This window comes from Ahaetulla prasina, chromosome 11 (assembly GCF_028640845.1).
Source record: "Ahaetulla prasina isolate Xishuangbanna chromosome 11, ASM2864084v1, whole genome shotgun sequence".
Taxonomy (NCBI): Eukaryota; Metazoa; Chordata; class Lepidosauria; order Squamata; family Colubridae; genus Ahaetulla; species Ahaetulla prasina.
Window position 1 is genome coordinate 22185658 of NC_080549.1, and position 253532 is coordinate 22439189.

A 253532-nucleotide genomic window follows, 5' to 3' on the forward strand; every position below is an offset into this window, starting at 1 on the left:
TTGGGACGTTTAAGGGCAGACAATATGGAAGCTTTTTTTTTTTTTTAGAAATTTGAAATTTTAGAAATTTAGAAATTAGAAATTTGTTTGTCTCCAACATTATCTGCCTTCTGGGGAAAAAAAGTGAAGACAGAATTTTTCCAGAGGTCTCTTGGGATCTGACACCTTATATGATTTTTAGGGATTTTTTTAAGGTATTTATAAAACATTTTTGCTTGGTGTTACTGCATTGTTTATTGTTATGAGGTTGCCTTGAGGTTGGAGGGATAGAAAACTATTCAACTGATAAATGAATGAATGCCAAATTTGAAAGAGAGGAGGAAGAGGAGGAGAAGGAGAAGAAGGAGTCTCTTCTCCTATGGAAGATAATATTCAATAATAATCTCAAGTGGACAGATTTTTAAGGTAACAGTGAGAAATAAAATTGTAATAATTTAATGGGAAACATAGTTTAGAAGTTTGACAGTTTAAATATATGTCATGAAACAAGGGTGAATATGCATAGATGTTATTCCTTCAGATAAGGAGTCTTATTGAACGCAAGACATACTGTCCAGTCCATTCTCCTGATATTTTTCCTTAACGATCAGTTAACTTCCATGAGTCCTTTTAAGATAATTTTAGGCAATTACAGTTTCCATAAATTCCTTTAAAAAATGTGTTTCAGAGAAGCATTAAGATCTTCTTAATTTATTGGATTATCTGGCAGAAACCAAGCTACAGATACCAAGACAGAAAAAGCTAACAGTTCTGAAAATGACCAAGAGTCTATGAAATTGACTATATTGGATTCTTGATTAAGATCACCTTGTGACATAGCCTAGAGAGCTGTTTTCTCAACTTTGGCAACTTTAAGATGTGTGGATTTCAACTTTCAGAATTTCCAAGGCCACAGTATGCCACAGTAAGCACCACATCAAGGCCAAATGAGAAGCACGGTAGCTCCAAGGGTGCTTTTTTCAAAAGGCAACTTTCTTTATTTTTCCTTGAAGAGATTTCATTCTCATCCAAGAAGCTGCTTCAGTTCTGACTGAACGGTGAAGAATGGAAGGATTTCTATTCCTTGCAGTCATCTTTGGAATCCTTCCATTCCCCACTGTCGGAAGGAAAATGTCTTCAAGGAAAAATCAAGAAAGTCCAGGTACCTTTTGAAAAAAGTACCTTTGCAGGGATTGAGACTAAATTGATTCTGAATTTAATAACAGCAGCAAGGCTGGATTGGACAATATTGGAAGAAAAAAGAGTTACCTACAATAGAAGAATGGATATTGAAAGTTACTAATTTGGCTGAGATGGCTAAAATCTCAGCTTTTTTGAAAGACAATACGCAGGAAAGATATTTAATTGAATGGAAAAAATGGATTGATTATTTACAAAACAGGTATCAGGTTAAGAAATATCAGATTGCCTTTGAATAATTAGGAAGTATTATTTTATGTAATGGGGGGGTTGGGAAATGAAAAGATTTGGATGTTAATTGGATTAGAAGGGAAAATTTTATTCTATGTTTGGTTTATCTATAACAATATCTTGTGATTGACCCGGGAAGCCGGGGGAAAGGAGGGGAAGGGGTTTTGTGGGGGAGGGGGGGAAAAAGGGGGAAAATGTTTTTGTTTGTTAAAACTTTTTCAATAAAAAAGAAAAAAAGAAAAAAGTACCTTTGGGCTAACCATGACCTGGATGACCAAGAATCTCCATAGACGAGAAGCATGGTATTTGTGTTCTCTCCAAGGGACTCAAGATCAAAGATCAAGATTAAAAAAAACTGATTAAAATTTATTACAAAGCCAAGAAAGAAGGCGGCCTCAATGTATGTGCAAAGACAGAATTAGACCTAAAACCTCTGAACACAGGTGATAACACCTGTAGTTTGCAACCAAAACTTTTCTAGCTGCTTCTACTTCTGCAATTTCATGCAACTGAGGGTTCTGTGCTCATGTTACAAACCCAGCAGACATTTCATTGTATTATTGTGATATTTTGGGATGCTAACCCTACTGTTGTGCTACAAGAGGCTACAGTTTATGTGCCTTGTAAATTTCCATTTTAATGTATTATGAATATTGAGTCTTTTAGCTCTTATAATTTGCATAATTATAAGATTACTGTAATGCTCTCTACATGGGGCTCCCCTTGAAGTGCACTCGGAGGCTTCAGTTAGTCCAGAATGCAGCTGCGCGGGTGATAGAGGGAGCTCCGCGTAGCTCCCACGTAACACCGCTCCTGCGCAGACTGCACTGGCTGCCTGTGGCCTTCCGAGTGCACTTTAAGGTGTTGGTTACGACCTTTAAAGCGCTCCATGGCTTAGGGCCTGGGTACTTACGGGACCGCCTGCTGTTACCATATGCCTCCCACCAACCCGTACGCTCTCACAGAGAGGGCCTTCTCAGGGTGCCGTCCGCCAAACAATGTCGGCTGGCAGCACCCAGAGGAAGGGCCTTCTCTGTGGGGGCTCCCACACTTTGGAACGAGCTTCCCCCAGGCTTACGTCAAATACCTGACCTTCGGACTTTCTGCCGCGAACTGAAGACATACCTTTTTATTCGCGCGGGGCTGGCCTAAATTTTAAATTTTAAATTTTAAATTACATAAATTTTATCGATTTTAAATTTTCTACTAATTTTAAATGGGGTTTGGTTTTATAAATTTTAAGGTTCTAGGCTAATTATAATAAGTTTTTTAATTCGTATTTTAAATTGTATATTGTGGTGTTTTTGTATTTTATTGTTGCCTGTACACCGCCCTGAGTCCTTCGGGAGAAGGGCGGTATAAAAATCAAATAAATAAATAAATAAATAAATAAATAAAATAATGAATTGATAGTTGGTGATGGATGAATAAGAATTCTTATTTCTGACAAAACCTGTTTCAGGAAGAAATAGGTGATGTTAAAGATAGGATGCCAAATACAGAAAGGGAAGAGGGGATCAGAAATTACATTGGCATTCTAAATTTGCTGTGTTTGTCCTGGGAGGTGGGATTATGTATCTTTGTATTCTCCTTGTTAGCTGTAAGCTTGACAAGAGCAGTAATGCCAAATAGTTCTAGTATATGTTTGATCCCAGAACTTTCATATTTAAACAATATGAAAACCTGGATGTTTGGGAAGGAAATTAAATTGATTAAGATTAAAAGGGCAATTTGCCAGATGCCAAATGGTCCTCTGCAGTGAGAAGACTTTCATTTATGGTCTGTTAGCTGCTATGACTTATTATATAGGAACAATCTTGTTTCTATTGGAAAATATTCAAGTTAGTAGCCAAAGAGAAGAAATGGAACTCTTGTGGACTGTGCTTCCATCGAAGAGGTAATATCCCCCCAAAAACTTGAATTTTTTTTCTAGAGGCAGACAGCTTTGATTCTTTTTAGCATATTTTAAAGGCCTACATGAAGTTATTCCAGAACCGAAGCTTTTTTCAATCCATCCAACCTTGGCAACTTTAAGATGTGTGAACTTCCAGTTGAAGTCCAAACATCTCCCAGAAACTTTTCCCAACATTTACCACAGATCTGCCCTTTCAAGTCATCCATAATCTGTCCTCAAGACAGCTGCATCGCCTTTGCTTCACAAAACTAGGAGAACTTCACAGTGGTCTCTACAGCATAATTCATGAGCTGCTAGGATTAAAAGGACGAATCTTCTTCATGACCGACAAATACATTTTTACATGTATATTGACAATAGGCGGCTGCCAGTGCAAAACAAAAAAGCATGAGACTTTAATTCAGGGCTACCCTCTCACCAATGGTCCTCTGCAGTGAGAATACTTTCATTTATGGGCTGGATGGCAATAGGGACCTTAAACACATTAACAGTGGTCATGGATAGTTAAATCAAGAGGGAATGGATAAAAGCAAAGTTGCAGGCACCTGTGAAGGGCTAAAGGACTATATGGGGCCCAGGTGTACAATTTGGCTATTGCTGTCTTCTAAATCTTCCTTCTACACCCTGATCTTACATCTGCTCAAGTGCAAGAATTTTAAAAAAGAAACCAAGCATAGTTTCCTAGAGCTAGAGCAGGGATATATTGGAGAAAGACTGTCCCAGTCAGGAGGAAGGATCAAGGAGGGAATTAGTCTGGAATCATTACACAGACATAAGAGGGAAAGGTCCACCCCTCCCCACCCCTTGATTGCCTTTGAATCTTATTTAGTTTTTCCCGGTGAAAGCTTCTAGTCTGGGATGATTCCTGTGGAATCACAGTAGCTAGTTTGAACCCTACTCATGTGGGTCTGGTTGATTGTGCTTGACAGGATAGGATGTAGCCTCAAGGTCACAAGTTACAGCAGCAACTTTCTGTGGTCCTTGAATTCCTTTTGTGAATACAGAAAGCTGCTATTTTGAAAGGGGAAGCAATAAACACTGTTGTGGAAATCCTACAATAGGCATATACGAGCCAAACAAAAATTAAATAATTGCCCTCTCTGCCTCCTCCCCCAAACATCAACCTTGCTCACATGTGTGATACAGTGATCCATCTACTGTAGCCCTCAGCCCTTCCCTCCTTAAATGCCACTCCTGGCCATTCAACTTTTGAACTTGTGTATTGAAAACTGCTGTTATAGTCCTTCACTGCTTCTGTTCATCATAATACAATCAGTTTATATAAAATAGGTGGCATCTGTTTGCACTAATGAATGAGCTGTAAGAGAAAAGCACTGTAGCCTCTAGTGTTTTTTGTTTTTTTGATGAGTTTGGAGCTGAACACACCTACCATGGTACATATGGCTATTTGGCATGCATTTTAATTTATTTATTTTGTACAAAGAATCATGCAACATCCACTACATAGGCAGCTTTACATCTGACATAGTCACTGATTTCTACCTACAGTTCAAGAATACTTACCTGAAAGATTCTTCTGGGAGTTTTGTTCTTTACCCTGTTTCACTTTTGCAAGTTTTGAATGGCTCCCTCTGCCCTCCCCCATTCCTTTTCTAGAAAGACTAACCTTCACTTTTCATTAAATAGGCCTCTGGTTTTCTGAATGCTCAAGGTGAATGCTTACAAAAGCTGAATCTCACCATTTCTGGATTCAGAAGTAACGCACAGCATGGCAAAGCTCAAGCAACAACATTCCTAGTAGACATGCCATTATTAAGTGCAATAAAAATGAAAGCCCAAATCTGCATTTTTGCAAAGACGTTCAGCTATAGCATGTAAACCATGATGAAGAATCACTACTGGAATGGACCAAAATTCTATCCAGTTTTCAGCTGTCAAAATGTCCAGGTTGTATCTCTAAAGGAACTTCAATTCTCTTTGGGATTTCAGAGAATTGGAAGTCTGAAGTAAATCAGCTGGGGAAAATGGATCTAGTTATCATTCTATCTATAAGCTTCTCAAGGGCTTACAAGCTGAAGATAAATATGGTGGCTTCTCCCTTAATATGTGTTCCCAGCATTTTATACAAAGGACAATACTACTTCAGGGTTTCCTTTGGCAGATAAAAACAGCCTACGTTTGTCCTCTCTGTGCAATCAAGAAAGAGTAAAGTTAACATTCAAAAGACTCTACAGTACTACTACCAAGGATAGGCTTAATTCTAGGGCATTGCCCAAGAATAGCAATTAAATAGATCAACCATCTATAGATGTATTTTGTATGGGTATATGTTTGTGTATGTGTGTAAAAGAGAGAAAGAGGGAGGGAGAGGGTCTGTTCTCCATGGCTCAGTTTTGACGGAGATCATTGCTTCTTGTCTATTAAACCAGGAAAGATTGGGTTGAAGGCATCAAGTTTTTTAGACTCTCGACTAAAAAGGCAGTGTTGTCAAGAAGCATCATCACCTTTAGCAGAAAAGGATCATTCAATTTCAGTTTCCAGAAGTATAGCTCCTCTGATCACACCCAACTGGCAAAGTGAGAACAGCCCTTCAAGCGAGAGAGAAGAGAGAGCAGAAGATCAAAACTGGAGCAAAGTGAATGCGTGGCAAACAAAGCGTATCTCCAAGTTGGCAAGTGTTCCTGTAAGCAATTCACAATGGAGGTTACCTTTGTAACCATGATTCAGAATCTCAGGAGGGACAGAGTCACCATTGCCAGATCTGGGAGGGAGAGATCAGTTCCTGTTTCTGGTGTTGACAACAGTCAAAGCTCACAGTGTGCGCATTGTTAGTTGTGGTGGTCAGGGCTGCTTGGCTGTCTGTAGAAAGATCTCTCAGGCCACCCAGGAAACCTTCCATGAACTCAACGAATTCTACCCCTTCCAAAGCTATAAGTACTTTTCCACCAAATATGTCTTTTACGGCATTAACAAAATGACTCACCTGTCAGCCCAACCACCCTTCCCATGAGGTAGAGAAGTATTCCTGTCCCTATTTTGACAGATAAGGTAAATTGAGGCACCAAGAAATTAAGAGACCTGCTCCAATTTATACACTAGATCTGCTAGGGGGTCAAACACACCATGGGAAACTCTCCTGTAGATCTTTTTCTGTGCTTTGTCCTCAAAGTCAGCCTTCCCCATGGTGATCTGACTGTGATCCTACAAGGAAAATGGTTCTCCTGAACCAATGTTTAGTGGATGCATCAGACCAAACGACAACATTGGGGAATAGGGAATTCTAGACACTGCTTTGGCTAGCAATGGGTTCAGTCTTACTTGTCTTTGTGGTGCAGGATTGTGGTTAACTACAGGCCACTCCATCATCTGACATCTTCTCTGCAACGATAACATCCTAACACTCAGCTCACTCACATTGTCACCATATCTCAAATCTTGCTAGTGGTGCAATGATCTTAACCAGTGGGTTAAGAGAAAGTCATTTTAAGAAATGGGGAATCCCACCCCCCACTAGAAGAGAAAAAAGTGAGCAAAGTAGCCATGTGAATCATGCCTGTTCAGCTCACCTTTCCATTTCATGCAAGTGGCCCAAAGCAGCTTTTCCAATCAAAATGAAAGAACAAACTCTTATCATACACATTCTAAATTCAAAAAGGGGTTCCCACCCCAAAAAAGTAGAGCACTTCACATGGAAAGATCCGAGAATTTTTTTTAAAAAAATCAAAGCACTTATTTTGATGAATCAGGAACAAGGCGGTACACACTATCCAGCACTGATAAAAAGGCATAGGGAAAATGGTCAGCCCTGTATCAAACATTGCATTTACAATTACAAAAAATGGAAAAGCTTGCTTATGCTTTGCATTCTGTTCTCATGGGCTGTTTTCATAGAAAAGGCCTTAATTGGGATTCTTGAACATGCCGAAAATGGCAAGATAAATCCAGCATGTTGCACAAGGGGGTGGGTTGGGGCTGGAGGCAAAAAATCAACATGGTGCCCTCAATTGAAACCCAACCTGTTTTGAGCTGCCAACACACATACAAAGCAAGTCAGAGCTCCAATGATAAGGGGAGAGCAGACATCTTGACTTTTTTTATTCTTCCAGAGGCCCCTAATGTTACAAATCCTTTCAAAATACTCACTGAATGGTAACAGCCCACCTCCCCAACGCACCCAATCATGATGTCAGCCCTGTTTTTTTTCCTATTTCAGATGTTAAATTTGGCCGCAACTTCGAAAACGTTTCACTGCGCAGAACATTTTTCTATACTTTTGTTTTTCTATTTTTTAAGCAAAATCAAGTCACCAGTTTTTACTTTTTTAAAAAAAGAAAGAAAGAAGAAGCTTGAAGAATTGCTTCTCTACAACCTAGGTAAAGTCATTTTTCCATTATAAAATTGTACTGATTTCACATTAACAGCAATCGCAGTAGTTATAGGAACAGAGAAGTGTTAGAAACCTGAAAACAAAACCTTCACAGTGTTTTCACTGTTGGCTGTTTGCAAGGCATTAAGAATCTTTCAGAGATCAAGAGATACCACACAGCACTTCCAGTAACTTCATATCAACCAAACCATATTTTTATTGCCTTTAAAAATCCACTGCAGTGAAAAGATCCTGGCCTTAAAGGTTCTGCAGCAAAACTACCATAAATAGCTTTTTGCTCATTTATTTTTGGGGCATGCTGTGATATATTGACCTTATTACCATCATGGATTTAGCCCTTGGTGGCTGTGAGCATAAATCAAGTACAGTTAATAGGAAAATATTAAATTTAACACAGTAGGATTGAGGGGAACAAAGCTACTTTGGTAAAGTTGCTGGTAACTACGAATGTCTGAAAAATATCCCGGTGGGAAAAGTTGAAGTTTAGGGGCAGTGTTGCCACATCTGCCGATGGAATATTTTGACATGGAATCTTTTGAAAAGGCTATCATTTTTTCCCTATACTGACAGCCATTCCTGGGGTCATTGCACCCAGTACAAAGAGAGAGAATAGAAAGTCGTAAGATCACAATGTTCTACTTCATCTCTGGCTCCAAAACCCACCAGGAATAACCATTTTAACTTGAATGGTGAAGTTCTGCAAATGGTTGGTATCCCTTTACCTCTGGTCCATTGCTAGTGTTGGTTTTGTAACACAGAAGAGAACTCATAGGAGGAAAACAAGAAAGCAAAGAAAGCATAACCATAAGTTTTGTGTCCTTGGATCGAGATCGTTAGCACCAGTGACCTCTCTGCTCGGTTCGGCAGAAGTACTGCTCTGTGTTTAAAACAGAGCGTGTACTACAGAGATGGGGAACTGGGTTTCCTTTACATGGAGTCTCCAAGAGAATCAGAGTCATCCAAGGATAGAGGCAAGTACAGGTCCTGTAAGAAGAAAGGGACAAGCGTTAAATCCCACAATTAGCCTGGATGGCATCAAGAGGAAGGAAACAACAGCAGCTGAAAACTTCCTTTGTGTGGATGAAAAACTGGCATGGGACAGAATAACAGAGTTGGAAGGGACCTTGGAGATCTTCTAGTCCAATCCCTTGCTCAAGCAGGAGACCTATACAGTTTCAGACAAATGCTTGTTAAATTTCTTCTTAAAAATTCCAGGGATGGAGCCCCCACAACTTCTGAAGGCAAATCCCAAAGGTGCTTTTTCCAAAGGCAACTGGACTTTCTTGTTTTTTTTTTTTCCCTTGGAAATGTTTCGCTTCTCATCCAAGAAATTTCTTCAGTTCTGATAAATTCTTGCATGAGAACCGAAACATTTTCAAGGGAAAAACTAAGAAAGTCTAGTTGCCTTTTGAAAAACACCCTGGAGGATTGTATGATAAATGGGGTGTAAATTGTTTAGAAAGTTATGGTATGGGGAATATGGGGAAGAATATGAGGTAAATGTTAAATTCATATAAGGAAAGATGATGTTTATTATTAAGTATGATGGAGATATAAATATGATGGATTATAAGGTATACTGAGGAATAATTTTTGATATTACAACATTGGAAGATGGGATATTGTTTATTACAGAAGATTGGACTTTAAATTTAATGGACTTAGATGAGAAGGTAGAATTATCACCCTATTTGAAAGATTATTTTTGAAAGATACATATAATGGAGATTGAAATAACAAAATACTAAACAGCTTTTAAATGAATAGAAGGTAATTGTATTAGTATTAATACTTTCCTTTTTCTTCTTTTTTATGGAAAAGGGGAGTTGAGGTTCAAGAAGAGGGATGGGAGTTTATGTTAATTAGCACATTTTAGTTTATGACTGTTAGATACAATACCCTGTATTTGCTCTGGGAAGTCGGGGGTAGAGGATGGGGAAGGAGGGAGGGGAAGGGTTAGGGTTGTGGGGAGGGGGGGATGTATGGGGAAAAAAATCTTGTAAAACTTTTTCAATATAAAAGAAAGAAAAAGAAAAACACCCTGGGCACAACTATGACCTGGATGACTGACAATCTCCAAAGGCATTCTGAAAGCAATCCGGTTCCGCTGATTAATTGTTCTGACTGTCTGGGTGTGTGCCCACATATATGCTTGTGTGCGTGAGGAGAGTAAGGACATGGAAATTTAGAGGATGTTAACAGTAAAGCCAAAACAACTGTTACTAGCAGTCCTGACCCAGAAAACAACAGCACCAACAAAATGTAATTGTAGAGTACAGATAGTCCTTGACTTACAACAGTTCATTTAGTGACCATTCAAAGTTACAACAGCAGTAAAAAAGTGATTTATGACAATTTTTCACCCTTACAAACATTGCAGCATCCCTGTGGTCACGTGATCATAATTCAGCTGCTTGGCAGCTAGCATGTATTTATGATGGTTGCAGTATTCTGGGGTCACATGATCTCCTTTTGCGGCCTTCTGACAAGCAAAATCAATGGGGAAGCCAAATTCACTTAACAACCGTGTTACTAACTTAACAACTGCAGTGATTCATTTAACACTTGTGGCAAAAAAGATCATAAAATGGGGCAAAACTCAATAATTTTCTTGCTTAGCAACAGAAATTTTGGGCTCAACTGTAGTTGTAAGTTGAAGGCTACCTGTACTTTACAGCTTGCAGAGGCAACATTAGCTTCAGTGCCATTCTAAAAACACACCCGCTGGCTTAAGGCTTTTTCCTACAGTATTTCCCATTCTTTGAGGCCTTGCCAGGGGCAAAGCTCCTGATAGTTAATATTTCTGAGAGTTCTAAACTGCGCAAACTCATTTGAGTGATCTTCAGCCAGATTCTCTCTCTCTCAACCCACTCTACCACCTATATTTGTCGTTGGGGGTGAAAAATAGGAAGAAGGAATGCAATTCCCCCTATCTTGAAATCCTGGAAAAAAGTGGGAAAAATAATGTTAACAAATAAATAAGCAAAGAACTGGCACAGTTGGGAAAGACAAGATGGTTTCTGAGTTGCTAAATGATCCGGAGTCCTATTTGAGGTAAAAGTGTTCTACCCTCACAGAAATCACCTCAGCAGTTTCATAGAACATAGAATAACATAGAACATAGAATACATAGAATGCACATAGAATGAACATAGAATAACATAGAACATAGAATAACAGGGTTGGATGTCTTCTAGTCCAACCCACTCCTCAAGCAGGATATCCTATATTAGTGGTCCCCAACCTTTTGGGCACCAGGGACTGGTTCCATGGAGAAAGGTTTTTCCATGGATTGGAGAGAGTATAATTTTGCATGCTGCCTGCATCCTCTGGATGGGGCTTCACTCACTTAATAATAATAATAATAATAATAATAATAATAATAATAATAATAATAATAATAATAATAATAATAATAATAATAATAATAATAATAATTTAATTTTTATACCGCCCTTCTCCCGAAGGACTCAGGGCGGTGAACAGGCAGATAAAATAATACAATACATTTCAATAAAAACACTATTTAAAAAACTTATTCCATAAAGCCTAAATTTAAAATACAATACAAAATATCAAATAAACCCCAATAAAATCCATGTTTAAAAACCCTATTAAGCCAGTCCTGCTCGGAAGAATAGATATGTTTTAAGCTCGCAGCGAAAGGTCCGGAGGTCAGGAAGTTGTCGAAGTCCTGGGGGAAGCTCATTCCAGAGGGTAGGTGCCCCCACAGAGAAGGCTCTCCCCCTGAGGGTCACCAGCCTACACTGTTTGGCTGACGGCACTCTGAGGAGGCCCTCTCTATGGGAGCGTACCGGCCGGTGGGAGGCATGTGGTAACAGAAGGCGGTCCCGAAGATATCCCGGTCCTATGCCATGGAGCGCTTTAAAGGTGGTAACCAACACCTTGAAGTGCACTCGGAAAACCACAGGTAGCCAGTGCAGCCTGCGCAGGATCGGTGTTATATGGGAGCCACGAGTGGCTCCCTCTATCACCCGCGCGGCTGCATTCTGAACTAACTGAAGTTCCGGGTGCACCTCAAGGGGAGCCCCATGTAGAGAGCGTTACAGTAGTCCAGGCGAGAAGTGACGAGAGCGTGAGTGACCGTGCATAAGGCATCCCGGTCTAGAAAGGGGCGCAACTGGCGGACCAGGCGGACCTGGTAAAAAGCTCTCCTGGAGACAGTCACCAAGTGATCTTCAAAAGACAACCGTCCATCCAGGAGAACCCCCAGATTGCGCACCTTCTCCATTGGGGCCAATGATTCGCCTCCAACAGTCAGCCGCAGTTGCAGCTGACTGTACCGGGATGCTGGCATCCACAGCCACTCAGTCTTGGAGGGGTTGAGCTTGAGCCTGTTTCTCCCCATCCAGACTTGCATGGATCCAGAACCCCGTTCTATATCATTCCAAACAAATGCCTATTCAACTTCTTCTTCAAAACCTCTAGTAATAGAGCACTATCAACTTTTGGGGGTAAGTTGTTACACTGGTGAATTGTTCTCACTGCCAGAAAATTTCTCCTTAGTTTCAGGTTGGATCTCCCTCTGATAAGCTTCCACCCATTGCTTCTTGTTCTGCCTTCAGATGCTTTGGAGAATCTTCTCTGTGACAGCCCCTAAGTATTGGAAAAATGCTATCACATCACCCCTGGTCCTTCTCTTCATTAGACTAGACATACCTAGTTCCCTCAATCCTTTATCATATGGTTTAGCATTCAGACCTTTTATCATCTTCGCTGCTCTTCTCTGCATTCTTTTGAGGGTCCCAACATCTTTTTTGGATCCTGGTGACCAGAATTGGATGCAGTATTCCAAGTGTGGTCTCAAGTCTGTTACCTTCAAGTAACTCTCAACACTGTGTAATCTCCTGGAAGGAGGTTTAGTAAGGTATAAGAAACGTAATACCTTGTGCTTACGAAGGCTTCCTGGACTAGTAGGTGTAGAGATTGGGGACTGCTTTGATTTCGGTGTGGAAAGCTGGCTACTTGATGTTCCATTTGCTGTCAGGGAACAAAAGGAGAATCACTCATGAATGAAGATCAACATTACAAAAAAACCTCAGTTACATTCTAGTTTGTGAAATCTATAGCTGGAAACAATGAATTGGATTATCTCACTTTTCTGGCTTCATAATTAGGGTTTTGCTTATTTTATTTAGTGAGAAGACAGATGAGCAAAGAAGTATTATAGGGCAATTCTGCATATGGTTTCTTGCTATACAGTATTAGTATAAGCAAGGGTGTTGTATGACCATCTGAATTGCTATATCAACCCCTCTAAATTTGCCAATTAGCCAAAAAAATAGTAGGAAGAAGATAGAGGTGGAAGGAGGAGGCCAGGTGAATAATTTCAAATACAGGTAGTCCTTGACTTACAGCCACAATTGAGCCCAAAATTTCTGTCACTAAGCAAGACAGCTATTAAGTGCATTTGGCTCCATTTTATCACAGTTGTTAAACAAATCTCTGCAATTGTTAAATGAATCATATGGTTGTTAAGCGAATCTAGCATCCCCATCAACTTTGCTTGTCAGAAGGTTGCAAAAGATAATCATATGAGCCTGGGACACTGCAAACGTCACAAATACATGCCAGTTGCCAAGCATTTGAAATTTGATCACGTGACCATGGAGATACTACAATGGTTGCAATGAAACATGGTCATAAGTCCCTTTTTTTAGTGCCGTTGAAATTTTGAATGGTCACTAAACAAATGGTTGTAAGTCGAGGACAACCTGTACTAAGTTGTAAAGAGAAAGACAGATAACTAGAACTACAGAAAAATTTGCCATTTTTTCTTTTTAACGCAGCCCTGGGGTCACGCTAAACTAAAATTATTAATGGTTACAGTTGATTGACTTAACAACTAATATGTGAATTATTTCACAATGTCGCTATTTGAGTTTTATAAGCTGCTTAAGACGCTCTTAACATTTGGCTTATTTGAATCCCTTGCAATTTTTTGTTATTATGATGCCTTATAAAAGAAGGCTATGAATCATCATCCACCAATTCCTGGATTCCATTTTGCTTTCTTAAATCTGATTAAAGCATGAAATGGAGGGAAGGATGGATGGAAGACTATGCCTGCTTTTTTCTAGACAAAAATCCATGAGATATAAATCTAGCAGGGCTTAATTGCTTCATGAACTCCATTAGAGAAGCGCATAAATTTAAATGCCAGGCCTCACATATTGTGCCTGCTGTTGTTATTCTCCATGGAAACTCTTCGTCACTCTGCAGTTTAGAGAAAGAAACTCAGTCTAAGCTAGAACTGCACATTGTATAATAATTTATATGAGAACAGTAAAGCCCATCAAATGTAGCCAAAAATCCTGCGTAAGTATCTCCCTATAATAAAGATTTATCTTTAAAAAATCTTTGGGCTTATTGTGGTTCATGGTGAGGCTTGACAATTATACTTGATGGACTGGTTCTAGTAGTGCCAATAACTGAACTTTAACTGAATGAGAATCAACGGCCTGGTGCTTTCTTGATGTGAGAAAACCCAGATGTTGCAAAATTTGCTGATGAATTTTGTTCCAAGATCATTAAAGAAACGGGCATTTTACAAAAGGATAATCAGCGGATTTCTGTTTGCATGGGTGGACATTTTTCCCCCAAATTGGAGTCAGGGAGTTCAGAGTCACAGCCTATAGTGGTATGTGGGAATAACCATGAGAGACAGAAGGAAGAGATGCAGCTTAGACAATTGTCATAAAAATGGTATCTCAGCCCATGAAAGGAAAAGGGACGTGAGAAGCATCTAACTCTAAACCTCCCTAGTTTTCTGGAATGTAAGGAGAAGTGCTTTCAGACTACTATTGTAAACTTACAATGAACGTAATGCGAAGTTTCATGGTTCATGCTTTGGGTCTGTATTATCTCAAAGGGCTGACATAGTTTAACAACTGCAGAAATTAACATGTTCTTCATTCTCTATTACTACAATTCATAATAAGGTGAAGAAAAAACAAATACAGATACTACAACCTCTATTTGCTATTAATCTCTGCAAATGCATTATGGTGCTGACTACAATGGCTACTTCTTGTCTTCTGTAGTTTTCTTTTTATTAACTTCTCATTCTAGCCTCTGGTTCTGGAATTCCCAGTGATAACAGAATAAGAGAATAAGAGTTGGAAGGGATTTTGGAGGTTTTCTAGTCCAATCCCCCGTCAAGCAGGGGACCGATATCATTTCAGACAAGTGGCTGTCCAGTCTCTTCTTAAAAGCCTCTAGAGATGGAGTACCCACAACTTCTGAAGGCGAGCTGTTCCACTGGTGAATTGTTCTTTCAATTGTTAATTGTTAGGAAATTACTCCTTAGTTCTAGGTTGCTTCTCTCCTTGATTAGCTTCCATCCATTGCTTCTTGTCTTCCCTTCTGGTGCTTTGGAAAATAGGTTGACCTCCTCTTCTTTGTGGCAGCCTCTCAAATATTGGAACATTTAGATAATTTCTCCTCCAAATGCTGGATTAGCTTTTTAGATCAGCCAGTTCAATGCTGCTATCTGCTGGGACAAGTCCAAGCATCCTATGTGGTGTCTCCAAATGGAATAATTACAGTTTTATTAATTGCATCCTCATTTAGCATTAATATCTCACCCCTTACACAAGTGTCTCCTTGAATTTATTATTATGGAGGTTTTCACCTTTGGACCTGGTCTTTCATGCCTGACAAGGAAGAAATAAATGCAGGTTATTCTCTCTAGGGAAGTGGACTGTGATGGACTGTTGCAAATCTTAGAATTGTGGAGTTGAAAGGGATCACGAAAACTTTGCAATTTGCAAGAAAACCTATTAGACCAGTATGTTTCAAACTGGCAACTTTAAGATGTGCAGACTTCAAATCCCACAATTCTCGAGCCAGCATGAGTTGAAGTCTGCACATCTGAAAGTTGCCAAGTTTGAAAAACATTGGATTACATGATCTTTTGATCTCTTCAAAATCCATGATACAATAATTGTATCTGATTGCCATTGGTGCCACTTTAGAATGATACTTACTGGAGATTTAAATTATCATTTACATGGACAGTTTTATCACAGTTCATATTGTTCAGGGAAGTCTCAAAAATTTATGATAATTGGTGTAAAAGGTAATTTCTATGCTTTTTCTTGGGGAATGTAGTCTTTTGAGCTTTCCCAGGGAAAGGGCCGTAATAGCTCAGGCTGTAAGGAGCCTGTTATTAGAACACAGTAGCCTGCAATTACTGCAGGTTCAAGCCCGGCCCAAGGTTGACTCAGCCTTCCATCCTTTATAAGGTAGGTAAAATGAGGACCCAGATTGTTGGGGGGGCAATAAGTTGACTTTGTAAATATACAAATAGAATGAGACTATTGCCTTATACACTGTAAGCCGCCCTGAGTCTTCGGAGAAGGGCGGGATATAAATGTAAATTTAAAAAAAAAATCTGGAATTTGTCACTTTGCTCAACACAATTTGGAAAAGGTCACGTGGCAGAAGTCACGTTGAGTCATCAGAAGAAATTCTATGGTGAAGGAAGGTGGATTTTTTTTTTAAAAAAAAAAAATCACATTAGCAAAACACCAGTACTATTCATTGATCCAAGTTATTAAAAGGCCAATCAATTTAAGTCTCTTAACTTTTGACTTCTGTCTTCTGGTGCTATTTGCCAAAGAAGCAGCTGTGTTATTTAACATTACTTATTTATTTTGCAGGAAAAAACAATACAAACACGCTTGTGGTTACATGAAGCTTTTGTGCATCACAGTCCACTTCCCTAGAGAGAATAACCTGCATTTATTTCTTCCTTGTCAGGCATGAAAGACCAGGTCCAAAGGTGAAGATTCAATTAAGCTGATTATTGCAAAAAGCCTATGCATAAGAATCTTCTCAGCTAATGGTCAGCACCCGGTTAGAGTTAGATAAGGGTTAACAGCACTCAAGGTGTCGTGACTGAGACTCGAGCAGGAAGCAACAAATGCAGTCCTTAATTAAAATAAACTTTATTCAAGCAGCTGGGAATGGACCCATTCCCAGCATCATGAAACTCAAAAGAAAGCAAAGGCTTCTCACACAAAACGGTCTGTCATTATTTCCAACCTGGTCCAATTTAGATAATTGCCAAAGTCCTTTGCAGATAAGCGTCTCGAGCAGAGAATGGAGACTGCCAAGGTCTTCTCAGAGAAACATCCAGAGCAGAGAATGGAACGAGCGCAGCTCCAACTTTTTTTTTTTATTGAAAAAGTTTTAGAAGGTTTTAACAAATATCCCCCCCTCCTTTCCCCCTCCCCCTACCTCCTCCCCTCAACCCCCCACCCCCTGAGACTTCCCAGAGCAAAATACAGGGTGTAGTAAACTTCTAACAATCATAAACTAATGCTAACTGTCCATAAACTCTCATCCCTCCATAGAGCCTTAATTTCCATTACACTTTGTTCATTCAAAAACTATTTGATATTTCTTAGTCTGATATTTATTTTGAATATAGTCAATCCATCTTCTCCATTCCACTATGTATTTCTCTTGTGAACAGTCTTTCAAATATGCTGAGATTTTTGCCATTTCCGCCAGGTTAGCAACTTTTAATATCCATTCATCAATTGTAGGCAAATGTTCCTTCTTCCAGTACTGTGCTACCAATAGTCTGGCTGCTGATATTAAATTTAAGATCAGTTTAGTCTCTATTGCCATACAATCCATAGTTATACCCAATAAAAACAATTGCGGAGTAAACTTCATCTTCTTTTTCAAAACATTTTGCATAACCCACCATATCCTTATCTACATGATTTGATTTTTTTACAAGTCCACCATATATGGTAATAAGTAGCATCTTCACAGTCACATCTCCAACATTTAGCTTGCAAGTTCGGGTACATACATGCTAATTTCTTAGGGTCTAAATGCCATCTGTAAAACATTTTATAAAAATTTTCTCTTAAATTTTGAGCTTGCGTAAATGCAGCTCCAACTTTGCTTTCCAGTAAACTGAGACACCGATGCCGGTCTCCTTTTAAACCTTATGGGAGGGGCCAATTATCTCTTGGCCCTACCCCCGAGGTGACCTCTCTGCTTGAGCTGCTCCTGCCTCTTGGCAGCTCTTCTCATTCGGGCATTAAGGACAGGCTCTCCCAGCTCTTCCTCCTCCTTGCTACTCTCGGCCTCTGGAGGCTCTGGAATCTGCACCTCACTCTCACTACTCTGGAGGCTCTGGAGTCCACACTCCATTTCTCGATGGCCCTGGCCTCGCCTCTGTCTCATCACTGTCCGATTCCGCCACCAGCACCGTAGGCTGCTGACGGACCACAACACAAGGGGAGTTAGACTGAGTTTGCTTGTGGCTACATAGGGATTCTAGGCTGAGCCCTCTTTTCACTCTGCCCCCAGGTTCTGCTATTCCTTCTACATTCCTCCATTTTTAGCTGTGTGTCAGATCCATGTATCTGCCATTCCTCGTGGAAGAAAGGGAAGATTTGGAGTGTCACATTTAATTCTTTTCCTAAGTACCCAATTTATTCTCTGATCCTCTTTGTATAAACTTTACCCTGATTTATAACCGTTGCCTGGCGCCAGGAATCCCTGAAGAAATCTCACACCTTGGAAAAAGGGGGGAACGAATGGATTGTAAAATGAGCCTGAGAAACTCTTTGTATCTGTTTCTCAGAGAGGCTGATGCAATTTGTATTCACACCTGAGGATTGGCTGGAATCCACATCAGAAGGTGGGCAGGGGTTCCTAATTTCCTTTATCCTGAACTGCATGCCCTGAGGGACTCCAGAGCCTGCTTTGAATTTTGGCTTGCTTTCCTCCCTTTCAATAAAAGATTACTTTTGAAATACAAAGTTCTCAAGAGTTCATACTTTCTTGGAAGGTGGGAGGGGGGGAGAAGCTGGCTCTTACATAAAACAGGCTCTGCAATAGTGGTCAACGAGAAAAAAAAACCCCTTAATTTTCAGTCTACTGAGGAGACCCTGCAACAATGTCTGAATGAAGCAGCAAGCAAGGAGAAGCCGAGTGCTGGGGAGAAACCTCAAGAACCATTGAGCCTGACACTGGCTCCATATGTCCCATCAAGGACATCGAAGCTGTCTGGGGAAGTCCCATAAAGCCTCGATGGTCAATTGACATAGGAACAAAAGACAGCTGGGATGGAAAAAGCCAAAAAGACCCTGAAACGCGGCAGCTGTAAGCTTGGGTGCAAAAGGGAGCTGGAGGCCCTCTCCAATCAGGAAGAGCTGACCAAGGAACCACTGATGGATGATCGACTGAAGCAGTACATCAACCATATTATGATGGAAGCCCTGGAAAATCTCAATGTTTGAGGTGTACAGGGTCACCCACAAAGAGACCGGGTGGATCAGTAGTTCAGGAAACTCGAGCCATCACCCCTGACCCAGCTGCAGATGACCAAGCAGATGACCAAGCTGGCGGAGCAGCAGCTATGCCAGGTACCCAACCTCCCACAGTCCTAGCCCAGATGATCGTCCTCAGCTAACCCAGGGGCCCACAGGTAGAGAGGAAAGCCCCTCCCTTGGGGGTAAAATTTGATGGAGACTCCCCAAAAGTTGGGATTTTCCCTGCATTAAGTCCTCACTTACATGCAAGAGTACGAGCAGAATTTCCCAACCCAGGGGGAATGAGTGCAAGTCGTTACCCTAACCCTAGAAGGGACAGTGGCCAGATGGATGATGAACCTCCAATTCCGATGCTCCAGAGCTATGAAACTTCAATCAATTCATGACAGCCCTGCATCACTGTTTCAAAGATCCCCTAGCTGATTGCAAAGCCCGCAACTGCATCAGAGTCATTAAGCAAGGCCACCGTCCTATAGCAGAATACACCAAAGAATTCCAGGACCTGGCCAGCCGAGTTGACTGGCCAGAAGATATTCTAGTCTGCTGGTTCAAAGATGGACTCAATGACAGTCTGTACACTGCCTGCCTGGCCCATGGTGCCCCTAACTGCCTGCATGAATGGTACTTGATGGCAGAGGAGGCAGAGATTGACATGACTCAAAACCAGTACCTCACCGGCAGGGCCTGGAGAAGATCCCCACCCCAGGGGAAGCAGGAGCATTCAAACACCAAACCGCCATGGCACCGAGGACATCAGGCTGTTTTAAGTGTGGGAAGGAAGGGCACCAGACAGCAGAATGCCGGTCGAAAACCCCCATTGGAAAACCTCATCGCCTGTCGAGGGGAAGCCTGCAAAACCCACCCCTCCCGAGGAAAAGAAACTGCACTGAGAAGCCAAGAGGCTGCGAAATTCTGTTCCCCTCCAAAATTAGAGGAAAGACATCCAACATCCCGAGAGGACCTGAGCCACTCCAAAAGCGATCCGGAAGACGACCAGTAAGCAACCCAATTGAACCTATCACCCTACCCCTAAGACTTTTCATCCCCAGTCAAGGGAAAGTGGAGGAAGTAGCAGCATTGCTGGACTCAGGGTGCACCTGATGGCTCTCTATGCCTCTGTGTTGGCTACCGTAATCTAAACACGATCAGCATAGAAAATATGTACCCACAGGCTGGCTCACCTTTCTAAAGGAAAAATCTTTTCAAAGCTGGATTTATGAGAGGTGTACTACCGCATCAGAATTAGGGAAAGGAATGAGTGGAAGACTGCTTTTAACATCCTGCTGGGATGCTGCCAATTTAAGGTATCCCCTTTCGGATTACAAGAGGCGCCTGCCGTGCTTATGCAATTAATTAATGAGGTGCTACATGAACATTTATACAAAGGGGTCCTGATTTATCTAAATGACATTCTTATTTACACTGAAACAAAAGCAGAACACATAAAACTAGTCCGAGCAGTTCTTGCTGAACTCCATGCCGCCAAACTCTATGCAAAACTCTCTAAATGCAAGTTCCACCAAGAAAGGATTGACTACCTGGGGTATAGAATATCCCACAAGGGAATAGAGATGGATCCACTTAAAGTAAAAGCCATCATTGATTGGGAGCCACCCCAAACCTGTAAACAACTACAAAGTTTCCTTGGTTTTGCTAACTTTTACCATCAATTCATTCCAGTCTTTGCTAAAATTGCCCTCCCCATTACGAACTTGCTAAAGACAAAAGAGGGGTGGGAACCAAAACCAAGGCAACCCTTTAACTGTACAATGGAATGCCAGTGGCATTTGAAAAACTTAAACAGCTATTCTCAGCCGAACCAATCCTAAAACACCCAGACCCAGAACATCCTTTTGTCATCCAAGCAGACACCAGCGACATGGCAGTAGGAGCAGTGCTACTTCAAAACAATGAACAGGGACAATTGCAACCATGTGCATACACATCCAAGAAACTGACAGAAACTGAGCAAAGATATGGGAGAAAGAGGCTTATGCAGTACGATGGGCCCGCCTCACATGGAGACAATTCTTAGAAGGGAACAAAATACCCTTTGAAGTCTGGACTGATCATAAAAACTTAGAAGCTCTGAAGACCTCATGAAAACTCTCCCCCAAACAAGTACGTTGGGCACAATACTTTAAACATTTTAATTTTACCCTCAAATATCTCCCAAGAGGGAAAAACTTCTTAGCTGATGCCCTGTCCAGGATACAATACAATAACCCAATACAACAGTAAAAAAGACTGAAATTGTTAAACCTATGCTCCAAACATCCCAGCTAGCCACCAAAGTTGTTACCTGAGCACAAGCCAAAAAAGAACTGCTTGCCGACAATGCAACAGTCTCAAAATTTAAGGAGGCACTACTTAAAGACGACTAGTTCCAGGCACACAAACACATTTGTTTGCTCAAAGACGATTTAGCCAAAGATTGGAGCTTATGAAACAATGCCACGACTCCAAGATAGCTGGACATTTCGGATTTGTGAAAACGCTACACCTAATCAAAAGGCAATTCTGGTGGCCATCCCTTAAAAGACATTGAGAGCTACGTGGCTAGCTGCCCCACCTGTGCAACTGCAAAAAGACGACAAGGAAAATCTCCAGGGCTCTTACAAACTGTAGCAGATCCTTCAGCACCTTGGAGAGAGATTTCTATGGATTTTATAGTGGAGCTGCCTGACAGCTCGGGTAACACAATTATTTGGGTTGTAACAGACCTCTTTTCAAAACAGGTCCATTTAATACCCTGCCAGAAGTTACCAACAGGCAAGGCATTAGCAAAAAATGTTTTTAGTCCACATTTACCGCCTCCATGGAGCTCCCCAATGGATTATCTCAGACAGGGGCATCCAATTCACCTCCAAATTTTGGCAGGCTTTTAAAAATCTATTAGGCTCCGCCCAGGGGCTGTCCTCTTCACACCACTCCCAGACAAATGGGAGGGCTGAAAAAATGAATGGCGTATTGGAACAATATCTAAGATGTTTTATTAACTACCAACAGGACAATTGGACTGACCTGTTACTTTTTGCTGAAGTAGTTTACAACAACTCTGTACATAGTAGTACTGGTTTCAACCCTTTTCAGGTAGCCACAGGATAAGAATTTAACCCCATGCCAGAGCTACTAGCTAAGGAACCTGACATCCCCTCCCTTAAGGAGTGGATAAACAATCTACAAACCACTTGGCCAATGGTCAGACTAGCGCTACAAGAGGCAAGAGCAGCTTTTAAAGTTCAAGCTGACAAGAAACACTGCAAATCCAAACCATTCAAGGTTGGGGACCATGTATATCTATCCACCAAGTTTCTGAAATCCTTACAACCATCTAAGAAACTGAGACCAAAATTCATTGGCCCATTCCTTATCACCAGAATCATAAACCCTGTCACGGTAGAACTCCTCCTTCCTAAGACACTTAGGCAGCCTCATCCAGTGTTTCACCGCAGCCTACTCAAGCCAGAAATCACTTCAAAAGTCAGACCCCCTTCGCCCACACCTCCAACCCCCATTATGGCGGAAGGAGAACAACATTTTGTAATCAAAGGCATCCTTGACTCTCACACTCACCACGGCTCCACACAATATTTAGTGGCATGGAAACACCTACCATCCTCTCAGAACGAATGGGTAGGGAAAAAACATGTTACAGAACATGTTACGTAACATGTTCCCCCACACTGTTACAGAAATTCCACCTGAAATACCCACACAAACCATTCTAAATCTTACTTTATGTCTTTCTAGGTGGAGTTTCCTTTTTTCTGAGGAAGACAATATGTCAGATCCGTGTATCTGCCATTCTTCATGGAAGAAGGGGGGGATTTGGAGCGTCACATTTAATTCTTTTCCTAAGTATCCAATTTCTTCTCTGATCCTCTTTGTATAAACTTTACCCTGATTTATAACCGTTGCCTGGCGCCAGGAATCCCTGAAGAAATCTCACACTTCGGAAAAAGGGGGGAACGAGTAGATTGTAAAATGACCCTGAGAAACTCTTTGTATCTGTTTCTCAGAGAGGCTGATACAATTCCTATTCACACCTGCATTTGGGTGGGCAGGGGTTCCTAATTTCTTTTATCCTGAACTGCATGCCCTGAGGGACTCCAGAGCCTGCTTTGAGTTAGGTGTGCCTCCGTTCAAAAACCAAAAAAAAAGAAAAACCTCAGAGAAGCTGGCCCTTACACTGTGATTCATTAATTAATTGATGGTTGAAAATGAGTGTATAAGCTGCATGGTCTTTTTCTCCATTGTAATAGATTTTTTATTATTTTGATCAATTTGTGCAAGTAACAGTAATGTTAGTCAAGGAATTTGAATGGATGCTTGGATGTTACCAAAACAGAATTATATTTGAATTCAAATCATCCTTGGTTCATAATCCAAACAGATAGATTTAATATTATGAGAGCAAACTTCCACCCATTCAATGGAATTTCTTTTTTCTTTATTATCACATGTAGTATAGTTCATAGAATCATAGGGTTGGAAGGGACATCGGTGCTCTTCTCATCCAACACTGCTTACTGCAGGAATGATCATTCCATTCTAGACAAATGACTGCCCAGTCTTTTCTTAAAACCCTCCAGTAATAAACCACGCACAACTTCAAGAGGCCGGATAGCTCAGGCTGGTAAGGCCTGTTATTAAGAACACAGCAGCCTGCAATTACTGCAGGTTCGAGCCCGGCCCAAGGTTGACTCAGCCTTCCATCCTTTATAAGGTAGGTAAAATGAGGACCCAGATTGTTGGGGGGGCAATAAGTTGACTTTGTAAATATACAAATAGAATGAGACTATTGCCTTATACACTGTAAGCCGCCCTGAGTCTTCGGAGAAGGGCGGGGTATAAATGTAAAACAAAAAAAAAAAAAAGATGCCAACTACCATTATTTAATAATTCTGATGGTCAGCAAATTCAGATAATACCTGATTTCTCACTGTGGAATCATTGTGGTCTCTAAGCTTGGCTCTTTTCTTAAAGATGTTTCACTACCCAGCTAAGTGACATCTTTGATAATGAGTGTAGGGTTAGTCTCCTGTTTATATACAGATACTTGCCCTGAAGTATTGGGAGAGTAGACTTTCTGCTTGATAGGTTTTTGATAGGGTATTGCTTTCTGCTTGATTGTTTGTCTAGTGTCAGTCTCTGTTTGTCTAGTGTCAGTCCCTGCAACACACAATCCCAGTGTTGCAGACTATGTGCTCTATTCTTTCGGTTTGCCCATATTCACTGGCACTGATGATGTTACCTAGCTGGGTAATGAAACTTCTGCAAGAAAACTACCAAGCTTAGAGAGCACCAAAAACGCCTCATTTCAATCCTGACCTAGAAACATTATCTTCTACACATCTCACTGTAAAGCTTCTCCACATAACATATGCTCAGTTTCTTCCACAGGGTCCTAATCAGTGGTGGGATTCAGCCAGTTTCCACCACTTCGGGAGAACCGGTTGTTAACTTTCTGAGCAGTTTGGCGAATTGGTTGTTGGAAGAAATCATTAGGGCAGAGAACCGGTTGTTAAATTACTTGAATCCCACCACTGGTCCTAATCATCACCCACCCCCATCACCCACTTTGGTATAAAAAAAAAAATTGGAGGCCTACAAGGAAGATTGAAGCTACTCTGCAGCTGTGTCAGTTCCGCTGAGCTATTGCCAACAATTGATGTGACAACCCAGAGAGATGGACGCTTTTGTCTATTAAGGGTTTTTTTTGCCCAGCTCAGTGGTTAAAACAAACACTGCATTATCATTGTTAATTTCTTGCTTCATGTTCTTCTTCAGCTACTTGACTTTTCCTGATCACTAAAACACACTTCTTTGTCTATAGGAGATTGAATAATACTTTCTATTGTTGGCAGATCGATCGGTCCTCTCTTAAACTAGAAACTACAGCTGAGCCAAGCATGTTATCCTGCTCTATTTTATCTGAATATATCAGAGATGGGGAAAAAAAGAATGAATTCCTTCCAATCACAGGATGGGAATGAGCAAGAAAGATTCCCATTATTGTTTGGAGATAACAGTCGTTCTTTCTCTTCTAAAAGATGTTTTCCTTCTTTTTAAAAAAACAAAATTAGATTTTTTTAAAAAAAATAGAGAGATAAAAACGAACAAAAACTAATAATTAAAATAGAAGGAAAAAAAACAAAAAATGAAAATGAAAGCAAAGCAGAAAGAAAAGGAGAAGAAATGAGCATTAGATATGTTTACATTACTTGTACAGTAATAAAGGTAGGATAAAAATCTAGTAAATAAAATAATAAATTAATAAAAGAAAGAAAAAGAAATATAAAAATGACTTCCAACTTTCTTTTGCAACAGATATTAGAATGAATTTGCATTATGCTCTTACTCTACGTTTACAACACAACTTTCATTTTTTCTATTACCTATTATCAGTATTTTTTCTAATTATCAAATAAAATCCATATATCATAATTTCATTTTTTCTGTTTCACACACACACACACACACACACACACACACACACACACACACACACACAAAATCCAGAAGAGGTTTCCGATCATGATTGAAATTTATCGATATCTTTTCTTGAATCAAAGCTGTCCATTGCACATCTCAGCCAGCTCCAAGAATTTCATCAAACTGTAGAATAACTATGATTTCCTACTCAAAGTGTGATATATTATAACACAGCATCATTGCAGGGCTATTGTAAAGAACAAAGTAACTAAACAAGCACAAAGAAATTGTGCTCCCTCCATAAGAATCCTACTGAAATCCTCTTTTCCTTTGAGAAAAACTCTGAACCCACATTTTTATCAAATCCAATGAGAAATGCTAGGGGAAAAGATTCATAATATCGGGCTCCAATTTTAAGAAAGTACTATTCAAAGTTTGGAAGTGCATAAGCCAGGGGTGTCAAACTCAATTTCACTAAGAGCCGCATCAGGGCTATGGTTGACCGGGGGGAGGCAGGGGGGGGAGGACACTGGGTGGGGGTGGCCAGCTTGATGCCACTCCCCAAACTGCTGGCATGTTTCCTCTTTGCATTGAGTAGACTGGGCCGAAGTTACGTTGGCCTGATCTTTCCAGTTCACACTGGGTAGACCAGGACAGCCCTGCAGGCTGGATCCGACCACATCACAGGCCACATCCGGCCCCCGGGCCTTGAGTTTGACACCCCTGGCATAACCAGTTTGTGAACTGAACCAGTTTGTGAAGAAGCTTCTTGGATGAGAAGCAAAATGTTTTAAAGGAAAAACAAAGTCCAGTTGCCTTTTGAAAAAGCATCTTTGGGACAACCAGTTGTGTCTAGTGGTTAAGGCAGCAGGCTAGAAACTGGGAGAATGTGAGTTCTAGTCCTGCCTTAGCCATGACGGTCAACTGGGTGACCTTGAGCCAGTCCCATTTTCTCAGCTCAGCCCATCTCACATTTTGTTGCTGTGAGGAATATAGGAGGAGGAAATTAGATATGTTGACCGCTTTGAGTTATTTGTAAAAATAATAAAGGCAGGATGCAAATAAATAAATAGTTTAAAATATTATTTCTTCTGGAATGCAGATGACAGAATTAATGGCAATAAATTGCAGTAGGAGCTACAGCTACAGTCTTAGTCACTCACTTCTAGCCTGTTCCCTTGTCCAACCCTAATCCAGTGAGGCAGCAGAAATAAGCAAAGACCAGGTTATTTCATGGACTCTTCCATAACATTGGAATTGGTCAGTCTCCAATCAAAGAGGGATATGCTTCTCAATTAGGTTAATTTATCCATGAGCTCATCAGTTTATTGGTTGGAAGAGAACAATCACTCACCATCCTGAAGGTTACCTGAATCAGCTGGTGATTTGCTCCGGCGCAATGGAGCTGGGCTTTTTGCTGAGCTCTTCTGTGGGGTTGGAGATGACTTGCTGCCTGGGGTGGTAGGCGGGTTTGCTTTCATTACTCGACACTCTGTAAATGAAACAAAAACAGAACACACTCACGAGATCCTGGTAAATGTGATGCTTTTTAGAAGCTGCACACCTATATCCTTGATGTCCTTTAGATGAATGGAATTCAGGTTCCCAAATTATCTGCAACGTTCATGCTGCCTTGTATAAATTCTGAAACTCCACCCAGGTGGAGGCCATCCAGGTTGGAGAATTCTGATTTGAACCAACTTTTCAACTTGGTTCCTCCCACATGTACATGATGAGGCAGTATCTCATTAGACAATGTCTTGTAATCTTTCCAATCTTTTCTGACTGGAAAGGGAACCTTCAAAAAGTTTGAAAAGTCTTTGCAAAACTTCATGATATCAAATTAGTTTGATGAAGCTTCACTGAATGAACAGATCAATCTGGTATTGAAACTGCTCTGAATGGCTTCCCTACTGGGAACCAATCAGAAACTCATCATAGTTTAGTATGACTAATGAAAAGCAACCCTTGATCTAAATATTGGACGTAGATGCCTGGCAGAATACTTTCACTTTGTGCTAAATATACCTATTCCAGATGGTGTAAGTCTCCTAAATTATCCTTTTTGGCTTCAAATAAGTTTCTACTCATTCTAGAATGTCTCCTCAAAATCTAGCTTTTAGGATCCTTAATTATGGGAAGATACTTTATATACCCTCCAAGGATCACCAATCGAATTAGGAATTATCAATTTTAGCTACAATCTAATCTGATGGATGGATGGAAGGAAGGAAGGAAGGAAGGAAGGAAGGAAGGAAGGAAGGAAGGGATAGATAGATAGATAGATAGATAGATAGATAGATAGATAGATAGATAGATAGATAGATAGATATTGTTAGTTGCGAAGTTGTGTCTGAGCCATCGCAACCCACTGGACAGCATTCTTCCAGGCCTTCCTGTCCTCTACCATCCTCTGGAGTCCATTTAAGCTCACACCTACTGCTTAAATGACTCCATCCAGCCACCTCATTCTCTGTCGTCCCGTGCTTCTTTTGCCCTCAATCTTTCCCAGCATTAGGCTCTTCTCCATTGAGTCCTTCCATCTCATTAAGTGGCCAACGTATTTGAGTTTCATCTTCAAGATCTGGCCTTCTAAAGAGCAGTCAGGGTTGATCTCTTCTAGGACTGCCCAGGACTTGCAGGAGTTCTCCACCACCATAGGCTTCAATTTTTTGGCGCTCAGCCTTTCTTATGATAGATAGATATAGATAGATAGAAAGAAAGATAGAAAGATAGAAAGATAGATAGATAGATAGATAGATAGATAGATAGATAGATAGATAGATAGATAGATAGATAGATAGATAGATAGATTGACAGATAGATAGATGCAAGCTGTGGAGAAACTTCAATTCCTATATAGCATAGAAACTGATACAGAAAGATGTGATGTCTCTCTCTCTCAAACTCTCCAAAGCATCTTTTTGGAATAAGATCCAAAACATTTGGAAGATAATAAAAAGAGAGGAAAACCAAGTGCAGGAGATCCAGATAGTGATAATTTCTTACGAATGGTGACAATTCCCACAAAAACAAGGGTATCAGTCATAGTCTGGAGAAGCAATCTGTAATGTACAACAATCTTGCTTAGTTCTTACAAAGTATTAAATGTCTTTAATAGATTTCAAATGAATCAGAGTTTCTCGGCACAGGAGGGGCAGGAGGGGCAACTGAGTGGAGTGTTACACAACTGCCAGGTTTTGTCTAAAGGAAAAATAATCAAGCAGATTTATAGAGGGGATTTTAGGGGACGGTGTGGCAAGAAGCAAACAAGACTTTGATGAAATTTACAATCTTTTCATGAAACACAAAACATTGTTTCTTGTCTTGCCTTCTGGTGCTTTGGAAAATAGGTTGACCCCCTCTTCTTTGTGGCAGCACCTCAAATTTTGGAAGACTGCTATCATGTCACCCCTAGTCCTTTTCAATAAACTAGACATACCCAACTCCTGTAACCATTCTTTGTATGTTTTAGCCTCCAGGCCTTTAATACCTTAGTTGCTCTTCTTTGCACTTTTTCCAAAGTCTCAACATTTTTTTTGTATGGTGTGGTGACCAAAATTGGACGCAATATTCTAGGTGTGGTCTTACTAAGGTTTTGTATAGCGGTACTAATACTTCACAGGAATTTGAATTGGGTTCCAATTTTGGTAGGTTGGGTTCCAATGAGATGTATAAAATGCAACCTGAATTCTATTGGGAGTCTGGGCAATATTATTTAATATAAAATGTCTAATACAAATGCAAGTAACCCCCAAATTAGCAAGAAGATACCCTTTCCCTTTAAAAAATAATAATTGTGGAAGAGATTTTACCATTTTCATCCAGAGAAAAGTCATCCTGGGCATAGCGGAATTTTTCTGGGCCACAAGCAATAAATACATCATCATCGCCAAAGAAATCATGAAGGCAAGTTACCTATCAAAAAAATAAAGTCATTCGTTTAGTGTGAGTTGGCAGCATTCATTTTATGGCTCAGATTTCTTGGAAACATAAAACTGTTTCTCTCTCTGCCGCCAGTATCTCTATTTCCCTTTACACAAACTATAACACAAAATGTAAAATAGAGTTGGCATAAGAAGAATCATCTATCATTTAAAGGGGTGGTGGGAGATCGGTTACTTTGAAATAATGCAAAGCTTTCTGTTTTACAGGTTCTATTTCATGCCAGATGAATACCCAGGCAATTTCTTCCCATGCCTTCATTTTACGAGTTATAGGATTACATAATTACCAAAGCTCTCTGGGCAGGTTGCAAGAGTAGGACCTGACATGTTCTATCACAAGAAGACATTAAAATGGAACGTGTACATCTAATAGAATAAAGCCACTTCATTGAATCTTCTGGTATGGGGGATCTCATCCTTGGTCTTATCTCATCCTGCTCTCTACCAGAAGAGAGGATGAGATAGTTGATAGCAGTGGTGAAATCTGGCCAGATCTATCCGGCTCACGGGAACCGGTAGTGGCGGGAGGCTCTGCCCACCTGCCGGGATGTCATTATGTCTGTTTTTGACCCTCTGTGCATGCGCAGAAGAGGCACACGTGCATAGTGTCCCCCTGCTCCCATAGGCTCCTGTTCCCGAACCGGTAGCAAAGGTAAGTGGATTTCACCGCTGGTTGATAGTCTATCCTCAGAGTCAACTTGAATCTGGTGACCTTAACTCTCCAGGCCTACATCAGAAACGAAGACTGATGGACCAAGTTTCCTTAGAAGATACAGGCGGGTAATGCTTGAGGCTCAATGGAGAAATCAGTCCTTCTTGTGAGTAATAGGTAGGAAGAATACAGAAATAATGTAGTCTCAAATCTCTGACCTACCTGAAATTTAAGCCAACCTCTGGTTCGAGAAGGTCTAACTGAAGACCCAGAGTTTCTCCAAGGCAGAATTAAAATACCACAAAACAAAACCATTTCACTTTCCCTGCTTCATGCAAGGGAATAACAAAGATGAGACGTATCATAAGTAAGAAAACAAAAAATGTTCCTGTAAGCTTCTTGACAAGTTACAACCATGACAACTTAATTTTAACTTGTAAACTATCAGTTACAATTACACTGTGACAAGAAAACTACATTCCTGGAAATAAGCATTTCACAGTCATTCCTGTCACCTTCTCTTTAGGGACTTAAAATATTAAGTGTCTCAGAACTAGAAACACGCAGTGAATAAGACCTTAAAATACGGAATTCCTTTAGAAAATGTTTCCAGATGTCTTCTTTGTTGTGAAACACTCCTTTGACCATAAATTTGTTGGAAATATCATAGAGTTCAACATTTGTTAATTTAATGATTTGTTATTAGTTGGCTGGAGCTACTGTGCATCCCTGGGATTGCAAAGGTGACAAAGAAGCAAGTACCAGAGTGTATAAAACCACACATATAGCTGGCAGGCAAACATCACAAAATTCTGCCTTACTTATTTTGTCCATGTCATGCAATCAAACGGAAAAAGCAGTTATGCTCAGAATAGGGTTGGACACCATCTCTGGACACCATCAACGCCAACAGCAGTCAGCGCATAAACAAACCTGAAACAACCGCACAAGATCAGAATATGTGAGGAGAGCCGGCCCACAGAATTGATGAAAATTGGACACGGTTGAACAGATAGCATCTGTCAGCTGTCCCAATTTGGACCGTTAGCAAAAAAGGACTCTCGGACTCATGGTCATAGAAAGTACACTTTACTAGAGCCAAGCAGTTAGACAGTAGCAAAGACGAATGTGGCCTTTCACGCCCAAAGAGCATAATTAACATTCCCCTTTGGGTCTCATTTCCCCCCTCCCTTGGTTACTGGTGAGTGTCCAATAGAATTCAAATTAATTATTTTGGTAACAGTCCCCAGCTGCATAGGTTTGAAGGTGTTGCATTCCATTGGATGATCTTTGAGAAGGCTGCAGCTCTTATGGGATGGCATGATGTTTTTCCTTTCCCTTTCCTCTATCCTCCCCCCTTCTATCCTGCCCTGCAGTTTCCTTCCCCCATTTCTTAAGGCAGCTGGCATCTAGCTAAGCAGGTTGGTACAGCAGGATGGCAGGTCTGAAGAGCACCATCATTAGTTGGCTGTAGTATCATGGGGCAATGAACAATTTCTTAAACAAATCTGAGAGTGAGTTTGCTTAAAAGGAATAACTACAGGTAGTCCTCAACTTACAATAGTTCACTTAGTGATCATTCAAAGTTATAGCAGCATTGAAAAAAGTGACTTATGACCATTTTTCACACTTATGGCTATTGCAACATCCCTAAGGTCATGTGATTTATACTTGGATGCTTGACAACTGACTCACACTTATGATGGTTGTAGCATCCTGGGGTCATGTGATTACCTTTTGCAAACTTCTGACAAGCAAAGTGAAACCAGGTTCACTTGACAACCAGGTTACTAATTTAACAACTGCAGTGATTCACTTAACAAATGTGGCAAATAAAGTTGTAAAATGGGGCAAAACTCATTTAAACAAATTTTTCACTTAGCAACAGAAATTTTGGATTCAATTGTGGTCATAAGTCGAGGACTACCTGCAATTTGTATTAAAGGAAAGTGACATGCTTGCAAATATAGGTAGTCCTTGACTTACAACCATTTCTTTAGTGACTGTCACTGAAACAAGTGACGTATGATCACTTTTGACAACGGTTGCAGCATCCTCATGGTCATGTGATCAAAATTCAGATGCTTGGTGACTGTTTCATATTTATGACAGTTGCAAAGTCCCAGCGTCATATGATGCCCTTTTTTGACCTTCTTACAAACAAAACCATTGGGGAAGACAGATTCACTTAACAACCATGTTACTAACTGAACAATTGCAGTGATTCACTTAACAACTGTGGCAAGAAAGGTCGTAAAACAGAGCAAAACTCACTTAACAAACGTCTTGCTTAGCAACAGAAATTTTGGGCTCAATTGTGGTTGAAAGTAATTTTTAGCTCTTAGAGCAAGATTGAAAAGGCCTTTGCAATCATTTCTAATAATCTAGATTTCAGGGTGTGTGTTTGTCACCTCAATTTATAAAATGTGCAGTCATTGCCCCCAACACTGGTTGAATTTGTTTTGTCACTGAGTTATCTATGACTTTTTATTTGAACAAAAACCCAAACATTACAATGCAGCAAACTGATCTGGAGATTCAGGTGAAATACCCTCAGATGAAAATTTTGTGTAGCTCTAAAGAACATAATTTAAGTGGCCATCTTAATTGAGTTCTCTCATAAGGTAAACCTTTACAATGTTCCCTGTCAATTCTTCCCAAGTGGTTCTAATTGTAATTCTATAGTCCTTGAATACACTAAAGATGTGGAGTTTGCTTCTAACCCTGCTTCTATCTAGGTCTATCAGTCAGTCAGCTGGTTTCTATCTGCATCTGTCTGTCTTTTCATCCATCCTGCTTTTACAATCCTATCTAAATCCTTCAATTGATCATCCTGTTTCAACATCCATCCATCCAACCAACCATGCTGCTTCTACAGCCTTGCTTCTATCTAGATCTATCAGTTGATCATCCAGTGTGTTTCTATCTACACCTGCCTATTCTTCCATCCTTCCTGCTTCTATAGCCCTGCTTTTATCTAGGTCTATCGATTGATCATCCTGTTTCTCCATCCATCCATCCATCCATCCATCCATCCATCCATCCATCCATCCATCCTACTTCTACAATTCTGCTTCTATCTATCAATTGAGCATCCAGTTTCTATCTATATCTGTTTATCCATCTGTCCATCCATCCTACTTCTACAGTCTCCCTCTTTCTCTCTCCCCCACCCCACATTTTATTCTGCTTCTACAGACTTTGCTTCTCTAAGGACCTGTAGCCAACAAGAAAAGAAATTCACAGCTCCCTTTCCCAGAATGAGAGCACCAACCAATCTCAAAGGCTGGAAGGTTGGGAAGCTGGAAGAGCCTATTAAAAGGAGGCCATGGGAAACCACTTCTGAATTTTTACCAAGGAAACATGGCTATGTCTATGTAGTCATTAGGAGTGAAGCTCAAGTTAAAATTTAATATCCTCCCACGATTCATGCCAGTTCTATATTGAGCCTAATAAATACTTTAATTCTAAAATAGCTGACACTCTTTAAAAGACAGGGGTCCAGTTTGTGTTCATACTAATCAGTTGTTCTAATTACTGTATATAGAGCAATTTGTCCAGAAATAGAATTCTCAGGGAAAAAACTAGCGAAAATACCTCCAAAAAGACATGTGGTACTTCATTCAGTTCTAAATGCTTCTTTGTGCTCATAGCAATCATGGCCAGGAAAGAGAAGAACAGCTGATTTTCAAAAAATGAGATAACTGACACAGCAGAGAGAAAAGTTGCAAAATTTATTGGCTGCATTTCCCCACCAAACAGTCAATGGTTTGTTTGTCCAGATTTTATTGTATAAATATACAATAGGTGGCATTCATATATTGTGCTAAGCTATGAGCCTGAGTTTGTAAATTACAGACACTTTGGTTGCAGAGAAGCTATGCCCCAAAATCACATTATGAATAAAGTAAGCCTGCATGAGTAAATAATAAAAGAATGGAATGGAATGGAATGGCATGGAATAGAATAGAATAGAACAGAACGGAACAAAACAGAACAGAATAACTGTATTCTTTGTAAGAGTGATGGGGCACGCAAGGAATTTGTTTTCGATGCATAAGCTCTCAGCATATACAGTATAAAAGCAACAGAGTGATCTTAAATCATAAGATACAACTACAAACCATGAGATACAACCAACAGACAGATGATAGTCATAAGATATGAATAGGAATAAGTAATTGGAAAGATGAGAAGAATAATAGTAATACAGTCCCACTACATGTTAGATAGCCTTAGGCATAAGACAGTGCTGTGGGAATTATGTAATAACTTTCGATGAAGGAAATCGGCCATGAGATAGACCCGAGTCACAGTATCTGGATTCACATGCTGTGTTAAGCCAGAAACAAAATTTGGGATTTACACATTGAGTTGATAGGCCAAATCTAAGCAAATCATATTACAGCTTCATTTTATGTGTGAACTCTGCCAGTGTGATTTTTGCACTTCACAGCAACTTTAAGGCAGAGGCTGAGGAGTTCTCTCAAGAGGCATATGGTACATTCCAATACCACCACCTTGCATTTTGTATTTATAGGAAATTGAGATCTTTTGTAATGCAGGTGTTTCTTCTCTAGCCCTGCACATAGGTGCATAAAACTGTTGACATATGCAAACGGTGGAAAATAAGATGAATTTTGCGTACACATTTGGCAAACATCTTATTGCATCTCTGTCGTTTTATTTCTCAAGTGAGCATTCTCCATAATTTCCAAAGTGTGAAATTCTGCAGATATTTAGCTAGCTTCCTCTTCGTTCAGACTGAAGTTTTTTTTTAAAAAAAACCCCACTACATGTATTCTTGTATTTTTTGATATTTTATTTCCATTATAGCATCACTTTTCGTGTACGTAATCTTGTTTAGTTCTCAAATCAAATGTTATATTGCCTTATTATTTATTTATTTAGCATACGATGAGAGCATGACATAAGAGAAGGAAACATATACACACAAACCACATAATGTTATACAAAACTTCTATGGGGTATGTCAGGGGCCTCATACCTGGATGTCCAATTCAGCTATCCAGGCGAAGGCCTTTGATGTTGCTTTGGGCAGATCTTGCACATTATGTGTAATAATTTGCGTAGCAGTACCATAATTGCAACAAGGGGATACTTATGTAGTAATACTGCCTTATGTAGATCTGAGATGAACAATCTTTGAGGAAAGATGTTGGAAGAGATGAATATAGTGAATGGAGGAATAAGTCAAATAGATATAATAGTATCAGAATAACAGAACAACAGAGTTGGAAGGGACCTTGGAAATCTTCTAATCCAAACCCCCGCTCAAGCAGGAAACCCTATACCATTTTAGATGAATGGTGTCCAATGTCTTCTTAAAAACCTCCAGTTGCACAATTTCTGGAGGCAAGTCATTCCACTGCTTAATTATGGAACGTTAGTCTTCTCCTTGATTAGTTTCCATCCATCGCTTCTTGTCCTGCCCTCTGGTGCTTTGGAGAATAGGTTGACCCCCTCTTCTTTGTGAGAAGGGGTCTTCCTTCCTTCCTTCCTTCCTTCCTTCCTTCCTTCCTTCCTTCCTTCCTTCCTTCCTTCCTTCCTTCCTTCCTTCCTTCCTTCCTTCTTTCCCTCCCTCCCTCGAAACCATCTGGACAAGTCTCAGAAGTTTTCTTGGTAAGTCCCCAAAGTGCTCTTTCCAAAAGACAACTGGATTTTTTTGTTTCCTTTGAAAATATTGTGCTTCTCATCCAAGAAACTTCTCCAAATTGCCTTCTGGAAAAGCACTTTTGGGACAACCGTGACCTGGTTGATTGAGAATCTCCATAGAAACTTTTCTTGACATGGTTTTTCAGAAGTGGTTTGCCCTTGCTTTCTTCTTCCCAGGGCTGAGAAAAAAGAACTATCCTCTAGTCACCCAACTGGCTTCATGCCCAGGGCAGAACTATAACACAGTCTTCTGGTTTCTAGCCTGGTGCCTTAACCACAAGATCAAATTGTCTCTTACTTTGCCTTCGAGTCATTCTTGATTCCTAATGACTACATGTACAAATTCCTGCAGTTTTCTTGGCAAGGTTTTTGTCAGAAGTGACTTGCCATTTGCTCCTTCCTAGGGCTTAGAGTGAGGGACTGGCCCAAGCCACCTAGCTGGCTTTGTGCTTAAGGTGGGACTAGATCTTATGATCTCTCTATTTCTAGACTGATGCTATAACCAGTAAACCAAACTGGCTGTCATGGAGAAGGATAGAGATTATGTTTTCTTTTTAGGATTTTCTTTTATCTAGTTACAAATTGTACCCTTCTTTTGTAGTGTTTCTACCTTGGCGAGATCTCACTTGCAGTTGGGAGTCACCATCATTTATTTACCAAAATTTAAGGCAGTGTTTAGCAGCCTTAAACTCAGCAATTTTAAGATATGTGGACTTCAATTCCCTGAATTCCTTAGTTTGGCTAGGGAATTCTGGGAGACGAGGTCTATACGTCTTAAAGCTGCCGAGGTTGAAAAACACTAATTTAAGGAGCAACTGAATTCCAAATGAGTTTGAGAGTTTAATAATCTGTTAAAAAAACTAGAACAATAAAATAAAAGAAGAAAAGGAGGGATGTCCAGAAAAAGGGGAACAAGGGAAATGAGCAGATTTTCAATGTTTTTGGGAACCTCATTAGGATGGGATCCCTTTAATTTTTTTGGAATGGAATGTGAGTTGAGGTTGACTTTCAGATAAAATTTCTGGGATTGTTTGCTAGATGCTAAAGTAGTTATGCTTAGAGGTGAGTGATATTTCTCAGTGGAAAAATGGCACCCATGACTTGAGGCATTGGTATTAAGATGTCATTTCAATATTTTCATAAACACATTACTAAGCATTGGATAATGAGCACTACCAAATTACCCAAGTGTTCTGGAAAAAAATGAACAGATGGAGACTGTGGAAGAGAAAATGGCAGCAAGTAGCATGAACAAATTATATGTAAGATCATAAAAATATGTTTGGGGGACTGTGAGAACTAAGCCCACTTGCAATCTTTGTTACATGCTCTTTTTATTAACAGAATAACCAAGGTAGAAGGGACATTGGAAGTCTTCTAATCTAACCTTCGATCAACCAAAGCAGACAAATGGTTGTCTAGGCTCTTCTTAAAAACCTCCAGTGTGGAACACCTACAACTTCACAGAGGGGGTGGAACTGGTTAATTGTTCTCACTGTTAGGAAATCCTCCTTAGTGCTAGGTTGCTTTTCTCCTTGATTAGTCTCCATCCATTGCTTCTTGTCTTGCCTTCTGATGCTTTGGAAAATAGGTTGACCCCTTCTTCTTTGTGACAGCCCCTCAAATATTGGAAGACTACTATCATGTCACCCCTAGTTCTTTTCGATAGACTAGATATACCCAACTCCTGTAACCATTCTTTGTATGTTTTAGCCTCCAGCCTCCTAATCATTTTTGTTGCACTTGATGAGGTTTATGAAGATTGTTCCTCATTTACTCCTGATAATTACAACCCTGAACCTACTCACCCAATGAGCTGCTTGCATCTACGACTTTCCGTGCTGTACCAGGAAGACAATTATTTTAAATACAAACGGGTGTCAACTTTGCAGTTGGTTAAGATTGCAAATAGAAATCGACCCAGAAGTGTGTTTCTAAAGACTACTCAGGAAACATTTTTGGACATTCGAAAAGGTGTGCAAAAAAATTTCTGGGTCTGTCATTTCCAGCCTATCTGAGAATAAGTTAATGCTGCTCTTGAAAGGCTATAACCTTCCAACTGTGCATCAGCTTGAATTAAAATAGCACACACTTGGCCATTAGGTAAATTGCACCCAATATTAACATTAAGCTGGAAGTAAATATGTTTGGGGAAATGTTGGTACCTTCAATACTTGAGGAAGCCAATTAGTCTCAAGCTGAGATGCTTTTTTATTCATATGAATAATATATTTGCAGCCAGGGGTGCCAGGGGTTGCATTATTAACCTCTGTTAGAGAAAAGATTCATTGGTCTACAGTCAACAGCTCTGCAATAGTTGCCTCAAGGTGTCAAAACATCAGTGCTTAAAATAGTTGACGATTCGTCTTCCAATCAATAATGAATGAGCAATCCTCAGTGTAAATTCTAGATCTCTATTTGAACTACCTAGATTTTCCACCTTGCTCCAAGCTAATCTGACTTTCCCCTATCCAGTCTCTGCAAAAAGCTACCAAAGTCACATGGCAGGAAGAACTTGCCTAATTTTAGAAAAGAAGTACCGTATATACTCGAATATAAGCCGATCCGAGTATAAGCCGAGGTCCCCAATTTTACCCCAAAAACTGGGGTAAACTGGGGACTCGAGTATAAGCCGAGGGTGGGAAATGAGGCACCTACCGGTTGGGGAAACCCTCCCTCCCTCAGCTGAGAAGGCTGGCGGCTCCCCCGCCCCGCCCTCTCACTGCACCGGCAGGGCTTCCGTCCGGTAAAATGTGAAAAAAAGAAAAAAAAAAAACTCGAGTATAAGCCGTATATACTCGAGTATAAGCCGAGGGGCTTTAAAAAAAACAAAAAACTCGAGTATAAGCCGTATAGACCCGAGTATAAGCCGAGGGGAAGTTTTTCAGCACAAAAAACGTGCTGAAAAACTCGGCTTATACTCGAGTATATACGGTACCTACTTTAATTTAAAGAAATTTCTTGCCATGTTACCAGAGCCTCCAAGGATGGTGGCACAGCCACATTTTCAGGTCCATCTTAAAGGCCAGATATTCGGGGTTGATCTAAATTCTGGAAGAATTATGCTCCACAAGATTGTGCCATTTTCCTGAATCTTGTAGATTCCTTAATAGACAAGACCCATAGCATATCTCTTCTGCAAGATCTGATGGGACAGGTAGTTGTATCCAAGGATAGGTTTTTCAAATATCCCTCAGTTATGCCTCTTGCTTTTTTGTTTTGTTTGTTTGCCTGCTATGAATAAAAAGACCAGATCCTGTAGCCGCTGCCCGCCAGCCTTCGGATTCCCAGCCACTCACTCTCTACGAACATCAAGTGAGAGCTGGCTGTGAATCCTTGCAAAGCTGCAGGCCCAGATGGGGTGCTGGGGATAGTGGTAAAGAATTGTGCCGATCAATTAGAAGGGTCCTAACAAGGATCTTTAATATCTCCCTGCAAACAGCCTGTGTTCCATCATGCTTGAAAGCAGCCACTATTGTCCCAGTCCCGAAGAAAACAGCAATTAACTGCCTAAATGACTGCAGACCTATCACATTAATGTCTGTAATAATGAAATGCTTCAAGAGTTTGGTTCTCCAACACCTTAGGACATGCCTCCCACTGGACTTCGACAAATATCAGTCTGCCTACAAGGGGAATAGGTCGACAGACGATGCCACAGCTACTACTTTACATTCTGTAATGAGCCATCTGGAGAAATCCGGGAACTATATCAGGATGCTTTTCATAGACTATAGCTCGGCCTTCAACACCATTCTGTTGAGCATCCTTATTGAAAAGCTGACTGACATGGATTTTCCATCTTCCATCTGTGACTTGATCAAAGACTTTCTGAGGGACCAGCCACAAACATTGAGGGCTGGGTCTGTCATATCCAACCCCCTGAAGGTTAGCATGTGCTCAGTCCCTACCTGTATTCACTGTACACACCTGATGGTGTACCGTCAGACCCATCTACTGTGATCATTAAGTTCCCAGGTGACACCACTATACTGGGTCTTATTACAGATGGAGATGAAACAGAGTACAGGGGGGAGGTTCAAAAACTTTCCACATGATGCTTACAAAACAACCTGTACCTGAACATCAGCAAGACCAAGGAGATGGTGTTGGATTTCCGGAGGAAGAGAGAGGAACCTGCCCCACTTTATATTGAGGGGGGCTGTGTAGAGAGAGTTTCCTCCTTTAAATTCCTGGGAGTCCATCTCAGGGAAGACCTCACCTGGAAAAACAACATGATCCAGGTGGCCAGGAAGGCCCAACAGAGACTCCATTTCCTTCAGGTCTTACGTAAAAACAGGGTGGAACAACAACTGATGACCTTCTTTTACTGGTTCACAATAGAAGGCGTCCTCACTTATTGCATCACGGTATGGCATGCTGGTCTGACAGCCGCAAATAGAAAAACATTACAGAGGGTGGTAAGTACAGCACAAAATATTGTGGGATGTCCCCTAATACCACTAGATGAGATCGCTAGGGCTCGTTGCCTTAGAAGAGTGAGGAAAATTCTCAGGGACAACTCTTACCCTGGTCATCACTTCATTACCCTCCTACCATCGGAAAGGAGATATAGAAGTATAGCTATATACTTCCACCAACACTGGCAGGGCAAACCACTCTATATAAACAAACCCCCACTCTCTTGTAGCACTGATGATATCACCTAATTGGATAATGAAACATCTGTAAGAAAACAACCAAGCTCAGAGATTGCCAAGAACCCCACAGCCCTAGGATCTCTCACCAACTAATGTTACTGGGTGAACTTGAATTCTACTAGGAATGCAACCGAGATTTTTGCAAAGTGACTTAATGATGTATGTGTTATATCATTTAATTCAAAATAATTGGCAATATTTGGGATCTCTCCCTTCTGCCAAGTGGGCCCTAGGCCTTTGCCTGAAAATCCTACCCTTATGGCAGGACACCATTTCTGCACTGTGAGAAGAAAAAACACAACTTTCTTTATTCTCTCTTTTCATCCTACACACCTGAACCATGTCTGCCTAGGGCACTGTATTTCTTACATTAAATGCACCAAAAGACATCACGGTCTTTCCTTAAAATGCTCCTTCCTCTACTCTTTTCCATGCCTTCTTTCATCTTATTCCTATCTTAAAAGACATATCAAGATATAGATACTCCCATGGTGGGAATCACAAGAAAGCATGATCACTGAAGCTCAATGTAGCAAGAAAAATCTGGAATGCTTAATTTTTCCCCCCTGAATTGTAACCATCAGCTTGTCTCTAAATATCCTTGCTACCCTTATTTTACTCTCAGTTAAAGCTGGACATGGATGTCAAGAAGCCTTTAAATATTAGATAAGATCCAGCTAGTAGAACAGTCTAATTAAAAAACACAGCTTTTTCTGCCTTCATATATTTTTACAGCCATTACTAGGGGTCAGAGTTAGGGCTTTCACTTGCTATTTTCTTCTGAAAGATGCTTTCATGTATTTTTACTAGCTTTTATGAATATATATTTTATGAATTTTATGAATATATAAAAATGCTAGGCTAATCACTTTAAATATGCTTAAGAAGCTCAAAACAGATGTCTGTAAGAGGGATCCTTGGTGGTCTCTGAGCTTGTTTGTTTTCTTGCAGAAGATTCATTACCTAAACTAGGTAACCTCATCAGTGCTAGTGTAGTAGTACTAGCAGTGATGAGGTTACATAGTTTGGGTAATGAAACTTCTGCAAGAGAGCACCAAGGACCTCATGGTTCTTCTCCTTCTCCTTCTCTCCACAAATTCCTCTCTCTTCTAGCACTGATGAGTTGGGTAATGTTTGGGTAATGAAAGTCTGGGCAATGAAATGTCTACAAGATAACAACCAAGCTCAAGGAGTACAAGGACCCTTCATATTAACCCTGAGCTACTAATATTATCCTTTTTTAGACTTCTGTAATGACTAAATTGCACCACTGGATTCTACTGTAGAGTGTGATGCCAATGTACTAAAGTATCAGGGGTTTTCAATTTAATTGTATAGAATGTGAAGGATGTGTGTTTTTGTTTTATTTTTATAGTTTTCTCATGTATGATGTACACTGAAGATGGCATTTAATTTCATTGTACGAGGTGCAATGACACTAAACTAAACTAAACTAAACTAAACCAAACCAGAATCCGTAACAGGAACATAAGCTATTAGATAGGGACATGCTATTTTTTTTTCATCACAAAGCAAATTGTACCTATAGATGAGACCACACAAAATATTAGAGTAGCACAAAAAGAACTGGAAAAGACTGTAAAATATCAGATATTTAAAAATGAACATTATGGACCAGACTTTCATTACCACATGCCTCCCACCGACCCGTACGCTCTCACAGAGAGGGACTTCTCAGGGTACCGTCCGCCAAGCAATGTCGGCTGGCGGCCCCCAGGGGAAGGTCCTTCTCTGTGGGGGCTCCCACACTCTGGAACGAACTTCCCCCGGGTTTACGCCAAATACCTGACCTTCGGACATTCCGTCGCGAACTGAAGACACATCTTTTTATTCACGCGGGGCTGGCTTAAATTGATTTTAACAAATTTTTAAATTCTTAGTAATTAATTTTAAATGGGTTTTTTTAGCTTATTATATATTTTATTTCTCAGGCCAATTTTAAAATAAGTTTTTTAACTGCATTTTAAATTTGTATATTGTACCGTCTGTTTTATTCTTGTCTGTACACCGCCCTGAGTCCTTCGGGAGAAGGGCGGTATAGAAATCAAATAAATAAATAAAAATAAATAAATAAATAAATAAATAAATAAATAAATAAATAAATAAATAAATAAATAAATAGAGGTTTCAGGGGTCCTTGGTGCTCTCTGAGCTTGGTTGTTTTCTTGCAGACTTTTCCTTACTCAAACTAGGTAACATCATCACTGCTAGTAAAATATCTGCAAGAAAGCAACCAAGCTCCAAGAACCTTAAGGACCCTTCATTTCAACCTTGAACTACAAATATTCTCCTTTATCGATAAGCAGATGTTTTCCCATCTGGAGTTATAACAATCAAATTGTCAAAACAGACAAAATTAAAAATATTTGACCTTTCACACTGTTTAACAGATACTGGTCTAGATTTGATTTTGATACTTAATTTTAAAAAACAGCGTTGCTTGAAACCACAATTACAGAGGTAACTACAGAAGTACTTGGACTATGGAAAATTTAGGGTAAAGCTTGAGTTGACCCTAAATTATCGATATTTCCTGTGTATTCACTGGAAGAGAGACTATGCAAAAGCACAAAATCAGTATAACACTTGCCCTCATTATCACACATTCTCCATGGATTTCTTTGGAAGGCTATTTAGAAGCTTCAACTGGTTCAGAATTTCGTAGCTCCCTTGTTAATGAGCACCTGCCAATATGAACAGATGACATGGGAGCTCCAGATTTTTCACTGGCTGCCGACTAGCATGATGATTTGGAAAGCCAGCCATGGCTTGGCACCAGAAAACATATAGGATAAACCTTTTCCACTTAGTTTCAACCTGGCTGATTTGGACAACCCAGGAGAACTTGCCCATGAACCCACAAGGGGCTGAGGCTGGTAGGCATGACGTTTTTGTGAGTTCATCTGCTCTTCGCCACTATTCCATTAACTTTCCCCAAGCTATTAAAAACTGAATTATATCAGAGAGCCCTTTGGGAGGAAGAACTGACCCCTTTGGGCTGACCAATCGATGGTTATGTCACTTTTGATTAATTCTTTTTATATTCTTTCATTGCGCTGTTTTATTGCTTTTCTCTTGATGTATGTGAACTGCCAAGAGTGTTTTTTTTTTATTGCAGCAGAGTAAAAATCTGATCAATAAAGGCTCTATCTCACTATGATATTGTCAGGGTTGCAAGTAACACCCCCAACGAAATCAAACTCCAAGGCTTGAAGTTCCTCAAAGCTATTAGATATGTTATAATGGCACACCTGGGAAAACCCAAATCTGAAAACTTCTGGGTTTTCCTCACCCAAAAGAAAGTTCAAAATCTTGCCCACATCTTCCACATGTCCACCACAGCTCCAATCAGTTCTTTCTTGAACAGAAGACATCCTCCAATTTCTTCTTTGAACTTCTATAGAGAATTTTGTTATGGCTAAATCTACTTCACTCTTGCAATCCCCCCTCCCAATTTCCCATGGTAGGATTGTGGCAGGCCTGGACCCTGAAGGTATAAAGGTAATATGGCTTCCAGGCATGACAGATACAATTTAAAAGAGATTTTTTTACAAAATGATGTACAGTTGGTATATGACTCCATAAAAATTATCTAGAATGTATAAATATGCTTCAGTTTTATGTTGGAAATGTGGACAATGTGAAAAGTCATTTTATCATGCCTGGTGAACTTGTAAGAAAGCCAGAAAATGTTAGGTTTAAATACATACAATGATGCAAAAAAAAAAAAAGACTAATATTTAACTGAAACTAAAGCTATTTTATTGGGATTAATGGACAGAAAATTAGAAAAGAACCTTGGGGGATAATTTTTGCATATGATTACTCGTGCAACACTATTATATGTGCCAAAATGGAAAGACTTTGAAATACTCACAGTGGAGGAATGGTTGGTGAAGTGAAAGAAATGGCAAAATTAACTTTAGAGAAAGATCAACTATTACATCTATTAGTGACTTAAACTCTTTTCTTTGTTTTCTAATTTTTTCCTTCCTTCCTTTTTCATTTTCTTATTCCTTTTCTCTTTAATTCAAAACATTGTATTGTTTTCCTTCTGTTGAAAATTTCTTTATTCAAAATTACATTTTTTAAAACAAAGATCGATTAAGGCCTTTGAAGCCCTTGGAAGAAGCACCCTTCCCTCCTGCCGAGCAGAGGCCTGACTGGATGACTCCACTTTTCTCAAGAAAAAATATAGCCTATACAACAGTATAGCTGATTTCTCAAATCAGCCAGCCAATTGAGACAATTCTATTATAAAGATTGGTCACTGAGTAGAAAGAAATGGCTCAAAGCACATCATGTGGGAGGAGGAGCAGAAGGAGGAGGAGGGGAGATGAGGAGGAGGGGAAGAGAGAGATGAAGAGAAGGGGAAGGAGAAGAGAGGCAAGGAGGAGTCACATCTGACCTCAGAATAGTTGTTCTATATAGTTGTTCTCCAGGGACGCGGTGACTCAGGGGCTAGGACGTTGAGCTTGTCGATCGAAAGGTCGGCAGCTCGGCGGTTCGAATCCCTAGTGCTGCCGTGTAACCGGGTGAGCTCCCGTTACTTGTCGCAGCTTCTGCTAACCTAGCAGTTTCTAAAGCACGTAAAAATGCAAGTAGAAAAAATAGGGACCACCTTTGGTGGGAAGGTAACAGTGTTCCATGTGCCTTTGGCATTGAGTCATGCTGGCCACATGATCACGGAGACGTCTTCGGACAGCGCTGGCTCTTCGGCTTTGAAACAGAGATGAGCACTGTCCCCTAGAGTCGGCAAGAACTAGCACGTACGTGCGAGGGGAACCTTTACCTTTACCTTATAGTTGTTCTACATAGAACAACTATTCTAAGATTAGATGTGACTTCTCCGACTCCTCCTCGTCTCTCTCCTTCCCCTCCTCCTTCTTGTCTCTCTCCTCCTTCTCATTTCCCTCCTCCTCCTTTTTCTCATCTTTCTCCTCCTCTTCCTCCTCTTCCTCCACCCCCTCACATGAGTTCCTTTGAGCCATTTCTTCCTACTCAGTGACCAATCTTTATAATTGAGCTGTCTCAATTGTCTGGTTGATTTGATTATACAGTTATATAGGCTATATTTTTTTATTGAGAAAAGTGGGGTAACCCAGCCAGCCCTCTACTTGGCAGAAGGGGGGGGGACTTTTGTGCATCATTTTGCAAAGTTATACAACATTCAGTTGCATTGTTTGGTTTTCCTAATAACCATTAAACTACAGATAAGGCATGCTCACAGTCAGAGAACTGGCAGGCATTGGTTGAAGAGGTGACTTTGCTTAGAAGCACAACTCAGTACTACAGAGTCATGTGAAACCTCAGATTCTCAAGCATAACTTTAAAGGACCATCTGACTCCTTCTCCTTTTTAAGTAAGACCCAAATCTCTACTTTCTGCTTACATAAATGCTGCGGAAGGAAACAAATGATGTGCAAGCTTTAACTGCACAACATAAACCAGTGCAAATTTATCTGCTATGAAATTCTTCCATGTTTCCATATGCTAGATACCAGAAAATAACATTTGGAGAGGATCTTACATCTATTTAGCAACCCAAGGGAAAAGAGCAGAGGCAGATGGTTTTCAGAATCAATGCGCTTCTCCTTTTAGGCAATTTCTGCATTAGCAATTTGTAGCCTTTTCTAATCTCATCCAAAAATTATTCCATCAAAATAATATTGATGAGAAAGGTTTTTATATCACTTTGGGGATTGCTAGGGGTTTCTATGAAGTCATTAGTGGAAAAATGGCCAACCAAGAGGAAGAAACCAGATTTAGTAATAAAAATTGTAGTTTTGTGTAATCTTTAGAAATGCAAATCAACGTTTTTTAAATGCAACACTTATCCTACAGCTTCGCTCATTTTTCACACATGGAGTTTCATTGCCTGTGCTATTCTGATCCTTGTAGATATCAATGCATCATGGCATCTGAATACCTTTTCCAAGATCTGAGCAACTTTTAGAGTCAACAAATTCAGAGTCAAAACCTCTATATGATTAGAAGAGGGCTCTGAGTACAGTACAGTATAAAACAATCCAATATGGTTAGCTACTGATCCCCATGGCACAGATAACAAGAGAATCCAGTTCAAAAGTATAAGGGCTTAGTTCCTGGGAGTTTAATTGTTTAAGGAACATAGTCTTTCTTTCTTTCTTTCTTTCTTTCTTTCTTTCTTTCTTTCTTTCTTTCTTTCTTTCTTTCTTTCTTTCTCTCTCTCTCTCTCTGTCTATCTATCTATCTATCTATCTATCAATCATCTATCTATCATCTAATCTATCACAATAGCACTTAGACTCACTGTATATATCACTTCAAAGTGCTTTACATCCCTCTCTAAGCAGTTTACAGAATCATCATATTGCCCACAACAATCTGGGTCCTCATTTACCTACCTCAGAAGGTTCAAAGAGCTGAGTCAACCTTGAGCCAGTGATGATCGAACTCTTGGCTGTGGGCAGAGTTTGCCTGCAATACTGCATTTTAACTACTGTGCCACTACGATTCTATCATCTATCTCACCTGTATTACTTTTTTTATAAATAACTAAAGGTGGTGAACATATCTAATATTCACAGAACATAGAAAAATAGAATAACAGAAATGGAAAGGACCTTAGAGGTCTTCTAGTCCAACCCCTTACTCAAGCAGGAGACCCTTACCTTGCCCCTTAAGTGGCTGTCCAGTCTATTCTTAAAAGCCTCCAGCAATAGGGCACCCAAAAACTTCTGAAGACAAGCCATTCCACTGGTTGATTCTTCTGTCAGAAAATTTCTCCTTGGTTCTAGTCTTTGATTAGTTTCCATCCATTGTTTCTTCTCTTGCTGTCTGGTGCTTTGGAAAATTCCTTCCTCCTCCTATTTTGCCCACAGCAACCACTCTGTGAGGTGGATTGGGCCGAGAGAGATGGACTGGTCCAAAGTCACCCAGGCATCTTTCATGCCTAAAGCAGGACTGGAATGCACCCACTCTAAATGTTTGCCCCCAAATCACCCAATTTTGTTGTGTGCCTAAAATGGACCAAAGTCACAATCTCCTGGTGATTGGTCCAAAGTCAGTCAGCTGGCTTTCATGCCTAAGTGGGACTAGAATGCACCATCTCCTGGTGATTGACACAAAGTCATCCAGCCAATTTTCATGTCTATGGCAGGACTAGAACTTATCGTCTCTGAGTGTTTGGCTCAAGATCACCCAAGTGGCTTTCATGGTAAAGGCAGGACTCAAACTCACAGTGTGCTGATAATTTGTTCAAAGTCACCCAGCTGCCTTTTGTGCCTAAGGCCAGATTAGATTCATCTCCCAGGTTGTAGCCTGGCATCTTGATTACTAGACCAAATTGATATTCAAATATGATCACAGGTTTTTAAGTGCTATTAATACTTCAATGCTACAGAATCTCCACCCAAATCATTACTGATTTCCCTTGTTTGTAGATCTTCCCCTAAAGAATTGACTATAAAGCAGAACATGTAGCCTTTTTATTAAATTGGATTTAACCCACATTTTAGCATTCCTGAAGTTATTTGGCAGATGTGGGAATATAATGGCTAAGAATATGCCCAGATAATACATTAACTTCATCCCCCAAAGATCCTAATTCAATGTATTTTATTGTTTTATTCCTGTGACCACCAATACAGAAAGAATCTGAAAAGAAGCTAATCTTCTTAATAAAGATTATATAAAAGTAAAAAGTCTTTTAATTACCATTTAAACTGCCCTTGGCTTATAGAAACCAGCACCCCATAGAAGTACCCCATAATGTTGTACCTTGATGAACGTATCTTTTCTTTTATGTACACTGAGAGCATATGCACCAAGACAAATTCCTCGTGTGTCCAATCACACTTGGCCAATAAAAAATTCTATTCTATTCTATTCTAAAAGTCCCTCTGCAAATCTGATTTGTACTTTGTCACAGCAGACCTGATTGCAATTATCAGATAAATGTTTTCAAGTGTTGATTCTATTGTATATAAATTATTAAATATATATATACATTATTAGACAAATGCTCATAAATGTGGCCTCTATTAAGGGGAGACTTCAGGGTGGTAAAATCACCCACTGAAAGTTTAGAGATCAGATCCTTTCTATAGATTCTGATCTATTCCATTCCTTTTTAACAGAGATTATTTACTAGCACAAAATTACCCTGCATTTTTTCCTCATTTGTTTTGATGAAGGAATTTGCTTTCAACATTTCTTCCAAAAGAGAATACAATTTTGGTGAACACATTATATAAACTCAAATTCAATTATCCGTTGAAATTTAGAAATTTTTAATTTTGGACTAGACTTCTGCAGTCATAAAATGTACACAATAATGTTTATCCTTCTAGTAGTATTATGAACACATAAATCAGTTGTAGGTAGCCCATAGTGGGACTATACCTTAATAGTAGTTGTATGCAACTTTAATTAAAGGTTCTCTGGTATAAAGGGCATAAAAAGATCCTGGAAACCTCTCATATTATTCACTTAGAAACTAATGGAGCTTCAGACCCAGAACTCAGAAGAATAAGTGAGAAAAAACACAGTTGCCAGGTTATGGGAAGATCTAGAACTTAATCAGGATGTTCCAGAGCATTCACCATTCTATGTGAAGAAAAAGATCGTAGGAAGAAGAGATGAAGTGCCAAAGTTTCCTCAGCTATTGTAGCTTATTCAGGAGCCATTTGGATTGTTAGACTAGAGATAATGCAATTTAACTAGTTTAGATAGAGGATTGAAATCCAAAATCTCAAGATGGTCAGTTGGAAATGTCCCATTCTGGAAACATTTTCATCTTGTGTGCTTCTGTGAGAACAGCAATAGCACTTAGACTTCAAAATGCTTTACAGCCCTTTCTAAGTGGCTTACAGAATCAGCATATTGCCCCCAACAATCAGTGCCCTCTTTTTACTGACCTCAGAAGGATGGAACTTTGAACTGGTGAAACTCAAACTGCCAAACTGCTGTTGGCAGTCAGCAGAATTGGCCTGCACTATGCATTCTAACCACTGTGCCACAACAGCTCTTATTGAAGCTACCAGAACTGTTACTTCAATCTGTAAAACTGATTACCTGAACACAGGTCTGATCTGTGCTTTGACTTTGTGGTCACTCTTGTGCATAGAACTCTTTTGCTGCCTTGATTGGTTCTTGGACTGTCGAACATAGAATCATAGGATTGGAAGGGACCTTGAAGATCAAATCCAGAGGGTTTTAATCCAACCCCCTGCTTGAGCAGGAGACACTATACCATTCTAGAGAAATAGCTATCTAGTCTCTTCTTGAAAATGTTCACTAATGGAGCATCCACAACTTCTAGAGGCATTGTTCTCTCTGTCAGGAAATTTCTTCTTCAAGTTCTAATTGTCTCTTTAAAGATTGTTGCTCCAGATTGATTCTATATTTGCTTCACTTCACTTCCTGCCTAGCTGAAGCTTAGCTTGAAGGAAAACATGGCAAGTCCAACTGGCTTGCTAAACACTTGATGAGCTATATGATCACAGATAGCCATTGTACTCAGAATAGATACGGTAGAAGGCAAGAGAGGGAGGCATGAGAAGAAACTGTACCTTCTGCTGTTATCTATCCATTGGAAGCCTTGCACTTCATCAGCTGGTCTTAAGGAGGGGCAAAGCTATCAAAAGGGATATATTGCAATTTTTCATATTTTCATTCTGGGGTGTCTGGGGAGGGGATGCAAATGATGAAATGTGCATTATCGACATTATCAGGCCCATGCTATGGCTTCCAGACCTACACCACAAGTCAGGAAACAAGTATGTAAAGTTAATTTTTAGTAATGAATAATTAATATTTTATCTTTGTTGTTTGTTGTCACTAAGTCATGTCTGACTCTTCAGGATTCTATGAAACGTGACACATCAGACTCCCCTATGCTCCCCGTCTCCTAGAATTTGCCTAAATTCATGTTCGTATTTTCTTAGTATTAATCAATTCATATGATGAATTTATTTTATATAATTGTACCAATAATATATTAATAAATTTATTAAATTTAAATTATTTTGTTGATGGGTGCCCATTAGGATCTACCACCGTCCCAGGCAGACTTAAACAGGACCACAATATGAGTAAGCCTGCAGAGATTTGCACCATATCTCTCTTTGAAAATAAGAATGCCTGCATACACCCCAAATATGACAAATTTGCATGTTGCTTCTCTCCTATTGCAACAGCAATTTTGGTTCACCCTTATCTATTTATTCCCTTTAGACAAAGAAAAATTGTTTGAAAAGCCTGTGGCAGTCATTTGCAGGTCAGAGAAAATCCACACCACTCTGCACCTGCAAGCACAGTATTCGAGCCCTTTTCAGCACCTTGGATAAATGGATGCATCCCATTCCTTTTGTCACATGTCAGGACAATCATTTGCTGGCCTTGTAAGCACATGGAAAAATCCTTCTGCAATCTTTGGGGAAATGGTTGAAGTCCTCTTGTTCTGTTAGACCAGGCTGAAGAATGACTTTGCTCATGCCCTATAAATACAATTTTCAGCTAGAAAATGCAGCAGCAAATCAGTGGAGCTGCATATTAAGAAAATGAAATGATAGCGCTGGAAGAAAAACGTCCCCGCAAAAAAGAAAAAAAAGAAAAAATCCCAACTGACTCATTCTCTTTGATGAATGAGAATGGACATTTGACATCTTTTCTTTTCCAAGGAGAAAAGAGTTTCAGCAAAAGTCGCATGCTGGAAACAATTATTGTATAAGTCAGAGTGTGGCTCAAACACTCTGCGGGGGATCATGAGCGAGCTGGAGTTGTGCCATCATTTTTAAAAAAACCTATCAGGATTGCACAAGCAAAAGGGAACACTGTCCAAACTTGTCAGACTTGATTAAAGATTACAAGTATCATTGATTATTTTTATCATGGATTGAAGATTAAAATTATCTATCAAAAATCTGTGAGGAATTTACTTCTAGCCCTAACCTAGCCCTAGTGATATTCATTTTATTTATATTTCATTTGGGGGAGTCTCGGTGTTGCAAAATTTGAAAATTCCCTGTCTTCTTTTCTGGCACAAATGAATCTCACAATTCTTAAACACACTCTAAAACTCCATTGCAAAGCTAACAAAAATATAGAAAATGCCTAAATCTATTAATTTGTTTTACTGTACTCCTATGTCTGAAATGCTCTACCTTCCAAGTTATTGGGATTTTTAAAAAAAGACCATAACACTGATAATAAAAATAATAGAATAATGTTTTCTTTATTTCAGCCTTTATTCATTTCCCCTGGTGGGATAAATCCAGACCTATTTGCTTAAGTACAGGTGAATTAGAATCTGTTGCAGCCTGTGAGGATAACAACATTCTTTTGTGGACAAAGGTGAAAACAAGGCTAGAGGGCTCCTACCCAGACTTGCAAAGATGCAATTTAAAAAAAAAGATCCTCCAGGTGTCTTTCACACCTGTTTGACAGGACTTGCAAGTTTGGAAGTTGGGAGCCATGTTGTTTCTGTAGAAGACTTCTGATAATTCTCCATTTGCTCGCATGGCATGTGAGCAGAACATGTCTTTCAATTGACTGCCTGAGCTGTAACTAAGTTAGCAACAAACTCTTTGTTTAAGCAATTACTGCAGTGCAGAAGAAAATTGAAACTGGTTGGGCTACAGCCAGGCAGCTAGATGTGTCAATGGGGAAGTGTTGCCAAATGTCTGTTTGGGGATTTGTTTATTTGTTCTGCAAGCTGAAAGACTTTCTTTCTCTCCATAATTTATTCCCTTGTCATTGGCTGCTATTTGGGGCTTCAAATAGATAGCTGCCAAATTTGGATAACTGGACAGATAAATGAGTCTGTGTATGATCTAGGATGTGTGTTCATACATATCTATGCTTACACACAAACAAACACGGAAACACCCTCACACCTATTTATTTATTGTCAAGTGCTGTTTTCCACTTGTAACAAAATTTTCCATAATAACACACACACTCTATGGCCAATGTCAGTTAATGATTTCATTTTCTATACAATGTTTCTATTACCCATGTTGAGACAATCTAAATTGAAGCAATTTCTCACCTGCAAAATATCTCCAGGCAAGGTATAAATTGCTTACCTGATGTTTTTGGGAAGGAGGGGAGAAAATTATCCATAGTTTTATAAGAAGGATGAATGGATGGACAGATGGATGGATAAAGATCATCGTTTTTGATGCATGTTAAGCAATAGTTTTCAGATTTTTAGGAGAGATTTAGTTACCTTGCCTGTCCATTCCATGCAATGCATTCATAAAACTTAGAAAAACTTTTCAGGACCAAGAACAGCTCCAGTTTGAGATAGTGGAATAACCTTGGAAGAAATTGAGATGGGCGGAGAGACCGGAAGTGTTGCGGCGAGACTGGCTGAAAAAATACCAGGCTCTGATGAGCCTGGCAAAATCCAGCCAGACGAACAGCTGTCGGGGGGGTCTTCGGATTGGAACCGTCCTGTAGGGATGGCAAAGAGAAACAGGCAAGTTCCTTGGAAAGCCAGAGAAAACTCTTCAATCCGACAGCAGGGGCGTCATTGCAACTGTAATGAAGCTGGGGCATCTGGAATAAGAATTGTGCAGGAGTGGAGATTTGGATGGAGTATTTGTACCAGGTGAGTGATTGGCCAACTCACAGGTAATAAAGAAAAAAAATTGGAAAATTTTAAAGCTATCTTGGTGTGGAAACAGCAGCTAAATAGCATCGGGAGAAGTTAATTGACAGAGAAGAGAGAACGCGGAAGTAAAAAAGACTAAAGCCCAAAATGGAGTTTGATGTTTAAACTTTAAATGTGGATACTGAATTTGGAGAGACTAAATTTATTATAAGAGAAAGAAACTCAAAAGAAAATACTTTTGGAATAACATTGGATATAAACTGCAAGAAAAATTTTGAACCTTAAAGGAAGATTAAAGAATAAAAAAAAAAAACCACAATAGAAAAGCCCTGTGAAGGATTTTAAATTGGACTTGAACTGGAATGTAAAGCTGGAAATTGGAAAGTATAAAAACTGAGAAGAGAAAGGAAGAAAGTTAATTGGATTTAATACACAAAACTGGATACTTTGTTAAATTGTTGATTTGGAACTTGCGGATTCTAGAGATCCATCTACTGGCAGGAAAAAAAGTACTACATTGAACACTTTAAATATGGGAAATTTACTGCATCCTTGAGGAACGAGCCGTGAGAGTTTGTAAGCAGGATTTGTTTATCTTCTCAGCAACTGGACATTGATAACACAAGAGGTGGAAAATAACAAACTTTAAATTGGAATTAAAAGGTAACTAGAATGTCAAAATGTGGCAAGAACTAATTGAGATAGTTAAAATAATACATTTATTTGATTTGGACAGAAAAAAATCAAGATTTTTTCCGGAGCATATTCAACGGGAAAAACAAGCTATTAATGAGAAGCAAGAAAATAACACTGAAGATAAAGACACTGATGAAAAATTAAATGATTACATTGGGAATAGCAAGGAAAAAAAGAGAGTGAATAACAGTTTCAATGATTACACTGGGATTAACAGTGCTAAAAATAGAGAGGTCAGAAAGAAACAAAAGAGACAGACTAACAATGGGGAAATGAGTGAAGTGAGAGGAAAAAAATGGGAATAGATCAGTTGAGAATAGAGGGCAATCTAGTCCAACAATGTTTTTTTTTTAAATTGGGATTAACAATGCTAAAAATAGAAAATTCAGAGGAGAAAAATTGAATGATTGCATTGGGATTAACAATGGGGAAACAAGGAAGGTGAGAGGAGAAAAAGGAAATAGACCAGAAGAGAATGGAAGAGAGGATAATTATAAAAAGAAGAAAAAGAAAAAAAGAAAATAGGTGGTATATTAGATGGATCAGGAGAAAATGGTTAAAAGGAGTAATTAATGGATAGGAGGAAGGGTAATATGATATATATGTAATGTAATAATTGTATTAACAATGGTATTGTGATTAATATTGGTGATTACATTATTTGAATAAAATGGAATGTATTTGGTATAAAATGATATCTTTAGAAGAGAGTAAAAGATTGAAATGCGAATGCTGTCGATATAATTTACTTGGACTTCAGTAAAGCATTTGATAAAGTAGATCATAACCTACTACTAGATAAAGTAGAAAGATATAGGTTAGACAGCACCACCACCAGATGGATTCGTAACTGGCTGACCAACCGCACTCAACGTGTAGTCCTCAATGGAACTACATCCACATGGAGGGAAGTATGCAGTGGAGTACCCCAAGGCTCTGTTTTAGGCCCAGTACTCTTCAACATCTTCATCAATGACTTGGACAAGGGGATAGATGGGGAACGCATCAAATTTGCAGATGACACCAAGCTGGCAGGAATAGCCAACACTCCAGAAGATGGGCTCAAGTTACAGAAAGATCTTGACAGACTTGAACATTGGGCGCTATCTAACAAAATGAAATTCAACAGTGAAAAAAGTAAGGTTCTACATTTAGGCCAAAAAAAACAAAATGCACAGGTACCGGATATGTGGTACCTTGCTCAATAGTAGTACCTGTGAGAGGGATCTCGGAGTCCTAGTGGACAACCATTTAGATATGAGTCAGCAGTGTGCAGCAGCTGCTAAAAAAGCCAACACAGTTCTGGGCTGCATAAACAGAAGGATAGAATCAAGATCACGTGAAGTGTTAGTGCCACTTTATAATGCCTTGGTAAGGCCACACTTGGAATACTGTGTTCAGTTTTGGTCGCCGCGATGTAAAAAAGATGCTGAGAGTCTAGAAAGAGTGCAGAGAAGAGCAACAAAGACGATTAGGGGACTGGAGGCTAAAACATATGAAGAACAGTTGCAGGAACTGGGTATGTCTAGTTTAATAAAAAGAAGGACTAGGGGAGACATGATAGCTCTGTTCCAATATCTCAGGGGTTGCCACAAAGAAGAGGGAGTCAAACTATTCTCCAAAGCACCTGAGGGTAGAACAAGAAGCAATGGGTGGAAACTAATCAAGGAGAGAAGCAACTTAGAACTAAGGAGAAATTTCCTGACAGTTAGAACAATTAATAAGTGGAACGACTTGCCTGCAGAAGTTGTGAATGCTCCAACACTGGAAATTTTTAAGAAAATGTTGGATAACCATCTGTCTGAGATGGTGTAGGGTTTCCTGCCTGGGCAGGGGGTTGGACTAGAAGGCCTCCAAGGTCCCTTCCAACTCTGTTGTTATTATTATTATTATTAAATGAAATTGAAATGAATAAAATTAAAAATATTGGGATTGTTAAAATTATTATTATTATTATTATTATTTATTTGATTTTTATACCGCCCTTCTCCCGAAGGACTCAGGGCGGTGTACAGGCAAGATAAAACCAGCAATACAATATACAAGTTAAAATACAATTTAAAAAACTTATTTAAATTAGCCTGAAAATTAAAATTTACCATAAACTAAAAACCCCGTTTAAAAAATTAATAAAATTTAACATTAAAATTCCAATTTAAGCCAGCCCCGCGCGGATAAAGAGATGTGTCTTCAGTTCGCGACGGAATGTCTGAAGGTCAGGTATTTGGCGTAAACCCGGGGGAAGCTCGTTCCAGAGTGTGGGAGCCCCCACAGAGAAGGCCCTTCCCCTGGGGGCCGCCAGCCGGCATTGTTTGGCGGACGGCACCCTGAGAAGTCCCTCTCTATGGGAGCGTACGGGTCGGTAGGAGGCGTGTGGTAACAGCAGGCGGTCCCGTAAGTACCCAGGTCCTAAGCCATGGAGCGCTTTAAAGGTCGTAACCAACACCTTAAAGTGCACTCGGAAGGCCACAGGCAGCCAGTGCAGTCTGCGCAGGAGCGGTGTTACATGGGAGCTACACGTAGCTCCCTCTATCACCCGCGCAGCTGCATTCTGGACTAACTGAAGCCTCCGAGTGCACTTCAAGGGGAGCCCCATGTAGAGAGCATTACAGTAATCCAAGCGAGAGGTAACGAGCGCATGAGTGACTGTGCATAAGGCATCCCGATCAAGAAAGGGGCGCAACTGCCGAACTAGGCGAACCTGGTGGAAGGCCCTCCTGGAGACGGCCGTCAAATGATCTTCAAACGACAGCCGATCATCCAGGAGGACACCTAAGTTGCGCACCCTATCCTTTGGGGCCAGTAACTCGCCTCCGACAGCCAACTGCGGCTGTAGCTGACTGAATCGGGATGCCGGCATCCACAGCCACTCCGTCTTGGAGGGATTAAGCTTGAGCCTGTTTCTCCCCATCCAGACCCGTACGGCTTCCAAACACCGGGACAGCACTTCAACAACTTCATTGGGGTGGCCCGGGGTGGAAAAGTACAGCTGGGTGTCATCAGCGCACTGCTGGTATCTCACCCCGAAACCACTGATGATCTCACCCAACGGCTTCATGTAGATGTTGAACAGCAGGGGCGAGAGAATCGACCCCTGTGGGACCGCACAAGTGAGGCACCTCGCAGTCGACCTCTGCCCCCCTGTCAACACCGTCTGCGACCGGTCGGAGAGATAGGAGGAGAACCACCAATATACGGTGCCTCCCACTCCCAATCCCCCCAACCGGCGCAGCAGGATACCATGGTCAATGGTATCGAACGCCGGTGAGAGGTCTAATAGGACCAGGGCAGAGGAATAACCCCTGTCCCTGGCCCTCCAGAGATCATCCACCAATGCGACCAAAGCTGTCTCCGTGCTGTATCCGGGTCGGAAGCCGGACTGGAACGGGTCTAGATAGACATCTTCATCCAGGTATTGGGGTAGCTGTCGCGCCACGGCACTCTCTACAACCTTCGCAACAAAGCGAAGGTTGGAGACTGGACGATAATTACCCAAAATAGCTGGGTCCAGGGAGGGCTTCTTAAGGAGGGGTCTCACCACCGCCTCTTTCAAGGCGGCAGGGAAAACCCCTTCCAACAAAGAAATGTTGATAATCCTCTGGAGCCAGCCTCGTGTCACCGCCTGAGTGGCCAGTACCAGCCAGGAAGGGCACGGGTCCAGTAAACATGTCGTGCCGTGAAGCCTCCCCAACAATCTGTCCACGTCCTTGGGAGCCACAGGGTCAAACTCATCCCAAATGGGCTCAACAAGACGTGCCTCCTCTCCCTCGCTTGGATCATCCCAAATTCGGTCCAGACCGTCCCTCAGCTGAGCGATTTTATCGTATAGATAACCACTAAACTCCTCGGCTCGTCCCTGCAAAGGGTCATCCCGCACCTCCTGATGTAGGAGAGAGCGGGTCACCCGAAACAGGGCGGCCGGGCGGTTATCTGCCGACGCAATGAGGGTGGAGGCGTAAGAATGCCTCGCTTCCCTCATTGCCACTAGGTAGGTCCTAGAATAGGACCTAACTAGTGTCCGATCAGCTTCTGAGCGACTGGACCTCCAGGTGCTCTCTAGGCGTCTTCTCCGGCGTTTCATCTCCCTCAGCCCCTCGGAGAACCAAGGGGCCGGACGAGATCTACGCCGGGTCAGAGGCCGCAAAGGCGCGACACGGTCCAAGGCCCCGGCCGCGGCCTGTTCCCATTTAAATTGAATTTAAATGACAGTATAATTGGTTTGACATAAAATGATTTATTTAGAAGGGAAAATTATATACAAGTATAATAATAGTTTTATTAGCAATTGTGTTAGAAGTAATATTGGTGATTATATTATTTGAATAAGATGAAATATATTTTGTAACCCTGAAAGTGCAAAGGAATTGTGTTAATATCGGGACTGTAAAAATTGAATTATACAAAATGAATTATTTGAAGGGGAATGTTGGAATGAATTTGAAATGGAAGTTAGGTTTACTCAAAAAGGGGGTTATAAAAACAAATGTGAAGAATTGTATTGTTTCTGGTAAAATGTTAAAATGATTAATTTTTAGATAAAGATGATGTAAAATATAAAGAAATATATGCTTAAAAGGTTAAAATAATGGATAAGGTAGTAAGTTATGATAAAATTTGATCATCTTTGGAAAAAAATGATACTAAGAAATAATTGTGAAAAATTAAATGATTGAATGATTGTGTTTAAAGTAAAGGGTTTTAATAGATTAAAAAACTGTGAAAACATATATGATAAAGGGAGAAATAAAGAGAATAAATTGAAATAGGCGAAGATAAGGAGTCTAGGGCAGATGGTAATATTGATGATATATTCTATAAAAATATAAATGAGATAAAAGGGGAAAGTAGAATATTGACAGAAATTGGAATATATAGTAAATCTGGAGAAAACAAGCTGCATGAATTTTGACTCCGTCAATACTCTATTCAGAAAATATGTATTTTATGTTTGTGTATCTGAAAAAAATAAAACATTGGTTTTTTAAAAAAAGAAATTGAGATGGGAGAGTCTTCCTTTTCTCTGAAAACATCTTGTATATGGGTGTCCAACCTTGGCAACTTTAAGACTTGTGGACGTCAATTGATGGCTGGGAATTGCCAACGTTGGACACTCTACTTTAGTAGCATACTCATTGACCAGATTATGAAGTTGAGTTCTTGACCCGCTAGGAGCTTTATTCTAATGAGTGTGGCATGATATGATAATTGTAACACTATGTGAAGAAGCAGCTAGATTGGACTTTGATACTAAGATGGACACTTTCCATGTTCAACAATAGTTGATATTTATGGCTGAGAGGAGATTGATACAGTAACTTTTTATTTTTAGGAAAATATGGAGAGAACTGTAATCCCTCTTATTGGGATTTCCTGAAAGAGTGAGTCAAGCTATTGCTCATACAACTATCCAATAGAAAAGAACATTAGTAGCTCAGGGTTAAACTGTGTGGTCCTTGCCAAATAATCTGAATATCAAGTTCTTCTCATGCTTTCTGGTATATGTAGGCTTGTCACAAACATTGCAGCCAAGTTTGGGCTATCTGATCCTATTAAAATGTTTTCCAATCATATCTGAAGTTTATTTCTGCAAGCGTTGACAGAGAGACTTAATCTATGACTTTGAACTCAACTTCTCTGTTTTAAGTTTCATACTGAGGTATGATTGTATCTAAATAAGCTTAATGGAATCAATCAAATCAACAGATGGGACAAAAAAGCTATCCTTGAATTCTACTGCACAGATTATCTAAACAATGTTTCATCAAACTCCACTGCTTTTAAATCAGTTTGTAAAAGATGGATTTGCCATCCCTCAATTATCAAGACAAATAATGATATCCTGGATTTCATTTTCCTGGCTTACCTATCGCTGTGCAAAGTTTGATTTAAAAAAGCACAAGGCATGTACATTTAGACAGAGAGAGAGAGAGAGAGGGGAGAGGCAGAAAGAATAGTTTTGGCAATAAGATTTGCTTTTTGAGGGACATTTCAGGGCAATCAATCGGTTGAAGGCAGAATGGAGGCTCCAGCAAGAATGAGGAGGGGGATGATGGTGGGTAACATCAAAAGAGGTTTGCAGTAAGAAAGGTCAACAAAAAGCTATTGGAGCAGATTTGGCAGCAGAAATAATGAGCTACTTCTTCAGAATTCTGTCCAAGAAATAGTCCAGCTACAAAGACTAGAAATGATGAATTGACATGAAGTTCCAGTTTGGAGAAAATTCTCACAAAGTTCCTTGTTATTATTACAAGGAACATAAAAGACTTAAGTAATAGAAGTGTTTAGATGACAGAACATACACAGTTTGGCCAACATCTATTTTTGTGAAGCCTTACGTATTACAAGATAATTGATAGAAAAGACTCTGGAGTCTGAATACTCAGATGTCTGCTAGTTGGGTCCCACAACATGGCGCCTCATTTGTCATATGCCTAGATATGGTTCCTTAGGTGCCCACAAGCCTCCATAGCCCAACTGATTTGAATTTAGGTTGACTTTGGATTAAAACCAACAACAACAACAAAAAGGGACACGGTAAGCCAAGTGCAAGTCTTAAGCATTAAGCCGGGATAGCTCAGGCAGTAGAGAAGCCTGTTATTAGAACACAGAGCCTGCAATTACTGCAGGTTCGAGCCCGGCCCAAGGTTGACTCAGCCTTCCACCCTTTATAAGGTAGGTAAAATGAGGACCCAGATTGTTGGGGGGGCAATAAGTTGACTTTGTAAAAAAATATACAAATAGAATGAGACTATTGCCTTATACATTGTAAGCCACCCTGAGTCTTCGGAGAAGGGCGGGGTATAAATGTAAACAAAAAAAATTGTATTCCAGAGGACCCCCCCCCACCATTGTTTGCAATTTAAAAATGTTGGTATCTTGTCTGACAATGACCCCATTTACCACCACCCTCCAAAAAAAATTAAAGCTAGTGTGGCGGAGACCATCTTGACAACTAGAAGGAAGAGCATGAAACAATTTGATCTCTTCATCTTCAGGTCTATGGGTGTTTGGTGATTGGCCACATCCTCCATTTTATGAGATGGCCCCTGACTTTTCTGAATTCCAAATGTGGCTATTCAGGACCTCTAAGATACAGGAACTGCAGAGAAAGTACACTTTGTGCAATTCTGGTGAGTTCCTATCATTTAGTGTAGATATTGTTAGGGTTAAATGGACAAACAAGCTGATTCACTATAAACATAAGTTGTATGCTTTTGTGTTGAATCACATTTACCAGCATTATCAGTTTCTGCTGGTAAGTCTGAATTGGATCTGATTCTAAAGTGACTCATACGACAAGATTTTCTCCCTACCAGTCAGGAAATGTCTTTCTTTCTTCCAAATGCCATGATCCTGTCTTCCTCAGGTGAGAAGGACCAGAAAGATCAGGAGGAGACATCTCAAGAGCCAAATGCAGTCTTTCCAGAGCTGATGCACTATAAAGACAGCAATTGGTCTCACCATTCCTGGAGCCCCGGATTCTGATAATCCCCCAGGGACTTCTTCCATTCAGACTCCAAGAACATTATTAGTTAAATCTAGAACGTCTAACAATGCCTGCCTCTTGTAAGGGAAGGCCAAACCTCATGGTAGCAGCTTGTTGAGAAAAAGCAGGCCTCATCTGTGCTCTGGTATTTAAACAGCAAAAGTGCTGGAACACTATTGATGTATGTTAGTTATCCCATTCAGCTTACTAGAATGTTTATAGCTCAAAAATCTCTTATTTTGTTTCGGGCTTATCTCCTGACTTTTAAACTTCTTTAATCCTTTTGATATTTGTCCTCCAGTAATCTGACTTTGGTGTTCTTACCTTGGAGTGGATTTATTGCAATAATATCTCAGATAAGAGTTGCTGGTTAGGAGGCTGGAGATTAAACCAGTTTTTTAAAAAAAATCAAGGTCTGCATGAAGTTCAAATTTCTTTCTTTCTTTCTTTCTTTCTTTCTTTCTTTCTTTCTTTCTTTCTTTCTTTCTTTTCCTCACTCACTCACTTCTATTTAACCCTTCCTCCCTCCCTCCCTCCCTCCCTCTTCAGAACTATCACTACTAACTCCAGTATAGGAAATATAAACCTGATAGTTACATATAATTCTTGACTTACAACCATTCATTTAGTGACCATTCAAAGTTATAATGGCATTGAAAAAAGTAACTTATGATCATTTCCAGACTTACAACCATTGCAGCATGCTGTGGTCATATGATTAAAATTTGGACACTTGGCAACTGGCACTTTATTTATGACAGTGCTGCGGATGTGTGATCCCTTTTTGCGACCATCTGACAAGCAAAGTCAATGAAAAAGCCAGATTCATTTAACAAACGTATTAGTAACTTAACAACTGCAGTGATTCATTTAACTGTGGCAAGAAAGGTCAAAAAATAGGATAAAACTCACTTAACAACTGTCATGCTTAGCAAGGGAAATTTTGAGCTCAATTATGGTTGTAAGTTGAGCATTACCTGTATACTTGTTTTAACATGACCCTAACATACAGAGAACAATGATACTAGCTGTTCAATCATGTCCAATTCTTAGTGATTTTTTCCATATATACTGTCCTTGTACACCTTCTTTCAATGTTTTACACTCTACTTGGTGTCGACCTGGATTGTAACTACCCATCGTGTTTTTTAGCAGCCTTGTTTCCTTTTACCTCTGACCATTCTGAGCATAAGTGCCTTTTCCAGTGAGTTTGAGAACATGACATGACCAAAATAAATAAGGTGGAACTTTGTGATTTTGCCTTCCAGCAACATGTCTAGTTTTATATGCTCTGATACTTGTTTATTGTCAACTTCACTGTCCAAGTAATGCCCAGGAGACTTCTCCAGCAACAAAGCTGGAACAAGTTGATTTTTCTCTTGTCTATTTTTTTCATGTCCAACTTTCCCAATCATACAACTCCGTGCACCATACATATATAAATCACCACATATAAAATAATGTAGCAGTAAACACACACCAGGCCAGGTATAAACAAAACTTTTTAAAAACATGGCAAGGTTTTTATCAGACAGTTTAGGCTGCCATTTTGACATTTTTGATTTTCCTTTCAGTTGCCCCAGGTTGGGGGTGCATAGGACATTCATGTAAAAACATGTGGGATGGCCCCAGTGACGGGCAGCGTGGCTGGGACCTGCTGGTGCACCATGGCAGGCAGTGGGGCGAGTGCTGGCAGTGGAGCTGGAACCTGTGGCAGAGCTGCTGCTGGTTGCTGGATTGTGGCTGGAAGTGGGACAGGAGCCAGCTGCTGCGCTGTTTGTCGGGCTGCAGAAGTGGGGGATTGGCTGGCTGCTGGAGTCACCCCAGTGGTTGCCAGGATCATTGGGGCATATTGGGCCCATGGTGATCCCTGGAAAATTGGAGCAGAAAGTGCTGGCATCCACTGGCACTGGACCACCCCTGGCCAGGATAGAATCCCCAGCCTGGGGGGTACATTCCGCAGGGGGTAGCATAAAGGCGGATTGGTGAGGGGGGGCAGTGGGTGGTGGTGGCGGTCCCTATGCCGGCTTCATCTGCTGTCTCCCGCCTGCTGCTTGGCCTGGCTGCACCGAGCTGTCCCCTGCCATCCCTGGCTGGGCAGAAAGGTGCCTGAACCACACTAGTTTCTCCACCAGGTCCTGGATCAGGAAAAGTGAACGTGGGTTGCGTTAAGCTCCATCTCACTTGAGGAGGTTGGGACCAGGAGGCATAACTTCCTACTTTTATCCACTCAAAACGCTCCAGGAGTCTGGTTGACAATTGGCTTCAAGATGGAGGCAATAGGCTCCAGTCCCAGAAATCTCCAGACCCCAAAGCTGTCACACCTCTCCACTCTGGCTTGTGGGCAACTTCATTGGGCTGGAAGTGGCACGATATTCAGACGATCTCTCTTCTGGTCTCCTTTCTGGAGTTGGATCAGACTGGCAACTCTTCCAGGAATCCAACTCCTTGGGCCGAGCGCCTAGTCTTTGTGTCATCTCTGCAGCTTCAATGGCTCACACCACTTCTTCTTCAGAAGAATACCGGATCTCGATAAGTCCTCCAGTATCCATCCCCAGGGCTCCCTCTGTGATCTCCTCTTTCTCCTCCATCTTCGCTGAGCCTTCGCACCACCTGAGGTTTAGGTAGATGCTGGGGCTCAGCACCCCTGACAGCCCCCTTTCAGGGTGCCGTTATGCTTTAAGGGGATTCAGGTTAATGTCAGCATTCCAGAAAAAAACCCAACTCCAAGTAAAAACTCTGAAGCAAGCATTTTTCAAAGTTCTATTTACTAGAATAGGTAAACTGGCACATCTGGGTAAACCTGAATCTGAGAGGTCCGGGTTTTCCCTCAGTAAATCAAAACCATCCCCTCCCTCCTCAGTTGATCACATACATGCTCCAATCACCATCCATCCCATCTCGAGACAGCACTCCGACCGCTCCTTCTCCAGATGCAGGATTGTCCTGACCTATTTGGTCTAACTACATTCCCTCTATTAAATCCCCCCTCCTACTTTCCCACACACAAGAAGGTGGCAGTGTGGAAGCTTCCAATGCTAATATGGCTTCCAAAACTGACAATATGTATATACAAGTGTCTATGTCTGCCTGCCTGCCTATCTATCTATGTATCTATCTATCCATCCATCCATCCATCCATCCATCCATCCATCTATCACAAAGTTCACACACATACACACACACACACACACACACACACATCTATAAAAAGGAATAAAACTATTAAGTATATATAAAAACCCATACAAATTAATCTACAGCTAGCTAAATCTATTATAATACATAAAGGAGCTGCTGATCCAATTCTACAGAGGAATTATTGAGTCTGTCATTTGCACCTCTATAACTGTCTGGTTCGGTTCTGCAACCCAACAAGAAAAACACAGACTTCAGAGGATAATTAGAACTGCAGAAAAAATAATTGCTACCAACTTGCCTTCCATTGAGGACCTGTATACTGCACGAATCAAGAAGAGGGCCGTGAAAATATTTGCAGATCCCTCGCATCCTGGACATAAACTGTTTCAACTCCTACCCTCAAAACGACGCTATAGAGCACTGCACACCAGAACAACTAGACACAAGAACAGTTTTTTCCCGAAGGCCATCACTCTGCTAAACAAATAATTCCCTCAACATTGTCAGACTATTTACTGAATCTGCACTACTATTAATCGTTTCATAGTTCCCATCACCAATCTCTTTCCACTTATGACTGTATGACTATAACTTGTTGCTGGCAATCCTTATGATTTATATTGCTATATTGATCATCAATTGTGTTGTAAATGTTGTACCTTGATGAACGTATCTTTTCTTTTATGTACACTGAGAGCATATGCACCAAGACAAATTCCTTGTGTGTCCAATCACACTTGGCCAATAAAAATTCTATTCTATTCTATTCTAAACAGTTTCAACTAAAAAGTCAAATTTAGGCACAGGTCATCCTCTGAAGGATTACAGTATAATCACTGCTGCACAATGTGGCCATGGTTGTATGCTGAATCAGGATTGGTCTTTGGACGCACCCACTCCCAGGTACCTCTGCTTGACATCCAGGCAACCAGCATAGGATCACCCCCTTAAAATGGAAAGTTGCTGGGTGGATTACATCACACCGTTTGACAAATGAAGACAAAAGAGAAGTTGCCTTTGCTCCCTTTTTACTCATGAGGGAATACTGATTGCCTCTGTTAACAATGCAGAGATGCAAGCTTTGCCCTTGGATGAGGATAAGCCCCCATCAGGCAACCACTCTAGGTCCACCAACAAAGGGAATAAGAGCCCGACGTGGTGTCCTGCCAGTTGCTGTTTAACTGCTCCATCTCCAGCCATACAAAGCCAAGTTGCATGCAATCCCCTTTTTTTTTAGTCCAGAAAAGAGATTTTTAAGGAAGGGAAAAAGGAGAATTGAGCTACTGCTGGTCTTTCATCTTGGGGAGATGCTTAATACTGATTGAGCTACTGGTGATGGTGAGTGAGAAAAAGACAAGTGGAAATTCTGCACAGCTGCTTGGATATGGCAGGACCAGCCTCCCCAGACAGCTTCTTTGTGCTCCAAGAACTGTCACCTAGCAATTCGCCCTTGCAGCTGCCAGATTGCACAACAGGGTGGGGGTGGGGGGAGGAACCACAACCTCCATCAAAAGCTAGAAGTTAGAGAAAGGGGAAGCAAGGCATTAAATCAGAATTTTTATTCCAGGATTTCGATATTGTCTTGGATGGAAGCAAAACAGAGGGTCAATGCTTCTCAAGACAAAGACAATCTTCACAAGATCGGATTGGGAATTTCAATTTGGAGAATCTACAGCAATGGCAAAATTAATAATCCTTAGAAAATAGAAGTTTAATTAAATACAGCTAAATAATGGTTCTCATACATACAATGCAGCACATTGCATAATACATATATATAACAAGGGTGGGTTCCACTTACCTTTACTACCGGTTCGCAACGGAAGCGCACGCGCACATGCGCAGATCATCCATGATGACGTTGGGGCAGGTGGGCAAAACCTCCCACCGGTTTTACTACCGGTTCTATAGAACCGGACAGAACTGGGAGCAACCCAGTGGTGAAATGTAAAATTTGTTACTACCGGTTTTGTGGCCATGGCTTGGGGGGGGGGTTAATGTGACTGGGTGGGCATGGCCAACTCTTTTTTTTTTTTACTTTTAAAAGCATTTTTTCTACAACCTCTTTGGTTTGCTTTTAAAAGGCTCATCTCCTCCCAGCTGAGTTGCCTGATCGTCAGAGGCTTTTCTTTTCTTTTAAAAGCATTTTTTTGCCTTTAAAAAAAAATCCTCAGCTTTTTGACGATCAGGCAACTCAGCTGGGATCGCCAGAGTCTTTTAAAAACATTTTTTCTACAACCTCTTCAGCCGAAGAGGTTGTTAAAAATACTTTTAAAAGCCTCTGACGATCCCAGCTGAGCTATGCGATCATCAGAAGCTTTTTTTTTTACTTTTAAAAGCATTTTTTCGGCTGAAGAAAAAATGCTTTTAAAAGTAAAAAAAACCCTCTGATGATCGCACGGTTCAGTTGGGCATGGTGGGAGGCAGGGATTTTTGCTACTGGTTCTCTGAACTACCTGCCGCCATCACTACTGGATTGGGTGATCTGGTCCAAACCAGATTTCACCTCGGAGCAACCCATCACTGATATATAACCACTTGCAGTCTGTCTTATAAGGGGCCCTGAATGCCACCAAATATTGCAGATTAGCAAATGTACAAAAAAGCAGGAGTCAGAAACCAATAGTCTTTTATGATCTCCCTCCCTCCCTCCCTCCCTCCATTATCTCTCTCTTTTTTACTTCATCTTAGTGACATGCCTAGAAGCCATATTACCTTGGTTCCTTCATGATCCAGGCCTGCCACAATCCTACCATGGGAAGTTGGGAGGGGGGATTGCATGAGTGAAGTAGAATTAGCCATAACAAAACTTTGCAGAGAAGTACAAAGCCATGATATCCGACAGCTGTGCAGAGAAGAAAGTGGAGGTTGTCTTCTGTACGTGAAGGAACTGATTGGAGCAGTGGTGGACATGCGGGAGAAGTGGGCAAGGTCTTGAACTTTCTTTTGGGTGGCAAAAACACAGAAGCTTTCAGATTCGGGTTTTCCCAGATGTGCCAATATGACATCTCTAATAAAAGTTACCTTTGAGGAATTGCAAGCCTCGGAGTTTGATTTTGTTGGGGGTTTTATTTGGAACCCTGACAGTCTTTTTCTTCCTCTTCCTTTTTTTTTCTTTCTCTCTTTCTTTCTGCTTACTTTTTAGGTATTTTAACTTTTGCTAAATCTGCTTAGTCCATCTCCCCCCCCCATCTCTCTCTCTCTCCCTCTTTCTCTCCCTCCCTCCTTCTCTCCCTCTCTATCATCTTTCTATAATACCTAATACCTTGATGTAGGTTGCAGTTGCAACTTATATTTAAAGCTGGATGAAAAGACAAATAAATTCATTCTTATATTGCTGACATCCTATATTAATAGTGATTAAATGTTTACTTTTCTCTATTTTCAGTATTTTAAGCTTTCTAAGTAATGGAATGTTAATCATCCCAAATCATATTATATCAAACTCATTTCACTAAAACAATAGAATAAGTAATAAAAAGGAAAAAAATCCATCAAAACATATGTGCAGCTCATTTGGAAGAATACTCATCCTTAAAAAATAAATGTGGAATGCAAAGTGTCTCACCAAGAAACTTTCCAAATGTTACTGTGTGCTGCCTTAATACAACAGCTCTCAAGGCCACATGACTAGCTGCTATTACACTACAAATCTCACCATCCCAAGCCAGAATGGCCAATAGCCAGGGATTTTGTCATTTGTGGTCAATTGTTGGTTTAATCTTCATCATTTCTTTCCCCTACATTCTTACTGGTATTTTTCTTTAGCAATGGCTCAGAATCATTCACCGCAGGGATCATAAACTCCAAGGATGAAAACTTGATGGATTCCAGACTTTTTATTAGAAGAATGATACCCCCGCCCTAATGGATTATAGGGACAGGGAAAACACCATTAGAACTTCTAAAATAGGCACCCGCCCAAATTCTTTACAACCTGAGCAAGAATGGAAATTCACAGAACCATCTATCTATGTGATGTGTCACAACCCCTTTTGTATCATTTGGCTGCCTGCTGTTTTTCATTTTTAAAATATTCAATCATTTTATTTCACAGATTCAACCACAGTTTCAAACTGGGAAACTATTAGCATCTTAGAGCAAGTCACATCCCCAAATGCTGGAGAATTACTGGAAGGTTGGCATTCAGGCAAATCAGGGATAAGCCCCATTTACATACCATTCAAAAGAAACAATAAAGAACCTAACAGGGAAACAACAAGACTAGAATGCATCTCCTCCAGCAGCCAACATTCAGATAAGCAGGGATTAGCACCAGATAAACAATCAAGCAGAAAACAATATTCTAATCAAGGACCACCAAGGAGGGACCCATGACCCCAACAGTGATAGGGCAAGCCATTATATTTAAACAGGCAGCAAAATTTACATTCACATTGATGATGCTATCTAGCTGGGTAATGAAACATCCACAAACAAACAATCAAGCTAAAAATCCCACAAATTTAGACAGAAAGAGAAAGACAGAGAGAGAGAGAGAGAGAATGGATGAATGAATGAATGAATGAATGAATGAATGAATGAATGAATGAATGAAAGGATAAAATTGAGATGGGGGAAAAACTAGAAAACAGTAACCAACAAAACATGGTATATATAGAAAATGATTCAGCCTAATTTTTGCATATGTCATGATTATATAAAATAATATTGCTAAATCTTTCCATTTCATTAATAAAAGAGCCAAATTTAAGAATATAAAACAAATATATGGATGGTATTGAGATTGCCTTTGGGACTTTACAATCCTGAAAAATAATTTATTCTGCCCCTGGCATCCATAATTATTTGTGTAATGGTAAATTCCAACTTTGGGATATAAAATAGAGATATGTAAACACATTTTTAACCTACATTTATTTTTGTAACACCATAGTAACCAACTTAAAGATATGAAAATAAACTTTAGCAGTGGTGAGATAATCCCAAAACATCACTTCCAATTTAATGGATTTATGAGATAAGGGCTTTTAGAAACTGAATCTGAGCTTTCAGTAAACATCTTTTGTTAAATGGATCTCAGCAAACTTCCAGATATTTTCAGTCCAGATCCAATTGTTTGTTGAGTGACTGAGTGACCTACATAATCTTGGGGACATAGCAATTAGGAAGCTTTATTGTTGGCAACCCGAAAAGGGCTTGAGTATCCCATATTAACAAGTCAATGGCTAAATATATTAAAGAATACAATGAATATTTCTTATGAATATTTATATATAAATATTTCTTATAAAGTTTATAAGCATTCTATACTTCTTTGCTATCATCTACCGCCATGATGGGGAACCTATGGCACGTGTGCCAGAGATGGCACGTAGCGCCTCCTCTGATGGCATGTAAGTCGTTGCCCCAGTTCAGCTGCACTGCGCAAGCGCGCACACCTCCCACCGGCCAGCTGGTCTTCGGGTCTCTGCCATGCATGCATAGGAGGCAGGGCACGTGCGGGAGGCCATGCATGCATACATGGGGCAGGGCGCATGCAGGGGGCTGTGCATGCATTGCATCTTGGGGGTTCAGGCACACGCAGGCGCGTGCATTTGTGCGTCTGCGTGCTTTGGGCACTTGGTCCGGAAAAGCTTAGCCATCACTGATTTACCAACTTACTTCTTTTGCAGTTCAGATCTGATAATCCAGTGAAATATTTTGGACCAGATATATTTTAAATTCAGACACATCCCTGTGTCTGAATTTACCGCTATTAATGTCAGGTATAAGTAACCAGAGCCACGCATGAATAGCTTAAGTCAACAACTTTATTGACTTCTACCTATATTACAGGAATCTCCCCTTCCCTCTCATTGATCTTGGCGGTGGGTGACTGGGTGGTTCAGAAGGTGGCTTATCCCTCTTGTGGCTGCGCAAGGACTCAAGGCTAATTTCCCGCTTGACCCCTCCTTCTAGTCTGGCTAGCAGTTTCCCATTAATTCGAATACAAACAATAATGCACTACTATTAATTGTCTCATAGTTCCCATCACCAATCTCTTTCCACTTATGACTGTATGACTATAACTTGTTGCTGGCAATCCTTATGATTTATATTGATATATTGACCATCAATTGTGTTGTAAATGTTGTACCTTGATGAACGTATCTTTTCTTTTATGTACACTGAGAGCATATGCACCAAGACAAATTCCTTGTATGTCCAATCACACTTGGCCAATAAAATTCTATTCTATTCTATTCTATTCTATTCTATTCTATTCTATTCTATTCTATTCTATTCTATTCTATTCTATTCTATTCTATTCTAACTTTATTTAAGATGAGTAGTTCAAAGATCTCCAGATCCTAGCCATTTAACAATATAGACAAAGGTTTCTTTCATTTGTTTTTCTCTTTCTTACTTGCAAAATATAAAAAGAAATCAGAGAGGAAAATGCAGTCTCTGATAATTACAAAGGCTCTAAGGCAAAGCCCCAAAGCACAATGAAAAACAAAGAGGAAAATAAAGAGCATATTAATGTCAGAAAGCTAAGTAGGAACACATATGAAATGGCATGTGGAAAAGACCTTGGAAGATAAACTGATGAGATGCTGCCAAGGAGCATAAGAGTTATAATTAACTATAACATGTTAACTATAAGATATTAGCTATAACATCTATTCTATTGCAACTCTATGATGCCATATTATGGTGATTTCATAATATTTATTTATTTATTTATTTATTGATCAAATTTATATACCGCCCTATCTCCCGAAGGACTCAGGGCGGTGTACAGGCATTTAAAAACATATAAATACAATATAAAAACAATTTAAAAAACTTATTCTAAAAAAGCCCGTTAATTTAGAATTAAAAATATAAAATAAAACCCAATTTAAAACCAGTAATTTAAAATCTAGCTCAGTCCTGCACAGTTAAATAAATATGTTTTAAGCCCGCGGCGGAAGGTCCGAAGGTCCGAAAGCTGACGAAGTCCGGGGGGTAGTTCATTCCAGAGGGTGGGAGCCCCCACAGAGAAGGCCCTTCCCCTGGGTGTCGCCAGACGACATTGCCGCGCTGACGGCACCCTGAGGAGACCCTCTCTGTGAGAGCGCACGGGTCGGTGGGAGATATTCGGTAGCAGTAGGCGGTCCCGTAAGTAACCCGGCCCAATGCCATGGAGCGCTTTAAAGGTGGTCACCAGCACCTTGAAGCGCACCCGGAAAGCCACAGGTAGCCAGTGCAGTCTGCGCAGGATGGGTGTTATCACGGAGCCACGAGGGCTCCAGCTATCACCAGCGCAGCCGCATTCTGAACTAACTGCAGCCTCCGGATGCCCTTCAAGGAGCCCCATGTAGAGCATTGCAGTAATCCAGGCGAGACGTCACGAGTGCGTGAGTGACCGTGCATAGGGCATCCCGGTCCAGAAAGGGGCGCAACTGGCGTACCAGGCGAACCTGGTAGAACGCTCTCCTGGAGACGGCCGTCAAATGATCTTCTAAAGACAGCCGTTCATCCAGGAGGACGCCTAAGTTGCGGACCCTTTCCAACGGGGCCAATGACTCGCCACCGATGGTCAGCCGCAGATTTAGCTGACTGTACCGGGATGCCGGCATCCACAGCCACTCTGTCTTGGAGGGATTGAGCTTGAGCCTATTTCTCCCCATCCAGACCCGTACGGCCTCCAGGCACCGGGACAGCACTTCGAGAGCTTCGTTGGGGTGTTCCGGTGTAGAAAAGTACAGCTGGGTGTCATCCGCATACAGCTGGTACTTCACACATAATAGTTTTACTATAGTATTTGATCATATACTGTATTGCCCACTTTACATACATGTATATTCTGATGTTTTATTTAAATTTATATTTGTGTTTGTACATATAATATAACCCCCAGGTTATTAGGCTGTAAAGGTAGGAGATTTGTACTTTTAGGCTTGCAAGATTCTGTTTATGTAGCTTTACAATAAAGTAGAATTAGGTTATCTGGTCATTTTTCCTGTCTGGTCCACTTGTTAAAGCTGAAAGTGTGATTGTAGCTGCCTACAATAATTGAAATTTGACACTGCCATTGAGAGGGATAACTCAGAGTGCTAAATACCTCTCGCTTGGATTATTGTAATGCTCTCTACATGGGGCTCCCCTTGAGGTGCACTCGGAGGCTTCAGTTAGTCCAGAATGCAGCTGCGCGGGTGATAGAGGGAGCTACGCGTAGCTCCCATATAACACCGCTCCTGCGCAGACTGCACTGGCTACCTGTGGCCTTTCGAGTGCACTTTAAGGTTTTGGTCACCACCTTTAAAGCGCTCCATGGCTTAGGGCCTGGGTACTTACGGGACCGCCTGCTGTTACCGCATGCCTCCCACCGACCCGTACGCTCTCACAGAGAGGGACTTCTCAGGGTGCCATCCGCCAAGCAATGTCAGCTGGTGGCCCCCAGGGGAAGGTCCTTCTCTGTGGGGGCTCCCACACTATGGAACGAGCTTCCCCCGGGTTTACGCCAAATACCTGACCTTCGGACCTTCCGCCGCGAACTGAAGACACATCTTTTCATTCGCGCGGGGCTGGCTTAAATTTTATTGATTTTAAATTATTTATTATTAATTCTAATGGGGTTTTAGTTTTATATATTTTAAAGTTTTTAGGCCAATTATAAAATAAGTTTTTTAATCTGTATTTTAAATTGTATATTGTATTGCTTGTTTTTATTTTTGGCTGTACACCGCCCTGAGTCCTTTGGGAGAAGGGCGGTATAAAAATTGAATAAATAAATAAATAAAATAAATAAATAAATAGCAAAAGACATGTCACAAAGTTTCAGCAAGCATTAAGTGACGCTAGCTGAGTGGTTTCTAATCCACAGTCAAAACCCATTGATAATATTTTAATTTGAGCCTTTGGTATTATAATCTGCAGATTACCACAGTGGTCAGTATATGATAGCTATGTCAATATCAATAGAACTTAAATTTATATACTGCTTCACAGTGCTTTACAGCCCTCTCTAAGTGGTTTACAGAGTCAGCATATTCACCCCAACAATCTGGGTCCTCATTTTAATGACCTAGAAAGGATGAAAGGCTGAGTCAACCTTGAGCCGGTTGGGATCGAACTCCTGGCAAGTGGCCAGAATTAGCCTGCAATACTGCATTTTAACCACTGTGCTATCACAGCTCCTTGTCACAAGGAAAAGGATGAAATGCTTCCTTACTTTTAGTTCATGATTGCTGAGTTCTACAAGGGCAGGGATAGATCCTGGCCCCACCACAGATATAACCTATCATCCTGATCCTGACAGATATCGTAACTATCATCTTGGTAGGATCATCACATAACAATAACATCCTTGTTCCTTTTTAAGACTGGAAATCATTTTAACTTTCCACAATGCCCCAATATTAAGTTTGACCTGGAATGTTGACATACAAGTAGTCCTTGACTTACAATCATAAATGAACCCAAAATTTCTATTACTAAATGGGAAATTGAGTTTTGTCCCATATTATGACCTTTCTTGCCACAGCCATTAAATTAACGACTGCAGTTGTTAAATTAGTAACATGGTTGTTAAGCGAATCTGGCTTTCCCATTGGCTTTGCTGGTCAGAAAGTTGAAAAGGGGATCACATGACCCTGGGACACTGCAACCATTATAAATAGGAGCCAGTTGCCAAGCATCCACATTTCAATCACATGGCCATTGGGAAGTTTTATTTATTTATTTATTTATTTATTTTTGTCACAACATCATACAAAAAGATTATATAGTATATACACATATAAACATATATAGGAAGAAGAAAAGAAAAACAATAGGACAGGAACGGTAGGCACGTTTGTGCGCTTATGCACGCCCCTTATGGTCCTCTTAGGAATGGGGTGAGGTCAATAGTAGAAAGTTTTTGGTTAAAGCTTTTAGGATTATGAGAAGAGACCACAGAGTCAGGTAAAGTATTCCAAGCACTGATGATTCTGTTGCAGAAGTCATATTTTCTGCAATCTAGATTAAAGCGGTTGACATTAAGTTTAAATCTATTGGTTGCTCTTGTATTATTGCAATTAAAGCTGAAGTAGTCTTTGACAGGAAGGACATTACAATAGATGATTCTGTGAGTTAAACTTAGGTCTTGTCGAAGGCGACGGAGTTCCAAGTTTTCCAAGTTGCAACGGTTGTAAGTGTGAAAAGAGTCATAAGTTGCTTTTTTCAGTGTTGTTGTAACTTTGAATGGTCACTAAATTAATGGTTGTAAGTCGAGGATTACCTGTAAATTAATATGTCAGCTGGTTCTGAGGTTCCTCATGAGATGGTTGTGCTCCAACAATAATAGAAGATGGTCTCTGTGGCAGAGACATGGAAATCAGAAGACCCTTGTTCATTTTCAGATAAAACAATTGTGAAAACCTGGTCTGAATTTGGAGATTCCACAATTTCTCTTGTGTTTGAAAGCTGAGCCAGTTTATTTGTGCTCAGTAGTAGTATATCTGAAACTGCAGTAAAATTAAGTCTTTCCATTATATTATATTAATATCATATCATATCATATCATATAATATAGCTCGTAGAGATGTTTGTTTCTCCATGGGCAGAAAGCTTTGCTCTATATTGGTGTTGGTTTGTTCTCCGAGCTTGCTGTGTAGCTTCTGAATGTTTCATCACCAGGCTAGGTAACATCATCAGCAGAACTTCAGTTGAAGCGTCTTCTTTCAGTTCTCCTCCACTTTTACTGATCTTCTGTGGTCACATGGTCACTTGATCATTTGGAGAACTAAAACAAGACTCATTTACTGAAGTCTTGCTGATGATGTTACCTAGCCTGATGACGAAACGTTAGGAAGCTAAACAGTAAGCTTGGAGAACAAACCACCACCAACATCTATCACTCGAGCTACAAATATTTTCTATTATTTCAGCTTTACTCTATTCCTGGTTTATCAGCTCCAGCCACCTTAACAAATCCCAAAAAGGAAAGGTGGCCTAAATGCTTTGCACTTCCCATTCCTAGGAACCATTCAGATTTTTAAAAATATATAAAACCAAACAAATTCAAAGAATAAGAGCTAATAACAAGGACAGAGTAAGATATAAGCATTTTTTTTCCTTTTCCGTTGGTTTTGAATTGGAGCAAGGAGATTTTTGTTACCGCATGATCTGTGACAGCCTAGGGAGAAACAGTGATTAAATTATGCTCTTTGGTTTTTTTTAATCTTAGCTTTTGAATTAGTAAATGTGAAAATTATCGTTCCTTGGCTTTTTTGGGACTGAGAAGCAGAATCTGCAGCACAGAGAAGCTGCCTGAGTTAAAGCCTACGGTTGTGCTTCAGGGAGATATAACATTTGAGCCAAAGAAGAGGCAACTTCTAAAATAAGAGCGGTTTGGAATTTTGCTATTAGCAGTTTCTGGAGATGTAGTTTTGCTTATTTCTTGAGTTGATTCAAACTGAAGCAAGGATTAGTGTCCCATTTCCTGGATTGCCTTATCCACGTGCAGAATTTATTTTAAATTTCTGCTTAAAAAAAAATAGAATTTTGGCAGGGGTGAGGGAGAGTTCATTGACATAATATCTATATACTATTAAAACTGCCATTTTGTTTGTCTGTTTGTACCTTCATGTTAGCCCAAATGGTGCATTATTTATTATTATTTATTTATTTATTCGATTTTTATACCGCCCTTCTCCCGAAGGACTCAGGGCGGTGTACAGCCAAATAAAAAGCGCAATATATAAATTAAAACAAGACTAAAACAAACATATTAGAAAAGGGCCAAAAATTTAAAAAATTTAAAACATTTAAAATAGTTTAAAAAACCCTAAAAATATAAATAACCCCAGATTAAAATTTAATTAGGCCAGTCCCGCTTGAATAAATAGATGTGTTTTCAGCTCACGGCGAAAAGTCCGAAGATCAGGCAGTTGACGTAAACCAGGGGGAAGTTCGTTCCAAAGCGTAGGAGCTCCCACAGAGAAGGCCCTGCCCCTGGGGGCCGCCAGCTGACATTGTCTGGCGGACGGCACCCTGAGAAGGCCCTCTCTGTGAGAGCGTACGGGTTGGTGGGAGGCAAAAGGTAACAGCAGGCGGTCCCGTAAGTACCCGGGCCCTAAGCCATGGAGCGCTTTAAAGGTGGTAACCAAAATCTTAAAGCGCACCCGAAAGACCACAGGAAGCCAGTGCAAACTGCGCAGGATTGGTGTTACATGGGAGCAACGGGTTGCTTCCACTATTACCCGCGCAGCTGCATTCTGGACTAGCTGCAGCCTCCGGGTGCACTTCAAGGGCAGCCCCATGTAGAGAGCATTGCAATAATCCAAACGGGAAGTGACAAGAGCATGAGTGACCGTGCATAAGGCATCCCGGTCAAGGAAGGGGCGCAACTGGCGAACCAAGTGTACTTGGTAAAAAGCCCTCTTGGAGACGGCCGCCAAGTGATCATCAAACGACAGCCGCCCATCCAAGAGGACGCCCAAGTTGTGCACCCTTTCCATTGCCCCCCACAGTCAGACACCGGGATAGCACTTCGACAGCTTCGTTGGGGTGGTCCGGGGTGGAGAAGCACAGCTGCGTATCGTCAGCGTACAGATGGTAACTCACCCAGAAACCACTAATGACCTCACCCAGAGGCTTCATGTAGATGTTGAACAGGAGGGGCGAGAGGATCGACCCCTGAGGCACCCCACAAGTAAGGCGCCTCGCGGTCAACCTCTGCCCCCCTGTCAACACCGTCTGCGACCGGTCGGAGAGATAGGAGGAGAACCACCGATAAACGGTGCCTCCCACTCCCAAGCTCTCCAACCGGTGCAGCAAGATACCATGGTCGATGGTATCAAAGGCCGCTGAGAGATCTAATAGGACCAGGGCAGAGGAGCAACCCCTATCCCTGGCCTCCAGAGGTCATCTACCAACGCGACCAAAGCTGTCTCCGTACTATGTCCGGACCGGAAGCCGGACTGGAACGGGTCTAGATAGACAGCTTCATCCAGGTACTGGGGAAGCTGCCATGCAACCACACTGTCAGGCCTGGCTGCCATGCAACCACACTCTCTACAACCTTCGCCACAAAGCGAAGGTTGGAGACTGGACGATAATTACCCAAAATAGCTGGGTCCAGGGAAGGCTTCTTGAGGAGGGGTCTCACCACCGCCTCTTTCAAGGCAGCGGGGAAAACCCCCTCCAACAATGAAGCATTTATAATTCCCTGGAGCCAGCCTCGTGTCACTTCCTGAGTAGCCAGCACCAGCCAGGAAGGACACGGGTCCAGTAAACATGTGGTTGCATGCAACCTCCCCAGCAACCTGTCCACGTCCTCGAGAGCCACAGACTCAAACTCATCCCAAACTACCTCAACAAGACATGTCTCCGTCATCCCACTTGGATCATCGCAATTTTGGTCTAAGCTATCCCGAAGCTGAACGATTTTATCGTATAGATAACCGTTAAACTCCTCGGCACGTCCCTGCAGGGGGTCATCCCGCCCCTCCTGGTGAAGGAGGGAGCGGGTCACCCGAAACAGGGCGGCCGGGCGGTTATCTGCCGATGCAATGAGGGTGGAAACGTAGGAACGTTTCGCCTCCCTCATTGCCACTAGGTAGGTCTTAGTAAAAGATCTCACTAGTGTCCGATCAGCCTCGGAATGGCTAGACCTCCAAGTACTCTCTAGGCGTCTTCTCTGACGCTTCATCTCTCTCAGCTCCTCAGAGAACCAAGGAGCCAATTGAGATCTACGCCGGGTCAGAGGCCGCAAAGGCACGACATGGTCCAAAGCCCCAGTCGTGGCCCGTTCCCAGGCCGCAACTAGTTCTTCAGTCGTGCCGTGGGCAAAATCCTCAGGGAACGGCCCAAGCTCCGTCCGGAACCTCTCAGGGTCCATCAGGCGCCTGGGACAGAACCAACGAATTGGCTCCATCTCCCTGCGATGGTGAGCGGCGGTCTGAAAGTCCAGGCCAAGGAGAAAATGATCCGACCATGACACCAGTTCCGTCACTAAATCTCCTAATTCCAGATCATTAATCCACTGTCCAGAGATATAAATCAGATCTAGTGTGCCTCCCCCAGTGTGTGTAGAGCCATCAGTTACTTGAATCAGGTCCATGGCCATCATGGAGGCCATGAACTCCTGAGCTACCGTCGATGACAAGCCGGCCGATGGCAAGTTGAAATCCCCCATGACTAAAAGTCTAGTAATCTCAACCGCCACCCCAGCAAGCACCTCTAGCAGCTCAGGCAGGGCTGTAGTCACGCAGCAAGGAGCCAGGTACGCGATCAACAAACCCATCTGATTCCTATGGCCCCACTTCACAAGGAGGGATTCACAACCAGCTATCTGAGGCACAGTGGACTCCCTCGACTCTAGGCTTTCTTTAATCACAACCGCCACCCCCCACCCCTACCTTGGGCCCTCGGCTGATGGAATGCACGGAAACCTGGAGGGCACAGTTCAACCAGGGGTACACTTTGCAACAATTTTTGAATTAAGGTACCTAAAAACTGCTAACTTAAAAATGCATAAACAAATCCAGGACCTATTACTGCTGTGGAATTGAAATTTCAAGGATTTTTAGATCAGTTTTATTCGCAAAGTTGTGGCATCTCTGTGGCATCTCTGTGATCACATGATTTTGATTTCCGATGTTCTCTGGGTAGCTTCTCAGAAGCAAAGTCATTGGGGAAGCCAGCAGAAAGTCAGAGATCACTCCTGCTCCAGCTGCTTTTTTGCTTGCCTGTGGTCTTTCTGTTTATCTGTTTAAGTAAATAAATATTGATTTATTGTTTAAGTTCGTGTATAGCAGTGGTCACCAACCGGTGGTCCGCGGACAACTGGTGGTCTGTGAGAAAATTTTGGTGGTCTGCAGCACACCCGGGTGGAGGAGCTGCTCCAGGATGAGCAATGGCCAGTCCTGTGACTAGAGCTCTGGAATATGGGATTGGCCAGGCAGCTTATGGTGGGGCTGTAAATCTCAGCCGTAAAGGGAGGTTTGTGCAACTTGCAATTTTGCAGCGCAGCCCTTGCCGGCTGAAATGAGGTAATGGTGCAAGGGGGGGTGGCAGTGCAGTGTTGGTGCTCCGTGCACCTCAGTCTCTCGGGGAGACACTTGACTTCCTCTCAGCCCCAAGACACTGGCTGGCCCATGAGAGAAAGAGACAGAATGAAAGAGAGAGAGAATGAGAATGAGAGAGAGAGAGAAAGAAAGAAACAGAAACAAAGAGAATGAGAGAAAGAATGAAAGAGAGAGAGAAAGAGACAGAATGAGAGAGAGAGACAAAGAGACAAAGAGAGAATCAGAGAGAGAATGAGACAGCTAGAGAATAAGAGACATAATGAAAGAGATAGACAGAGAATCAGAGAGAGAATGAGAGAGACAGAGAATCAGAGAGAGAATGAGAGACAGAGAATGAAAGAGAAAGAAAGAGACAGAATGAAAGAGAGAGAAAGAGAGAGAGGGAATCAGAGAGAGAATGAATGGGAGAGAGAGAAAGAGAATGAGAGAGAAAGAGTGGGAAAGAGGGAGAGAAAGAGAAAGAGAGGAGAGAGAGAGAGAGAGAGAAAGAGAGAGGAGGGAGAGTGCTTGAAGGACCCCATCCCATCACTGGGAGTCCAGGCACTTCAGCAAGTGGTGCTCTGGATTCATATTAGTGGTCAATGGGGTTTAAAATTATGAACTTGGTGGTCCCTGAGCTCCAAAAGGTTGGGGACCCCTGGTGTATAGCACAGTGACTCACTTGGTTAGGATACTGGGTTGGAGGCTAGCAAGTCCATGTTTGAGACCCAAGTGCTGCTCTGAGGCAAGGTGAGCCCCCATTCTTTGCTCCAGCTCTTGCCAGGGACATGAAAGGAGCTCCTAACTGGGTGTCCCCCAGGCAATAGTGATGTAATGGCTAATCCTTTCAACCTAGAAATGCCTTGGTGCTTCTGACACGAGAGTGATGCAATGCGATCAAAGTTGCACTACTATTATTTTTCTGTCTATAATAAATACTCTCATTAGATGATCGAGGACCATCCAATATTGGGATAAAATTGCAAAATTCAACCCAACGCAACTACAAGAATTACAGCAACTAAACTAATTTAAATTGAGAATCAGTACATCTTCTACTACTTGAGGTGGTTCTCTTTACTGGAGAGCATTCAGATGGCTCTTTATGTAATAGTTTTTTGAATTTTTCTCTAGCTTGGAAACTAATTCTTCCTCCTCTCATAGAAAGATAGATGAAGAGAAGAAAGGAAAAGTATAAAAATTGATCTTTAAAAAAATATATGTATCAAGATTCCAGTGACAGTTTTGGAAGGCAATTTTCTTTTTGCTTCTTAACTGCCACTATTTTAGCTGGGGAAGTTGGGAGGGGGTTGTTGTTGGAGCGGTAGAAAGTTAGTCATAACAACATTCCGTATTCAAGGACTTTTGCCTGCGTCTGATATAGACTGCCTGAAGATTGTACCCAATTGAGTGTGAAGAGTTAATTTGACAATGTGATGAACTTGTGGGTGTGGGGGAGGGCTGAGAACTGTCAACTGGGTGTGGAAAACCTGGAAGCTTTCAGTTTTGGGTTTTCCCAGCTGTGCCAACATGACATCTCTAATAAATTGGAACTTTGAGGAACCTCAAGCCTCAGAGCTTTATTTTGTTGGGGGTGTTCCTTGGAACTCTGACATTAACCCGAAACTCCTAAATAACTAAGCAGCACCCTGAAAGGGGGCTGAAAGGGGTGCTGAGCCCCAGCACCAACCTAAAGCTTGGGTGGTGTGAAGACTCAGCGAAGATGGAAGAGAGAGAGGAGATTGCAGAGGGAGCCATGGGAGCACATACTGGAAGGTTTATCGAGACCAAGTATTCTCCTTCTGAAGGCGTGGTAGGAGGCCTAGAAGCTGCAGAGACGATGCAAAGCCTAGGCACTCGGTCCAGGGAGATGGATTCCAGGAAAAGTTGCCAGCATGATCCAACTCCAGAGATGGGACCGAAAGAGCGATCGCATGGATATTGTTCTGTATCCAGCCCTCATCAACCTGCCTTCATGCTACCCCTTGCGGAATTTATCCCCCCAGGCTGGGGATTCTATCCTGGCCAGGGATGGGTCCAATGCCAGTGGATGCCAGCGCCATTTGCTCCCCCACTTACAGGATCACCATGGGCCCATTTTGCCCTGATGATCCCAGCACTGCCATGGGGTCTGATCCAGCAGCCAGCAGTGCTACTGCCGCAGGTTCCAGTTCAGCCGCAGGTATTCACCCTGCTGCCCACCACAGTACCCCAACAGGTCCCTGCCTTACCTCCAGTCACTGTGGCGATTCTGCCAGCAAGGGCCCCGCCACCAGGGTTTAGAGCGATGTTTGACAGTAAGCCTACTAAACTGGCCTATTTCCTCAGCTGAGTATGGTCTCATATAGATCAATATGGAAAGCAATATGAAACAGATCACGACTTAGCATCTGCGATCTCAGAGGGGATGAATGAGGGAGATGCTGCTGACTGGATAGCCCAGCTGCATAATGAGAGGGTTGCTGAATTAAATGATGCTGAAGGTTTTGTTGAGCTGCTCAGGGCCTGATTCGAAGACCAAGACCAAACCAACGAGAGTGAAGCCAAGATAAAGGTGATGAGGCAAGGACTATGTAAAAAGTTGTGCCACATATGCCAGCAATAAGACAAGACCGGGGAAGCTTCCCGGCTTGCTTCAATAGGTAGCTGAGCCCAACTGCCCATGGGAAGAAATAGCTATGGACTTTATCATAGAGCTCCCGGAAAGTGGTGGAAATACAGTAATATGGACTGTGATAGACCTGTTCTCCGGCAAGGAGAACAGGCCCATTTTATTCCTTGTTCTGGACTTCCCTCGGCTAAGAGAGTAGCCAAGATGTTTGTCAAACAGATCTACCGGCTGCATGGAGTTCCACGATGGGTGATCTCCGATCGAGGAGTTCAGTTCACTGCTAAGTTCTGGAGGGAGTTCCTGAGGTCCATTGGGTCATCTCAGGGGCTTAGCTCAGCTTTCCATCCAAGTACAAATGGAGCCGCAGAATGTACTAATGCCGTGGTGAAACAATATCTAAGATGTTATGTGGATTACCAGCAAGATAATTGGGCTGACTTGCCAACATGACATCTCTAATAAATTGGAACTTTGAGGAACCTCAAGCCTCAGAGCTTTATTTCATTGGGGGTGTTCCTTGGAACCCTGACATCCAGCTCACATGGAAGCATTCATGTTGGCTCACATTGCAATCATTTGTATCCATGGAGACTGGCCTTTTAGTCAAATCTCTGCCTCAACATGGAGAAGAAAACAGGTTGCTTATGATTCCTTCTATTCTGAAGTCAACATGGAAAGAAACAGCCTTAAAAGGGCTAGGGAGTCACTTCAGTGCTTATTTGGGGGGGGCATAAAATGCCCAACCTTTGTGATATTAATAAAATGTCTACCTTTATTTTCCTGGTAAATATTTGATGTAACTAAAAAATGCCTTTCACATAATCTCTATGGTCAAAATACAACATCAACCGAAGTACCTTTGTTATGTTGGCCCTTTTCAACATTCTTGGCTTAAAACAGCAACACTCACACAAAACTCTTTGTGACCTGTGCACAGGAGCCCTTGTGACTCATTAATTTCTGATCCTTGCCGGTATATTTTAGGAGCTGCCACATGCTATAAATAAGTGCTCTGATGTGCAAACTCTTCTGCCAGTATGTTCGATATTTCAAGCAACAGGTTGTTTCTCAAAAGTATATGTGAAATGCGCCAGCCATCTATTCTCTTTCTCCCCCTGCCCCTGGCTAAGAATCTTTTTATATCGACTGACATAAAATAGTGCAGTAAACACCATTTTGACACAGAGTTAATTCATATGGAAGCTCCGTCCTGTTTTAACTCAGGATTTCAAACCTTCTGACGTATCACCCCCTCCCCTCCCCCAGCTTTCTTCACACTCACAATCAGTATTTAATGCTTTCCCTGAGCAGTCTTCATTTTTATTTGGCATTTCCCCATCATCTCTGTTTTAAGCACTTATCCCACAATGCATTAAAACCTCACATTGTTCATTGATCCAAAGATATTTAAAGGTAATCCCTTAAGAAAACCAGGAAATGGCCTAAACCCAAAATGTTTCTGTTTGCCTTTTATTGGGGTTTCTTCAGCAGTCTTCAGCTGTTCCACCTAGATGTCCCTTCCCTTCCCTTCCCACTCCTCCCTTCTCCTTCCTTCCTTCCTTCCTTCCTTCCTTCCTTCCTTCCTTCCTTCCTTCCTTCCTTCCTTCCTTCAACTGCAAATGTGAATAAAACCTCCATCACTCTCAAAGAGAAGCTTTGGTCCATCCATTTGTTTAAAGACAAAGAATCTTGGGCAGTGTGAATATATCGATGTGAATGCATGGATCTTGAATTATGGTCAACCAAAAGCTAGGTTATAAATCTTAAAAGCAAACAATTACATAACTATATGGCTCATGCTAGTTCGTTGTTGAAAATAAAGAATTCCCATTCCAAAGGAAGGGATCACATCATTTCCTAAATAACATTGAATGAACTCTCATCAGTCAGCAGATAAATGATAACAGATAATGGGAACTGCAGTGCAACAAAATTGGCCGATTCCTTAGCTCTGCATTAGAGTAAATATGACAGAATTCCCTGATTCTGGGAATGTAGATGGATGTGTCCATAACAGTGGAAAACAAAAGCAAAATTTCTGTGGCATCAAATAAGTAATTTTCCCCACTAAACTAAGACTCAGTTAGAAAGAAGATCAAAGGCAGTGGGAAGGAAGTCACTTTGAATACTCACAGAAGAATGACTTCCATTGTTTCTGAGATTCTATAATTTAATCCACTTATTGCAAAAAGCCTACCTATTCTGAATCAATCAGCTTTCTTGGGTTTAAATTAAGGTGCCTCGATAATAGTATAATTGTAATTATCTATTGCTATTCATATTTTCCCTAAAGATATTTCTCAAATATTGGGTACTCAAAAGCATTAACAGACATGGAACACATAATACAGCAGCCCACAACTGGTTCCGTGGAGAGAGGTTTTTCCACAGACCAGAGGGGGCATAGTTTCGTGTGCTATCTGCATCCCATGAATGGGCTTTGTTTGCTTGTGCAGACTGGTTTCTGGCATGCCGCAGACTGCTGCTGGTCCATGGACCCGGAGTTGGGGACCCCTAACATAGTACATTCATGTCTTCAATCTAAAGGAATAAAAAAAATAAAGGTTTCCTGCCAATTGTTTCCACCTCTAGCCGGTGCTGCTCATCTTGGTTTCTTAGCCAAGAGTATCAGTCTGAAGATATTTCTGTGATTATGTGGCCAGCATGACTATATGCTGAGGCACACAGAATGCTGTTACATTCCCACCAAAGTGGTACTTATTAATCTACTCGCATAGGCTTGCTTTCGAACTGTTAGGTGAGCAGGAGCTGGAGCAAGGAACAGGAGCTCACCCCATTGTGCAGCAGTCAAGTCTCAAACCCAGGTTGCCAGCTTTCCAGCTGACAAGCTCACTGTCTTTAACTGTTGAGAGACCACCCTCTAAAACCAAGAACAAACTGCTTGCACAGAGCCATCTTTTGAGGAATATTCCTAGTGATTAGAACTCGAGCCATTTGCACCTCTTATTCTCTGAACATAGGCTGCCCTTCTCTCCGTGATGCAAACCGTAGTGACAATTTAGTTCCTGCTGCCACTGGCATAACAAGTCGGGGAGCAAATAGTGGCCATTTAGTAGGTTAATTTTGAGCTTCGTTGGAAGTCATCATGGCTTCCTGTATCCAAAAAGGGACATCAGAAAAATCAAGGGTAAAAGGGTGCTGCACAATGGGGTGAGCTCCTGTTCCTTGCTCCAGCTCCTGCTCACCTAACAGTTCGAAAGCAAGCCTATGCGAGTAGATTAATAAGTACCACTTTGGTGGGAATGTAACAGCATTCTGTGTGCCTCAGCATATAGTCATGCTGGCCACATAATCACAGAAATATCTTCAGACTGATACTCTTGGCTAAGAAACCAAGATGATTGTAAAGGGCAGGAGAAAGCAATAAGTGGAAAGGATTACAGTTTCAAATTTGGGAGTAAATGGCTTTGAATAAGGAATAGCTTGACTTTTGAATTATTTAATGCACTGCCCCATGTTTGATTAGGTTGAAGGCATCATTCTTTGGGTGAACAGGCAGGATTTCAGCAGAGAGACAGAAAAGAGGATTTTCAAGTAATTTGGCTCAACATTCTTGAATTATTTTGGTTATAATTACATATTTACAATCTGCTCTTTCTTCCCTCTCTTTCTTTTTATTTATGCATAATATTGTTTCAGTGCTGTTTTTTCTTAAAATAGATTTAAACTTTTGCAGTACCTACAAATATTGAAATAACTATATATATGGAGTTGTATTTCCCTCCCTTCTTCTTTATATTTAAATGAATAGTTTGAATCAATGCAAAAATGTTACTTATTTCCCAGTGCATTTATAATGCAGGAAGAAGTTCAGGGTGATTTTAAGGTTTTAGAATAAGTCACACAAGGTACTTCCCCACAGATCATGTTAAATCATAAGCCATGATTTACTAGCATGATGTCCAGGTTCACATAACCACAACAGATCACATTAGTCTAAATGTAATCTTATAAGGTGGCTCAAAGGGCTCAGGGGATAGGACGTTAAGCTTGTCGATCGAAAGGTCGGCAGCTCAGCGGTTCGAATCCCTAGTGTTGCCGTGTAACGGGGTGAGCTCCCATTACTAGTCCCAGCTTCTGCCAACCTAGCAGTTTTGAAAGCACGTAAAAATAAGTAGAAAAATAGGGACTACCTTTGGTGGGAAGGTAACAGCCTTCCGTGTGCCTTTGGCATTGAGTCATGCCGGCCACATGACCACGGAGACCTCTTCGGACAGCGCTGGCTCTTCGGCTTTGAAACGGAGATGAGCACCACCCCCTAGAGTCGGGAACGACTAGCACATATGTGCGAGGGGAACCTTTACCTTTACCTTAATCTTATACACCACTCAAGAGAAGCTAATCTGAATTATAGAAATTTTAGATGACCCAAATCAGCAGACCAATACAAGACCTCTAGCAGTAAGAGTAAGAAATCAAATTTTGTTATGAGACACAAAAGAAGAAAAAGAATCTCCTGAAAGGGACATGTGAATTTAAGAAGTCTAATTTCTGGATTTTAGACTCCAGATTAAGATTAGGTGGATTCTACATTTCAGCCTATGAACCACCACGCTGAAACATTTTTCTTCCACATAAACTTATGGCTTGTCCATAACAGGAACCAGTTTACCAAAAGGCTGCTGTGCCTTTGTTTGTCCCACTGCTGAGCAGAGCTGAACAGACGGTTTAAAGGCCTTACCTGCTTCCCATCCAGAGTATACAGCTTTTTAACAACTCCTGTTTCCAGCTTTATGGCTTCGGTAATGTCAGTGAGCACCTGTTCAAAAGAATGGGCTGTTTTCTTATTCAGGAGCACACGCACTGCCTTCCTTGGCTTCACACCACTCCGGATGATGGTCACCAACTTGGGACGCACAAAATCCTTGTTCTCCTTGGCCTGGGCACTGTTGCTACTGGCCAGGGACTGAGGAGCTTTCATGTTGGCGGAGGTTTTCACATTGACTGACCAGTTTGGGTTCACATTCTTGGTATATTCCACTTTCTTAAAGAAGTTGTCGGATGAACATACATAGCTTTCTCCTGTGAAGAACAGAAAATATAGGGATATTTATCAAGAGCATAAGCAAGCTCTTTTCAGCAGGAAGGATAGCTATAGAGGTTTGGACATTTCTAAAGAGAGAAAAATGTGGCTTCTGAAAGACCATCTTTTCTGTTATCTATCCATCCATCCATCTCTATCATCTTCTCCATCTGAGTCTATCTGGTCACCAAGAGTAAGCATCGACCTGTTTGAATACAGCTAATGAAAATGCATGTATATGTTTATTTGTTTATTTACCTGATTTCTGTGGCTACCCAGCTCAACAGTAACTCTGGGCATCTAACAATACATCAAAACATACCTACAACACAACACAAAAATAAAGCAAGTATCTCAATACTCAGAGAAAGTTAGTTCGTCTCCCATCTCTCAGATTTTTACAATTGATTGATTGGTTGGTTGATTGAGTCATTCATTCATTCATTCCAAGATGAAAGAAACATGTGCTAACTGTCCTGTCTTTCATGATGCAACATTCCCTCCAGTGGTCTGCAGTTCCTGTTTTTCTATACTTCCATTAATTCTCAAGGGAAATCATGAGAAAAAAGAAGGAAAATGCAAAAGTTGGCTTGAAACTCTACATCAGTGGTAGTCAACCTGGTCCCTACCGCCCACTAGTGGGCATTCTAGCTTTCATGGTGGGTGGTGGGGTTTTGTCTGATACTGAAGCACTTTCCTTTTTTAAAAAAATTTAATTGACTTTTTAAAAAAATTTTCATAGCATTATTTAAAAACATTTTCATTAGATTTTCATAAAATTCCCTTGACAATTTAAATTTCTGAAAATATACTATTTGTATCGACTGCACATAAGTTTAGTTCATGTTACATAAGTGAAACTAAATGGCGCTATAGTGCGACCGCAAACAGAAGAGTCTCGTCCCAGAATAGCTCGCGCATCTCCCCCCACACCACCCAGCTGTAACAGACAAGCAGAGCTGGTAGCCTGCACCCCCTCCCCAAAACCCAATCCACGACGCGCGAGTGGCATGCGCAGATGATGATACATGGCACATTACTATGGAACCGGTGGGCGGTTAGAAAATTTTACTACTAACAGAGATACAAAAGTGGGCAGTAGGTATAAAAAGGTTGACTACCCCTGCTCTACATTAAGAAAACTAAGATCATGGCATCCAGCCCTCTCAATTCCTAGCAGATAGATGGGGAAGAAATGGACGTAGTGACAGATTTTATTTTCCTGGGCTCCAAGATCACTGCAGATGGGGACTGCAGCCAAGAAATTAAAAGACGCTTGCTCCTGGGGAGGAAAGCTATGGCAAATCTAGACAGAAAGGACTCACTGGAGAAGAGCCTAATGCTGGGAACGATTGAGGGCAAAAGAAGAAAGGGACGACAGAGAACGAGGTGGCTGGATGGAGTCACTGAAGCAGTAGGCGTGAGCTTAAATGGACTCCAGAGGATGGTAGAGGATAGGAAGGCCTGGAGGAATGTTGTCCAAGGGGTCACAATGGATCGCAACTAACAACAACAACAAACATGAGGGGGGTCAACCTATTTTCCAAAGCACCAAAAGGCAAGTCTAGAAACAATGGATAGAAATTAACCAAAGAAAGAAGTAACCTAGAACTAAGGAAATTTCCTAATAGTGGTAACAATTAACTAGTGGAACAGCTTATCTTCAGAAGTTATGGGTGATCCATCACTGGAAGCTTTCAAAAAGAGACTGGACAATTATTTATGTGAAATGGTATAGGGCTTCCTTCCTGAGCAGGGAGTAGGACTAGAAGACCTCTAAGGTCCCTTCCAATTCTGTTATTCTGTTAACATAAATTATTGGTCATTTATCTGCTCTATGTCCCTGACTGAAATGACATCTGCAAATATTAGATTATATTTATATAATATAAATATATTCCTTCCAATATACTTCCTCCAGGAGCTCAAAATAGCCTTCAAAACTTGCTAGAAATTTCATCTAAGCGACTTGAAAAATTGACAAGAACACAGTAAACATTCAGATTTTGGCATCTTCCCAAGCTACGGAAAAAGGATGCAGGATTTCCTCCCATTTTTGACTGAGCAATGACTGAGCTTCAGGGTTTGCGTGATTCTTTACCCAACAGTTGTGTCTCTCTGAACACTCAATAGATAACTGATAGGTTGTGGCAAGAGCCTGATAGATTTTAATCAGGGATACGTTTTGTTGGGCAATTTAATCCATTGCCCAGAGAAGTCCTTCTCCAAAGGGCATTTGGAAATAGTAAATTTCTGTGTCATGTTTCTGCTCTATATCAGGATCTATGAATGATTGATGTGGCCGAACATTCACTAAGCTTCAGCTATGTCCAATTTCTTGGGGGCTGGGGGTGATAACACTCAAAGTGGAATGAACGCAGGGTAGTGAAGAGCCAAATTCTAGAAAAACCATGTTAAGTTGCAGGCCGTGCCTTCTTTCTTTATATTTACCATCATTGTTTGACAAGGCAGTGCTGTGAGGCCTCCTGATTGGCCAAACATTTGTTGTGAAAATAAGGGAGAAGAAAAGCACATTTTCAAATCGCAAGAGACATTAAGAAAAGCGATGTCAACCCCTCAATGGAAAGTTACAGATTGTAGAGTCACAGAGTTGGAAGGGACCTTGAAAGTCTTCTACTCAGAACTCCTGTTTAAGCAGGAGACTCTAGTCTAGTCTATACCATTTCAGACAAATTGCTGTCCAATCTCTTCCGAAGAACCTCTAGTGATGGAGCACCTACAACTTCTGGAGGCAAGCAGTTCCACTGATTAATTGTTCTCAGTGACAAAAAAAATCTCCATAATTCCATGTTGGTTCTCTCTTTGATAAGTTTCCATCTATTAATTCTTGTCATGCCCTCAAATGCTTTGGAGAACAGGTCAACCCACCCTTCTCTATGATAGCCCCTCAAATATTGGAAGACTGCTATTATGTCATTCCTTGTCCTTTTTGTTACATTATTATTATTATTATTATTTATTAAATTTTTATACCGCCCTTCTCCCGAAGGACTCAGGGCGGTGTACAGCCAACGATAAAACAAAATATATACAATTAAAACAACATTTAAAACATAGCAGATTATAAAGGCTGATAAATTAAAAATTTAGATTTTAAAATTTTAAAATATTAATAAACCCCAAATTTAAAATTCAACACTATTATGCCAGTCCCGCTTGAATAAATAGGTGTGTTTTAAGCTCACGACGAAAGGTCCGAAGATCAAGCACTTGACGTAGGCCATTAGATATACCAACTTCTTGCAACTGTTCAACATACACTTTAGCTTCAGTTCCCTAATCATTTTTGTTGCTCTTCTCTGCATTCTTTCTAGAGTTTCAGTGTTGTAACGTGATGACCAAAATTGGATGTAGTATTCCAAATATGGTCTTACAAGTGCAAGTATAAAGCAATAGTATCACTTCTCATGATCCTGATGCTATCCCTCTGTTGATGCAGCCTTAGGACTGCACTGACTTTTATGGAAGCTGCAGCAACTTGCTGGCTCATATTTAAGTGATTGTCCACTCGGATATCTAGATCCCTCTCATAATTACTGCTGTTTAGTACAACCTTTTCCTCTTCTCAAATTATCTCCAGATTTTATGTATTCCTTCCCAAACAGGAAGAATACAACAAAATAACAGAAGCCCAAATCTAATATATCTTTCAGAGGAGAAAATGACACCTAGCATTTTTAAAATGACCTTGCATCAGAGTGGAGTTGGGGTGACTGAATGGAACCGAGTGATTACTGGCCAGATGCCCTTCCGGATGCCTGTGGAGTGGTCATTGCATCAGGAAAGAGAAATATCTGCCATTACCTAGGATTGGATTTACAGCCACCTGATTATGAGGTGAGAGCTCCACCTCTAGGCCACCACACTGCTTCTATGATTACATCTAGCATTGGCCTGTACTAAAGCCCCTCCATGGATTACTGCTTTGTCATGGCAAAGGGGCTTGTGTAGCTCAATGAAGCTATGAGCTATGCTGTGCAGGGCCACCCAAGATGTACAGGTCATAGCAGAGAACTCTGACAAAATGTGATCCACTGGAGAAGGAAATAGCAAACCACTCCAGTATCTTTGCCATGAAAACCCCATGGACAGTACGAAAAAGCAAAACAATATGATGCTGGAAGATGAGCCCCTCAGTTTGGAAGGTGTCCAATATGCTACTGGGGAAGAGCAGAGTGAAGCGACTGGGCCAAAGCTGAAAGGACGCTCAGCTGTGGATGTATCTGGTGGTGAAAAGAAAATCCGATGCTGTAAAGATCTGTTCTCCATAGGAACCTGGAACATAAGATCCATGAATCAAGGCAAACTGGATGTGATCAAACAAGAGACGACAAGACTGAATATCAACATCTTAGGAATCAGCGAACTAAAATGGACAGGAAGGGTGAATTTAATTTAGATGACCATCAGGTATACTACTGTGGGCAAGAATCCCGCAGGAGAAATGGAGTAGCCTTCACAGTCAATAAAAGAGTAGGAAAAGCAATATTGGGTTACAATCCCCAAAATGACAGAATAATCTCAGTTTGAATCCAAGGCAAGACATTCAATATCAGAGTAGTCAAAGTCTATGCCCCAACCACTGGTGCTGAAGAGGATGAAATTGACTGATTCTATGAAGCCCCGCAGCACCTTATAGAATTAAAACCAAAAAAAGATGTCCTTATCATCATGGGGGATTGGAATGCTAAAGTAGAAAGCCAAAAGATAACCGGAATAGAAGGCAAGTTTGGCCTTGGAGTACAAAATGAAGCAGGGCACAGACTGATAGAATTTTATCAAGAGAATACGATGGCCATAGCAAAAACTCTTTTCCAACAACCCAAGAGACGACTCTACACATGGACATCACCAGACGGTCAATACAGAAATCAGATTGACTATGTGCTCTGCAGCCAAAAATGGAGAAGTTCTATACAGTCAGTGCAAACAAGACCAGGAGCTGACTGTGGCTCAGATCATGAGCTTCTCATTGCAAAATTTAGGCATAATTTGAAGAAAGTAGGGAAAAACACTAGGCCACTCAGCTTTGAACTAAATCATATCCTTGATGAATATACAGTAGAGGTGACAAATAGATTTAAGGAATTAGATCTGATAGACAGAGTGCCTGACGAACTATGGACGAGGTTCGTAACATTGTACAAGAGGTAGGAACTAAAACCATTCCAAAGAAAAAGAAAGGCAAGAAAGCAAATTGGCTGTCTGAGGAAGCTTTGCAAATAGCTGTGGAAAGAAGGGAAGCAAGGGAGAAAGAGAGAGATAGACCCAATTGAATGCAGAATTCTAGAAAATAGCTAGAAGAGATAAAAATGCCTTCTTAAATGAGCAGCGCAAAGAAATAGAAGAAAACAACAGAATAGGAAGGACCAGCGATCTCTTCAAGAAAATTGGAGATATGAAGGGAAAGTTTCATGCAAAGATGGGCATGATAAAGGACCAAAATGGCAGGGACCTAACAGAGGCAGAAGAGATTAAGAAGAGGTGGCAAAATTACACAGAAGAACTATACAAGAATGAGCGTAACATCCTTGATAACCATGATGGGATGGTCACTGACTTCGAGCCACACATCCTAGAATGTGAAGTCAAATGGGCCTTAGGAAATCTGAGCAACAACAAAGCTAGTGGAGGTGACAGTATTCAAGCTGAGCTATTCAAAATCTTAAAAGACAATGAAGTAAAAGTGCTACACTCAATTTGCCAACAAATTTGGAAAACTCAACAATGGCCACAGGACTGGAAAAGGTCAGTTTACATTCCAATTCCAAAGAAAGGCAATGCCAAATAATGTTCAAATTATCGCACTATTGCACTCATTTCACATGCTAGTAAGGTTATGCTTAAAATCCTACAAGCTAGGCTCCAGCGGTATGTGGATCAAGAATTACCAGAAGTACAGGCAGGATTTCAGAGAGGCAGAGGAACTAGAGATCAAATTGCCAACATACGCTGGATCATGGAGTAAGCTAGGGAGTTCCAGAAAAACATCTACTTCTGCTTCATTGACTGTGCTAAAGCCTTTGATTGTGTGGATCACAACAAATTGTGGCAAGTTCTTAAAGAGATGGGAGTACCAGACCATCTTATTTGTCTCTTGAGAAACCTGTGTTCAAGAAGCAACAGTGAGAACTGGACACGAAACCACTGATTGATTCAAAATTGGGAAAGGAGTCTGGCAAGGCTGTATACTGTCACCCAGCCTATTTAACTTATATTCAGAGCACATCATGAGAAAAGTGGGACTAGATGAATCAAAAGTTGGAGTTAAAATTGCCGGGAGAAATATCAACAGCCTCAGATATGCAGATAATACCACTCTAATGGCAGAAAATGAAGAGGAACTAAAGAGCCTCTTGATGCAGGTGAAGAAGGAGAATGCAAAAGTTGGCTTGAAACTCAACATTAAGAAAACTAAGATTATGGCATCCGGCCCTCTTAATACCTGGCTAATAGATGGGGAAGAAATGGAGGTAGTGACAGGTTTTATTTTCCTGGGCTCCAAGATCATCACAGGTGAGGACTGCAGCCAAGAAATTAAAAGACGCTTGCTCCAGGGGAGGAAAACTATGGCAAATTTAGACACAGTGCTAAAAAGCAGAGACATCACCCTGCCAACAAAAGTACATATAGTCAAGGCTATGGTTTTCTCAGTTGCAATGTATGGCTGTGAAAGTTGGACCATAAGAAAGGCTGAGCGCCAAAGAATTGAACTATGCTGCTAGAGAAGACTCCTGCGAGTCCCTTGGACTGCAAGGCAAACAAACAAGTCAGTTCTAGAGGAGATAACTGCTCTTTAGCAGTTCCTGAAGATGAAACTCAAATACTTTGGCCACCTAATGAGAAGGAAGGACTCACTATGTCAGCTTTGGAAGCCATATTAGGCCGGAAGCTTCCATGCTGCCACCTTCTCATGTGTGGGAAAGTAGGAGGGGGGATTTAGTAGAGGGATTGTCTTTAGACAAAATATCATTCTTCCTGTTGGTCAAGGTCAGGGCGATCCTGCATCTGGAGAAGGAGCAGTCGGAGTGCTGTCTCGAGATGGGATGGATGGTGATTGGAGCATGTGATCGACTGAGGAGGGAGGGGATGGTTTTGATTTACTGAGGGAAAACCCGGACCTCTCAGATTCAGGTTTACCCAGATGTGCCAGTTTACCTATTTTAGTAAATAGAACTTTGAAAAATGCTTGCTTCAGAGTTTTTACTTGGAGTTGGGTTTTTTTCTGGAATGCTGACATTAACCTGAATCCCCTTAAAGCCCCAGCATCTACCTAAACCTCAGGTGGTGCGAAGACTCAGTGAAAATGGAGGAGAAAGAGGAGATTGCAGAGGGGGCTATGGGGACAGCTACTAAAGGATTTATCGACACCCCGTTTTCTCTTTCTGAAGAAATGGTGCGAGCCATTGAGGCTACAGAGGAGGCCCGAAGGTTAGGTGCTCGGCCCAAGGAGTCGGATTCCTGGAAAAGTTGCCAGTCTGATCCAACTCCATAAAGGGGACCAGAGGAGAGACGGCCAGGATATCATGCCGCTCCCAGGACAATGAAGTCGCCCCATGAGCCAGAGTGGAGAAGGGGGATAGCTTTGGGATCCGGAGATTCCCACGACTGGAACCTGTTGCCCCCATCGCGAAGCCAATCATTAATCAGGCTCCCTGAGCATTTTGAATGGATAGAAGCAGGAAGTTATGCACTCCCCTCCCAACCTCCTCAAGTGAGATGGAGCTTAGCACAACCTACATTCATCTTCCCCGATCCAGGACCTGGTGGAGGAATTAGCGGGGCACAGGTAACTCTCTACCTGGCCAGGGATGAAATAAGGAGCGGCTCAGCACAGCATGGTCATCCCACAACTGGGAGACATCAGACACAGCTGGCATGGGGAATGCAAAAACCCTCTGCTGGCCCACTCGCCAGCCTGCCTTTGTGCTACCTCCTACTGAATGTATCCCCCCAGGTTAGGGATTGTATCTCGGCCAGGGGTGGGTCCAGTGTCAGTGGTATCCACCATCATCTGCTCCAATTTTCCAGGGATCCCCATGGTCCCAATATGGCCCAATGATCCTAATACCACAGCGGGGGCTAATCCAGCAGCCAGCCCTCTCCCTCAGCAGGCTGCCATCCAGCAACCAGCAGCAACTCTGCCACAGGTTCCAACTGGGCTGGCCGTTGCCAGGCCCAATCCACCTGCGAGGCAAATGCCACCCCGCTTCAGAGCAACATTTGATAGTACACCTACCAAACTAGCTTACTTCCTCAGCAGGGTCTGGGCTCATATAGATCAGTATTAATTGGTGGAGTCCCAGCCACCTAAATTACAGAACTGGTTAGATTAGAAATTGGAAGACATCATGAATTTATATGATTTATAGTAACCCCAAAGATGTCAGAATCTGTCATACTGGGCCTGGCCTGGCTGGACAAATGGGCCCCCACTATTAAATGGGTGTCAACATTCCAGAAAACCCCTCCTGCAAAAAAGACTCCGAAGCCAATATCTTTCAAAGTTCTTTTACTAGCATAGATAAACTGGCACAGTTGGATGAAAACCGAAACTGGGGATTCAGGTTCCTCCCTCAGTCATTCAAACTCCAAAATCTCCACCCCCATGACCCCTCTGCCGGTCACATGTTCCAATTCTCAACTGTCCCATGTTGAATCATCACTCCGGTCACTCCTTCTCCAGATGTGAGCCCAGCCTGACCTTGACCAGCAGGAAAAATGTTGTTATGTCTAATAGCCATTTGTACTCTCACCGCCCCTCTCCTACTTTCCCACACAGAAAGAGTGGCAGCGTGTGGAAGCCTTCAGCCTAGTATGGCTTCCAAAGCTGACAATGGGAAGATGGATACTGGAAAATCATAACTGGTGTCAGCCCCCTGCTCCCTATCCTTCCTCCCAAGGAACAGCCAGCTGCCAGAAACAGCAGCCGCTGATTCAGACAGGCCTCTAGGCAAACCCCAGATTCCTAAGATATATACAGACTTAGCCAAAACATTTAGCAAGGAGGAATGTAACATCCTCCTGCTTCATTGGGCCATGGATTGTGCCATTGAATTAAAATCAGGAGCCACATTACCAACCCAGGATGTACTCCATGATGCCTGCTAAAATGACCAAGCTGAGGAAATACATTGACACCAACCTAGCCAGAGGGTTCATCGAGCCTGCAAAATCCAGGGTGCCCGACCCCATATTGTTTAAAGAGAAAAAAGATGGGGGGGGGCTCAGATTATGTGTTGATTTTCATAATATCAATGCAGTTTGCATACAAAACATCTACACCCTACCACTAATAAAAGATTTGCTGAACCACTTGTCAAAAGGCAAGATTTTCACCAAGTTAGACGTAAGGGAAGCCTACTACTGGGTTCACATAAAGGAAGGAGACAAATGGAAGACTGCTTTTAACTGCCCCCGGGCAGTTTCCAATTCTGGGTCATGCCTTTTGGACTCCAAGGGGCCCCCACATTCTTCATGCAGCTGATCAATGAAGTTTTGCATGAACACCTGTATAAGGGTTTTTTTGTTTACCTGAATGACATTCTTATATTCAGCGAAAATATGGAAGAACATGTCAGATTAGTCAGGCAACTGCTGAAAAAACTCCTAGCGGCCAAACTTTATGCAAAGCTGTCAAAATATGAGTTCCATAAGGAGTCCTTGGACTACCTGGGCTACAGGGTGTCAAATCAAGGAATCGAAATGGACCCAGGGAAGGTGAAGGTGGTGCTAGACTGGCAACCCCCATGAACACGTAAGCAACTTCAAAGCTTCCTGGGGTTTGCAAATTTTACAGACAATTCATCCCTTCCTTCACCGAGGTTGCTCTCCCCTTGACGGAATTACTAAAAACTGGTCCATCTCCTACCAAGCCAAAACCTAGCCAGCCCCTAGCTCGGACAATTGACTGCCAAAAATTCTTTGAACAGTTAAAGCGCTTATTCGCAGTGGAGCCAATCCTCCAGCACCCTGACCCAGATAAACCATTTGTAGTCCAGGCTGACGCTAGTGATGTGGCGGTGGCGGCTATTCTACTGCAAAGGAACACCCCAAATGAACTAATGCTGTGTGTTTACGTATCGAAAAAGTTAACAGACACTGAGTGCAGATGGGCGGTATGGGAGAAGGAGGTTTTTGCAGTGTGATGGGCTCTCCTATCTGGAGACACTTCCTAGAGGGGATTAAGGAGCCTTTCAAGTGTGGACAGACCACAAAAATCTCAAGGTGCTGAGACCACTCAGAAGCTTCCCCGAAAGCAGGTTCATTGGGCTCAGTATTTCAAATGCTTTAATTAATTAATTAATTGATTGATTGATTGATTGATTGATTGAGTGATTGATTGATTGATTGTGTCACAACAGTATATATAAGTATGAAATAACTATACAACATATAAGCATATATATAAGCATAAGTAATAATTATATTAATTGAATACAATGAAAGGAAACAATAGGACAGGAACGGTAGGCATGCTTGTGCTCTTATGCACACCCCTTAGCGACCTCTTAGGAATGGGGTGAGGTCAATAGTAGACAGTTTTTGGTTAAAGCTTTGGGGATTTTGGGAAGAGACCGCAGAGTCAGGTAGTGCATTCCAGGCATTAACAACTCTGTTACTGAAGTCATATTTTCTGCAATCAAGATTGGAGCAGTTCACATTAAGCTTAAATCTATTGTGTGCTCGTGTATTGTTGCAATTGAAGCTGAAGTAGTCTTCAACAGGAAGGATATTTTAATAGATGATTTTATGAATTAAACTCAGGTCATGTTGAAGGCGTTGGAGTTCTAAGTTTTCTAAACCTAGGATTTCAAGTCTGGTGGCATAAGGTATTTTGTTGTATTCAGAGGTGTGGAGAACTCTTCTTGTAAAATATTTCTGGACACGTTCAATTGTATTGATGTCAGAAATGTGGTATGGGTTCCAGACAGGCAAGCTGCATTCAAGAATTGGTCTAGCAAATGTTTTATATGCTCTGGTTAGTAGTGTAGTGTTTCTGGAGAAGAAGCAACACAAGATTAGGTTTACAACTCTTAAAGCCTTTTTTGCGATGTAGTTGCAGTGGGCTTTGGCACTTAGATCATTTGATATGAAAACTCCAAGGTCTTTAACAGGGTGGGGGTCATCTGTAAGGTAATGTCCATCGAGCTTGTATTTAGTGTTTAGATTTTTTTTCCCAATGTGTAAGACAGAGCATTTGCTGGTTGAGATTTGGAGTTGCCAAGTTTTTGACCATTCTGACACAAAGTCAAGGTCTTATATTTTGACATCATCAGCAAAGAGTACACAATTACTTATAATATGGTCACAGAGATCATTAATGTATAATATGAAGAGTGTTGGTCCAAGAACGCTGCCTTGGGGAATGCCGCTATTGACAGGAACAGGATTTGATAGAACACTGCCAATTTTGACCACTTGTTGTCTGTTTGACAGGAAAGCTGTTATCCAATTGTGGAGGGGTCCTGAGATGCCGTAGAATTTTAGTTTTAGGAGAAGTTTATCATGTACCACTGAGTCAAAAGCTTTACAATACATTCCGGGGGGACGGGGGACGGACCTATTAGCTGATGCTCTATCCAGGAAGCGCCAGTTTGACAGCTGATGTGAAGTAGTTCATGCCATGATCTCTGAAACCCAACCAGAAGCCCAAGCATGCACTAGAGTGCAAACACGTTATGGTTCCGATCTCCCTGAAGACAAGTTGACAGCAGAGCTAAAAGCAGGGCTCTCTATCGATGCCTGGTTCAAGGAAAACCAGACGGACCTAACCCTAAGAGAGGGATTGGATTGGAAGTGGAGTAAGATTTATGTGCCCAGCAGCACATAATAGCAATAGACTCCTGGTGCTAAAGCAGAGTCATGATTCTTGACTTTGGATTTTTAAAAACCCTCCATTTGACTAGAAGCCAATTCTGGTGGCCAAGAATGAAATCTGATTAGAGGACTATGTTAAAAGCTGTGCCACCTGCGCTACCGTGAAATCCAGACCAGGGAAGCCCCCGGGGCTTCTCCAGACTGTGGCCAAACCCACAAAACCCTGGGAGGAGATTGCAATAGATTTCATAGTCAAACTCCCTGACAGCAGAGGGAACAAGGTGATTTGGACTGTCATTGATTTACTCTCCAAACAAGCACACTTCACTGCCTGCAACGGACTACCCTCGGCCAAGAAGCTGGCAAAACTTTTCGTGAAGCATATCTACAGACTACATGGGGTTCCAAGGAGAATAATATCAGATCATGGGGTCCAGTTTACTGCTAAATTCTGGAGGGAGTTCCTGCGGTCTGTTGGGTCATCCCAGGTGCTTAGCTCAGCTTTCCACCCATCAACTAACGGATCCGCTGAAAAATTGAATGCAATGGTGGAACAGTGCATTAGATGTTGTGTAAATTATCAACAAGGGGTTGGTTATAGTATTTGGTACACTGGAAAGGGTACCCATTGTCTGAAGATACTTAGGTGAAAAGTTGGGATGTGCTTGCTGATACTCTAGTAAAGCAATTTCATGATAAATTCCCTGAGAAACCACAGGGTCCTCCTGGAGGGGGGAGAGAGGATTAAGAGGTTTTATGTACCTTCTGTACCTTAACCCCTTCTGTGTTTTGTCGGTTTTATTTTTCAGGGTGTGTTTTTTTCTGCAGGGGGGATGCCTGTCAGCTTTGGAAGCCATATTAGGCTGGAAAGTAGGAGGGGGGATTTAGTAGAGGGATTGTCTTTAGACATAATAGCATTCTTCCTGTCAGTCAAGGTCAGGGCAATCCTGCATCTGGAGAAGGAGCAGTCGGAGTGCTGTCTTGAGATGGGACGGATGGTGATTGGAGCATGTGATTGACTGAGGAGGGAGGGGATGGTTTTGATTGACTGAGGGGAAACCTGGACCTCTCAGATTTGGGTTTTTCCAGATGTGCCAGTTTACCTATTTTAGTAAATAGAACTTTGAAAAATGCTTGCTTCAGAGTTTTTACTTGGAGTTGGGTTTTTTTTCCTGGAACACTGACACACTAGAGAAGAGCCTAACGGTGGGAAAGATTGAGGGCAAAAGAAGAATGGGACGACAGAGAATGAGGTGGCTGGATGGAGTCACTGAAGCAGTAGGTGTGAGCTGAAATGGACTTCAGAGGATGGTAGAGGACAGGAAGACCTGGCGGAACGTTGTCCATGTGGTTGCGATGGTTTGGACATGACTTCATAATTACCAACAAAAAACTAATCATGACATGCAACTTGCAATTTTCTGTACAATCAGGAATTTGTGTACAGTCCAAGAACATAATGACAAGTATAGCTGAAAAAGGCATGTCCATGAGGTTAGCAGGAGCAGATTAGTTCAATTAGTTTACTTTTTTTATACAACCACTTTAGTGAAGATTTCCAAATATAGTAAGGGAATATAGTATTTCAGATTATTTGGAAAATAATATTGAAACTCAGGGCAAGGTTGATAAAACTAAGAGAAAAAGCCTTTTGTTTTATGCTAGGGCACAACTGGAGATAACTGGGCTTCTTGGAGAACAAATTTCATAGAAGCAGGCATAAGTAGCAAAAAGTCTTCTATGGAGGATCCCAAACTACAATATTCTAGAACAAGGGTGTTTAACCTTAGCAACTTTAAGACTTGTGGACTTAACAAGTCCCAAAATTCTTAACTTAACTTAACTCCCAAAATTCTTGACTTAACTCCCAAAATTCGCCATGCTGGCTGGGAGATTCTGGAAATTGGTCCACAAGTCTTAAAGTTGCTAAGATTGGACACCCTTGTTCTAGACCCATTGTGCCAATCTTCGTATCTTTCTAAATAGAACATAGAATAATAGAGTTGGAAGGGAACTTGGAAGTCTTTTAGTCCAACCCTCTGCTCGAGCATGACTACTAGGATTTCTGTCTAGTATGACTTGGGATTGTGGGAGAAATATTTGGAGCATCTTCTTTTCCTCTGACTTGTCTCCTAATTCCAAAACCATACCTGGCATTTGGCTTCCTCACATTCCACTTTTTAGATCATTGGTTTCTTTAGACATCATGGTTTGCTATTTTTCTGTTTAAAAATTAGTCTTGCTAGAACCCAAATTTTATTTTTGTCTGTTTCAGAAAAATGAAACAGTGTCTCTTACCACTAGAATTAAATAATAGACAATTAAACACTGAAAAAAGCTAACACTAATTTAGTGTTGGCCAAAATAACACCCCCCACCTTCTGTTGCCTTTCCACCATGCCAAAATATCCTTACCTGTCCTCTCTTGAGGAATCCTTGGTTCTCTCTGAGCTTGGTTGTTTTCTTGCATATGTTTCCTTACCCAAACTAGGTAACATCATCAGTGCTACTCAGCAAGAAAACAACCAAGCTCAGAGAGCACCATGGGCCCCTAATTTCAACCCTGAGATGCAAATATTCTCCTTTATTGTCCTCATTTGATTGTAAAATTCTCAAAGTTTAAGTTTTAAGTCTTAACTTTATTGTCATTGTAGGTGTATACACAGTATACCCCTACAACGAAATTCACTTACCACCCAAAGACTAGGGCCAACACACATAACAATCCCCAAACAAACCCCCACCCACCACAAATTCTCCACTCCTGAATCACCCAAACATCCACACAACAGACCAAGTAATGCTGTCCAACAGCTCACTGATGGTAGCCCTTTAGTTCATTGTTGAGTTCAATTATAGCTCTGGGATAAAAACTATTTAGAAAACATGTGGTCTGAGTTTTAAGTGTTCTGTATCTTCTGCCAGAGATCCAAAAAGATTGTAAGCAGGATGGGAAGAGTCTCTGAGAATGTTATGCAACTTCCTCAAACAATGAGATGCGAAGATGTCGTCCAGGGCTGGTAGCTGGAGCCTGATGATATTTTGGGAAGTTTTAATGATTCATTGTAGAGCATTTTTGTCCACTGCAGAGTTGCTCCCATACCATGCAAGAAAAAAAGGGCTTTCTTTGCTCTACATAGGTAAGAATTCCAGTATTTCTGAATGGAAAGCCCTAAACATCTTCAAGAAAATGGGAGACAATAATGACCTCTCTTTTGATATTCCAGAATTAATACTAATTTCATCTCAAGTGAAGAATATGAAATACAGATGTAATTTCATTTTATCTCCTTCTTCTGTTCTCCTTGCTATTCGGTTTAATCAAGCATAAAACAGGAAGATATATTTGCTGGCATTTTTCTTTTTTCTTTCTCAGTCCCTCCTTGAAGAGCTGGCAAGGCAGCACATTTTTAATAAGACAACAAGAAAATGCTGATTAATTTCATTATTTTAGCTTTGATTTCAGAACAGGGATGTGAAAAGATGAGGCTGTGTGTATTTCAAATTACTTTTGCTAGTCAATTGCCTTGAGAGCTTTCTGCGGTAAGAAATGGATTCGGGCAGTATAAATAAATCAATACATCTGTCATCATGGCATACATGAGGGATATGCAAATTATCAGTGTAGGAGAAGCAGCAATGATACAGGTGGCTGCGAATGGATGGCAAATATTTCCGTAAAGAGACAAAGGAACCTGCATTCTCACCAATCCAATCCAGTGATATTTACAGCAAGAACTGTAACCCTATCCTATGAGTAGTCAAGATGCTGAAATCCTTAGAATATCACAGTTTAGTTTAGTTTAGTTTATTCAAATTTGTATACCGCCCTATCTCCCTAGGGACTCAGGGCGGTTCACAGGCAGTTAAAATACATATAAATACAAGATAAAATGTCCATTAAAAAACTTATTAAATATAGCCCGATAATTAAAACAATATATATAAAACCCATTTAAAATCTAAATTTAATTTTTTTTTAAAAAACCTAATCCAGCCCTGCGCAGACAAATAGATATGTTTTAAGCTCGCGGCGGAAGGTTCGGAGGTCCAGAAGTTGACGAAGTCCTGGGGGGAGTTCGTTCCAGAGGGTGGGAGCCCCCACAGAGAAGGCCCTTCCCCTGGGTGTCGCCAGACGGCACTGCCTAGCCGACGGCACCCTGAGGAGTCCCTCTCTGTGAGAGCGCACGGGTCGGTGAGAGGTATTTGGTAGCAGCAGGCGGTCCTGTAGATAACCCGGCCCAATGCCATGGAGCACTTTAAAGATAGTTACCAGCACCTTGAAGCGCACCCGGAAAGCCACAGGCAGCCAGTGCAGTCTGTGCAGGAGAGGTGTCATGTGGGTGCCATGAGGAGCTCCCTCTATCACCCGCGCAGCCGCATTCTGAACTAACTGCAGCCTCCGGATGCCCTTCAAGGGGAGCCCCATGTAGAGAGCATTGCAGTAATCCAGACGAGAGGTCACGAGGGCATGAGTGACCGTGCATAGGGCATCCCGATCTAGAAAGGGGCGCAACTGGCGAACCAGGCGAACCTGGTAAAAAGCTCTCCTGGAGACGGCCGTCAAATGATCTTCCAAAGACAGCCGTTCATTCAGGAGGACGCCCAAGTTGCGCACCCTCTCCATCGGGGCCAATGACTCGCCCCCAACAGTCAGCCGAGGACTCAGCTGACTGTACCGGGATGCTGGCATCCACAGTCACTCTGTCTTGGAGGGATTGAGCTTGAGCCTGTTTCTCCCCATCCAGACCCGTACAGCTTCCAGGCACCGGGACAGCACTTCGATGGCTTCGTTGGGGTGGCCCGGTGTGGAAAAATACAGCTGAGTATCATCAGCGTAAAGCTGGTACCGCACACCGAAGCCACTGATGATCTCACCCAGTGGCTTCATATAGATGTTGAACAGGAGGGGCGAGAGAATCGACCCCTGCGGGACCCCACAAGTGAGGCGCCTCGGGGCCGACCTCTGCCCTCCTGTCAACACCGTCTGCGACCGGTCGGAGAGATAGGAGGAGAACCACCGATAAACGGTGCCTCCCGTATGTAATCCTAGAAATCTAGCCCAAGGGCTTTGGTACAAATTAGCACAAATCAATCAATCAATCAATCAATCAGTCAGTCAATCAATAAAATAATTAATTAATTAGTACTAATTAATTTGGTACAAGAAGAGATTACACGAAACTTGGCTCAAAAACAGTAACTGTGAGAGAGACCTTGGAGTCCTAGTGGACAATCACCTAATCATTAGCTAACAGTGTGCAACAGCAGCCAAAAAAGCTAATACAATTCTTGGTTGTATAAACAGGGTTAGAATCAAAATCACGTGAATTATTAATACTGATTTATAAATCCTTAGTACAGCCACACTTGGAATACTGCATCCAATGTTAGTCACCACATTGCAAAAAAGATGTTGAGACTTTGGAAAAAGTGAAGACAAGAGCAATTAGGATGATTAAAGGCAGTGGTGGGATTCAAATAATTTAACAACCGGTTCTCGGCCCTAATGACCGGCTGGGTAGGTGTGGCTTAGTGGTCATGTGACTGTGTGGGCGTGGCCAACTCAACATCACTCATGTCAACGGGCGCTTCGCCTTAGCTGTTACAATGTAATAAGGGTTAACCAGAGAGGCAGTTTCTGTAAGCAGGGCAATAAAGATTAGGCTAGAAACACCACCAGAATGTTTCCTTCCTGCCTTCCGTACAGGATTAGCCCTGTCAAGTGGGAAAAAAACAAAATAAGATTTCTTCCAACAACCGGTTCTCCGAACTGCTTAGAAAGTTACCAATCGGTTCTCCCGAATAGGTGCGAACTGGCTGAATCCCATCGCTGATTAAAGGCCTGGAGACTAAAACATATGAAGAATGGTTGCAGGAGTTGTCTAGAGAAAAGAAGGACTAGGGCAGTGGTGGCGAACCTTTTTCTCGTGTGCTGAAATGCGCACGTGTGTGTTGGCACCCGTAATGCAATGTGGGGAGCCCTGCGCATGTGCGCACGATCCCCCATGTTCCCCACCCCGTGCACATGTGTGCATGACCCCCCCATATTCCCCCCCGTCCCCCGTGCATGTGTGCATGAGCCCCCGCCCTTGTTTGGGCCTAGTAGATCTCCCAACAGCCTCCTGGACGCACAAACGGGCCACGGGGGGTAGTGGTGCTTCACACCCCACATTACCCCACCTGTGTGTACGTGCATTCCCCCGCCCCCTCTGCACGCACCCCTTCTGCATGCGCCCATCCCCCCGCATCCTGAAAATCAGCTGGCTGGCGGGAGGCGTCTGTCCATGCGCGGTAGAGCTGAGCTGGGCAACAGCTTGCGTGCCTGCAGAAAGGGCTTGGTGTGCCACCTGTGGCACGCATGCCATAGGTTCACCATCACCGGACTAGGGTGACATGATAGCAGTGTTCCAGTATTTCAGGGGCTGCTACAAAGGAAGGGGATCAACTTATTTCCCAAAGCACCAGAAGGCAACACAAGAAACAATGGTTGTTAACTAACCAAAGAGAGAAACAACCTGGAATTAAGGAGAACCTTCCTAACAGTAAGGACAATTAACCAGCGGAATGGCTTGCCTTTAGAAGTTGTGGGTGCTGGAGGTTTTTAAGAAAAGACTATCTATCTGAAAACCACCTATCTGAAATAGTATAGGGTCTCCGCTTGAGAAGGGGGTTGGACTATAAGACCTTCTAGCTCTATTCTGATTGATTGGTTATTCTTGACTTACAACCATTCATTTAAGGACCATTCAAAGTTACAATGTCACTGAAAAAAAATGACTTGTGGTCAGTTCTCACACTGTGGACCATTGCAGCATCCCCACAGTCACGTAATCAAACAAAAGTCAAGGACTACCTGTATTCTCCAAGCTTTCCTTGTACTGTCACAATGCACTGAATTGTGTATACCTTCTAAATCATTTAAACGGCTCCCTCTTGTTAAATATGTAATGTGAACTCTACTGGACCAGTCTGTGGGGGGAAAATCCATAATTTTAGACTAGCTTCACAAACATCCTCTATTTTAATTTTGGATTTCAAGTATAGGAAACCATCTTCAGACTTTTTTAAAAATAGAAACCAAACTTTCCCACTATATGTGACCTTAAGAATATGGTAGTGTGATTTCCTGATATTTTGAGGTTGGAAAAACGTGAAAGCTAAGAAAAGTCTTAAAAGAGGTTTAACGTAAGTTAAATAACATGAATCTCCACTCCCCCACACTCTACCCCCCAAAAAGGAAGAAAAAATTGTGTATTTGGCTTATGACCGACTCATAGAAGTCTTTAGTTAAAAATATTAATTACAATCATGAAAGGTTTACCAATTTGTGATTTACTGAATTTTATACTGAACTTCAATCAGAGACAAATATTCTACGAAGATGGTGAATTTAGCACCAGCTATCTTCTATGGTTATTTTGAGAATTTTAAGGAATGCTGTTTCTTAGACTAAGTTCTTTAAATAAAGCCATTTGTGTATAATAGGAATAATCAATGTGAATTGCTTCTCTTTGTATCTTTTATTCTGTCCTAATCACCTATGATACCCCGCTGATTCCTCATCCAAGTATTAATCAAGGCTTCAGCTCAAGTTGGCTAAGCAAAGCCTTCTGTATTTCAGCTATGAAATGATGATAGTTTCACTGCCAGGAAATTATAACCCATGTCTAAATCCATACCTAGTCTTACATCATAACATATTTCTTTGGGTTGCTTACCTGATTGTGCCAACCCAGGAAATTGTGCTTTATTCATAGTTAATCAAATTAGTATTGCATGAACATTATAAGTGACGTGGGATAAGCAGATATTGTTTGGTTTAAGGTATAAAAATATGGAATGCTTCCCAAATTTGTGTATTATTATTATCTCTTTTATTCATTAAACATGAAATTCAAGTCAACAGATCATTTAAAAATGTGTCACAAATACCATTGACTGGTGCTGATGGTTGATACGGGTTGCTGCCAGCATCCTAGGTATCAACCAAGTACCTTCTTAAGATGTACGATGTTCCGAGTAGCAGTTTTTTGCAGTTCGAATGGTGTTATTGCAGGAAGCTGCAATTTCTTAATGTGTTTTGTGAAATTCTTGGACATGGTACCAAGTGCCCCAATGACAATGGGGCACTTGGTTACATGTTTCATCCATAGCCGTGTAGTTTCGATGGGCAGGTCATGATATTTCATGATTTTTTCCAGTTCTTTTTCTTAGACTCTGGCATCTCCTGGTACAGTGATATCAATAAATTGTACGCTTCGGTTTTCGACAGCTGTGATATCTGGCATGTTGTGTTCCAAATGACGATCTGCCTTTATTCGAAAGTTCCACAAGATCTGCACCTTCTCATTTTCGACAACTTTTTCCACATTATTATTATTATTATATATACGGCTTATACTCGAGTATGTTTAGTTTTCAGCACGCTTTTGTGCTGAAAACGCCCTCGGCTTATATTCGAGTATATACGGCTTATACTCGAGTTTTTTCTTTTTCACATTATACCGGATGGAGCAAACTTGGCGGGCTTTTGCATTAGCTGGGAAGCCCTGCCGGTGCAGTGAGAGGCGGGCGGGGAGCCGCCAGCCTTCTCGGCTGAGGGAGGGAGGCTTTCCCTGACCGGTAGCTGCCTCATTTCCCACCCTCGGCTTATACTCGAGTCCCCAGTTTACCCCAGTTTTTTGGGGTAAAATTGGGGACCTCGGCTTATACTCGGATCGGCTTATATTCGAGTATATACGGTACTTGATTCATTAAACATGAAACTCAGTCAACTGAATATTTAAAAATGTATCACAAATATTATTAATTGTCGCTGATGGTTGATACGGGTTGCTGCCAGCATACTAGTATTATTATTATTAAATAATAATAATAAATTATTATTATTCATCGCACAGTCAGCCAGATGTTCAGACTGGGTTTGGCATTTTGTCTACCTATCGAGTCTTTACCGAGGACCTGGGATAGGCAAATCTGGATGTTTGACGGTGTTACAGATATTGTCGCAGGATGGAAGCAGTTCCATGTAAAGCCGCCCTCTGCAATTGACTGATGGCAAATTTGTCAGTGTCTATGGTGTTCAAGGGGTGCTCCAATTGTTTTGGAATTGCACCCAAGGTGCCTATTACTAGTGGTACTACCTTTGTTTACCTTTGATACAGTCCTTCTATTGCTATTTGTAGGTCTCGGTATTTTGTTATCTTCTCCAATTCTTTCTTTTCTATTCTGCTGTTTCCAGGCACTGCCACACACTTTTTTGTCTTTCTTATCAACACTTGTTAAGTAGGGGATGTTATTATTATTACTATTATAAACTTTTATTCATGAAACATGAAACTCAAGTCAACTGAACATTTAAAAATGTATCACAAATGTCATTGATTGGCTATGATGGTTGATATGGGTTGCTGTCAGCATCCTAGGTAGAAATAATAATAATAATAATAATAATAATAATAATAATAATAATAATAATAATAATAATAACAACAACAACAACAACAACAATAATAATAATAATAATAATAATAATAATAATAATAATAATAATAATAATTCATTACCCTTTTCTACTTTATAAAGATTTACATTCTTAAAACCAGTCTGTGAGATTCACCATTTGTTAAAATTTATTTATTAAATTTTTATGCCACCCATCTCGTGGGATCTAGCCCACTCTTTATTAATTAGGCTGTTTGAATTTTAAGTCACTTCAGATAAGAAGCTCTAGAAAGCTATACAATATGAATGTGCAAAATAGTTGCAAATGTTGTTTTTCCTTAAGTCCCTTCCCTTAAGCCCCTTCCCTGCACGAATCAAGAAGAGGGCCGTGAAAATATTTGCAGATCCCTCGCATCCTGGACATAAACTGTTTCAACTCCTACCCTCAAAACGACGCTATAGAGCACTGCACACCAGAACAACTAGACACAAGAACAGTTTTTTCCCGAAGGCCATCACTCTGCTAAACAAATAATTCCATCAACACTGTCAGACTATTTACTGAATCTGCACTACTATTAATCGTCTCATAGTTCCCATCGCCAATCTCTTTCCACTTATGGCTGTATGACTATAACTTGTTGCTGGCAATCCTTATGATTTATATTGATATATTGACCATCAATTGTGTTGTAAATGTCGTACCTTGATGAACGTATCTTTTCTTTTATGTACACTGAGAGCATATGCACCAAGACAAATTCCTTGTGTGTCCAATCACACTTGGCCAATAAAAATTCTATTCTATTCTATTCTATTCTATTCTATTCTATTCTATTCTATTCTATTCTTTCTATAGTTCAGCTGAACCCTCTGGAGATACATGATATCATAACAAATAACATAATTTCAGCACAAGGGTAAGAGCCCTTGGGGGGAGGATGCTATTTTTTTACAGAATGACATAAACCATTTGGAGAAAATATTACCACACACACACACTATATTGAAGTGAGGAACCCTAAAATCTCTTTATTCCAGATATTTTATTACATAGATTATGTCTTAAGACACTGTTGGGGTATCAATTACATTCAGGATCTATCGAGCATGAAGCCTTCTAAACAAACTATCTTCCAAGCTTGGTCTTCATTTAAATAAAGTCTGCAGATGAACTGGTTATTTGATATGAGAACGGTGGGCCATGAAGTTTGGAATAGAAGGAGACTAGCCTTTTCTAATCTGTGCAAGATGGTTTAAGTTTCCCTCAATGTCAACTTCTGGTCATGGGTATACCTCCTTCTCAAGATGAACAGGAAATATGGACTTGTTATTTCTGAGAAAGAAAAGTGCTCCTGTGCATATGTTACACATGCACAGAAGTCTCTTGTAGCATTTAGTTTACCAGAAATATCAAGAGAACTTCTCATATGAGATATGCTTCTTCTTGTCGTCTATGGAGATTCTCAAATCATTCAGGTTATGATTGTCCCGTAGGTGCTTTTTCCAAAAGGCAACTGAGCTTTCTTGATTTTTTTTTCTATGAAAATGTGTCAAAAAGTTCGTAAGAAGTTTCTTGGATAAGAAGCGAAAGATTTTCAAACAAAAAACCAAGAAAGTCCAGTTGTCTTTCGGAAAAAGTATTTTTTGGAGCCTCTTTCTGTTGGTAGACCTACCTAGGAGATTGCAAGACAATGTGATACAAAGTCATTTGGCAGTTTCATTTTTAAAGGTGTTGTTTTATGGATCTAATTTCATGGTTCAGCTGACTTGCCATCATATCAAATCATCCCATTAAAGGGTTGAAACATTCTAATCTTTTCTTTCCTGCTACGATCCCAATAAACATTCCCTCTCAATTTACCTTACAGGAGAAATCTCCATTAGTACTGATGAGCAGTTTGGAAAACAGGATAAGAGAGTTGAAAGGAACTTTGGAGGGCTTCTAGTCCAACTCACTGCTCAAGCAGGAAACCCTATACCATTTCAGACAAACCATTGTCCAATCTCTTTTTAAAAACCCCAGTGTTGGAGCACCCACAATTCTGGAGGCATTCCATTGGTTCATCGCTCGTACTGTTAGGATTTTTTTCCTTAGGTTGGTTCTCTACTTGATTAGTTTCCATCCATTGCTCCTTTTCCTTCCTTCAGATGCTCTTGAGAATAGGTTGACCCCCTCATCTTTGTGGCAACTTCTAAGACATTTAAACAGTACTATCATGTCATCCCTAGTCCTTTTCATTAAACTAGACATACCCAATTCCTGCAACCATTCTTCATATGTTGCTCTATTGTGCTCTATTGAATTTCTATTGAATTTTTATTGTTGAAACTCTTGCAGAGGAAGGAAGAATTACATTCCACTTTTTAATTCTGAAATCCACATTATTATATATATATATATATATATATATATATATATATATATATATATATATATATATATATATATATTTGTTCTTATTTTTGTTTAGCTTTGGGTCAAAAATCTTTGGCAGATTTCCCTCCCATCAAATTTTTTCTCGTTGTTTTCCTGTATACACCTAGCCTCTAACTATGGGAAGCGACTTTCTGATATGAGTTATGTATCTTAGTGTAACTACTAAATCAGGTAGCATTGCTGGTAATATATTATAAAGTGCAGCTACTTAATATCTGTCTTCATTTCAAGTTCACCTCCAGCACACATTAGAATGCATGGCTCAAAATCTAGCCAAAAACACTTTTCATTGTTAAATTAAACCTGCACACTTCTCCAAGGCTTAGTAGAAAAGTTTTAGTAAGCTTACTGTATATAGGAGCCCAATCTGTGGTTGAAGAGTTGCTTGAAAGTGAGATGGGTGGCATATAAATTTATTTATTTGTTCTTATTTTGTTTAGCTTTGGGTCAAAAATCTTTGGCAGATTTCCCTCCCATCAATTTTTTTCTCGTTGTTTTCCTGCATACACCTAGCCTCTAACTATGGGAAGCGACTTTCTGATATGAGTTATGTATCTTAGTGTAACTACTAAATCAGGTAGCATTGCTGGTAATATATTATAAAGTGCAGCTGCTTAATATCTGTCTTCATTTCAAGTTCACCTCCAGCACACATTAGAATGCATGGCTCAAAATCTAGCCAAAAACACTTTTCATTGTTAAATTAAACCTGCACACTTCTCCAAGGCTTAGTAGAAAAGTTTTAGTAAGCTTACTGTATATAGGAGCCCAATCTGTGGTTGAAGAGTTGCTTGAAAGTGAGATGGGTGGCATATAAATTTATTTATTTATTTATTTATTTATTTATTTATTTATTTATTTATTTATTTATTTATTTATTTATTTATTTATTTATTTATTATGTCACCCGTCTCCCCGTAAGGTGATTGTGGGCAACTGTATTAATAAAAAACTGAGATGATCATATATCAGCATCATCCTAGCACTGATAATATTACCTACTTTGGGTAATGCAACATCTGCAGGAAAATAACCAAGTTCAAGAACACCAAGGATCTCTCATTTCGATCGTGTTGTGTCTTGTCCGCTCTCACCACAGCCGGGGTCTGCTTATCTGCTCCCGAACACGGAGGAATGTATGCCTCCCGGCCCCAGTCCTGGCTCCATGCCCAGACAAGCTGCAGAGGAGGGGGCACCTCCTGGTCCCAGCCCTGGCTCCATGCCTCCCGGCCCCAGTCCTGGCTCCATGCCCAGACAAGCTGAAGAGGAGGGGGCACCTCCTGGTCCCAGCCCTGGCTCCATGCCCAAGCAGGCTGCAGAGGAGGGAGCATCCCCCGGCCCCAGCCCTGGCTCCATGCCCAGGCAAACGGAGCAGCTAGACCCCTCCCCCTCCTCCACAGCACGTGAGCCTGAGGAAAGTTTACTTCCAACAGCTGATTGGAGTGACCCTCGCATCAGAAGACTGGATAGGCGGAGGCAACAGAAGGAAGGGAGGGGCAGGCCTTAATGAGTGCTGAGTCATGGAGCCACACCCCATGGCCTATATAAAGGATCTGCTTTCTGGCAGTCTCTGAGTCAGGCAAAGTCGAACTTATCTTGCTGAAGTCACTTACTGGTCTCCTGCCTGCTCTGAGGACTTTGCTAGGACTTTGGGCAGAGCTGCAGAGGCAAGCCTGATTCGGATTTCCCTGACCCGGCCGTCAGCGGAGGAGTGGGACACGACAGATCGTGAGCTACAAAGATTCTCCTTTACCGGCAGAAAAATCACTATTGGATATTTTCAAAATCTTTTTCTCGGGACCAAATGGATGACTACCTCACTATTAAAGTTTTACAAACCCTTGATGGTAGATTTGCTGTCTAGCTTCCTTGCCTAGTCACACTCTAGTAAAGCCTCATGGAAAAATGATTTCTCAGAGACAAAGAAGCTGAGAAAAATATTATCTGGGGGAGAAAATGGGTGCAGCCACTTCATCTATCAGAATTTGTTGAAATGGTCTCCTTTGAAAGAATTACTAAAGGAAATTTTCACCAAATGGAGTAGAAACTGGTAGAAAATGCATAGAATTTGTCTGCCTGGCATTCATAATTTTACCTAAGTAACCTTTCATTCCTTTCCCATTGATCTTTAAAAAGGTCTTTTGCAATCTTGATTGTCTCTCTAAACCTCTTTTAGCTTGGACTGAAAATTGATCGATCTATCTATCTATCTATCTATCTATCTATCTATCTATCTATCTATCTATCTATCATCTATCTATCTATCTATCTATCTATCTATCTATCTATCTATCTATCTATCTATCTATCTATCACCTATACCTATCCACCAATCATCTACTATATTTCTTATCCATCCATCCATCCATCCATCCATCCATCCATTCATCCATCCATCCATCCATCCATCCATCCATCCATCCATCCATCCATCCATTTTCTTGCTTTAAGGAAGAGGGGTTGGGATTCTGATACAGTATCTCCCATAGGTTCTGAGTGGAAAAACAGAAAAAAAATGAGAATGCAAGTATTGGAAAAGATCTTGGAGATTTTCCATCCCAACTACCTCTTCCACAGGGATCCTACAAAGCCGCTTTTGCTTAAATAAGATTTTGGGTTGGTGTAGAGGGAAAGAGGCTATACTAGGACTAGTAAGATTCAGGTTCCGTCATGAATACTCTCAGGGTAATTTTGGATCAGTTCCTCTCTCTTGGTTCAGCTTACTTCACAAAATTATTTTGGGGAAAAGTGAAGATATGCTTTTTTGTATGCTGCTTTGAGCGGCTTTATTCCAATAAAGATCAGTAAGTAAATGTGGAGACTTATGCCTAAACATATCACGCATGGAAGCTAGATCCACCTATGAAGCCCCAATTAAACTGATTTGTTGTTACTTGGTGTCTATGTGCAGGAATTCTCAATTAATGGTTAGTACCTACTTGGAGTTAGATAAGCATCAATGGAATTCAAGGGAGATTGGACTTACCTTATTTTTCACAGACATGCTGGATCATAAGTTGCACATTAGCTTTAATACTGCACCATAAGACGCACATTAGAGGAGGAAAACAAGAAAAAAAAATCTGCCTCTGCCTCCAGAATCCATCTGGTACTCATCCGGCTAGCTTCCTTGCAGCAAACATCAAATAGCCTGGTCAGTTTCAACACATTATCGCAGTCCCAGTGTGTGGCTCATCAGGACTCTGCTCCGTTGCGCCCACCACCGGTCAACTAAGCTGAGCTGCCGCTGGGGAATGCTGGACCCTTTGCTGCCAAGCAGCTGATTGGCAATTGGATCAGCCTCTCAGAATACTGCAAATAAGTTGTTCTAGGTGGCGGGGATCACTGCTGCCTGTTGCTACCACCACCAATCGCAACCGCCTATCGCCACTGCTGTTTGCTACTGCCATTTGTCACTGATCAGCCTTACTCAACATTCACTGTGGCAGTGAATGATGGCAGCGATCCTTGCCACCTAGAACAGCTGATTGGTGGTATTCCAGGAGGCTGATCCAATCGCCAATCAGCTGCTCGGCAGCAAAGGCTCCAGCATTCCCCGGCGGCAGTGAACGGCAGCAGCGATGACAGGCAGCGAATGCTGCTGCCACACGAACCCCCCCTCCCCCTCGCCACAATATTCGCTCTATAAGATGCACAAACATTTCCATCCACCTTTTTGTGCAAAAAATATGGTACTTCCTTTGTGGTTACATAGGGATTGTATACTGATCCCTCTCTTGACTCCAGCCCCAGATTCTGCCCCTTTTTCCCCTACATACATAGGCAGTGAATTGAGATACAATTGGGGCTTTTACTGAACTCCTCTCTCCTTACGGCTAGCTAGGATTTGCTCCAGCTGCACATAGATTTCACCCAACACAATCTTTTCCACCTCTTTCACAGTCATTTGTGAAGGTCTCACTGGGTTATTTTATTTCCTGATATTTCCTTGGTTCAAATATAGCACTTTTTAGGAAATATCCTACAATTGTCCATATTCACACAACATACTTATCCACATCTTGGGTTTGCACTGTAGCTGAACCATCAACTAACTCAACTAGACTCAATTTTGTTTGTTTGTTCGTTTATTCATTTGTTTATTTACCTACCTACCTATCTACTACCTACCTACTGTGTTTACCCAAAAATAAGACCCTGTCTTATATTTTTTTGAACCACGAAATAAGGGCTTGGTCTTATTTTTTGGGGAGGGGGTCTTATTATTTTGGGGCACAATTTGGGTGGCAGATGAGGAGGGGTGGGGAGGGGGAGAAGTAAGTGGCAGGAAGCCCTGCCATGCCCGGAGTGAGAAAAAGAGAAACGGTGGAGGGGAATCGGGTAAGAGGACCAAGCCTCTCCTGCCCAGGAAGATCGGGTTGATGAGATGATGGGTGGTGAGAGCAGTGGCCGTCGCCTGCCACGAGTGAAGCACTGGGTAGAAGTACCCGCTGTGCAGGGGTGGCTGAGCCTGCATCACATGGCTGGCCGGGGCGGGCACAGCTTCCTGAGTGCAAGCCTTTCCTGGTCTCTGGACACTGGGCCCTCCCCGCTTTCCACTTCTGAGCAGGGAGGCTGTCCTTGGTGGGCAGAGCATTGGCTTCCTCCTCCTCTTCCCCGAAGGCCCACCCCGCTTAAAAGTCCAGCGCGGTGCTTCCCCTAGCCCACCTGCATTTCCCTTCAGCCATCCCCCTCCAACTGCTCTGATTGCACAGCCTTCCCGCCCCTCAAGCTAAACTAGCGAAGAGGCGCACACAAATTTGCTCACAGCATCTAGCCGAACCTGTCCAGAGCCACACCACTTTCGGTTGCTGTCTCCCTGTCCCGAGACTCCTGCAGCATGCCTGTTTGCTTAGGAAGGACTTGCCCTTTTCTGGCTAGTCGCTGTTTTGGAGAAATGTCACAGCAGTTACAATATGGCACTGTTTTTCCAACTTTTAGGTGTATATATGCGCACCTAAAGTCCTTGCTTGGCCTTTAAAGCACAGGCTCTGTTTTTGTCAGGCCCCTCGGCTCCCAGTTCAGGTTTTTTAAACACCACTTCGGGCTTTGAGGCTCCGTTACCAAATGGCCTTTGGACACAGCTAATCTCCACACAGCCTCGCCCACAAATGGCGCAGACCAGGAGCCCTTTACCCCTGGTTCTCCCTTTAAGACTCTACCAGGTGGCCCCCTCCCCACACATCCCTGGCCTGCCTTTGTCAATGTTACAGAAGATGCAACACTGCACACTGCCCAGAAGCAACATGCAGCCTCTCACAGTAACGAGAATTACCTGCAATCCTCCTTACTGTGAGAGGCTGCATATTGCAAAGAAGAATGAAGCAAGGGGGTGGGAGTGGGGGTGGAGGACAAAGCAAGGCAGGGGCTGCGGAGCCACCCATGCCAAACCCTCCCGGGCAGCCACATCCTTTCACTAACCTGCTTTCCAGCTCGGTTCTCTGCTCACGTTCAGCACAAGAAAAGTAGTCTGTTGGATGAGGGTTAAAAAACAACAACCGCTAGTTCAGACATTCCAACTTCTCATGAAGAAAAAAAAAATCTCGTGAAGTTGGAAGGTGTTTTTATCATAATCCCACAAACTACTTTTCCTGCCCTGCATGTAACAATGGAGAATGGAGCTGGAAAGCAAGTTAGTCAAGCGATGTAGCTGCATTGGGAGATTTGAGGGGGTGAGGGGCCTCTATGTGTGTGTGTATGTGTGAGAGAGAGAGATGGGGGAATGGAGAGAACGTTGCTGCCAACCCTGGATAACTCTCCGAGGCTGGATCAGATCTCTCTCTCTCTTTCTCTCTCTCTCTCACACACACACACATTGTTCTTTCTTTGGGATTGCAGCAAAGACGCCCCTTCCAGGATTGCAAGGCTGAAGGCTTCGGATGGAGTAAAGAACAATCGGCAGGAAAAAAAAAAGGGTGGGGGGTTTCCTGCAGCCTGTCCTTTCTTTGGGATCGCAGCACAGACACACATCCCCCAAATGCTCCATCCGATGCCTTCAGCCTTGCAATCTTGGCAGGGGCGTCCCAAGTAAAGAACGATCGACAGGAAAAGGGGAAGGAGCTGGGGAGGTGCTCTGGAGATCTGGGCCGAGTTGCACGGCCCTTGCTGGCTCAGCTGATTAGTGGGCAGCAATTATGGAGCTGAACCTCCAGGAGGTGATAGGGAAGGGAAGGGCTTCCTCCTGTGCTAGCCACGCCCACCCCTTCACTAGGGCTTATTTTGGGGGGAGGGTGTATATTTATGCCTACCCCAAAAATCAGGCTTGGCCTTATTTTTGGGACATGTCCTATTTTTGGGGAAACACGGTACTTACATATTTACTTACTTACTGATTTATATTTTTTTATTTCTTAACCAACCACCTCCCTCAGAGAATTTGTACCACACAGTAAGCCACAAGGAGAAATAAGCCAAGGTTAAAACTAACTAACGCCACCAACAATACAGCTATCCTCCAAAAAGACCTTGACTTTTTATTTGAATGGTCTAAAACTTGGCAACTCCAAATCTCAACCAGCAAATGCTCAGTCTTACATATTGGGAAAAAAAGCCTAAACACTAAGTACAAGCTTGATGGACATTACCTTACTGATGACCCCCACCCCGTTAAAGATCTTGGAGTTTTCATATCAAATGATCTAAGTGCCAAAGCCCACTGTAACTACATCGCAAAAAAGGCCTTAAAAGTTATAAACCTAATCTTGCATAGCTTCTTTTCCAAAAATACTACACTACTAACCAGAGTATATAAAACATTTGCTAGACCAATTCTTGAATACAGCTCGACTATTTGGAACCCATATCACATTTCTGACATCAATACAATTGAACGTGTCCAGAAATATTTTACAAGAAGAGTTCTCTACTCCTCTGAATACAGCAAAAAACCTTATGCCACCAGACTTGAAATTCTGGGTTTAGAAAATTTAGAACTAGGCCGCCTTCAACATGACCTGAGTTTAACTCATAGAATCATCTATTACAATGTCCTTTCTGTCGAAGACTACTTCAACTTCAATTGCAACAATACACGAACACACATTAGATTTAAGCTTAATGTTAATCGCTCCAATCTTGATTGCAGAAAATATGACTTCAGTAACAGAGTTGTTAATGCCTGGAATGCACTACCTGACTTTGTGGTCTCTTCCCAAAATCCCCAAAGCTTTAACCAAAGACTATCTACTATTGACCTCACCTCATTCCTAAGAGGTCTGTAAGGGGCGTGCATAAGAGCACCAGCGTGCCTACCGTTCCTGTCCTAATGTTCCCTTTCATTATATTCAATTAATATAGTTATTACATACCTATACTCATATATATGCTTATATATTGTACAATTATTTCATGCTTATGCTTATATATACTGTGTGACAAAATAAATAAATAAATAAAAACTAAGCTTAGCAACCTGTAGGCTTTGATCGAGCACAGGCAGCCTGTAGGCTTTGATCGAGCTGGTGAGATTGTGTGAAGCGAAGGCAAGCATAGACTAAGACTAATATCTCATTAAAGCATGGAAGCGCGTGTGTGAAATGAAACCATTTGGGCTTCAGCAGCATGAAGACAAAGGATTCCATTCATGAAAACAAAGAAGGTTCCATTCTCCATTAACTCTGGTGGAAGCTCTTTACTTCCTGTAGAACAAAATCCCCTGTGAGAAGCTGATAAACAAAGCAGTTCTGGTGGCTTACAGATAACCATGACGTCACCCTTTTCAATTCTAGCTCTGGGGAGTTTTCAAGGAGAATGACATCATTCAAAGTGGTAGCCTCTGGTATTAGAGGCAAAGAGTCTCAGGAACCTGGAAGCCTCAGGGAAGCCCATAGCCGAAGAAGAAGCCCTGGGATATGTCCACCTTGCATCTCCAGAAACACAATGACTGAAGCCCAGCTATGCCCTGAGGGATAGAAAGCTGCAATCCAGATGTACCCACTGCCATCAAAGCAAGGTTTAAAACCTGGGTGAAGATCATGTTGATAGATGCTTCATTGTGCTTCACATTTTATCAGCCCTTCCAACAGAGGCAAGAATTTTTTTCTCTTTCCCAATCTCTCTGGGCAGATCTTCCTTCCAGACTTGTCATGTAATGTTCCAAAGATATCAAATTGATTGGATCCATATAGAAAGCCTTCCTCCTGAGAAGACTGCATCCATTGCCGGCTTTCTCTCCGGCAAGCCAATTACAACAGCCATGCTCCCTTTCTCCCTCCCTCCCAGCTCAGAAGAGTTTGGAGCCCCCCTCCTTCAAAAGACACCCCCCAGGGGCAAACCAAAGTGACACCCCCTCTGAGCTTGCACAGAGGCACTTTGGAGACACACTGAACACATCCACTCCAGACAAAGGGACACACCCTGCAGGCTGCCTCCCAGATGAGCATTTAAAACAAGTGCCTCTGATTAAAAGATTTAAAAAGATTTAAAAAAACCTTTAAGCTAAAGGTACATAAGTCTTCTTTTTCTTTTTACAAAAAAGAAGAAATAAAGGGGTTTTTTCTTCATTGTTACTGCAGTAAAGAATAGAATTCTGCTTTTTTCTTTAGGGATAAAAAAAAAACACACTCTAGCGCAAATTTCCAAAGCAGTGATGACATCAGCATTATATTTAATTTCCCACCGCTGTTTTGGCTAATCTTGCAAGCTTTAAGGCAAGCTGCATTTAGCTTTGTTGCTCAATACTGCACCATTGGTGCCCTCAGAGCCCATTAGCTGGTAAGTGATGAATAACCAGGCAAAAAGTGCAAAAATCTAACAGATTGCATTCACACACGCTGAAGCATTTCTGCAGGATATAGGCAATGTGCACACACCTTCAGCCAGTCACACCCACTGCAAAATATTTGCTCAAAGCTTTCATGCTCATCAAGAATTGGAGGAACAGCTGCTTTACCACATAATGCATAGAAAGGATGCTTAAATGCTAAGGCTTCATAAAGGGTGTTACCGATGTGGGTTTGTGGACATTAGCAGACTTAAGTCTTAAAGCAGACTTCCAACCTCCTGCATTCATAATACTTAGGTATATTGCAAAAAGTGTAATAGTCTTAATCTAGAAGGTCAGGTAATGCAGCCTGTGTATAAACTCACATCCTGCAAAGATATTGTAGACAGAATCATTTAGATACACAGATGCTCTGAAGTTAAGGAGATAAGACTCCTAAATGTAATTCACAGGTCCACAGATGGGTACCCATATCTCCTCCTTTGGCGCAAGTCAATTAATGGTCCACAGAGACTCCTCTCTGCAAGCCCACCGGAATGCCTGTCACTACAGAGAGGCAGAAAACGTACAGTACGAGACATGACATCAGCCCACCCGCCTAAATGAGCAGGCATCCCACTTCTAGTGCAAGTTATGGAAACATGCACAAACACACCCACCATCTGGACTGAGATCATTCAATTACATGCCTTTCTAGATTCAAATCCATGCTGCATGCCCAGAGAAGTATTTTAAGCTTCAGGGGAAGAAATCCATATTTAAAACAAGGTGGATTAGAACTTCTAATCTTCTAACAAGGCTTTATTTTTTCCTCATGCTGCAGGGATTGCAATTAGGTGGCAGGATCACTGAGAAATGTACAAGAGATCCCCATCTATTTAAAGGATTTCAGAGGGGTTGACTAAGAAAGTCACAACCAGAATAAACCATTATAAAGCTAGACTAGATCCTTTCCAATGGACAAGATGACAATCCCCATAATCCCCAGTCATTTTGCCCATGCTGTCTGAGATTTATGGGAGTTATAATCCAAGACAGCAGGAAAGCAGGCCTGAGAAGGCTGGGCTGGACAGCCACAGTGTACAATTTGAGGGATGAGTATCACACTTGATTCTTATGTAAAGTCAAGAGCAAAAATAAGCTATAGTTGTACCTGCTTTAATTAAAATTAGATTGAATTATACATGAATGGCATGAATCCTCCTCAGGATTTAATAGTTTCCACAAACTATCACATTACAAATTAAAATTTGGTGACAACTTTTAGATGACTGCAGTGGGTCACATCAAAATTTCCAGATACTTGCAGTGAATCTAGAATAAGGAGGTCCCAATGATATAGAGTAGTGTTTCTCAATCTTGGCAAGTTGAATATGGGTGGACTTCAATTCCCAGAATTCCCCTGCCAGCATGCTGATGCTCTTCTTTCCTTTCCTTTCCTTTCCTTTCAGCTTTCCCAGCATTAGAGCCTTTCCCAGAGACTGCCTAATGTTGCTTACTCTGAAATTTAATTTCAAGATGGGTATTCTCAGCAACTTTAAGAGGCATGGACTCCAGCATGCTGGCTGGGAAATTCTGAGAGTTGAAGTCCACACATCTTCAAGTTGCCAATGTTGAGGAACACTGATGTAGAGTATTATATGCATCCATCCAAGGATTAAATATGAATGACATACTTTTGGACAACCACCCCAAAAATAAATTATTCCCACCACTGAAATTCATAGTTTTAATTTTATCACCCTGAATCAAGATCAAAGTGTCATTTTCCTTGGGCGGGAACATGGACCATTCCTCATCTTTCCACCCTTCCTGGAGCTACTCTACAATGCTGTCCTTCTTACCTTCTTCCAGTTCATCCATGCTGCCAATCTTTCTGTTGCCATCGATGGTGTAAATGTAGCGAACTCCCTGAGGCAGATTAATGTTATCAGACAGAGAACGGGTCAGGTCAGCAAGCAAGGCATCAAAGCTTCGGAAGCGGTCACTGGAGACAGCATAAACAATCCCCTTGAAATAACGGTCCCCATTGCGGTAGAAACGCACTTTCTTTGCCTTCTTCTCATTGCTCAGCGCCTGTAAGGTCCTGGTGCGGTAGAAACTACAGTGGGCGCTGTGAGTGGGACTTGGCAGGCCATTCATTCGGGAGCCACGCATGTTTCTGGACGCCTTATCTCTTTCGTCAAAGTGTCCAAAATCAAGTTCCATTGCTTGGTGACCCCTAAAGATGTGAAGCTGAGGCAGAAGAAGGAAAAGAATAGAAGCAAAGAAGAAACAAATATAATATTAATAATAATAATATTAATAATAATCATAATAATACTAATCACCATAATAAAAAATCTTAAGAAGGTACTTGGTTGATACCTAGGATGCTAGCAGCAATCCGTATCAACCATTAGCCATCAACCATCCGTATCCAACCGTATCAACCATCAACCATTAGTCAATGGTATTTGTGATGCATTTTTGAAAGTTCAGTTGACTGAGTTTCATGTTTAATGAATAAAGTAAATCATCATCATCATCATCATCCCACCCAAGGAGCTTTACCTTGTCATGGTGCGGGGGCTTGTGTGTGCTATAGAAGAGCCAGACTAAACTTGCGCCAAACCCATTTAACTATGGTGAAAACATGTCAAGTGAATTCTATGCTGGAATGAATGTCGCCTGGCTCAACAAGACTTGCATTGAATACTATGGCTCCAGGGTGTTCAGTGAAAAATATGCTACAGGGCTCAGCTCCCTCTGTTAGGCAACCAGGGCATGAAGTTGACAGGTGACTGGAAGACAAACGAACCTTAAAAGCTCTTAGGTCCTTGGTTAGGATTTGAACTGTTATATTTTAGATTGTGTATCAAAATGAAGATTAACCAGTAGTAGTAGTAGTAGTAGTAGTAGTAGGTTCCTTGGGTGCAATCCCAAAACAACTGGAGCATCACTTGAACACCATTGGCATTGACAAATTTGCCATCAGTCAATGGCGGCTTTACTGGGAACAGCTTCCATCCTGTGATGATATCGGTAACACCATCAAATATCCACATCTGCCTATCCCAGGTTAAGGACTCGATAGGTAAACAAAAATGCCAAATCCAGTCTGAAATATCTGGCTAACTGTGCGATTAATAACAACAACAGCCACCTTACTCAGAACTGCCTCAGATGTTACCTTAACAGCTCTTAGGTCATTGATTAGGATTTCAACTGTTAAGTTTTTACCAGTCCCAGACTGTGAATCAAATTGAAGATTAAATCAATAATGATGATGATGATGATGATGATGATGATGATGATGATGCAAAAGTTACTGGCAACACTAAATTGACAAAGATCTTGAAAATGAACTTTGTGGGACTTTCGAATCCAAACAGACAGACATCTGGCCCACAACACACCTGATGTCACTATTCTGGGGAAAAAAAACCTCTGGTTCATTGATATTGCAATACCAAGTGATACATGAATTGAAGAGAAACAGCTAGAAAAAAATAACAAAATACCATGATCTGCACGTTGAAGTTTAGCAATTGTGGAGGAAGAAATCAATGGTTTTACTAATAGTAACAGGAGCCCTTGGAGCAATACCCAAAGGGTTGCCTAGATACATGGGAAGTTTGAACTTATCAGACCTGAATATCCTGACTTTGCAAAAAACTACCTTACTTGGAACTGTCTACATACTCAGACGCTACCTTAATAGCTCTTACGTTCTTGGTTTTTTCTCCAGTCCAGACTGAATCAAATTGAAGATTACATCTTTAATAATTAATAATAATAATAATTAATGATGATGATGCAATGAGACAATGCAATCTTTGGAGAAAAAGCTGATGATACAGATAAGGGGCCTTTGGATTTAGGCCCCTTAAAAAAAAGGATAGAAGAAATGGAACACCTGGGTTTTCCTTCTCTTGGAAGGCTACCAGAGAAGATTTTTCCATATGTGCATGAGTGAACTGTTGGGAGCATTAGGGAGGGAAAGAGCCTCCTACGCAATACAATCAATCAAGATTGATTATTCTAAGAATAATTTACATCCCACCTCCCAATCTTTTGGGATAACTCTTTTCAAAGCAGCTTATAAGCAAAAAGAAAAAAAGCCAGGAAAGAGCATTTCACTGAGCCTCGTGGACTCTCTATGGAAATCAGTTCTGTCAGCAGCAAACCCTTTTATGGACACTGTTGGAAGACAGATCTGTGAACAGCTGTAAGGAGTGAGCAGAAGTTCACTGCAGTTTAGATGGGGCTGTGGACTAGGGGGCATGTGGCAGGGGTGGGGGAGAAAGGAAAGAAAGAAGATGCACCTTCCGTGGATGGAAACATGGAAGTGACAATGTCCTAGAGTTACACAGCCGACAAACCAAAGAACCAGTCCATTATCTAGTAACAGATTCAACATGGCCAAGGGTGACTGGAGTGACCAAGCTAGGGAGCCCCTTTTAAACGGGGGTGGGGGTGGGAATCATCAGTAAGTCTCTTCTCCGGTCATACAGCAACAATGCCATTTTCTTTGTGAGCAGCTGGTTTCAGAAGCCAGCCAGCCCCCCCCCCTCCTGTCCCACCCAGTCCTTCCCTTGGCTCATACTAAGCCCCGGGAAATAACATGGAAGGGTGGAAGGAGTTAATATGGAAACAGCAGTGAGGAAGTTAATGTGGAAGAATAGTATTGTTTCCACTTGGAATGCAATTTGAAGGTCAATTAATCAGGAAGGTTTTTGACATTCCCCTTTCCTCCTCCTCCTTACTGGTAAAATGAAGTGACTTTAATTGCTGAAGGCACCTCCTAGCTGTATTCCTGTCACACTCCTGCAAGTAGCACCTTTCATTGTTCCGAGCCAGAGCAGGGAACAAGAGGCTTAGCTTAATTTGTGCAGCGGAGGAATAATGGGAATGACAGAAAGACCACGATCCTAGGAATCTCCTTTTGTAGTTTAAAACTTGGCATGCAAACCCAAGCTCTGACCATAATGGAAAAAAAGGAGGATGCAAGCTCTGGCTATCATTAGCCTTCAAACAATTAGCATGCAGATCACATCTCTACCACAGAAACAGGGCGAAACATGCTCTTTGCAATCAGGTACAAATCTTGAGCAAAAGCGATTGCTTCCCAGCCACTTCCTATCGGTGCTGGCCAGATCCCAACCCACCATTCATTTTCTACAGGGTAACTGACCGGTCCCTGACCTTCGTATTGTCACCCTTGAGCTGCAGAGGGAGTTTTTCCAGGCTCTTTTCCTTCCGTCAAATTGCAGACTCCGCTCTTGCCTGCTCCTTTCTACTGAAGTCTGCATGTACAATGGAATTGCACCAAAAGCCAACTTTTCCGAAAAAGGAAAGGTGAAATCAAACGGCTGAGTGGTGGGCTAAGAAGGCATCGCTGGCTTGGACGGTTCAGCCTGTTCTTCTTTTGGCATCTGACATCTGTTACTCGCCCTGCTTGGAAAAGTCAGGCTTTACTTACCGTTTTTTTTTTTCAGCTCACAGGGTGGAGATGCTGAGAGAAAGAAACCCAGCTACACTCTGCCTTTGTTGTCTGTGCTCCAAGCAAGAAATTCCTGCCAGTTTGGCCAAGATTCCTGCTAGGTCCTAGTGCCTTTTGCATACATGGGTTTGCACGCCCATGCTCACAGAGAGACATGCAGATCCCTTCTGAAACACGAAGTGCCTTGGTTTGGCTTTACACTCAGGACCAATTTCCTAGGTAAAGATTCCCCTTCCCACCTTTTGAAAGAGAAAAGGTAGCCTGATGCATGATTTCAATTTTCACATGAAGCCACAGAATGGGACAAGCCATATTTTGGGAAGCATTGTCTGTGCTTCTCCAAGGAAAATCTCCCATTGTCTACAGTTCCTCTAATACTCTTCCCAGCCCAGCTGAAAACAGGCATGGTTTGATTTATGGCACGGCATTAGACTTCGGCACCACAGTATAAAAGTGGGGGGGTACTAGCTAGATGCCTATGAAAATCTTAGCTGCCTTGTGGATTCAAGAGGGGTGAGGCTTTAGGCAAGCAAGGTTGTGTAAATCAACACATAATTCTTATGATTACACACCATGTTTCTCCAAAACCCAACATCAAAGGGTAAGGCACTGTGATAGGCTTAACCAGGATCTTGATTCACAAGAAATGATCAGGGGCAGGAGGTTTTTATTTTCTTTTTTTATTTTATTTCATTTTGTCACAACAGTATACACAAACATTGTCATAAAAAAACATGTCATGAAGAAAATATATATATATATATTTATTTTATTTTATTTATTTATTTGATCATATTTATATACCGCCCTATCTCCCGAAGGACTCAGGGCGGTTTACAGGCACTTAAAAAACACATAAATACAATATAAAAACAATTAAAAAACTTATTCTAAAAGCCCAATAATTAAAAATATAGGAATAAAACCCAATTTAAAACCCATAAATTTAAAATCTAACTCAGTCCTGTGCAATTAAATAAGTATGTTTTAAGCTCGCGGCGGAAGGTCCGAAGGTCCGGAAGCTGACGAAGTCCGGGGGGTAGATCGTTCCAGAGGGTGGGAGCCCCCACAGAGAAGGCCCTTCCCCTGGGCGTCGCCAGACGACATTGCCTCGCTGACGGCACCCTGAGGAGTCCTTCTCTATGAGAGCGCACAGGTCGGTGAGAGGTATTCGGTAGCAGTAGGCGGTCCCGTAAATAACCCGGCCCTATGCCATGGGCGCTTTAAAGGTGGTCACCAAAACCTTGAAGCGCACCGGAAGGCCACAGGTAGCCAGTGCAGTCTGCGCAGGATGGGTGTTATCACGGGAGCCACGAGGGCTCCATCTATCACCAGCGCAGCCGCATTCTGGACTAACTGTAGCCTCGGATGCCCTTCAAGGGAGCCCCATGTAGAGCATTGCAGTAATCCAGGCGGGGCGTCACGAGTGCGTGGTGACCGTGCATAGGGCATCCCGGTCCAGAAAGGCGCAACTGGCGCACCAGGCGAACCTGGTAGAACGCTCTCCTGGAGACGGCCGTCAAATGATCTTCTAGAGACAGCCGTTCATCCAGGAGGACGCCTAAGTTGCGCACCCTCTCCATCGGGGCCAATGACTCGCCACCGATGGTCAGCCGCGGATTTAGCTGACTGTACCGGGATGCCGGCATCCACAGCCACTCTGTCTTGGAGGGATTGAGCTTGAGCCTGTTTCTCCCCATCCAGACCCGTACGGCCTCCAGACACCGGGACAGCACTTCGATAGCTTCGTTGGGGTGGTCCGGTGTGGAAAAGTACAGCTGGGTGTCATCCGCATACAGCTGGTACCTCACACCGAAACCACTGATGATCTCACCCAGCGGCTTCATGTAGATGTTAAACAGAAGGGGCGAGAGGATCGACCCCTGCGGCACCCCACAAGTGAGGCGACTTATATAAATATATATAAGTAAAGAATATTTAAAGAATATTAAAGTTTAATCTCAAGCCACCTGGAGATATACCTATTCTTAATTTAGAATGATGTCATTCTGACTTTGATTCCAGATGCCCTAAACTACATCCGTAGGGAAAAAGAGATTTAAGATTATTCTGTTCTTATACACTCCTTAGTTCTTTATCATGGAATCCATTTGTTTTTAGATGAGCAAATCCGAAGTCTGTATTGACCCAGAAAAACCATGTTTTATGGCCAAGATCTCTTCTGACAAAGTCACCCAATGTGCTTTCCTGCCTTTTCATTTGTAGGAGATGATCAGATTGAGCCCAAGGGAGGAATCAAACACATCATCAGCTTTGAGTCCCTTTGCACCAGCAAGAGATCTAAGTCCAGCCATCCTAGAATTCCGTTGACTGATTAATGTCAAGTGCAAAAAATCTGAAATCCAGGCAGTTCAGATGAATATATAAGTTTATTGTATGCTAAAGTCCTCTACAAGAATCTGAACGACTAACAGTTAAGGGAAATTGGCAGTAGATAAGAGTCAATGGAATTCAAGGCGGGCTGGACTTAGCTCTCTTGTGGTTACAAAAGGATTTGACACAGAAGTCAAATCAAACACAGGAGTATTTGACTCCTTCCGAGGGTTCAGCCTGATCATCTCCTACATCATCTTCTTCATCATGTTTACTATCTCTCCCCTCACAAAACTGTTGAACTCTTGCTCCCCACTTCTTTAACCAAAGTTGCCCAACCCCACTTGGGGCATCCTGTTAATACTGTGTGAAACAAATCTCAATTGTCCTTTTTTTTTGCTGGGGGTTTTCATTCAAACTGATGGAAGAATAAACCATACAATCATAGAGTTGGAAGGGACCTTCAAGATCTTCTAGTCCAATTCCCTGCCCAAGGCAGGAGACCATATATCATTCCAGACAAATGACTGTCCAGTGTCTTTTTGAAACCCTCCAGGGATGAACCCAGAACTGCAGGAGGCAAGCTGTTCCACTGATTAATTCCACTGTGAAGAAATTTCTCCTTAGTTCCAGGTTGGATCTCCCTATGACGAGCTTCCACCCACTGCGTCTTGTCTTGCCCCCTGGTGCCAAAAGATGATAAGTTCTAGTCATTAAGTGAGGGATAAATATGGGAGGAAACGAGCCAGTTTTGTCCAGTGGTTAAGGCTCCAGGCTAGAAACTAGGAGGCTGTGAGTTCTCAGAAACGAAAGCCAGCTGGGTGACTTTGGGCTAATCACCAGGAGCCTGTGAGTTCGAGTCCCGCCTTAGCCATGTAACCCAGCTAGGTGATTTTGGGCCGATTACTCTCTCTCAGCCCAACCTCTTCACAGGGTTGTTGTTGCAGGAAAAATATGAGGAGGAGGAAGTATTATGTATGTTGTTTTGAATTACTTATAAAGTAATAAAGATGGGATAAAAATATAATATGGTCATAATTTCAACCTTTTAAAAAAATAATCCACTAAAGTAATTTCACAGCCTAATTAATTAATCAATCATCAGAAATGGTGTACGGTCTCCTGTTTGGGTGGGGGATTGGATTAGTTTACCTACAAGGTCCCTTCCAACTCTGTTAATCAGTAAATCATTCTGGCAGAATTATAAACAGAGCAATCAGAAATCACTATTATCAGGTTAGTTCATAAAGGCAGAATCTTTCCATTAATACAGGTAGTCTTTGAGTAATAATCACAATTGAATCCAAAATTTCTGTTGTTAAGCGAGACATTTATTGAGTTTTTCCTATTTTACAACCTTCCTTGCCTCAGCTGTTAAATGAGTTACTGTAGTTGGTAAGTTGTTATGTGAATCGGGCTTCCCCATTGACTTCGTTGTCAGAAGGTCACAAAATAGAATAGAATAGAATAGAATTTTATTGGCCAAGTGTGATTGGACACACAAGGAATTTGTCTTGGTGCATATGCTCTCAGTGTACATAAAAGAAAAGATACGTTCATCAAGGTACAACATTTACAACACAATTGATGATCAATATATCAATATAAATCATAAGGATTGCCAGCAACAAGTTATAGTCATACAGTCATAAGTGGAAAGAGATTGGTGATGGGAACTATGAAACGATTAATAGTAGTGCAGATTCAGTAAATAGTCTGACAGTGTTGAGGGAATTATTTGTTTAGCAGAGTGATGGCCTTCGGGAAAAAACTGTTCTTGTGTCTAGTTGTTCTGGTGTGCAGTGCTCTATAGCGTCGTTTTGAGGGTAGGAGTTGAAACAGTTTATGTCCAGGATGCGAGGGATCTGCAAATATTTTCACAGCCCTCTTCTTGATTCGTGCAGTATACAGGTCCTCAATGGAAGGCAGGTTGGTAGCAATTATTTTTTCTGCAGTTCTAATGATCCTCTGAAGTCTGTGTTTTTCTTGTTGGGTTGCAGAACCGAACCAGACAGTTATAGAGTTGCAGATGACAGACTCAATAATTCCTCTGTAGAACTGAATCAGCAGCTCCTTGGGCAGTTTGAGCTTACTGAGTTGAGCTTAAAAGGTGATCATGTGACCCTGGGACACTGCGACCGTCGTAAATATGAACCAGTCAAGCATCTGAATTGTGATCTCATGACCATGGGGATGCTGCAAAGGTTATAACTGTGAAAAATGGTCATATGTTACATGTTTCAGTGCTGTTGTAACTTTAAACAGTCGCTAAATGAACTGTTTTAAGTTGAGGACTACCTGTCACTGCAGGGCAGGGCTGCGTATGAAAAATGGGTAGAACTTTCATCACACCAATGCAGTTGTCATCCTGACTTTTTTGATCAAGAAACCCCTGTTCAAACAAAAACAGTGGTAATATTCTGCTCCTCTGTACTCTTTACTCTAATTCAGCTGAAATGAAGCAGTTCTGATCTTCCCATTCCAAAAACCTTCTGCTATCAGTAGAAGCCGCAATGGTTATCAAAATGATGACACATGTCACACACCTCTCTGCACATGATAAATTAAACAATTGCACATTTGACATCTGATGCAAGTTCTGTCACTGACGAAACCTGGGTGTCTTCAGCAAAGCACAAGGATGCTAAAATCATGAAATGTGTATGATGACATCGTCACCAAAATGCCAGCCAGCTGACCTCTGCTTCAAATACATGATCGCTCCCTTTGCATGATAATCCATATTTCAGTTCTGTTTTGTTTTATCTATTACAGCCTTTAGCCAACAAATAAATCAAAAAGGAAAGGAAAGAGTCAAAACAGAAAAGTACAAATAAGCATATATAGCAATCCAACTTAACTTTTATTATGGATCCCCTGCTGAAGCATTGATGCCAAATAAGAAAACTTTGCAACGTTCTGTTTGCACAAAAAGCATTATTTGTTCAAATTCAAATAATTTAACAAACAGTTCTCTGTCCTAATGACCAACTGGGTGGGCGGGGCCATGGGGGCCATGGCCAGGGGGTATGACAGGCAGCACTCGGCTTCCTGCAACCCCCTGGGAGCAAAACCGGGCTGTGGAGGGGGACACGCCACCCCATGCCCAGTTTTGGACCTAGTAGGCATCTCTGAAGCCTCCTGGGAGTGAAAATGGGCGTGGGGGGGCCACCACACCCTCATGCCCCATTTTGGGCCTAGTAGACCTCCCTGCACTTACCTAGAAGCCAAAATGGGGTGTGTGGGGACTCCTGGAAAGGGCGGGGAGGGGAGGGGCCAGTCAGCAATTTAACTACCGGTTAACCCGAACCGGCCTGAACCAGTTGAATCCCACCACTGCTCCAGGCCTTCCTGCCCTCTTAAGTGACTCTATCCAGCCACCTCATTCTCTGCCATCCCCTTCTTCTTTTGCCCTCAATCGTTCCCAGCATTAGGCTCTTCTCCAATGAGTCCTTCCTTCTCATTAAGTGGCCAATGTATTTCAATTTCATCTTCAGGATCTGGCCTTCTAAAGAGCAGTCAGGGTTGATCTCCTCTAGACTGACCGGTTTGATCGCTTTGCAGTCCAAGGGACTTGCAGGAGTCTTCTCCAGCACCATAGTTTTAAGGCCTCAATTCTTTGGTGCTCAGCCTTCCTTATGGTCCAAATTTCACAGCCATATATTGCAACTGGGAAAACCATAGCCTTGACTATAAACATTTTTGTTGGCAGGGTGATGTCTCTGCTTTTTAGTATGCTGTCTAGGTTTGCCATAGCTTTCCTCCTCAGGAGCAAACATCTTTTAATTTCTTGGCTCTAGTCCCCATCTGTGGTGATCTTGGAGCCCAGGAAAAACATTATTAGTGAACAGTAAATCAATACCAAAACTGTCTGTTTGTTTGGAGATTGCCGCTAGAAGGGGAAAAATAAGATTTCAATGCAATTTTGTATAAAATATTCAATATACAAGAATATGCAATGGTAACCGACAAAAACTGGGCAATTGATTCAGCTCCATTTGGAATAACTGTTGCTCCATCAGATTCATAGCTTGAGACCAACCAAAGTTACATATAAAATACTTGGAGAAAGGCAACAAAAAAGGAACTTGCCTTCAGACATTGTGGGTGCTTCATAACTGGAGGTTTTTAAGAAGAGACTGGACAGACACTTGTCTGAAATGGAATAGGGTCTCCTGTTTGACTAGAAGTCTTCCAAGGTCCCTTCCAGCTCTATTCTGATTGACTGAGTTTCTGCTTAAGAGACGTCTTCCAAGTAGATTGGAAAGCATCAGTGACAGCTAACTACAGAAGCCCATGGAACTGATAGATGCATTTAAGCCAACAATGGTATCATCACACATTTCATTATTTGTTCACACCCTTGTGACTCTCAGCTCTCTGTTCTTCCCCTACCAGTTTTCCAAAGCTAAGTTGGAAGTAATGGGGCCTGCATATAGCCTTCAGATTTGGATCCTCAGCATCTGAAGTACCAATCCCCTCTTCTCTGTGATTATTCGTTTCAAAATTCCTTTCAATGGAAAAGAACATTTTGGTGGCTACCTCTTGGATAAAATGCAGTGCTTATGGCTTGCTTAATTGTGACGAGCTTCCACACATTAGTTTTGTCCTGCCCTCTGGTGCTTTGGAGAATAAGTCGATTCCCGCTTCTCTGTGACAGCCCCTCAAGTACCAGAAGATGATAATCATGTCCCTCCCACCAATCCTCCTCTTTGATACGCTAGATATACATAGCTCCCTCAAATCATTCATTGTATGGTTTAGCCTCCTGACCTCTTATCATTATGCTGCTATTCTCTGCACTCTTTCTAGGGTCTCAGCATCTATTTTGTATTTGGTGACCAGAACTGGATGCAGTGTTATTCTAAGTGTGGCCTCACTAGTGAAGTATAGAATGGTAATACCAGAATAATGTTAAAGGATCCAATCTGGGCCAATCACTGGGACCAGAAGTTTAGTCTTCCAAGTTTTCAGACTTGTCCTGGAGCCCATTCTCAGGGAACATAGAATAGACCAAAGCACACATTCTTCTAGAGAGAAGTTCCCAGCACGAGTCCAAAAGCTTGGAAGTCTAAACCTCTGGTCCCAGGGATCAACCCAGATTGGATCCCAGTACTTTCACCTCCATGATCTTGATGCTATCCCTGTTATTCAGGCAGTTTCTGAGAATCAGATATGACTGAGCTGAAGGAATGAAAATTACAATCTCTCCCTGTTTAGTCATTCTATATTAAAAGTTAACTTGAATAACAAGGTTGGAAGGGGTTTAGGCTCCATCCTGCTCTCCTCCAGGCACTCATGAAGGTTCTTTACATTTCTGCTTTTCTTCCTATCCTCAACAGCTGGTTGGTATTAGGAGCAGCTATAGAATTCTTCTTTTTCAGAATAAGGAACTTACCCAGTCTTGAAATCGCTCGGCTGGAAAGATGGTTAAGATCTCATAAGAAAGAAAAAAAACCCACCTCTTCTCTGGCTTGGATAGCTGTCAAAATGTAAAATAACATCAACAGATTAGAGGCCAATCTTAGGGGAAATAGAGCAATGATGAGATTAATACAATATATTCAGAACAGAAGTTGAGCAAAAATTAAGCAAAAAAAGCTTCCCTGTAACTCAGGGCTTTCCCAAATGTTGGGGTGTCAGGGGAGATGCAGAGGGAGTCCAGATAGGTGTGCATGACTCAGCCTCTATAATGCTTGCTTGCTATCAGCTGCCATAGTAAGGGGGGGGGAGGTTGGCATTTTGGGGGGGAATGTGAGCTAGAGAGAGATGCCCTATGTGAACAAATAGGGAGGATTGCTCCTATGTTCTACTGCACAGCTGTATGGATTTGTTTATGCCCAGTCAAGGTCAACCATCATGGAATACCAGATGGACAAAAACACCTAAAGATGCTACCCACATGACACCAATAGGAATGGGGATTGGACATTTACCCTGGGTCTTTGGGCAAGGGATTTGGAGATACTTACAATATGTAACCTTCATGCCTTTTGCTTCAGATCTTGCTTTTCTTTCGTTGCTATCAGTTAAAACTTAATAAAAGTACCTTTCTCTACAAACATGGAGTTGGGATTTTCCTTTCTTGGGTTTTGAATGGAGGCACACCTGACATTAAGCAAGATCTGCTTTATCGGCCATCCCAGAAAAAATTCTACCATGGGGACTTAGCAAAGAATGTCTAACCAAGGCAGCAACCACGAGGACATGGGAGCTGCTGGGTCAACTCCCCTCCCAGTCCTGTTGCAGCTGGGAACCGTCGAAGCAGATGACTGAACTGCAGATTGAGAAAAACCTAGTCCAAGCCAAATGGTCACTGGGCGTAGGATGGATGGAGGCTCCAGAGGAGATTCCCCCTGGGGTAACAGCTGCCAGTTGCCACTGCCTGGGAGGAAACTGACAAAGAAGACCTCCTGCTGACTCAGGCCCTGCATCTCCTGCAAGAGGCTCTTGAAAGTCGGAGAGGACATGAAAGTTATGCCTTAGACGTGAGGAGGCTGAGCAACCAGGGGGGAAACAGAAGCCCTTGCAAACCCAGAAGAGATTCCTAGAGCTCAACCAGAGCCAGCATAGGCTGCAGGAATTCAAATGGCAGGTGCAGCCCAGGCCCCCCCGGGGTGGGGGGTTATTTCCCCAGAGGTACTGAATTCCAAAGGTTCCACCACTAGGAGTAAAATACAGAGGAGATCCCAAGGCTTTGGGTTACTTCCTAGCCCAAGTATGAATCACATGCAGGAGTATGGGGAGAATTTCGCTTTGTAAGCAGCAAGGGTGAGGTGTGTCACCATGGCCCTGGAGGGAACCGCAGCTGAGTGGATGGTTGCCCTCCATAATGAGGATTCCTCACTGCTGTGGAATTACAACCTGTTTATGATGGATCTCAGAGTGTGTTTTGATGACCCCTTAGCTGAACTAGAACCAGGATGAAAACCCTAAATCAGAGGCAGAGGTTGGTGGCCAAATACACCCAGGAGTTTCGCGAGCTAGGTTGCCACATGCGGGGGTGGTCCCAAGAGGCCCTGATGGAATTTTACAAGTATGGCCTCAATGAGGATGTCTACCAAAGGTGTTGTTCGAGCCCCACCTCCCCTGAGACCTTCTGCACTGGTATGTGTTGGCAGCCGAGGTGAAAACTGACCTAGCCAGAGACTGATACTGTGGGGGCCGCAGTTGGAACAAGCCTTCCCCTTCCACCCAGAAAGAGACCTTTAGAGCTGCAAAAGGGGAGCCAGCATCCAGGTACAGGTCCACAGCATGCTTCCGATGTGGGAAGAAGGGGCACTGAGATGCTGACTGTTTTACCAAACCTGGCTCCAAACCGACCTCCACTGGAGGTCAGAAAACCGAGAAGCTGCCAGCAAAGAACCACAAAACGGCTCTAAAAGGTGTGGAAGTCATAGAGCTCATTCCTCCAGGCCTGGAGGAGTTGGGAGCTCCAACCACCATGAGAGACAGCGAAATCGATTCCGACGATGACCCCCTGGTAAGTCAGAACGTGGGCCCCATGACCATTCCAGTGAAATTAAGGATGCCTTCGTCTGGTGCCCATGGGAAGATGCTAGCCCTTTTGGACTCTGGGTGCACCAGGTGCGTAATCAGCCCAGAGGTGGTGGAAAAAATGGGACTGAAACAGAGGACAATGCCCATAGCATTTTGCCAGTTGGATGAATCAGTATGGTTGGTTGAGATGTGGATGGGGGACCATCGAGAGACTTTGTGTTTTACCATAGACCCCGGAATGGACTTTTGCAAAGATTACAATGGCTCCGGAAATGGAACCTTCATGTGAATTGGAGGAAGGGGTTGTTGCGCATGTGGTCCACCCAGCAGGGAAAGGAGAGGGGAAATCCCCCTGCATAGCCAAAGCTGTGAAGGAGCTGGCATTGCTGGGAAGAGAAAATCCCTAAGGAATACTGGGACCTCAGGGAGACATTCAGTGAGAGGGCTTCAGATATGCTCCCACCCCATTGCCCCATGGACTGCAGCATAGAAATCCTCCAGGGGTGAAACTCCCTAAACAAAAGATCTACTCCATGACCCCTCGTGAACTGGAGGAATTGTGAAACTTTATTGATAAAAACCTAAAACGGGGTTTCATCCAACCAGCTAGGCCATGAGTGGCAGGCTCAGTGCTGTTCCATGAGAAAAAAGATGGGTCTCTTTGTCTTTGTGTGGATTACAAAAATCTCATTGCTATTTGCATAGAAAATGTTTACCCATTACCCCTGATGAAGGACATGTTAGCTCATCTGGCCAAAGGGAAGATTTTCACTAAGATTGGACTTGAGAGAGGCTTGCTACAGAGTTCAAATTAAGGAAGGGGATGAGTGGAAAACTGCCTTAAATTGCCCTTTGGGTTCTTTCCAGTTTAGGGTGCTCCCGTTTGGGTTACAGGGGGCACCCACTGTGTTCATGCAATTGATTAATAAGGTGCTCCATGAACATCTCTACAAGGGAGTCCTGGTCTACTTAGATGACATTCTTATTTACACTGAAACCATGAAGGAGCATGTGAAAATAGTGTGTTCAGTCCTGAAAAAAACTCAGGGCTGCTGAGCTGTATGCCAAATTATCAAAGTGCGAATTTCACCAAATTAAAATTGACTATCTGGGTTATCACATATCGCATGAAGGAATTGAAATGGATCTGGAGAAAGTTTGGGCAGTCATGGAGTAGGCGCTCCTATGCACTCGCAAGCAGCTGCAAAACTTCTTAGGCTTTGCTAACTTTTATCAACAATTCATTCCCTCATTTGCAAAAATTGCATTGCCCATTACTAATCTCCTAAAAACAAACGGTAAAGCCAAAGCCTAGCCACCCTCTTGAGTGGACCATGGAGTGCCAGGCAGCTTTTGATAAGTTGAAATAATTGTTTGCAGCTGAGCTCTTCCTTAAACATCCCGACATGGAGGCCCCTTTCATAGTCCAAGCTGACCCCCAGTGATGTGGTTGTGGGGGTGGTACTACTTCAGGAAAATGCTGCTGGAACTTTACAACCCTGTGCCTGCACCTCCCATAAATTAACTGAAACTGAAAGGAGATGGGCAATTTGGGAGAAGGAAGCTTTTGCTGTCTGATGGGCCCTGCTAATCTGGAGGCATTTCCTAGAAGGGGCCAAACACCCTTTTGAGGTGTGGACAGACCATACGAACTTAGAGGCCTTAAAAACACCCAGGAAGGTATTGCCCAAGCAAATCCATTGGACTCAACATTTTAATTGGTTTAACTTCCCTTTACACTATCTTCCTGGGGGGGAAAACTTTATGGCAGATGCTCTATCTAGATTATCCCAGTATAATAGCTCCCTGCTGGAAATGATACGCCCGGTGATTTCCTCCAGGCAACTGGCTGCCTCCGTGGTCACCACAGCCCAGAGGAAGGCGGACTTCGATATCCCCACCGATTTAAGCGAGCAGCTGAAAGGAGAGCTTAAAACTGATGACTGGTTCTTATCCCACTCAAACGAATGTATTATTCGTGATGGCCTAGCATGGGTGAGCACTAAGTTGTATGTCCCCTCCAGTTTTCGGGGGGAATAGGCTCATGACTCGAAATAGGCTCATGACTCGAAAGCTGCTGGACACTTTGGGTTCGTGAAGACTTTACATTTAGTTAAACAGCAGTTCTGGTGGCCCTCTTTGAAAAAGGACATAGAAGCCTACGTCGCTAGTTATTCAGTGTGTGCTTCCGCAAAGAGGCCACCTGGAAAGCTATCTGGATTTCTCCAGAATGCTGCTAGCCCTACTGCTCCATGACAGGAAATATCCATGGACTTTATGATTGAGCTGCCTGAGCGTGGGGGAAATACAATCATTTGGGTGATCATCAACTTATTTTCCAAGCAAGAACATTTTGTACCCTTTTCCAAGATTCCCCCTGCAAAAGCGCTAGCTAAACAATGCTAGCTAGCTAAAGATTTTAACATAATTTACAAATTCTGTGACAACAATTTAGAGACTCTAATTATCAACTGCAAACCTTACTATTCGCCTTGTGAATTTTCCTCATTTCTTCTAATTGCTGTTTATGTCCCACCACAAGCCTGTGTAAACAAGGCATTACGAACTCTAGCTGACCAAATCATGGAGGCTGAAGCCAAACACCCTGATTCACTGGCCATTGTTTTGGGAGATCTAAACAAGGCAAACTTAAGGAAAGAACTACCAAAATACTTTCAGCATGTCAATTGTCCCACCAGAGGCAAGAATACTCTAGACCACTGCTACACAACACTAAAAGATGCCTATCGGTCTTTACCACGTGCAGCTGTAGGACACTCTGATCATTGCATGATTCACCTTGTACCTGCTTACAGGCAAAGACTTAAAGCCATAAAACCAATAATTAAATCAGTGAAAACCTGGACGGAGGAATCAGAATTAAAGCTACAGGCATGTTTTGACTGCACTGATTGGAATATTTTTAAAGATACCTCTGCAGACCTGGATGAACTCACAGATACTGTAACATCATATGTCAGCTTCTGTGAAGACCTATGTACCTACAAGGAACTTGCGAATACACAGTAACAACAAACCTTGGTTTACACCTAAACTTAAGCAGCTACGACATTCCAAAGAGGAAGCCTACAGAAAAGGTGATAAAATGCTGTACAATCAGGCCAGAAATGCACTAACAAGGGAGATAAGAGCAGCAAAAAGAAGCTACTCTGAAAAGCTAAAGAATCAATTTTCAGCAAATGAACCAGCAAACATGTGGAAAACTCTTAAAAATATCACCGGCTATGGCAAACCTCCTTCCCAGGCTGAAGGTAATCAACAACTGGCAGATGACCTGAATGAGTTTTACTGCAGGTTTGAAAGGAAACTACAGCCACCTATCTCCACAACCCCCATCTCAGACACACCAACAACAGCCAAGCCTCCTACAACTGACCCCATTTCATTGGGTTCACAACCCCTAGTGATCACAGAAAAGGAAGTGCAGGACCTATTTCACAGACAAAAGCCAGGAAAAGCTCCAGGCCCAGACAAGATAACTCCTTCTTGCTTAAAAGTCTGTGCTGACCAATTGGCCCCCATCTTCCCCCATATTTTCAATAAATCACTAGAGATGTGTTATGTTCCTTCTTGCTTCAAACGCTCTACCATCATCCCAGTGCCGAAGAAGCCCACCATCAAGGAACTGAATGACTACAGACCAGTTGCTTTAACATCTGTAGTCATGAAAACCTTTGAAAGGCTAGTGCTTTCCTACCTGAAAACCATCACGGATCCGCTGTTAGACCCTTGCAATTTGCATACCGAGCAAATAGATCAACAGATGATGCTGTTAATATGGCTCTGCACTACATCCTACAACATCTTGAGTCTCCAAAGACCTATGCAAGGGTCCTTTTTGTAGACTTTAGTTCAGCATTCAATACCATCATTCCAGACATTCTTCTAACTAAGCTAAACCAGCTACAGGTACCGGAACAGACTTGTAAGTGGATCACAAGCTTCCTAACAAACAGGAAGCAGCAGGTGAAGCTAAGCAAGATCACATCAAATACCTGTACAATTAGCACAGGGCCCCCCAAGGCTGTGTGCTCTCCCCACTTCTCTTCTCTCCGTATACCAATGACTGCATCTCCAATGATCCATTTGTTAAGCTACTGAAGTTCGCAGATGACACAACAGTGATTGGTCTCATTCGAGACAATGACGAATCCGCATATAGACGAGAGGTCGAACGACTAGCCTTGTGGTGCAACCAAAACAATCTGGAACTGAACACACTCAAAACCGTAGAAATGGTGGTAGACTTTAGGAAAAACCCTTCCATACTTCCACCTCTCACAATACTTGACAACACAGTATCAACAGTAGAAACCTTCAAATTTCTGGGTTCTATCATATCGCAAGATCTCAAATGGACAGCTAACATCAAAACATCATTAAAAAGGACAACAAAGAATGTTCTTTCTGCGCCAACTCAGTAAGCTCAAACTGCCCAAGGAGCTGCTGATCCAATTCTACAGAGGAATTATTGAGTCTGTCATTTGCACCTCTATAACTGTCTGGTTCGGTTCTGCAACCCAACAAGAAAAACACAGACTTCAGAGGATAATTAGAACTGCAGAAAAATAATTGCTACCAACTTGCCTTCCATTGAGGACCTGTATACTGCACGAATCAAGAAGAGGGCCGTGAAAATATTTGCAGATCCCTCGCATCCTGGACATAAACTGTTTCAACTCCTACCCTCAAAACGACGCTATAGAGCACTGCACACCAGAACAACTAGACACAAGAACAGTTTTTTCCCGAAGGCCATCACTCTGCTAAACAAATAATTCCCTCAACACTGTCAGACTATTTACTGAATCTGCACTACTATTAATCGTTTCATAGTTCCCATCGCCAATCTCTTTCCACTTATGACTGTATGACTATAACTTGTTGCTGGCAATCCTTATGATTTATATTGATATATTGATCATCAATTGTGTTGTAAATGTTGTACCTTGATGAACGTATCTTTTCTTTTATGTACACTGAGAGCATATGCACCAAGACAAATTCCTTGTGTGTCCAATCACACTTGGCCAATAAAAAATTCTATTCTATTCTATTCTATTCTAAACTGTTTATTCAACATGTATAGATTACATCGGGTTCCCGAATGCATTATTTCGGATGGGGGGTACAAGTCACCTCCTCTTCTGGAGGGAATTCCTGAAGATGTTAGGTTCTGCCCAAGGCCTAAGCTCTACCCACCACCCTCAAACTAACGGGGCTTCTGAATGCGCTAACTTAGTTCTAGAGCAGTACCTCAGATGTTACATAAATTATCAAGATAACTGGGCCAACTTATTGCCTTTTGCAGAGGTTGCTTATAATAATTTCATCCATAGTAGCACTGGTTTCACCCCGTTCAAAGTGGCTTCTGATCAAGACTTTGGTGGAATGGATCAAGCAGCTTCAGTTTATCTGGCCTGTTACTTGTAAGGTGTTAGAGAAGGCTCATTGAGCACATAAGAAATATGCTGACAAGAAAAGAGCTATGCTGAAAGATTACCAAATTGGGGATAGGATTTTCTTGTCCACTAAATACTTACAGACTACCCAGAAGTATTTATTCATTTATTCATCTGCGCAGGACTGGCTTAGATTTTTTAAATTTAGAGGGGTTTTAAATCGATTTTAATATTTATATTTCTATTTTTAACAATTGGTATTATTAACTATTGGCATTAGAATAAGTCTTTTAATGATTATTTTAATTTGTATATTGATGTTTTTTATATGCCTGTAAACCGCCCTGAGTCCTTTGGGAGATAGGGCAGTATATAAGTTTAAATAATAAATAAATAAATAAAATAAATAAAAGTCAAAGAAATTGGGGCCAAAGTATGTGGGCCCTTTCCCTATTGTCGGGATTGTCAACCCGGTCATGGTTCAGCTAGTTACCAAAAACCATTAGAAGGATTCACCCTGTGTTTCATATTAGCTTATTGAAACCTGAACATACCTCCTCTCTCTGACCAGATCAAACTACCACTCCTGTACCCCGATCATAGAAGGAGAGCAGCACTTCTAGGTCAAAGAAATCTTCAATTCCAGGAAACATAGGGGGAAAGTACAGTATTTGGTTGCCTAGAAACATTTTCCACCTTCTTAATCTGAATGGGTGAATGACCGAGATCTCAGAGCACCAAAACTCTTACAACTGTTTCACACTAAATACCCTGATAAGCCTTAGTCTTCTTATTGTAGAATATCTTGTACATTGGGTTGTTACGTTATTTCTATTTTGTCTTGTGTTTTCCTCCAGGGCTAACACCTCTATTGCAGGAGGGCCGAATGTCAGCCTCTATGATGCTTACTATCGGCTGCCATAATAACTGGGGGGGGGAGGTTGGTATTTGGGGAGGGGATGTGAGCCTGAGAAAGATGCCCTATGTGAACAAATAGGATGGATTGCTCCTATGTTCTACTGTGCAGCTGTATAGACTTGTTTATGCCAATCAAGGTCAGTCATCCCGGAATACCAGAAGATGCTGCCCACATGACACCAATTGGAATGGGGATTGGACATTTACCCTGGGTCTTTGGGGAAGGGATTTGGGGATACTTTCAATATGTAACTTTTGCGCCTTTTGTTCCAAATCTTTTTTTTTTCATTTCTATCAGTTAAAACTCAGTAAAAGTACCTTTCTCTGCAAACATGGAGTTGGGTTTTGTTTTTTTTTTTAGGGCAAAATTTTTATTTTCCATAATAATTCCCACAATTTGACCAGTGTACAATACAATCACTTATCCAACAATCAATCCTATACTCAAATTATACTCAATCAGGGCTGCTCGACCGCCACTCCCTCCCTTAATCCTTTCTTCCCTTCTCATCCTTCTTCAACTTTCCCCACCATCCTTCTCCTCGCTTTCCTACTTCCCCACCTCTTTCCCACTTCTCACTACCATCCTTTCTAACCCTCTATCTTCTCCTTCTTCTTCTCCTCCTATCCTTTCTTCTCCCTCCCTTCTTTCCTACCTACCCACCTGCCTACCTACTTTCTTCCTTCTTTACTCCTCTTTCCTTACCCTTTCCCTTCGGGAGTGGTTACCGAGCAGTCCCGACTTTACACCATTCCAACTTGTTTAATTCTACCATTATTCCTGTACAATGGCAACCAATCAATTTATAGTCTTCCCCTTCCCCCCCCATTCCCCCCCCCCCGAGACTTCCCAGAACAGAATACAGGGTATTGTAACTAACAAACATAATCTAAAATATAACATAAAACATATTCCATTTCACACCATCACACTATCAATTTCCTTCTTTCTTAAACTAATACATAGCAATTCCTAACTTCACTCAAAAACTAATTGATACTTTTTAATCTGATACTTATTTTGAATATAATCAATCCACTTCCTCCATTCCAAAATATATTTTTCTTGTATACTCTCTTTCAAGTAGGCAGAAATTTTTGCCATTTCTGCTAAATTTGATACTTTACTAATCCATTCTCCAATTGTAGGTAAGTCATCTTTCTTTCAATATTGTGCAATCAATAGTCTTGCAGCAGTTATTAAGTTCAAAATCAGTTTTGTCTCTATAACAGTGCAATCTGGAATTATTCCTAATAAAAAGAACTGTGGAACAAACTTGATCTTCTTTTTCAAAATGTTCTGCATAATCCACCATATTTTAATCCAAAAGGCTTTAACTTTTTTGCAAGTCCACCATATATGATAATAGGTAGCATCCACACAATCACATCTCCAACATTTTGCTTTCACATTTGGATACATACATGAAAGTTTTTTAGGATCTAAATGCCATCTATAAAACATTTTATAAAAATTTTCTCTTAAATTTTGTGCTTGCGTGAATTTAACATTCCTCACCCAAATTTTTCCCCATGTTTCTAACATTATAGGTTGTTGAAAATTTTGTGCCCATTTTACCATACAATCTTTAACCAACTCCATTTCTGAATCAATTTCAACCAATACATTATATAATCTCTTTATATGCTGTTGGCCTTGATCTTTTACCAAATTATCATCACTTTGCCTTATACCAATTTTCTGATCTATTTTCCATCTAGATTGCAATTGTCCATACTGGAACCATGTATAATTTCTCCCTTCATCCCTCAATTTCTCCCTAGATTTTAACTGTAATTCCCCTTTTTCCATAGTCAAAAGCTCTTTGTAAGTGATAACCTCCATTTTTTGTAATATATTTATATTCTCTATCATATGTCTGGGGATAGTCCATATTGGTATCTTTCCATCTAACTTATATTGATATTTTTTCCAAATCCTCAACAAAGCACTTCTGATCATATTATTCTTAAATGTCTTATCAATTTTCTTGTCATATATTACATATGCATGCCATCCATATAACAAACCATAACCTTCTATATTCAAAACCCTTTCCTCTGTTAAATTAATCCAATCAGAAATTAAAGCTAAAACAACTGCATCATAGTACAATTTCAAGTTAGGCATTTTTAAACCCCCTCTTTCCCTAACATCTTGCATTATTTTTAACTTTATCCTCGGTTTTTTACCCTTCCATACAAAATTATTAATCCCTTTTTGCCATTCTTGTAAATTTGCATCTTTCTTCAATATTGGAATCATTTGAAACAAAAATAAAAATCTAAGCAAAACATTCATTTTTATAGCTGCCACTCTTCCCAACAATGATAATTGTAACTTCTTCCATTTCTCCATTTCTTTAATTACTTTTCCCCACAATACCTCATAATTATTTTTATATAATTTTACATTCGATGCTGTAATGTATACTCCTAAGTATTTAACCTTTTTAACTACTTCATATCCAGTTATTCTTTCTAATTCTTCCCTCTGATGTGTATTCATATTTTTAATTATCATTTTTGTCTTCTGTTGATTCACTTTAAACCCAGATACCTTACTATACTGTAATGTCTAAGATACCGTGGTCCTGTAAATATCTATCTATATCTTTATCATTAATCACATCTCTAGAATATAACTTAGTATAATATTCTAAAAAAGCTTTTTTAATCAAATTTTGCTGATATACTTCCTTACCTCTATATTCTATTTTATCAATTATACGTCATTTCTGTTTCTTTCTTAATAAATATGCTAACCACCTTCCAGGTTTATTAGAATTATTAAACAAATTATGTTTTGCATATTGTAAATTAGTTGCCACCTGATCTGCCATTAGCATATTAAATTGACCTCTTAATATATTTATTGATTCTTTTATTTTACTATCTCCTGGATTACATACCAATAACTGCTCCTTCCTTTTAATTTCCTCTTCTAATTCTTTTCGCCTTTTGTGCAGTCTATTTCTATATTTATTATTCATCTCTATTAAAATTCCTCTCATATAAGCTTTGCTGGTGTCCCAAACTATCTCTATAGGTGTCCCTTTATCCATGTTCAAAGAAAAAAAAATCCTTCAATAGAGTTTTACATTTACATTCATTTACATTTTGTTCATATTTAAACAAGTTCTCATTCATCCTCCACGACCTCCTGGCCTCTTTTTCCCGATCTAGCTCAATCCATACCAGGCTATGATCAGACAAAGTTCTAGAACAAATTTTTGTCTTCTTTACTCTGAAAAACAAATCATTAGTAATTAAAATAAAATCGATCCTAGAAAAAGATTGTGTCTGTCAGAAAAAAATGTAAAATCTCTCTCTTTTTCATTGCGTTCTCGCCATACATCTCAATTCTAAATCTTCCATCAAATCAAAGAATGCCTTTGGCAGCTTTACACGATTGGAAATATTTCTAAGACTTCTTTTATCTTTCTGGGTATCCATCACTCCATTCCAATCACCCATTAATATATAAGTTTTATAATCCCAAGATGTTATTCTTTTATGTAAAAACTTATACAATTTTTCTTGTTGTTGATTTGGTGCATAAACTCCTATTAAAAGTATTTTTCTCCCCTCCAATAAAAGTTCAATAGCAATATATCTTTCTTGATTATCCGCCTCAATTAATGTTGCAGATAAATTACTCTTTATATAAACAACTAGTCCATTCTTCTTTTCTGTAGCAGATGCAACAAAATGTATTCCCAATTTTGAATTTATCAAATATTTCTGGTCTAATGTTCTAATATGTGTTTCTTGTAAACATACAATGTCATTTTTAAATTGCTTCAAATAATGAAATATCTTTCTTCTCTTTTGTGGTGAGTTTAATCCATTAACATTCCAAGATAAAAGTCTAATTGCCATTATCAGCAATCGGAAACTTTTGAAGCACCAGCCGCAAATCATATCTTTCTTTGGGCCTTGCTCCTCCCATTGTTTCCATCTTGGTAATAGCAGATTGAGCCTGTTGAGCCTTTTCTTCTTGTTCCTTGCGTTTGACAGCTGCTCTTGTCATCCTTGGCTCTTTTGGAATCTCTGATCCCATCTTATACACATCCAATGCTTGTAAAAGGTCTTCTTCCATTACTATCACTTCTTTTTCTTTAATTTCGCCTTCCTTTCTCCTACCATCCGGAGATGGTGGACTTCCAGCTTTAAGCACATAAGCATAACACTCTCGTGCTTTACTGACTGTATTAAGACGATGTGCTTTCCCTTCATAGTAAACTATTATACCAGTTGGGATTGTCCCATCTATACTCAATCTGACGTTTTTTAAGTTCGTTCACCAAAAAAGCAAACTCCTTCCTACCTTTCAACATTTTGACAATGTCTCTCGGAAGATTTCTTTGTCTTGCTATCCAGGAATTCACACGATAAATTTTATCAATATGAAAAGCTACATCTACTGGCCGAACTGCCAAAATCTCTGCAAAGGCCTCCGAAAAAATTTGCTTCAAATTCTCATGTTTACATTCTTTCAATCCACGGATTCGTAAAGCAAGTTCCATAGCACTATATTGTACCAAAACAATTTCATCATCAACTTTATCCATTTTACTTTGAACTGCCTCAATCTTATTTTCCAGTTTTAAATTAACTTTCTTTATTTCTTCTACTTCCTGCTCCAGTAAAATCACATTTGATGCCAGACCCTGTACTGCTGACACCAAACCTTCTTTGACTTCTTTATTTCCAGTTTGAATTTCTAACATCTGTTTTTTCATCTCTGACATTTCTTCTGTAATTAATTTAAACTTATCTTCTATCTGGGAAGTTTGCCAATTCATAACATCGTTAAGAGATTCTTTCATAAATTCTTTCAGATTATCCTGAAGTGCTTCCAAATTTAGTGATTTTGTATCTGCTGTATGTGCTGGAGAGACTCCCGATGTTAATGTTCCTGGGGTTTTTGTAACAGTTGACTTTAATTGTTTTGCTGCCATCTCTTAAAATTTCTCTTTAACTTAATGTTACGTATAAACCTTTTAAGTCTTTTTTTTTTTTTAAACAGTCTCAGTATCTCTTCTCCCTTCTCATTACAATGTTTTAAAAAATTTTCCAGCTGGCCTTCAGCAATAAAAAGCAGACAGTGAGAATTGTAACACTTTCGTTTTCAACTGCGTAGCTCATTAAAAAACAACCGCCATTTTTGCTTTAAAGTCAAATCCAAAACTTAAAAAAATAATAATAGGGAATTGATTGATTACTTGCTTTTATAATTAGAGCTCTCCTGTTTCTGTTCAGTCCGGTATTATCTTTTTTAAGTTAAAATTGGTCCCGGCAGTTGGTCGCGGCAATTAGGTCTGCCGAAGCAGGAAGAAAAGCCTCAGATGTGGAGCACTTTGAAGTTCTGAGAGGGCTTAACCCTTCGAGCCCCCTGGTATCTTCCAGGAGCTCTAGGGAAGCTCTACCTCTGCTTCTTTTGCTCACCTCCGCTTCTTCTCCCGAAGAGGGGGATTTCCGAACCGCTGGACAGCTGATTGTCGCTGTTTTAGCAGTCCAACACGATCCAGAGGTTGGTGACCAAAAAGATCACCTCCATTGCCAACGGAGCCAACCAGGAAGTCATGGAGTTGGGGTTTTTGTATCTTGGGTTTTGAATAGAGGCATCCCTGACTCTCTTTCTCTCTGTGTGTATATGTATGTGTGTGTGAGTGAGATAGAGAGAGAAAGGGAAGGAGGGAGGGAGGGAGGGAGAGAGAGAGAAAGACTCATTGTTACAATACATTCACCTCTCAAAGTTTCATTGTCTTGTTTCATTTTCTTCATTTTGGTATCTGGATTTTTTTTTGAAGCTTTGTACATTAGGATTAGAGTAAGGCAGGGATGGGCGATTAATTTTCTCAAGGGGCCACATGAGAAATTGGAGCTGTTGTGAAGGGCTAAACCTATAAAAGTGCATAGGCACACAAAAAAAGCAGTCACCTTCAAAATAAAAGCAAGGCAGTTTTGCATCCATGGGATACACATCTGATTTCTAATTTCTGATTGACCTCACATGGATCGGACAGGGTCAGTCAGACGGCCAGATGCCTGTAAAATGCTCAGGTCTGCATTAAGGGGAGGTATCATGGCCAAAAGTTTAGGAACCTCCACTCTGTATCACATAACAAGGCAGATACTTAAGTTCAGTTTCTAAGGCAGAAGTAACTGCTGAAACAGTAATTATAAGGAATTTCAATATTTATAAATATAGCAATATCATCATCAGTCAGGTACTAGGAGGGAATTTAAAAATATGTAGTTTCCTAGTATTGTTTTTCCTGGTTTTTAAATATTTTATTTTAATTTATTTCATTACCCCACCCCTTTTTCTTTCCTTTTACTTGATTGTGTATCTCTATTTTGGAAACAATGACAAACATGGAGAGATCAACACTGATATCATGTTTAGAACTTTATAGAAAAGTTCCGTTAATTCTTCAATGACATAATGAACTATTATACTTTTAAGCAATTAATTTTTCATTTTATGATCACAGTAAACCGTTCTATTATCTGATGTATTATTTTTATCCATTAAAAATAATAGATGAAATGCAAATGGTCCTTGGCTTACAAGCACAATTGAGCCCCAAATTTCCACTGCTAAACAAAACAGTTCTTAACTGAATTTTGCCCCATTCTACGACCTTCCTTGCCACAGTAGTGAATCATGGCAGTTGTTAAGTTAGTGACACAGTTGTTAAATCAGTCTGGCTTCCCCATTGACTGCGCTTGTCAGAAAGTCACAAAAGGGGATCACATGACCCTGGAACACTGCAACCATCATAAATACAAGTCAATTGCCAAGTAAGAGAGAAAAAGGGGCCTTCCCCCTCACACCAGGCCCATTGGAGGCAGGAAACAGCCTGTTTCCCTACTTCTGGTGGGCCCAGAAGGCCCGAAAATCAGCTGGCCAGTGCACGCATGTGCACCGGAGCTGAGCTCGCGTGCCCACTGATATGGCTACGCGTGCCACCTGTGGCATGCATGCCATAGGTTCACCATCACGGCTCTATATGCTTTCTGCCATCTCTGAGTCAGAATGTAAAAGATCCTTTCTAAAACCACAGCATCTACCAGCTATGCATTGGCAATACTAAAGTAAAATTTCAGTATCAGTATTGAAACTATCCTATTACTTCTAGATTCATTTCACAAAGCCACAAACTGACAAATCTATCAATCAAAACCTGAGCTTGTCCAGACATGAGTCTAGCTACCAGGCTGTGCAACCCTGAGTAATATACCCAGAGTTGCGTTTCTCTGCAGTGATGTAGCTAAATAACTATCATTAATAAGTGTCCCTTCCCTCTTCTTTCTTTTGACCTAATACTCAATAATTCTTCAAAGAACAGGTCTGGATGTCATATTAGAAAGAAGAATGTTTCTGAATGGAAGATACTTACGTGGGGACTTGCATCTGTTCAGACTAGTCTAAATGTGTGATAATCTAATTATAGATTTTAGCCCCAAGGAGTTAAAAAATCTTGCTTTTCAATATTTTTCTGTAATTCAGAATGACATCCAGACATGTTTTTTGAAGGAATATTGAGTATAAGGTTGAAAGAAAGGAGAAAGTACATTTATTAATTATTTATTTAAACACATCACTCAAAAGAAACACAACTCTGGGTATATTATTCAGGGTTGCATAGCCTGGCAGTTAGACTAATATCTAGAAATGCTTAAGTTTTAATCAGTAGATTTGAATTGACAGAGCTAATGGAAAGAAAGAAAATACTTTGTTATTGCTATTTCTCAATGACATTCACTATGAAAGAAACACATTTCACCCTGTGTTTTAAAACTGTAGTAATTAGATTATTGTGGGTAAGAAGCAGTTGTAATGTGTTTGGAATATGAGGGCATTTTTTCAGTGCCCTTGCTGAATTTGGTACAACTTATATTTTAAAAAAAGTTTTGATCTAAATGTGAAAAATCTCATTCCATAAATTTCCGATATACACAATTTGAAATTTGGAGGGTGAGAAGAAACCAATTGGTTGATTGCCAATTGATGCTACCTACAATACTACCCAAATGTAGATATAACTATAAGTATCCATGGGATGAAGATGGGAGCAAATGAGAAGAACCAGTTTCGTCCAGTGGTTAAGGCTAGAAACCAGGTGACTATGAGTTCTAGTCTCTCCTTAGGCATAAAAGCCAGATGGATGATTTTGGGCTAATCACACACATTCAGCCCAACTCATCTCACAGGGTGGTTATTATGGAGAAAATAGAAAGGGGAATTTAATTCATTTTTTTAAAGCTAAATTTTACTAATTTAGCTGGCCCAGAGTGTCTGCAACTTTAAGCACTCAAAGAGCTATTTGGACCCGTTTCCCACAGAAAACAAAACACTGGTAGCCACAAAACCTGTCACTCACTCGGTCACATGACACCCCCCCTCCAGCCATACCTACCCAGGTTTTGTGGCTCTCTGTGTTTCCTTTTCTATGGGAAACAGATGTGTCTCTCTTTCTCCCCCTCTCTCTCCTTCCCTCTCTCCCTCTCTCCCGTCTCTTTCTCTCTCTCTCCCATCTCTCTCTCTCCCTCTCCCCCATCCCTCCCTCATTTCTTTTTCTCTCCCTCCCTTTCCCTCTCCCATCTTTCTTTCTCCCTCTCGCCTTCCCAATCTCTCTATCTCCTCCCTCTCATCTCTTTCTCTCTTTTCCTCCTCTCTCCTCTCTTTCTCTCTATCATCTTTCTCTCTCCTCTCCCCATCCCTCCCTCATTTCTTTCTCCCTCCCTTTCCCTCTCCCATCTTTCTTTCTCCCTCTCGCCTTCCCAATCTCTCTATCTCCTCCCTCTCATCTCTTTCTCTCTTTTCCCCTCCCTCTCTCCTCTCTTTCTCTCTATCATCTTTCTCTCTCCCTCCTCTCCCTCTCTCCCATCTTTCTCCCTCTCTATCTCCCTCCCCCTCCCTCATCTCTGTTTCTCTCTCTCCCTCCCTCTCCTCACCTCTCTTTCTCCCCCTCTCTATCTCCCTCACCTCTCTCTCTCTCTCTCTTTCTCCCTCTCTCTCCCCCTCCCTTCCTCTCCCCCACAACCCACCCCCACTTCCCAATGCACATACTCAGGGAATAACTGTAAGGAAATTCGCTCTGTCTCTGGAAAGATACAAAAATAAACCTTGCATTGCAAAAGGAGTGACTGTCGGGCTGTTACATTACAGGCCATGAGGTTGCTGCCTTAGATCGCCGCACATACCAAGCATCATTTATTTATTTATTTATTTATTTATTTAGTCACAACAGTGTATACTGTATAAGCATAAGCATGAAAGTAACTATATAATATATAAGCATATATATATATATATAAGCATAAGTATGTAATAACTATATTGATTGGATATAATGAAAGAAAGGACAGGAAGGAAATGACAGGAACGGTAGGCACATTTGTGCTCTTATGCACGCCCCTTATGGACCTCTTAGGAATGGGGTGAGATCAATGGTAGATAGTTTTTGGTTAAAGCTTTGGGGATTTGGGAAGAGACCACTGAGTCAGGTAGTGTGTTCCAAGCATTAACAACTCTGTTACAGAAGTCATATTTTCTACAATCAAGATTGAAGCGGTTAACATTAAGTTTAAATCTATTGTTTGCTCTTGTATTGTTGTGATTGAAGCTGAAGTAGTCTTTAACAGGAAGGACATTGCAATAGATGATTCTATGAGTTAAACACAGGTCCTGTCGAAGGCAAAAAAAAAAAAAAATAAATCCCAAACAGCAGCACACATCCCATGCAGGCACACATACACATCCTGCAACTCAGTCCAAAATGGCCAGAAAATATAGTCCCTGAGTGCCCCCCAAGACACTTCGCAGGCAAAGTATGGGACGACACCCCCCCAATCACCAAGGCAGCGTCCGCTGAATCCTTGCAAAACTGGACAACAGTGCAGGGAGGGGAGCAGACAGAGCTGAATCGAGCCGAATGATTCTGTCTCTCTCTGTCTGCATGGCTGCAACAGGAAACGGCAGGTGGCTACTTCTGGCTTTGTTGGTGCTGGATGCGTGACCTGTACTCCACCCCGAGAGAGAGAGTTGCCAGGGGCGAGTGGGGCAGGGAATGGGTTCCAGGAGGAGAAGGGGACCCAGTCTCCCCATTGTGAAGCGTGCTTTCACTGTGCTGCTGCAAGAGCAGTGGGCAGGCCATGGAGGGGGTATTGGGTCAAAAGGAAAGCCAACCGGACTTCTACTCTAGGATTAGTTCCAGAGACATTAGCAAAAATGCAGAAAAGGCTGGCTTGGGCATCCTTGCTTTTGAGGGCCTTCCCCGGATGCAGCCTGTGCATGGGAGGCAAAAAGCCCAGTTGTCAGGGGTTGCGATCTATCTCCAGGAATCCTGGCAACCGTTCACGCACACGCCACAGATGGAAGAAAAAGCACAGCAAGGACGGGAGGCAGGGGGTGGTAGATGGAAGAGGAAAGGTGTGACCACAGAGCTCTCCCAACACACACGTTCAGCCGCTGCTTCTCCTTTGGCATGGTGCCTGGGCATAGGTACCTTCTCCCTGCTCTCTTCCCCTACCCCCCCACTCAATCACACTTTGGGACAGAAGAGCATGTGCTGGAAACGGGTGTTGGGGTGACATCAGAGCGCACCTTCTGACCCTCTGGCGCTCAGTCCACAACTCTCCACACTCCTCCAGGCACAGCTTGCTGAAGGGGGGGAGCAGCCCTGAAGCCTCCACTAACTTCCCCCCATGGCCTCAGCCATCGCTGCCCAGCTTCCGCAAAGGTGTGGCGCATTTCAAAAGTGACAGATTGCGTCTGGAGGTGCTGAACATTGTCCCGCTGTGAGAGCCGGGCCAGGCTTCTCCATTATACAACACGCCAATGGGAGCGCTTCTGCTGGGCCAGCCTCCCCACCCCCACTGGGCTTTTGTGTTTGGCGCTTGGCTGGGGGACAGGAGCGCTTCCCCCACGCCGCCTCCTTTTTTCTCTTGGCCTCGCCAACAAGGGACGAGGAAGGCCAGGCTTGGGGGATGGCCCCCATCCCGCGAGATCCTTCCCCGCCGTTCTCTCCCAGCCCTCTTTGCTGGTGGCAACAGCAAATGTACCACGAGGAAGGTGGAATCCTGTTGCTGTGCAAAGGCAAGTACAGGGGCTCTTCGCTCCTGCACTAAAGCTCCACCCTGTCATCCCGACAGGCCTTTCATCCCTCTGCTGCGACAGGGAGCTGCAGCAGAGGGTTGGAAGAGCCACGTGCAGCTCTGGGGCCACAGGTTGCCGATACCCAACCTGGCCAATTCAATTCAATTCAGAATAGAACTGGAAGAAACCTTGGAGGTCTTCTAGTCCAGTTTAAGCAGGAGATCCTATACATTCCAGACAAATGGTTGTCCAGTCTCTTCTTAAAACTCCCCAATGATGAAGCAGCCACAACTTCTGAAGGTTAGCTCCTCCACTGATTATTCAACTGTCAAGAATTTTCTCCTTAGTTCTGGGTTGCTTTTCTCCTTGATTAATTTCCATCCATTGTTATTTGTCCTGCCCTCTGGTGCGTTGGAAAATATGTTCACCCCCTCTTCTTTGTGGCAGCCCCTCAAATAGCATTAGGCATGTTTATCACTTTGAGTTATTTGTAAAAATAATAAAGGCAGGATTTAAAAAATCTAATAAATACAAATAAATAAATAAGTTGGCCCTGATTTATTTAGTGGCACTGGATGTAATGATCACAATTGAATGACATCATTATACATATAGCAATAGCAATAACAATAGCCTTAGACTGATATACCGCTTCACAGTGCTTTACTGTCCTCTCTAAGCAGTTTACAGAGTCAGCATATTGCCCCCAACAATCTGGATCCTCATTTTTCTGACCTTGGAAGAACAGAAGATTGAGTCAACCTTGAACAGGTCAGGATCTAACTCTTGCCAATTATTATTATTATTATTATTATTATTATTTACATTTATATCCTGCCCTTCTCCGAAGACTCAGGGCGGCTTACACTACGTAATGAGCAGAGTCAGACTGTAATATCAACAACTGCACCACTATGGCTCTTTGTCATGACATGTCATTTTGGCATCATCACCATTTTCTAAAAATAATAAAGGCAGGATTTTAAAAAATATTTTAAAACAATTTCTATTCAGACAAACCCCCAGATCTCAAAACGACAAATCCATTGTATCTGAAGTAATTCTCAAAAGACAAATTAAATTTTTAAGAGCCAGTTTGTTCTAGTGGTTAAGGAACCAGACTAGAAAGCGGGAGCCTGCGAAATCACATTTGCATGATGTCATTATATACATGTTGTTATTTTGGCGTTAGCATCATTTTCTAGGATTATATACAGTATTCTCCAAGGGCATCTTGCAACATTCAAAGAGAAGCCCTTTTTAAAAAGTTGGATTACTTACCATCTTAAATCTGAACTTCTGAGTTCTTTCAATTAATCTACTCTTACCTCAGTCTGAAAAACAAGACGAAGATCTAAAATATCTTCCTAACCCTGCTGAATAATTTGTGACAGACCCTATCAAATATCATGAATTTCACATAAAGCTATTTTGGAATAGACTGCCAGACTGGGGGGGGGGGGGGCCAATTTTATCATTGAATTTTAAACCGTAAGATGGAAAACTCCATTATGGCCATCAAATGAGACCATAGTAGGATTATGATATATTTTCGATCTAGCCCTGGTTTGCTGTATTCCTTAAGAATCATTTATCAGAACTGTATGGCTTCTATTATAGTCCTTAATAGGACTGTATAGCTTTAAAGCAATGCCCCAAAGGTGCTTTTTCAAGCACGTTTTTAAGCACCTTTCAATGTCCCAAAGATGTTTTTTTTTAAAGACATCTGGACTTACTTTGTTTTTCTTTGAAGACATTTCGCTTCTCATCCAAGAAACTTCTTCAGTTTTGACTGATATCCATTCTCCACCATTTAGTCAAAGCTTCTTGGATGAGACCTTCAAGGTTCCTTCCATCTCTGTTATTCTGTGTGTCTGTGTTCTTGATGGTTTATGTCAAGTGTGTTTTTTCCCCAGCTCCTTTCTTACCTTCCTAACAAATCTCTCACATCAAGATACACATTTGTTTTGCATGTCTGATTGGTGCCATCCCATTGGGGAAACAAGGTGAATGAGGCTACGTTAGATAAGAAGATGGAGATGTTTTTCCCCAGGGTTTTCTCAATTTTTTGAAGTGCTTTGTAATCATCTTATAAAACACAAAAAGCTATTTGATTCTCCCCAAAAAATATGGGGAAAAAACTACAGTGTTGATTTTTTTGATTTTCAGCAGAAAATACCCAAATTGCAAAGTTGAACTTAGAAAGAAGAAAGCCTTTGGGAGGGCCTCCAAATCATGGCTTGTTCATCCTTGGTCTAAGGTGACATAGGAGTTTCTGAGGAAAACTGACCTTTCCAGCAAATGTGGAAATCAAACAATGTGAGCTATTAGTTTGCAACTGGCCTCACATATCAGAACTGTTTGAATGGGCAAGGCTTTTATTTTTAGGACATTCTTGAGCAGAAATGGTCATAATTAATCTCTGATGAGTAATAAAATACCCCGACTGAGAGAAAGCAGCAAAGTCCTGAGTCATAACTGTTCCTATTGTAAGCAACAGATGTCTCCCAAAATATAACATTATAAATATTGTATGACTTTGCACACATACAAAGAGTCTAACTACCACTTAGGAAAAGAGAAGAATGACATTCAGTTCATATTTTAATAGGAGTTTACCAAATTTGTGGTTCCCAAATCAAAAAGTGAGTTGGAGCAAAATTCATCAAAAATGTTGAGGTTGTAATTACATGCAATTCTTCGTTTAACAGCATCAAAGACGACCATCACTGCTGGTGACAGGATTGTCTTGATGGGAAATAAATTAAAGAACAGAATAACAGAATTGGAAGGGACCTTGGAGGTTTTCTAGTCCAACTACCTGCTCAAGCAGGAGAAAATATACAATTGCAGACAAACTGTTGTCTAATCTCTTCTTAAAAACCTCCAGTGGTGGAGCATTCATTTTAGAGACTAAAACATATGAAGAATAGTTACAGGAACTAGGCATGGCTAGACTAGTGAAGAGAAGGACCAGGGAGACATGATAGCAGTGTTCCAATATTTGAGGGGTTGCTACGGAGAGGAAGGGGTCAAGCTATTTTCCAAGGCACCTGTAGGCTAGACAAGAAATAATGGATGGAAACTGATTAAGGCGATTCTAGAAATTAGGAGAAATTTTCTGACAGTGATAATAGTCAACCAATGGAACAGCTTGCCTTCGGAAATTGTGGGAGCTTCATCTCTGGAGGCTTTCAAGAAGAGATTGGACTGCCATTTGTCAGAAACAGTGTAGGGTCTCTTGCTTAGGCGGAAGATTGGACTAGATGACCTACAAGGTCCCTTCCAACTCTGTTAATCTGTAAACCCACAACTTCTGGAGGAAAGGCATTCCACTGATTAATTATTCTAACTATCAGGAACTTCTCCTAATTTTTCCTTCATTCTAGGCATAGCCAATTCCAGCTACTGCTCTTTATATGTTTTACCCTCCATTGCCCTAATCATCTTTGTTGTTCTTCTCTGCACTCTTTCTAGTCCATGTTTTGGCAGTCTTTCTGGATTTATGGTTCCTATGGTACAGCTGACCTACACATGGATTAGAGAACAAACAGAAGTATATGATGCCATCAAGAGAGTGAAAGAATTCATTGACCAGTTGGTGTCGCAGCAAGACAGAGGTGGGAGCTCCACAAAGTGATATCTGCTTGCCAGGAGATCCTATAGGGCTAAAGCCACCCTGGAGGGGTAGTGAAGATAGGAGGGATCCTTTGTCGAAATGGTGATTTCCTCTTGATCCAAAGAAACCCTCCCAAATGGCAGCAGAGATGATGGCCATTATGGCCAGACCGAAGCTGTGACAACCGGGACAAGAAGATTATGAACTGGAGCTGTTCGTGAACAGGGGATTGTAACTGGGTGAGATGTTTTCAACTTCTATATTAGAGACTTAAATCCAAATAAAAGAATTTCTAAAAGAAAGAAATTTTAATGAGAGACTATGAAGTTTTAAACTTTAAAATATAGAAAGTCCGGACTGGAACTTGCAGTATTGAAAAAAGTGACTCTAATTTGCTGATAATATTATCTGATTACTTTTTATTGTACAAAAAAAAATGATTTTTAAAAATTATTTGACAATCTACCTCCGAACGAACTACCTCCAACGTTGTGCCAACTCTCTGACCTCCGAACCTTCCGGCGTGAGCTGAAGACTCTTTTATTTCATTGAGCAGGATTAGCCTAATAGTTTTTAATAGTTTTAATCAGTTTTTAATGGGATTTAGCAAATTTTTACAATTTCGGCCAATTTATAATTAGTTTTTTAAAATTGTTCTTAACTTTTGTATTGTTGTTGTTTTTTTACTTGGCTGTAAACTGCCCTGAGTCCTTCGGGAGAAGGGCAGTATAAAAGTTGAAATAATAAATAAATAAATAAATAAATAAATAAATCAATCAATCAATCAATCAATCAATCAGCTGTTACGCCTTCCACTTCCTTTTAATGTTGGAACTTAGAGCTAGGATGACAACTACTGGTGAAAAAAGATATTAAACTACTATATGGTGGGAAAAGACCTTGACAGAAAAAGAGGAGTAATAAGAAAAGAGAAACAAGAGAAGAAAAAGGGAAACAAAGTGGAACAATACCTGGAAGGCCATCTTTTTGTTTTTGTTTTGTTCTGTATCTATTTGTTTTCTGGCTGTTTGGGAATAACTGGTGAACCTTTTAAAGATTCTTAAAAGAGTGAGGACTATAAACAATAAGAATGGTTCCTGAAAGTGAACTTAGTTCTGTGGATTAATGTGACATGGGGAAATCTGGTGGGCCATCCTGGATTATAACTACTATTTGATAGAACATTTTACAAAGTGAAAGAAGAAAAATTAAACAAAACTTATGAATGCAGACAATTTAGAGGGAGCAAATTAGAAGATTTTGAGGACTATAAATATTGTGGATTCTGAGGACCAGTTCTGGGACTGAGTGAAATTCTTTTAATATCGGGTTTTTTCACACCTTTGGACTGGGGCATTGGGATTTTGGTGGATTATTGAATAATTTTTGGTCCATTAAATTAAAGCAAAATGGCACAACAGGGTAAAACAAATGCATTTCAAAATGAAATACTATTGATGCTTCAATGTATTCAGAAGCTATGATAAGGAACGATCAGGAGATGATAGACCTGATGGATAATACATATGCTAGAGTAGAAAACCCTAAGCAAATGATAATGAAAAATGAACAAAAAACTCAGAAAATAGAGGAGAAACCAGAAGGAGCAGAGTAAAGAATAGAGGAGATTAAGTAACAAATGATAGAAGCTGATAAAGAGGCGGAAGAGATAGAAAAGATTTCTGAAATGGAGCAGGTAGATTATTCTTCAAGAGGTCAAAATATAGAAGAGAATAGAGATCTCCCTGAAGCGATGAAAGAGTTACTGATGGGTACTCTAGAGATTCGACAGCAAGAGACAGATGTGGAGGCAAATGAAAGAATTAAGACTAAATATGAGTGATGTAAGGGGGTACAAGAGGAGCATGGGAGATTTGTCCAAAAGTCAATAAGAGTTGAAATACTAAAAAGGGCAAGAGATGATGGATAGATACATAATGCTTTTCAGTATGGGAATTGTTTTATTAGGGGTTAGAAAAAAGAGGTAGAAAGTAGAAATTGGGGAAAATATTACTATGTATACTGTACATAATATAATACACTATAATTACAATGTATATGTAAATGTTAGAAGTTGAAAGATTACTATTATGTACATACTGTTATGTACATACAGTGATAGTATTATCATTGTTATTAGTATTGTGTATAAAGTAAATTGAACCAGACAATACACTGTTCACTAAGCACATATATGAGTGCTTAGTGAACAGTGAACATATATGTTAAAGCAAAAATCATAAATATTTTTTTTTTAAAAAGAGTCAAAAAATTGAAATGGAAATGGGCTGGTCACCTAGCAAGAAGAACTGATGATAGATGAACCAAGGCAATCATAGAATGGTTGATTGCCATTTGATCAAAAGCATCCATGAAAGATACCCAAAACAAGATGGATTGATGACATTACTAAATATTGTGGGCCCAATTGGCAAAAGAAAACTCAGGACCGTCTGGGACCAACTGGGATGGAAACATGCGGAAGAGATCTTCATCCTGCAATGGATAGACAACAGAATGATGATGATGATAACAATAGATGTAGGAGACAGCTGTGACCAAGGGGTCACAGCTCTGCTTGGTGTGCCAGTGGCAGCAGAGGAAGGAGGAACCCCACGGGACTACTGCAGAGCACTCAACATGGGGCTGCCTTTCGGAACCATTTGGAAGCTTTTTGTTGGAACTACAGGTAGTCCTTGTTGTTATGACCACAATTAAGACCAATTGCCGCATTTGTTGAGTGAATCACTGTAGTTATTAGCAATACGAATATTAGTAATAGGGTTAAGTGAATCTGGCTTCCCCATTAGCGTTGCGTGTCAGAAGGTCACAAAAGAGGATCATGTGACCCACCACAACAGTCATAAATATGAATCAATTGCCAAGCATCTGAATTTTGATCACATGACCATGGGGATGCTGTAAGTGTCAAAAACATACGTCACTTTTTCAGTGCTGTTGTAAGTTTGAACGGTCACTAAATATATTTTCCATATATCTTGTAAATCACTGAACATTATGTTTGAGCAGGACAGGATAGAAATATAATATATTAAATCACAAAAGCAATTTTAAAAATAAAAACAATTACCATATTGAAAGAATTGCACCCATTGTCTGTCTGTCTCTGTACATGAGGAAATATTTTAAATACTTTTTATTTATTTCATACACAATGAACAAAACAGTCTTTACGCTATTTTTTAAAAAACAATAATTGACTAAAGGTAAATTCCTTGCTTGGACCATAAGAAAGGCTGAGCACCAAAGAATTGAGGCCTTTGAACTATGGTGCTGGAGAAACTCCTGTGAGTCTGTTGGACTGCAAGGCGATCAAACTGGTTAGTCCTACAGATCAACCCTGATTGCTCTTTAGAAGGCCAGATCCTGAAGATGAAACTCAAATACTTTGGCCACCTAATGAGAAAGAAGGACTCACTGGAGGAGAGCCTAATGCTGGGAAAGATGGAGGGCAAAAGAAGGGGATGGAGTCACTGAAGCAGTAGGCGTGAGCTTGAATGGACTCCAGAGGATGGTAGAGGACAGGAAGGCCTGGAGGAACGTTGTCCATGGGGTCGCGATGGGTCAGGCATGACTTCGCAACCAAAAACAACAAAAACTCCATGCAAAAATAGTTTAAACCAGTGGTAGTCAACCTGGTCCCTACCACCCACTAGTGGGCGTTCCAGCTTTCATGGTGGGCAGTAGGGATTTTGTACGATACTGAAGCTCTTTCCTTTTTTTAAATTTAATTGACTTTTTAAAAAATTTTCATAGCATTATTTAAAAACATTTTCATTATGTTTTCAAAAATTCCCCGTGACAATTTAAATTTCTGAAAATATACTATTTGTATTGCCCATGCATAAGTTTAGTTCATGTTACCTAAGTGAAACTAAATGGCGCTATAGTGCGACCGCAAACAAAAGAGCCTTGTCCCAGAATAGCTCATGCATCTCCCCCCACACCACCCAGCTGTAACAGACAAGCAGAGCTGGTAGTTGGTGCCCCCCCCAACCCAATCCACGATGCGCAAGAGGCATGCGCAGATGACAATACATGGCGCATTACTGTGGAAACGGGCGGTTACAAAATTTTACTACTAACAGAGATACAAAAGTGGGCAATAGGTATAAAAAGGTTGACTACTCCTGGTTTAAACTATGGACTGTTGAAGTGTGAAACTAAAACTGGCACAATCATCCGTCTCTATTATACAGTGAGGATTCTGAAATTGCCATTATCCAAGTTAATCTTCCAAAGGTACCATTATATGAATTCAAATAGTGCTTCTTATACTAAAAAAGGACCCTCAGGTTCTGCATTTAAATAATAATTCTATGCAGAGAAGCCATGAAATATGACAGAAGTTGTCAGCCTGGGCCTGTGGGTATGAAAAGGCAGGGGAGAACTAGATTGCTCTGATAAGTCTAAACTCTGCAGAAAATCCTGAATTCAGGTTCAGATGATGTTTAGGTTCCCTACTGCTGTATACTCATTCCTTGCTTTAGCTACTTATGACAGTAAGGAGGACAGGATAAATTTTCCGAGGATGACAAAGAACATCAGTGTCTGTTTTTAGATGCTATTTAATTGCCATATTCTTCTAATCAATTAGCACTACAAGATTGCAAAATGAGAGAAGAACAATCTCAGTTTCATTATGGATAGATAGATAGGAGAGAGAGAGGGAGAGAGAGAGGGAGGGAGGGAGAGAGAGACGGACAGATAATAGAATAACAGAATTGGAAGGGACCTTGGAGTTCTTCTACTCCCCCTGCTGAAGCAGGAAACTCTATACCATTCAAGACAAATGGTTGTTCAATCTTTTCTCAAAAATCTCCAGTGATGAAACATCCACAGCTTCTGAAGGAAAATCGTTCCACTGGTTAATTGTTCTCACTTCCAGGAAATTTCCCTTAATTCTAGGCTGGATCTCTCTTTGATACATTTCCAATACAATAAGTTGACCCCCTCTTCTTTGCGGTAGCCCCTCAAATATTGGAAGACTGCTGTTATTTATTTATTTTAATTTGCATTTAAGATTGTCACAAATGGATAAAAAAATCAGTAAAAAATGTTGGAGATGTGAGATGGAATTGGGGACTTATGAACATATGTGGTATAATTGTGATAAGGTTAAAAAGTTTTGGCAACAATTGGAGAAAATGATATTTGAAATGATGGGGAAAGTAATAACATTGAGAGTGGAAACTATATTATTGTTGGTAATTAAGGAAATAGAATTAACAAAATATGAAAAAGAATTGATTAGAATTATGATTATAATAGGTAGAATTATAATAGCTAGATATTGGAAACTAGATGTGATTTTTAGAATAGAAGAGTGGAATTCTGAAATGTGGAAATTAGCTTTAAATGATAAAATGACATGTGATATTAAAATTAGAAGTGGTGTGTATAAAGAAGATATTTTTTGGAAGACTTGGAAACCATTTGTGGACTTTGCGCTTGGAACATTGGACGCTTCAGTACCTGTACCTCGAGAACGTGGATTTTGGCAATCATGAGGATATATCCGAAGACCCAAATCTTCCTTTTGTGTATAGCACAAGGGTGTAATAATGTATTTTCTTTTTGTTTGTTTGTTGCAAAAAAAGTAATAAAAAAAAAAATAATAATTTGCATTTATATCCCGCCCTTCTCCGAAGACTCAGGGCGGCTTACACTATGTTAGCAATAGTCTTCATCCTATTTGTATATTTATATACAAAGTCAACTTATTGCCCCCAACAATCTGGGTCCTCATTTTATCTACCTTTTAAAGGATGGAAGGCTGAGTCAACCTTGGGCCTGGTGGGACTAGAACCTGCAGTAATTGCAGGCAGCTGTGTTAATAACAGACTGTCTTACCAGTCTGAGCCACAGAGGCCCATGTCACCCCAGTCCTTCTTTTCACTAGGAAAGAGGGGGGGGGAGAGGGAGAGAGAGAGATTGAATATTACATTTGTCAGGCTTGAGAAATGATCTGCTCAATAATTGGTTGATCTGAAAAAAGAAAAAAGCAGACCCTGCAATTGATGAAAAGGACTAGCTAATTTTTTTTTTTACTATTACATGTTTTTTAAACACTTATTTCCACCAACTTTATTAGAAGACATGGGCAGACTTAAGCAACTCAGATTGTTTGGCAGATTAATTATCTAGATCTCAAGCAGGGAAGCATCTAAGAATCCAAATCGTCCACCCCAGATCTTAGAATGATTCCCAAAATGTCATCTCAAGTTTATTGGGAAGGCTGATAATCAAAACGTCCATGGGAGTCAACAGCAAATTATAGTTTCCTTAGTGAATCTTTCTATTTTTATTTAGATCACTCTGTGTGTTCCCCAAATTTTATTACATCCCTCCTCCATCCTGCTAAACATTGTTTTTCTTTAGTCAGCCATTCTCAGTTCTCAGCAGAATCAAGTCTTAGCTAGTACAACTCTGAAATAGCATAAAAACTCAGAAATTACAAATAGTTCTTGACTTATAACCATTTGTTTAGCAGTTGTTCAAAGTTCCAACACAATTGAAAAAAAGGGGGACTTATTCGTGATCCTTTCGTTATAACTGTTGCAGCATCCCCATGGTTATGTAATCAAAATTCAGGCACTTGGCAACCAGCATATATTTATAATGGTTACAGCATCCCAGGGTAATGTGATTGCCATTGGTGACTTTCTTCAACAGCTTCTGATAAGCAGTCAATGGGTGAAGCCAAATGTACTTAACAACCGCATGTTCAGTTAACAACTGCAGTGATTTGCTTGACAAACCTGGCAAAAATGATTGTAAAATTGGGCACAACTCATTAATGAACACTTCGCTTAGTAATGGAAATTCAGGCTGCAGTTTTGGTCATAAGTTGAGAACATTCATTAGCTGTTGAGATTGATGGATTTCTTTCTTATTTTTTTGAAGGTAAACATTTGAATTATCAAGGCAATGCCTCTCCTCAAAATGATCTGTTTGCATTTCAGCTGATCTTGCCCCAGGCCAAGTCAAGGTCAGCCCTTGGGGTAGAGAACAGGGGTGTTAGACACACTCCAGGAGCCCAGTGAAGAAGCCTGTCAGTTGGCAGGAGATGAGTAATCTGTTGTGTGAAAGTGTGTGTGTCAATTCTGGCTGAGCTCAGCTGCTATGTGCAAAACACCCCAGCTGTCAGACAACATTCTAGGAATAACTGGGTAAGGTTTTCCTCCTTTTAAGAACAGCTGAGAAGCTAAAATCACACTCAAGTCGTTTGTACCAATTGCTTAAGCAGAAGAAAAGCAGGGTGCAATTTTACCTCTTCAGAATCTCCTATTTAACTGTTGCTGTTGTTTTTTATTTTTGCAGTGGCTGAAAATTGCAATTCTGCCAATGCTTCTGGCCAAAATTGCATATCACCATTCTTGTTCCTAGTTGGTTGCTTTTAGTCACATCAGATATATAGAATCAAATATATCAAAATATAGAATCAAAATCATGTGAAGCATTAGTACCGCTTGATAAAATCTTAATAAGACCATACCTGGAACACTGCATCCAGTTTCGATCACCACATTACAAAAAAGATGTTGAGACTTTGGAAAAAGTGAAGAGAAGAGCAATTAGGATGATTAAAGGCCTGGAGTCTAAAATATATGAAGAATGGTTGCAGGATTTGGGTATGGCTATCTAATCAGAATCAGAATAGAGCTGAAATGGATGTTGGAGGTCTTCTAATCCAGCCCCCTGCTCAAGCAGGAGATCCAATACCATTTCAGTCAAGTGACTGTCCAGTCTCTTTGTTAGATCCGATGATGGAAGAGACGGACACAGCTCTTTCAGTAACAACAGCTCTTTATTAGTAGACCGGTACAACCCAATAGAGTGCTAATCTGGAAGTGTCCTCTTTATATAGAGGGCTGCCAGACAGCTTAGCCAATGAGATTCAAGTATTTTCTCACCTTTTTGGAGGACCTGAGTGAAAACTATAGCACACTCCTTATATGGTATATAACACTCCTCCCCTCCTAGAATAAAATTACTTTGAATAATTATGCACATACTTACAGACGTAATCACGCAGGTAGGCGGGGCTGGTGCAAGTCCTTGTTGACCTGCGCAGTTCCGTTTGCTCCTGGGTGTCGACTTGAGTGGGTGGATTAGTTGCAGTCTCTGAACCCGCCAATGGAACCTCCTGGGACACATCGCTGGGCGTGGTAGGAGGTTGAAGGCCCAACCCTTCTGGTAGTCTGTGCTGGAGTCTTGGTTCCACAGGTGGGTAATCAAGCTGCACAATCGGGTTTGAGTTAGTATTAGACATTTGCTGTGACAGTTTTGAATAGTCAGGGTCTGGCCACTTGTTGGATTGAGCTTGTTCTGGTGTGCGAAGAGGAGAGTTTGCAATTTGGCCCCGGAGTTGGTCCAAGTGCTGACGCCACAGTCTCCCATCCTCCAGCTCAACTTTGAAGGAGCGAGGACTAGATTTTTGCACAACTGTGCCAGGAATCCAGAGGGCGCTACTGGCATAATTGTGGGCATAAACCCCCATCCCCAATTTCAAATTGTCGAATTTTCCCTGTTGAATTGGGTGGAGTATCAGCAACATAATTTAGATGTAATTGGTCTAATTGAGATCGGAGTCTCCTACCCATGAGGAGTTCCAAGGGACTTCTATTGGTGGCCGCACAAGGGGTGATATGCTGAATTAGCAAGAATTTATCAATTTGGGCTTGCCAATCGCCCAGGTTCATTCTGGCCAAAGCCTCCTTAGTAAATCACATTAATCTTTCAGCCTGCCCATTACTAGCTGGATGAAACGGTGTCATCAATGCATGTCTGATGCCCAATTCTGCAAAAAGGCCTCAAAGGGCACGGCTGTTGATTGTGGGCCATTTTCAGAAACTAGCATGTTGGGGAGGCCATGTGTGGCGAACAGTTTCCTAAGTGCCTTAATGACTGCTTCGTCAGTGGTTGAAGTCATAGGACTATCTCTAACCACTTAGAGTAAGTGTCAACCACAATTAGGAAAGTTTGCCCTTTTACTGGCCCCACGAAATCTATATGCACTCTGGCCCACGGAGCCTGGGGCGTTTCCCATGTTTTGGCCGGGGCAACGGGTAGAGCCAGTCGGGATTCCTGGCACAGAGAGCAGGTGGCAACCCATTCCACAATGTCCTGGTCCATCTTGGGCCACCAGACGTAGCTCCTGGCCAGCCCTTTCATCCTGACAATGCCAGGATGCCCCTCGTGCAAAACTTCCAATACTTCCCTCCATAATTTAGAGGGAATGACCACCCTTTCCCCCCATAAAAGACAACCCTTCAAAATAGATAATTCATGTTGGTGCAAAAAATATGGACGAGCAGAGTACGAAACAGGGGCATGGGGCCAACCCTGCCACACATAGTTCAAGATTTGCATCAGTTTAGAGTCTTTAGTGGTATTCCGAGCAATCTCAACAGCAGTGATAGGCCCCGAAGCTATGTCCTCAAGCAGGATGACTTGGCAGACCAGCATAGGATCTTCTACCAGGGTGGGCAGGGGGCAACGGCTTAGCACTTAGACTCAACCCAAGGACTTTTCGGGCTGGTGAATTAGCCGGTAGCTGTAGGCAACCAGGAATAGTGACCAGTGCACTATTCAGGGTGACATGACAGCCGGAGTGAAACGGTCACCTGCTAACAATCCCAGAAAGGGCTTGTGGTCCGTAACCAGAGTGAAATGTCTGCCATACAAATAGTCCTGGACAGTAGCCAGCGCCTCTCTGCCCATTTGGCTGTAGTTGCGTTCGGCGGCAGACAAAGTGCGGGAATAGAAAGCGAGAAGAGCCTCCCGGCCATTAGGAAGCTGATGGCTGAGAACAGCCCCCACCCCGAATGGCAAGGAGTCACTGTAATGGACCAACACACTGTCAGATGTCAGCAAATTCTTTATGGCGCAAAAGCAGCCACTTCAGCCGGGCCCCAATTCCAGGAAACCTTCATTCCAAGCAGCCTATGTAAGGGTTCAGCCACGATGGCCTTTTTCCTCAAGAAAATGCTATGTAAATTTAGTAAGCCGAGGAAGGCTTGAAGCTCCTATTTATTCTTAGGGGTGGGAGCATTTTGAATGGCAGCAATTTTGGATTTCGTTGGGTGGATCCCTGAGCCGTCGATCATGTACCCAAGGACTTCTACCTGGGGCACTGCGATTTGGCATTTTTCACACTTTACTTTAAAGCCCGCCTCTCTGAACCTGGTCAGGACAGTTCTGAGCCGGGCAAATAGGGCAGGTTTATCTGTAGCGGACACCAGGACATCATCAAAGTAGGGCATCACCCCAGGGATGCCCTGTAACAGCCGTTCCATTAAGCTTTGGAACAGTTGGACTTCCGGCATGGCTCCGCTTCGTTGAAAAAGCAGTCTTGTTTAGACTGCTAACCTCGTAGTCTGTAGAGCTGTCAGGACATCATAAATCACGTCCGACAGTTTGTTAAATCTCTTCCCTCGGGCAAAGAGGGAGAGATGAGCATTCAGGCTGAAGTTGAGACACCCAAAAAAGCCACAGGCTTGAGGGGAGAGCTCCTTCCATAGCCTGAAAAGCTCCGGACTGGGGGGGGGGGCTGCCTTGGCAGGAAAAAAACATTGCATCCAGTCTCCACGGCACAAATTGATTTATGATGGATTGTAACGTGGACGGAGCAGAAACTGGAGTTCTAGCATTTGTTTGTAAGAAGACTGCAAGCCCCTGAGGATATATTTGTTGCGAAGATAGGAGAGAAGAAAGCAAATGGCGTTTTGTGGAATGTGTGTACTGGAAACGAAAGTTAAAGAAATGTTTATTAACAGCTAGTGTGGAACTAGAAGATATATAGGAAGATACTGACTAAATGGAAGAAACGAGAATTTTATGATTTATATTTTTTCTTCTTCTTTGGGATTATAGTGATTTAGAAGAAAAGTTTTTTGAATTTTTCTTTTTGAATTGTTTTTTTTTTTGGTCCGTTATTAAGTTATATTTTTTTAAAAATGGTTTTTAAGCAAATAGTGCCAAAAGTCATTAAAAACTTTGAAATTTCTTCAGTTCAGATTCAAAAATTAAAAGAAGAAATCAAAAAGGAATTAAGAAATTCTTTACAGGAGTTTTTGGAGAGTCGTTTTTTAGAAATAGATCAAAAATTTGATGAAATAGAGAAAGAGATGTTGGATTTTAAGGAAGTGGTGGAAGAGCAGAAGAGGGAAATGAAAATGGTAAAGGATGCAATTGCGCAAATATTAAGCTCTTGTATTCAGATGGAAGATAATCTTGAAGAAATTAATAAAGCTAATTTAGAGTTGCAAAGGAAAATAGAGGAAATTCAAAAAAATCAAAACAATTGGAACTTAGATAATAAGATGGAAGATATACAGGCAAAGGTAGATAGGGCAGATGAAGAAAGAGTAATATTACAATATAGATTAATGGAATATGCTATAAGGGTGAGGGGGTTGAAGCAAAGTAGGAAAGAAAATTTAAAAGAGATTTTACAAGCCTTTGCTCAGATAAAGGGTGTGGAGCCAGAAGACTTTGAGATTAATATTGAAAGAATTTATCGTGTTTATTCTTGGTGGGCAAGACAAAATAAAGTACCGAGGAATGTGGTTATTTATTTTACAACTAAAAAGATTATGTATGAAATTTTGCAAGCCTTTTATAAAAATAAATTTCAAATATTGGGACAAGATATAAAAATGATAAAGGAAATTCCTCCTAAAATGTTAAGAAAGAGAAGAGAATTTGCTTTTTTAGTGGATGAGTTTAAGAAACATCAGATATATTTTAGATGGGAAGTTCCAATGGGTTTGTCAGTGAATTTTAGAGGCAGAAAGTATTTTCTTAATTCAGTTATGAAAGCGAGACATTTTTATATTAATGTTTTAAAGAGTGGGAATCTTTTGTTGTTAGATGCTAAGTTAACTGGTTTGGAAACGATGGAAAATAGAATAGGAGAGGGGAGGAATGTTTAAGATGTGAATATGATGATTATGGTTAATTTTTGGAATTGATTTGTTTAGGATATAAATTATAGGATTTTTGTTATTTGCTATTTGTATGGTATAAATCTATGGGATGATATTATTTAATTGTGAAGGATGGAAAGTAAAAGTTATGAATTTAGATAATGTTGTTGATGTAATGATTTTAACTGTTACTGTTATATTGTGTATGTAGTTTAAATGATTATTTGTTTTAATTGACACGTTTATAGACAGTAAAAGTTATGAAGTTAAGCTGGAAATACTGTATTTGAGGGATTTTATTTGAACTGATATTTGATTGTTGGAATAGTATTGGAAGATTGGACATTAAATGTTATGACAATTGAAGAAATATATAAGTGATGAGAATTTGAATTTGAGAAGTTGGATTGTAATTTAAGAAATGGACTTATGAAATTTGAAGGAATATACAAGTGGGGGGGAAATTTGAATTTTAGAAGATGGACTAATTTTTAAAATGGACTGTAAGAAGAATGGACATTAAATGTTATGGCAATTGAAGAAATATATAAATGATGAAAATTTGAGTTCGAGAAGATGGACTGTAATTTAAGAAATGGTCTTATGAAATTTGAAGGAATATGCAAGTGGAAAAAATTTGAATTTGAGAAGATGGATTAATTTTAAAAATGGATTGTAAGAAGAAGTAATATGTGAAGCTGGTACTGCTTCTTTTCTTTTTTCCTTTTTATTATTCTTTCCTATATCTTTATTTTTATTGTGAAGGGTTTTAAATTTTTGAAGGAGGGAAGTTATGTATATTTTGTATACTTTAGCTTGTGATCGTTGGTCATAATACCCGGTATTTGCTCTGGGAAGTCCGGGGGGGAGGGGGAGGAGGGAGGGAAATGGGGGGGAAATGATACATGGATTGATTATTAATGTACAGTAATGTTTGAAGATATGAAATTAAAATTTAAAATGATATTGGGGCTGCCCGACTGCCATTTCAGAAAGAAAAGGAGAGAGGAGTAGAAGGAGGGAAGAAAGTAGGTAGGAAAGAGTTGAGAAGGAGGAGAGGAAGTAGTAGAGTGAAAGAGATGAAGGATGTGAAAGTAGTAGAGGGTAGAGAGGGAGGTTGTGAAGAAAGGAAGTGGCAGTCGGGCAGGCCTGAATCAGTAATAAATAAAAATTAATGATTAATGATGGATAATAGTTTCTACATAAATATGATGTTGGAAAATGGAAATAAAAATTATTTTTTTAAAAAAAAAAAGCTTTGGAACAGTCCTGGTGCCACGCTGACCCTGAATTGCAAGCAGGCATTTAAAAGCACCCCTGTGGGTGACAATTGTCTGCGCCTTGGCCGTGCTATCATCAACCGGCAGTTGTTGGTATGCTTGGGTGAGGTCTAATTTGACGAAAGTTGTTCCAGTTCCCAATGAATGCAGTAAGTGCTGAATGAAGGGAACTGGATAGGCATCCTGCTGCAAGGCCTTGTTGATTGTACACTTATAGTCTGCGCAGATGCGGACTGAGCCGTCTGCTTTGACAGGCTTGACTATAGGGGTCTCCCAACAGGCATGGTCAACCGGCTCAAGGATCCTCTGGCCAATTAATTTGTCTAACTGTTTGTCAATTTTTGGCCTGATTGCAAGGGGAACCCTGCGAGGCTTGATTTTAATGGGCGTTATTTGGGGGTCTAGGCTGAAGGAAATAAGCATTCCTTTGTAGTTGCCTAGGCTGCTGCTGAATACGTCCTCAAACTCCTTCATGAGGTCCTCAGCGCCATAGTCTGTGATGGTGTTGATGCTGGTCACACCCATGCCCAGGGCCTTGAACCAGTCCAAGCCGAGCAAGCTTGGCAATGCCCCCTCGACCAATGCCGCCTCAAAGGGCCGGAAAACCCCCGAAATTGTACTTGGAATGTCCTGCTGCCCACAACGGGAATGCAGTTTCCTCAGTAGTCTTTGAGTTGCAACCGCTGCAGTTTCAAACCTCTTTTCCGGATGCCCGGAAGAGTGTTCTTCATGGTGTTCCATGCAACAATAGTCAGGGATGATCCCGTGTCATTTCCATCTCGCACTCCATCCCCTCGATCAGTACGGTTACGTGGATCTTTTTGGCTGACGAGTGGGTCTGTCTAATGTTCGTCTGGTATGCCTCTCTGTCAGCGGAGGGAGATTTCTCTCTGCACTCGGGTTTCCATGGCCTGGGTTTCCTCTTCTCCAATGCGGCAGCGGAAACAGGTTGCTGCTTGGCTCTGAATATGGACGATATGTTGGCGTGGCAGACTCAAGCCAGGTGTCCTTTCCGGTCATACCTCTGGCACACAGTATCTTTGTGTCTGCACATTGCTCTGGAGTGTGACCCTCCACAACCTGCATACAAGGGTTGCCTTCATTCTGCATCGGAGTAGGCTCTTTTCTTGTCGTTTTGGAGCTGGTAGATGTCATTTTGGTCTTCCAACGTTTGATTAGCTCGTCGCTCTCCTGATGCACTGCGGCAGTTTGGCGCGAAGTTGGCACATTTCCCGCTCTTTGCAGGGCCGTGATTGATTTCTGCAAGTTTTCTGCAGCTCTGGCCTTATCAAAGGCCATTTGTAGATTGAAGGCTGGCTTTGCTACAACCGCCATTGTAGGCTAACATCCCTCATTCTGCTTATGAGCTGTTCCAACAGTACATCCTCCAGCTCTCTGAACTCGTAATATATGGCAGCTTTTCTGAGTGCCACCAAAGAGTGGTTCACAGATTAGCCTTCCTCCTGCACTCTGCGGTGGAACTCGCGTCTCCGGACAAACTTTGACTGCACTGGGGCATAGTGTGCCCGAAGTGTGTTTTGTAGCATTGCCCATAGTACTGCTTGAACTGCGACTGGTTTGACGAGTGCCTTGGCCGTATTAAACATGTCCATACTGCAATAACTGAGGAACAGTGCTCGCTTGCGGTTGTCAGGAGGTACAGTCCTGGCAGTGGTGGTCAGGAGATACAGTCCTGGCAGTCCCAGGAGGTTGTTTGCCTCCATGAAGCATTCAAAGCGATTCATGTAGGAGTCCCAATTGTCGATGGCTGGGTTGAACGGAGCCGGCGAAGCGTAAGCAGTCATCATGCTGGCAGACGATGATTCTGCAGACAGCGAGCAATGCTGGTTGCTTCCTACTCTGTTGGGACTGGTCTACTTGTCCTTAATCTTCCGATCCCACACTCGTCGCCAGTGTTAGATCCAATGGTGGAAGAGATGGACACAGCTCTTTCAGTAACAACAGGTCTTTATTAGTAGACCAGTACAACCCAACAAAGTGCTATTCTGGCAGTGTCCTCTTTATATAGAGGGCTGCCAGACAGCTTAGCCAATGAGATTCAAGTATTTTCCCACCTTTTTGGAGGACCTGAGTGAAAACTACAGCATACTCCTTATATGGTATATAACACCTTTATTAAAAACCTCCAGTGATGAAGCATCCACAACAAATGAAGGCAAGCTGTTCCACTGGTTCATTGTCCTCACTGTTAGAAAGAAACCTCCAGGTTGCTTCTCTCCTTTATTAGTTTCCATCCACGGTTACTTGTCTTAGCCGTATGGTGCTTTGGAAAATAAATTGACCCTCTCCTCTTTGTGGCAGCCTGTCAAACACTGGAATATTGCTATCATGTCACCCCTAGTGGCAGTTGGAATCCTGACACCTAGTCTTTCATTTCTATAGATTAGCCAAACCCAAATCCTGCAATTGTTCTTCATATGTTTTAGTCTCCAAGCTTTTAATCAGAGATGAAATGCTACCGGATTGGGAGAATAGGTAGTAAAGACTGGGGCTGGTTCGCCAAACTGGGAGCAATGGCTGGCTGGCCACACCCCCGATCTGATCCATGGCCCACAGTCCTGCCATGCTTGCCTGCTTTTCACGCTGCCTTCCTGGCATCCCAGTGGCCAGCTTGCAAAGGCAGGCAAGCTGAAGCCCACGTGGAAGGTGGGCAAGCATGGCAGGACTTTGGGGAAGGAAGGAAGCTGCTAGAAAAATGCTGGAATAAATACATCAATTCCCGTGGCACAAACCACGCTGCCCTGCCCACCCCCACCACTTTGCCACTCCATCTCTTCCTCCTCGCCAGCCAACCTCCCCACAAACTCAGCTGACACTTCCACACCTCCGCGCACTTCCTTTCCTTCCCACCCCCACAACCTCCCCATGCCTCCTCCTCAGCATCTGGTTCTGCAGTAAGACAGTTGCGGGAATCGCCAACCCATCGGCAGGGAGCCCGGGAGGGGGGGGGAAGCTGCACTTACGAGAAGGGGGGAGGTCCCCTCTTCTTTATGGAGCTTGATTTTGCCGGAGCTTGTCTGCCCACTCTTAACGCCACCAATGCCAACGCCACTGCTGCTGGGAGAACAGCTGGATGCAGCTGAATGAGGCTTGCTGTCCTGCCACAAGTAATAGAAAGTGGCTAGGATCCAGGCTACGGTCAGGATCACAATGGCATTTGCTCAGATCCGCCTCATTGTGGGATGTCCGGGCTGCCTGGGAACTCCAAGTCAGCTGAAAAAAGCTTCAGTTCTTGGGGAGATGAGAAAAGAGAATGAGAGTGTGATGTGGAAACGGCGACACCCGATTCTCTCTCCCTCCCTCTCTTCTTTGGCTGGCTCAAGCAGTCACAGCTGTTTATTGGCGCTCTTGTCTCCCGGCTTAGTCCCGCAGAGCAAAAAGAGAATGAGAAAGACGGAGGAGGACTGAGTTATCAATGGCTGCGAGTAAGGAGCTAGCAGCTTAATCCCTTCCCCGAAGCCCTGCCATGCTTGCCTGAGAATCAGGTGTCACCGTTTCCCCATGCTCTCTCGCTCTCTTTTCTCATCTGACCATAGCCTGGATCCTAGGCACTTTATATTACTTGTGGCAGGACAGCAAGCCTCATTCAGCCGCATCTAGCTGGTCTCCCAGCAGCAGTGGGATTTGTGTCAGTGGCGTTAAGAGTGGGCAGGGAAGCAACCAGCAAGCGACAGGATGCAGGGCTAGCAAGTGGAGGCAGGATGAGGCTTCCCGGGTGGCTGGAATGTGGGGCGGTTGGCTCCGTCGGCTGCCATCCTCACCAAAATGACAGCCATGGCGCAGCGGGGCTGACAAGACAGAGAGAAGAAAGGAAGGAAGGAAAAAAGGGAGAGAAAGAGAAGAAAGAAAGAGTGATGTGAGTGATGTCATGTTGGCCCCGCCCACCCAGTCACACGCCCACCAAGCCATGCCCACAGAACTGGTGGCAAAAAAATTTAGATTTCACCTCTGCTTTTGATCATCTTAGTTGCTCTTCTTTGCATTTTTTCTGAAGTCTCAACATCTTTTTTGTAATGTGGTGACCAAAACTGGATGCAGAATTCCAGGTGTGGTCTTACTAAGGCTTTACTGGTACTATTACTTCACATGATTTTGATTCTATGCCTCTATTTATACAACCAAGGATTGTATTATTTTTGGTTGTTGCAGCACACTGCTGATTCATGTTTAAGTGATCGTCCACTAAGATTCCAAGGTCCCACCCTCAGTTACTGTTTTTTGCCAGGTTTCGCCTAATCTGTACTTGTACCTTTCATTTTTCTTTCTCAGTAAATCCTTGCTTTTCTCCACATTAAATTTCATTCTTTTGGATAGGGCCCATTGTTCAAGTCTGACAAGATCTTTTTGGATCCTGAGCTTGTCTTCTGTGGTGTTGGCTATTTGTGCCAGCTTAGTGTCATCTGCAAATTTGATGAGTTCCCTTTTATTTCCTCATCTAAGTCATTTATGAAGATATTGAAGAGTACTAGGTCTAAGACAGAAGCTTGTGGTACCCCACTGCTAACTTCCCTTCTTGTAGATGTAGTACCATGAAGGACTACTCATTGAGTACGGTTTGTTAGCTAGTTACAAATCCATCTGGTGGTGATGCTGTCTATCCCACTTTTTTCTAGCTTACCAAGAAGTAGGTTGCGGTCTACTTTGTCAAATGCCTTGCTGAAGTCTAAATATACTATGTTCACAGCATTTTGCTGGTATAGTAATTTAGTCACTTTGTCGAAGAATGAAATAAGATTGGTTTGGCATTAACTGTTGGCTGTTACCAGTAGCTATAACTTAATTTGTTTCTAGATGTTCATAGATCTGTTTTTAAATTATTTTTTCCAGTAACTTTCCAGGTATTGATGTTAGGCTGATTGGTCTGTAGTTTCCTGGGTCTTTTTTCTCCTTTTTTGAAGATGGGAACCACATCAGCTCTTTTCCAATCATCTGGTAGTTCCCAGTGCTCCAAGATGTTTTAAGATATGATACAATGGTTCTGAGATAACATCTGACAGTTCTTTCAGGACTGGGATGTAATCTATCAGGTCCCAGTGATTTATATTCATCAAGGTAGACAGCACCAGAAGGCAGGACAAGAACTAATAGATGGAACAGCTTGCCTTCAAAAATTATAGGTGCTTCATCACTGGAGCTCTTTAAGAAGAGATTGGACCGCCACTTGTCTGAAATGGTATAGGGTCTCCTGTTTGAGCAGGGGGTTGGACTAGAAGACCTCCAAGGTCCCTTCCAGCTCCATTCTGATTGATTATGCAAAGTGTTGCTTCTCAGGGATCCCAATAACCAATAACCATATGGCTATATTGGAACACTCAGAATATGGCTTATATTGGGGAAAAATCTTGTGTAATCTTAGATTTAAAGCATGAGGCATTCCTCCCCTTCTCTTTAAAAGCTGACTTTTTGAATAAATCACATAGGTCTATTTTTGTTTGCTTGCCCATTTACACACATGCAGCATTTGAAGAATAGATTCCGTTTCTATTTGTAACCTCAACAGCAACCAGATTTTTTTTTACAGAAGAAGCAAAGGCGAATGAGGCTGAATACAATAGGCTAAGACAAAAGGCAAAATGAAATGCCTTGCTACTCTTCCTTGATAAGCAAATGAAGCAAAATAAACAGCGTTGGGGTGGGGGGGTGGGGAATCAGACATTCAACCAGAACCAAGCCCCTAAATTAAATTGCTCTCAAATGTCCAGCTGCCATTACATTTGACTCTGAGCTAAGCAGCAACAAGATGAAGGAAATTCATCTGGTTTCTGTTCCAGCTAAATTCCATGCAATAATAGAAGCAAAAATGAATGGTGTGGGCTACAAATAGACATCATGTCGCATCCCAGCCCTTCCCAACCAGCTCTCTAGGAGTTAAAGAACCGCCTATTTGGTGAAAAGCGCATTGTGTTAATGTGATGGGGATATTTTTGGAAAGAGGAGGTCTATTCATCACCCACCTGCTAATCCTTGTAGGCTCTTTTCCAGATTTTTTCCTTTTTTACGATCTTTTTTTTTCTTCAAGGCAGCATTTTTCAAATAGAGCAGAGGAGTTAAAATGGGAAGCCAAGTTAAGGTAGAAAAATGAAATTATGGATTTCTTCATCTTTGAATGTTCTAAAGCTTTTCCCACAATAACATGGGATTTTCAAGATTTCATATCTAGACATTCTAGATATCTAGATTCCAGACATTCAGACGTTGTTATATTTGAAAGCCCAGGTGTATGAATTTTATTAATAGAAGAGAATATTTGTAGTTCAGGGTTAGACTGCAGAGTCCTTAATGCTCTCTGAACTTGATGGTTTTCTTGCAGACATTTCATTACCCAACTGGGTAACTGTCGTGTCCCCCTCCTCCGCTGACGGCCGGGTCAGGGAAATCCGAATCAGGCTTGCCTCTGCAGCTCTGCCCAAAGTCCTAGCAAAGTCCTCAGAGCAGGCAGGAGACCAGAAAGTGACTTCAGCAAGATAAGTTCGACTTTGCCTGACTCAGAGACTGCCAGAAAGCAGATCCTTTATATAGGCCATGGGGTGTGGCTCCATGACTCAGCACTCATTAAGGCCTGCCCCTCCCTTCCTTCTGTTGCCTCCACCTATCCAATCTTCTGATGCGAGGGTCACTCCAATCAGCTGTTGTTGGAAGTAAACTTTCCTCAGGCTCACATGCTGTGGAGGAGGGGGAGGGGTCTAGCTGCTCCGTTTGCCTGGGCATGGAGCCAGGGCTGGGGCCAGGGGATGCTCCCTCCTCTGCAGCCTGCCTGGGCATGGAGCCAGGGCTGGGGCCGGGGGGTGCTCCCTCCTCTGCAGCCTGCTTGGGCATGGAGCCAGGGCTGGGACCGGGAGGTGCCCCCTCCTCTGCAGCTTGTCTGGGCATGGAGCCAGAACTGGGGCCAGGAGGCATACATTCCTCCATGTTCGGGAGCAGATAAGCAGACCCCGGCTGCGGTGAGAGCGGACAAGACACAACAGTAACATCCTCAGTGCTAGAAGGGACTGGGGTTCATGGAGAAAGAGAGGGTAGGAGGAGCAGGAGGACTATGGGGTCTTTGGTGCTCTCTGAGTTTGGTGGTTTTCTTGCAGATGTTTCAGTACTCTAGATAACATCGTCAGTGCTAGAAGGGAGTGGGAGAGGAGGAGGAGAAGAATGACAATGAGGTCCTTGATGCTCTCTGAGCTTGGTAGTTTTTTTGCAGACATTTCATTACCCAACTAGGTAATATCATCAGTGCACTGTTGATGAATTCTTACCCAGTTTGTTACCCAGTTTGGCAATGAAACATCTGCAAGAAAAACACCAAACTCAGAGAGCACCAAGGACTCCACTGTACGGCTTTTCTGGGATTCTCTGACCAGTCACCTAACTGCTGTTCTTTCATGGCCATTTTTGATAGTCTGGCTTTAGATTTAAGCTGGGAAGTATACATCTTTTTTCACATAACTCCTTCTTTCAAATGCTGTTGCTGAGCGGCAGAATTTATGTTCGAAAGCTCAAGGATTCCAGATTCAATTCTGTCTTCTCCAGGTAGAAATTCTTCCATGTACTGGAAAACTTTGTAGACTTCCTTGTAATTCCAACCAGCATCTTCTAAGCTACCATGTAACGTGGTTTGCTGATTTGAAATTGAACATGATGGATGAAGCATTGTTTAATGGTTTAATATTTTGGGAGAAGGTATTCTGGTTTAAATGAAATTAAATATGATTTAGCAGTCGCTGCTGACAATTCATGGATCCAATGGTGAGGTATAAAACCCCATTTTCCACCCAGGCACTGGGAAGCCTAAGCCTAAACTCACTTTTATTAGCAATCTTTAAGGGCCCTTCCTCCCTGATTCTCTGCATTTTCATCCACAGGCTTTCCACAAACCCTTTCAATCAGTTTTAAATTAGTTTTATTTTCTTTGTAAAGAAAAAAAAGATCTATTGGAATATCAGCTTAATTGGAAATAGGGTTTTGCATTTCAAGAAGTTGAGCACAAAGTACAATATTTTTCGGACTATAAGACGCTCCGGACTATAAGACACACCTAACTTTTGGGGAGGAAAGCAAGAAAAAAAAACCTGCCTCTGTCTCCCAGCAATTTGCCTCCTTGCAGCAAACAGCCTGGTCAGCTTCAGCATGGCCTAATTTAGCACGAGCAGCTGATTGGCGGTTGAATCAGCCTCCCGGAATACCACCTATCAGCTGTTCCAGGCTGCGGGGATCACCACTGCCCATTGCCGCCATCGCCACCCATCACCATCTCCGTGTATACCCGCCGCCTGGAACAGGCCGAAAATGGTGCACAGGAGGCTGAAAACGGGACATGCGGAGGTAGCAATAGGTAGAGGCAGCGATGGGTGGTGGAAGCGGCGGCTATCCCCGCAGCCTGGAACAGTTTGATAGGCAGTATTCCAGGAGGCTGATCCAACCGCCAATCAGCTGCTTGTGCTAAATCAGGCTGTGCTGAAGCTGACAAGGCTGTTTGCTGCAAGGAGGCAAATTGCTGGGAGGCAGAGGCCGGCGGGTGGGGGCCGGCGGGTGGGTGGGGCTTTGGCAACATTTGCTCTATAAGACAGACAGACATTTCCACCCACTTTTTTGGGGGGGAAATGTGTTTTATACACCAGAAAATACGGTATGTTCTCAGAAATTTTGGCAATTTTGCCTGCTAGTTGAGCTTCCTTCAGCATTTTGCTGAGACTGTGGTACAAATAATGATCTCTCTGTTAGAGCTATCACTGCGTCCTGATTTCTATTCAAAAATTAGAAAATGTTTAGAGATCGTATTTTTCTTTCATTTATTACATTTGATCTATTTGTCATTTCTGTCTCTCTCTCTGCAGCTATCCATCATCTTTCTTTCCTTCCTTCCTTCCTTCCTTCCTTCCTTCCTTCCTTCCTTCCTTCCTTCTATCCATCCATCCATTATCTTAGATGGAAAGAAGTCTCCTAATGGCTATTCTTTATCTATCTATCTATCTATCTATCTATCTATCTATCTATCTATCTATCTATCTATCTATCTATCTATCTATCTATCTATCTATCATCTGTCTGTCTCTCTGTTTATACTCACTCACTCACTCATCTACCTCCTATCTCTCTTTTCCCAAGCTCAGCATTCAATTCTCCAATTATTATGAATAATATATGAATAAATAAATAAAATAAATAAAAACAAGGGAAGCAGCTGGTTGTGTGAACTTCAGCTCCTGCATTCTTGGCAATGGTCACATTGGCTGCAGAATTCTGGGAGCTGAAGCCCATGTCTCTGGGGGCTTCTGAAGGTAAGAAGAAGATTCATCTCAGGAACTCAGCTGATGTGGGGCCAACCAGTAGAGATGACACTGGAGATGGACAAGAGTGGGAAGCCCACAGAAAATAGCTCAGGTAGAATGGTTCAAAAGTTGGGGAGGGCTAAGTCAGCAGAGGGGAAACCTTTAAGGGGCGTGCATAAGAGCACAAAAGTGCCTACCGTTCCTGTCCTATTGTTCCCTTCATTATATCAAATTAACATAGTTGTTGCATACTTTTGCTTATATATATATTTTTCTTTTATGATGTATTGTTGTTTTATGTCGATGTTCGTGTATACTGTTGTGACAAAATGAAATAAAAAAACAAAAACAAAAACCAAGATACCTGAATCTCTTTTGATCTGGTCCTCTCAAATTCTCTCTAATCATAAACTCTAAATACTACAGCCTGGTTTCTAGTTTGTCTTAAGTAGAAAACACACAGAGGTGTAAGGCAAGACACCAGAATATAAACGGACAGCAACCAGCATTCTTTACTAGCACTGATGATGTTACCCAGTTAGGATAATGAAAAGTCTGCCAAAAAAACAAGCAAGCTCAGAGAGCACCACTTTAAAGCACCAATCCTCACTCTAAAACTCTAGGGTTTTTCTTTTCCAAACAGAGACCAACTCATTTCATTAACCCATAGGTTAAGGCATCAGAAGATTGGCATCCCTACATAATGGACCCTTTCCCTTCTGCTGACTCCAAGAAATTCCCTGGTCCCAAACTCCCATCCTCCTTCCCAACCAGTATTGATGAGCCTATTGTTTTAATATTCCTGAGTATTTGTTCATTTAGCAAAAGGCAGGTAGGAAGCAGTGCCACCTCATGGTGTTGTGCAAAATTGCAGCCTTTCTTTTTTCAACAGCCTCTTTTCAGAAATTGGTTAAGTCTACCTATCTCTTCTACCCTTGTCCTCAGAGGTCCCCACACAATGTACAACTCAGATAAAAAACAGAGTGAGCTTCAATTATACCACTATGGCTGTCATAATGACCTTTTCACCATATCCTATGGACACCCTTGTCAGCATGAGCCCCCTTATGCTTACGTTCTGATATGTATACACATTACACACCACATTAGATACATCAGTTGGCTGAAGAATAAAGTTTGGTTAGCAATATCCAAACTATCAGGGGCCGTGATAGCTCAGGCTGTTAGAAGCCTGTTATTAGAACACAGTAGCCTGCAATTACTGCAGGTTCAAGCCCGGCCCAAGGTTGACTCAGCCTTCCATCCTTTATACGGTAGGTAAAATGAGGACCCAGATTGTTGGGGGGGGCAATAAGTTGACTTTGTAAAAATATACAAATAGAATGAGACTATTGCCTTATACACTGTAAGCCGCCCTGAGTCTTCGGAGAAGGGCGGGATATAAATGTAAAACAAACAAACAAACAAACAAAAATAGGAATAGCACTTACATATATAATGCTTCATATGTTTTACAGTCCTCTCTAAGCAGTTTACAGAGTCAGCAGTTTATAGAGTCAGCATCTTGCTTTCAACAACCTGGGTCCTCATTTTACTGACCTTGGACGGATAGAAGGTTAAGTCAACCTTGAGCCGGTCAGGATTAAACTCCTGGCAGTGAGCAGAATTAGCCTGCAATACTGCATTCTAAACACTGTGCCACCAGGGCTCTTTTAAATAGCAGGCTGTCTTTTTTTCTTGTAGAAGGTCTTCCATATTTTTTCCCTCCCCTCTTTGAAAGTCACAAGTGGTTATTTCTGAGCTTGGAGGCTACATCAATATTCAATCCATTAATATCTTCCTCTCAGGTCTATTTGCAATAATTCATAAAAAAGAAAGAGGAAACATGCCATTAACGATCCTGAAGATAAATGTTGGGTTAACATACGATAGGAGGATGGGAGAAGAAACCATAATGTGCTGGATGATGAAGCAATATTTTAGCACCAGGAACCAAAGTTTCAATGAAGACCTGACCACTCAATTCTTTACAATACAACCAACCTGAGTTATGAAACAAATAATACTGCCATAGATCAAAAACATCTCAAAAACAACCAATAGTCTATTACAACCACATGGCATCATTGTAGCATACAAACCACTTAAAGGTCTTAAATAAACCAAAAGACCTACCATTTTTCCACAGAAGTACGATCTACCCCGAAAACAAGCCCTAGCCTGAAATTCACACCCGCATCTAATATAAGGCCTACCCAAAATAAGCCCTAGTTAAGCCCTGCCCACCATCTGGTTATACGAGGTGGGGCAAGGCGCATGCATAAAAATCAAGCTAGGGCGGGAGTGGGGGGTGGAGCTGCCCCATGCACCCCGCACGGCGCATGTGCTTACCTTAGGACTGCCGTAGTCAGACTTCCACACCCTGACACTTATAGCACTGCTCCCTCACTTCTGCATCCGCTCATGGCTGGAGTGACATGGCGCATTGCGCTGGTGTTGCTGCTTGCGGCAAGAGACCGCATGGTGCTTTGGGCCAGTGCCGCTGCTTAAAGCATGATGCCGCATGGCACTGGAACCTCTGTTTGCAGCAGGATGCTGCATGGCACATCATGCAAGTGTCACTGCTCACACACCAATGACATGGCACGCCACGCAGCCTCTTGCCATGAGTGTTGGCACTGGTGCTATGAGCTATGTGATGTCTGGTTCAGAGTGGCCATAGGAGAAGTCAGGCAGAAGCATGACAGGTGTCGGGGCATGGGAGGCCTGGTTGCAGTGGTCCTAAGGTGAATGGGTAAGGTATCCCCCTGTTGTGTCTTGCCCGCTCTCACCGCAGCCGGGGTCTGCTTATCTGCTTCCGAACGCTGAAGAATGTCCTCCTGGCCCCAGCCCTGGCTCCATGCCCAGACAGGCTGAGGAGGGGGCATCTCCCGGCCCCAGCCCTGGCTCCATGCCCAAGCAGGCTGCAGAGGAGGGAGCACCCCCCGGCCCCAGCCCTGGCTCCATGCCCAGGCAAACGGAGCAGCTAGACCCCTCCCCCTCCTCCACAGCATGTGAGCCTGAGGAAAGTTTATTTCCAACAGCTGCTGATTGGAGTGACCCTCGCATCAGAAGACTGGATAGGCGGAGGCAACAGAAGGAAGGGAGGGGCAGGCCTTAATGAGTGCTGAGTCATGGAGCCACACCCCATGGCCTATATAAAGGATCTGCTTTCTGGCAGTCTCTGAGTCAGGCAAAGTCGAACTTATCTTGCTGAAGTCACTTTCTGGTCTCCTGCCTGCTCTGAGGACTTTGCTAGGACTTTGGGCAGAGCTGCAGAGGCAAGCCTGATTCGGATTTCCCGACCCCGCCGTCAGCGGAGGAGTGGGACACGACACCCCCCAAAATAAAACCTGGTGCTTATTTTAGGGTCCAAAAGAAAAGGAATGTTTCACTTACCTGAATGTTCATTCTACGTGTGCTGTGTGAGAGTCCAAGCAAATGTTAACTTCATCCGATTGGCCAGAGACTGTGATTAAATTTGTTTAATCACTCCTCTTCCTTCTTGCTTTGCTCCAGTTTGTTAACGAGACTCTGGATCTGGAGAGGACGTAACCTGTAAGGGAAACACAGTCTGTCCTGGACCCTGAACCCAACTGGAGATAGGGAGGGGTTGGACTCTCTCGCAGCGCACATAGAATGAATGTTCAGGTAAGCACAACATTCCTTCTCCTGTGCGCTGCTTAGAGAGTCCAAGCAATGGGATACACCCAAGCTAAATATCCCTAGGGTGGGAAACAGAAGTGTCCAGGGTCCCTTCAACTGGGAGAATCTGCTGTAGGACTCTTCGGCCAAAGGCTGCCTCTGCTGAAGCAAATTTGTCCAACTTGTAGTTTCGGATGAAGGGTGAAGGAGATGCCCAGGTGGCTGCCCTGCAAATTTCTAGGATAGAAGCCTGAGTGGCCCAAGCTGCTGTAGTGGCCACATTTCATTTCGAATGGGCCGTAATGCGGCCAGGCTGCTATCGGGCCTGATGGTCATGGGCTATGGCAATACAGGCCTTGAGCCAACAACCGATGGTGGATGGGGTCACCTTCATGCCCAGGGACCTGGGCTGAAATGAGATGAATAACGATTCCATCTTCCTGAACAGTGCCGTACTGTCGATGTATTTACGCAGTGCTCTGTGGACATCTAAGGAGTGCCACCGTCGTTCTCTGGGATGTCTGAGGTTTGGACAAAAATCAGGTAAGATGACTTCCTGGGTTCTGTGGAACCAGGTGTTGATCTTTGGTAGGAACATCGGATCTAGACAAAGAACTACTCAATCAGAATGAAAACACATAGGTTCCGTCTCACGGAGAGGGCCACAATTTCTGAAAGCAGATGTTATAGCTACAAGAAAGGCAACCTTGAAAGTCAGAAGTTTGAGACTGGCAGATCCCATTGGCTCAAACGGTGAGGAAGTGAGTGCCTGTAAGACTAGGCATAGATCTCAAGAAGGATACCAGTGTACTGCGGGAGGGCGTAGATTGGAGGCCCCTTTCAGGAAACTATGAACCCGTGGATGTTGAGAAAGGGTTGCAGCCCCGTCACAGGTTAGAATAGTTGCCAAGGCAGCTACCTGCCTGCAGAGCATATTCGTGGCTAATCCCATGTCTAACTCTTCCTGAAGGAAATCTAACACCTGAGGGACAGACAGATGCTGATGTTGGTACTAGCCATTACCTGGAACACCAGCGACGAAAGGAAGACCATGTGGCATCGTATATGCGGGTTGTCGATGGTCGTTGTGAAGCAAAAATGGTAGAGATGAACTTTCTAGAGAATCAGTCCCTCTTTAGGATCTCCCTTTCAAGTGCCAGATGACTAATTGACGCCACTGGGGCTCTGGATGGAGAATGGCCCCCTGGTTGAGGGAGATCCTGTCTGGAGGAATCCTCCAGGAATGATTGATGGATAGGCTCACAAGGTTCGCGAACCAGGTCCATCTGGGCCAGTAAGGAGCTACAAGAAGAACCTCCACACTCTCCTCCAAGATCTTCCGGATGACCTCAATATCAGAGGGGTCACAGGGAAGGCATATAAGAAGCCCTGAGGCCACGGGCAGTGGAAGGTGTTTGCCCCTTTGGTTCCCGGTGTCTGGAATCTGGTGTAAAACCATGGAAGTTGCATGTTTGTTGGGCTGCAAAGAGGTTTACCTGGGGTTCACTGAAACTGGATGTCAGTTGGAGGAACAGGTCTGGGTGCAGTTGTCATTCTGATTGATCAATGGTTTTCCTGCTCAGCCAATCTGCTTGGGTGTTGAAAAACCTGGAGATGTGTTCTGCCTGTAGGGAGAGCAGATGTCTCTCCGCCCACAGACCTTTCTCTGTTGCTTCAGTGCCCTGGAGCACATGCATCCCTGATGGTTCACATATGCCTTGGTTGTAACATTGTCCATCAGTAGTAACATGTGGTGACCCACCCTGGAAGTGTCGGAGTGCCAGATGTGCAGCCCTCAAATCCAGCCAATTGATGTATTTTAGGAGGTTTCTTGGTGACCAATGACCCTGAGTCACCTGAGCTTGTAGGTGAGCGCCCCAGCTGAGAAGGCTGGCATCTGTGGTCAGAACTAGATGATTGGGTTCCTTAAAGGAACAACCTTTCTCCATGGCTGTTGACCTCCACCACTCCAGTGATCTGAGTATCCCCAGGGGAACCTTGATCCATGTATTGGCGTTGCAGAGGCTGGCTCTTTGACTTGGTAACAGAAGCCACTGAAGGGGCCAGGAGTGTAACCTCACCCAAGGTACAATTGCCAGACAGGATATCATCTTGCCTAATAATTGGGAAAGCAGCACCAGTGGAACCCGTCCGAGGTCTTTGACCTGTCTCACCATGGCTTGAATGCTAGAAAGGCATTCTCGGGAAAGGAAGACCTGGCAGGTCTGAGTTTTGATCCTTGCTCCTAGATGGACTACATTGGTGGATGGAATCAAGTGGCTCTTCTCCAAGTTCACAGAAAAACCGTGGTCCTGGAGGGTTTGTATTGTGACCTGGAGATCTTGTCTCGCCTGTTGAGGAGAGGACATCTGAATCAATATATCATCCAGGTAACATTGTATTCTGATGGGTGTCGCTCATAGGTGAGCTCCACCACATCCAATAGTTTTGTGAATGTCCGGGGTGTGGAAGAAAGTCAGAAGGGCAGAGCCCTGTATTGGAAGTAGGCCCCCGCATAACAGAACCTGAGGAACCTCCTGTGAGATGGTCTGATGGGAATGCGGAGGTAAGCTTTCCGAAGATCTATTGATGTTAAGAGATCTCCCTGTCTGATGCAACCCAAAATGGTATGCAGTGATTGCATTTTGAAGCATCTGTACTTTATGTGTACATTCAGCTTCTTCAGATCTACGATGGCTTTGCTTCCTCCTGACTTCTTCTGCACCAAGAAGAGGATCAAATAGAAGCTGGAATCCTGATGTACAGGTGGTACTGGTTCTATGGCCTGGATGGCCAGAAGACGCTGGATTTCAGCCTCCATCAGAGATGTCTTGGTGCATCCAGAAGCCAAAAACTATTGGGAGAAAATAAAGGGTTGGTTAGAAGAAATAACCCAACAACATATTGATTTAAAACAGGAATAGTTTTTATTGGGGATCCTACCAGAGAAAATTGGAAGTGGGGGTTTGGAATTGAACTCTAGGGTGAGCCCTAGTGTCACTGTTTGTAGGGCCCAGGCGTCGGTGGTTGTGCATTGCCATTGGTTGGCAAATTTGGCAAAACGATCTCCAATGTGACTCGGGTCAGAGCAGTCACTTGGATCACCGGTACGGCCAGAAGCCAGTTCCCAGAAATGGGTGTCTGGATTGAGGTTGTATGCTACAGTCCCGAAAGGGCTGCCTGTCCTGTGCCCTTTCCGTGGGTTATTGGAAGGACCTTTGGTAGACCAGGGCCTGAAACCTGGTATCATGCATATGAAAAGGCTGCCTGTGATATGAAAAGGCGGGCTTTCTATCTGTCCTTCTGTAGACATGAGGAAGGACCTTCCTCTTGTCCCTTCCTTTTACTAAAATTGGGTCCAAGACCTCCCAGAAAAGGGAATTGCCTTTAAATGGGGCCACCGCTAGTCGCCATTTGGTTTTCATATCTGCTTGCCAATGCCTCAGCCATAAAAGACATCTAGAGGTGACATTGGAAGCTAAGGCCCATGAGGCAAATTTTGCTGAATTGAGAGTTGCATCTGCAGAATTCTCGGCTGCCACAATCAGTTTATTTATGATGCAAGCGAATGCCTTCCGGGGATGCATGGGCCTGCATTTGTGGAAGCCAGATTAATGACATCCTGGTGAAGGACGCCACTGTGGCAGATTGAATAGCCCATGCCCGCTGCTTGGTGGGTCTTACGAGCAGAGAGCTTTGCCCTTCTGTCCTTGGTTCTTTTCTACTGTATGTTGCCTTCTCATGGCATCCTTTTCTGAATCAGAGAAAGAGGATGCTGGAACAGAAGACTGGGACTTGGTGGAAGGGCCCATGGTCCTTGACCTCCCTCTCTTAGGGGCCAGAGTTTCCAAAGGTTGGTACCCAAAGGGGGAGGATGTAGAGGCACGGAAGGAGAACGGCTATGATCCGCCATTTTGTAAAAGAGGATGTCAGCTTTGGAAGCCATACTAGGCCGAAGGCTTCTACACGCTGCCACTTTCTCCTATGTGGGAAAGTAGGGGAGGGTGGTGGTGGTACAAGGAATTATTAGACGTAACAACATTCTTCCTGCCAGTCAAGGTCAGGCTGAGCTTACATCTGGAGAAGGAGTGGCCGGAGTGATGTCTCGAGATGGGACGGTTGAAGATTGGAGCATGTGATCGGCAGAGGGGTCATGAGGTTGGGGATTTTGGAGTTTGTATTACTGAGGGAGGAACCCAGATCCCCAGATTCGTATTTCCACCAACTGTGCCAGATTACCTATGCTAGTAAAAGAACTTTGAAAGATGTTTGCTTCAGAGTCTTTTCTGCAAGGAGGGTTCTCTGGAACGATGACAGAGGAGGCCTTATAGAATAGGAAGATGAGGGATCCTCGGCTCAAAAATTTTTCCTTCTTGTCCCAAGATGCCTGAGGCAATCCTCCTAATGGTTGGAGCTCAGGAACTGTATCAGTGCCAAGCCGACACCATGGCTTCCTAGGCGCCAATAATGCCACAGTATTCCCAGGGGAGAAGCGCATTTCCGATACCACAGATAAGCGTGAAGCTGACACCACAGCTTCCTGTGCACTATGCTGATCGCCAGCTTACAGTCCGATGCTCTCCTTGGTCTGTGGCGATGGTTGGAAGCTCCACGTGACGTGCCGGACAGCTGGAGCTGAAAAGCGCCGCTACCGCTCTGAGCAGCTCAGCTGACAGGTGCCTGACTGGGCACGAGGTAACAAGCCACTGTCACCACAGCAAAGTTCTTTGCAGCTAAGTTTTTCTTTTAGAAACATCCATGAACACTAAATAGCAGTCTAGACATAATAAAGACATAATAAAAACTCTTTAATTTCACAACACACTTAACCATAATTTCAACTAGGAAACTGTGAGCATTCTAGCCCTAGCTAATTTCAAAAATGCTAGAGATCAACAATGAAGCAGTAAATAATACTCCAATCAAGGAAATAGGGATCCAGGAAACTACACACCAAATCCCACTACAGTTTGTGCATTACACATGGCAATTTGCTTCTGAAAAATTTCCTTTGTTTTCTCATTATGATCAAGAGTTCTGCTCTTGTTTACAAAATGTTCAAAGAATCATCAAATCCTAGAGATAGGCCATGTTATTTATTTATTTATTTATTTACTTACTTACTTACTTACTTATTTATGGTTAAATCACAGCAGTCTTCTAATGCAATCCCCTGTGACTAATTTTCCCTGCAATGCAATGAGGCATAGTGGATATCTTGTTGTAGCAAGGAGGAATGTTTTTAGATAATAACAGTAGCAATAAGAATTACTGGAGTAATGACACCGCCCTGAGTCCTTCGGGAGAAGGGCGGTATAAAAATCAAATTAATAATAATAATAATAATAATAATAATAATAATAATAATAATAATAATAATAATAATAATAATAATAATAATAATAATAATAATAATGTTGATGTATTATTTCAAGGTGCATTCTTAATGCTATTTTACTGAACATACGTTTTTACTGCATTTCTTTGCTGAAACATTCCAAAGCAACATCCATTGGCAAAATGTAAGCCAACAGAATTGCAATCCTTTTTAAAATTGAAAGCCAAACACACTTATTAAAGGATGAAGGAAAGAATGGAGGAGAACGTGATGAATTAAAGTACCGTATTTTTCGGTGTATAAGATGCACCTTTTTACCCCCCAAAAGAGGGTGAAAATCTGGGTGCGTTTTATATGCCAAATGTAGCCCCACCCACCTGCCAGCCCCCACCCTTTGAACATTTTTGGGCCGTTCCAGGCGGTGGGGATCTGGGCTGGGGCACAGCCTGTCCTGAAGAGGAACAAACCTCTTCGGGACACTTTGGGGGGGGGGAGATCTGCCCGGCGGCTTCAGTGAACAAGGCGGGCCCCAAGGTTCACAGCTGGTCACCCCTCTGGCCACACAGTAGGCAGCACAGGCCAGGCAATGATCGCGATGACTTCACTCCCCAGCAACATTGCTGCCGCCACCGCCTAAGCCCTTTCTATGCCCAGGAGCCGAGCCGAGCCAAGCAGGAGCCGTGAAACATCCCTCCTTTCCAGCCACCCCTGCCCATTGCAGGGGAACTGGCCGCCGCCTGAGACATGGCTCTGAAATTTGCATTGGGGAATCGGGCCAATGGGCAGCGGTGGCTGGAGAGGAGGGACATTTCACAGCTCCTGCTCGGTTCGGCTCCTAAGCATAGAAAGGGCTTAGGCAGTGGTGGCAAAGCATTTATCAAAGTTATGGAACCATCTTTACCCCAAGTCACAACGTGGCCTCGAGGCTACCGTCCAAGCAGAAGCAGCTGAGGTGGAAGCAAAGAAAGTGCAGCGGCATCTCTAATCCCTACCGAGAGGTGCTCACAGCCCCCTCCATGACTCCTCCGGTGTCTTCGCCGGATTACTTGGACACTTACAAGCGAGCGCAGCTAAAGGTGCTGCTGTCTCGCGTCAGCCCAGGCCTCACCCCATGGTTCCGTAAAGCCAACAATGAAGAAGTGGGCATTCAGGTGAATCCATGGGCAGACACCACAGTGCAATGTTCGCTCGGATCCCAGCCGCTCCAGGCTGTCCGACCTTAAAGCCCCTCGGGCCAACTCAGCCGGGAGCCATCGCTCCCAGGCTTCTACTTGCCCATGCTTGGTCGCCGCCTCTTCACCTTGCCCGAAGCGGCGGAGAAACCAAAGGCGCACCCTGAAGGGCCGCCTTCCTTTCAGTTCAACCAGGAGTCCAAGGAAAAGGGAACATCTGTAGAGAAGGGGGAGGGCTGTGTCAAAGAAAAGGTGGGAGCGGAGGACGAGCTGCTGGGACATGACATCGGATACTCTGCCCAGCAGCCGGTCGGACAAGGAGGCGAGGCTGAGGAAGGTGGGAGTCACCTCGACGAAGAGGGTAGAAGAACCACTGTTGTGACTCTGGCCTCCGAGCCTGTCCTCATGGAGGAGGATGACTCTGAGAGTGATGGGGAGGAACTGACAAGGCCTCCCTCCCCAGGACCCTCCTCTCTGGCACCGCCCCAGGTTCCAGCTACAGGCCAGGAGGAGGAGCTGACAAGGCCTCCCTCCCCAGGACCCTCCTCTCTGGCACCGCCCCAGGTTCCAGCTACAGGCCAGGAGGAGGAGCTGACAAGGCCTCCCTCTCCCGGACCCTCCTCCTCCCTGGCAATGCCTCAGGTTCCAGCTGCTGAAGATCAATCCTGGATTGACCCGAGGCAGCGACGAAAAGATAAGTGTGCGCAGCAAAGGAAGAGGTGTGGCAGGCCCAGAGATTGCTGAGTCACTGAGCCACACCCCACAGGGGATAAAAGCGGGTGGAGTTGCCATCGGGCCCTTGTGACGGACAAAAAGCTACCAAGTGTGAACTGCAGATCAGTCGTTTGGGAGTTAAAAGGCCTGGACTGTGCAAAGGATTTTTCTGTGAGCTCTTGGCAACGGATTTTGGACACGTGGGCTTCTGTCTCCATAAGAGATAAGGAACTCGGAACTTGGCAGGCCTTTGCACTGTCGCTGCCAAGTCTGTCATCCACTACAGAAAGTCAGGTCTGTTGTAAATATAAAGGACTGTGGGACACGCGTCTCTGAATCTTCTCTGTGAGGTGGGGAGGGGGACAAAACAACCACCTTCCAGTTCTTAGAACAGAAATATGGCTATTTCCATTGCAATGACTGTAAGACCAGATGGAAAAGTGCCTATGTGTGATGCATTTCTGGTATACTTTAAGCAGCTTTGTCGTAAGTGCCAAAAGAGCTTTAATCCCTATAAAGTAGAAGCAATTCAATGCCATATCTGTTCAAAGACTTGCTGCTCCTGTCCTCAGAAAAAAAGGCACATCGACCTCAAGAGACCCCCATCGGCAAGAGCTATGTGGCCGCTGTAAAGGCAAAAGATTATCTTGCGACAACATCTACAGCTTCAAATACATTGTTTGATCTGTGCAGTTTGTTGCTGAGGTTGCATTTAGCTATGCACTTTGTTTCATAATATGGATTTGACTTTAGGATTCTGACCTGGCAATGGATAATGGACTAAAGATGTTTGCAATGCTAAGACATATTTGTAATTTATCACTGTACTGCCTAATTAATAAAACTTAAATTCTAAAAAAAAAAGAAAAAAGAAAATCATCCCCCACCCCACTCATTTCAGTTAAATGCATGTAGAATTATAGGGTTTGTTTTAAACAGATAACTGTGCTGCTCGTTATCAAAATCAAGTGGAAGTCCAGACATGGCTGATCCTGATGCTGATAGGCAGAGGTAGAATTCTTGTTTTCTTGTTTTCCTCCCCCAAAATTAAGGTGCGTCTTATATTCCAGTGCGTCTTATACAACGAAAAATATGGTACATTTTTATTTTTTTAAAAAGCAGTCATTTGTGGATTTTAAATGGATGCAAAAACATCCATCAGGTGGCACTAAGATGAAATTCAGCATCCTAAAACTCTATTTGGATGAAATTCAAGGAGCAATTTACAAGATAGGACTTATCCACATTGCCAAGGTACCCTGGTAGTACAATACCTTAACAACCATTTGGGGAGGCAAGTATCGTAGAATAGTCCAGAGTCCCAGGAAGGAGGGGGCCTTTCACCAGGATCAAAGAGACAGCTTAGCTTGAAACCCCTGCTTTGGACCAGTCATTCTTTCTGAACCAAACCCACCTCACAGGGTTGTTGTGGAGAAAATAGGATGAGGAAAGTGTGTTGGACATATTTGCTGCCTGTAAAAATAATAAAGGCAAGATACAAATAAATAAATAAATGTACCTGAAACGCAAGAAGGTAAATTGACAGGAATGGAGTGCCGTTGATGCTTGTAGTTATGACCAAATAATTGTTGTGGTCCACCGGCGGCCTGCAGAGCTGGCAGCAGTCGGACAGTGAGGAGGCCAGGGAGGAACATGGGCCAGTCCTGGAGTCTGGGGAAGGCTCGGATGAGGGCTCTGCATCGGACGCAGAGATGGGGCCAGGGCCATCTGAGAGTTATGTGAGGACTATGGAGCCTCCAGAGTTGGACATCAGAGAGGCAGAGGAACGGGGGAGTCTGTTCCCAGTGTGCGCATGCATAGAGCTGCCAGAAAGCAAGAACAATTAAAACAAAAAGGACAACTCGGGAGTAGGGCTTGGAGATGATTGACCTCTCTCATAAGACATAAAGGAGGAACAAGGGCACGTGACCCCTTTGCAGAAAGCAACTGTTGTTCGTGCCGGCCGGTTTCAAGACTGCAGCTCTGTGTTGACTCTGTGCTCCATGTGGCTTTGCAAACTTAATTGCCAGTTAGGTCTTGGCAGCATGTCAAAGGAGATAAAGGTGGATGTTTATCACCATTATCCAGAAGAACTGTGGCAGATTTCTGTCGGACTCTTTACAATTATTTGGGACCCCACCGTGATAGATAGGGAATGAACAGGCTCTGAATGAGCAGTATTCACAGCAGTGGAAATAAAAAGACGGTTTTTGGGACTCATTGTGTGCTTTTATTGTATCAGGAAGCCTAGGTCAGAACAATAATTTTCAATATAGTGTCAATTGTCTCGGTCTGGGCAGGTTTTTTTAAGCCACCTACTACCATGGGCACCACGTGCCTCCTCAAGCACTCATTGCTTTCATCAGAATGGCATACCAGGTCAGCAAGGTTATTGTTATGTACCACAGTGGAAGAATAATGACATTTCTACAGTGAAGGTCTGCATTGTGAAAATGTCATAATACGTAGGAAGGGCAAAGTGACCTCTCTAGTCAGAGGGAAAAGGAACAACAAAAGCTTCCCTGAAAGGATCGAAACCTTATATGGTCATTTTTGCTGAAAGAAGAAAGGAATGAAACAAAAATTTATGGATTTGAAGATTTAAAAAGATGTGGATTCAGAGAGAAGCTGAAAGGATTTGAATAACATCTAGGAAGAGGGATAATGAGACTGTAATTGTTAAAAAGAAGGTTGGAAGTAATTCATATAGTTTTATTGTCTTTCTTTCTTTCTTTCTTTCTTTCTCTCTCTCTCTCTCTCTCTCTCTCTCCTTCCACCTTCCCTCATTCCTTCCTTCCCTCCTCTTCCTTCATTTCTGTCACCTCCCTGCTTCTTTTCCTTCTTTCCTTCCTTCCTTCCCTGTCCTTTTTTCTTCCCTCCCTCCCTCCTTCTTTCCTCCCTCCCTTCTTCCCTTCCCTTCCCTACCTCCTGGGTATGCCAAGTCTGATAAAGAAAAGGTGTGACGTGATAGTTGTCTTCCAATATTTGAGGGCCTGTCACAGAGAAGAGGGTATCAATCTATTTTCCAAAGCATCTAAGGGCACATAAGCACTAGTAATAAATCAGTTTAATTAGAACTTCACATGTGGTCCTGGGCAGTGGTGGGTTTCAAAAATTTTTTACTACCGGTTCTGTGGATGTGGCCTGGTGGACATGGTGTGGCTTGGGGGGGCCGTGGCAGGGGAAGGATACTGCAAAATATCCATTCCCACCCCACTCCAGGGGAAGGTTGCTGCAAAATTCCCATTTCCTCCCGATCAGCTGGGACTTGGGAGGCAGAGACTAGATGGGGGTGGGGCCAGTCAGAATTTTTACTACCAGTTCTCCGAACTACTCAAAATTTCCACTACCGATTCTCCAAAACTGGTCAGCACCTGCTAAAACCCACCTCTGGTCCTGGGCTTTCACAGGAGTGTGGGGTTTGCTCCCTGTTTATATAAAATACAGGTAGTCCTCGATTTTATACCACTTGTTTAATGACTGTTCAAAATTATAACAGAACTGAAAACTGATTTATGATTATTTTTCACATGACCATTGCAGCATCCCCACAGTCACATGATCAAAATTCAGACTCTTGGCAACTGCCTCATATTTATGAGAGTTATGTCCCGGGGTCATGTGATCATCTTTTGCAATCTTCTGACAAGCAAAGTCAATGAGGAAGCCAGAGTCACTTAACAAACATGTTGCTGACTTAACAATTGTAGTGATTAATTTAACAACTATGGCAAGAAAGGTCATAAAATAGGGCAAAACTCACTTAACAAATCTCTCACTTAGCAACATACATTTTGGGCACAATTGTCATTAGTCGAGACTACCTGTAGCTTGCCTTGACAGTGTTGGTGGAAGAGTGGCTTTCTCGTAGGTAGGTCCTTGATTAGGGTATTATTATCACTACATCTAATATTGATTTAGCACTACAGCTACCACTGATCCAACACTATGCCCAACACTCATTCAGCACTACATCTCTAGCTTCTCCTTTCCCCCTCTCCCTCATCTCTCCTCTTGATTACATTTGCACATTGCCCAACACCCAGTGATTCCAGGTTAATCACAAAACAAAGAAAAATAGCAATAAAAAAACACAACAATGAAGATAAACAAAAGATGGCAAAGCTAGACAACAAAAAGAGGTGTACCTGCATGACTTAGAAGGGGCTTCAACCTGGGCTTCATGGGCCTCCAACACACCTATGGGGCAGGCCATGTGGATCTCAGGGGGAATATAATTCTAGCAGGCAGGCACACCCCTTTTCTTTTATTCCCACACAGCAAATTCATTTCCCACCTCTTGCTTTGTGCATACTTTTTATTTTTTTCCCATGGCTTGAAATTTTTTTCCAATGATTGGACCAAAACAGCTTCAATAAGCACAAACATAATCCAACTCTTGGGATTACTTTCCACGTTCATCAAGCCAATTCAAATCACCAGAAAAGAAGGAAAGTTGTGGGTACTCTCTCAACCAAGGTTCTCTCTTGCTTAGCATTTTGATCCATTGTGGCCAAGTCGATGCTACCCAGAAGTTCAAATGCAAACATACAAAAAAACGATAGTCCTTGACTTTTGACCAGTTGCCTAATGTCTATTACAGACTCCCCTTCCTTCTTTCCTTCCTTCCTTCCTTCCTTCCTTCCTTCCTTCCTTCCTTCCTTCCTTCCTTCCTTCCTTCCTTTTTCTCATTCATTCATTCATTTTCTCTTTTCTCTCTTTCTTATTTTCAATTCTCCTTCTTCTCTCCTTCTTGTCTTCTTGGCAATATTCCCAGCCTCCCAAACAGAAGCAAACAACCAGAGTGTGTTTGTTTTCTTGTTGTTCTGCCTAACTTTGTTGTGGTTACATGCATTTATTTTAGATGTCACTTTCCTTCTAGATTTATCTCACAATACTTAAAAGAGGTAGTCATGAACGACTTCAATTGAATTTTGCCATCTAGTGGTAAAAAAGGAGAGTTCTTCCAATCTAAGATTACCTGCTTTACATCTCACGATTCTACACTGACATATGAAAAAGGACTAACATCCCACAAACATTTTGGAAAACCAACAAGGCATGTTTGGATAGCAAAAATAGCTTTCTCCCCCTATTTAATTTCTCATGTATCCTTTGTTCAGGTCTTCCCTGGTCTCATGAAAAAGCTTGTTTAGGAAACAAAGCCTTAACTTTAGGAAGATGATTTGAGAATTAACGCCAGACCCTCAGCACTCAGGCTGAGACCTTTGAGCTGCTTACCAGGATGACCATAATCTCTTGCTCCAAGCTCTCTCTTGGCTCTGAACTGTTGCCTCTGGAGTTTTCTTTAGCTGCATAGCGACCTGGTGTATGTAACTCAGAGTTACCACTCCCAAGACACCCAACACCGGAGCTCCGTGCTTCAGGTTAGAGACACCATTGAGAGGTGGAAAGAGGCAGCTGAATAAAGTCTAAAAGAAGAGAAAAAAAAGAATGCTCTGAGTGTTTGCTTATTTCTATAATAATGTTTATTAAAGAATACACTTATAAGAGTTAAAAACTAATGAAAAAGATATGTTTGAAGAATAAAGAATAGATGTGCAAAAAAAGAAAGAAAAAAGGAACAATTAGAGACAAAGAAAAGAAAGAAAAATTAGAACAATTTGCTTTGACAGTCAGTAATTCAGATTCTTATAGACAGCATTAGTATAAATAAACCTATATTGTTCTGAACTGCCTGGACTTCCTGATTTCATAGACCTGACAATGGAAACATTTTAAAGCCAAAAACTAGTTGAGAAGCAACAGTTCAAACACCTCTCAAAATCATATCTTCTAAAACTGCACAATTGCTAGCATTTTTTCTTTTTCTTTTTTATTGAAAAAGTTTTAACAAACAAAAACATTTCCCCCCCTTTTCTCCCCCTCCCCTCAAAACCCCTTCCCCTCCCTCCCCGGCTTCCCAGGTCAATCACAAGGTATTGTTATACATAAACCAAACATAGAATAAAATTTTACCTTCTAATCCAATTAATCTCATCCAAGTCTTTTCATTTCCTAACTCCCCTAATTATTCAAAGGCAATCTGATATCTCTTAATTTGATATCTATTTTGTAAATAATCAATCCATTTTTTCCATTCAATTAAATATCTTTCGTGCGTATTATCTTTCAAAAAGGCTGAGATTTTAGCTATCTCAGCCAAGTTAGTAACTTTCAATATCCATTCTTCTATTGTAGGTAACTCTTTTTTCTTCCAATATTGTCCAATCAACAGCCTTGCAGCTGTTATTAAGTTCAAAATCAATTTAATCTCAGTCACTGTACAATCCGTTATAATTCCCAAAAGGAAAAATTGCAGCAGGAACTTTATCTTCTTCTTCAGGACATTTTGAATAATCCACCAAATTCTTATCCAAAAGGCCTTAATTTTCTTGCAAGTCCACCAAATATGAAAATATGTAGCATCATCACAGTCACCTCTCCAACATTTCGCTTGGATATCAGGATACATACATGATAATTTTTTGGGATCTAAGTGCCAACTATAAAACATCTTATAAAAATTTTCCCTTAAGATTTTGTGCTTGTGTAAACTTAACATTTCTAACCCAGATTTTCTCCCATGTTTCCAACATTATTGGTTCAATTGCTAGCATTTTTTCATCTATGCATATTTACAGATCCTCCTTGGGGGTGTTTTTGATTTTCCCCTATGGTTGCAAAACAGCAATGTTCCTATAACTTTTCTCTGACTCCTTGACTTCCACATCTGAAAAGGATACATGATGCTGCTCCTGATGTTTTCCTTTGGGACTGAAAAAAAAAAACTAGAATTAGGAAAGCTACTGGTGTTGGAGAAGGATTATGCAATGAAAGACAGGACATTCAATCATATCCCACATGGGTGTAGGAGATGACCAGGCTGAGCCTGAGGAAGGGGTCAAATACAGTTTCAAGTTCCTTCCTCCTCCTCACAAAAGAACTAAATCCAGCCCTCCTTGGATTACATTGACTTTTTATCTACCATTAATTTGCCTTAACCGTTAGTAGTTCAGATTCTTGTAGAGAGCTTTAGCATACATTAAACTTATATATTTATTTGAATTACCTGGACTACTGATTTCCTGCTCTTGACTGTGGAGCTCAGTGAATATCCACACCAGTGCACACAGAAACATCTGCAAAATTATTTAAAATTTAATTTTCTTAAAATTTAGTTCAAGTTTTAAATTATATTTGCTACCCACTTGACAAAGAAGTGCTAGTACTTCCTCCTCGTTTCTCATTCCATGACTTTGAAACAGCCAGTGGCTTCCATGGGACGGCACGAAGAGTAGTTTCGATTCCCCTTATCCCAGCTTCCCCTCTACCTTCCTGCAGCTCTCTCCCCCTCCACTGGCTATGGCAGACTGGCATCTGGCTAAACGTGGCTGGTATAGCACGGTGGCAATCCTGACAGTGGTCCTATCCTAACAACATTCACTTGCTGAATTTATAATGAACTTTTACGTTACCGTGGATAGGTAAAAAAATCTTCTTCTTCTTCCTAGTGTATTCCCACAAGTGCAGGGTCCGCTTTTTAGATCATTGAACACCACTTTGCATGGTCAGCTGTGTCTCCAGGGTACAGAACCGTGGCTTGCATATCTTTGTTGATGGTATCTTGCCATCTCTATTTTGGGCGCCCACAAGGTCACTGACCATTGACTTCTAGTTGGTAGGCAGTCTTGGCCACAGTGGAAGGTGCTGCTCTTAGGACATGTCCATACCAGTGGAACTGGCCTTCTTTCATCTTCTCTATAATTGGTGCCACAACAAAATGTTGCTGAATGGTGTCATCTTGTGATGTGGTCAAGAAAAGAGATGCCTGCTATCCAATGGAGCATTCACATTTCCATGGCATGGAGATAGATCCCTGTGTCAGTTTTGGAAGACAATTTTCTTTTTTGCTTCTTAACTGCCACATATTTTAGCTGGGGAAGTTGGGAGGGGGTTGTTGTTGGAGCGGTAGTAACATAATAACTCATAACAACATTCTGTATTCAAGGACTTTTGCCTGCATCTGATATAGACTGCCTGAAGATTGTATCCAGTTGAGTGTGAAGAGTTGATTGGACAATGTGATGAACTTCTGGGTTTGGGGCAGGGCTATGAACTGTCAGCTGGGTGTGGAAAATCTGGAAGCTTTCAGATTCGGGTTTTCCCAGATGTGCCAACATGACATCTCTAATAAATTGGAACTTTGAGAAACAGCAAGCCTCAGAGTTTTATTTCGTTGGTGGTGTTCCTTGGAACCCTGACACCCTGTTGTTGCTGCCCATTATTCAGTGCCATACAGTGGAACAGGGTGGATGGTTGTCTTGTAAATATTAGATTTAAGAAGGGGTTGGCATTCGTCTGTCACATAACACACCAACGCATCCAGGCTTCATTCACTCTTGCTCGCACCTCACCATTGCCTTGGAGTTGGGATCCCAGATACCGAAAAATGTCCACCTTCTTTAAGTTTTCTCTATTGATTTGAAGCATTCCAGGGGTGGTGACAGTCTCTAAATACTCAGTTTTCTTGATGTTGAGGAAGAGTCTCTCTTGAGAGAAGTATTCTCTCAAAGATCTTCATAGTGTGAGACAGAAGGCAGATTGGATGATAGTTGGCACAGTCAATTGGGTCACCCTTGTTCTTAAAAATGGGAACTGTTACACTTGTTGACCAATCAGTTGGTACATGGCCAGTATTCATTACAGCATTGAAGAACTCAGTCAGCCAACCTACAGGCAAGTAAAAACCATGACAGCTCAATTTAAAAACAAACCTTGGGTTTATGGAAGAGAGAAAATGCCCAGATAATAATATTGTGGCTTGGTATTGGCGCAGTTAGCTATTCTTTTAAAGTCCAGGAATACTCATTGACGAGATTAGCTGTCCTCTGCAAGGAGCGTTGCCTAGCAACCAGAATCAGGTGGTAAAAGACATTGGTCCTGCCTGTGCAGCGCATCTCTCAAGCCAGACATGTGGACAGTTTGCATTTGTTCTGCTACAGCTTTGTATCAGGTCTGGCTATTAAATTCTCTTGCCATCACCACATTCTCTAGCAGAAATAAGAAGGTTAGATAAGTAAATTGATCTTGGAGATTGAAGAAGAGGCACATATCAAGAGGTTCTCTCTAACAACCATCTGGAATCCGACCCTTGATACCCCCTGGTTTCTTCTTCTTCTTCCCATCTTTCAAGGCAATGCTACAAAAGAACAAGTTTCCTAGCCCTGATGGGTCCTTCCATATTTCCTGTATTTATTGGTGCTTTCACTGGAATAAAAGTCAGAGATTGTCACTTCACCAGCTTCCATTCTTTCCCTTTTCATACTCTACAACCAACAACAAAAAATACAGATAGTCCTCAATTTACAACCATTCAAAGTTACAATGGCACTGAAAAAAGTGACTTATCCAAGTGATCCTTGGACTTATAGCCCCACCATTATGTGATTAAAATTCAAGTGCTTGGAAACCAGCAGGTATTTATAATAGTTGCTGTTTCCCAGATCGCCTTTTGCGACCTTCCCATCTGGCTTCCAATAAGAAAAGTCATGACAGAAGGTGGATTTGCTTAAAGATTATATGATTCACTTAAGAGCACTGGCAAAAAAAGTCATAAATCAGATGTGATTCGCTTAACAACTGCCTTGCTTAACAATGGAAATTCTGATTCCAATTTTAAGGACTACCTGGTAAAACTGAAACATTAAAAGGTAAAATATATGGCTAATTGTCTTATAATCTGGGAAATAATTGATCATATTAGACATGCCCAATGTTTCCTTATACCCACCATGATTTTACAATAAATTGCAAGTGTTTAAAAACATTTCTAAAGACTTTTTTCTGTTAATAAGAACTCTCCCTCTTCCTTAGAAGGGCCAGAACAATTACAGACAGTCCTTGACGTACGACCACAATTGAGCCCAAAATTTCTGTTGCTAAATAAGACAGATGTTAAGTGCATCATTTTACAACCTTTCTTGCCACAGTTGTTAAGTGAATCATTACAGTTGTAAAATTAGTGACATAGTTATTAATTGAATCTAGCTTCCCCATTGATTTTACTTTTCAGAAGGTTGCAATAGGGGATGACATGACCCTGGGACACTGCAACCGTCATAAATATGAGGCACTTGCCAAGGATCTGAATATTGATCACATGACCATGGGGATGCTGCAACAGTCAAAAGTGTGAAAAACGGTCATAAGTTACTTTTTTTGATGTCATTGTAATTTCAAACAGTCACTAAACAGGTGTTTGTAAGTCTAGGACTACCTGTAGAAGGAGGAAGAAGTTAATTCAGAGTATGGCCCAATGGATCACTCAGCCTATGTGTGAGTTGATTCAGCTACAACTTCCAGGCTCAAATCTCTGGTCCCTCTCTTCAAAAATCATTGCTGGTTGAGTGTTATGTTCACAAAGGGAGTAAATGTTATTTTGGAAGGAGTGGATTTCAGTCCGTTTTGTCTTTTACTTTGGGCAATTGCAAAACCTGAAGTGAGAAGAACAATACTAAGTATCAAAGAGGTAGGGGACATGTGTTGATGAAGAATGTCATACTGAAACAATTTCTTACAAGGCAATTTGTGCATCTGTTTAAGAAAGTTTCCTTTAGTTTTGGAGATAAATCCTTTAATGATTTGCAAGAAGAGGAAGAAACTTTTGAGGACTGAAAATAGAGTCATGTGTTGGAACTGGGGGAAAAAGGAGGACAGAAACCAATTTGAAACAAGTTTGCTCAGTTGGTTCTCTAACTTTCAATTTGTTAAGCTGTCAGCTTTAGGGAAGATTTTTCCCTCTCTTCTTTCTCCCTTGCCTGCCTTTCTGGAGACAAAGAAGATCCCCAAATAAAACTGCAACTTTGAATCAAAAAGGAAAGCATGGAAAGTAAGGAATTAACTTAGCTTGCTTTTTTGGGGGTGGGGGGTGGGGGGAATGTCAAGAGTTTCAGTTATATTTATTAGCATTTGATTTCCTTACATTTTATTTGATTCAAATATCTGGTGGTTCTTTCCTCTCTTTGCATTTACTTTTCTGGAAAGATGTCTTTTAAATTGCCTTTATCGGCACGTTATGTTGACATTATTTGAAGTAAATAAATTTTTTAAAATAAAGAAGAAAACAATAAATAGATAAAGTAAGTAAGCAAGTAAGTAAATATGATGATGAAACTCAGCTCTACATCTCCATCCCTGGTGACTCAGGGAATGCTGCAGCCACCCTCTTGCAGTGCTTGGAGACTGGACAACAGGCTTCAACTGAATCCTGATGACTGTGGGTACGGAGACACTCAGGATCCAGAGATCTCTCTAATTTAGTTCATCTATCTATTTTACCTAACTTATCTACCTAATATATAGCAATAGCACTTAGATGTATAAACTGCTTCACAGTGCTTTAAAGCCCCCTCTAAGCAGTTTACAGAGTCAACATACTGCCCCAAACAGTCTGGTCCTCATTTTATCAACCTCGGAAGGATGGAAGACTGAGTTATCTTGAGCAGGTCAGGATCGAACTTCTAGCACTCGGCAAAGTTAGTCTGCAATACTGCATTCTAATCATTGCACCACTATAAGGAATATCTAATTATCTATTGTCTATCAGATCTATCTATTTTATCACTCAATCTATTTTACCTATCTGTAGCTAACTAGCTAACTGTCACAAAGAAGAGGGGAACAACCTATTCTCCAAAGCATCTAAGGACAAGACAAGAAGTAATAGATGGAATCTTATGAAAGAGAGATCCAACTTAGAACTAAGAAGAAATTTCCTGTCAGTGAGAACAATTAATCAGTGGAACCAGAGGTTGTAGGTGCTTCATCACTAGAGGCTTTTAAGAAGAGATTGGCTAGTCAGTTGTCTGGAATGGTGTGGGGTCTTCTGCTTGGGCAGGGTGTTGACTTAGAAGACCTCCAAGATTCCTTCCAACTTTGGTATTCTGTATTCTATATTGTATATTCTATCATCTCTATCTATCTATCTATCTATTTATCTATCTATCTATCTATCTGTCTGTCTGTCTGTCTTCTATCTATCTATCATCTATCAATCTAATATCTGTCTATCATATACAGTGGGGCAAAAAAGTATTTAGTCAGCCACCAATTGTGCAAGTTCTCACACTGAAAAAGATGAGAGAGGCCTGTAATTGTCATCATAGGTATACCTCAACTAGGAGAGACAACATGAGAAAACACATCCAGAAAATCACATTGTCTGATTTGTAATGAATTTATTTGCAAATTATGGTGGAAAATAAGTATTTGGTCACCTACAAACAAGCAAGATTTCTGGCTCTCACAGACCTGTAACTTCTACTTTAAGAGGCTCCTCTGTTCTCCACTCATTACCTGTATTAATGGTACCTGTTTGAACTTGTTATCAGTATAAAAGACACCTGTCCACAACCTCAAACAGTCACACTCCAAACTCCACTATGGTGAAGACCAAAGAGCTGTCGAAGGACACCAGAAACAAAATTGTAGACCTGCACCAGGCTGGGAAGACTGAATCTGCAATAGGCAAGCAGCTTGGTGTGAAGAAATCAACTGTGGGAGGAATAATTAGAAAATGGAAGACATACAAGACCACTGATAATCTCCCTCGATCTGGGGCTCCATGCAAGATCTCACCCCATGGGGTCAAAATGATCACAAGAACGGTGAGCAAATATCCCAGAACCACACGGGGGGACCTAGTGAATGACCTGCAGAGAGCTGGGACCAACGTAACAAAGGCTACCATCAGTAACACACTACACCGCCAGGGACTCAGATCCTGCAGTGCCAGACGTGTCCCCCTGCTTAAGCCAGTACATGTCCGGGCCCGTCTGAAGTTTGCTAGAGAGCATTTGGATGATCCAGAAGAGGATTGGGAGAATGTCATATGGTCATATGAAACCAAAGTAGAACTGTTTGGTAGAAACTCAACTCGTCGTGTTTGGAGGAGAGAGAATGCTGAGTTGCATCCAAAGAACACCATCCCTACTGTGAAGGATGGGAGTGGCAACATCATGCTGTGGGGCTGTTTCTCTGCAAAGGGACCAGGACGACTGATCCACGTAAAGGAAAGAATGAATGGGGCCATGTATCGTGAGATTTTGAGTGCAAACCTCCTTCCATCAGCAAGGGCATTGAAGATGAAACGTGGCTGGGTCTTTCAGCATGACAATGATCCTAAACACACCACCCGGGCAACGAAGGAGTGGCTCCGTAAGAAGCATTTCAAGGTCCTGGAGTGGCCTAGCCAGTCACCAGATCTCAACCCCATAGAAAACCTTTGGAGGGAGTTGAAAGTCCGTGTTGCCCAGCAACAGCCCCAAAACATCACTGCTCTCGAGGAGATCTGCATGGAGGAATGGGCCAACATACCAGTAACAGTGTGTGAAAACCTTGTGAAGACGTACAGAAAACGTTTGACCTCTGTCATTGCCAACAAAGGATATATAACAAAGTATTGAGATGAACTTTTGATATTGACCAAATACTTATTTTCCACCATAATTTGCAAATAAATTTGTTACAAATCACACAATGTGATTTTCTGGATGTGTTTTCTCATGTTGTCTCTCCTAGTTGAGGTATACCTATGATAACAATTACAGGCCTCTCTCATCTTTTTCAGTGGGAGAACTTGCACAACTGGTGGCTGACTAAATACTTTTTTGCCCCACTGTAGCTAAAATCCATCTAATCTATCTATTTGGAGCTCATACTAGATGAGGCCACCTCTTGCAGCTCCAATGAATAGGATTTATCTTGTCATGTGGCTGAATTCAGCCTTGATCATGCCACCAAGAAGAGTCAACATAAACAGTTCATCAACTGTTTTGATGAAAGTCACACAAAAAGCTGATGTGATAGGAGGCACTTGAAAGTTGCTGGGGTTGATCAGTCAGTGATTTACAACCATTTCTGGCATGTCCAGCTGTACTTTTGATATGGATCCAAGAAACATGATCTACAAGGGAAGTTGCAACCCAGCTTTCAGAAGGATCATTGAAATATATTAAGCCCCTGATTATTCTATTTCTCTTCTATAAAATGCAAGGAAGATGAACCTAACCACTATGCTTTGAAAATTATGGCTCATAGCATTGATATATCCAAATTTACTGGAGAAAAATAAGGGGTGTGCGTAAGAGCACAAAAGTGCCTACCGTTCCTGTCCTATTGTTCCCTTCATCATATCAAATTGATATAGTTGATGCATATTTTTTACATATATGTATATATTTTCTTCAAAATATGTTGTTTTATCTATGACAATTGTTTTTGTATACTGTTGTGACAAAAAGAAATAAAAAAAAAAGATAATTAGATATAAGGAATTGATAAATGATCAGGGAGAATTGAAAATGAAACAGGAATTAGAACAAGATATGGGTAGGGTGATAGATTGGTAAACATTCACACAAATTCAATCCAAAGTGGTAAGAGATAAAAAAAGGTATGAGGTACGAAAAGGACCACAAGAATTGGATAAAATCATTCACGGAGCAGAAATAAAATTAATTAGCAATATATACAAATATCTACTTAGATATAAAACAGAAGAAGTAGTAGTTAAGGATACCATGATTAGATGGGCAAAAAACTTTGGCTACAACGTAGAACTGGAGAAATGGGAAAAATTATGAGAGATAAATATTAAATTGACATTATCAACAACTTACAAGAAAAACCAGCTAAAAATGTTTTACAGATGGCATTTTACACCAATACAACTAGCTAAAATGTTTCCTAATAATTCGCCAAACTGCTGGAAATGTAAAAAAACTCCTAGAACATACTATGTTCTAAAAAATTTGGTCCAGAATCAGAAACTGGACAGAAGAAATAAGTAGACATAAGGTAGACTTGAAACCAGAGATGTTTTTACTTGGGATACTAACCAGAGCTTATAGTAAAGATATTCAGTATTTGATATTACACATAATTACGGCGACAAGGACTGCCTACGCACAGCTCTGGAAAAATGAAAAGATACCAAAAGAAGACAAAACAATCTTCTGGACTGTGCAGAGATGGATAAATTAACAAAAGAAATAAAGGAAAAGGAAGAGACAGAATATTATGAAATATGGACCAAATGGTATGAGTGGTTGGAGAATAGGAAAACTGAATAGGAAAAAAGGATGGAGAAGAGAAGAGAACAAATGTGTAAAATATTGTACATAAATGAAACTAGATTTAAAGGGACAATAAAGTCAAAGATAGTAAAAAAGAAGGGAAAAGGGGAATGTATAAGTAAAAAGCTGAAGGAACGAAACCGTCATGTAATAAGAAAACACAGATTATGTGTTTATGTTATGTATGTTTTTGTTGTGTTGTGTCTTGTAATAAAACCAATAAAAACTTAAAAAAAATATGGTTCCTGACTTACTATGTTGGGTAATCCCAAAGAATGGTGTCCCATGTATGTATAAAGGGTTGGGGGTTTTGTAAAAATAAAACTTTTTTATGAAAAAAAAAAAGGTTGGGGTTTTAATCATACCAATGGCAGCTACTATTTTGACACTGATGACCTGTCCCCTGTTGTGGGTGGGGGGGGGGAATGCTTTATTTTATTTTTTATTTTTTTATTATTTTAAAATGTTTTTTTAATTTTTTAACAGTAATATATGTTTTGAACTGGAAGCAGGCCAGAGTTATTTACTGAGATGAGCGGCTATAGAAATCAAACAAACAACAAATAAATAAATAAAGTTGGAGATGAGAATGTTCTGTCTGCTGATGAACTACTGATCAAAAGAAGAGTCAGAAATTGAATAAATTAATAAAATGCACACTGTAAAGGAGGCATCCCACAGGGATGTCAATAAGGTTCCATGAAAATCCACAATACCGAGATAAATTACAGTGATTGCCCTTAATAAAGTATGTTTACGAAAGTCCCAATTCTGATCTGGGCTCCTTTCACCTCCTGTCAAGATGTGACCAGAGGTTCTCACAGGGAGGCAGGACCGTCAATGTAGTGACTGCAAGACAGATATTATCCTGCAGTACAGTGCAACTGGTCTTCAACTTACAACCACAATTGAGCCCAAAATTTCTCTTGCTATGTGAGACAGTTGTTAAGCGAACTTTGCCCCGTTTTACAACCTTTCTTACCACAGTTGTTACATGAATCACTGCAGTGGCTAAGTTAGTACCGGTTGTTAAGTGAATCTGACTTCTCCACTTTGTTAGAAAGTCACAATGTCATGTTCCGGCATCCCGCGTAAGAAAAGCCAGCAACACAGATTGATGTTAGAATTGTTTATCTGGAAACACGGATCTGGCATGAAGCGACCATCCAAAAGGAATTAAAGTTTGTGCTACCATGGTTAGTTCACCCACTTCTTATATTGTGCTCCACCTCCCTTGGGTATACACCCCTCCCCTCCTACCTTGCTGCTAATACGGCCGCTGCAGTCTGGCCATGACCCTAGCGGCCCATCTCGGCTTATCCCGCTCAGTTTCCTGCTTCCACCCATGATCCAACGATCAGCTGTTTCTCTCCATGAGCAGCCAGGTACAATCTGGGCCTTGCTAGCCAGGCGGCAGCCCCAGGAGCAATGTGATATGGGCCGTGGGCATGTGTCTGGAACAACAACTCAGGTGGCAGCAGCCCCTTCCCATCAGGATGGCAGGGCGGCGTGGCCGTTGATGCCCGTGCACGAGCGTCCTAGCTGTCCACTCCTCCCCCACTCAAATGGTGGCCCTGGACCGTGATCACATGACCCCAAGACACTCTGACCATCATAAATATCAGCCAATTGCCAAGAGGCCAATTTTTGATCCCGTTGACCATGGAGCTGCTGCAATGGTCATATATGTGAACAAAGGATGTAAGTCACCTTTTTCAGTGCCGTTGTAACTTCAAACAATCATTGAATGGAAGGCTGTAAGACAAGGACTATCTGTAGCAAAGATTCACATGCAATTTCTGGCAATGTGAATAAGATTATGAGATGGATAATTCCATTCTTTTGTTTAGTTCACAGATTACCTTGGAATCTTGAGTGGTCAAGCCAAGGCTGTTGTGAGAATAATCTGGGAAAGGAAAACAAGCACATCATTTTGGGTTCTTTTGGGAGCAAAACAGGAAAATGGGGACAAACACACCGGGCAAAAGGTCATGAGAACTCTCCTGAGTCAATTTCTCATGGCTATATATAGGGATCCCTCCTTTAAATAAAACACTCTTGCTCATCCACAATATCCCAATTTTTATGGTTTGGATATAAAGACATATTCATAATAAAATCATATGTTGTTTTCCCCCAAATGACTCAGTTACACAAAGAAAGGACTACTGTTGTTGAATTCACCACTGTCTCATTCCCATGATTCCAGAAAACAAATTTTGGGGTGTGACAGATGTTTTGAGCTTACATTTTCTGGATTGATGCAGAGGTCACCACAGTAATCACAGGACAGCTATTTCATCTGAACTGACCCAACATAAAACATACAGTAGAATCACATGGCTGGAAGGGAGCTTGGGAGTCTTCTAGTCCAACCCTCTGCTCAAGGCAGGAGACCTTATTCCATCCCAGACAAATGGTTATCCAGTCTATTTTTGAAAGCCTCTAGTGATGGAGCATCCACAACTCCAGGAGGCAAGCTATTCCATAGTTCTCACTGTCAGAAAATTTCTCCTTAGTTCTAGGTTGGATCTCTTTTTAACAAGCTTCCATCCATTATTTCTTGTCTTGTCCTCTGGTGCCCTGGTTGCCACTTACTAATATTTTTGATTGGCTTGACAGCATCACCTAATAACCATGGTTTCACTTGTTTGTGGGAATGGACTGAAGAGTGCAGCAAAACTCAGGAAGCTCCCTGACTTTTTTAAATAGAAGTTCAGCACTACAGCTGCTGCACCAAAGTGGTTCTGATAAATTCCTGTTGGCGGAACCATCTTCATGTCAGTTCAATTGCTTATCTCTCCATTAATGGAGAACCACAGACTGGACAACTGGCATATAAAGGTATCTCAGCTCACAGAAGGAGGTGTAGGAAGCGTTTCAGAATAGACTCTCCCTAGTTTTCCAGAAATTAAAAAAGGGAAGGAAAGAATAAATACTTTCAGTCTTATAAGATTCTGTTCATGTGAACTTACAATAGAATTAGTGTTCATGATACAACTCTCTCTCTCTCCCTCCCTCTCTCTCCCTTTCCTATCTTTCATTCTTTTTCTTTTAGAAGGGGCATTGGTCCTACCTGATATGCCCCTTCTCATTGAGTGGAGACAGCATCCAGGAATGGGTTGTCTCATCTGCTAGCCAATAGGACTGAGTCTGTCAAAGCTGCGAGGACACGCCTACACCAATGGTCCCCACCTTTTGGCAAAGGCATAGAGACAGACTCAACGTGCCATGGTCAGAAGTTCTCCGTCAGATTGCCTTCGATCGATACTCAAGAAAGGAAAAACCCTTATAATCCATTTGATTATAAACACTTAACAAGGTAATAAAACAGCTAAGTACTCTACTAAGTAATACAACACTTAAACAACAGTGGAGAAGACGAGCGGAGCTGACACTCCCCCTGATACACCGAGGACCAGCCGGTCAATAGCGTGGGGCTAGATGCTGTCTCCACTCAACGAGAAGGCATGTATCAGGTAGAACCAAGGCCCCTTCTCTATTGCAGTGGAGACATCATCCAGGAATGGGACATACCAAAGCGATCGTGTCCTTACAGGTGGGTTGCAGCCTGGTCCGAGGTCCCCTCATCCGCATGCACTCTCTGAAGGACCCGCCTGCCAAAGGCCACCTCAGCCGAGGCATAGCTGTCCAATTTATAGTGCTTGATGAAAGGGGATGAGGAGGACCATGTAGCTGCATGGCAAACCTCTTCAAGAGAGGCTTGCATTGCCCACGCCACACTTTTGAGTGTGGTGTGATACTCGTGGGCAATGGATGGGCCTGTATCTCATATGATTGCAAATCCAGTGGCCCAGGATCGATGGAGTGACCTTGGTTCCTAAGGAGGCTGGCTGGAGTGACACAAAGAGTGACTCCGTCTTCCTGAAGGGGAAGTCCTCTTGATATAAATTCGGAGTGCCCTCCTCATGTCTAGCATGTGCCACTTCTTTTCCAGGGCATGCACTGGATTGGGGCAGAAGTCATGCAAGATAAGCTCTTGGACCCTGTGGAACCATGAGTTCATCTTCGGTATGAAGGAAGGGTCCAGACGCAATACCACCCTGTTAGGGTGGAAGACACAAAGATTGCTGGCAACTCAGATATCCGTTGAGCCGATGTAATGGCTACCAGGAAAGCTACCTTGCAGGTTAGGAAGCACAGTGTGGTCACTCTCAGTAGTTTGAATGGGGCCTCGGTTAGCACCTGCAATACCTTAGTGAGGTCCCAAGTAGGGTATCAATGAACCACTGGAGGCCCAAGGTTTGTTGCACCCCTAATGAACCTGCAGACGGTCAGGTGCTGAGCCAGGGTGTCCAGCCCCCTGCAAGTAAGGACCAATGACAGGGAAGCCACCTGGTGACGGATCATGTTGGGCAAAAGCCCCACCTGAAAAAATTCATGTATCTGGGGCACGGAGACAGATGTTGGGTCCAAGTGGAGCACCAGGAGCAAAATGCCTTCTAAGTAGCATCATAGATTCTGTTTGTGGAAGCTCTCCTTGAGGCTTGAATGGTATCTATCACCCTGGAGAAGTAACTGTCCTGGTTCAGAGACCTCCACTCAAATGCCAGGTGGTCAATTGGAGCCACTCTGGGTCTGAGTGGACCAAGGCCCCTTGGCTGAGGGAGACTCTGCCTGGCAGTATCCTCCAAGGACTGGCCAACAAGAGGGCAACTAAGTCAGGAAACCAAAGTCGCCGGGGCCAGTGCGGAGCCAGAAGGAGCACCTCCACCCATTCTGCCAAAATCTTTCTTACCACCTTTGGGATGAGGGGAAGGGGAGGGAGACATAGAGGAGTCCTGCCAACCAAGGGCTGCAAATCACATCAACCCCTTCCATTCCCGGAACCACAAACCTCACAAAAAATCTTGTCAGTTGGGCGTTGTCTGGAGTTGTGAAGAGGTTCACGGCCAGCTGTCTGAAGCACTCTGTCAGCTCCCGAAATAAAGCCGAATGCAGGCACCATTTTGCATGATCAACTGTGGCCCTGCTGAGCCAATCTGCCTGTACATTCATGGCCCCTGAAATGTGTTCTGCCCATAATGACAAATGGAGCCTCTCTTCCCAGAAGCACAGACTCTCAGCCTCTCTCATAAGGGACCTGGATTTGGTTCCTCCCTGCCTGTTAATATGCGCTTCAGTAGCTACATTGTCAGTTAGAATCAAGACATGCCTATCCGACACTATGTTCTGGAACTGCCGAAGGGCCAGATGGACTACCCTGAGTTTCAACCAGTTTATGTCGTGGCTCAGGTCTGCCTGTGACCACCACCCTTGGGCCATTCTATATTGAAGATCTGTCTCCTTCAAGAGACAGGCATCACTCGTAACCGTCAGATGCTCTGGCTATTTGAAGAACATACCCTAAGTGATTGGTGGGGGAGCCCACCATTTCAGGGAACAGATCACCTCTGGTGGCAACCTAACTTTGGATGGGGAAGTGCTCCTGCCTGCCCTCTGATGAGGGAGGAGGAGCCACTGGAGAGACCTGGTGTGCAAGAGTGCCCAAGCACGATCTAAATGCAGGACACCATCTTACCCAGTAGTTGTGAAAGTGTGGCTAGAGGCACCATACGGTCTCTCCTGATCTGGCCCACCAATTCCTTTATGCTTGCCTGGCGCTCCTGGGAGAGGTGAACTTTGCACACCAGGGTGTCAATCTCCACTCCTAAATGTAGTAACCAGTTAGTTGGTGATAAATGGCTCTTGGTGGTGTTAATAGAAAACCCGTGTTTCTGAAGCACCTGGATGGTGATTCTGAGATCCTTCCACATCTGGGGTTCAAAGGCGGACTTGATCAGAATATCATCCAGGTAGCACTGTACCCATATGGGGAGAGCCGGTAGGTGCCATGGCAGCTAGCAACTTTGTGAATGCCCTGGGTGCTGAAGACAGGCCACATGGCAGTGCTGTATAATGATAGTGATGGCCTGCATAAAAAAACTTTAGATGTTGCCTATGGCACAGTTAAAATAGGGACATGGAGATAAGCCTCTGTGTGATCAATAGAAGTGAGGAAGTCGCCCTCTCTGATGCTGTCCAAGATGGATTGAAGTGAATGCATTTTGAACCGCTTGTAGATGATAAAACGGTTCAGCCTCTTCAGGTCCAGAATTGCCTTGGACCCCATGGCCCCACCAAAGGGTTTCAAAATTACAAAGAGAATGGAATAGAATCCCATCCCCTGCTGGTCCTCAGGAACCAGTTGGATTGTATGGATCTCCAACAGATGCTGAGTAGCGGTTTCCATGAGTCCCCATTTGTCCTTGTTCCCTGAAATGGGACAGGGAATGAAAAACCTTAGGGGTGTGGAGAGGAACTCCAAGGAGAGGCCGGACCAGACCATCTCCCGAACCCATGCATCCGTACTAATGCTCTCCCATTGCCTGGCAAACTTGGCTAGGCATCCCCCAATGGGAGAGTCGGGGTGGTAATTACTTCTGGCGTCCGAAAGAATGGTCTCTCCCCCTCGAAAGTGCCGTTTAGGGGGAAACTGCTTATACCTACCTGCCCTATCCTGCTGCTGGTCCTGCCTCTACATAAAGGGACACTGCAGTCGCTGTGGTCCAAACCTGCTATCTGACCCTTTAAAGAACTGGTGATGGAAGTAAGGTTATGGATGGAAGTCTGCCTGCCAGGAAGGGGATGGGAGGACCTTACGTTTGTCCCATGATTCCACCCGTATTGGATCCAAGGAATCTCCAAATAACTGCTCCCCCGAGAATGGGGCAGAGGCCAGTCTCCACTTATGTTTGGCATCCGCCTGCCACTGGCGGAACCACAGGAGTTGCCTGGAAGCCACTGTAGAGACGATGGTCTTAGAGACGAACTGTGCCATGTTGAATGTAGTGTCCACAGAAAATTCCATGGCAGCTGACAATTTGTTCAGGTCCTGATGAGACTGTACATCAGTCACAGGAATTCTGTCCTGCCGTTGCCTCAACCAAATTAATGACACCCTATTAAAGAAGGAGACCGCTGTTGCAGCTTTCACAGCCCAAGCAGCAGCCTGGTGGGGCTTCCTTAGTGACTGCTCCACCTGTCTGGCCAGAGGCTATCCTCTGGCAAATCTGACATTATGGAGGGCGCATCCACCGCAGGCACCTGAAATGCCCTGGACAAGTCTCAGCCCACATTGTAGACCCTTTTGTCCAGTGAGCTGGGGTTTGCTCCCGCCCCTGGAGAGGCCCACTGCCTTTGCACCATGTCCAAAAATAACTTGGGTGAAAGCACCACCTTGGCCTCTGCCGTTGGTTCTGAAAACAGCAATCCCATAGGTTCTGCTGTATCTGGAGGTAGCTCTGGAGTTGGCAAATGGCCAGCTAGGTGTGCAGTGTGCCTAGCCTTGTACAGCAAGGATTTGAACAAGGCTGGCTGGAAAAGGCTGGTCAGGTTTTAAGCCCTCATCCTCCAATAGTTCTAACTCTCTGGGCATGTCCTCCCCTGAGAGAGAATGATTGGAGGACGCCAGGGAGTCTGGACTCTGTGTGTCCAAAAATTCCCCAAGAGCATGGGTCAACAGAGGGAAATCTAGAGACAAGGGATGGTCAGATATAACTAAAGCAGCTCTCTGCTGTAAGCCAGCTGCTATCCCCTTTTGTATAGCCTCTGATATTAAGGCTTCCATGCCAGAAAGAAATTGAAATTACTGGGCTTTCAATGAGTGGATTCTTGCTGCAGTCAGGGTAAAGGTTGCTTCCTTAGATGAAGCCCTTTGCCTTGAAGGATGTTGCCAGGCAGAAGAGGTAGAGAAGGGGTCTGAATGTGAACCAAACTATGACTCACTGTTGCTGGGCAGAATGGCTTCAGCTGCCGAATGTTGCTCTCCAGCACCATCTGGAGATAGAGCCTGTGGAGGCCTGCTGTCAAATGCCTCAATTTTCCCCAACGGTTGTCCCACCCTGGCCACTTCCCGATCGATGGCCTTCTGGCGCCTTGCTGCCTCTCATTCTGCCACCTTGGTAGGTCTAGCCATGACCCTGGAGCTCTTTAAGAGCTTTGCCGTTGCCTTCTGGCTTGCGGGCCTCGATTCCAAGGCCCCAGAAGCCATTCCACCTCTCCTTGCCCTGTCCAGGCTCTGCCTTGTCAAAGCAGCTTCTCCGCTTAAAGCGGCAGCTGCAGCTTCCATTTTAAAGATCCTGCTGTGCAGACACGCCTCAAGGGCTCCGTTACGAAAGGAATGGCGGCTGGCGGTAGTCCACAAGTATGCCTGGTGACCGGGCAGGAACTCGATCTTTGGGGCTCATTCCAGGGGGCGGTGGCTGTCTAATGACAGTCTAAGGCTTACCTGTCAGCCATCCACCCTCTGTAAGTGGCAAAGCGCCGTAGCTCTCGCTGATCTCTGAAGCGTGGGAGCTTGTGTTTAGCTCCACAAATGCCCCAGCTGGCTCTGTGAGCAGTGTCAAATCCTTTCAGCCTGCATTCCAGTGGTGTGCTGGGAACGCTACTATGCCCCCCCAACACTGCCACTGACCTTCAGAGCCGGATGTTCTAACGGTCACTGATAGGAACTGCAATGGCTTAACCTCCCACATAGCCTAACACGGACTACTTTAGGACAGACGTCCCGAGTCCAGGAGGGTCCTCTTCTATCTTCAAGTGAGATGGGTACTTCTCAAGTTTAGCACATACTCGCCTGAGGTGTCTTCACACTTGTCCTGGCCAGGATTCAGTTCAGACCTCCTTTCCTTTTCTCAAGGGTTCTTGGACTGGCTCCGTCGGCCCCGCAGAGATGTCACTACCGTCTCCCGGAGGGTCGATTCCCCGTGGCACCTGAAGAATGTTCAGGAGTGGCCTCTCGCCAGGTCCAAGGGATCAAGCCGCCCTCAGCAAAAGATCGCCTTGCCCTTGAGTCCCATCTGGGGTGCCACTGAAACTGTTGTAGAAAGATAGGACTCAAGCCAGCTTTTCAGGGAAGAAAAGGTTTATTGTGCAGGTTCAGTAAGCAATGCAAAATGTCTGAACCCCGAAGGGTATACAGAGAGACATATTTATACCCTGTTTTACGTATACATTTCCTGAGTAAGCACATTTCCATATATGGTTACATTCTAAACATCAGTATTTTGAGGAACTGGAAAAGTACTAGACAGACAGTTTAGGGAGGTTGCCATAATATGTGCAGATAAGATAACAGGGTGTGGCTATTATGGTCAGCATGTTTTGGGTGTACACAGTGGCTTGCTAATACAGCAGTTTTTCTAACTAGCAGAACTATCTTGACCAAAGATTGAGGCCTAGTGATCAGAACCAGAGCCCAGGCCTACTTTAATACAGATATAATTCATAGGATTGAGATCCTGTGGGACTTCCATATTCAGACAGATAGATAGCGCAATGCATATTATTGCAAAAAAATAATAACAAAATTATCACCAGTCAGTTGCAAAAGGCAGCCTTATTTGGAATGATACCTTTGATATCATCAGTCTGGCTGATTGTGCAACTAACTATAATAATAATAAAAATTCCCAACCCCTTATATGAATTTTATATATACATAAGGTTGAGCTTAATTTGAAGGAGACTTTACCTTTTTAATGCATTTGAATAATCAATTTTTATGACCATTTGGACATGAAGAAACAGTAATTATGTTGATGAAAATTGGTCTTCTTCTAAGAGATGATGTATAATGAGAAAATGTATTAAAAAAATGGGAAAACATCAAAACCCCAATAAGTTTTAGGTTAGTAGATGGTAATTTAAGTCTAGACAATTTAACTGAAGTATTAATATTAACAGTGTGTTAAAAGATATTGTGAATTTAATATATTAAGGATTAGAAATGGTGGGGACTTTGAGATATACTCCCGTGATGGATTGAATATTGTTAATAATTGGTGTTATTTGTAATCCTATACATTTGGAATATTGATGTTATGGTGGAATAATGAGTGATTTTTAAAATATTGAATGATAACATTTACTAATGAATAATAAACACAGGGTACGAAGAAATGTTATTTAGGCTTAAATGAGGGGAAATGTAAAAGGAATATGAAATGAGACTAGTATTTTTTGAAGTTGGAAGATTAGAATTCTACATACTATTTGTATTATTATTGTTAACGACCTGACCCAATAAATGCACTGTCCACAAAATATGTATGTTTATATTGGGGAAAAATATATAATAAAAAAAGAAAACTGGTCTTCTTCTGGCTTATTTTGTGGTCAGTTTACAGGGCATGGTCACTTCAAATGGTCACTTTGAACAGTCACTAAACGAATGGTTATAAATCAAGGACTACTTGTAACTGATCACTCATGGAATTCAAAGATCCTGTTGAATGGATGTGTTTATGTAAGCTGGGTTTTTGTTGCTAGGGTTCTACTGTAATGTATAGAGTGGGATAGAAGATAGAATTACAGAGTTGGAAAGGACCTTGGAGGTCTTCTAGTCCAACTCCCTGCTTAAGCAGGAGACCCTATATCATTTCAGACAAGTGTCTGTCCAGTCTCTTTTTAAAAATCTCCAGTGAAGCACCCACAACTTCTGAAGGCAAGCTGCTCCCCTGTTTAATTGTTGTCACTGTTAGGAAGTTTATCCTTAATTCTAAGCTGCTTCTCTCCTTCTCTTCTCAAACCTCTTTAACACATTCTTCGGCTCAGTCTTTGTTAACAGTAATGGCTCATACCCGACATTCCCCATTTGTACCAACAATAAGTACAACAACCTAACCCAAATAGATTTCACAGAAGATAATGTTGAAAAGGCCCTTTGCAAACTGAAACCATCTCTATCTATTGGACTTGATGGTCTACGTGCATACTTCTTAAAAAAACTTTCCACTAATATAGCATAATCTTTGAAAAATCTTTCAGGACCAGCTCCCTTCCCAAACTATGGTCACAAGCCATGGTCATCCCTGTCTTCAAAAAAGGAGACCCCAGCCTAGTTGAAAATTACAGACCAATTTCTTTATGCTGCGTCACCTGCAAAGTCATGGAATCAATCATCAACCAATCCATTACCCTCCACCTGGAAAAAAAACAACCTACTCTCTAATAAACAATTTGGTTTCAGAAAAAAATTATCATGTAACTTACAACTTCTTTACTGCAAAAACATATGGACTACAAATCTTGACCAAGGCAGAACAATAGATGCAATTTACATAGACTTCTGTAAAGCTTTTGACTCAGTGGTACATGACAAACTTCTCCTAAAACTAAACTCCTACGGCATCTCCAGACCCCTCCATAATTGGATAACAACGTTCCTGTCAAACAGACAACAAGTGGTCAAAATAGGCAATGCCTTATCAGATACCGCTCCTGTCGATTGCGGTGTCCCCCAAGGCAGTGTTCTAAGACCAACACTCTTCATATTATATATTAATGACCTCTGTGACCATATTATAAGTAATTGTGTTCTCTTCACTGATGATGTTAAACTATTTAACACTACCAACAATACGGCTACTCTTCAAAAAACCTTGACTTTGTATCGAAATGGTCAAAAATTTGGCAACTCCAAATCTCAACCAGCAAATCCTCTGTCTTACACATTGGAAAAAAGAATCAGAATACTAAATACAAATTCGATGGACATTACCTTGTAGATGACCCCCACCCCGTTAAAGACCTTGGAGTTTTCATATCAAATGATCTAAGTGCCAAAGCCCACTGCAACTACATCACAAAAAAGGCTTTAAGAGTTGTAAACTTAATCTTGTGTAGCTTCTTCGCCAGAAAAATTACACTAATAACCAGAGCATATAAAACATTTGCTAGACCAATTCTTGAATACAGCTCGACTGTCTGGAACCCATACCTCATTTCGGATATTAATACAGTTGAGCGTGTCCAAAAATATTTTACAAGAAGAGTTCTCCACTCCTCTGAATACAACAAAATACCTTATGCCACCAGACTAGAAATACTGGGCTTAGAAAATTTAGAACTCCGCCGCCTTCGATATGACCTGAGTTTAACTCATAAAATCATATATTACAATGTCCTTCCTGTTGAAGACTACTTCAGCTTCAATCGCAACATTACACGAGCACACAATAGCTTAATGTGAACTGCTCCAATCTTGACTGCAGAAAATATGACTTCAGTAACAGAGTTGTTAATGCCTGGAATGCACTACCTGACTCTGTGGTCTCTTCCCAAAATCCACAAAGCTTTAACCAAAAAGTATCTATTATTGACCTCACCCCATTCCTAAGAGGTCTGTAGGGGGTGTGCATAAGAGCACCAACATGCCTACCGTTCCTGTCCCAATGTCCTCTTTGATTGTATCCAATTCGTATATGATATATGGTTATATATCGTATAGTTATTTCATGCTTATGCTTACTTATACTGTTGTGGCAAATAAATAAATAAATAAAATAAATAAATGTATTGTTTCTTGTTTTGCATGTCCAAGGAAAGAAAAGAAACTGTAAATATTTGCAGAACATGGGAGATGACTCCATTCATCCTTATATTATTTAAAAATGAAACATTTCTTCTTTTCTCCCCATTATTCACACAATATGCCTTCTTTGTAACATGTTACTGTTGTTTTTCTTCTTTCTCTGCTACCTCTTGTGGCTCCTATAAATGTTCTGTTTATTCCAATAGTTCCTTTAATGAGTCTTGCAAGTGCCTTCCTGTTCACATTCATAAGCTAATGGCTATTATTCATTGCTGATCGACACGGAAAAATCCAAAACTTTTTTTTTAGAATTCTATGCATTTTTATTTTATTTATATTTCATATTTCTAAAGCACCCATCTCCTTCAAAGAGGGGCTCTTATAGCCATGTTCTGACTGTTTTCATACTTCCTAAAAGGTAAAGGTTAAGGTTCCCCTCGCACATATGCGTTAGTCGTTCCTGACTCTGGGGGGGGGGGTCATTTCCGTTTCAAAGCAAACAGCTAGTGCTGTCTGAAAACATCTCCATGGTCATGTGGCCGGCATGACTAAACGCCAAAGGTGCACGGAACGCTGTTACCTTCCCACCAAAAGTGGTCCCTATTTTTTCTACTTGCATTTTTAATGTGCTTTCGAACTGCTAGATTGGCAGAAGCTGGGACAAGTAACGGGAGCTCACCCCTGTTACGTGGCACTAGGGATTTGAACCACTGAACTGCCGACCTTTCGACTGACAAGCTCAGTGTCTTAGCCACTGAGCCACCATGTCCCTACATTCATCTTTCCCACTGCCTTGTTATTCTTTTGTTTCTTTTTATGGGCTATCCTTAAATCTCCTTGTAGTCCTTCAAATTTCCAAGCTCATGCTTTGCCAAGTGATGCCTGCATTTCTGTTTGTTTGTTATTTACAGAAAAGCACTTGACATATATACAACTCTAAGGATGCAAGTGCTCATAACCTTGTGATTCTCACTTGAGTGATCAACAGAATGCTCCTTGGCAAAGAAATAGACTTTTTCCCTGCCCCTTAAAAACACAAACACAGACACATAGAAATGTGCAAAGGTCAATTTTTGAAGCAGATGGCCAGGAGAAAGAAGACATAGAGGTGGGTGGATGTCTGTTTTAATTGCAGCCACTCTGAAATCTGATTTTCTTCAGAGAGGAACGCATTCTCAAATAAATTAACACTTTGCACTAAGCCACGATTTGTGGAACAATTTCTCTTGAACGGCAATGTCTCTCATCATTGATCAGTGTGGCTAAGGCTCGTAGGACTAAGAGTTCACCAATGTTGTTTGTCCATAATGTCCATCTCATGGACATTATCTGTCATGGACAATGCAACACATTTTGCAGATTTCTGAAGCGCTAAACTAGGTGCTAAAAAGATTGGGCCTTGTCCCAAAGATGCTTTCTTCAAACGACAACTGGACTTTCCTGGTTTTTTTCCTTTGGAAATGTTTTGCTTATGAAGAATTGAAGAAGCTGCTTGGATGAGAAGTGAAATGTTTTCAAAGGACAAACCAAGAAAGTCCAGTTACCTTTTGGGAAAAAAACACTTTGGGGACCACCATTATCTGGATGGTTGAGAAGCTCCATAGACACTTCAGGGCCGGATAGCTCAGGCTGGTAAGGCCTGTTATTAAGACCTGTTATTAAGAACACAAAGCCTGCAATTACTGCAGGTTCGAGCCCGGCCCAAGGTTGACTCAGCCTTCCATCCTTTATAAGGTAGGTAAAATGAGGACCCAGATTGTTGGGGGGGCAATAAGTTGACTTTGTAAAAATATATACAAAATAGAATGAGACTATTGCCCTATACACTGTAAGCCGCCCTGAGTCTTCGGAGAAGGGCGGGGTATAAATGTAAACAAAAAAAAAAAAAACTTAAAAGGGCCTTCTTAGTCCAGCATGTTGTTTTTCTCAATAGCCAACCACATTCTTTTGGGGTGCTCACAAAGAGGGGATGTAGATATTTGCCTGAAATTATTTCGAGGTGCCTGGTTCCAACGTAGAGACAATATTGAGTCTTTAAAACGAATAGCCTTTGACAGAGATGTCCTCTAGGAATTTAATCAATCTCCTTTTAAATCTACCTCAGTTAATAGCTTTTACCACATCTTCTGGGAATGAATTCCACTAGGTGATAAAATTTCCATTGGAGTTTCTATCGCAGATAACATCAACAAGTCTCTGTGCTTTATTTAACTCCCCAATCAATGAGGATTCTCAATGTTAAAAAAGGATTAGTTCTAGTTTATCTCCTCTTGGAGTCTTGGCTTTTTATCTTGTTGTTCAATCCAGAAAGGAATCCAGGGCATAGAAAGAGTTAAAGAAAAAGCTTGTCAAAAGTTTGCCATTGGTGCTACAAGCATCTCTTTCTCTCTCTCTCTCTCTCTCTCAGGAAACAGCTGCGTGCAGAGAGAGAAATCTGTTCAAGTCTCTCCACTGTCTAAAGAAAGGAAATAAGAGAACCGGTGGGTAAAATCAGCTCTCAGTCAGCTGTCCGCAAGGCAGATGGATTTGTCATCATTCCTTTGCTCTGAAGGAGAATGAGCAACCCAGCTGGAGAAGTGAGGCAGCTAAGGAAGAAGCAGTACCAGTTTGTGCCTATCACACTGCCAAGTGTGAACATTCAGAAGGAACCCTACTTCAACTGTGCTCTCTCTGGAAAGTCAAATCTTGTGGGTCTAGTAGCCCAACAGCAAAGATCTCACCGATCTGGACAAAAGGTGTCTCTAGGACAATCCGTAAGAAGATGCTTCTCTAATAGCCCCCAGGTAGGGTCCTCATGGGGTCAAACCCTTTTGGGTTCCTTCCTGCAGCAAAAGGTAATGGGTTACACTTCTAAAAATATTCTATCTCTACTTAAAAGACTTTCAGTATATTAGGTTTGCATGTAAGAGAGAGAGAGAGGGAGTGAGGGACCATCTGTTAGGAAAGGAGAGAAATGAATACTCTCTCAAGAGGTTTTTTTTTAAAAGCATGCATTAAAATATCAGTTTCCTGAATTGGGGAGGAGGCAAGGTTACAAGCCTGTTATACCAGATAATTGATTGCAGTGGTAGGTTTTAATCCAGGCAGCAAAGGGGGAGGGCAACCTGGCTTCGTCTTCAGAACATCTTGAAATCATATCGCATATTGATCTGTTTTTCCTGAAGTTCTTCTGAGAAAATCAGAGAGTTCATGGCTAAGCCTGTTTTAATTTCAGCCCTACACCATTGCTTGCTCACTCTTGCACTTTTAGTCTCATTCTTGAATATACACAAACCTCTCTCTACACACACACATAGACTTGGGTAATTTGCTTAGAAAAGTTAGTGTTCATTCGCTTTGGGGAGCCTAACAAATTTGCTCATCCAGAACTTTGAATTAGAGAATTTAATGAAGTTTCTTTGCCGAAAGGAATACTTGTCACTTAATGTCTGAAGCTCTGCTTTATGGAGAAAGCTTCACTAGAAAATTGGATCAGGAAATAAAGATCTCTTTAAATTCTGCAATTTTTTTTAAAAAAAAAGCCATTTAGGGTTTCAAATTCAGGCATTTAATACTTTGCAGACCTGAAATTTGAACAGAAGTCCAATGTGCTCCAATGCACTTTATTAAGACACCGGGAATCTAAGAGCTTTAACTTTATTGGTAATCTTGATTTTTTCCCCTCCTCTTCTTTTTATCCTCACAACAATCTTCTGTGGTGGCATGTTAGGTTAAGAAAACTGCAACAGTGAGCATTTCTTTGAATGCCAGTGGATGTAAACCATACATTGGATAGGACAATAATATGGACAAGATCAGCAAATAATAAATGAGCATTAGAATACAGAGGTCATTGGCATTTATTTTTGGGTATGTCTAGTCTAGTGAAAAGAAGGAATATGAAATGATATCACAGCAGTGTTCCAGTATTTGAGGGGCTTTCACAAAGAAGAGTGGGTCAACTTATTTTCCAAAGCACCAGAGGGCAGAACAAGAAACAATGGATGGAAACTAATGGAGAGAAGCAACCCAGAACTAAGGAGAAAATTCTTGACAGTTAGAATAATTAACCAGTGGAACAGCTAACCTTTAGAAGTTGTGGGTGCTTCATCACTGGAAGTTTTAAAGAAGAGACTGGACAACCATTTGTCTGAAATGATACAGACTCTCCTGCTCATGTAGAGATTTGGACCAGATGACCTCCAAGGTCTCTTCCAACTCGGTTATTCTATGTTATGTCATTCTATGTTTTATTAAAGAAGCATCGGTCATATGCTTATTCTCAATATATTTAGCCTTGTTTCTTCCCTTAAATTAAAAATGATGATTTGACTGCAAATTTTAGGGGAAGTCGATTCTTAAATGCTATTTCTCCTCTTCATAATTATTTCCATCTTTTAATCTCTTTCCTTAAATTTAGAAGTGTCCAATAGACACTTATTAGGCTGGGGCTTTTGGATTGTATTATTTGCTCTACTTGAACTCCAGGTGAACTATCTTCCTATCAGGCCATCTAATTTTCAAAAGTAATATTTCCAATAAAGCATGCTGTAGCAATAATAGTCTTTAAGGATAAGATATAAAAGCATCTTTTTCAGGACATTCAGTCCATATTGCAGTTATAAAATCAGGTAGGACAAGGTTGAGTCAAAGTTGAGCCAGTCAGGATCGAACTGTGGCAGTTGGCAGAATTAGCCTGCAATACTGCATCTAACCATTGTATCACCAGAACTCTTCCAAATACTCATGACTAAATTGGATGGTTTTGGTTTTGGTTTTTGAGCAAAATGAGGCAGAAATGGGATGGAATGAACTTAAACTTGGAAAAGGTGAAAACAAAACAAAAAGAAAATTAAGGTGCATCTATGGGTGGTCCCTGACTTACAACTACAATTGGGACTAGAACTTCCTTTGTTAAGCAAGGTGGTTGTTAAGTGAGTTTTGTCCAATCTCACAATCTTTTTTTTTTTGCTATGGTTATTAAACAAATCATAGCAGTTGTTACGTAAATCACGCATTGTTAAGCGAATTTGGTTTCCCCCATTGATATTGCTCGTGGGATGCTTAGAACAAAACAGAATAACAGACTTGGAAGAAACCTTGGAGATCTTCTAGTCCAACCCACTGCTCAAGTAGGAGATCCTATATTATTTCAGATAAATGGCGGTTCAGTCTCTTCATGAAAACCTCCAGTGATGGAGCACCCACAACTTCTGAAGGCAAGCTGTTCCACTGGTTAGTTGTTCTCACTGCTAGGAAGTTTCTCCTTAGTCTAGGTTGCTTCCCTCCTTAATTAATTTCCATGCATTGTTTCTTGTCCTGCCCTCTGGTGCTTCGGAAAATAGGTTGCCCCCCTCTTCTTTGTGGCAGCCCCTCAAATATTGGAAGGCTACTTTCATGTAACCCCTAGTAACCTCTCCCCCCTCCCTCCCCACCTCCCATCGTACCACACCAAAATGTCTTCAAAAAAACCCCAGAAAGTCCAGTTGCCTCTTGAAAAAGCATCTTTGGGACACAAGTCTTAAAGTTGCCAAATTTGGAGACCCCCTGGCCTAAACCTATATCTTTTACCTTCAAGAGGCTTCTATAATACAGCACACCATCAATACAGATGGTTTGACACCATCTGCCAAATTCATAGCTGGCATGGTTGAAGATATCCTGTTGTTTTCCCCAAAATAAGACATCCCCTGATAATAAGCCCAATCAGGCTTTTGAGCGCATGGCAATAAGGCCATTCAAAAATTCAAAATATATAAGACAAGGTCTTATTTTCAGGGAAACACGGTACCAGAATGGGACAGTGTTGAAAGAAAACAATGGGAATCACTTAGTTCTGTTCCAATGATTCAGAAATATCTCACTATCCATGCAATAATTCTATATTATTTTTACGGTACATTTGAGATTGTTGACAGGCTCAGAGCATCAGGCAAAGAAAGCCTTAACATTAAACTCAGAATTTTTACAATATAGTACTGATTTTTATTTATGATGTTAATGCTGAAAGAAGGCGGAGCTACAACTAGAACAACAAAAGTTTATTAAGTAGCCAACTGGAATTCTCAGCAATTGTGAAGCAGTCCATTAGAAATGGGAAAATGGAGAACCACTGCAGAACACAACGTTATTGAAATGTCCCTTAATTAACTCATGTCGCTCAGTTTAGAAATAAAATACAATACTAAGGTTTGAAATTAGATGTTGAAAAAGGCATCACTTTGGTTGCTCACTCTGAACTTAACTGATGCTTACTTTTCCGATGAAGACCAAAGATTCTGATCAAAACCAGCTCAATACGGGTATTGACTAAGCCTTCTGTGGATATATCATTAGTTGTGCAATGCTGTTGACTGAAAAGCCCTTGCAAATCTCAGATGTGTGTTTTTCAAGGGAGAAATGATTGATAATGATGGTGATGATGGTGATGATCTGGATCTTCTATTTCACAGAGCAAGCAAAGCCTTGGGAGAAGATGACTGTCCATGAAAAGAGCTTTTCTATGCAACTTAAAGATTTACAGCATCTCCAAGAATTTACTTCATACTCCAATGCATGAATCCAACAAGGACCCCTTTCTTGGACTGTGTAAAAAAACTAGCAACGTGTTTATGAGTGAACAGAGGAGAATGGACAGGCCTGAATAAGCAATGACTGAACTTGTTTTCAGACACCATGGAAATTTTACTGGCCGTGCTCACCCACACCCAACATTGGCTACAGAAGCAGCAATCGCAGATAAGTATTCTAACCTGTATATGTACGTGGGGCTGTTCCTGACCCTGCTAGCCATCTTGCTCATTCTTCTGTTCACGATGCTTCTCCGCTTAAAGCATGTTATATCTCCCATCACCACATCTCCAGAGAGAACAGAGAACACCCAGGAGTTCACAGATGTGGAAATGCATACCAGGATTCCCAGCCCTTAAAAAATGGGACACAATGGGCTGCACAGAAACATGTGAAGATGCATCTTTTGGTTCACTGAATGCAATGTGGAAATATTGTCCACTATTGGACCAGCTGAAAACGGTCCAGGCAAATAAGGCTTTAAGACAGCTGAAGGCTGCAATAGACAGAAGCAGGACCATGGGGGACAAGTATGGAGGCATACAATAGACACAGGGTTATAGGTTGAGAATCATTGTTAACAATCACAGAATACATTCCTTGATCCAGTTCTGGCCCAAAGCAATTTATAGATTTTAATAGTCTGGCTTAGATTTATTTTAGCAGCTCTGTCTCTTCAAGTCTTATCTCATATTTTCAAAAGATCATCACCATCATCTTCAGTTGGAAGAGAGGCCCTATAGTTTTGCATTTGGAACTACACTATTAGTTAGAAGGGTAGTGATCTTGTTGAATGAAGTTGCTTTGCAGAATCTTCTGGAGGCCTAAGGTTGATGTCAAGTTGTTCTCCAGGCTCCTAATGCAGCAGGACTGCTTTGGGATTCATGGACGGAGTCACAGGATGTGGAGAATCTAACCTAAAAAAAGATGGAATATTAAATTTCTACCAAGTTTTGCTTATCCTTAGGAGTTGCAGGGGCACTTGTTGTGATGTTTCATGCAACCAGCTGTCATGCATGCAAATATATGCAAACTGGTAAGATACATTTACATAATATTAAAAAACAACCCAATCCTCACCATTTTCATTGATTTCAAAATGAAAGTCTGGGGCAGTTTATACTGGATATGTTTCTTTGGTGAATTTCTGGATAAGCATTTATTAAAAGATTATAATTTCTAGATGATGGAATTCCTGCTTAAGCTTGTCTCAGATGTGTCTTTTAGTGCATGATACAAGTGCTAATGGCAATTGATGCATGGTTAGTTCTTTGGAGAGGTGGGGTGGTACCACAAACAAGGAAAGCAAATTCTGATTACTTTTGCCCTATGGGATTTATAAATTTGGGTTGCAAAATGAAGACCTGCTTTTCAGCCAATGGATTCTGGTCCAAACATATAATTACCATACCCAAATAGTTTCTGCTGCCATGTCAAAATGCAGGAGCCAAGTCCATTTTGGAAAGTGTGGCTTATTCTGGTTTAATAAACAGATTCTGCAAGATTGATGTACAAGCATCTGGATAAATGCTAGTATCAGAATTGGAATGAAGATTCCATGTATGTAGTTGAAATAGATTTTAGTAGACACTGATTTCCCAACTGGAGAACCTCCAGCTGGTCCCTATTAAAAAACAAAAATGTATAATTGTACTGATTTTCCCCCAGGTAATCAAAAATGAAAAGAAAAAAGCAATAAATACAGTTAATAAAGTTAAACCAATTAAAGGTAACAAAGTTAAGTTAAACTTATTAAATCTACCACTAAAAGAAACATATTGAACCTTTTTCTCATTTTTAGAGTATAGAAACTTTAAAAAACAGAGAATAAACTGAGTTTAGTGTTAAGGCTTTCTTTGCCTGATGCTTTGAGCTTGTTCAACAATCTCAAATGTACTGTAAAAATAATATAGAATTATTGCATGGATAGTGAGATATTTCTGAATCATTGTTTTCCTTCAACGCTATCCCATTCTGGTACTGTGTTTCCCTGAAAATAAGACGCCGTCTTATATTTTTTGAACCCCGAAATAAGGGCTTGGCCTTATTTTTGGGGGGGTCTTATTATTATGGGACACAATTTGGGGGTGGCAGGTGGGGAGGGGGAGAAGCAAGGGGCAGGAAGCCCTGCCAGGCCCAGTGAGAGAAAAAGAGAAACGGTAGAGGGGAACTGGGTAAGAGGACCAAGGCTCCCCTGCCCAGGAAGTTTGGGTTGATGAGATGCTGGGCAGTGAGGGCAGCGGTCATCACCTGTCACGAGCAAAGCACCGAGTGAAAGTACCCGCTGTGCAGGGGCGGCTGAGGCTGCATTGCGCAGCTGGGTGGGGTGGGCACAGCTTCCTGAGTGCAAGGCTTTCCTGGTCGCTGGACACCAGGCCCTCCCCGCCCTCCGCTTCCAAGCAGGGAGGCTGTCCTTGGCAGGCGGAGCGTTGGCTTCCTCCTCCTCTTCCCCGAAGACCCGCCCTGCTTAAAGGCCCAGCGCAGCACTTCCCCTAGCCCATCCGTGCTCCCCTTCGGCCGTCCCTCTCCAACTGCTCCAATCGCAAAGCCTCCCTGCCCCTCGAGCTAAACCGGCTAATAGGTGCGCACAAATTCACTCACAGCATTGAGCCGAATCCGTCCAGAGCCTTGCCGCTTTCGGTCGCTACCTCTCTGGCCCAAGGCTCCCACAGCACGACCCTTTGCATAGGAAGGATTTGCCCTTTTTTGGCTGGTCGCTGTTTTGGAGAAATGTCACAGCAGTTACAATATGGCACTATTTTTCCAACTTTTAGGCTGTATATATGCGCACCTAAAGAAGTCCTTGCTTGGCCTTTAAAGCACAGGCTCTGCTCTTGTCAGGCCCCTCGGCTCCCAGTTCAGGTTTTTTAAACGCCACTTCAGGCTTTGAGGCTCTGTTACCAAACGGCCTTTGGACACAGCTAATCTCCACACAGCCTCATCCACAAATGGCGAAGGCCAGGAGCCCTTTACCTCCGGTTCTCCCTTCAGGGCTTTACTGGGTGGCCCTCTCCCCACACATCCCTGTCTTGTCTTTGTCAATGTTACAGAAGATGCAACACTGCACACTGCCCAGAAGCAACATGCAGCCTCTCACAGTAACGAGAATTACCTGCAATCCTCCTTATTGTGAGAGGCTGCACATTGCAAAGAAGAATGAAGCAAGGGGGTGGGGATGGGGGTGGAGGACAAAGCAAGGCAGGGGCTGCGGAGCCACCCATGCCAAACCCTCCCGGGGAGCCACATCCTTTCACTAACCTGCTTTCCAGCTCGGTTCTCTGCTCACATTCAGCACAAGAAAAGTAGTCTGTTGGATGAAGGTAAAAAAAAAAAAAGACAGTAGTTCAGACACTCCAACTTCTCATATAAGGTGATTTACCATAATCCCACAGACTACTTTTCTTGCTCTGCATGTGACGGTGGAGAACGGAGCTGGAAAGCAGGTTAGTCAAGGGATGTAGCTGCATTGGGAGATTTGGGGGAGGTGAAGGGCCTCTATGTGTGTGAGAGAGAGAGTGGGGGGGGGACATAGAGAACATTGCTGCCAGGCCTGGATAACTCTCCGAGACTGGATCGGATCTCTCTCTTTCTTTCTCTCTCACACACAAAACACCGTTCTTTCTTTGGGATCGCAACACAGGATTGCAAGGCCGAGGGCTTTGGATGGAGCATTTTGGAGATGTGTGTCTGTGCTGCGATCCCAAGTAAAGAACGGTTGGCAGGGAAAAAAAGGGGGGGGGATTTTCCTTCATCCTGTCCTTTCTTTGGGATTGCAGCACAGGCACACATCCCCAAAATGCTCCATCCAAAGCCTTCAGCCTTGCAATCCTGGCAGGGGTGTCCCAAGTAAAGAACGATTGGCAGGAAAAGGGGAAAGCATCTGGCAGCTGGGGAGGTACTCTGGAGATCTGGGCCGAATTGCACAGCCTTCACTGGCTCAGCTGATCAGCAGGCAGTAATTATGGGGCTGAACCTCCAGGAGGTGATGAGGAAGAGAAAGGCTGCCTCCTATACTGGCCACACCCACTCATTCACTAGGCCTTATTTTTGGGGGAGGACATATATTTATGCCCACCCCAAAAATCAGGCTTGGCCTTATTTTTGGGACCTGTCCTATTTTCGGGGAAACATGGTACATAAAAATAGCTATCTTTATAGTTGGCAGTATACCGTATATACTCGAATATAAGCCGATCCGAGTATAAGCCGAGGTCCCCAATTTTACCCCAAAAACTGGGGTAAACTGGGGACTCGAGTATAAGCCGAGGGTGGGAAATGAGGCACCCACCGGTTGGGGAAACCTCCTCCCTCAGCTGAGAAGGCTGGCGGCTCCCCGCCCGCCCTCTCACTGCACCGCAGGGCTTCAGTCCGTAAATGTGAAAAAGAAAAACTCGAGTATAAGCCGATATACTCGAGTATAAGCCGAGGGCTTAAAAAAAAAAACTCGAGTATAAGCCGAGGGCTTAAAAAACCAAACTCGAGTATAAGCCGAGGGGACGTTTTTCAGCACAAAAAATGTGCTGAAAAACTCGGCTTATACTCGAGTATATACGGTATTCTCTTGTCATCTTAACTGCTAGGTTGCATTTTCATTATGCACCAATATAAACTATGATGCTGGCAACATTGCAGAAAACCTATGCTGATCAAGCAAGGATTTGGTTTGAGAATATGAGGGAAGAGATGCTTAAAGAGATGTTTAAAAAGAGATCCAACCTAAAAGAAATTTTCTGACAGTGGAAACAATCAGTGGAACAGCTTGCCTCCAGAAGTTGTAACTGCTCCATCACTGGAAGTTTTCAGAAATTAACTGGACAGTCATTTGACTGGGATGATATTACGTCTCTTGCCTTGAGCAGGGGGATGGACTAGAACACCTCTGAGGTCCTTTCTAATCCTATGATTCCAGAAAAATAGTAAACCCAACAACTAGCTGTTGGAAGAAATGTCCATCTGGGTTCAGTTCCAAGTGGGGAAAAAGACACTGGAAACATGGAGACTGCTTGGAAAGATGGTATAAGGATCACATAGCTTGAGTTCCTGAACAGAAAAGGGCCGAGATGCTGAGCGTGCCTTGGTTTTATGCCGTCTCTGAGCTTTGAACTTCCTGGGACACAGGAAAAGTACCCTGATTGGTTGTCAGACTCCCAGGGGGTGGGAGTCTTAGATAGCCTTGCTGGCTGATGTAATCTTCCCAGGTGCCATGTGGTGAGTTTTTGTTGCTAGATGGGTCCTATTGTGTTGCAGATGATGGTCCATTGACAAAGGTAGGGGGGATTGGGTTTCTGCCTCTGGCCCATTGACAAAGGTGGGGGGGGAGGCAGGAATGTGGGAACTGCTTTGTCTTTAAAACATGTTTCTCCATTTCGCATCCAGGGAAATATATGCTGCCTTTTTAATATTTCCCATAATATTTCATTCTTCTAGGAGAGGGGTGGGTGCTTACTTCCTACATAGCAATATCTTTACTTAAAGAATTATAGGGTCTCCTCCAGTCCATATATAGTTGGATACATACAGAATTCAGTAAAACAATGAAAAATGTTGATGAAGCCTTTTCTTGACCTCGCCAGCCTTGTATAGATAGTCCTTGATTTATAATCACAAATGAGGCCAGCATTTTCATTGCTAAGCGAGGCAGTTAAGTGAATTTTGCCCCATTTTATGACCTTTCTTGCCACAGTTGTTAAGTGAATCATTGCAGTTGTAAAGTTAGCAACAGAGTCATTAAGTGAATCTGGCTTCTCCATTGACTTTGCTTGTTAGAGGGTTGCAAAAGGTGATCAACATGACCCCAGGACAGTGCAACCATCATAAATATGAGTTAGTTGCCAACTGTCTGAATGTTGATCACATGACCATGAGGATTCTGCAATGGTTGTGAGTGTGAAAAACTTAAATCATAAGTCACTTTTTTCAGAGCTGTCAAACAATGACGAAACAAACTGTTGCAAATCAAGGAGTTCCTGAACTTTCTCAGGAGATCACTTCATAGCAAACTGCACTAGGCATATAACTTATCAGGGATGTAGGTCTGGTCTAGAAATAAACTGCCAGGGGAGCTCCTGCTATAGAATATTTATCTGCCAGCATCCCTATCTCTGTGGACTTCGAAATTCCCCAATCCAATCCATGCTAAAATTAGCAACCACACGTCTCAGCTGTTGTAACAATAATAATAACATATTTCTTCAATGTGTCAAAAACAGTGGTTAGCAGATACGCTGTATTTTTTCTTCTTTAATTCAGGGCGTTGCTTCTCCTGTGAGAGTTTGGGCTAATTTGTGTAAGAGGTGGGGGTGGGGAATGAAGATGTAATAATATAACTGTTCTTCATCTGGGATTGCAGCAATTGAATAATAGAATAACAGAAGAGTTGGAAGGGACCAACCCACCACTCAAGCAGGAATCCCTTTATTTTGATAAGTAACCACATGGCTCTGAGTTCCTTCAAATTGAGAACCTGACCTAACAACCCCACCCTATATCTAATACTAAGGGTTGTGAAAGTATAAAGGGCAGGATATTTAATTTTGAAAAACAGGAGGAAAAGCCACAATCAAGCCAACTGTTACATAAGAGAAGTTGGAGTCTAGACCAAAAATGTAGTCCAATAAAGCATTTCACCTCCCTAGTTCTCATAAAGATTAAGAAGGGAGCACAATCAGTCTTGTAAAATTCTGCTACAGGTAGTCCTTAACATACAATTGTAATTGAACCACTTGTCAAAAAACCTTTATTTACCAACATTTTCCTTGATATAAGTTCTTGCATTTACCTTATATCCCTGGTTTTTTACTGAGCTTCTAAAAATGACCATTCTTGAAATTCAAATTTTGAAATTTGTTAGTGAGTTTCACAGACAGTAACCTAGTGTTGTAAGGATTTTTGACGTAAGAGATGATGTATTCACTGCAATACATTCTCCAAACCCATTTTTTGCTGTCCCTTCCCAAACCTGTAAAATCTATAAGTAGAAATTTACAGATATAACCCAAACTGCCGGTTTTGTCATTCTGAACCTCCTTTCGCCTCTGCTGGCTGCTAGAGTGAAAGAAAACAGAATTTGAGTTGACCATATTTCTATTTCAATGTCATCAAAGTGCAGGTAGTCCTCACTTAATGATAGGATGCTTAGTGACTGTTACAACAGACCTCCTCATTATTATTTATAACCTGAATTCAAAGCTCGGGCTCCTCACCCCGCAGTCATACCAATTGCCACTGATTATGTCCTGGCAAGATTTTTTCATCTCACATTTTCACCAAATACAAAATTAATGGATCTTTTTGAAATGCAGCAAAAATTAAGCAGGGTCTTAATTTTTTTGAGTGCCACCTCTGCGAGGTGGAGTGGTGGTGGAGCTGCCTGGACGTACATACCGGCTTACCTCAGGGCCCCATGGCTCCACGCTCTGACAACTGCTTGGTGGCGGCAGCACCAGCAACCATGTGCAACAGAAGACCATGTGGCCACAGGCTCACTTCTTCCGGAACCAGTGCTGCATGGGAGCAAGAGGCCAAGCGACACAGCCAAGCAAAACACTCTATTCCCAAGTGACCCATAGGCACCCAAATACTTTTCACCCAGATCGAAAAATGGGAGAGACTCAAACCTTTATCTGCTTGCAAATGGGATGCTTTGAAATGGAGCGTCCCACTTGCAAGTAGACGAAGCTTCATCTCCCTCTGGGCAAAAAGTGCATGGCGGAGCTTGTCTCCCCCTCCCCACCTCTGCCTCCGTGCTTGGACTTACAGGTATCTGCACTGCACCAAGGGGCCAGCAGGCCACACCCATCCCCTGGGCTTATTTTTGGGGTAGGCTTATATTAGGGGAAACATTGTAGTAAACATCTGGGAAAGATTTTCCCAGTCCTCCTCCTTTGCACAATTTATAGCATTAACAACGGTCATATTTCTTTTATGTACACTGAGAGCATATGCACCAAGACAAATTCCTTGTGTGTCCAATCACATTTGGCCAATAAAAATTCTATTCTATTCTATTTAAATTTCGGAGAGGTGTTTGGTCTCCTTTCATCTCCTTTTTTTCAGAGGCAAATCTGTTCCCAAATGAAATACTTCACCTATCTTATTCACCTGGCTTAGGGCCTGGGTACTTACGGGACCGCCTACTGTTACCATATGCCTCCCACCGACCCGTACGCTCTCACAGAGAGGGACTTCTCAGGGTGCCGTCCGCCAAGCAATGTCGGCTGGCGGCCCCCAGGGGAAGGTCCTTCTCTGTGGGGGCTCCCACACTCTGGAACGAACTTCCCCCGGGTTTACGGCAAATACCTGACCTTCGGACCTTTCGCTGCGAACTGAAGACGCATCTTTTTATTCGCGCGGGGCTGGCTTAAATTTTATGGATTTTATAGTTTTTATTATTAATTTTAAACGGGGTTTTAATTTCTATATATTTTAAATTTTTTAGGCAAATTATAATAAGTTTTTTAATCTCGCAATTTATAAAATATTGTCTTATCTGTTTTTTATTTGCCTGTACACCGCCCTGAGTCCTTCGGGAGAAGGGCGGTATAAAAATCAAATAAATGAAATGAAATGAAAATGAAAATGAAATCTGCAATTACTAGTTTACAACTGGGCCTATAGCATTCAGAGGTATCTTTGATAACAATGATGATGCTGGTGGCTTGGCCTTCAATTATGACTAAAATAATCACATGGGGGTTAAAAAAATGTGGGGCAAAAATCTTACTGCTGCCAAGGGAAGCATCCTATTGCAGATACCCTATTGAGAAGTTGCAAATATGATGAACTGACTGCGACAGAGATTTTGTTGATGATAACAAAAAGGACCATATATGGAAAGACACCTACTTTGCTGGAACCTGTCAAAGATCCCATGTGAAACCTAATTTATTCATTTTTTATTTGTATACTTCCAGGAGACTACATCTTAAACAAACAATGTAATACCCAAACAATCTATCTATCTATATAAAAAAGGACGCATGTATGTGTGTATGTATGTATGTATGTATGTATGTATGTATGTATATACAATCCAGCATAACTCTGGAACGGCTCGAGCAATTTCAGTAAAACTTGGTACACAGATGACTTACTCTCTGGAAACAAATTCTGTGCAGGTAAAACACCCATAACACCCCTCAGGGTGTATGTGCGTGTATGTATGTATGTATGTATGTATGTATGTATATACAATCCAGCATAACTCTGGAACGGCTCGAGCAATTTCAGTAAAACTTGGTACACAGATGACTTACTCTCTGGAAACAAATTCTGTGCAGGTAAAACACCCATAACACCCCTCAGGGTGTATGTGCGTGTCTGTGTTCCAGCATAACTCTGGAACGACTCGAGCAATTTCAACCAAATTTGGTACACAGATGACTTACTCTCTGGAAACAAATACTGTAGGGGTTACACACCCCTAACAACCCTCGGTGTGTGTGTTCCAGCATAACTCTGGAACAGCTGAAGCAATTTCAACCAAACTTGGTACATTAGGTGACTTACTCTCTGGGAAAAAAATTGAAAAATTTTTGAAAAAAAATTGAGACGCATTCTCAGTCATGATCAATAAGTCACAAGGTCAGTCTATTAAATACTGTGGAGTGCATTTGAGATCATCATGTTTCTCCCACAGATGACTTTATTTTGTTTGCTCAAGGGTGGGTTCACCACAGAATTTATTTATTCTTGCTCTTGGAGGTGAAACTAAAAATGTTGTTTATAATCAAGTTTTGTCTTAAATTAATATTATTCTTAATTTGAATATTTTACTTTATAATTTGTATACTGTACTTATACTTTTAAAACTCTGTGAATAAAATTGCTTTGATTTGACACTAAAGATATAATTCATTCCTTTTCCTGTCTAATACAAGATTGGGATAAATAAATACCCGGGCAACGCCAGGTAATCATCATCAGCTAGTATAAAATAAAAACCCAAACAATAGAAACATGTAGAAGCATAAATTAGAATGCTAAAGTAATTAACAATTTAAAAACTGTTTTTATATGAAAAGACATCTCCCTTTACAGATCTTCTTAATGCTGAGAAAGGGGGTCTGTAATGCAAGTCTGGAAGGAATTATTTCCAAAGCCTGGATAAACATTTTCCAGAAGATGTCAGGTGGAAAGAATCAGGACCACAGGTTAAGTTCCAGTTAAGATGATTTATTGCTCAGGCGTACACACAAGAATCTAGTCAACTAAACTTCAGCACTAAATTGGCACTAGTCAGTGGAATTCACTGACTAGTGACTCCAGGCTGTTTCTTCTCTTGATTCCACCCTGAGTCAAAAGTCACCTAGGAAATATTTGAGCATTTTATGGTAGGAAATTCTGGAAAAGCTTGATTGTATCACTAGTCCCTTGCTCATTAGCCATCTAAAAAGTAGCAGGCATGGATTGGACAATACAATCAGCATTTGTGATGGATGCTGTCTACAATCTGGGGTCAGCAATGAGCTGTGTCAAGGAGAAAGCCTGTTTTTTTTCCAGTCATTCCGTCTATTTACTGGAATACTTTTTCTCAACTTGGCAACCTCTACATGTGTGGACTTCAACTCCCAGAATTCCCCAGTTAACAGAATTCTAGGAGTTGAAATCCACACATCTTCAAGTTGACAAGGTTGAGAAACACTGTAGAGGAGGATTGACTTAAGTGAAATTTGACCCATTCTTGACTGGAGGACAATGCTCATATAACATGGCTGCCTAAAAATGGCACTGAAAAATGTGACTGTTTTTCAGTTTCAACCTTTGCAGCATCCCCATGATCATGTGATCAAAATCCAGATGCTTGGCAACTGGTATATTTATGACAATTGCAATGTCCCAGGGTCACGTGACCCCCTTTTCCAAACTTCGGACAAGCAAAGTCAATGGGGAAGCCAGATTCACTTAACGACCGAGTTACTAACTTATCAATTGCCGTGATTCACTTAACAACTGTGCCAAGAAAGTTTGTAAAATGGGGCAAAACTCACTTACCAAACATCTCACTTAGCAATAGAAACTTTGGGTTCAATTGTGGTCCTAAGTCGAGGACTATCTGTATAGGGGTTTCTCAAATGCTTATGCATGATTGACCCAGTTGCAAATAATGAGGGCCTAAGTCATACAGTATTTACAACTTGCTCAAAGGGCAATGGTGTATGTTATTTAACCACCCTGCAGTCTCAAAAGATTACATAGATGCCTTTATCTTGGTTATGGAAAAACAAAACCAGCCAAAAACACAACCTACCTTGGATCTGAACATGCAATCCTGGCAGCTAATGAGCACCATGGGGCAAGTTGTTTATAAACAGAAAACAATCAAAATCTTGAAATGTATTCCCAGCTGAACCATGCAGGCAGCTCTGCTTCTCTGTGGCAATTCCAGCCTGACTTCAGTTTGTTTTAAAGCTAGAAACCAGAGAATCTGCCCAAATCTATGACGTTGAGGGAACTGGGATATGTCTAGTCTATCGAAGAGAAGTATTGGGGTGGTATGTGTGTGAGGCAGAACTGTCTTCCTACACAGATAGTCCTTGACTTACGACTACAATTGAGCCCAAAATTTCTGTTGTTAAGTGAGTTTTGCACCATTTTATGACCTTTCTTGCCACTGCTGTTAAGCGACTCCCTGCAGTCAATTAGTTAGTAACCCGGTCTTTAAGTGAATTGACTTGCTTGTCAGAAGGTCACAAAAGTTGGCCACATGACTCTAGGACATTGCAACTGTCATAAATATGAGTCAGTTGCCAAGCAACTGAATTTTAATCACAGGACCACAGGGATTGGTGGAACGGTTGTGTGAAAAATAGTCGTAAGTCACTTTTTTCAGTGCCATTGTAACTTGGAATTTAGTGAGCAGTCACTAAATAAACTATTGTAAATTGAGGACTACCTGTACTTGAAGGGCTGTCACAGAGATTAGGAGCTTGACTTACTGTCCAAACCACTTGAAGGCAGGACAAGGAGCGTTCAGTGGAAGCTTGTCAAAGAGAGATCCTGTCATGTCCCACACCTCCGCTGACGGCCGGGTCAGGGAAATCCGAATCAGGCTTGCCTCTGCAGCTCTGCCCAAAGTCCTAGCAAAGTCCTCAGAGCAGGCAGGAGACCAGTAAGTGACTTCAGCAAGATAAGTTTGACTTTTGCCTGACTCAGAGACTGCCAGAAAGTAGCTCCTTTATATAGGCCATGGGGTGTGGCTCCATGACTCAGCACTCATTAAGGCCTGCCCCTCCCTTCCCTCTGTTGCCTCCGCCTCTCCAATCTTCTGATGCGAGGGTCACTCCAATCAGCTGTTCTTGGGAGTAAACTCCTCAGGCTCACCTGCTGTGGATGAGGGGAGGGGTCTAGCTGCCCGCTTGCCTGGGCATGGAGTCAGGGCTGGGGCAGGAGATGCTCCTTCTTCTGCAGTTTGTGGGGCATGGAGCCAGGACTTGGGCCGGAAGGCATACATTCCTCAGTGTTGGGAGCAGGTAAGAAGGCCCGGCTGCTCTGAGGGCGGCAAGACACAACACTATCCTCACCGCAGGGCCCTTCCCCGGGCTGACGATCGGGATGCGGTCGGGCCGGGTTCTGCTCGTGGAAGGCCCGCACCAGGTCCGGGCGTGGGCGTCGGAGGCGTTGACCCAGGTGAACTCGGTCCCGCACTTGCCACGCAACCAGGTATTGAAGCGCCTTCAGCCAGCGGGAGTCGCGTATGCTGTGCACCTCGTACTCCTCCGCCCGTCCTCGTCGACAGCGACGGGTGGCGCCGGGCGCCGAGGGGAGACGGCGGGCCTCAGGGACCAGCAAGGACCGATGGAAGACGGATGGATCCGCATGGAACGCGCAGGGTCAATCGGTAGGCCACCGGATTGATGACCGCCGACGGGAACGGACCGATGAACCGGTGGTCCAGTTTCTTCGCCAGCCGGTCGGACGGGAGATGCTTTGTGGAGAGCCACACGCGGTCTCCGACCACCAGTGGGGTGTTGCCCGTCGGAACGATCGGCGACCGCTTGTAGTCCTCCTTCGCCCGATTCAGCTGCCGACGCACCATCTGCTGGACCGCGTGCAACTCGGAGAGAAAGGACTGTGTCTCGGGAACCGGGAGTCCGGGGCGCCAGAGGAAGAGCCGCGGATGGTACCCCAAGTTGGCCAGGAACGGGTGGTCTGGGTGGAGGTGTGTTGGGAGTTGTTGAATGCGAACTCCGCCAGGGACAGGTAATCGCCCAGTTGTCCTGCTGTTGGTTCACGGCACCGGAGGTACTGTTCCAGGACGCCGATGACCTTTTCCGTCCCGCCGCCGGTCTCCGGATGGTGCGCCGACGACAGGCACACCTGCACCTCCAATGCGCCATCAGGCTCTTCCAAAAGCGGCCGTGAACTGCACCCCACGGTCCGACACCACCCTGTCCGCAGGCCGTGGAGGCGGAAGACGTGCTGCAAGAAGAGACGGGCTGTCTTGGTGGCGGTGGGCAGCCCGCACGGGATGAAGTGTGCCATCTTGGTGAGCATGTCCACCACCACCAGCACCGTGGTGAACCCCGAGGACGGTGGCAGGTCCGTCAGAAGTCCATGGAAATCGCCCCAGGGTCTGTCAGGAGTCGGCAAGGGCTGGAGGAGACCGAGGCCCCGTGGCGGCCTTGGCTTGCCGGCACGGCACGCAGGAGGTCACATAGGCATGGACATCATGCCGCACCCGGGCCACCAGAAGGTCCGCGTTACCAGGTTGAGAGTCTTGAAAACCCGAAATGGCCCGCGGCAGGGTTGTCGTGGCACTGGGTCAGGACGAGGGACCGGAGCGCCCTGCGGGCACATACAACCGCCCGGAACTTGAGTACGTCGTCTTCCAATGTCCATGGAGACGTGGGGCCCGCCTCCGCCGCCGCTGCTGAGACCAGGCGTCTTGGCGCTGCGCCTCGCACCCGGCCCGTAAGTCCACGGTTCCGGCGGCGCCAAGGCTTCCGCCGGCAGTACGGTCCGTGGAGGAAGAGGGTCTTGGGCGCCAGGTACTCCGCTTACGGACAGGGCGTCCGCCCTCGGTTGTGGCCACTGGGGATATAGGTGACGCGGAAGTTGAACCGGCAAAGAACAGCGACCACCGGATCTGCCGCTGGTTCAACTTCCGAGCCGTGGTGAGATGTTCGAGGTTCCGATGGTCCGCTCGACCTCCACCTGATGCCGGGCTCCTCCAGGTGGTGCCGCCACGCCGAACGCGCCTTGATAGCCAGCAACCTTTTCCCAGATGGTATAGTTGCGCCGGAAGGGTTGAGCTTCCGCGAGTAGTACGCGCAGGGAAAAGAGTGCCGCCATCCGCCGGGCCTGTAGCAGCACCGCCCGAGGGCGACGTTGAGGCGCCCGCTCCACCACGAAAGGCCGGTGCGGGTCGGGATGTCGCAGGATGGGCTCCGTGACGAAAGCCTTCCTGAGAGCCGTGAAGGCTTCCTCCCGCGGGGACCCCACCGGAACGGGACCTTCTTCTGAAGGAGCTGGGTGAGCGGAGCCGTCAGCGTGGCGAAGCCCGGGATGAAGGTCCGATAGTAATTGGCGGCCCAGCAGCCGCTGGACATCCTTCACCCGACGCGGGGCTTCCCAGCTGCTCAGGGCCTCCACCTTGCGCTGGTCCATGGCGATCCTCGGGTGAGAGGATGTGCCCGAGGAACTCAATGGACGACCGGAGGAAAAACACTTCTCCAGCTTGGCGAGCTGGTGCTCCGCAGGCGCTGCAGGACCAGGCGGAGGTGCTGGAGGTGACTTTCCTGGACCGAGTAGACCAGGATGTCGCCCAGGTAGATCACCACGAACCGATCCAACATGTCCCGGAACACATCGCTCATAAAATGTTGGAAGACGGCGGGGCGTTGGTCAGCCCGAACGGCATGACCGTACTCGTAGTGTCCGTACCGGTGCCGAACGCCGCCTTCCACTCGTCCCCTTCACGCATCCGCACCAGGTTGTAGGCCCCGGAGGTCGAGCTTGGTAAAGATGGAGGCCTCCGCAGCCGGTCCATCAGCTCCGGGATGAGCGGCAGGGGTAGCGATTCCGCACCGTGATGGCGTTCAGCCGGCGGTAGTCGCAACACAGGCGCAAATCCCCGCCTTCTTTTACGAAGAGGACCGGGGCCGACAGAGGGACTTGAAGGCCGGATGAACCTCGGGCCAGATTTTTGTCCAGAAAGTCCCTGAGGGCGCCAACTCGGCTCGGACATGGAATACAGGCGTCCCGTGGGCAGCGGGCGCGGGTTGCAGGTCCACGGGCAGTCGAGGGCCGGTGCGGGGTAAGCGGTCCGCCTCCTTTCGCTGAAGACGCCAGCGAAGTCCTGCAGCTCCGGGGCACGGCGACGGCCGGGTGAAGACGCCCTGGCCGGGCGAGGTGTGGCGGATGTGGTCGACACACTGCAGGCTGGGAAGCGAGATGGCGTTCGCGACCAGGCCACCTGAGGGTCGTGCGTCCGCAGCCAGGCCAGTCCGAGGATCACTGGGAAGTGGAGGTCCGCTGTCACGTAGAAGCGAATCGCCTCCTCGTGGTCCCCGATGGCGGGCGCAAGGGGCTGCGTGGCGGTTAATGGGTCCGCCACCAGCTCCTCCCGCCGATGGTCTCGACGCCATCGGAGGGTCTACCGGAACCAAGGGACACCAAAATGGTCCACGAAGGCCCGGTCCATAAAGTTCGTGGTGGCCCCTGAATCCACCAGCGCGTGTGCCGATCCTTCCGCCGGTCACCCACCCACACCCGGTGTCCAAAATCAGGTGCCGAGGGGCCCGGGGTCCACGCCGCCATGTCTGGCGGGGCTTGGTCCGTGCCCGCCTAGGGTTTCTGCCGGGCCTGCCCGCTTCCCGACTGGCCAGGCCGGGATTCGGGACGGGCGTCGTGTTCCGCCGCTTCCTGGGGCATGCGGCGCGAAATGGCCGGGCTCCCCACAGTACAAGCACAGCCCCTTGGCGCCCGCCCGCCTCCTGGGCCGCCAGGCGAGGCCTGGCCGCCCTAACTCCATGGGCTCTCGGCGGCAGCCACGGCGCGGGTGGCCCGGGACGGGTCGGCACGGGTCGAGGGAGGGCGACGGTCTTGACGGTTGCGGGCGGCGACAGGACGGGCGTTGCTGGAGACGGGTGTCGAGGCGCAGGCAGAGGGCACCAGGTCAACGAGGGTCCGCGGCGCCCACCCGAGCCAGCTCGTCCTGCAGCTCTTCCGAAGGCCCCTCTTGAACGCGTCCGCTAGTGCCGTGTCGCTCCAGTCCGAATCATGGCACAGCAACCGGAATTCCGCGATGTACTCCCGGAGGGGCGGGGCCCTTGTTGGATCTCTCCGAGGCGCCAGGCAGCCGCCTGGGCCCGCACAGGGTCTTCATATCAGGCGAGTTGCCCCAGAACCCTGGTAGTCCGCCAGCAAGGGGCTGTCCCTGAGCACCAAGGGCGTGGCCCACCGCGCAGCCTGGCCAGACAACAGGTTCATCACGGCCACCCTGGCCCGGTCATCTGGAAAGTCCCCGCCGCATTGCCATGTAGGTCTGGCACTGGGCCATGAAGGCCGGGAACATCTCCATCCGCCCTGAGAACTTCTCCGCACCGTACCGGGCTGTGGCGCTGAGGAGGAGGAGGAGGAGGAGGTTGACTGCTGGGGCATTCCCAGCAGCCAGTTGAGCAGTCAGCTGGGCGACTTGCTGTTGCAGTTGCTGGTTGTCTGTTTGTAGCTGCTGCACAATCAGCGCCAGCTGTTGCAGATCCATCTTGTAGATGTGTGAGTCAGGCAAGATGTCGTGTCCCACCTCCGCTGACGGCTGGGTCCGGGAAATCCGAATCAGGCTTGCCTCTGCAGCTCTGCCCAAAGTCCTAGCAAAGTCCTCAGAGCAGGCAGGAGACCAGTAAGTGACTTCAGCAAGATAAGTTTGACTTTTGCCTGACTCAGAGACTGCCAGAAAGTAGCTCCTTTATATAGGCCATGGGGTGTGGCTCCATGACTCAGCACTCATTAAGGCCTGCCCTCCTTCCTCTGTTGCCTCCGCCTCCAATCTTCTGATGCGAGGGTCACTCCAATCAGCTGTTCTTGGGAGTAAACCTCCTCAGGCTCACCTGCTGTGGAGGAGGGGAGGGTCTAGCTGCTCCGTTTGCCTGGGCATGGAGTCAGGGCTGGGGCAGGGAGATGCTCCTTCTTCTGCAGTTTGTGGGGGCATGGAGCCAGGACTTGGGCCGGAAGGCATACATTCCTCAGTGTTGGGGAGCAGGTAAGAAGGCCCCGGCTGCTCTGAGGGCGGGCAAGACACAACACTCAGTCAGATGGTTATCCAACATTTTCTTAAAAATTTCCAGTGTTGGAGCTTTCACAACTCCTGCAGGCAAGTCGTTCCACTTATTAATTGTTCTAACTGTCAGGAAATTTCTCCTTAGTTCTAAGTTGCTTCTTTCTTTGATCAGTTTCCACCCATTGCTTCTTGTTCTACCCTCAGGTGCTTTGGAGAACAGCCCGACTCCCTCTTCTTTGTGGCAACCCCTGAGATATTGGAACACAGCTATCATGTCTCCTCTAGTCCTTCTTTTTATTAAACTAGACATATCCAGTTCCTGCAACCGTTCTTCATATGTTTTAGCCTCCAGTCCCCTAATCATCTTTGTTGCTCTTCTCTGCACTCTTTCTAGAGTCTCAACATCTTTTTTACATCGTGGCGACCAAAACTGGATGCAATATTCCAAGTGTGGCCTTACCAAGGCATTATAAAGTGGCACTAACACTTCACGTGATCTTGATTCTATCCCTCTGTTTATGCAGCCCAGAACTGTGTTGGCTTTTTTAACAGCTGCTGCACATTGCTGGCTCATATCTAAATGGTTATCCACTAGGACTCCAAGATCCCTCTCACAGGTACTACTATTGAGCAAGGTACCACATATACGGTACCGGTGCATTTTGTTTTTTTTGCCTAAAGATCATGACTTATTCTCTTGAGAGTTCAATCAAACTTCTCGAACTCAAGAGAAGTTTGTTTTTACCCTACAACGTGTTTGCCTGCAGACAACGGCGAGGCATGTGATGGAGCTGCAAGGCAGGTAAGACACATCTCACGTCTCCCCAGTCCCACCCTTCCCCACCTGCCACCCCCAAATTGCATCCAATTTGGGCAGGGGCAGGAAGTCCTGCCATGCCTGGCGAGAGGGGGAGAAGCAAGAGGAGCGAGCCCTGTCTCACTCCATGCTTCCCCCCCACCTCACCTGCCACCCCCCTCGATAAAGAGCTGGGCACTGTGGAAAAGGGAGCTGGGCGGGCGTGGGCTTTGGGCGTCTGGGACTCCAGGTGTCACCCGGCAGAGAAGCAGGAGCGGGGTGGGAGTTTGCAGGCAAGGGGGATGGATGGATGGATGGCGGGCGAGGGCCAAGAATGCCAGGGAGATTCCCACCTTTGTTTGCCCCAGCGAACAGCTGAGGAGCGGCAGTGCAACACAGCAGCAGCCACAAGGTGGCCACGCTCGCCACCTCCTGCACCCCCAAAATAATAAGACCCCCCCCCAGATAATAAGGCCAGGCCCTTATTTCGGGGTTCAAAAAGTATAAGACAGGGTCTTATTTTGGGGGAAACATGGTAGTTCTTGACTTAGAACCACCGTTGGGATCAGAAAGTCAATGGTCAAAGTCACTTCATAACCGTGTTGCTCACTCAACCACTGCAGTGATTCACTTAACACTTGTGTCAAGGAAGGTCATAAAATGGGGCAAAATTCACTGAACAACTGTCCCAGTTAGCAACATAAATTTGGGGCTCAATTGTGGTCATAAGCTGAGGACTACCTATGGTAACAATTTTAAATTCTGAATTGGTGAAGACTCCTGAAAACACCATGGACAGCTGAGAAAACAAATGTAACATCAAACAAATCAACCCAGTTTTCTCATTTGAGACACAATAAACCAAACTCAAATTATCCTATATTATGCATTATGCAAAGATCCAGCTCTCTGCAGAAGGCTCTAATGTTGAGAAAAGGGGAAGGGAAGGAAAGAGGATGATCAGTATGGTGGGCGGATTTGTTACAGTGGTAATGAGTGCACATCATCACAGGGAAAATCTATCTATGTGGCCGCAAAGAGTCAATCCTGACTCGATGGCACATAATTAAAGACCCAGTTGGATTCTGATAGGATTACTTTCAAGGGATCGAAGTTGCTGACAGTGGAAGTTGTTAGTTAATCAAAGAGTACATTTAAAATGTCCTTTTACATGATATTAAAAATATGGGAGAGATTAGGTTATGCTTGTTATCTTTTTTAAATGCATGGTTCTTAAGGAGGATTAAACAAAATAACTTGCAGTCACAGCACATAAAGAAGCGAAGATCAGCAGGGTGAGCAGGAGACACAGCAAAGGCATCAGAGATTGTGACATAACATTGCCCTCATTGGGGTATTAAGACTCAACTTCCTATAATCAGCTTATGTTTTCTGAGACGAGTTCATACACATAAAGGTTGGCTAACAATATCTCCCCCTCCCAGGCTGTGTGTACACAAGTATCAAACCTCTTTGAATACAATGCTAGTTGCAAGCACCATTTATTCATTTGTGGATTATAATCTTATAGTGCCATCTCTAGCTGAGTTTGCTCATTCTGTTATGCCATAATGCGCCTTCTTGTTTTAATTCAGTTCTTGGAAAAGCCTGAACTTATGGTTTGGAACAGGGATCTCTAACTTTGGCAACTTTATGACCTGTAAACTTCAACTCCCAGAATTCCACAGCCAGCCAAGGCTGGAGACCCCGGTTTAGAATACAAACTAGACTGTCAAACTCGGATACGTCATATGCTGGCCACACCCAAGGCCGGTTTAGCAAAGGTGGAAAAAAGTCCTGATACATCGCATGATGACAACATGACAACGTGAGTTTGACATCCCTGGAATAGAGTGTGAAGCCAACTAATATTAATAAATTTTTGTTTAACTTAATGAGCAAATTCAGCCTCCTGCCCCCCAGTACTTCTCAGGAGAAAGGAACCGGCTGTCAGACCTGCCACAACTTAAGCCTCTAAATAGAAACGATCCTTGGCTCCATATTAAGAAAGGTATAGTTTTATTAGAGGTCAAGTGTATTGCAGTATTGCAAAGCCAGAACTGAGAATCACATGCCAAAAGTCCTATGTTCTAGTTCTCCCTTCCTTAACTATATCTCATCGTCCATCCCAGTTTAACCAATCATAGCGATCAGTCCCACCACATTTTGGTTTGTAGGTCCCTCCTTTCAGCTGGGTGACCTTGAGGCAGCATTTCAGAGATACAGCATTTCCTTTTGTTTTCTCCCTATTTATTTATTTATTTATTTCGATTTTTATACCACCCTTCTCCCGGAGGACTCAGGGCGGTGTACAGCCAAGTAAAAATTCAATATATAAACATTAAAAGAAGTTAAAAAGAAATATTATAATGTGGCCGAAATTTTAAAACCATTTAAAATCTTAAAACATAAATACCCCAATAAAATTTCAATCCAGTCCCGCTTGAATAAATAGGTGCGTTTTCAGCTCACGCCGAAAGGTCCGAAGATCAGGCAATTGACGTAAACCGGGGGGGGAAGTTCATTCCAGAGCGTAGGAGCTCCAACAGAGAAGGCCCTTCCCCTGGGGGCCGCCAGCCGACATTGCTTGGCGGACGGCACCCTAGCCTCCCCCCTTTCATTCCCCCCCTCTCACAGTTCATGGCAGTCTGTCACTGCATAGCAACAAACAAAAGCAAGCATAAGGTGACAATTGACACTGGCTAAAATATCAGCTTTTCAAGAGGAGTTTTGAAAAAACCCTAGCGTCTTTTTCCCCCTGATATCTACAAAGCAAATCTGATGTGCAGAGTTTAGCACAAAGAGAAGTTCAATGAGTTATGACCGATGTTATGACTTTTGCCACAGTTGTTAAGAGAATCACTGCGGTTGTTAAGTGAATCATCAGTCTTTAAGCAAATCCAGCTTTCCCCATTGACTTTGCAATCACGTGATCCCTGCAACCATTGTAAATACATACTAGATGCCAAGCAACCAAATTTTGATCACATGACCATGGGGATGCGGTGTTGGTTGTGAGTATGAGGACTGGCTGTAAGTCACATTTTTCAGATACCGCTATAACTTTGGTCACTAAATGAATGGTTGTAAGTCAAGGACTACCTCTATAGATCCAATATTGATCTGACCTTCATCCTGCAAAAGAAAATGGCTATCCTGTCAAAGAAAACCTTAACCTGAAACCAATCTTCTGCATTAGCCTTCCAAATTCGGTTAAGATATAAAATAGATTCTGGCTGGGGGATCCTGGGTGGGGGGCGCATCAAAAAGTTTCCACATGGTGCTTAAAAAAACAACCTGCACCTGAACATCAGGAAGACCAAGGAGATGGTGTTGGACTTCCGGAGAAAGAGAGAGGAACCTGCCCCACTTTACATGAGTGTGGCTGTGTAGAGACAGCTTTCTCCTTTAAATTCCTGGGAGTTCATCTCAACGAAGATCTCACCTGGAAAAACAACACGATCCAGGTGTGACTGACTGACTGACTTGAATTTTCCCACTTCCATCTGCGACTGGATCAAAGATTTTCTGAGGGATCGGCCATAAACAGTGAGGGTTGGGTCTGTCATATCCCACCCCCTGAAGCTCAGCACTGACTCCTCACAGGACTGTGTGCTCAGTCCCTACCTATATTCACTGTACACACATGATTGTGTATTGTCTGACCCATCCACTGTGATCATTAATTTCACAGATGTATTGGATCTTATTACAGGTGGAGATGAAACAGAGTACGGGGGGACGTTCAAAAACTATCCACATGGTGCTTACAAAACAACCTGCACTTGAACATCAGCAAAACAAATGAGATGGTGTTAGACTTCCGGATGAAGAGAGAGGAACCTGCCTCACTTTACATCAAGGGGGACTGTGTGACGATAATTTCCTCCTTTAAATTCCTGGGAGTCCATCTCAGGGAAGACCTCATCTGGAAAAACAACATAATCCAGATGGCCAGGAAGGCCCAACAGAGACTCCACTTCCTTAGGGTCTTGCGTAAAAACAGGGTAGAACAAAACTGATGATCTCCTTTTACCGGCCCACGATAGAAAGAGTCCTCACTTATTGAATCACGGTATGGCATGCTGGTCTGACAGCCGTGGATAGAAAAACATTACAGAGGGTGGCAAGTACAGCACAAAACATAGTGGACGGTCCCCTGATACCACTAGATGAGATCACTAGGGCTCATTGCCTTAGAAGAGTGAGGAAAATTCTCAGGGACGACTCTCACCCTGGTCATCATTTCTTCACCCTCCTACCATCAGGAAGGAGATCTATATCCAGTATAGCCAGCCGCATAAGCAGTCTGAAGAACAGTTTTTATCCATAGTCTGTCAGACTCCTGAATGAGAAATAACATCATAACTATGTAATATGATGGACTGCAGGGCCGGGATTATGTGTAACATATTCACACTGGTGCAATAGGACTGGGTGTTTTGTTAATATGATTTATTGGGTTAGGAATTTTCTGTCTTCACTATGAGTTGTATTGTTGGGGGGGGGTTCACTGAGGGAGCTCAACCAATCTCATTGTACATATGTTGTGCACTGACAATAAAGATTTGAACTGAATTGAATTGAAGTCCACACTTCTGAAAGTTATTGAGACTATCTGTTGTCACCTTATGCTTGCTTGTGCTTTGCTGCTATAAGGTGACAGACTGTCATGAACTATGAGGAAGAGGAAAACATCTTGCCCGAACCTGACTGGTTGCATGGGGTGGGCAATGGGAGGTAGCTAAAGGAAGGGGAAAGTTGAACTTAGGTTTCTGGCTATACATTACTGCAATACACATTTTAATAAAATTACAGGTAGTTCTTAACTTACAACAGTTCATTTAGTGACTATTAAAAGTTAGAAAGGACTGAAAAAAGTGACTTATGACTGTTTTTCACACTTAAGACCGTTGTAGCATCCCCATGGTCATGTGATCAAAATTCAGACACTTGGCAACTGACTCATATGTACAACGGTTACAGTGTCCCAGAGTCATGTGATCATCATTTGCGACCTTCTCACAAGCAAAGCCAATGGGGAAGCCAGAATCACTTAATAACCGTGTTATTAATGTAACAACTGCAGTATTTCGCTTAACAAATGTGGCAGAGAAAGTCGCAAAATGGGGCAAAACTCACTTAACAAATTTTTCACTTAGCAACATTGATTTTGGGCTCAATTGTGGTTGTTAAGTTGAGGACTACCTGTATATCTTTTTCCACAAATTTATTTATTTATTTATTTATTATTTACATTTCTATACCGCCCTTCTCCGAAGACTCAGGGCGGTTTACAGCCAAGTTAAAAAGACATATACAAAAATTAAAACACAATATTTGAAATTTAAAAATCTGAAACCATAAGGCCGAATATTAAAATAATAAGTAATAAAACCACTCAATTAAAAATTACTCTTAGGCCAACCCTGCTCGTTGAAACAAAATAGTCTTGAGCTTGCGCCTAAAGGCCCGGAGGTCGGGAAGAAGGCGTAGCCCCAGAGGCAGTTCGTTCCATAGGGTAGATGCCCCCACAGAGAAGGCTCTTCCCCTGGGGGCCACCAGCTGACATTGTTAGCTGACGGCACCCCAAGGAGACCCTCCCTGTGGGAGCGCACAGGTCGATGGGAGGCTATTGGCAGCAATAGGTGGTCCCGTAAGTAACCTGGTCCTATGCCATGGAGTGCTTTAAAGGTTATCACCAACACCTTGAATTGCACGCGGAAGACCACCAGCAACCAGTGCAGCTTGTGTAGGAGAGGTGTTATATGGAAGTTCGAGATGCTCCTCTATCCGCGCAGCCGCATTCTGTACCAGTTGAAGTCTCCCGGTGCTCTTCAAGGGGAGCCCCATGTAGAGAGCATTGCAGTAATTCAGGCGGGAGGTAACGAGGGCATGAGTGACCGTGCATAACGAATCCCGGTCCAGGAAGGGACGCAGTTGGCGGCTCAGGCGAACCTGATAAAAAGCTCCCCTGGCAACGGCCATCAAATGTTCTTCCAATGACAGCCGTCCATCCAGGAGAACGCCTAAGCTGCGAACCAACTCCCTGGGGGCCAGTGACTCGCCCCCCACAGTCAGCGACGGAACTAGCTGATTGTACCGGGATGCCGGCATCCACAGCCACTCCGTCTTGGATGGGTTGAGTCGAAGTCTGTTCGTCCCCATCCAGACCCGAACGGCTTAAGGCACCGGAACATCACATCGATGGCTTCGTTGGGGTGATCCGGGGTGGAAATGTACAGTTGAGTGTCATCAGCGTACAGCTGGCAACTCACCCCAAAACCACGGATGATCTCCCCCAACAGCTTCATATAGATGTTGAACAGGAAGGGCGAGAGAACCGACGCCTGTGGCACCCCACATGTGAGGTGCCTCGCGGTCGATCTCTGCCCCCCCGCCAACACTGTCTGCAAGCAGTTGGAGAGATAGGAGGAGAACCACCGAAAAACGGTGCCCCCCACTCCCAGGCCCCCCAACCGCTGCAGCAAGATACCATGGTCGATGGTATCAAAAGCCACTGACAGATCAAGTAGGACCAGGATAGAGGAACAACCCCTATCCCGGGCCCTCCAGAGATCATCAACCAACGCGACCAAAAATGGAGTCAAGGATCATTTCTATTTAGAAATTTAGGTGGTGGCAGGTCTGACAGTGGCCGAGAAACATTGACCTAACAGAATAGTGCTAAAATAGACATTGGACTCACCTGAATGTTCTTTCTCTGTGCGCTGCAGAATAGTCCAAGCTATGGGTATTCAAAGCGTCTGATTGCCAGAGACTGAGTTGCAAAATCTTTGGTCCCATCTCTTCCTCCCAGCTGAGCCTTAGTTTTTTCAACAAAGAACAGGAACTGGAGAAAGCGTAAGCAGCTGATGAAAAAGGCCACTCCTAGACCCTGGACCGTTGCAGCCAGGGTGGAACTGGACTCTCCTGCAGTGCACAGAGAGAGAACATTCAGGTAAGTCCAATGTCTCTTCTCCTGTGCACTGCTTGGAAAGTCCAAGCTATGGGATATACCCAAGCTAAATCGTAGTATGGCGGGAAACAGAGTGGCCCAGGGTCCCCTCCGCCAGAAGGACACGTTGTAACACTCTTCTTTTGAACGCTGCCTCGGCAGATGCAAACATGCCCAGCTTGTAATGCCTCACGAATGGCGAAGGTGACGCCCAGGTAGCAGCCGTGCTGATCTCCAGGATCGAAGCTTGTGTGGCCCAGGCAGCACTGTGGTAGCAGTGCTCCTGGTCGAGTGCGCCGTAATTCACCCCGGAGCTGGCCTGTCCTGAAGTTCATATGCCAACGCAATGCACGCCTTCAGACAGCGACTGATTGAAGATGGGGAGACCTTCGAGCCCCTGGACCTGGGTTGGAAAGAAACGAACAGAGACTCCGTACACCGGAACCTGGCCGTACTCTTAATGTACTTCTGGAGAGCTCTGCAGACATCCAACTTATGCCAGCGGCGTTCCTCTGGATGTCTTGAATGGGGACAGAAGTCTGGTAAAATCACTTCTTGTGCCCTATGGAACCAAGAAAGTGATTGAGACCATGCTGGCTTCACACCGGGCATCTACGAACCCGATTTATGATGTCACCTGGACTTCATTCTGTCATTGGTGCAGGAAGGAGAAGCTGATGCCTACATCAGTTTCTATTCCTCAGGTGTCGGAATTTTTGCAAATGGGACTCAAGAAAGGTTTATTGGTTAACACTCTTCACAGACAGGTGGCAGCCTTGGCCACTGTTTTGCCTGGCAAGGGGTGGCGATTACGTCGGTGCACAGGATTTCGGAACTGGCAGCCTTGTTAGTCCGTCCTGACCTGTATATTTTTCACCCTGACCAGGTCATTTGCTTGGACCTGATCTTTGTACCTACCGATGTAGGCATCAGCTTCTCCTTCCTGCACCAATGACAGAATGAAGTCCAGGTGACATCATAAATCGGGTTCGTAGATGCCCGGTGTGAAGCCAGCATGGTCTCAATCACTTTCTTGGAAAAATGAGCCTTCGTCAGGATCTCCTCTCAAGTGCCATATGGCTAATTAAAGCCACTGGGGGTCTGGATGTTGCACTTCCCCCTGGCTGAGGGAGATCCTGTGAGGAGGGATCCTCCAAGAGTGTGAAACCGACAGTGTCATAAGATCTGCAAACCAAGGACAGTGCAGCCAGCGAGGTGCCACCAGAAGCACCTCTGCCTCCTCCTCCAAGATCTTTCTGATAACCCTGAGGGGTATTGAAGGAAATGCATACAGGAGACCAGACAGCCATGGGCAACAAAGGACATTGGTACCTTTTGCCACAGGCGTCCACAAGCGGGAGAAAAATCAGGAACTGAAGCAGGCTGCGCCCATTGTCTCTGTATGATATCCTTAAAAAACTTTGGCGAAGGAATCACCTCCTGAGTAGTAACAGGTTCAGTAAATAAATCTGTGAAAGGATCACGAGGCCTCGAAGGCTCCCCTTCTGTCTCTCTAGTCACTACCATATTGGCTGTGGCTTTAGCTTTCCTGAGAAGAGTCTGGAACAGGTGAGGATGGAATAGACCAGCATGCGTAGTCCTATCCTGTAATGTACCTTCCTCATCTGACATTGCAAAATCCCCCCTTTTGTCCTCACCCACAAATGAAACCTCACTATGAGAGGAATGCAGTGGGGAATGCTGTTCAGGCACGAAGTCCACCCCAGATTGCAAGGGAGGATGAGAAGTGGCAGGCAGGGATGACCTTAAAGGTAACGGGGAAGCCAACCCTCTCTGTTGGAGAGCAGAATCAATGCTTTGTGAAACAGTCTGAGCAATCAAAAAAAATGAAGCTCCTGGGACAAACCTGACCCCAGATTCTCTTCAGGCCTAAGTCCCGCTGCTGTAGGCGTGAACGTGGCTTTAGGGCCAGAATACTTATGGCTGCCAATAGGCTGAGGAACATACAGTAATGTTCCTGAAATGGAAAGGATGAAAGGTCTGTGTCCCCTCTTCAGCTTCAGGAGACCAATTTAACTGATCCTCCTGTGCTCTAGAAGTACTAGCTTCAATTGCAGGAACAAGGGCAGGAGGAGACCTGGCTGCCTCTGCCTGTTTCTCTACTTTCGCAAATTGCTTCTCCAATGCTTTTTGCTTACGTAGGGCATCTTTTTTCAGCTGCAGCAGATGTAGAGGCTTTAGCTGCTCTGGACATGGATCTGGTTGTGGGTTTACTTGCCACCGATCCAGTTCCCCTTGGATCAGAAGCCTCTGATCTCTGCCTGGGGGAAGAATTAGACGAGTTGCCACTGCATGAATCAGCATGAGCCGCCATATTGGGGGGAAAAAAACTTTTAAACTGCCACCAGGAATAAAAATGCCTCCAAGCCTTGCATCTCTCTAGGCCGACTGAGTTGAAAAAACTAAGGCTCAGCTGGGAGGAAGAGGTGGGGCCAAAGATTTCGCAACTCAGTCTCTGGCCAATCAGACACTTTGAATGCCCATAGCTTGGACTCTCCAGCGCACAGGAGAAGTGAAAATTCATTCACTGCCTTTGGAAATTAATAAATAATTTTGTTCATTTGACCATAGTTAGGACAGCTCCAGGCACTAAAAAAATTACCAGAGAAGCAAACACCAAACAGCTAGACTTTTCATACAGATAATCCTTGATTTACAATCACAACTGAGCCCAAAATTTCTGTTGCTAAGCAAGACAGTTGTTAAGTGGGTTTTGCCCAATTTTACAATCTTTGTTGCCACCGCAGTGATGTTAAGTTAGTAACATAGTTTTTAAGTTTTCTCCATTGACTTTGCTTGTTAGAAGTTCCAAAAGGGATCACATGGCCCTGGGACACAGCAATTGTCACAAATACATGCCAGTTGCAAAGTGTCTGAATTTTGATCACATGATTATGGGGATCTTGCAACAGTCGTAACAGCATGCAAATTCCAAGGTTTCAGATACATAAAGCAGACAGAATTGCAGAATCATCAGGTAAAAAGAAGGGAGGAGGCTTATGCTTAGATATCAACAACAGCTGGTCTCAGGATATAACTATAATATATAAATTCTGTGATGAAAACTTAGAGTCTTTACTTATCAACTGTAAACCATTACACTGTCCATGTGAGTTCTCCTCATTTTTACTAATTGCTGTTTATGTCCCCCCACAAGCCTGTGTAAATAAAGCATTATGAACTCTAGCTGACCAGATTATGGAGGCTGAAACCAAAGACCCCGATTCACTGGCCATTATTATGGGAGATATAAAGAAAGCAAACTTAAGGAAAGAGCTACCAAAATACTTTCAGCATGTCAATTGTCCCACTAGAGGCAAGAATACCTTAGACCATTGCTACGCAAAACTAAAAGATGCTTATCAGTCCTTAACATGAGCAGCTATGGGACACTCTGATAGTTGCATGATTCACCTTGTACCTGCTTACACAGGCAAAGAAACCTGTGTAAAACCACAAAACCAATAATTAAATCAGTGAAGACCTAGACTGAGGAGGCAAAGTTAAAGCTACAGGCCTGCCTTGATTGCACTGATTGGAATGTTTTTGAAAATACCTCTGCAGACTTAGATGAACTCACAGATACTGTAACATCGTATCTCAGCTTCTGTGAAGACCTATGAGTACCAACCAAGAACTTGTGAATATACAGTAACAGCTAAACTTAAGCAGCTACGTTGTTCCAAAGAGGAAGCCTACAGAAAAGGTGATAAAATACTGTACAATCAGGCCAGAAATGTATTAACAAGGGAGATCAGAGCAGTAATAAGAAGCTACTCTGAAAAGCTAAAGAATCAGTTCTCAACAAATGAACCAGCAAACATGTGGAAAACTCTTGAAAATATCAACAGCTGAAGGAAATCAACAACTGGGAGATGACCTGAACATGTTTTTTCTGCAGGTTTGAAAGAAAACTACAGCCATGTATCTCCACAACCCCCATCTCAGACACAACAACAGCCACGCCTCCTACAACTGACCCCATTCCATTGGGTTCACAACCCATAGTGATCACAGAAAAGGAAGTGCAAGACCTATTTCACAGACAAAAGCCAGGAAAAGCTCCAGGCCCAAACAAGATAACTCCGTCTTGCTGAAAAGTCTGTGCTGACCAATTGGCCCCCACCTTCACTCGTATCTTCAATAAATCGCTAGAGATGTGCTATGTTCTTTCTTGTTTCAAATGCTCTACTATCATCCCAGTGCTGAAGAAGCCCACCATCAAGGAACTGAATGACTACAGACCAGTTGCTCTAACATCCGTAGTCATGAAAACCTTTGAAAGACTAGTGCTGTCCCACTTGAAAACCATCATGGATCCACTGTTAGACCACCTACAATCTGCATACCAAGAAAATAGATCAACAGCTGATGCTGTTAATATGACTCTGCACTACATCCTACAACATCTTGAATCTCCAAAGACTTATGCAAGGGTCCTCTTTGTAAACTTTAACTCAGCATTCAACGCCATCATTCCAGACAGTCGTCTAACTAAGCTAAACCAGCTACAGGTACCTGAACAGACTTGTAAGTAGATCACAAGCTTCCTAACAAACAGGAAGCAGCAGGTGAAGCTAAGCAGAATCACATCAGATACCTATACAATTAGCACAGATGGCCCCCAAGGCTGTGTGCTCTCCCCACTTCTCTTCTCTCTGTATACCAATGACTGCATCTCCAACGATCCATCTGTTAAGCTACTGAAGTTCGCAGATGACACAACAGTGATCGGTCTCATTCGAGACAATGATGAATCCGCATACAGATGGGAGATTGAACGACTAGCCTCGTGGTGCGACCGGAACAATCTGGAACTGAACACACTCAAAACCGTAGAAATGGTGGTGGACTTTAGGAGAAACTCTCCCATACTACCACCTCTTACAATACTAGACAACACAGTATCAACAGTAGAGACCTTCAAATTTCTAAATTCTATCATATCGCTAGAGCTAAAATGGACAGCTAACATCAAAAACGTCATCAAAAAAGCACAACAAAGAATGTTCTTTCTGCGCCAACTCAGAAAGCTCAAACTGCCCAAGGAGCTGCTGATCCAGTTCTACAGAGGAATTATTGAGTCTGTCATCTGCATAACTGTCTGATTTGGTTCTGCAACCCAACAAGACAGACACAGACTTCAGAGGATAATCAGAACTGCAGAAAAAACAATTACTACCAACCTGCCTTCCATTGAGGACCTGTATACTGCACAAATCAAAAAGAGGGCTGTGAAAATATTTACAGACCCCTCGCATCCTGGACATAAACTGTTTCAACTCCTACCCTCAAAACG

At 42.5% G+C, this 253532-nt stretch overlaps 2 protein-coding genes across 10 annotated transcripts; one reads left to right on the forward strand and one right to left on the reverse strand.

Moving 5' to 3' along the window:
* Positions 1 to 1578: 1578 nt before the first annotated feature.
* DCX (doublecortin) lies at positions 1579 to 225856 on the reverse strand. 7 transcript variants are annotated; one of them, XM_058197005.1, is made up of 10 exons: positions 225842 to 225856; positions 194420 to 194610; positions 163841 to 164060; positions 132623 to 132706; positions 121250 to 121640; positions 86614 to 86954; positions 29251 to 29353; positions 26790 to 26927; positions 12580 to 12674; positions 1579 to 8657 (listed from the first exon to the last, which is right to left on the reverse strand). In XM_058197005.1, the coding sequence occupies exons 2-10, from the start codon at positions 194494 to 194496 to the stop codon at positions 8601 to 8603; spliced, it is 1506 nt and encodes a 501-aa protein (XP_058052988.1). In that variant the 5' UTR covers positions 194497 to 194610; positions 225842 to 225856; the 3' UTR covers positions 1579 to 8600. The 7 variants fall into 7 exon arrangements, with proteins under 7 accessions (XP_058052988.1, XP_058052989.1, XP_058052993.1 ...); XM_058197006.1 differs by lacking the exons at positions 194420 to 194610; positions 225842 to 225856 and adding an exon at positions 187087 to 187102; XM_058197010.1 differs by lacking the exons at positions 194420 to 194610; positions 225842 to 225856 and adding an exon at positions 163317 to 163368 and having other exon boundaries at positions 163841 to 163959.
* On the forward strand, positions 217658 to 224422 carry SERTM2 (serine rich and transmembrane domain containing 2). Of its 3 annotated transcripts, none has more exons than XM_058197013.1 (3): positions 217658 to 217799; positions 219099 to 219525; positions 223123 to 224422. In XM_058197013.1, exon 3 carries the CDS (start codon positions 223321 to 223323, stop codon positions 223597 to 223599), a length of 279 nt encoding a protein of 92 aa, XP_058052996.1. In that variant the 5' UTR covers positions 217658 to 217799; positions 219099 to 219525; positions 223123 to 223320; the 3' UTR covers positions 223600 to 224422. The 3 variants fall into 3 exon arrangements, 2 of the variants coding, with proteins under 2 accessions (XP_058052996.1, XP_058052998.1); XM_058197015.1 differs by having other exon boundaries at positions 219099 to 219474; XR_009156716.1 differs by lacking the exon at positions 217658 to 217799 and adding an exon at positions 218410 to 218425 and having other exon boundaries at positions 223123 to 223300.
* Positions 225857 to 253532: the final 27676 nt, after the last annotated feature.

What these genes read in the sequence shown, in the direction of transcription:
- SERTM2 (XM_058197013.1), top strand. Translation starts at nt 223,321, where the DNA reads ATGACTGAACTTGTTTTCAGACACCATGGAAATTTTACTGGCCGTGCT.
- DCX (XM_058197005.1), bottom strand. Translation starts at nt 194,496, where the DNA reads ATGCAGCTAAAGAAAACTCCAGAGGCAACAGTTCAGAGCCAAGAGAGA. An exon ending in CCGAGCGATTTCAAGACTGG is followed by an intron (nt 121,641 to 132,622) that starts GTAAGTTCCTTA and finishes CTTCTGCCTCAG; the next exon opens with CTTCACATCTTTAGGGGTCA. An exon ending in GAAGCCTTCGTAAGCACAAG is followed by an intron (nt 8,658 to 12,579) that starts GTATTACGTTTC and finishes TTCTTCTTACAG; the next exon opens with GACCTGTACTTGCCTCTATC.